This window comes from Rhipicephalus sanguineus, chromosome 7 (assembly GCF_013339695.2).
Source record: "Rhipicephalus sanguineus isolate Rsan-2018 chromosome 7, BIME_Rsan_1.4, whole genome shotgun sequence".
In the NCBI taxonomy this organism is placed as follows: Eukaryota; Metazoa; Arthropoda; class Arachnida; order Ixodida; family Ixodidae; genus Rhipicephalus; species Rhipicephalus sanguineus.
In genome coordinates this window covers 131,363,382-131,651,739 of record NC_051182.1, presented here as the reverse complement: position 1 = coordinate 131,651,739, position 288,358 = coordinate 131,363,382, and the positions used below count along the sequence as shown (strand labels likewise).

At 47.0% G+C, this 288,358-nt stretch overlaps 5 protein-coding genes, 1 long non-coding RNA gene, 1 other non-coding gene and 1 pseudogene across 8 annotated transcripts in view; 4 read left to right on the top strand and 4 right to left on the bottom strand.

Moving 5' to 3' along the window:
* LOC119399962 (uncharacterized transmembrane protein DDB_G0289901) overlaps positions 1-1,437 on the top strand; it is a gene marked incomplete at its 5' end in the record, with an annotated part of 30,207 nt that extends 28,770 nt beyond the window's left edge. The window contains 1 exon segment of the mRNA XM_037666867.2: positions 1-1,437. This exon segment is cut by the window's left edge and continues 1,608 nt beyond it. Within this exon segment, the coding sequence (XP_037522795.1) occupies positions 1-197 (197 nt within the window).
* A 105,278-nt stretch (positions 1,438-106,715) lies between these two features.
* Positions 106,716-106,789, bottom strand: Trnai-aau (transfer RNA isoleucine (anticodon AAU)). The gene has a single exon. It is a non-coding gene; the product is annotated as a tRNA-Ile (tRNA).
* Positions 106,790-107,537: 748 nt separating this feature from the next.
* Positions 107,538-120,042, top strand: LOC119399960 (glutamate-rich WD repeat-containing protein 1). The gene is made up of 7 exons (XM_037666865.2): positions 107,538-107,878; positions 110,295-110,436; positions 111,682-111,820; positions 113,530-113,740; positions 117,756-117,895; positions 118,663-118,860; positions 119,080-120,042. Exons 1-7 carry the CDS (start codon positions 107,647-107,649, stop codon positions 119,410-119,412), a joined length of 1,395 nt encoding a protein of 464 aa, XP_037522793.1. The 5' UTR covers positions 107,538-107,646; the 3' UTR covers positions 119,413-120,042.
* A 3,198-nt stretch (positions 120,043-123,240) lies between these two features.
* LOC119399959 (dnaJ homolog subfamily C member 9) lies at positions 123,241-128,200 on the bottom strand. Its single transcript, XM_037666864.2, has 4 exons — positions 128,186-128,200; positions 126,142-126,398; positions 124,784-124,944; positions 123,241-123,709 (listed from the first exon to the last, which is right to left on the bottom strand). The coding sequence occupies exons 2-4, from the start codon at positions 126,319-126,321 to the stop codon at positions 123,295-123,297; spliced, it is 756 nt and encodes a 251-aa protein (XP_037522792.1). The 5' UTR covers positions 126,322-126,398; positions 128,186-128,200; the 3' UTR covers positions 123,241-123,294.
* Positions 128,201-131,061: 2,861 nt separating this feature from the next.
* On the top strand, positions 131,062-146,017 carry LOC119399958 (uncharacterized). Of its 2 annotated transcripts, none has more exons than XR_005184988.2 (5): positions 131,062-132,189; positions 143,487-143,691; positions 143,777-143,851; positions 143,955-144,251; positions 145,145-146,017. It is a non-coding gene; the product is annotated as an uncharacterized LOC119399958 (long non-coding RNA). The 2 variants fall into 2 exon arrangements; XR_005184987.2 differs by having other exon boundaries at positions 143,484-143,691.
* A 5,321-nt stretch (positions 146,018-151,338) lies between these two features.
* On the top strand, positions 151,339-215,493 carry LOC119399957 (serine/threonine-protein kinase SBK1). Its single transcript, XM_037666863.2, has 6 exons — positions 151,339-151,949; positions 199,868-199,992; positions 200,536-200,724; positions 205,060-205,239; positions 206,474-206,655; positions 208,788-215,493. The coding sequence occupies exons 2-6, from the start codon at positions 199,873-199,875 to the stop codon at positions 209,170-209,172; spliced, it is 1,056 nt and encodes a 351-aa protein (XP_037522791.1). The 5' UTR covers positions 151,339-151,949; positions 199,868-199,872; the 3' UTR covers positions 209,173-215,493.
* Positions 215,494-246,104: 30,611 nt separating this feature from the next.
* On the bottom strand, positions 246,105-247,289 carry LOC119399044 (uncharacterized; annotated as a pseudogene).
* Positions 247,290-271,644: 24,355 nt separating this feature from the next.
* On the bottom strand, positions 271,645-272,109 carry LOC119399043 (ankyrin repeat and SAM domain-containing protein 4B-like). Its single transcript, XM_037665858.1, has one exon. The coding sequence runs from the start codon at positions 272,107-272,109 to the stop codon at positions 271,645-271,647; it is 465 nt and encodes a 154-aa protein (XP_037521786.1).
* Between the last annotated feature and the right edge of the window lie 16,249 nt (positions 272,110-288,358).

The following is a 288,358-nucleotide window of genomic DNA, read 5'->3' as shown; positions in this document are numbered from 1 at the left end:
CGACGTACCCCACCACCGCCTATCAGACGGCGGGCGGTGCGGCACAGCAGAAGCAAGGTGTCGCAGCGGGACAGGGCGGGCCAGCCGCTTACCAGATGGCGCAGCAGGCTCAGTACAACAGCTACAGCACCCAGTACGGTGGTGGGGGCGGCAACGCGGCGGCCGGTGGCCAGTTCTACCGGTCGGGGAACCAGTAGAAAGGCAAATGTGAGACGACGAAAAGATGCGCCGCCACCACCACGAACCCCACACCATAGCCATTGTTACCATCACAAGCCCTCATTGAAACACACATTTGTAAAAGGGTTGCCGATTTTTCACATCACTATTAGTTCTTTTTTTGTCTCTGTCTCTCCCCACTTTTCGTATGTTCCTCCTCATGCTAATTAATGTCGTAGATGCCCATTTGAATGAGTTGTGTTGAAGCAAAGCATCTCTCGCGTCTTTGTGGAGCTTTTTCCTAGGCAGGCGGGGAAGACGAAGAAAGAGACTTAAAAAGTTGCGTCAAGGTTTTATTGTCTATCGTTTTTTATATTACAAGAGCATCAGTGTGTGTCGTCCCCTTACGTTTCCTTCTCTTCTATTGCGTGCCTCGTTTTTGGAACAGGCACCTGGTAGTAGTAGCTAATGGCTATCACCTGCCTATCCTCTTGCGAGGCGTGCTTTCGTCTTTCTAGGTTACCAATCGCACACTTTGTTTCAGTGATCCTCATTTTTTTTTTCTTCCTTTTTTTGTGACATTCTTCACTTCGATGAGTCAGTTTTTTCACCCTTTCCTTCGCGTAATGTTCCGCCACCGTGGCTTAACCCTCGAAGTCTCTCGTCGGCATTGTGGCACACATGGGAAACATCCCAAACAGTCTACACTTCATAATTTTCCTTTCTTTTTTTTGTGGGGGGGGGGGGGGGCTACATTAAACTGTGCACGCTCTTCTGCCCGCTTAATGCATCGCTCCGTTCTCGTTAAGTGTAAATACCCGACTCATTCAAGTCTTTCTTTTCATCGAATGCCTTCATCGGCCACTGTTCCCATTGTGGGTGCTTGACCAGAAAGAGAAGTGTGTGTGGTTATCGTGTGACCGTGCAGAGAAAACGTAGACAGGGGATTGTGCGCCTAATTTTCTCATTTGTTTGGGTCGTGGCATTCAACGTTTATCGATCGCTCTTTTTGATTTCGTTGTTTAGGCTTGTTTGATAAGAATGAGTCGTAGAGGGAATGACTTTTCTTGCTTGTTTTTGTATTGCCGAAATGAAGGCATCTTGCACATCCTGTGTTGGACGGGCGGAAACTGCATGGGAGAGAAAAAAAAACGGGAATGTTTTCACTTTTTTTCTTTTTTGCTAATGTCGACGGTTGTGGGGCGCGCAAGTGGGTTTGATTTTGTTCTTCCGAGCTTGGAATAAATGACTCTCGGGATGTCACCATTCCATGTTGCATGCACGACTGTATTGTCTGCTCCCTCTGTAATGTCTGTCGGGTTGCAGCAAAACGCAAGTTGAAACACGAGAAGGCTGATTTGTATGCCGAATGATCATTTCAGTTCAATTGTGAATAAAGACTGCTCATCGAAGTTTCCGTTGGGCCTTGAATCTTTTCTATACATGAACTAGTTGCTTGAGGGGGACTTAAATGCATTCTCTAGAGCAATGGCTTTACTCCTGGTGCAACCCCCTAAGCAACACCTTTTAACGCGATAGCGTTAAAGAGCTCGTTCCGCAGAAATTACGGTGTCGGCGTCGTTGGTTGTAAGCGAAAAATCATCTTGTCCGTGACGGAAAAATTGAGAAAGATGAAAATCTTAGGTTCGAGTGAGAATCGAACTCGGGCCGTCTTCGTGGCAAGCAGATGTTCTACCTTAGAGCCACTGCATTGCTTGGAACTGCACTGAAAGTAACTTTAATGCTTCACAAACGTAAGCGTCCTGTGTACAGGTGTCACAGTACAAGGTGTAATATCGCAGTAAAAGGGGGTAAAAGCGTATATTGCCATTGGGCGTCGCACCATGGAACTACATAACGAGTTGGTGGTTTAAAGCCGGCCACCCATTACAAAATGCACACACATTACTGCGCATTTTCCCTTACGGACACGTAGTGGGTGCATCGAAACTTCGAAAAAGTATCGCGTGCAATTGCTGCTGATTTAAAGCATGCCACCCATTACAAAGGGCATACACATTAGTGCGCGCATTCTCTTACACGTAGTGGGTACTGTTGGCCGCGAGATCGAGCAGAGTCGGCACCTAACGGCGAGCGGACGAAACCCCGTGGTGTGGATGTCTCCTTCGTGCGTACGTCATGCACGTCCTCAGATTACAACTTATTCCGTTGTGCTAGCACAGTATCAAATGCTTGTAAGTATGCCTACACGATATACATAAGCGTTTCGCCTCACGAGACTTGTATGCACTCTAATAAGTGAGTGCATGCAGGTGTCGGTAGGGCGCTATGTCTAACCATCGTACCGTCCATTCGCCAAAATCATTTCAATGTGGGTGGCATTTTGGCATTCAAGCACATCACATAGTGCATTTGGCGTCGTCCTAAGCGGGAAAAAAACGTACTAAATGTCGAGGTGTCAATGCAGAATTTTAGCGACGCCATCTCGTGAAGTGTTGGTGATTTGTAAATACTTGTTTTACCGCAAAGCATGAACTAGCATCTGCAGAGGCGGTTAGTGGTAAAAAGACCTGAAGCCACGCATTTCTATAGCAGTACGCTTATTCATGCAAACAAAAAAGCAGAATGCACGAAGTTCTACTTCATCTACTTACGCAGGAATACAGGCTCTCCTTTTTTTTATAGCCGCTAGAGCAAGAAGTAAATACCTAATTGACTCAGTCGCGCAACACTATTTATGTTGTGGTATCGGCAAACACAATTTAAACACGTGCAAATAAAGTAAGAAAAAACATCGAGCAAATTGCGAAACACGAATGTGACCGAAGGCCAGTACCCCATTGATTGGCAGATTGCGCTTGTCTCACGCGTAATAGGAACGTTAGGCCGGTTTCGTGCATTAATGTGGCAATGGAGGGCGTATGCATCACCATTAGGCTGCAGTCAACGCGCTTTATTCGTCGACAATCGACTCAAACCGCCTACGACGAAGCGCCGCTTCGTACATTTGTATACGCGCCACCGACCGCCTATCCACACAAACGCTGCGACGGTGCTGCCACCTGTAGCCCGATCTCGCGGCGAATAGGTATCTCGAGTGTGCGAGACCGGGCGACTGAACATACTGACAAGCGAAATAAAGCACGATGAGGATAGGGCCGGATATTGCTATCTCGTTCAACTCTTGAAGGCGAAACTTAAGCGTCCCCCAGATTATTTTTAACATGGTCAGAAAATGCTGCCGATCGGTAGTCGATGCTCCTGTAAGAATGTGAGCCAAACATAGCGCAGCCCGCAGAGGGAATTTACGATCCGCCTCTCATTTTCCTCTGCTGCCCTCTGCCATTTTGGTTGAGTTTTGGTAGGGGCCGGGACAGCCGGTATTGCCAGAAGGAAAGCCTCCGATATGAAGAGACGTTTCGAGACTTTTCCGCTAGGGGAAGGGCGCATGCGCCGTGGCGTCGTGAAAAAAAAAATGGCGGATTAACTGTGTCGTCTGATATGTGCGACCGCGCGCATGCGCAGATGGAAACGCGCGCAAGGGACAAAAGAACGCGTGTCGATCGTACTGCCGACCAATTTTCGACTTCAGTTTGGCACTGTTCTTGTGTATATTATTTTTTCCGGGGCAAGGTCACATGGCTGGATCGCTGCACCGACTGCGGAACGTGTTGTGGCTCGTTTTTGTTTTTCACAGCAACCTCGGGCGCATTCTATTTTTTGGGCGGTTTGTGTGTTTTCGACATTTTCAACTACAGACCCTTTCCGGATGTTTGCACGAGCGCGTCGACACCGCTCTAGCAGCTACTGGCATCCTTGTCCTCCGGGTGCGGAGACCAACCATCCCCGCAAACCCGTACGGACCCCGTCAACGCCTGCTCTTGTGGCACGTTTTCTATTTACGCGGGCTGAATCGAGTGAATGGCTCGCGTGGAGTTTTCTATTAGAAGCGCCAGAGACTGCAGCACGCACACTCTGCGGCACACTCACAGAAGGCTTCCTGGGCGCTGCCATAATCCCCTCTGGGCTGTGGTAAATAGGCGTGACCGCCCCCCCCCCCCCCCAAAAAAAAAAGAAACGCACTGCTGAGGGGCATGTGAACGCAGGAACAAGTGTCTGCGCATGCGCAGTTGTCAGGCTATCAAGGAAACCAGTGCGCGTACGTGTAATGCGCGACGTGTTCAGAGCGTCATCGGCAAGGGCATAGGAAGTATGGCGAAGTTGCACCGCAGCGCCACTCCCCCCTCTCCCCTTCCCGTTTGCCGAGTTCGAAAAGAAAACAACCTCTGCAACGGAGATGCAAAAATGGAAATGAAGCGATGACGTGTTTCTCACAACGGCCTGCTATTGGTCCACGATTTTCCCAGGGCAAAGGTGGGAAGTAAACAGTTATTTGAATGCAATGTCAGTAGCCCTCGGCAGCCATTAGCGTCAAAAACACATGCCTGGCCGTAACTCTAGCTGCACATTAAAAAAAATCACTGAAAAGTTGGACTAACTAAAGACATGGGGCAGAACTGGCGCCCCCCTTTAAGGGGTATTCAGACGGGGGAGGAATGCTCGGGGGAGACGGGGGGGTTGCGGATCACGTGACCACGACGTCACGGATTAGCGAGTGGGCGTGACCCCCCCGCGCCTCCTCGGAGGAGACGGGGACGTTTTCCCCGAAAGGACAAACAATCCCCCGGCGGTGGGGGATGTGGCGGAATTTCTGGCTCTTGTTTGGCCACATTGTTGCACTTGCTCCTGCAGAGAGCGGCAGTGGGTGTCCAGTCTGCAGTTGGGGTCATCCGTAGCTGGGGTCATCGTCGTCAGCAGCTGGTGAAACGGGCGGTACAAGCCACAGGAGTAGTCTGGTAACACTGGTCTCCCCCTCCGTTCGCCCCGTCCGTGTGAGTGGGGGGCATTTGTGGCGACTTCTCCTCGCGAGTTGACGTCACTAGGCTCCGCCCTTACCCCCCGAGCATTTCTCCTCCGTCTGAATACCCCTTTAGATGACTAGGGGAGGGGGGCGCGGCGCCCCCTATGGGCAAGGGCAATGTGACTTCGTTTTCATTAGTTCTGTATAATACAGAAAAACGAGCCCCTCGGACAATCCCCTACTTCCGTACTTTCAGAGAGGGCTTCGTCCCGGCACACAATGTATATGTATATAGGTAGCATGCGAGGGTTTATTGGTCAGCCGCAACCTCGTGCGAAGATGACGTGCCCCGTGACGTCCTCTGGCAAAAAAAGTGTTCCACGCTCGCCACCTGGGCTTAGGGTTACCAACCGTCCCGGATTTTGCGGGACTGTCCCGACTCCCACGCCCATAGGCGTGCGCAGGATTCCCTTTCAGGGGGGGGGGAGGTTCGTCGCAGCGCCCACCCCTCCCACTTATGTCAATGTATGGCGCTGACACTGCGCCCCCTCCTCCCTATTATGTCAGTGTGTGGGGCTGACTTTGCGCCCCCCCCCCTCTAAGGTGAATGGGGGGGCGCCCCCCCCCCCCCCCATTCACCTAAGAGGCGGCTGCGAAGAGCTTTAGCCACTTTATAGCTGAACATCCGTGTGAAGTGCGACAACTTGTACGAGTACATTCTCCAGCATGAGGAAGTGTTGCGAACAGCACGTAAGCCAGCTGAAGTACCACTTCAAGAGGACGCAAGAATGAAGAAACAACAGATTTTGTCTGGAAGATACCGCAATAAAGAAAACTGATTTCGCTGGCTCCCTGTGTTAGTGTTAGAGAGCGTTAACACTGCGTAAAGAAAAATGTTACCGTTGCGATGACTCAAAATCGTTTCAGTACTCCTTTAATAATGTATATAGCTGCAGGGGTCTGAAAGACGCGGCCCGCGGACGTTTCCCTTACGACCCGCTGCTTTACAAGGAATAAAATGTTCGTGACAATACCAAATGGTGCTAGCATTATTTACTTGCCTGTTGCGATTAATACCGATTTGTTCCGGTTAGCTACAAGGAAGGGACTGGTTTCAAGCATTTTTTTTTTTCGTAAGGCACCCTATGGCGGCACCATGTGTTGAAACATAGCCGTGGAACAAAAGCTGTATATATTTCAGAATCTGCGTCGAGATTTCATCCATACTATATACATCAGGATCGATATGTTTCTCGGATCCTGACGCCGAATTCCCTTCGTAAATGATCCATATATGAGACATTGGCGTAGCCATGGGGTGGCACTTCAGGCCCACGCCCCCCCCCCCCCCCCCGATGTTTTTTGGTTTTTTTGCCATGACATACAAAGCACAAAATGACACTCGACCACATCTGCCTGCCCGGTCCCTACTTCGATCAAGGAGGTGACCCCCCCCGAAAAATATTTCTGCCCACGCCCCTGATATGAGATATGGGAAATGCGCTCTGTCAAATGGCAGCGTTAGGTGACATTTTGGTCACTTCCCCTTCAGTGATTTTCGCCTTCTAGAGTGATCCGGTCCCTGCGGGACTAAATGTTGTGAGTGCGGCCCGCTAGCAGTGGTGAGTATGAGATCCCTGATGTATAGTATATCTATCGCTATGTTTTGGCAGTCCACGACTTGCAAAGGACTGAAGTTTGAGACCGCAGCTGCATACGGCTAGGTTGTGGTTAATCGCGTGCGCCGAAAAAACGCGTAGAACGGACGTTTTCGGTCAACCGGTTTACTCGACTAGACCAGTGTTTTTGCGTCGAAAATGTGGACATGACCTAAAAGTAAACATAAAGGTGTGTGACTTCGCTGATAAGAAGAATTTGATGAATGATGAGGACAATTTTGCGTCATAAACAAGGACCACTTGCATACGAAACGAACGTTCATGCCATTTTTGTTGTGAACAATACTGCCTCATAAACAAGACCACTTGCATAAGAAACGAACGTTCATGCCATTTTTGTTGTGAACAATTTTGCCGCATAAACACAGACCACTTGCATAAGAAACGAACGTTCATGCCATTTTTTAATTAACAATTTTTGCCTCTATAAACAAGACCACTTGCCATAAGAAACGAGACGTTCATGCCATTTTTTGTTGTGAACAATTTGCCTCATAAACAAGACCACTTGCATAAGAAACGAACGTTCATGCCATTTTTGTTGTGAACAATTTTGCCTCATAAACAAGACCACTTGCATAAGAAACGAACGTTCATGCCATTTTTGTTGTGAACAATTTTGCCTCATAAACAAGACCACTTGCATAAGAAACGAACGTTCATGCCATTTTTGTTGTGAACAATTTTGCCTCATAAACAAGACCACTTGCATAAGAAACGAACGTTCATGCCATTTTTGTTGTGAACAATTTTGCCTCATAAACAAGACCACTTGCATAAGAAACGAACGTTCATGCCATTTTTGTTGTGAACAATTTTGCCTCATAAACAAGACCACTTGCATAAGAAACGAACGTTCATGCCATTTTTGTTGTGAACAATTTTGCCTCATAAACAAGACCACTTGCATAAGAACGAACGTTCATGCCATTTTTGTTGTGAACAATTTTGCCTCATAAACAAGACCACTTGCATAAGAAACGAACGTTCATGCCATTTTTGTTGTGAACAATTTTGCCTCATAAACAAGACCACTTGCATAAGAAACGAACGTTCATGCCATTTTTGTTGTGAACAATTTTGCCTCATAAACAAGACCACTTGCATAAGAAACGAACGTTCATGCCATTTTTGTTGTGAACAATTTTGCCTCATAAACAAGACCACTTGCATAAGAAACGAACGTTCATGCCATTTTTGTTGTGAACAATTTTGCCTCATAAACAAGACCACTTGCATAAGAAACGAACGTTCATGCCATTTTTGTTGTGAACAATTTGCCTCATAAACAAGACCACTTGCATAAGAAACGAACGTTCATGCCATTTTTGTTGTGAACAATTTTGCCTCATAAACAAGACCACTTGCATAAGAAACGAACGTTCATGCCATTTTTGTTGTGAACAATTTTGCCTCATAAACAAGACCACTTGCATAAGAAACGAACGTTCATGCCATTTTTGTTGTGAACAATTTTGCCTCATAAACAAGACCACTTGCATAAGAAACGAACGTTCATGCCATTTTTGTTGTGAACAATTTTGCCTCATAAACAAGACCACTTGCATAAGAAACGAACGTTCATGCCATTTTTGTTGTGAACAATTTTGCCTAATAAACAAGACCACTTGCATAAGAAACGAACGTTCATGCCATTTTTGTTGTGAACAATTTTGCCTCATAAACAAGACCACTTGCATAAGAAACGAACGTTCATGCCATTTTTGTTGTGAACAATTTTGCCTAATAAACAAGACCACTTGCATAAGAAACGAACGTTCATGCCATTTTTGTTGTGAACAATTTTGCCTCATAAACAAGACCACTTGCATAAGAAACGAACGTTCATGCCATTTTTGTTGTGACAATTTTGCCTCATAAACAAGACCACTTGCATAAGAAACGAACGTTCATGCCATTTTTGTTGTGAACAATTTTGCCTCATAAACAAGACCCACTTGCATAATAAACGAACGTTCATGCCATTTTGTTGTGAACAATTTTGCCTAATAACAAGACCCCTTGATAAGAAAGAAGTTCATGCCATTTTGTTGTGAACAATTTTGCCTCATAAACAAGACTTGCATAATAAAGAACGTTCATGCCATTTTTGTGAACAATTTTGCCATAAACAAGACCACTTGCATAAGAAACGAACGTTCATGCCATTTTTGTTGGAACAATTTTGCCTCATAAACAAGACCACTTGCATAAGAAACGAACGTTCATGCATTTTTGTTGTGAACAATTTTGCCTCATAAACAAGACCACTTGCATAAGAAACGAACGTTCATGCCATTTTGTTGTGCACAATTTTGCCTCATAACAAGACCACTTGCATAAGAACGAACGTTCATGCCATTTTGTTGTGAACAATTTTTGCCTCATAAACAAGACCACTTGCATAAGAACGAACGTTCATGCCATTTTGTTGTGAACAATTTTGCCTCATAAACAAGACCACTTGCATACGAAACGAACGTTCATGCCATTTTTGTTGTGAACAATTTTGCCTCATAAACAAGACCATTGCATAAGAAAACGAACGTTCATGCCATTTTTGTTGTGAACAATTTTGCCTCATAAACAAGACCACTTGCATAAGAAACGAACGTTCATGCCATTTTTGTTGTGAACAATTTTGCCTCATAAACATGACCACTTGAATAAGAAACGAATGTTCAGGCCAATTTTGTACTTTCGAACTAATGGGGTTTCTTATGTACTACAGGAACCCCCTTCCCCCGATATTTTTCAATTTTGCTTATGTAAAAAAAATTCTGGCTACGTTACTGGTTACAGCTACAGTTAATCCTAACGCGTGTGTTTGCTTCATATATATATATATATATATATATATATATATATATATATATATATATATATATATATATATATATATATATATATATATATATATATCGTATTTAGCGCACGCGCGTAGAACATTCGCTACACCGCGATTGCTCATTGTATCACTTACGGCGTGCTTTCATTATAATTGCTGTGTAGGCTTTTTTTTTTTCTTTTCTGCGCCCGTCTGGCTTTTCCTCGAATGTCCATGCACTCCGTAGCGTGATCCGGTTTAGGTGTTCAACGTCGGTGGATTTCTCTGGAAATGACTTGTCATTCGTTATCTGATGCTCTAAACGTAAAAGAATGCACGCAGATATACATTACGGGAGACAGTACAGCACACCCTGCAACATGTGCGTCAGAACCGACTGTTCTGTCTCGTTTTCTTTTTTTCATTTCGCCACATGGCGTGCGCATCCGGCACGTGCTCGTTTTATTTTTTTTTTAGCTCCGCACAGAGCATCGATCAGCTCCGGGACCGCGGGTATTCGCGAAAGTGCATATGGCGCGTTGCGTGGCTCGAAACACAACCCTCGCTGTAATACAGATGGTTACGGTGCTCGGCTGCTGACCCGTACGTCGCAGGTTCGATCCCGGCCGCGGCGGTCGCATTTCGACGGAGGCGAAAGGCTAGAGTCCCACGAACTCAGATTTAGCTGTATGTTCAAGAACCCCAGACGGTCGAAATTTGCGGAGCCCTCCGCCACGGCGTGCCTCAAAATCAAATCGTGGTTTCGGCACGAAAGCACTAGAAATTGTTAATTAAGTTAATGGCCCGAAACACTGCCGTATTTTTACAGCGCAAGACGACACCACAGTAAGGAACACAAGACACACGGAGCGCAACATATTACCTTGTGGAACGAACAGGTGAGACCGTCCGCGCCGTTCCTAAAATGACAAGCTTGAATATAAAGCGCTTTTAAAGCGGCGCTGTTTAAAGGGACACTAAAGAGAAACAATTAATCGGTTTAGATTGATAAATTGTACTTTGAGAACTATAATACCGTTAATTTCACCATCATAGGTGCATTAATAAAGGAGAAAATGAAGTTTAAAGTTTCATTTTAAAATTTCGCGCCAAAATCTTCACGCTTGACGTCATGGGTTTTAAAGCGCATTTAGCGTATTTTGGCGCCATTGGCTCAACAAAATTTCCTCAAACTTGGTATGTTAACGCTATGGCCCCGTAAGAGGTCAGTGTACTTCATTTTTACCGACTAGGAACTACGTAGTCCCTAGTAGGCGCCGTCAAAATATGTGACGTCACGGCGAACGGCGCGGAAACTTCAAGGTGGCGTCGCCACCCACATTTTCTTTTTGCGCGATTTCTCGCTTACTAAGCGTCTTCTGTCAGCAAGCGTGGTGTTTTTGGTATCGTGAAAGAGTAATTTACTAATACGAGAAAAATCGTTTTGCTCTTTAGTGTCCCTTTAAGCTCGGAGAAACGCCGTCGGTCGTGTACAAAAACTATCACCATCATGAACGCAGTAACTCGGCCGGCACGCGCCCCCTTCGTCCTCTTCTTCATCTTCTGCTTCGCTCCCAGAACACGTGCGACCATTTGTCCGGCGTGGTATGCCATAACTCGGATAAGCGAGAGATAGAGAAAGAGATAAAAAAAGGGGGGAAGCGAGAAAAAGACAGAAAGAAAGGGAAGAGAAAAAAAGATAGAAAGAGCGTGAAAGAAATAGATAGCGAGAGAAATAAAGAAACAGAAAAAAAGACATAAAAAACAGAAAGAGAAAAAAGAGGAAGGCAGACCCCAGCTCCGCTCTTCCTTCAAACTTGGCACCACTATAGCGCGAAGCTATAGCTTCATATTTTTTCTTTCTTTTTTTTTGCTTGGCCGTTCAGTTTTTTAAACACGCGAGGCTTTCTTATGTAGAAGTTTCGTGAAATGTGTTCTAAAGAGCGCAATAGCGGAACTTGCGGCTGACGTCACATGCGGTAGAGTGACGTGACGGCATGGAAGAGGAAAAAAATATTCAAGCAGCCTCACTGACTTAAAGGGACTGCCTGCCGCTCGGAAAAAAAAAAAAATTCTGATTGTGGCGAAAATGAGAAGACCGTTCGTCACATCGGCGGCAACGAGCATGCTTTTGCCCCATAAAAAAGGAATTATATTTTTAATTTGATGTTGAAAATCGTGAAAGAACGACCGCTAGCGTCACCCAACGGCGATGTGGTTCAATCTACTGCTGGGACAAGAAATCCTCGCAGGTAGACTCGTTTTGCTCAAAAACAAACATGTGTAGCTTGAAATTGTGTTTTACGCACTTGAGGCACCTTTCGGTTGCGCCAGAGAGTAATTTTTTGCTTTTGTTCTCTCACGCATCCAAAAAAAGGCGCCCGGTGGCGCCGTCTTCGATTTGGTCTGCTTCAACTAATGCGCTATGCCATGCGGCCCTCCGCGTTGGTCGTACTGTGCAGCTGTATTGTCGTTAGGATGTCTCACATGTGCTGCGCTGTGCAGACGCGGCATTTATTGTATCTTTTTGATGAATCGACTTGGCTTGGATTGCGGCAGCAGTGCTAAAATAAACGCATAGACTGCGATTACAGCAAAACAGGTGTTCTGTAGTCGTATAATAAGGCTTCATTTAACCGCTCGCGCGTTGAAAACAACTGTTACATTCATTACAATAGGGTTCAGCAAAAATAAAGTAATCCTACAGAAATCACATGTGCTTTCGGTTTTAATTTTTACCGGCACTACAATCTTCATCGCGTCCACCAACCAGTATTGTGGGCATGTTGCACGCCAATGGAAGAAGATCGAACGCAGATCGAAAAATTCTGTTTTAAAATTTCTATTCACTTTCCGGAGAAACCGCTGCAAGGTTGGACACTTCAGACGGTACGCTTTCTATTGCGGTACAAAACAGAAAAGCGATGAAGGACGGTAGACAGTCCCTTTAACGTCGCAATGACTACGGGACACTACAGAGAAAAAAGGATTTTTCTCACATTAGTAAATTACTCTCACAATCCCAAAATCACCGCGTTTGCCGCGAGAAGACGCTTGGTAAGTGGAAAAACGAGCGAAAAGAAAATGCCGGTGGCGAAGACAAATCGAAATTCTAAATGCAGTACATTATCTCCTGAGCGGGCCGTAGACTTGAGGTATCAAGTTTCAGAAACTTTCGTTGAGCCAATGTCACCGAAATGCGAAAAACTTACCTCCAAATCAGTGACGTCACGTGCCCAGATTTCGGCGCAAGATTTAAAGATAGAACTTTGACATTGATTTTCTGCTCTGGTGATATTAAGGACATTAGAATTCTCACAGTACAATATGTCAGTCTAAACCGGTTCATTGTTTCACTTTAATGTCCCTTTAAAGAGCGGGGCTGGTGGCGTCATATCGCTATTCCATTGCTCGACCTTGCTCTGCAGTAGTTTCTTGCGCCATCTGCCCACACGAAAGCCCAGTCTTCCTGTTCAAAATCATGGAACACTTCTTGCAACACATGTAACGTTTATCTATCTATCTATCTATCTATCTATCTATCTATCTATCTATCTATCTATCTATCTATCTATCTATCTATCTATCTATCTATCTGTCTGTCTGTCTGTCTGTCTGTATGTCTGTCTGTCTGTCTGTCTGTCTGTCTGTCTGTCTGTCTGTCTGTCTGTCTGTCTATCTATCTATCTATCTATCTATCTATCTATCTATCTATCTATCTATCTATCTATCTATCTATCTATCTATCTGTCTGTCTGTCTGTCTGTCTGTCTATCTATCTATCTATCTATCTATCTATCTATCTATCTATCTATCTATCTATCTATCTATCTATCTAGTCTGTCTGTCTGTCTGTCTGTCTGTCTGTCTGTCTGTCTGTCTGTCTGTCTGTCTGTCTATCTATCTATCTATCTATCTATCTATCTATCTATCTATCTATCTATCTATCTATCTATCTATCTATCTATCTATCTATCTATCTATCTATCTATCTGTCTGTCTATCTATCTATCTATCTATCTATCTATCTATCTATCTATCTATCTATCTATCTATCTATCTATCTATCTATCTATCTATCTATCTATCTATCTATCTATCTATCTGTCTATCTGTCTGTCTGTCTGTCTGTCTGTCTATCTATCTATCTATCTATCTATCTATCTATCTATCTATCTATCTATCTATCTATCTATCTATCTATCTATCTATCTATCTATCTATCTATCTGAGAGCGCACTACATTAGACACCGCCGAACATTTTAGTTATAGACAGCTTCTTCATTTTTAGTGGACCTAAGGTGAGTAGTAGGGCTTGCCCCATTTCTGTGGCACGTTATACCCTCTAGGATTTGCAAACAACAACGCCGACAATGACTCTGGTTTAAGCTCGGCCTTAAACAGCTCCGCTGTTAAAAGTTAGGAGGGAGCATTGCACAATGCGACAGAAAGAAAGAAAAAGTATTAGATCGGAGACACACACGCAAAGCTTCGCTTGCCCCCATTTTCCCGGCAGGGGAGGAATTCTTATTTTTTTAAATCCTCAATTTCACTTTTGCCTAACGGAGAGTCACGGACGACCGTGAGCGCGATGTAGATATGAAATGCTCGCGAACTGAAATGATCTTTGCGTTGGGCGGCGATGTAGCCGTGTTCCTGTCACTGACATTGTTTTGTCGCTGACATTGACATTCCCTGAATACTTCGATCAGGCTCTTCTCGGTCTGCTTGCCTGTGTCGAAACAGACTTATATACATGTCACAGAAAATAAGTAAGCGATTACAACTACAATTACTTCCTTTAAAACGTAATTGATTACAGATGGTCAATTACAACCCCAGAAAAGTAACTAAGCAATTACAGAAATGTAATCGATTACTTTTGCGTTACTATCCTTGAAAATTTTATTGCCGTAACAAAATGACACAAGCTTACTCATACTACATCGAACTGCTGTGGCTTTCATGGTAGAGAGAAGGCTGGAGGCTTGCGTGAAGGCTGGGAGAGGCTTACTTTGGTTTCCGTGATATAGCGCGTTACACGTTGTTAACTTTCAACAAGAGTTGTTTTTCAAACTTGTCGTCGCTGATTCTTACACGTTTCCTCGTTAAGATGTCAACTGCTACACTGAACACTCTCTCAATGCATGCGCTGGAGGGAAGGACGGTAACATAACGTATAGGAACACTTTGCGCACCAGCTCGTAGTTGCGCGGCGCTTCGATGCTATAGTCTCCATGTTCTCTATGAAGGCATCGCGCTTCGCTGTTGCTCGGGTAAGGCGTTGCACGTAAGGCAAGGGAAAAGGTGAAAAAATGGGCTCTGCTGGGGGAGCCCCCGTCTGAGAGGACGGGCGGTCCCTCCAGAGAAGTCGCATATTTTTCGGGACGAGATCTTTAAACGGCCCACCAATTATGTAATTTGCATTGGGTGACGCCCGGTCGCTATTTCCCTCTCCCGCCATGCTGTATAACATACGTTGAGGTGGGAGAGAGAAGGGGGGGGGGCAAATAACTTTATTGAGACTCCGAGGAAATGGATCATGCGCTTATGGGCTTCCTTGGCAACCAATACAAGTACACTTGCGAGGAACCCACTACGCTATAAATCACTAATTTTTGAGAAGTAGGGAAGCAGGCACTATGCCATTTTTCGTCATTCTACGGAGAGCCATGGTCATGGGCGTCGGCAGGGGGGTGCAAAAGGGGCACTTGCCCCCCTCAAGCCACATTAGCACTGTCTCCCACTCAAGCCACACCAGCGCTCCTCCCCCCCCCCCCTCCCCCAGCCGCTATGCATCACGGTTTTGCACCCCCAAGAAAAAATCCTGCTGACGCCCATGGCCGTGGTACCTGCTAAACGCATGTAAGGCATTATGCGCACTTTGTTAATGCTGTGCCTGATGACGATGAAGAATTATGGCGGATCCCTTTGGGTTGGAAGCATTCAACAACCTACTCGCTGCGCAATTCGCATTGTGTGACGCCTGGTTACAGAAATCGCGTTGTGCGACGCTTGGTGCTTATTTTACTCATCTACCACGCTACATTCCTTCCCGACATGAAGCGTGCATAGGACCTTTTTGCAAAACAGTTTCAAGCACCGGCATGGCTCAGAGGTTGAATACTGGACTCCCACGCAGAGGGCCCAGTTTCGAACCTCGTTCCATCTTGGAATTTTCTTTCTTATTTCGAGCGATAGGGGTTGCGGACACCGGCGGCGGCGGCGGCGGACAACTACGGCACCAAAAACGGCCGCTGAAATGAACTCATAACAGCTTTCGCTGCAAAACGACTCGGGATTCTATACAGTAGAGGCCGACTGGAACGCTTCGGTAAAATTGCAGTATTGCACTACAAAGCGCGTGGCTTCCCAGGACAATTGAACACCGCCTATTGGAAACACATGGGGCCCCCCACTGTAAAATTTTAAACAATTCGGGAAGCCACGTGGTTTGTGGTGCGACACTGTAATTTTAACAGAATGTTCAAATAAGTCTCCACTGTATAGAACCGGGAGTCGTTTTTGACAACTAACTTTTTTCGTCAGATAGAATTTTTTTCGCCTATTTTCCATTCAGTTACGGCAGGTCACTGCAGTCACCGACGAGAGATGGCGGTACGTGCATACGTCCCCAAAACCTGGTCATGTGTGCAAGAGAGTCCGGTTAGGTGGTTTCCGCTGCAACCACATGTACTTTTTGACAGCTAATGTAAATTCTACTCATATTAATAATTAAAAGTTCGTAGTCTCTACTTAAAATATTACGCTTCCCCGAAGTGATGTGGGAATCTTTCCTGAACTTTGCGAGGAAGTTTGAGCTTTTCGACCGAAAGCCAGCGACACGAACATGTTTCTGTATGGTCAAATAATCTATCTGAAATTCTTCGCGGGTGCTTGACCTCACGGAAATAAGCAAATGCCATTGGATGGGGAATCTATGCAAATTTTTTCTGGGTGGGACAGCAACGGTCGTGGGCGGAGCTTATATTTGTTCTCAGGTTGCAACCAACCTTTGTGCTGGTCCCCTCTTTTTGGATGTAGTAAAGAGACCACCACCAACAGACTATAGTTGTGAAACTCCGTTCTCAAACCCAGATATGCCTATTAACAAGTCTCAAACCGACGCGGCACCTGGGAGCTAAGACAGAAAACACACCGCATCGCTGAAGTATTCGCTGGCATTGTGCGATTTACTGCTTCGAAAATTAGGACAGGTGCTTTCAAGAAAGGTAGAAGAGTTCTCTGGCCGTAGTATCATCTGCAATATGTAAGCCGCAAAATGGAAACACACTGTTATCTGTGTAGCATCGCTTGCGGTCATGTGCGACGCAATTAAAACATGCAAAAAACGCCCTTTAATAGCTTTTTTTTTTCAGTCAATAAGTTGCGCCATAATCAACAGATGGCCATGATTTTGGCCAGTGGTGCGTGCGGGTTTTTGACACATGGAGCCTATTAGGAGCTAAGCTACTCGTATTATTGAGGAACTCTCTTTGGATGGGCGGGATCACGTGACTAAAATAGAAATGTGATCCTTGCTAAGAGTGCCGAATTGGGTTAGTTCGTTTCTATCACTAAACGAAAGACGACTAGACGATGTGACAAAGACGAGTTCGATGCACCTTTTGAACGAATGCTCCCTGGATATCGCCATATTCTCCTCTGGGCTGTTGGAAATATGCGTGACACCCCCAAAAATGTACTGCGGAGCAGTAGCATAGCCAGATTTTTTTTTTTTTTTTAGGGGGGGGGGGAGGTGAGTGGTGCGTTGGGACGAGTAAGTGATTGAGCATAGGGAGCGAATGGCTGAGTGTGTACTGGATGAGCTACTGAGAGTATGAGGGAGTAAACGTAGGGAGTGACTGGTTGAGTGATTGAGCATAGGGAGTGACAGTGTGTGCGAGGGACTGAATGAGTTACTGGTGGATTGCGCGAGTGAACGAGCGAGTGGGTGTCAACGTTTCACTCTTGACATTTTCCGATTGTGAGTAAGTTGGTTGGTTGATGGGGTTTAACGACCCAAAGCAACTCAGGCTATGAGAGACGCTGTAGTGAAGGGTTCCGGATAATTTCAACCACCTGGGGTTCTTTAACGTACACTGCCATCGCACAGCACACGATCCTCTAGCATTTCGTCTCCATCGAAAGGCGACCTCTGCAACTAGGATAGAACCAGCGACAGCAGCCGAGCACCTCAACCAGTGAGCCACAACGGCGTGTGAGTGAGTGACCGTAGTTAGTGATGCAGTGAGTGTGTGAGTGAGTGAACGTAGGGAGTCACTGACTGAGTGAATCAGTGTGTGAGGGACTGAATGAGCGAATTCATGTCTGACTGTGCTGGTGAGTGAGCGAGCTAGCGAGAGTTTACATTTCGCTCTAACATATTAAACTGCTTAGTGCTCGTTTTTCAAAGATGAGCCTGTATTGTGTTAGTGTAAAGTGCGCAAAATCGTAAGCGAAAAAAAAAGAAAAAAGAATGAATGACATTTAGCGCGCGTGTGTTAATGCTGTGCTTGTCAAACAGAGGCGAACGTTTGGCCCAAATAGTGTACGTACATCGTTTGCAAACAGCGCGCACATTCCCGCCGTCTACCATGCCTCGATCGGCATGACAGAAGAGGACGGAACGTCCGACGTGCCAATGTTCTTGAAAAAAAAAAAACAAAAAAAAAACACGCAGACATTCATACGTAAGACAAGCGAACAAAGCAGACCAATAAACAAGCCAACTGGCAGACAAACAAAGCCGACAGACGACATATCACACACGCTAAAGCTTAGGTCCCCAAAAAACAAGACACACACACAAAAAAAAACAACTATGAAATCAGAGGTCTAGGTGAAGCGTGGAGGAAAAGAGGTGAAGCGGCGACCTCGCGCCCGTTTGTTTTTCCGGCGTTCGTCACACCGTAACAAGAGCCTCTGTCTGTCTGTCTCTCTCTCTCTCTCTCTCTCTCTCCCACTTGGTTTTCTTTTCGACCTCTGACACGAAGCACGTGTGCGCGACGCCATTTGTGTATTAGTTTGCGCGTAGGGCTCAGACACGCGAGTCGAGGGAAGGGGGGGGGGGAGGTCCAAAATCGCCTGCGACCGCCGCTACGCGACACTTTAAGCTATAGCTTTCACCGAAACGGCTGTTGGCGGCAGCGGCAGCACGGCGGTGTACGTTGTGTCGTTCGGCAGTGTCGCATCGGGCGCGAGCCTTAGCAGGAGCCTGAACACCCCACTCGAGTGTTACACCGCGTCGTGTACTCGCGGAAGCCCCTGTGCAGTGCACTGAGCCATATATATTTACGGATGACGCGTGCGTTACCTATTTCTATATCCTGCACGGATGTTGCTTCACGACCAGGCTCTGCCTATCCGCAGCTCGGGATGATGTGACACGGTAATGGACGCGTACGCTCGTGCGGGACCGTTTGTTTTTTGTTGCGGAAACGAAGGATCTGTATATCTCGTCTGACGCCGGAGTGTGGCGGATATTTGGATGACGACGAAATTGAACCGTTCGGTGTTTTGCGGATCCTCTTCTCCTGTCCGGTTAGTCTACTCTCGTAGGTAGTCTGCCATCCGAAAAGCAAGTCTCATCAGCGCTGACATACGCAAGTGCACGTTTCTCGAAAGAAGTCGTGTCGTTTGCCTTTGTTCCCAGTTTGTCTGCTGTTAACCCGTCTGCTCCTGACCGGTTCATCCGCTGTCGTCGTCTGGTCTTGACCGGTTCGTCTACCATCCGAGAAGCACGTCTTGAAGCATCGACATATGCAAGCAGTTTTATGAAATACATAGTTTCGTCTGCTCCTGACCGGTTCATCCACTGTCGTCGACTGGTCTTGACTGGAACTGCCATCTGATAAACACGTCTTGAAGCATCGACATATGCAAGCAGTTTTTTGAAAGATATCGTTTCGTCTGCTCCTAACCAGTTCATTTGCTCCTGACCGGTTTATCTGCTGTCATCGTCTGGTCTTGACCGGTTCGCCTGCCATCCGAGATGCACGTCTTGAGCGCCAAAGTATGCAAGTAGTTTTCTTCTAAAAAATCGCCTAGTCTGCTTCTGTCGAGTTCGTCTGATATACATCGTCCGCTTACTGTACTCTAACTCTGTAACTCGAAGTCTGTGCAAGCTCTACTGGAAGTCTGTGACATCCGGGATTCTTATGTTTTATTTTTGTTCAAGGCGTCTTCGCCAGCGTAGCATCCAGTGCAAAGTCTATAGCTGTCCACTGCTGCCACGAAAGAATTTTTCGGGGATACGCACACAGAACGGTAACTGCTCTCCAGAACAACGGCATGACTTTTTGACCTAGGGAAGTCAATCACCTTCTCTGGCAACGATCTTGCGGAAAGTCGCCGTAAAGCTGGGGTGATATCATTCGATGATGCGGAACAGTTCTACGGAACACTGTCAATGCTGTCCTACAGTCTGGTAGGAAATGCCCTTTTTGGTTCACGCCATTCGAGTTGTGCGTTTCGGAAGTATCGTGTAGGGTAGATCTAGGCTTTAGTCCTTTGTACATTACTTCGTACTAAACCCAAGCGCAACACTTAGCGTGGTTAATGCTTAAAACCACGTGACGAAGTACAGTGTGCTTTCTACGTCTAGCGTGTGCTTGAAGACACTAATAGTCCCTAAACAGAAGTGAGTACTGATTTAGGAACAGGAGGGCAAAACACTACAAGAAATTGACGGTAGTAATAACTTGTGTCATCAGCTAAAAAAGAAGACCCAATTTTGCTTCAGCTCATAAGCTTGGACTATGTTATTTCTATGCGCTGGTTATAGATTAATCAGAAAATTAGTTTACAACGTTAATTAAGCAGGTGTTTCCCACTCAAAGGCGTTGCCGGTGTTTAAAGCCTTGATTGTCAGGTTCAAAAAGAGAGAGAGAAGGAGATAACTTTGAGGACAAAGCCAGAACTTTAAGCAAACTTCTGGAAGTTCGATCTTTGTTTATCACTCCGGAATTTGATGTTTCATAGCGCAGTTTTTTTTTCTTTTCAAGGCAACTACAGAGTCCGGGCTGTTTGCATATATCCTCGCAGCGAACTTTAGGCAGTCATGCTAGCTCTTTATGACAATCGTATGCATTAAATTAGTCGTATACGCCACCAAGTGCACCGTTTGCCGCACGTATGGCAGATGCATTTCCTGTAAAATCGTCGCGTGGTCTGGCATAATTTATACTGCGATTGCCTCCAACATTTTCAAAAAGTTTCTTCAGCTTATATGCAAGTGTCACGTAGTCGTAATTTCACCTAGTCGACCTTTACGGGCATAGAAACTAGTTACTTTATGGGCATAGAAACATCCGGTCATTGCATGTAGACTTATTTCAACCAGCTTCGTAAAATACGTCTGGCCTTGCCACCGCTGGGAGTAATATCGTCTGTTTCGCGCGACCACCTGCTATCCGCCATTTTTTTATCGTCTGCTTTTCTCGTCTGTTATGAAACTCGGGAAACGAGTTTTGAATCAAGGTATTTTTAGCGTGTTTGTGTAAGTTTTTTCCCTTCAACCTGCGAGCCTGTTTTGCATGCTATACAGTAGAGTTTGAACGCTGACGAAACTATTCACGTGGAAGTGGGCACGTGTTTTCTTCCATCACTGCATGCGGATATCTTCCTCAACTCCAACGTGGGCTGCAAGTCGGCCAGAAAACGTCCGCTGACACACAACAGGTCTTATCGGTTCCCATCTTTTCCCCCCACAACGCCATAGGTTCCATAATGCGAACGTTGCACGCTGACGTCTTTCTGTGAGCAAATAATGCGACGGCGCCTCAAAAGATAGCGCTCGAGGAAACACACTCGCGTATGCTTCATCACTCCAGATCAGATCTTTATTCAAAGTGTTGCTGTAGTTTTCAACGATACGCGAACTATATATGCACATCAGGCCTCCGTTCTCTTCTTTTGAGTGTTAAGTGTGTTCGTATCAATTTGTTACTTGTTCGCGTAGATTGAGGTTGTCATCCGGGAATGTAAGAATCCGGTTTGTCTTACTTATGCGACGTATGTAGCACTTCTTGATGTGGATTCCGTAGCACCTCCGCACTCCAAATCGTACTGGGCTAAGTAATCCACCTTGTCTGTCAGTGTCGTACGTAGATCGGTTCGTATCGATTTGGTAAGACTACGTGCCTGAACGGCTCATCGACATCTAGAAATTATAACAAGAGCGTCGTTTCAACAGGAACTGCCTTCGAAACAACTCCTTTAGTGATTTGAGGTTCTGGTTATGTATTAGTGACGTGGATGCGCTGTCTTTTGAGGAAGAAGTCGTTGCGAAGCCTCTAAGACAGGTGCTCTGTTCCAGCAAATTATCATAAGCCTGAAGAGACGATAGCTTGAAGCCTGAGCCTGAAGAGACATACATCGGTGATAAACTTGCGTTCATGACCCCTTGCTTCGATCGCTCCCTGGAGAGCTCGGATAACACAGAGTGTGCACATTATCGACGTACCGCCCAACAAGGATACGCAGTCTAAAGAAAGGAACACTTCGTCTATCGGAATGTCGGGTACATTCGAAGCCAGCGACACAACAGACAGAAGTACGTTAACCCATACTGTCTGATTTCTTCGTCTGTCACATTCTGGCCTGAAGTCGAAGCGAATCCAACGATGTCCCACCACTGGTTTCACCTGACGCAGTAAGCAGAAGTTGGTGAACTACACGTCGTCTGCTTTTGTTCGTCAGAGTCGACCAAGAATCGAAGCCAGCCAATCACCGTGAGCTGTTTCACCTGACGTAGCATGAGCATCAAGTGCAGGCGCGTCGTCTGTCAAAAAATCCCGGCCAGAAGTCGCAAGCCGGCCACCCACCATCACCTGATGTTCCACCTGGCGCAGTAAGCGGGTGGCTTCGTCAGTGCGCACGAAGCAGCAGCCGCTAGCAGACGACGCCCGATCGCTGACATTAAAAGGGCGTTGCATTTTGAGGGTTGCACCCTTATCGGTTGTCCGCCCTCCTCCCTTATCTATGCTCTGTCCGTTTTAGCCACTCTGCGCTATCGATTTTTTCGCTAGGAGGTAGGTGATACGCGAAACACAGCGAGCGGTGTCTCGCGTTGTGGAGTTCCCGTTCCAGCTGGCGTCGGGATTTTGTGAGTGCCTGTGCGTGTGGTATCGGTGTGCAGACTCGGCTGACGACCACGAACAGCTGTTTTTACTGGTGAACAGAAGCCACGACACCGACAAGAAAGCCGAGATACCGTGGTTGCTTCCTCCCGTGTGTATCTAGACCGACACACTATACATTGTTACAAGACTATGGTACGTGGATCACGAAGCACAGAGTCATGTATATGTGCATATAATATATATCAACCCATGTGCGTACTACTTGTGTGAGGCTGTGAAGAGTCCGAGGTTCTCAGCCTAGGACCGTCAACGGGGATATTTCCACGTACTGCTGCCTCGGCAGTGAAAACGGTGCGCGTTCGTACACGTGGTGAAAGGGACAAAAAGAACAAAAAAAAACGTAATAGAAACAAAGGCGTACAGAACTTTGACGTATGATACAGCGCAACTGACTCAGTTAGGCAAGCTTCGCACACCAGGCTTCCGCAGTTGCCGTCTGTTCCCGAGGCCAGCAGACGGAGCGAAGTCGACCGCTATGCCGAGCTGTAAGTATTGGTTCTATACACATGCATGGGTATACACCGTTATTTACTTATTCTCTTCATTTCAGCGACTATATATCTACAAAACTGCGCGATATTTATTGAGATTGCTACAATCATTCGAGGCCTAATAACAGTAATTTAATATTGTCGTAACTAGTTCAAAGAAACAGCACATCAGAAAGGAATAGACGAACACAGTATTTGCTCGGGAAGGCTCGTGGCAGTGGCTTAATAAATTAGGAAACTGGTGAATGATTTCAAAGGTATACTTCTTAATCACAGCTAACATCTCCAAAGGCAAATTTCAGCGCACACGTCCAGTTTTGTTGACAAATAGATAGATAGATAGATAGATAGATAGATAGATAGATAGATAGATAGATAGATAGATAGATAGATAGATAGATAGATAGATAGATAGATAGATAGATAGATAGATAGATAGATAGATAGATAGATAGATAGATAGATAGATAGATAGATAGATAGATAGATAGATAGATATGGCAGACACCTAATTTAAATGGCGCAGTTGAACTTCAGTGAATGTTGGGGAAACTCCTCTTTGCATTTCGCATGCGTGACATTGGGTGTGAAGGGAACATCGATGGGCCAGCTGCATGGGAATTTTACAGCATGTCGGTTTTTTTTTTGTTTTTCATTTGTACAACTTAATTATTGCAATATCAGTGTGTACTGCATCGAATCATTTTGAAACAGAGTATATGCAGTCAATAAAAAAAAATAAAACAAAAGCAGAATGCGTTTGGGAGCATGACAACTGCATGCCACGTTGCGCGTAGCTACATAGTCGCGTACAACTTACTACTCAACTTCAGCATTACTATCAGCCTTATTGCGGCTCACGATGATACTCACTTCTACTCACAGATACTTCAACCATACGCCAGCTCAATATTTATCAATCAGAGGCGTGCCTTTACCCCCCCCCCCCCCCCCGCAATATTTTTCAAAAGAAGTTTTTGATAAAAATATCTCGTGCGAGTCACGTCTTTCAATAAAAACGCCCATTATGAATTGGAATCGCTGATAACTCGTATCTGAAGGTACGAGATCAAAATGCGTATCGAGGAGCACCGATTGTGTGAAATATTGGCGTTTAAGTGCCTTGACATTCTGGTCGAAAAAGATAATTTACGCTAACGGACTCGTTAGTCGACTCACTCAGACTCAGATCGAGCCGTGAGTCTGAGTCTGAGTGAGTCCGAGTTAGTAATAATTATATGAGTTTGAGTCCGAGTGAGTCCGGACGAGAAAAACTTCAGTGAGTTGAGACAAATTTTGGTGAGTCTGAGTCCGGGTGAGCCGTAAGAGCAAACTATATTCCATGAATGAGTTTAAGTGAGCTCAACATTTTTGGCCGACCTATGGCTACAAGCTAAGAATAACATGGGCTCCGCCCATAAACGCAGCTGGTTTTCGTTCGAAGCCCAAGTACTCCCTCTCAGCTAATGTAAATAATAGGCGCATTGGAAAATTGGTCGTTTCTGCACTAAAATATTACTTTTGCTGATTGCTGTCAGGAAATTTGAAAAGAATATTTGAGGACGATCAAGTTTTACACCAAAAACCAGCGAAAAAAAAGCATGTATATGTATCAGGGCTGGGCAGAGATACCCAGAAAAGTATTCCGGAATACAGATATCGAAATACATGAACTGGAAGCCTAAAATACAGATACTGAGATACATTTGCTTTTAACGTAACGGGATATTTCGGAGATACTTTTGCAATAAGACGAAAAAAGTATTCCGGAATACAGTTACAGCGGTACAGATACTGGAATACTTTTTTTTTATTTCAAGGATGCTCATACTACGCAAAGACACTTATTAGTGCAGCATAATGTTGTAAATAAAGTTACAGCGCATCGAAACGTTCAGTTCATTTATTTATTTATTACAGTACCCTCAGCGCCATTACGACATTGCAGGGGAGGGGGTGGACAAAGTAAATAATTAGCAATAATGACATAATTACAAGTATCAATTGCAATAAAAATACAAGCATTGCAAAGCCTGTTCCAAGGCGGTATCCGCGCGGGGGGTCGCGAAGTAATAGTTTGCCACTCAAAAAAAATTAGTCGTGCTGCAGTGACCTTGAGAGACAGCGACTTTCGTCGGTAGAGGCCGACAACACTGCCCCCGCGATTCTGCCGTCTGCGGCGTCGCGCGCAGACGGCACACCCACATGGACCATTCTGTGCTTAAGCGGAAACCATCGCCGCCCTATCTGTCGGCGACCAGCGGCGCGCCTTTGCTTGTCTTGGCAAAAAAAAAAAAACGCTATTTCCCCATTGGAAACACGCCTCAACTCATTTCCGACACAAAAAAAAAACAATGTAACGAGATACCCGTGTCCAGCATAGTATCGCGATACAGGCGATACATCGTAAATGTATTTCACTGCTGAGATACAAATACATTTTTCAAGAGTATCTCAATACAGAAATACAGATACTCAAAAGTATCTCTGAAATACTATCGCGATACTCTTGTATCGCGATACTGCCCAGCCCTGATATGTATGACAAAATTCGAATATACCAATCACACAGAGCTGCGTGACGTCACGAAATTTAGAAAATTAATTGGATGAAGTATTTTTGCGTGGGAAGACGATGGCCGTGGGCGGAGCTTATTAATACACGGAAGAGCTTTATGGCGGGATGCACGAAGAATTGGCCAACATTATTTCCGTAACGGAAATTATGTTGGTAAAAAAACGAGGCTGATCATTTCCGTCACGGAAATGATGTCATTCCGTTACGGAAATGACGCCAGTAAAGGAGAAAACTTGTTTCTTTTTTCCGTGCCAGGAACGCACGTGTGTTTATAAAAAGAAATGGAGACAATTTAGAGCACTATGGGCTGTGCTCTACTATGTGAAAGCGGTATGCCGTCTCAAAAATAATACGAAATACGGAAGAATGTGTACCTGACTTAGAACTAAATGTGAACCATATAGAGCACTGTATGCACTCTATACTGCTGGAGAGTAGTAAGCCGTCCCGTTTGACATGACGTCATCGTGCGACGTCACAAATTTGGCTATCTGTGACGTCATGTGGTGACGTCATCACCGGATAATGATTTCTTGCATCACTCGTGTTCACACGCCGACGGTCAATTTTAGCCTCTGATGAGGCATATAAAGTTTTTACTTTAAAGGAAACCGCAAGGCCAAGTGCGAGTCGGCTTAAAATTACAGCGCTGTCAAATGCCTTCGCGACGCCGTGGAGTGTCGAAGTGCTCCGCACAAGAAGAGAAACGCTGGGAGTATTATTATATAGCTCTTTCGCTACGATCACGAATGAGTACTACAGCAAACAAACACGACACCCCGCGCTGCGCGTCGCGGGTTGGAAGTTTGCAGATGGCGGCGCCACATGATTTAAAGAAGCCCCGAATCTTAATTGCTTCTGCGTGCGCTGAGAGAAAAACAAACGCCTTTCGGTGTGTGTGAGAGAGAGATCAGGGGGGGGGGGGAGATCGTTATGTCCTATGGCGCCAGTTGTTACGTTCTCATGGTCCTGAATTCCGGTAGCTTGACGTGCGGTAAACGCAACAGAAAAAAAAATTAAACTCTAAATCCAGCACTTAAAGGGGTACTGACTCAAAAATTTTGCCTTCGCGTTTTTTTTTTTTTTTTTTGCTGCAATGTGTTGCTGGGGGCCTGTTAGTCATAACACGGCACATCGTTTGCTGCAGCGCGCGACAGATAATTAATTACAGGCTCCTCATTTCTCATTACCGACCAGTGTCAGCTCCGGTTTCAAAAACGACAAGCCTCCGGGTGCAACTATCACCAGCGCTCGATCACGTCAGCACACAGAACTGTGACGCATTTCCGCGTGGTTCGCGAGCAGCCTCCGAGAAGCAGGCTGCGGGAGCGAACGCGGCAAAAAAACATGGCGGCTATGGCGTCATCATAACTTGTTGCAGCGTGGTCACGTGAGGGAATTAGGGGGTCCCCAAGGGTCCCCTTTGAGGGTGTCAGTAGCGCGAGGATGTCGATCGCTCACGCAAACTTCAAAATTCATTTAAAATACCTTCCAAGCTATATTCGATGTTGGTATCTTGCAGATGATATACACATGCTCACCGGAATCGATCCCGCAGGCTATCTCGGCCGCGAAATATTGTGTCAGTTCCCCTTTAATGTAGCGCTAATGTTCTTCTTGTGCAGGTCTTGGTGTAGTTATAAATCCTTCGCTTAATGCAGCTCCACTGCCGTGACACCTGAGGAAGTGCGTTGCACGGGCAACCCAGCAATTCCCTTGACAATCGCACGCTTTCCCATGCGGTGGCGCCCTCTCCTGCGCGGCGCGGGGCTCAGTCGGATGTTACAGAAGCGCTTTTCGCGATTTTAGTTAAATTGTTGCGATTAATTCTGGGTTATTTCATTAGTTTGTATTATTTTAGAGCTTGTTAGTTTATTTTGCACTGGTTTTGAGCAATGTTAGCCTTGTTTTAGGGCCTGTATTGACCACTGCGTGACCATGCGACGTGAGACACTGGATGGATGACAAGCCGGGACCCTAAAGTGCTGGGCACTTAAAACATGGAGCGCGGATGGGGTGTCATTTTCACACTCGTAAAGGGTACCGGCTTGTCCCACGGCTATGTCCGCGTTGCCTTTGAAGGGACACTAGAAAAACGATTTTTCGCGTGTGAGTACATTACAATGCCACAATCCCGAAAACACCACTCTTACGGGGAGAAGACGCTTGGTAAGCGGGAAAATGCATTAAAAAGAAAATGCGGGTGGCGACGCCACCTTGAAATTCCCGCACCAAATGCCGTGACGTCACAGATTTTGACGGCGTCTACTAGTTCAAACGTTGTTCCTAATCGGTATAAAAATGAAGTACGTTGTGCTCTGCGGGAGCCATAGACTTAACGGGAGCCATAGACTTAAGTTTCAGGAAATTTCGTTGAGGCAATGTCACCGAAATACGAAAAACACACTTCGAAATCCGTGACGTCATGCGAGGACATTTTGGCGCGAAATTTGAACATGAAACCTTGAGCTTGGTTTTCTCCTGTATTAACAATCGCATGATGGTGACATTAACGACATTGGAGTTCTCAGAGTACAATTTAATAATCTACTACAGATTCATTTTTTTTTCGATTTAGTGTTTATTTAAGGCTATAATATTTAACTGAATAGCCATTTCCATGCCGACTCTATGAGAAAACTGTCCGTACTTTCTGCTGCCACGTAAGATCATAATCACTATTTAGAAATTGACTTATATAAAACGAAAGTAACGGCTTTTATACGGCTGTGAATATTTGGTTCTATATCTCTTAGCGTTTCGTTGTCTTCGTTTTTTTTTTTTTTTTTCGTTTGAAGCGTCGCGACTGCTCGCGCGCGTGCACCGTTGCTCTGCCCGCGCTTACAACGACGAAACGCGGCTCTAGAAACACTGTTGCGCATCATTGGATTAGAGTTAACACCTTCGAATTTGCTATCCATAGGTGCACTGACCCTTGGGCACAGCACCGGGAAAATATGCGAGGCCGTTCAAGATTTCTTGGCACAGTAAATTAGATTTACGCAATAACCACGGATCCAAAACTTCATAGTCAACCAAAGTAGGCTCCATTATATTTTCTTTTGCATTATTAAATTAATTCTTATTCGCTAAAAATCTATTCGACCCCCTTTTTTATTAAAAAGATAATTCTGATAAAAAATCTTTTTAGTAAACGAAAGGACAAATTATGTTCTATATTTGAAATATCTTACCTAAGTTACCCGACTGCTGACCCTTCCCCCAGGGTGCATGTGAGCCAGAATTTTAGAATCTGTAAGAGCGCGGAGTTATAAATTTTGCTGACCGAACTTCTCGCGTTGCCTCCACAGCACTAACTGCTACAAGCGGACGTTTCGTGCGTTTACACCAATCAAAATCGTTACAGAGCACGCTACTGATAACTAGGGCTCCGTGTTTTCGGAGTTTATTTTTCTTGAAATTCGGAGGGTGTTTTTCGGAGTTTATTTTTTGGGGGGAGAAATTCTGCATTTATCGGAGTTTATTTCTCGTAAATCCCCTATTCTCCGACATTCGGTGGTTATCCCATATATGCCCATACTCGGAAAAAATGAGCAAAAGAATATTTTTATTCACAAATAGGGGATTTGTGCCCTACGCAAAATGTACAAAATATTTATTTACTGTCAGGTAAGTGCGACACAGTTTTGCAGCGCTTTTTGCACCGAGTTTTTTTTTTTTTTTTTCTCGTGGCACTGAGCTGAAGTTGTGTATTCGCAATTACGGGTATGGGCACTGCTACCAAACTACTTTTAGCACGAATGGTGGAATGGCGGGATTTTTGCGATAACTTGAAGAAAAAGAAAGCATCATAACTTAGGCCATCCTCCGCTCCAGCGCCTCTCTCGTACAGAGTACACGTTCGCTATGATGAAGTAGTCCGTACGGGGTAATATCAAGGGAAAGCAATGTGTAGGCTATAGCGCATGTTTCGGCAGACAGCTGCTTCATTTGTTATAAATGGCTCCAGTCTTCAGCTAAAGAAGTAGCGATTTTAAAGCACATCAAAGAAGCGTCTTACATGTAGGACACTGAAAAAATCCGTAAACAGGGGGTGGGTGCTCGAGCCGACGTTTCGACAAGTGGAATTGTCTTCTTCAAGGCTGGAACTGAAATCAGTTTTAGCCTTGAAGAAGACAAGTCCACTTTTCGAAACGTCGGCTCGAGCACCCACCCCCTGTTTACGGATTTTTTCATCACAGCTTCCATCTTCCACTTCCTGCCGTTTTTAGATGCGAAGTATCTTATGGCGGAGTTCAATCCGGTGGTGGTGGTGGTGGTGGTGTGCGGCGTGACCACCCTTACTGCGCATGCGCATAGCCTCTCCACTCAACCCCTCCCCTCCCCCTCTCCACTTCCCCTCCCCCTTTCCACTCTTCCTTTGAAACGCGGGCTAGACATGCCGAAATTCTCTCCTGCGCAACGCCGCAATGAGCACCAGCGCATGCGCGTCCCCTCCCCCTCTCTCTCCTCCCCTACGCTGCCCCCTCTCGCACGCCGGCCGACTGCGTTCCCCGCTCGCCCTGTGAGAATTAACGGCCAGGCTAGGGGGAAGACAAGACGCACGTAGCGTTCCTCTTCGCGTTCCACTACGCGAGGTCGGTAGCATACCCAAAGAACGCCAACGGAACGCGATCGTGCAAGTGCTCCGGCTTCGCATCCCCTCATGGTCCCCTTTAGCGGGAAATGGTGTAATTTTTTGGATGTAGGACACTGGGCATAAATGGGTTAATTTTGCATTATAAGTTGTTGCAATGTGTAATTGTGAATTTTATTTCCAATGAAAATGCGTTGCATTGTTGCTGATAATCCTGTTTCTCCACCCTTTCATTTTTTTCTTCACTTGCTGTTTATTTACCCTCTTAATATGGCTGTTGCACAGCTGTAAACTCGCCAATGTGTACTTTTGGGGGGCAGGAGCTAGTCAAGCTGCTTGTCAGCTTTTTCTCCCAGCCTCCCTCACCTTCTTGACGAAAAATAAAGGGCCTATTATATTATTATTCTCAATACTCTGAAATATTAGATTAAATAATATCTGAACCCGAAAACATGCGAACACACTAAGTGTATTTTAGATGTCTGGAAGGTTTGAACGCACAGATACCTACTAGCACAATTATTTGAATACAAAACATCTACGTTTGTTCGTATTACAACGCAAGCATACTTTACAAGGTTGCTGCAGCTGATAGAGGTGCGCTCCGTTCTACTGATGATTCTCAGCTTTGAAAATGCCCTTTAAACGTTGAAAATGTTCTCTTGAGATAGGATCGGATAAATCCGTATATTCACAAATTCTACCGGCGAGTATTTATCGGATTTATCCGTAAACAGGGAGCCTTACTCATAACAAGCGAACACCTGTCCGTCTTATAGACGATTTCAAGATTGCGATAGCAGGAGCACGTGGTGTACCCCAAGAAACTTCCGGTCACCTCATTTAGTATTCTAACGCGTAAAGCGTTTTTTTTTTTTTAAGATTTGTCAGAGTAAGGGAATACTTACAGTTTCACATAAAAGAAAGGCGCTTATAGTTAAAGACTAACTCTTTTAGTGTTGTGGGTAGCTTAGAAGAATATTTCATTCAAATATTTTGCTAGACACAGGGAGAAAAGTGTTGAAACTCTACGGGCTACTCGCCAAGGCTTTTGTTTCCCGCCAATCCTGCTAGCCAACGCCAGCGCAGGAAACCGGAAGCGGTCCAGGGCCTGTGTTAGTAAACAATGAAACCCTTCGCTGTTTGCAAACACAAATGCTGGACGGCTTCCGATTTTTTACGTCGGTGTAGCCTTGTTGCATTGGCGGGGAACAAAAGCCTTAGCGAGTAGCCCGCACATTTTCAACACTATCCTCCCTGTGTCTGGCGAAATATTTTTATTATATGTTCTCCTAAGCTGCACACATAACATTCTAAGAGCTTGCCCTTCACTTTAAGCGCCTTCCTTTTACCTGAAAGCGGAAAGAGAATCTCCCCTTACTCTGGCACCACTTAAAAAACACGCTTCCTGCTTCGGCCTTAGAAAGTGATAATAGAGGTGGCCGGAAGTTCTTGGGGTGCAACACGTGCTGCTGCTATCGCAATCTTGAAACCAACCGAAAAGGCGAATACAAACACCTTTTGATGAACTGCTTGGTTGACGAAGCGAATACGCAAACAGCACCTCTATGACATTCTAAAGAACCTCCACATAGGATACAGCCATTGCCGAAGGCTTCGACAGCGCTCCTGATCGAAGGATCTCAGAGAAGTAAAATAAGAGCGCTGACGTCATAGCAGTAAGGCAGCAGCACGAGCCTTTTATTCGAGTCGGGTGTTATTAGTCATTTCTTTATTGGATGAAAGAGCAAGCATAAGTATATTGGGACACTGACTTCCTGTGCACCTACCATGTCTATGCGAAGTGCTGTTCGTACATAGGTTCTCGTTGTATTAAAGGGACACAAATATTAAGTCGACGTTGATTGTTGAAATAGCGGTCCAGAAACCTCGTAGTGCTGCTTTTATGCCAAGGAAGTGCTTATCTTGAAATAAAATCACGTTTTAGTGGTCCGCATCGCGTTGGCGCACTTCAAATCACCCGCCTGAAATCAGACATACGTCACTGCTGCCGTGCCCAACGTTGCTCGCCTTTACTGCGTGGCCGCCGACACTATAGTAGCAGCAGAGCGAAAGCAGCGGGACCCACAGCAGCAACAACGGCCATCGAAGCCATCGAAGCTTGCCGCAATCGCCGCAGTGGATGTGGACGGAGAACTTGACAACGAGACATTGGCTCGCGACGCTGGGCTCCAATTCAGCGACTTGAGCCCCGATGAACGCGGTATGCTGCTGAGGGCATGTTCTCGAACTTTCTGTCAGAGCGACTTTCACGAGCGCGCAAAACATACGCGGTAGTACGCGATCCCGAAACTACCACTGAGACGCGACCGCGCGAGAGAAGCAGGGCGCCGGGCGAAGCGCAGTTCGGTCGGCGAAAACGGAACCTTCGAACCACGAACGCCACAGAGGTTCTTTTTCCATGAATCAAACGGAAACGAAGAAATAGCATTTTATTACGTCTTTTGATGCACAGAAAGTTCTTTTTTTATTGCTGCTAGTTTGATTACTAGTGATTTATTGTAGGCAGACTCTCATACGTCATGGGGATCACTTCGAAAATGTCCCACTCGTGGCGCTCATCATGTGATACATTTAGCTTAATTTCTCGGCAAGTAGGGCACTGCTGTTGATAATATTGCCTTTTTAGAAGTTGTCATACGTTGAGCTTTCACCCTGACATAAATTGTTATTTGCCTTTAGTGTCCCTTTAAAGGGGCCCTGCAGCACTTCTCCAAGTAATCGTCTAATGGCTTCGTTAAACGAACCTATTGCCTCACGAATCAACTGCCGCAAAACATTTTTAGTATGTGTCAAGTACGAGCCGAGCTGCAGGATTTGTCGAAAAAAAAAAAAAGCCAGCTATAGCGCAACGCTGCCATTTGGAAGGAGGCCTTTCGCATATCGCATATGTGAGTCATTTCCGACGGGGCTTTGAACTTCAGGATTGGAGAAACATGTCACTACCAATCTCCAGAATGGCTAAAATCTACGGCGACTCTGAAATATGGAGTTTTTGATCCACGCTTATGTTTCAACACGTGGTGTGACCGCAGGAGGTGTCTCAGGAAAGAAACGCTTGAAACCAGTTTCCAATTGTGCAGCTTAACCGAACAAAGCGTTATTAATCACAATAGGCGAGAAAATAATGCGAATACTTATTTAGCAAGGTTGAACGCTCGTGAACGTACTTATTAAGGAAAATTTTAAAGATATGGTGCGAAGACACTCATGCGCCGGGCGGGCAGCGGACCACGTGTTTGAGACCCCCTGTTCTAGACACGCGAAAGCTCCCCTACACGGGCCTGTTGCTCTTGCAATCATCCTCAAAAGCACCGCTGTCGCATTTTTTTCTCCTCCCGAGAGCTACATACAGCACACTCGACTCTAAAGTCAAGTGCACGCCTGAAGTTTATGAATCACGTAGGGCGTATCTCGTCTGATGAACTTCGTGGACTCTCCCGGCGCGGAAGCTCTTTTTTTTCTCCGGTACACTAGCGAAAAAAAGAACGAAAACCAAATGAAGAAAAAGTTGTCACTGACAGCCGTATTCAGGCAACCACTTGCGCAGCTGTCTGCCGGTAAACTCTCTCTCGAGCCACAGTTCTAATTTATTTTTAGAAGCCTTAAAGCCGGAAGCCTTAATTAAAGCCGAGTGAAACAAGCACGCGATGTGTTGAAAGGCTTCGTTTTGCTTTAGGCGCACGTAAGTCGAAAACTAATTTCGACGGACATGAGGGAAAATAAACACAGGTGTCAAAGTTTTCTTTTTTTTCCCCACATGTTCCTCTCCGCAATGCAGTCAGGCAGAGTGTGACACCGCTTCCTGATTAGGTAGCCCGAGCTGCGAGCGCTGCCAAGTGCGTGAGACTTTAAAACATCTATTGTTGAGACTGCCCTCTGTACGTGTCCCAACGGAAGACGCTGGCTTCAACGTTGGCAGGCATCGGTGTGAAAACTATCAGTGAAGCTAGCGTATTGTACGCAATGTCCGACCAGACAGCGTCAGCAACTGCTACGAAGGCATTTATAGCCTTTCTGACGAGTACTGGACTAGGCTCTATAGACTTTTAAGGAAACCCCTGCATGACGTGGTTATTGTAGATACGCATCTCCCCTTCCTGTTCCCATCGTCATCTGCATCACTTTTAGGGGCGTAGCTCCTCTTAGTCTAACCTTGTCCCATGTCAGGCGTAACCGCGGCAGTATCTCCCGAACAGTATAATAGATGGCGCTGTCCCATAGAGATAGAATTTAAAAAAATAAATAAAGATAAAAAAATAAAAATAAAAAATAAATAAATATAAAAAATAAAATAAATTAAAAAATTAAAAATATAAAAAATTAAAAAATAGACAAATAAAAAAAAGGAAAAAAAAACGGAAAAGGTAAAAATAATCAAAGCGGCGTATCGCTTTGATTACTGCTGGGCGAAACCACTGAACATTTCACGGTGTACACATGATTGCTTCAAGAGCTTCGCCCAAGCTCTTCATCATTCACCCGTGGATATGCTGTAATTTTTTCCTTCGTCCCTTTTCTCCGTTCAGAGTAACAGGTCAGAGCGCACAAGCTCAGGGCGACCTCTCTGCCTCCTTCTGATAAATTCTCTCTCTCTCTCTCCTGATTATGTTTCACGGACCCAAATGCATTCATGCATAGGTGTGCGCACACGGCGATAAGGAATGGGGAGAGGGGGGGGGGGCGTCCCCCACCTTTTCCCACCGTGTTTTCTAAGAGGGGCACCAAGTCTGCCCCACACCTTTCCTTTGCTCGGTCGGACCTGCCGCGTCATTGTTTGATCTGCAGAGTTAAGACCATAAAGGTCTTTGACAATAATGACAGCCGAGGAACCCTGCTGTCGCATTCGAAGAACTGTTTACATCCCACTTTCGCTTCAAAAAGCCAGAGGACCAAAGGCAGGCCATTGTGAGAAACACGTCATCGCTCCATTCTCATATTTGCAACCAATGCGAAGCTTTTCTTTCCCCCTCGACCACTGACACCATGGACCAAAACTGGAGGGAAACTGGTCGTCTGCGGTTTCTATAAACGCTCAAACGTCATGTCGGGACGAGAACAGCCAAACTGTCAGCTATGGGCGGACCGACTAGCTCAGTCCGCTATGTAAATGTGGACGGGTCGATCTGGGGTGGACTCAACTTTTGACTCGACCCACTCGTCGTCGAGTTCATAAAGCGAAACTATACGTTCGCCCCTCGTTGTGCCGTATTTGAAGAATGCGAGAACTCACAGGGCACCTTATGAATTCACCTAAGACGACTCGAAAGCGAAAGTCACCTTCTTCGTCTCTTCAGCTCGATGTAGTAACACCCCCCCCCCCCACCTTCTGAAAGCTTCCTGACCCTAACCTGGTTTTGCATTGCCTCCAGGATTGGATACATTGCAACATTTCCACACCTCACCTGGTTTTTCCCTGCCTCAGGAATCGGCCCAGCTTTGACCAACCGCCGATGTCGTTTGATGTCGTCATCATGTGACCTCATAGCGAGTCCATGATGTCACAAATTTTGGCGATCAGACAGGTCATTATGACGTCATTGGTGTCGTCATTGTGTTATGATTTTCTTGTATCACTCGTGTTGACGCCGCCGCCATCTCCAACGGTTACCTTTAGCGTTTCATGGGGCACGTAAGGCTTTTGCCTTAAAATTACGATATCAGGACAAAGCCTTTTTTTTTCAATAAATCATCGTTTATTTGATTACACGCTATGATCAGCCGCCATCTGGGACCGGAAGACCGGACTTCGATGCGGACTTCCTGCCTCGATCACGACGTAGGTCAGCGCCTCCGTGATGGTCGGCGCATTCGTCGTGCGGCCTGTTCTCGGCTACCTAAGATTGGCGGGTTGATCGCGAATCCTGGATGTGGCGCTCCGACCACGGAAGACCGATGAGGCGATCGGGGCGACGACTGAGGACAGCGGCACAGCCCTGAACTACGGAGGAGGAAGGCCTCCGCTGCGACTTGCAGTAGGGCAGCGCCACAGTAGTGCAACAGCAGTACAGTGCCATAGTAGTACCACAGTAGTGCAGTACCACAACTGCAGTAGTGCAGTGCCACAGTAAAGAGCTTCCGCTCGCAGGAATACAGTTCCAGAGTGACGCGTCCGTGGCCGACGGAAGGTCTAGGACATCGTCCTTTGACAGGGCAGCTCGCTGGACTGCGTGCGAGCCGTGGGTGGCGCTGAAGGTGGTAAAGAGGCGGCGCCTCGCGGCCGACGCTGTCACTAGAGTAGTCGAATTCGCCGATCCCGGCATTACTTTTCGAAGTTGTCCCGTTTGGTCCAGCAGGCCGCTTCCAGCGTGTGGCGGTGGTCGTGGCCTCACGGTTTCGGCATGTCCGTGACGTGTCGGCCACTGATGCTGTTGCTGATGGATCGGCATCTGAACTGGGCTCGATGTGGGCGGGAGCGTGATGCTACGGCGTTCGCCGTTCATTGCAGGACCTTAGCGAGGCGTCGTCGCAGTCTTTGTACAGGAGCGGCAGGAGTGTACGCTCTCCCACGAAGATGGCGGCAGGCACGAGAGACCACCGCTGTTTGGAACAAAGGCGATCGTAATGACGATGGCGATTCCCTACGAAAGAAGAGTGGCACAACCCCACTTCGGCGGACATGGGCGAAGAAAGTAGGGTTGATTAGCGAGGATAAAAGAATGCAATTACAAAAAAATTCAGGAGCCCTTCCGATATCTTGGAAATGGGGTAAACGAAGCTTGACGTGGGCGTGCCTGAATTTCTTTCTTTCTTTCTTTCTTTCTTTCTTTCTTTCTTTCTTTCTTTCTTTCTTTCTTTCTTTCTTTCTTTCTTTCTTTCTTTCTTTCTTTCTTTCTTTCTTTCTTTCTCATTCTGTCATGCTCCCTCCTAACGTAAGCGTTCAGTTTTATTATCGGTAGGCCCGGGACGCTCTTTTCGGGCTGAATCGGCGTGGCACGTCTTTCGTGTTTTTTGTAGCGTTCGTCGGCCTCTAGAACGGCCCAACGAAAGAACCATCACGCGATTATGAAAACGCGGCTTAGGAATTCAATTTTCTCGAAGTCGTTATTATCCTGAAATGTGCAATTCCTGCTAAGGACCTTACTCGTCCCACAGATCGCTTTTAGACCGCCAACAAATATTTCAATGAAGCGTCATCGTCGGTAGAACGCATTCGTATTTTTCAGTTCAATTCACGTTGGGCAAGCATGTGCGCCTGGCCTAGTGTTCAACACAGTCCCTTTCGGGCCGGGTAGAGCCGGGTCCAAATCCCAGGCCTGAGACGAAAATTTCTTTCTTTTTATTTATTACTTCTTTAGTAGGATACTCGCAGCGCTCCCCAAGATTCCACTTGCACAAGATGTGCAAACAGACTCTTCGCCGACTGTGTGTTCCTAAATCACAATATCAGCTGAATGACAGAAGGGAATTTTTAGGGCTTGTTTCTTTGTTTTAAAAAACCTTAGTGAAGACCAGCGGATGTACGTTGCATGTTCCGTAACAAGAATTGTTCCGTGACTTGGGATAAGAATAGGAGGCTTTCGCGTAGGGCGATGGTGGCAAAATTACTGTAGAGCGAAGTCAAGCAATCAAACAGCGATATGATGGTGCCAGCTCTGCTGTTTGAACAGTCTTCGCGACGTTAAGTCAGTGAAGCGACTTGAATTTTTTTTTACCTTTCTGGCGTGCATCAGTGCATTATTGCCAACAGCTAAGCGCTAAATGTTCTGTGCCTATAGAACCAGGCTCGAATCAAAGCACAGCAGTCGAAAATTATACGACCTTAACAATCTAACGATCGTTGTCGCAGCCATTGCATGTAGAGATGTCGTTGATGACCAATAATAATAATAATAATAATAATAATAATAATAATAATAATAATAATAATAATAATAATAATAATAATAATAATAATAATAATAATAATAATAATAATAATAATAATAAATGGGGTTTTACGTCCCAAAACCATGATACAATTATGAGGGACGCTGTAGTGGAGGGCTCCGAAAATTTCTACCACCTGGGGTTCTTTAACGTGCACTGACATCGCACAGTTCCATCGAAATGCAACCGCCGCGGCCGGGATCGAACCCGCGACCTTCGGGTTAGCAGTGGAGCACCATAACCTGTTCCACCAAGGCGGACTGTCGTTGATGAAGTGTTTCTTTATTTATAAATACGCACATGCACCAGAGTTGCCAGTTCTGCTTATAATAAGCTGGTTTGAGCTTCTTTCGACGAGTCGCTTATAGAATTTTCCAGTCGCTTGCCGCGTTCTTTGGGCTTATTTGCATTTTCCCAGCAAATATAGTAATTTTAGTGATGACCACGTTCACCAGTAGCGCGTTTGTCGGTGACGTTGAGTAGTTGAGTGTTGAAGTAAAACATGCGTTGGGGGAATCAACATCTATATAACTTTAATCATGCACTGGCAAGCGTGCATTCAAACGAGTGGACACTACCCTGGAGACAATGTTAAAAAGTAAATATGTGCTTTCGTTCATCGTTGCGCATATTTTTGCTGTACAAAATAATTGAAGTGATTTTTTGAACTGCCCTTCGTATTTCAGGGACATTTTTTATTATAATTAAAATATTTCCGAGAATGGGAAAAGGGTCGAGGTTTTTTGGGCCGTTGGCACGGCCGTCGCTGACTTCATCTGAGCAACAGGTGGAAGTGTGCCCTCGCTTGATTTCGCGTGGAGCTTCCATTTCGACGTCGAATTCACCAACGCTAGACAGTCCGATGCTAGCATCCAGTCCCAGGCTGAAGCTGTCCTCCGAAGACGTGTCCTGTGGAGGTAGAGTCTGAGCCGCCGGTAAGCTTGGATCGACGTCCTCAATGGTAGCAGCACTGTCCACGTCTCGGCGGGTCCGTGTAAGTACCTTTCGTGCGGGCGATTTCTTACGTGTACGACGCGGCGTCGAAGTGGTCGGAGTTGCAGCAACGGAAGAGGCTGCGATATTTTCCTGAGCACCCGATGAACGTGCACTGTCGTTCTGTAAACGGCAGGTGTCGCAGGGGTAGCGCCAACAGCAGCAGCCCGAGAACTGGGCTCATTTGCACACCTAGCATCAAAAGGCGTAGGAGGAGGAACGCCGACGTCGTTAGCAGGACAGCGCGCTGCGTCTTTCCGAAGCGGATGCTTCCTGCATCGGTGGGAAGGCTGACGCACATGGAGTCGCATCGGCAATCGAGCCTTCATCTTGCGCTTCGTTCGAGGGAACTTGAAGAGGTGATGCCAGCACAGCGCCCGTGGCCTCTTCCACGTCTCCGGAGTCCGTAGTCTGTACTGACGCCGTTTTCAACGGTGGGAATGCACCAGCGGCAGCGTCTGAGCAAGAGCGGCAGACAGGGCAAACGACAGCGGGGTGGCCGCCGCCGCTGCAGCTCACTCAGTTAACACAGAGCCGTATATTCCCTTGAATTAACACTAGTCATCGACAGCCAATGTTTATCGCCGGCCTTCGACACGCCAGACATGTTTATCGGCGACGCGGTAGGCATGTCGCCTGCAAAAATGGAGTGCGACTTCACCGCATAGCTGTGGTTGCTAGCCGGACCTATGCGCTACTCTGCTATCTAAAGGTAGCATATACTATACATATACAGTGACTCTAGGGTGGCCGTCCCCGCAGCGCCAGCACGGGCGGTCACATCCGTCGCCTACGTGACCATGCACACCGCAGCAACCACAGTACGGCGCTGTGCATTGGGCCCGTATAGGGAGCCTACATGAAACGGCCGGTCATGTAGGCTCCCTAGGCCCGTAGATGGTCACTCGAGCCGCATCTTCGACATACACGCTGGAGGCCACGGTATTCGATCGTGGTACGGTGACCGGATATGCGCAGGTAGTTCTGCACAGGATTAACGGCGTTCATCTCCATTCGGATGAAGCGCGTTCCAGTGAGTACGCCTGGCCGCGCACTCATCAAACCACTGGTGACAGTGAGCACCTTGCCGTATGGCGACAACGCCTGGACTAGAGCTTCGTTTGAGACGAACGATGCCAGGAACAGGCAGGCGACGTTGGTCACTTGTGGGCCAACGGGGACGACTTGAACACGCTCGCCGCCGATCACCAGGCAGCCAGCATTGACGATGAGAGACATGGAAGCCATGCTCTTAACGGTGACCTGGAAGTTTTGAGCTCCCTGATGCTGTGTGCAGTACACCTCTGAGAGGCCGACTATTGAGGCCGTCGCATCAACGACGGTCTCGGGACTAGTCCCCGTAGGGACAACAACGTCGAAGACGAGTGCCTTCGAAGTCATCCAAGACGCGACGGGCGCCATGACTCCTAACTGATGGACGACCCTGACGTGGAACACTCAGGGTAGCGAAGCTTTTCATAACTGTGTTTAGAAAAAGTTGATTTCATCGCAGGACGCTACGAAGATTTAGAAACAGTGTCCGTACAACAAGAACATTAACATACACAAAACGTTTTAACTCAACTTAACTGTAGACCACCGAATGTTCAGCTCGAATAACCAAATGACCAGCTTGCAGAGCACTGCCATCGCATTTTAAAGAACCGCCCCATAGGGTACGGTCTTTGCCGAGGCTTCGACGGTGCTTCTGATCGAAGGCTCTCAGTGAAGTAAAATGAGAGCGCTGACGTCATAGCACTAAGGCACCAGTACGTGCCTTTTATTTGAGTCGGGCGTTAGTGCACTTCTGCATTGGATGCAAGAGCAAGATGGCGTCTAGAAACGTAAGCAGTTTGGGACACACTGTCGTGCACCTCTCTGGTCTACGCGAAGCAGCGCTCGTCGGACGGAGGTTCTCGTTGTATTAAGGCGAAAGCCCCGTATTCGGATACAACTTAACAAGTCCGGAGAGTCCCCGCCCGGGCGACCGAAGCGCTGCAGCCGAGCGCTTCTGCGACTGAACAAATAGTCCCGCTCATGCACTCGGAAATGTTCTCCGCAGGCGGTGTCACCGACAGCCCGGCTCATGACGTCAGTCTAGAGTGCGCGCCCATTGGTGTAGGCTTGTGTGCACTCGCCTTTGAGGAGGAAATGCCGCTGACTTGTAACCTTGTTTACGACTATAGAATGTAGCATAGTACCGGGACGAACCCTGCGTAAACAAGCTTTCAATCTTCGATCACAACGATTACAGATTTATTTGGGCAAATCATTTCATGTACAATCAGCCAACCTCGGTATGCCAACACGCCCTCCCATCTCCCATCCCAGGCAAACGGAAAACCTAAGCCTCTGAGTAAGCGTGAGTATGAAGTTATGAACTTTAGTGAGTGTTGGTAAGCGTTGGTAGACGTGAGCATCATCTTATATTTGAGTTGAGTTGCGGTCAGCGTTCGCAGGAACTTGAGTGCCGCTGCGTCGGAATAGACGTGAGTATGAAATGAAGTCAGCGCCGGTGAACGTTCTAAGAGGTGAGCCTAAACTTAAATGTGTACCATATTGAGTGAGCAATTGTGAGTACACGTTGAATATGCTATCCTATATAAGTGCGAGTGACCATTTTAAAGTTCTGCGTTTTCGAGCTTGCCTTAAGCGAACAAAAATATTTAGCGCCTGAAAATATGTACAGCCCAACTTTTCAGAGCGATAGCTCTGATGCTCCATGTCCTCCAATGTCATTCATCGCGTCGAAATGACCTTGAGCCGCCGGAGCGCGACTGTGGAAAGCGTGACGTTACGCCACGCTATCCGCTGCGGAGAGAGGTCGCAGCTGCGCTCGCTCGGAGCTTCGCCGTTGCGGCACCGCGTGACCAGGCGAGAGTTAAGAGGGTCCTTAATTAACCCAGAGGTCGAAAGTTTAGTTGTGGCGTCCCTGTCGTGCACGGGCCTACACCAAACGCTAGAGGGGTTGCACGCGTTTGTTAATCGGAACGCGGCTCTTGCACGTTCCGCTCTTTCCATTCCTACGCTGCCTTCGATCGGCTCGTCTCTCCACCTTTCCGAGTGCTTCTCCTCGTCGTGCAAGGAGTAAGAGCATGCGCGCTCGTGATAACTAGGTTTACAAGAGCTAAACCTCAGCCTTTACAGCGAAACTGTCTTAGGCTTCAGTCAGACGGCACATCTAATGTCATTCGCAGTCAATGTGATTGCATGTAAATGCCATTTTTGTTGCTCCTGCGCGGGCATAGCGAGTGATGTTGACCGCTAATGCCATTCACCCATTGAACGCATTTACTGAAGTCATGCAAGCGCGACATGCGTAATCTCGACTACAGGAGCTGCGCAAAAGATTACATTATTGATAGCCTAAAGCGAAATGTAATCAATGTCGAGGTTCTTATTAATGGTTGTTGTTAACTTCTTGATAACTGATGTGCACGATAGTTGAAGCAACCTGAGCAACTGCAACTGTATTATTGTTGCCAGACTCCGTCTTGATGCCAACGCCTTCTGTCGGTCACGCTTATAGAAACGCTCATCAGTTCTTTTAATTGCTCCATGTTGTTTTGGTGAAGTACGACGGTAGCAAGATGGAATTCTAGCACGTAATATCTGTGTGCCCGGAAGCAAATTTTGCAGTTTCGTCAGCGGATAATAATAATAAACAAAAACCACACTGGGTTGGCGACGAACATCGAAATCAGTTGCGAATATGCCATTTTGTACACCCATCTAGACCAGGAATGTAAGGCCACACTGACATTCACTATGAATGCCATTTGCTGCGCATCACATCGCATGTGCCGTGTGAAAGGGATATTAGTCTACACTTTGCCGTCGTCGTCGTCGTCATAGTAGTAGTAGTAGCAGTAGTAGTAGTAGTAGGTGTACCAGTAGTAGTAGTGTAGTAGTAGTAGTAGTAGTAGTTGTAGTAGTAATAGTAGCAGTAGTAGTAGTAGTAGTAGTAGTAGTAGCAGCAGTAGCAGTAGTAGTAGTAGAATGAGTAGTAGTAGGTGTACCAGGAGTAGTGGTGGTGGTAGTAGTAGTAGTAGTGGTAGTAGTAGTAGTAGTAGTAGTAGTAGTAGTAGTAGTAGTAGCAGTAGTAGTAGTAGCATGAGTAGTAGTAGGTGTACCAGGAGTAGTAGTAGTAGTAGTAGTAGTAGTAGTAGTAGTAGTTGTAGTAGTAGTAGTAGTAGTAGTAGTAGTAGTAGCAGCAGCAGTAGCAGTAGCATGAGTAGTAGTAGGTGTACCAGGGGCAGTGGTAGTAGCAGTAGTAGTAGTAGTAGTAGTAGTAGTAATAGTCCACGGACCCGCCACGGTGTTCCAATGGTTAAGGTAATCGACTGCTAACCCGCAGGTCGCGGGTTCGAATCCCAGCCGCTGCGGCCGCATTTTCGATTGAGGCGAAAATGCTTGAGGCCCGTGTAATTAGATTTAGGTGCGCGTTAAATAACCCCGGGTGGTCTAAATTTCCGGAGCCCTCCACTACGGTGTCTCTCATAGTCATGTCGTGGCTTTGGGACGTTAAACCACAATTATATTATTACACGCAGGTCACGTACGTGTCCAGATAGACCAGAGTAAATAAAGATGATGATGATTTTCTGGCTGAATATTTTTTTCTTTGAAATACAACACACTTACACCGCGGCGTCGGTGTAGTGATTGACGAGAAAACCAACTTCTCTATGCTCATCTGTCTAGAGTGGATGATGATAAAACCAACTTCTCTATGCTCATCTGTCTAGGCTCGCGAAATCTCCCCCACACGGGGCTATTGCTCTTTCGAGCTTCCTCAAAAGCATCGCTGTCGTAGTTTTCTCTCCTTCCGCGAGCTACAAACAGCGCACTTGACTCTAAAGTGAAGTGCGCGCTGGCAGTTTATGAATCACGTAAGGAGTAGCTCATCTGACTGCCTCGTCGACTCTCCACGGAGGCTCTATTTTTATCCGTTAAACTGCGAAAAAGAACAAAAACAACAGCCGAACAAAAACAACAGCTGTCTACCGGTAAACTCTCTCGAGCCACAGTTCTAGTTTACTTTGAGAAGCCTTAAAGGGGCACTGACAGGAAAATTTTGAGTTGTCGCTTTTTTGCATCAAATGAAAAGCCGAGACTTCAAGAGCGTAGAAAAGGTAGTGCTAATTAGCGCGAGTGCACCCTGAAAAAGTAATTACAGCGTGTTTTTAAAAGCTAGTTTCGGTTCCAACTATACCCTGACGTCAAAACATGGTATGAGCTTCTCGTCACGTGCTCGCACAATATATGGTGACGTTTCCACAGCCGCTCCGCACGGTGGCTCTGTTGGTGACGCACAAGCAGCCATTTTGAATGTTTTGGTGACGCACAAGCGGCCATCCTGGAAGTTTTGGTACCTGACGTCCTCACAACTAGCCAGACTGCTGCGTGAAGTCACCAGAATTAGTACTGTAGCCTGACGACATGTCAGGTTCGATGATGGTAGGTGAGCCATGGAAAAATTTACTTTAATATCAAAATAAAACATCTTAGCAGCATTTACTGGGCTTCACACTTGCTCAGAGCCGCCTCTGCATACAGGAGATTCACATGGCAGAGTAAACTCGCCTTCGAAAAATGATATCAGTACCCCTTTAGAGGAGGAAACTAGTCTTAAAGCCGAGTGAAACAAGTACACAATGTGCTGGAAGGCTTCGACTTGCTCTTAGGCGCACGTAAGTCGAGAACTAACTTCGATGGACATAAGGGAGAAGAAGCACAGGTGTCAGAGTTATTTTTCTCCCCACACCTGAATAAAGCTTTTTTTTCCATTCCGTTCGATCAAACACTTGTGCACTCTGTTCAGACTTTGCCAGCTTAGAACACATGCTCTGGCGGTGCCCCGCGTTATGGGCTGACGAAGACGTTACGCCGTCGAAATGGGATGCTGCGCTACGCAGTCCGGATTTGGAAGCACAACTATGGGCAGTCCAACAAGCCCGCGACGTGGCGGAGAGGCTAGGCCTATCTGTCCCGACCTGGGAGCGGCCAGCTACGTGCTTGTTCACGCCCCGAAGGACCTCAATGAAGTTTTTTTTCCATTCCATTCCACATGTCATGCAGAGTCCGGCAGAGTATGACAGCGCTTCCTGATTAGGTTCCACGGACCCTAATACAGTCAGGCATAGGCTTGAGCACCCACCGAGCAGGAACGGATTACAAGAACTGTTTACAACCCACTTTCACTCCCAAAAGCCAGGAACATAGGCAGACCATTTTGAGAAGTACGTCATCGCTCCATTCTCATTTCTTGCATCCGTTGCGAAGCTTTTCTTCCCGCCTCCACCACCAACACCTTGGACCCGACCAGTGGAGGCGACGAAAACCGAATTAGAGCTGGTCGACCGATTCCTATGACCGCTTTACGGGTCGTGTCGGGCCGAGATCGGCCTGACTGTCGGCGAGACGTGGATTGACTCGCTCAGTCTGCTAAGTGAACGAGCACGGGTCGATCTGGGGCCGACTAGACTTTTTCACTCGAACGACTCGGCGTCGAGTTCCTAAAGCGAAATTAAACGTTGCCCCCCCCCCCCCCCCCACTCGCTGTTCTATATTCGAGTGACCCGATAATTATTGCTGCGGTTTTACGTCCCAGTACCACGATATGATTGTGAGAGACGCCGTAGTGGAGGGCTCGGGAAATTTCCACTACCTCAGTTCTTCAGCATGCATTTAAATCTAGGTACACGGGCCTCTAGTATTTTGCCTACATAGAAGTGCAGCAGCCGTGGCCGGAATTCTATCCCGCGACCTTCGGGTCAGCTGTAGAGCACCATAACCGCCATACCACTGCGGTGTGGTGAGGGACCCCATAATAAAGTTACGATATCAGAACACACTTTTTTTCGATAAATCAACGTTTATTCGACCAAACGCTGCGGTCAGCCGCCATCTTGGACCGGACGACCGGATGTCGAGGCGCATTCCACGCATCGGCCACGACGATGATCAGCGCCTCCGTGCTGGTCGGCGTATTCGTCGTGTTGCGCCCGTTCTCAGCTATCTAAGCTGGGCGGGTCCATCCCGAATCCTGGATGTGGCGCCCCGATCACGGACGACCGATGAGGCCATCGGGGCGACGATTCAGGACAGCGGCACCACCCTGAACTACGGAGGAGGCAGGCCTCCGCTGCGACTTGCAGTAGGGCAGTGGCACAGTAGCTCTGTTATATCGTGCATAATGACTATGGCAGCATTAGCGAAGACATCACTGTTTATTCTATCTTCTTCCTTCTCCCTGAGGCGGCCGCCCAGCGCGTGGCATGTCACAGCGCCGTCGTCGGTAGCGACGCCTTATATAACATATCCCCTTTTGCAAAAAAAAAAAAAAAAACAAAAAAAACACAGTTGTCCTTTACTGTCTAACATAGTCCTTCAACTTCTTCGGAGTCTTCTTCTTACGTGCGCTTCTTCTTACGCACGCATCACATCCTGACAGGTTAGGGGAAACTTGCGTGCTCTCTGCATTTTCACGGCTATCCACTCCGGATGTGTCAGGTTGTGATGCACTAGATGACTGATTAGATGTCGGTGACCAGTTCATGACAGCAGAGGTGCCGGATTTCATTTTGTTGACAGCTCCATGGTGAACAGCGGCTAACTTCGATGCGTTCCACACTCGCCCATCTTCCAACAGATACGAGGCTGGTCCACGTTTTTCAATTATCTTCTTGGGCGCGGAGAATTGTGGAGACAGCTTGCCATGAACTGTGGATAACTTAACCCGTACGTAATCACCAACGACGAAGCTGGGTACCTTGGCTCCACGTTTTTCATCGGTGTAGCTCTTCGACATCCTTTGCTTGTTTCTTACGCGCTCTCGCAACTGCTCAATCGCCCTTGACGGGTCCGCGCTGAAGCATTTGTCAGGCAATCCCACGATGTCGAGTCTTGTGCGAGGTTGGCGTCCATGAAGAAGAACAGCGGGTGCCACACCAGTAGTCGCGTGAGGCGTACAGCGATATACTTGCAGGTAATCAAGCATGGCTGTTCTTATATCGCGGCGTTCAAACAGGGCTAGTTGAATATATGACTTCAGCACCCTATTAAACCTTTCCACCAAGCCGTTAGCTTGCGGGTAATACACAGAAGAGTTGTAATGCGTTATTCCGCGTTCTGTGAGAAATTCTTCAAAGCTTGCTGAAGAAAACTGTGGTCCATGATCGGATACGAGACCACGTGGGTATCCTTCTCGTGCAAAAAGTTCAAGTAAAAACTTCTTTACTGTAGAAGTGGTCGCATCTCGTACGAAAGCCACTTCGGGCCACTTGCTGTGATAGTCAATAACAGTAATGGCAAATCGGCAGTCGGCTGAAGCTTGCGTGAAAGGTCCCACGATGTCGATAGCAATCTTTTCCCAGGCTCTGTCAGGAAGAGGAACGGGTTGCATCGGCGCTGCAGAGGTACGTGCAGACTTGTCACAAGACTGGCAAATCACACACGTGCGCACAAGTTCTTCAATGTGGCTATCCATGCATGGCCACCAATAGGACTCTCTCAGGCGCGCTTTGGTACGACTAATGCCTGGGTGTGACTCGTGGGCCAGATCCATAAGACGCCGTGTCACAGTCGCAGGCACGACAATCCTGTCACCCCGGCACAGTATATCACTGACGACAGAGAGTTCAGCTCTCACGTAAAAGTAAGGCAGCAACTCTTTTGACAATGCTTTCTTGTCAGGCCAACAAGTAGTCGTGAAGTGCTTAACTTCACAAATAACCTGATCATTGGCACTTGCTTCTTGAAGTTCTTGCATGGTAACTACTGGAGACAAAAGACATATAAATTCTTCTTCGGATGTATCGCGGATTGAACTCTGTACGGGTAACCTGGAGAGCGCGTCGGCCACGACGTTTTCGCTGCCCTTCCTGTATTCAACGGTATAGTTGTAGCAGAGCAACCGTGAGGACCAGCGCGCAATCCTTAATGGTCGGTGACCAGTGCCTTTCGTCGAAAGGAGCGTAACCAAAGCCGCGTGATCTGTTCGTAAGATGAAAGGTCGTCCCCACAAGTAAACGTGCCAGTGTTCGCAAACCCAGACGCAGGCAAGGGCCTCACGTTCGCCGACTGAGTATTTCCGTTCATGCGGTTGAAGTGTGCGTGAGGCAAATGCGACAGTTTGCAGCGAGGTTCCGTTATCCTGCTGAAGTACAGCACCTAGTCCATATCCGGAGGCATCAGTTGTAACGTACACAGGTAAGTGAGGATCAAAAACATGAAGAACTTCGCAAGATGTAAGCAGAGATTTCAGCCGCTCCAAACTGCTGTTTGCTGCCGCACTCCAAACGAAGGGCGCATTTCCCCGAAGCAAGGCACGCATTGGCTCGACAACATCAGAAAAATGAGGGATGAACTTGGAGTAGAAGCCTGCAAGTCCCAGCAGCGAGCGAAGTTCGTTTATGGTTGTAGGTGATGGCGCCTTGGTTATCGCCTCAATGGATGACATCAACGGAAATAATCCTCTGGCGGTGACAACGTGGCCTAGAAAAGTCAACTCTGCTACGTCAAAAACACATTTGTGGTTGAGCCTGAGGCCAGCATCAGAAAGACGTTTCAAAACAGCGCGCAAATTGTCCAAATGATCCTCTCGGGAGTGCCCATACACGATGATGTCATCAATGTAGAATAGGACACATTTGCACCCTTTCAGGATCATATGCATCATTTTCTGAAACGCTGAGGGCGCCGATGCCAGTCCGAAGCAAACCCTCTTGAAGCGAAATAGTCCATCATGCGTTATGAACGTGGTAAGGTCACGGCTCTCCGGACTGAGCGGTAACTGGTGGTATGCAGAAGCTAAATCTAGCTTCGAGAAGCGCTGTGCCCCAGCCAAGCTGTTCAGGAGTTCCTCAGTTTGCGGCAAAGGAAAACTGTCGACTACTACAGCTTTGTTTGGCTCCCGTAGGTCAACGCACATGCGAATCGAGCCATCTTTTTTTCTGGCTACGACAATAGGTGAGACCCACTCTGAAGAGTCGACGCGCTCAATGATGCCCTGAGCTTCTAATTTCTGAACTTCGGCCGAGACTTGCTCGCGAATGACGAGTGGTAGGCGTCTCAATTTGCTGGCCACCGGTTGGACAGACGCGCGAACTTTGACCTTGTGAGTAAAACCTTTCACAGTTCCCAGCTCTTTTGCAAATAGGTGCTCAAACTCGGACCGTAATTCCGGAGGTAGCACAGGAGTTTCTTGCGTCATTAGAAGACACCTGAGAGGCGACCCGTGAATCTTCATATCCAGAGCCGCGATGCCATCAAGTCCAAGAATGGTTGTTCCTCCAGGCACAACGTAAAGTAGGACAGAAGTGCATCGGCCATGGAATGAAGCCGTAGCAATGAAACATCCTTGTATAGGAATTGCTGACTTAGAATAATCGAGGAGCTGGACGGACGTAGACGTCAGTGGATACGCTTTGGAAAAGTGGCGTTGGTAAAGTTCTTCGGCCAAGATCGAAACCGATGATCCTGTGTCGATCAAGAATGACACAGAAATTCCTTCAATTTCCAACGCTGCGTAAATTCCCTTTTTACGGCTCCAGATTTGACAGACACTTAGGTGGTCGTCTGGGTCAGCTGTGTCGTTATCTTCGGCGACATGCTGAACATGTTTCTCACACTTTCGTAGCGACTTGCACACCTTTTCAAAATGGCCCGTTTTCTCACACTTTCGACACCTATGTGCCTTGGCCTTGCACTGCGAGCTATTTGCAAGGTGGGCCGTAGAACCACAACGGTAGCATTCCTGCTCTTTCTGAGATCTGCGACACTGACTTTGCATGTCATAGCAAGTACACGTGCTACAATGCCTTTCTCTCTGATATGAAATATTAGCATCTTTTACACGATGAACTTGTGATTCATTTTGTGCAAGTTCTCTTGCTTCTCTAGTCGCTTGATCGTGCTGTTTCGCAATGGTAAGAGCCCTAGAAAGCGTGAGAGACTCTTCCAGCAGAAGGCGTTCACGTAAATACCCACTTGTAGTTTTCTCAATGAGCTGGTCGCGTATCATGTCGTCCGCCAAGTCACCGAAATTGCATGCTCCTACGAGACTTCTCAGCGCGGTGACGTAATCAGCCGCAGTCTCACCTGGGGCTTGCGTACGTCGACGGAAACGGTGACGCGCTGCAGTGACGTTCACCGTGCTCTTGAAGTGACCTTCCAGCGTCGCGATGGCGTGGTCGAAGTCATCCGGGCTTGGAGACGACGCCAATGTTCCTCCCGCAGCGCTTGCAGCCATAAGGCATGGGTCGTCCGTTGTCGTCAGTGTCTGGAAAATGCGCTGTCCTTCCAATCCCAAGCAGTTGAGCAGGATCGCCTTCCGACGAATAGCAGGTAGATCGGAGGCGCCCGAAGCAATCATGTAGTTCCACAGCTCCACAAGCTCCACAGTAGTACCACAGTAGTGCAGTACCACCGGTACCACAACAGTGCCACAGCATGGAGCTTCCGCTCGACGAGCAGAGATACGATCCCAGCGTTACGCGTCCCGTGGCCGTCGGAAGGTCTGCAAGAAGGACGTCGTCGTCTGACAGGGTAACTCGCTGGACTAAGTACATGCCGCGGGTGGCGCTGAAGGTGGTAAAGAGGCGGCTCCTCGTGGCGAACGCTGGCATTAGAATGGTCGCCTTCGCTCGGACCTCGGCATTGCTTTTCGAAGTTGTCCCGTTTGTTCCAGCATCACGGTTTCGGGCGTTTCGATGACGTGTCGACCACTGACGCCCTTGCTGATGGATCGGTAACCGGGATAGGCTTGGAGTGGCGGGGAACGTGATCGAACGGCGGTCGCCGTTCATTACGGTGCCCTGGCGAGGCGTCATTTCCGCCTCGGTACAGAAGCGGCCGGAGTGTGCGCTCTTGCACTAAGATGGCGGCTGGGACGAGAGAGACTGGCTGTTTGGAACAATGGCGATCGTATAATGACGATGGTGATTCCCTACAATAAAATAGTGGCACAACCCCACTGCACTCGACACGGGCGAAAAAAGTAGGGTGGAGTTGCACGGATAAAAGAATGTAATTGTGAGAAAAAAGCTTGATTAAAAGTCAACAGAAAAAATGGGTAATATGGTAAGCAAATCTTAAATTTGCAAAAGACAGTTACGCGCTTCTCCTTCAACCCTTTTGCGGTTCCGTCAAACCTTTCGTAGTTCCATCGGATGACCATACTTTCGCTGTGTGTGTGACCGTAAAATCCTCGAAGAAGGATTGTTGCAGGAGCCAACTTTACGACAAGGCTAATCGTCTTCGTTAGGGACCCAGACGAAGCCAATTCCGCTTGTTCAGAACATTAGGTCCTGCACTTTAAGCACACACACACACAAAACAACAAAAGCAGCAGCAACAACAACGACAACAACAACAACAACAACGAAACACCAAAGGTTACTTGTTACGCCTTTGTCGTTAGTCCTGTCTTGCGACATGTATAATTCACTCTAAAGATCGTTATATACTCTCTTCGGAGAGTCGTGGGAGGCGCGACTCTCCGAAAGAATGAGTGCGTATCTTTTAGAGAGAGTTATATATGTGGCAGGACTCCCCAGAAAGAGTAATCCTTTTCTTATTCTTGAAGTGTGAGACATGTCATGTTTAACGACTTCTCGTCACTTTGTGCCTTTTTATAAGGCATTTTGTACGCGCCTGAAATGCACCGACGTGGTCACTTTCGTTTCCACGCGAATGCACCGTGAAGACAATTATTTTATCCGACTTATCACACAGTGTGCCTATGGGCGCCTCTGTATAGTCAGGTGACTTGCTCTGGCGTTGTTCTCTCTGTTTCTTCTTTCTTTTTTCTTTTTTTTTTGCCTCGTGATAGCCGCCATAGCGCGTTGCGTAATAAATAAAGGAAGTGCGTATAACTACAAAACCAAAAAATAAATAAATAAGTCAAGCCGCTTTAGCGTGTTGCTCTGCGAAATGGCTGTGCCGACTCGTTTCCTGGACCCGGGGTGATATATCGAGAGCTTCCAGGCGTGGAGGCTATGGTTCCCCGCGATAGCATTGTGCTCGTACGTGCATCCCGGTAAGCGCTGAGATAAGTGCTATCGCAACTCATAAAGCATCCTCTGTACGTGTAAAAAAGATTGTGCGAGTGTTGCCGTTTTCATCGGCGACTGTATGAGCGAAAGTTGAACGCCGCGGGCATCGCGCAAACAGGAGAAACCCGAACACTGGCCGCTGCTGTGAAACGTTGCCCGCTTCGCACCCCGTCTCCCCCCCCCCTTCCACCCTCCTCCCTCCCCTTAATGAAGAACCTTGCCGCATGGCTATGGGCTTCAGTGTTGTCACGTGACACTCCCTCCTGCATTTTTCTTTCCTCCACCCATGTCCCAGATATATTGAGAAAATTTCGACTCATCAGCGTCTCTTGATCCCTTCCTCGTCTCTCCAGCAAGTTAAGCTGCGACCAGAAGAACTCTGGCTGCGACCTCACAAGCTCTATAGCAAGCTAAAGAATCAGAGCGTCGCGGCATCCCAACACCTACGGCGCCGCGGCAGCTTGTATAGTTAATAGGGAGTTTTCGAATAGGGGCCCCAAAAGTTTGCGGCCCCAAAGCGCTTTTGCGTGTGCTGGCTTTGGGTCAAGCAGGAGCTAAGAGTTTTAGAATAGGGTCTGTGTCGCTTTGGGCACTCCCCCTATTCTATAGGTCACTCTAGTCTTGGCCAAGAGCCGTCGCTTCAGTGGGTGCCGTCATGTTTGTTTGACGCAAAGCTTTTGGGGCAGGCATCAGGGCTCCCGCTAAACTCGAGAAATAGCGTCCCCAACGCAAAACCCAAACGCTGTTTGGGCCTCGCGCATGCGCAGTGGCCTCGACACTATTTCTTTGGGGCCCCAAAACGTTTGGGGCCCCTATCCGAAAACTCCCTAATGGCGGCGGTACAAACGGCTCAGCGACAAATCATCAATCGTGGCGGTACACGAAGAGCATTTAGAAAAGTACGCCGCCACCGTCCATAGGGGCGAAATGCGGGTACCTGGATCCCTCCTCTTTGTGAGAATCGGGCGGCACGCGCTGCTGTGGTTGAATTAACTACAAAGGGAGCCGAAAGTCGCTCGCGTCCGTTATTAACGCGCTCGACATGCGCTGCGGCGAGCCGTAAAAGCGTCCGTCTCGCTTCCGTCTTGATTACGGTATAGCCACCGCTTGGCGGGACTGTATGGAGTCGTATACGTATGCCGCGGTGCGTTGGGATCCGTTTGATTCATTACCGAAACGTGTTGGGAGTGGGCTGTTGGTTGGATATACGAAGGTAACTAGATCGCCGACGCAACAGAAAGGGCACGTTTGCACGCGTATTATACGCACATGCCGGGAAGTGCACGTGCCGGATCGCGTTTGCAGGCGCTGTTTGCTTGGTACCTTCGTTACGAGGCACTTGTGACCACAATGGTTGAACTCCGTCAGCGGTGTACTTGTATTGCCGCAGTTCATTAGCGATAACTGTGTGCAACAAAGGCGAAGAACGGTCACTTAAGAGCGCACGAGTGCGGAAGACGACTGCGAATAGGCTGATAATTCCGGCGGTGTGTGACACCCCAAGGGAAGGGTGGGGGCGTAAGATGTTTCCTGCTGTTTGGCGAAGAAGACTGCTCGACCGATTATGAAGAAGACATTCAGGAGCTGAGACTGCATAGTCTGGAGCGTACCCTGCAGCTAATTTATACATATGATGAGCTGAATGATATACTTTCTCTCCGTTCACTCTCCGAGAAGTAGAAGGGTATGGATTTTCACGTATGCCGAGGGACACGAAGTTAAATAAATGTCTATGTTTCTTTATTTTTAAGCGTTAGCCCTTCTCAGCCGGCGTTAGGCGTCCGTTAGGCGCCCGAGCCCAAGATCCACCGATCCTGGACTCCCACCGGGCGTTTCAACCAATGATATCGTCGCAGTTTGTGTCAAGGTTCCTTCAAATACCACCAGATGGTGTTGCATGCCCTCCGCGCAAGGCATAATGGGATAGTTTAAATAGTTTCTCACACCGTTCCGCCAAAATAATGTGAGACTAAAAGCAATACGCAATGCACCGATAATAAAGCACAGACCCCGTTAAGGTTACAATAAATATGAGGTGGCGCTTGGAATTTGGAAAGGAATAGAAAGGTTACAATAAAGTCCCTAGGTTTTTCACTTTTACCTAAGAAGAAAGAAAAATCTAGGGACTTTAGGTTACAGTGCACACAGACGGGGACGAAGGCAAAAAGAAAGAAGACACAGCTTTGACTACAAATATTTAGAAAGAGCAAAACATATATAGGTTGAACCAAACAAGAGATAAATATCTAAACTAATAAAGTACAACCAACTAAATAAACTAAACGAATTAAATAAAACTAAATATGGTATAAATTGTAGCCAGCGCTGTGTCTTGTTTTTTCTCCACTCTGTCCCCGTCTGTGTGCGCTGTAACCTTTCTAAGATGCTATGCCAATTAGCCCACCAAGTCATCCTCATGAATATAGGTACCAGCGCTGACGTTTGCGAATGTATAGTTGCGCGCTTGAAATCAGAGGTTCTTATCGTCGACGTTGGTGTATGGTGAGATATATCAGTGGGCCGATTGTCATCGGAGAAGCACTGAAGTACCACGAACTAGACAGTTCAAGGGGATGCGGTGGGTTGCTGTTCGTTTTGATATCGAAAGAAGCGCAGCGCAGAGCTATAGTTTCGAAGAAAGACATAGGGATTCAAATAAAAGAAATTCAACTCTCTTTCTGTTCTCCCGTCGCTTCTCTGTGTTCGACGCTTCAAATCATGTTTCTTTCAATGCAGTAGCTGTTTTAAAGGCACCACGTTCTTCTGTTTCACCGGTGCATCTCCATACACCTCCCAACGACGTCAATATTTCGTATCAGCTTACAAGTGGTTTCGTTCTGCGAAGCGCTCCGTGCCCTCATAACATTACTCCATTCTGCAACTCGCGCCTCGGTTTAATTCCAAAGATCAATTTGAGCGCCACTCATGCATCGCCAACATACGCACCTCGAAAAAGTTCTATGCAGTCGTCCTACATACGAAGCGAGCGAAGTGTATGTCAGGTTCGCGGTTCTTGATTGTCACGGCCCGACTTGTTTACGACCATAGCCGACGCGCCAACCGAGCGCGCCTCTAGTGAGAAGTTGAAACCCTCTGGCCGCTGCGGTTGTGTTTACTTCACTCGACTGAGATCATAAAGTGTACACCACTTACGTGTGTATAATACTTTGTACCGCGTCGGAAGTAAATCTCTACGCTGAGTACAGTTTAGTTGCTTACTCTCCAATTGCAACAGGCTGTCTACGACAGCGACGGATTGACACGTTAACTGTGCCGAGAGAACCGTATAGCTATATATATTTTTTTCGCCTCGCTAAGGGTGTGCGAACGAAGCTTGAAGTTTGCTCGCAGCAGTTTGCTTTTATAATTCTTCTTTGTTTATGCATCCTCGAATAAACGCATCGTATATTCGACTGCCGCGTATCGCTGAGACAGATTATTATAACCGATGACGTTTGAAAGCATGAAAAGAGAGAGAGCACCATTCGTTCAACGATACAAAATATCACGTAGCCAGGCTTGAAAGGGATAGGGGAGGTGGGATTACTTCCTCATGTGGCGCATATACTCTTCACTTCAGTTTAGCTGGCCCGATGATGGTTCGAGGTTATGTAATAGTTTTTTTTTTCTTTTCTCATATGATGGGGGAATTGTTGGATGCATGGTTCTGACTGCATGCTGAGCAAGAAGTTGTAGCATGGAAACACTTAGCTTAACTAAGCATACACTCCGAGCGTATGCTAAGCCAAGCTAATCCAACCCCGGAAGCCGGGAACAGTGGGTTTGACAGCATGTGCACTTACGGTTATATACGCACCAATCCGAGTCATATTGCACTTCTCAACTATCGACCACTTGAGACGTCGATATGACTCGATCGTGACGTCACGGCATGAACATGCATATTCGGTCATGGCCACCACGGATTCCGTTCCTGCACGCTGGGACCTCGCATGGCTGCACAAAATCCCTCAAAAGCATGGTTGAGAATGGTTAAAGCAACGTAGTATAGACCACCCTGACGTGCGGACCACTCGCAGGTGCCTGTTGGCAGAGCCCGCCAGCGGCTACGAGGCATTGGATCCTGCTGGCGATGCTGGCAGCGCTCACGCTCGTCAACTTCTCCTACTGGTACGCGCAGAGGGACGGATGGAAGCGCGTTTCTCCGCCCGAAATCCGTCGCATCCCCGCACTCGAAGTCTTCGACAAGCGACGAGAAAAGACGACGGCAGCTGCAAGTCCGCCGAGCGACGTTCCCCTGGAGCTGCTCTTCTGGAGGCCCGTCGAGTCCCTGCTGAGCGGATACGGTCGACTACCCTTCCCCGTGGAGAACGTGTCCTTCCTTCCGGTGGCCTACTCTGTGGTGCACCGGTGCCGCACCGGGGTACCCCTGAGCCACATCTTCTTTGTGCACAGCGCCCCTAACAACTGGGCCAAGCGTCGACTGCTCCGGGAGACCATAGGCGACGTCGCCATGGCGACGAAGCACTCCTGGACTACAGTCTTCTTCGTGGGCCTGTCCCGCAACCTTGACGTCCAGCAGAAGGTGCTCGACGAGGCCGAACGGCACGGCGACCTGGTGATGTTGCCGTACGTGGACGCGTACCGGAACCTGACGTACAAGTACGTGTACGGCATCAAATGGACCATGGACAACTGCCCGCGGGTCCGGTACGTCGTCAAAATGGACGACGACATGGTCATCAACCTGACTAAGCTGGTCGCCTACCTGAAGCTGCGCAGGCGCACAGAGCCGCCGGCCTTCCATTGCTACGTCTGGACCAACATGATGGTCGAGAGGAACACCGACTCTCCCTGGTACCTCTCCAAGAAGATGTACCGCAAGCGCTTCTTCTCGCGCTACTGTTCCGGTAGCGCGGTGCTCTTCGCGAGCAACGTCATGGAGGCCGTGTACAACGCGTCGTTCACGGTGCCCTTCATTCCCGTCGACGACGTCTACGTCACGGGCGAGGCAGCCAAGAAGGCCCGCGTGGGTCACGTCAAGTTGAACCGGTATTACTCGCTCTTCGAAGATAGCTGGCGCGAGGTGGCCAGGGGCAAGTACCTGTTCGCCCAGGTGTACCATCCCAAGAACCGGCGTAGGAGCTGGGACATCATCATGAAGGAGCTGAGGGAACCGACGCTGGCCTTCCTGGACTACGGGACGTACTATCAAGGGGGCGCCACTAGTCTCAACGGGTCGTACGAGTTCTTACCGGCCAGTGACGGGGAAGGAGACCCACAATATTCGGCAACTAATGGCACTTCGTACGAAACGAATGCGTCGCCGCCGCCGCCGGCAGAGTCTTACGAAGACACGTACGTTGTAACAAGCGACGCGGATTCGCATAGCCTCGAAGCCGGTATCCAGACGGCAGTTAGGCCTAATGACGGCGGGGCACGTGTTCGGGACAAAGACGCCGTTCGTCGCAGTGACCATAAAACTGGCGGTAACGCGGCTTCTCGAACCGGAGGAGAATCGACGAGAAGACGAGATGACGGTAGCAGCGCAGCGTTTACCTTACGGGGTCAAGGTTGATCACACAAAACGCTCGTGACGTTAGGGTATAAGAACGACAACAATGTTATACGCCTGGCGCGCCGAAGATGAAGTGTGACCGTTTTTGCTGTGTAACTTCAAGACTCGATAATCTCACCAGGGCTTGACGAATTGATCAAGACTGACGTCAGAGATGTGTTGTGCACGTCGTGTCGGGTTGGGCGTTGTGATGCATGACAACGCTGAAGTTTTGAGAGTCGCACGATGTGTTCTCTTGGTGATGGCCCCTGCTTTGTCGTAATAACGTCGTAGAAGCGCTGCCTCTCCTTGTGGCTGACAGAACGCCCTCGAATGTTTGATGTAGTCTCCGTGAAAGAAGCAGATCGAAGTGCTCCAGAGAAGCGAGAACGAACGAAATAAACACATGCGAAAAAAATTCCGCTCTTTTTAATCAGCAATCGCATATGCATTTCCATCGGTGGCACGCGTTTAGGATGCTTTTAGCTGAGATCATTGTAGTGAGATATGAAAAAGATATCAACAGTAAATTAGTTGTATTGTTACAGTAATTCTTGTTAGATAGATAGATAGATAGATAGATAGATAGATAGATAGATAGATAGATAGATAGATAGATAGATAGATAGATAGATAGATAGATAGATAGATAGATAGATAGATAGATAGATAGATAGATAGATAGATAGATAGATAGATAGATAGATAGATAGATAGATAGATAGATAGAAGTCAGCTGAGGGTGTTTGTTATCCACGACCCAGAGTCCGGGAAACAGTGAACGAGGTAAGCCTCGTTTCATTTCTTAAGCTATGATAAATCAACTTTCTTGCGTTGTGGTGAGCTTGCAGAACTTCATACGCATTTGCGGGGCACAAAACTGTTACTATTACTGGCGAAAAACAAAGGCCAAATTGCGCCTGTTTTTTTTTTTGTGTGTGTGTGTAGGTCCTCAGTGGCTTTTTAGCAGTGGCGGGTAAGTCAGTGTGATAGCATGGATTTCAAGGTCCTTTGTGGAGTTCTGGGGGCATTGTTAGAGTAGGAAATAGTTCTGGAAAATGTGAAGCAGGGGCAGTCCTTGGTTTCTTTAGCATGAAAAGTAATCCGTGTTTTACAGACAAACAGTTGACTGCAGGTCCTTGTCAGGAATGTGCGACGTCACTGGACAATTCAGGCGCATTTTCGACCGTAATTCGGTTTCGCATATTCTTTGTCTTCACATAGCTCTTCCCAGGGTGACATATATACCGCTTTGATATTGCAGCAAAGAGCACGCCTCACACAGAGCTATGTGAAGAAAACGATGTCGAAGGCAGGGGGACCCCGAATTACAGCACCAAAAGGCGAACGAGTGTCTGTACGACTTTAAATAAGAGGAAGCTAAAAGTGCGCGCACGAGGCGTTCAAAGGACCGATGCAATGCCAGGCATATGTACTCGTTAGTCGCGACTCATTTGTCTTACATGAGACATTTGTATTACATTTGTCTTGCATTTGTCTTACCCTCACCCATCAGCGTCCAACCCGTCCCAGGCCGGACAAATAGGTGCCCGTGTTTTGGGAGCGAAGCAGAAGAGGACGAAGATAGCGCGCACCGGTGCATGATGGAGATAATTGTCTGTCGACGCAAAACGGCGTAACCAAAAAACTTAACAGCACCGCTGTAAAATATTCAGTAGAAAAGGTGTAACGCTTGTTCAGCAACGTCGGATTACGTCATCAATGCTAAGATAACTGCCCTGCTTGATTTTCTTCCACCTTATCTTTGGAGGGAGTGAGTTCAGGGGAGTACGGAAGCTTGAAGAGACGAAAAATTCGTGAACACGGGCTGTCGCTGCAGCCGACGTTTCGACAAGCGGATTTGTCTTCTTCAAGGCTGCAACTGCTTTCCGCAAATTATAGCTGAAAGCTATAATCTGGCGCACGTTATAGCTGAAACACCCTGTATAGAATGCTCACGGACTAGAATTGTCTTTGTGTTGGGCGGCAGTAACAGTGCTACTGGAGACATGTGCTTTGTCGCTGACAGTAGCATTCACTGAGTGCTTCGATCGGGCTCTTCTCTGTCTCTGCCTGCCTGTGTCGATAACAACTTTTGAGGCGAAAGCCTTACATACCTCATGAAACTCGAAAACTGACCGTCGGCGTCAGCAACACGAGCGATGCAAAAAAAAATCATCGTTACGGGATGAAGTTATCACGACGTTACAGATCGAAAGACATTTTGTGACGTCATCATGGCATCACTATGACTTCATCACATGACGTCGTCCCTTGTTCAAAGGTGAGTTGATCACGGAGGCTGTGCAAAACCATATTGGTGCAGAAAGCTTTCGAAGGGGGAAGGGGGACTGTATACGTCTACTGAGAAGAAACAGAAGAAGAAGATGGCTTTCTCCTACGAGTCATTTGAAGCGAATGCACAGGGACCCTGTGAATTTTTTTCAGGGAGCTGATGAGTTTCTGCGAGCGCGTTACATGTGCGCAACGTCCGACTGATAAGAGCGCGAACGTTTCTCTCTCCAATCCGACAACAAATAAAAGGTTCTGTGTCAGAACCAGACGTCTACGCAATGAAGTTTTACAGCCATTCGAACTCATGCGAACTGGGCGTAAATTCTTCACTGTTAGCGGGACAAAAGTGAATGCTATTTGGAGGACGCGTTTATTGAAACCTTATGCGTTGCCTCCACTTGCTGGCTTCAAAGGAGTCGCTTAAGATGTTGCCCCCTTCCAACCGCACATCGTTCTCTTGAGATATAGTACACATTACACTTTATCGTTCATGTGTTGAAGCCAAGGAGGTTAACAAAGAATTGCTGGAGTGGCAATTATTGTTCAAGAGCGAAGCCGTGCCCCTACTTAGATGGCGGCCACAGCTGCCATCTTTTCAACCGCACATCGTTCTCTTGAGATATAGTACATATTACACCAGATCGTTCATGTGTTGAGGCCAAGGAGATTAACAAAGAATTGCTGGAGTGGCAATTATTGTTCAAGAGCGAAGCCGTGCCCCTACTTAGATGGCGGCCACAGTCGCCATCTTTTCAACCGCACATCGTTCTCTTGAGATATAGTACATATTACACTAGATCGCTCATGTGTTGAGGCCAAGGGGGTTAAATATCCTTGGTTGAGACGCAAGCCTTAGATGCCTCATCAAACGCGGAAATTGACCGTCGGCGTCCCGCGGCGCCAGCACGAGTGATGCAACATTATCATGCAATGGCGTCACGTCACAGATCGCCACATTCTGTGACATCATCATGACGTCACATGCCATGAGATCATCGCAAGCCACCGTCGTTTGGTCAAAGGTATAGGCCGATCACGGAGGCAGTGCAAAAACAAGGTGAGGTGCGGAGAGCTGGTTATGCCTCCGATCCTTGAGGCAGTGCAAAACCACGTTAGGTGCAGAACGCTTTCGGACGGGTGCGGGAGAGGATTAATACGTCGAGTGAGAAGATCATTTGTTTGAGCCGCAAACGTACTACATCTGCATTTTTGTACCATATAAATAGCGCAAATACCTTGGATGATACACAATATTGTTACGTGAGTGACGAGTCGCTTTTACAAGTCGTATTCACACGATATATTTGCAAGAGCGGCTGCAGCGCTGACCAGACCGGCTCCGAGCTCGAGCAGCTAGCGACCTTCGTCCTCTTCGTCGGGCGCACACGCGCGTCGACCATATGAATTCCGGCAGCCTACATGTAGCATAACCCCCGGCGGCAAAGGCGCCGTCTCGGCGCATCTAGACGTCAACGTCATTGGGCGAGTGGTACTGCTTCAGGCGTGCGACGTGTACGATGTCGCTGGCATGCGGGGTGGATGAAGACGGCGAGGCAGCAGGAGCGATTTCATAGGTGACGGGAGTCACCGCACGAAGCACTCGGTATGGCCCTGTGTACCGAGAGAGCAGTTTGTCGGACAGGCCAACGTGCCGGGTCGGAGACCACAGCAGAACCAAAGAGCCGGGCGAAAAGTGTACGTCGCGGTGTCGTTGATCATACCGACGGCGTTGGTTCTCTTGGGAGGTCAGAAGGCGAGTACGAGCGGCTTCGCGTGCATGAGCGGCCCGGCTGATGGCGTCCAGGGCGTATTCAGTGGTCGGAGCTGCTGGCAACGGAATGACTGTATCGAGGGGCAATGTGGGTTCGCGGCCGAACAGCAGGAAAAATGGGGAGTAACCAGCCGTGTCATGGCGCGAGGAATTGTAGGCAAATGTCACGTACGGTAGAGCAAGGTCCCAGTCGGAGTGGTCTGAGGAGACATACTTTGAAAGCATGTCGGTTAGGGTTCGATTCAGACGCTCCGTGAGGCCATTCGTTTGCGGATGGTACGACGTAGTGAGCTTGTGCCGCGTTTCACATGAACGCAGGATGTCCGCTATGACTCTCGATAGAAATGTGCGGCCACGGTCCGTGAGCAGCTGGCGTGGAGCACCGTGTTGCAAGATCACGTCGCGCAGAAGGAAATCGGCGACATCTGTGGCGCAGCTTGTTGGAAGAGCTCGTGTGATGGCGTAGCGTGTGGCGTAGTCTGTGGCCACAGCTATCCACCTGTTGCCAGCAGAAGACAGGGGAAAAGGGCCGAGTAGGTCCAAGCCGACGCGAAAGAAGGGTTCAGACGAAATGTCGAGGGGTTGAAGGCACCCAGCCGGAAGCGTCGACGGTGTTTTGCGGCGTTGGCATTTCTCACACGCCGCGACGTATCGTCTGACGGAGCGTGCGAGACCTGGCCAATAGAAGCGACGGCGGATTCGGTCGTATGTGCGGGACACACCAAGGTGACCGGCAGTTGGAACGTCGTGAAGTTCGTGGAGTACAGCCGAGCGGAGGTGTTTGGGTACAACAAGCAGCAGAAATGGTCCGTCTGGATGAAAGTTGTGGCGGTATAGTGTACCATTCTGGAGTACGAACGAGCGATGAGATCGGTCCGAAGGTGAGGATTCGAGGCACTCGATGATAGCCCGTAAGGATGCATCACGGCGTTGCTCGTCGGCTATGTGGGTCAGTTGGGAAACGGTGCACACGCAAGCTTCCGTGTCAGGGACGGTGCGCGACTCGCCAACCGGATAGCGAGATAGGCAGTCGGCGTCCTGATGCAGGCGTCCAGACTTGTACGTCACTGCAAAAGTGTACTCTTGCAGTCGCAGAGCCCAGCGACCAAGTCGACCTGTGGGATCCCTTAATGATGAAAGCCAGCAGAGCGCGTGGTGATCGGTGACTACCGAGAAGTGAGTGCCATATAAATATGGACGGAACTTGGAGACCGCCCACACAAGAGCAAGGCATTCTCGTTCGGTGATCGAATAGTTGCGCTCCGCAGGTGTAAGGAGGCGACTAGCGTAGGCGATAACGCGGTCGTGTCCCTGCTGACGTTGGGCGAGGACGGCTCCGATCCCGTGACCACTGGCATCAGTTCGGACCTCAGTCGGGGCGGATGGGTCAAAGTGGGCCAATACAGGTGGCGTCGTCAAAATTGTGATGAGGTGAGAGAAGGCGGCAGCTTGAGTGGACCCCCACGAAAATGGGACGTCTTTCTTCAGAAGATCAGTAAGTGGTCGAGCGATTGCTGCAAAGTCTTTCACAAACCGCCGGAAATATGAACAGAGTCCCACAAAACTCCGAACACCTTTGGCGGATTGGGGTACTGGGAAACTGGTGACGGCACGAATTTTCTCAGGGTCCGGCCGCACACCAGAAGCATCAACGAGGTGGCCCAACACTGTAATCTGTTGGCGGCCGAAGTGACACTTCGACGAGTTCAACTGGAGGCCAGCATTGCGGAAGACGTCGAGAATAGCCGACAGACGCTCAAGGTGGGTCTCAAATGTAGGTGAAAATACGAGGACGTCGTCTAGGTAACAAAGGCATGTTGACCATTTGAACCCTTGTAGCAGAGAGTCCATCATGCGCTCGAATGTGGCTGGGGCGTTGCATAGACCGAAGGGCATAACCTTGAATTGGTACAGGCCATCGGGAGTGACGAAGGCGGTCTTTTCTTGGTCTTTCTCGTCCACGGCAATCTGCCAATAACCGGAGCGAAGGTCTATGGATGAAAAGTAGCGTGCGCCATGGAGACAATCGAGAGCGTCATCAATGCGGGGCAAAGGATACACGTCCTTTTTCGTAATTCGATTTAGATGCCGGTAATCGATGCAGAAACGCCACGTGTTGTCTTTCTTTTTAACCAGGACGACGGGTGACGCCCAAGGGCTTGATGAGGGCTCAATAATGCCTTTAGCTAACATCTTGTTTACTTCTTCTTGAATAATCTGGCGCTCCGATACGGACACCCGATACGGTCGACGGTGTCGTATGAATTTTTCACCCAGCCAGACAGATCTTGTCGAATATGTTCACATTTGAATGGGAACAGCATCACCTGTGTTGATACGGTGCTGCACAAGAGAAGTTTGGCCGAGTGGTCGATTGTCAAGGTCGAAGATCTCGCGGTAAGAAGCCAAAAGGCGGATGAGGGCAGCTGATTGCGCTGGGGGGAGGTCTGGGGCAATCATGGGGCGTAATGCCATGTCGAGGCTTGTGGCATCGGGTGGGCGACAAGGAAGATTGGAGCATACGTCTGCTGCAAAAGAGGTGACGTAGTCATCGGCTAAGGACCGCAACGTGGCGATTAAGATGCCTTGAGGGAGGACTTGCTTCGTGAAGCCGAAATTTATGACGGGGAGATGTACCCGGTTAGCGGCTACAGTAATGACGCAGTGAGGCACAGTGATGTCACGTGCCAGGAGTACATCAGTAATCGGCGTGACGACGTAGTGCCCATCCAACACGGATGAAGTCGTTGTGAATTCGGCGAATGTTAGGGCTTTAGGCGGTAGGCGGATGAAATCCGTGGTGCAGAGGCTGTGTGGAAGGTCGGGGTGAATATCTGGCTGAAGAGGAAGGTCCAAGCAAAGAGTACCAGCGGAACAGTCTATCAGGGCAGAATGGGTCGATAGGAAGTCCATCCCTAGGATGAGGTCATGAGGACAATTATGGAGCACCGTGAATAGGACAGGAACGTAACGGTCGGCGATGCTTATGCGAGCTGTACACATTCCAGTGACAGGAACAGTTCCGCCATCGGCGACGCGTACAGCTTTTGTAGTAGCAGGCGTGAGGACTTTCTTCAGTCGGCGACAAAGGCGAGCACTGATTATGGACACGTGAGCTCCAGTATCGACTAGAGCCGTCAAAGAAATACCGTCCACATGCACATCGATGAGGTTCTTGTTCGTAGGAAGCGTCAACGGAGGATTTGGTTCAGAAGGAGATGATGCAGCACTACCTCCAGGAGCTGCACGATCTAGTTTTCCGTCGGGTACGATGCAAAGTTGGGCGGCGAGGGGTGGCGGCGTGGTTGGGGCGACGGGGAACGACGGCGTTGAGGGGACGGTGAACGAGCAGGAGGGCGGCTGTTAGGTGTGTCACAAGTAGGGTCCGTACGGCTGGGAGGATACCGGCGAAGATCTTCATATGGGCGGGAAGGCGAGAAAAGTGGGGTCCTATAGGGCGGCGTCCAAGTGGCGCGGCAGTAGCGGGAGACATGACCAACGCGGTGGCACCGGAAGCAGATTGGTCTGTCGTCGGGAGTTCGCCATTCCGCTGGGTTGCGAGATCGTGGAGGAACGAATGGGTCACTTCGAGATGCATTCATGGGCATTGGTCGGGACGAGGGGCGAGAGACCGGGCAGGCGACAGGGAACCCGAGGTTGGCGAATTCTTGTCGTACGACCGCCTGAATAACGGAGACCGCGGGGGTTGGTTGTATAGTGGCATGGTCGAAAGGAGAGGGCTGGAACGACGCTGGACTTGCCGCTTCAAGTTCCCGTCGAACTATACGCGTTACACACCGCTCAAAGGGCGGTGTAGCGGCGGAATCGGAGCAGGTGGACGTGGCAGCCGTGTTTGGCAACCGAGAAAATTGAGGGTGCACACGACGGCTTTTGGCCGTTTCGAAACGGCGGCATTCTTGAATGATGCGGTCGATAGTCGAGACGTTGGTGTAGACCAGCAAATGAAAAGCGTCGTCCGCGATGCCTTTCAAAACCTGACCCACTTTGTCAGCTTCGGGCATTGCCTCGTCCACTTTCCGGCAAAGAGCAAGCACTTCTTGTATGTAGGAGACATACGACTCAGTAGGCGACTGGACACGGGTAGCGAGCTCTTGTCGTGCAGCTGCGTGGCGACCGGTAGGGTTCCCAAAGATGTCACGTAGCTTCTCCTTGAATGTGTCCCAGCTGGTGAGCTCGGTCTCATGTGTTTCGTACCAGATGCGCGGGGTTCCGTCCAAGTAGAAGAGAACATTAGCGAGCATCATGGTAGGGTCCCACCGATGAGTTTGACTGACCCGTTCATACAGGCGAAGCCAGTAGTCAACGTCGAGGCCAGGTTGCGCGGAGAATGTCCCGGGGTCGCGGGGTGTGGGGACCGTGACAAAGGTTGTCGTAGGAGCCGCAGATGGAGATGGGGAGGGGTTGTCATTGGAAGCCATGGCGAGACGCTGAATGACGCGGCCACTGCGGAGCTGCGTGGTGAGGACGGGGAACGTTCCACCTCCACCAAATATGTTACGTGAGTGACGAGTCGCTTTTACAAGTCGTATTCACACGATATATTTGCAAGAGCGGCTGCAGCGCTGACCAGACCGGCTCCGAGCTCGAGCAGCTAGCGACCTTCGTCCTCTTCGTCGGGCGCACACGCGCGTCGACCATATGAATTCCGGCAGCCTACATGTAGCAATATAAATATCTTAGCGTTTATCTAACTTCTACCCTTTCATGGTCAACTCACACTGAATACATTTGCGCCAGTGCTTCGAGATCATTAGGCTACATACGCCGCAAGTTACATCATCCTACTAACGAAATTCGTAAACTAGCTCACCTATCATTTGTACAACCTCAGATTGAGTACGCAGCATTCATTTGGTATCCCCATCAGAAATATCGCACAGAAAAAACTCTAATCTGTACAAAATAGGGCTGCACGTTTCATTTCACGTTGTTATGACTTTAACAAACAAGCATTACACAAATTAAACTCGACTTATCACTTCATCCTTTGCATGATCGTCGGGATATCGCCCTGCTATCATTGTTTCATAAATACATATATAACACAGCGTCATCGTTTTTGCGGCATGAAACTCCACAATATAGGTCACAACGTTTATACAGCTAGTTTAATTTCATGCGCATTTACGGGAAGACTAAATCATTTAACTATTCCGCTCTTCCAAGAGCCATACGCCTGTGGAACGACCTTCCTAACACCATAGCTTACCGTAAGTAACCAAGATAACTTCAAGCATCTACTAACCACACATTTGTTAAAATAATGCTTGATACCATACCTATTACATTGTTCTTTTCATAGCCTTTATTGTTATTTGTGTGCAATTTTACGTTAAATGCGTTTTGTATTATTCAAGTTACGTCGCGTTCGTTCTTTAATTATATTGCTCGTATTTTAATGTGCCATATTTTATTGCGTAAATGTGCTGTCGTTTTGAAAGTGTACTTTTTCTTGGCCTCTCTTTGTTGTATATAATCTAACGTGATGTTCCCTGCGTTGCCGCATATGTTACAGTAACATTTTTTGTTGTTCTCATTTTTGTTATGTATTTATGCCCGTTTTATTGTACACTGTTCACGATGTAACATTTTCTTCCATTACCCCCCTTACGCAATGCCTCTAGGTACTTTTGGTAAGTGCTTTTTGTAAGTTTCTTTTAAATAAATAAATAAATAAATAAATAAATAAATAAATAAATAAATAGAAGATGGCTTTCACCTTTGAGTCGCCTTAGGCGATTGCATAAGGGACCCGACGTGTTTTTCTGAACAAAGAGCCTACTTCATAAGGCGAAAGCCTAGATGCCTCATCAAACGCGAGATGTGGCCGCCGGCGTGCATACGTGCGATGCAAAAAGTCGCGTGACCACAGATTGCCGACCGAAAGAATCGATCGATTGAATGACGTTTTGGTTACCAGATCGGCAAGATTCGTGAGGCCATCATGATGTCATTATGACGTCACATACCATGACGTCGCATGATGACCTCATCGCATGACATGGTCGGTTGTTCAAAGGTGGGCCGATCGCGGAGGTAGTGCGATACCACGTGATGATAATTACGATCTGCTGAGAAAGTAAAAGAAGATGGCTTTCGCCTTCGAGTCATCTTATGCGAATGTACAATTTACCGTGTGAATTTTAACGCGAGAGCGTTAAAGAGCTCGTTTCGCAGAAATTCCGCTGTCGGTGTCGACTGCGGCGTCTTTGGTTGTGAGCGAAAAACTAGCGTTGTCCGTGAGCGAAAATTCGAGGTAGACGCAAATAAAGAAATTATTAAAAAATCTCGGGTTCAAGTGGGATCGGCAATTCGAACCTGCGCCCCCTCGTTCCGTGGCGCGATGCGTTTAGCCGTTCGGCCTAAGGTCCCTCTATCTAGGGACCTTAGTTCGGCCACCACGCGCATACCCTCTAGCGTACTAACGGCGAGCTATTTATATACACCATTTAGCGTTGGTGGTACGCACATCTCGGAGGCTCTTTAGCGGCTTGATTAGCACCCGTGAGACGGCGCGAAGGGCCCACGGGTGCACTTTTAAACGGAATCTCCTCGCCATGTGGCCGTGTTTCGTCGCACCGCATGCATGGATAGAGGGGCCGGAGGGCGTTCGCACTTTGGCTTTCCTTGCGGCACGGTTTAGATCTCCACCGAGAAGCGAAGCCAGGCTAGCGATTGGGAAGGTGATACGCACACGGTACGATTACGCTATCGCGTTCCACTCTTGAAAGTGAAGCTCAAGCGTCCTCCAAGTTTTTCGGGCCGGCTTATCGCTCTCCCATGCCAGACTAAACAATGTGGTCTAAAGTAAACTCCTATCTATACTCAGGAACAGTTCATCTTGGCAGTTGACCGAATGCTACGGAGGTGGGGCGTCTGCACGTACGTGTTACCGCGCAACTAGTACAGCAGCATGCAAGTGATTTCAATTCCAGTTTCGGTTTTGTTTCACGGACGGCTACCTGCTGGCTCGGAGCGTTAGCGCGTTTAGAAAAAAAAAAACATGCACATAAAAAATGTGAATGGGAGAGAGACATATCGATTGCTCGGTGTGTACTTCAGTGTCACATTACGAATATATTCTGCTTGGAGAAATAGACGGCGAGTTTACGGCCGCACACGGACCGACACACGTCACGGACGCCATGTTTGTTTTGGAAAACAGGCGCGCAGAAAAGCGTGACGCTGTCTAAGAAACGGAAAGAAAAGGAAGGCATTCTTGTAAAGAGAATGACGATTTAATTTTACTTACTACTTCCAGTAACTGTTTAATCTCATAATAAATAAAGCAGTATTTTACTTGACCAAGGCATATGAGGAAATTATCGATAAAATTAGGTACCATTTCTTGGTGCGCTAGCATGCGTTTCTGTTCTCTATGTAGCTTCCACAGCTCTACCAAGAAAAAGTGTCCCCGAGTATGGCAAGAAAAGATAGCTCGTTCCCAGAAAGAGCGATTGAAGGCTTCGACATACAGGCAAGGCGCAAGTGTCACACAACCTGTCGATCGCTTCTGCTAGCGCTTCAGATGACAATCTAGAAGGCACCGTAAGCCGTCACAGCCTTCGATGCCCATATCAATAGGCGGATACAGCTTAAGAAGTGCGCAGAGGCCCCGCCCAGATGACCGAAGCACGGCAGCCGATCCCTTCGCGTCAAAAAAAGAAACAAAACAAACAGTCCCGCTCATGCAACCGGCAATGTTCTGCGAAGGCGGAATCACCGGCCGTCCTGCTCATGACGTCAGTCTGGAGTGCGCAGACATTGTTGCAGATTCCTTGGTTCCTTGAATCTATTTAGCAACCATTGTTAGGTCAGCTCTCGCGTACTTTATGAGTCTCTTTTTTTTCTCCCCTCTTCCTGTGCGCTGAGAGCTTCATTCTAGTCCTATCATGATGCTGAAACAGTCAACTTAGCTTTGAACTGACGCACGCGAAAAATAACAGAGACAGTTCTGTCCGCGATATGACAGCTTTACGTGTTCATCAGACAATCGCAGACAGCTATACACGATTGAACAGCAGACAACATTGAACTACATAGGCAAAGTTTACCAGTTTGAGACGTCAGTTTTTCGCCCGTCAGTTTTCGAAAACTTCGCCGCTATTTGTAAACGTTGCCTTCCTAGACAGGGGTGGAGCCAGCAGGGGGCACAAGGAGACAGCCCCCCCCCCCTTTTTTTTTAAAGGACTCGCTGGTCATGGGGCATCCCCCAGTGGAAAAAAAATACTGGAGCGGGCACTGTTTCTAGCAACAAAAATAATAACAACTGAGCTTTCCCTTTTGGGAAAATGGGGGCAAGCCAAGCTTGCCGTGTGCTTGCCCGACCTGCTACTTTTCTTTCTTCATTTCTCTCATTGTTTCTCTCTTTCTTTCTATCCCCGGAGGAAGCGAAACGGCTCTGATTGTGTGTGGTCGTGGCGTGGGGGCGCGCCCACGCAGTTTATTTGCATCTTGCCTACTGACTCACGTTCAGGCGCCGGCGCCGGAACGTGAGACCATACGTTCATATCCAGGCAACCATGAAATGTGGCAACCCGAAATCGCAGGTGACCTCGATAAAAATGGGTGGACTCTCGAGCTTCGCCTTCAAAGGTAGACCGCGATAGCACAATCGGACCCCGTTCTCACGGCCTTATCAATAGCTAGCCAGGCTTCGCTTTTCGGTAGACTTCTAAGCCTTGCAGCAAGGAAAGAATAGTCTGTGCACGTAACATAGGCCCTTTCAAACCATCCTAGAATGCCTACTGCAAGTTGGTTGGTTGGTTGGTTGGTTGGTTGGTCCTCAGTTACTTGGCGCAACCCACCACGGGGGATCGGCCATGAAACAGGCGGTACCTTATTTTAGAAATTAAATTGTTTTACAATACGAATAAGTTTAGGAATGAATGTTTTAAAAAAATTAGATTCACTGGTACAATCCAGATGTTAAAAAAAAAAAAAAAAAAAACATTTGAATAGGTTGAAACAGTGAAATGGTGCATAAACTTAACATTCTATTCTTTTTGTTGCCCGTAAAAACTCGCACACGGCTGCGCAAACGTTCCTGTGGCTAAAGCCCATTTCAGTTGCACCAAAGGAAAGAATCACCGGAAGGGATAAATTTAAGCCCATCCTTCGGAGAGGTTGATCTAGCAATCGTTTTCTTTGATTTGTGAACAATCTGCATGTTAAAAAGAAATGATGCAGAGATTCACTCTCGTTGCAGTGGAGGCATAAGGGTGACTGTACCAGACCCGACCTGTGTAGGTAGAAGTTCAGTGGGGAACGCGGCATCGTATCCTGGTAATTGATACTTCTTCCCTTCTAGTGCAGCACCAACGATTTCTCCATGGATACTTAAGGTGTGGAAACTCAGATGTTGCCAAAGCCGATTTGGCAAAGGTATCCGACGTTGCAAACTTTTCAAATCGTGCTGCTGACACGAACGCCACCGTCGGCAATATCGAGATTATGGGACCATTATGTGATGCCACCGCAAGTGCATCTGCATATTCATTGAGGATTAGACCCTTGTGCCCTGGTACCCACACTAAGCGAATAAGGCGATAATGTCTTGGGACAAGGGAATAAAATACTTCTAAGGCATTCGAGCAATTAGGTGCAGTTAATGCAGAGCAGATAGATAAACAATCTGTCAGAATGACAGCTTCTGTTATTGATAGGGGCAATTTACGTAAGGCTAGGACAATGGCAAGCAATTCCGCTTGATAAATAGGCGTAAAGTCGGGTAATCGAATTGAAAAAGACCAATCCAAAGCTGAGGATGCAATTCCCACTCCTGCCTTTCTTCACAAACTGAAGCGTCAGTCGCTATAACGATGTTGTTTCTAAATGTGACAGGTGGTCTTCCAAAACGGCATTCAGGTACCTATTGGGTAAATGTTTGCATTCTTTAGGAAATATATTGTCGAACTCTATTCTAATTGTTTGGGGAGATCTGTTAAGTACAAGTACCTCACGAAGGTTTACTTGTATTTTTTCCAAGAGCTTTTGTGCGACAATCACTTGTGGGCACCTTAATCTAGACCACTGCTGGTTAAAAAGGACGTCGGCTCATTGATAAAAACATAAAGTGACCTTCTCTGAGGTGTCGCATATATCTTTAGGAAGGTACGTACGGTTAGAATTTGGAACCGTGTAAGAAGAGAAGGCAGGCGCGCTTCTTTATACAAAATATTATTTGCGACAAATTTAGTAAGCCCAAGACATAATCTTAATGATTCGCGTTCTAGCAGAACCAGTCGTCGAAGTTTGTACGCAGGTGCTCCAGAAAACAAGACGCAGCCAAACTCCCATATCGGGCGTATATACATGCAATAAATCATAATGAGCACATCACGACGTAAACCAGATCGTTTACTGCTGACTCTACGAAGCATCCCTACCGCCCGTGCTCCTTTAGCTGCCATATTTTCTATATGCGCATCCCAACTGAGTTTTTCGGTATAGATCACCCCTAAATACTTGACTGATTCCACCTGCGGGATGACATCTTGTCGGTAAAGTAACGAAATTTGCACTGGGACACTTAGCGGGAAAACTACCATTGCGCTTTTCCTTATGTTCAAAGATAAATTAATGCCCTCAAGCCACGTTTCCAGAGTGTTCATATATATTGTAGAATTTGATACAGTGTATGTATATCTGCAGCTGAAGCAAAAAATGCAATGTCGTCGGCATATACATACACCTGCACGTCATGTTGTACAGGGATAGTACAGAGTAATATATTAAATAATAATGGTGACAATACCGAGCCTTGGGGGAGACCTCTAGTTTGTTTATAGCTTGAAGAAGACACACCATATTGAGAGCAATAAAATTCTCTGTTTTTTAAAAAGGAATATACCCATGCAACGAAGTAGTGTGGTAAATCTACTTGCGTTAGCGAATTTATTAATTTAACGTGTTCTACGCTGTCATAAGCTTTTGTAATATCGAGAGTGACTAAAGCGGAAAAGTGTTTCTTAGAACGAGCTAATTGTATCCTGCTTTCTAAGTCAACATGGGCACACCAAATGGAGTAGCCACGCCTGAATCCAATTTGGCATGGGCTCAAAATCATGTTTTCGTTCAACCAATTTTCTATCCGAATGTGTAAGATTCTTTCGATTAGTTTTACCAGATTAGATGTGAGCGAAAATAGGCCTGATGTTATCTAAAGTGAATCCAGCTCCATGCTTTTTTAATAAAGGAATTATTTTCGCCATTCTCCACTCAGGCGGGATCCATGAATTTCTAATAGAGTGGTTAACTATTGCAAGTAAATTCCTGGGGCGAAACTTTATGTACAATTTTTATTACCGATGCGGTTATGCCATCAGGACCTGGCGCAGCATTGGCAAGATCTTCACTACTGTGCTAGTTCCGAAGCTGTCACTTCTTCAAAGTCGTCACTTTTGACAGGGGACCGTGAGTGGAATGAACACGCAGCCGTGAAGCGACTTTCAAGCCCTTTGGCAATATTTTCCAGGAAACTAGACAACTCAATTGCCGTAGAGACTACCGATTCGATGTTAATTGGTGACGGAATTACTTTTTTGGCTTTAAGGAAATTAAAAAGGGGTTTACTATTACCAGGCTTTGAAAGGAACTCTGAACGTTGATTATCATGACAATCCTTTGCAGTGGCGACTGTTCGTTTAAAAACCGCAGCCGCATACTTATAATCCCTCCAATTCTTAGGACATTGGTTGTAGAGCAGTTTACGCCACGCAGCTTTTCTTAGTCTGTAATCCCGTGTACAATCTGAGTACAGTTGCGAATTTCCCACTACGCCATAAGTCTTCTTTTTTTACCAATTCGCAAAGCGCCCACTATGCGTCCGTAAGGCCACACGCGGTCCTGCTCATCAGCCCACTTCGTTGATGTTGTTGCTGCTGATGATGATTAGTTATGCCTGAGCGCCTTGTTATGGGAAGATCTTCAAACCACCCAATCGTTGCGCGAACTCGTATGTTTTGACCAGGCCCATAGCCAGGAATTTTTTGGGGGGTCGGGGGGCGGGACAGGGGCACTTGCTGAAGGCCTTGACTATTTTAGAAAAAAAAAACTATCTTCATTATTTATTTTCGGTAAAACACCCTTCTTCGTCAAAAATTTTGCTTCCCCGGAGGGGGGGGGGGGGCAGGGGTCCGGGCCCCTTGCCCTCCCCCCCCCCTCTCCGGCTACGGGCCTGGTTTTGACGCCTGATGAAATTTTACGCTTCTGCCACACAATATTACACGTGTTAATACACCCTCCTCGCACTACTTAACATTCATATAGTGTTTTTTTTCCTGGCTATTTCGAACACGGGCGTAGTTCTGCTGTAGAACACCTGCTTACCGCTATGAATGAAGGAAAGGAGATGATTTTCTAAGGGCTCGTTTATCTTTGTTAGACACAATATTAATGAGAACTAACAGACAATAACGCCAAGGAAAGTATAGGGAGTGTTATCTGTAGTACTTAGAACATAAATGTGAAGAAAGTAAAGTGGACGAAAAGATGACTTGCCGCCGGCAGGGACCGAACCTGCGACCTTCGAATAACGCGTCCGATGCTCTACCACTGAGCTACGGCGGCGGTCATCCTCCCGTCCACTTTTTGGGGTAATGTGGATTTAAACGTAGGAGTGTTAGTCAGCGCCAATCGCAGCCATGGCGGCGAGTGTGGAACACTCTTTTTTTTTGCCTGATGGCGTCACGTAGCACGTGACGCTCACGTGCTACGTGCTACGTGACGCCACCAGGCAAAAAAAGAGTGTTCCACACTCGCCGCCATGGCTGCGATTGGCGCTGACTAACACTCCTACGTTTAAATCAACATTACCCCAAAAAGTGGACGGGAGGATGACCGCCGCCGTAGCTCAGTGGTAGAGCATCGGACGCGTTATTCGAAGGTCGCAGGTTCGGTCCCTGCCGGCGGCAAGTCATCTTTTCGTCGACTTTACTTTCTTCACATTTATGTTCTAAGTACTACAGATAACACTCCCTATACTTTCCTTGGCGTTATTGTCTGTTAGTTCTCATTAATATTCTGCTTACCGCTAAGAAGACGTGGGCTCCATTACCGCTCGCGCTGGCGATTTTTTTTTTCCACCTATTTCGGTCACGAACGATCATGATTTTTCGCTCACAACCAACCACGCCGACACTGACGCCGGATTTCTGAGATGGAATCTGATCTTTTAACGCTGTCGCGTTAAAAGATCAGATTGCCATATCAGAACGGGTTGATCGTCGACAAGCTTACGATCCCCGAGAGAGCATCAATTATTGGAAAACTGCGCGTACAAATACACAGGCTACCGGCGCACCGTCCGGGAGCCGCATTTACGTACTCCGGCGCCTGTTTGTTTTTTTTTTTCGCGTACGACAACGCCGCTCCCGAAATATGTAACTGGTAACGAGCTTCGCTTGAACGAAAAAAAAAACTGACTTGCGACACAGGAACATGTCCAATTTTGCTTTTGCATTAACGGCGCGCGCATGTGCAACAGTGCTTAAATTCACCCGCGCCTGCTTGAATTGCATTTACACCAAGACCTTCTGTGAGCAGCGACTGTTCCCTTGAAACATAAACAGCAGGGGCCTACTCTACAGGCAAGTTTTTTTAAAGTTCTTTTCGCTTGACCGAGGTTGCATAGTGCCAGATAAGTGACCCCATCAGGTCCAGGTGATGAAGATCGCTTGCATGCAGTCAAGGCTGCCTGAAGTTCCTCTGGAGAGAACAGATTGTCCATTCTTGAATCTTTGGAACCTGGCGCGCTTCCTAAGTAACGCGTGGTGGACGTGGACACCTGACCGGCAACCTTCACGCAGAAATCTTCTGCGACTTCAATTTCGCGGCGACCTTGGTGGAGAGCAAGGCATTTGAAGGGGCGATGTTGGTGCGGCGATGTTCGTAGGCCGCGAACAATCCTCAATATTTGCGATAGAGGCTTGTGTGGATCAAGCGACTCGCACAAAGATTTCCACCTGAATGATTGGAGTGAGTTGATTCGACGCTGAATCTTCTTCTGCAGACGTCTCGCCTCCCTCAAGTCGTAAATGGATTTGGTGCGCCTATAGCGTCGTTCGGCACGGCGACGGATAGCTCTGAGCCGCTCCAATTCCGCTTCATACTCGCAAAATTTCGATGTAGGTTCAAAATTATAAGTAGCTTCGTGAGCAGCATCTCTGATCATACCCTCCAGATTTTCGAGAGGACGAGCTTCATTTTCCTGACACCGCTCTTCTGTTAGCGACCTGAACTTTGGCCAGTCGATGCGAGGCGTAGCGGTGAAATTTTGTAATTTGCTCAGGCCCTTGATTTTTAAATAGGTCGGAATGTGGTCACTTCCTTGGGTCTCATTGTCTGCAAACCACTGCACCTTGTGAGTGAGGCTTCGTGACACAAACGTGAGGTCGAGGCAGCTGCTGTAGGTCGATCCCCGTAGAAACGTAGGACTGCCGTCGTTTACGCAGCGCAGCTCTTGATCCGACGCAAAGGAGACAACTTGTCTTCCACGACGATCCATCTTCAGACTTCCCCATAGTGGGTGGTGAGCGTTGAAATCACCGGTAACAATCCACGGTCCTGGAGTCGCTGATAAAATTGCGCTTAGTCATGGTGCAACGGACTGGTACCGTCTTCGTGGAAATCCAGCCGCCTCGTTCCTCTGCTTAAGCCAGGTAAATCTCCTCTAGACTTGACCTCATATCGCCCCATCGCACTTGCCAGCTGTTTTGGAAAAGTGATGGAGAGGATGGCATTGACTCGCCTAGAGTGGTACTTGGAGCACTATAAGATATACCCTGAGGCTATGACCGGCTTTCGGCGTGGACGGTCGTCCATCGATAACGTTATCGACCTGGTTTCGTCGGTGCAACAGCAAAAGAGCCTAAAAAGATTAACTGCGGCGATGTTCTTGGACGTGAAAGGCGCCTACGACAACGTATCGCATGAAGCCATTCTGGATGTCTTGGCAAGTATTGGATTAGGAGGCCGTGTTTACCAATGGATTGACAGCTATTTGAAGGCCAGGACCTTCTTTGTACAGACTGAAGATGGTCCAACCACGCACCATTACACCTGTCGCGGCGTGCCTCAAGGTGGAGTTCTGAGCCCCACACTTTTTAACTTAGCGCTTCTCGGCCTGGTTGACGCACTTCCACGGTCTGTTCATCTATCATATATGCCGATGACATCTGCATCTGGGCTTCGGGGGTGACGCGTCTTCACGTACGTGCCAGGCTTCAGAGAGCGGCTACACTGACGACAAAGTACCTTCAAGGACGGGGGCTGGAGCTGTCATCAGAAAAGGGCTCACTTGTTGCCTTCACGCGCAAGGCGATGGGCCCGTATGTAATTAAAATCAACGGCCATGCTATCACTTATGAGAAGACCCACCGCTTTCTGGGGGTCATAATCGATCGCGACCTGTCCTGGAGCCCTCACATCGCCTACATGAAGAAGAACTGACCATGATCACCCACGTCTTAAGGTTTCTTGCTGGAAAATCGTGGGGTGCATCTGTGCGAGCGATGCTTCAACTTTACACCGTTCTGTTCCTCGGTTTCATGCGCTACAGCCTACCTGTGCTTTGTAAAACCCGAAGAACGAACATACGTGTCCTCCAGTCGCTTCAAGCTCAAGCACTGAAAATATGCCTTGGCCTTCCGAGATGCACATCTACAGCAGCGACTGTCGTCATCGCGCGTGACCATCCAATCAGTACATACATACGCGTCGATGCTTTGAGAATGCACATCAGACATTTTGCTCGGATTCCGTCGCACCACCTCGCCTCACTTCCTACATCTAGGCCGCACTCTGCGTTCAGCGGTACTGTAGCATCACATCGAACAGTGATTCCCTCGACCTTCAAGCATGCAGAAAGACCGCCGATTGTGGTGTCTACACCCACTCGAAGCCCTACTCACCATTCCCGGAATCCAAAAGAAGAAACAGTCGTCATATTTAGCCCTACAACAAGCCACACTACTGTACCTGCACGAGAAACACAGCGGACGCCTTCACATGTACACGGACGGTTCTGTCTCTTCTGAAAGCTCAGCAGGGGCAGTATTTATTCCCGCGAAGTCAATCACCATAAAATTCAAAACAACGCATTTGACATCATCAACGACCGCAGAACTCGCCGCCATCCGTGCAGCACTAGAATTTGTAATTGAAGAACCTTCGCAAGCTTGGTCCATCTTCTCTGACTCCAAGGCAGCTTTTCAATGTCTTATGTCGCCATTTCGTTATGGACCTAATGAGCAGTTAGTCGCTGCTATAAGGCTTCTCCACCACCATGCAGTCGAGAAACAACACAACATAGCGTATCAGTGGATACCGTGTCATTGTGGTATATACGGTAACGACCGTGCGGATGAGGCCGCCCGATCTGCACATGACAGTGACCACTACGCAGATATACCGTTCTCCAGAACCGACGCAGCTACAAGACTTCGTTCGTTGGCACGTGAACTCACACTTGCCCAGTGGAACTCGGCTGAATTCACCAACGCTCGTCTACACAGCTTGGATCCCAATCTCCAGCTCCGTCTTCCGTCAGGAATATCGCGAGCTGAGGAGACGCTTCTGTGCCGCCTGTGGCTTGGCGTGGCCTTCACGAATGCCTACTCCTGTCTGATTGGAATGGCCAACAACTCCACATGCAATTACTGCAGCTGCGAAGAAACGATCTCCCATCTTCTGTGTGAGTGTCCCCGTTTCAGTGCGCCAAGACAAGAACTTTCCAATGCGCTAGATAAACTTGATAATCGCCCTTTGTCGGAACAAAGGGTTTTGGGACCCTGGCCGAGTCCATCGTCAGTACAGAAGGCTTTAAAAGCATTATTGCGCTTCTTGCGGACAACTGGTCTTAGAGACAGACTCTAAGAAGTGACATATTCTCGTTTCCTTTTTTTTCCCATCTCTTTTTCTTTTTCCTTTTCTGGCTCTACTTTTTTCTAACATCTCTCTTCTATCATCTTTTATCCCCCTTACCCCTTCCCCCAGCACAGGGTAGCCAGCCGGTCTAAGAACTGGCTAACCTCCCTGTCTTTCCGCTTGTTTCTTCCTTCTTCTTCTTTTCGCAACAGTTGAATGACAGCGACCCGGACGCGTCTTAGCTCATTTTTTGACATTTCGACGAAGCTTCAAGTTTAGCCTCCGGTTTTTGCTTTGTTTATTTTTCTTTCTGGAAGTTATTCATCAACATGAGCAAAAATAAAGAGCCCTATGACAGTTCTTTCGTTTTGATGTCCACTTTGCGTTTTGCTGACCCCAACTAGTCTAAAAAAAAAAAAGAAACGACAGCTCTCATCATAAAATATCATTCGTTCTGTATACTCGGAACTGGACAAGCTAAGTTCTTTCAGGCATTGTTCTTTTTCAAGTTACAATAAGATAAAATTCTAATATGTGAAGTGCTGCGAACGCGCAGATTCTTTCTTTACACGCGTATTCGGTGCCTCTTCAATGTCTGTCAAGTTGAGAAAATCGAAGAAATGTAAGCATCGAGTGAAAATTAAAGTTCTCGCAACTACACAAAACGTGCGCTGGAGCAATTATAAACTCTTAATTAGTGAATATTAGTTACCAGCCTGCATTGCGACGATATCCAAGCAATTACTGATGAAACTAAAGTACTAAACTCATAGCTTCGCGCGTACGTCAGCGCGTGACGCCTATAATTGGCGTCCACGCAATACATTCATGGTAAATTCCACCACTCAAGTTCATAAGGGTTCGGGCGTGTTGGTTGGTAATCGACCAAGCGGAATGCGTAGCGGAGAAGCGAACACTGGACAGGAAGACGACCAGGACGAGCGTTATAACTTTCAACAAACCGTTATTGCAGATGGTGCGCATATATAGGCACAACATCTGAAACCGCAAAAAATAAGAAGGAAAAGTCAAAGGGAAAGAGGAGTGCCACGCGTGACCTACTGCTACTGACGGCACACTCGCACACTCATCAGGCAGGTGATGCTCGGGCAGGTGATGAGTGTGTGAGTATGCCGTCAGTAGCATCATATAAGAAGGAACTCGAATTTCAGCAGAGGAGCTGTTAAGCCGAGCGTAAGGTGTGATTTGTCGACAAGAAAAACCAGTCGGCGGGTATGCGCCAACTCGCCGAGCGCGCTATTTCTCCTCCCACCGGAGCTTCTGCGGAGCTTCGTCGATATATATCTGAAAGCGGAAACAACCTGACGCAACTCGCCGCAGACGAAACGTGTATCACATCCCGTAACAAGCAGGAAGTCGATAAAGCGCAGCTAGAGCTCATGTCACTCATCGAGTTTGCGAATCTCCCTAACAAGATTCTGCTCATGCCGGGAAAACCCTACAAACATTGACTTCATCGACGGTTTGTAAGCGGAGCAGTGGGCACTCTATACAAACGGGAATCGCTGGGTGCCCGTGCTACGCACTTCCTTAGGTTTCACAGTGGTGGAGCTGCATTTAGCGCAGGATTTACAACTACAGCAATCCCTACACAAACTTCTGCGACAAGGAAATCGCGAATCGAGTGTCCAACAGTAAGTTCATCCTATGATTACTCACAAAGTTGTTGCAGGGTGCCTTTAATGAGCAACTTTAAAGTGACGCTTCATCGTTATCTGTGTTAAAGCGATATTTATTAAGCAGACGCCTCATCAGGCCACCGTTGTCAACGAGCAGCGAGGAGGGTCTCTTGTTTTTACCTTGCAGCTGTCGCTCAAACTCGGTTCCAGCTAATTAAATGTCTCTTCGGAAATTATCTCAGGAACTGTATTGTGCAGTGCGCGAATCAAATTTATTTCTGCTGCTTCGTGAAGTACTAGTCTTGTGTAAAGGTGGCGTACTACGCGCATCGCCACCTTTGAACTTTTTTTTTCTTGGGAAATCATACGGCTCGTCTCCAAATGTCAGTGAAAACAGCGACACGTAGTGAACAGACTGAAGCAGTTAATGTAGAACAACGCGGGAAATATCAGAAAATGCGAAGCATGAGGTTTACCGGGGGTCGGCGCTTTGCTGAGGAAAGAGTCACTTCCACGCAGGGCTGGGCAGAGATACTCAGAAGAGTATTCCGGAATACAGATATCGAAATACATGAACTGGAAGCCTAAAATACAGATACTGAGATACATTTGCCTTTAACGTAACGGGATATTTCGGAGATACTTTTGCAATAAGAAGAAAAAAGTATTCCGGAATACAGTTACAGCGATACAGATACTGGAATACTTTTTTTATTTCAAGGATGCTCATACTACGCAAAGACACTTATTAGTGCAGCATAATGTTGTAATTAAAGTTACAGCGCATCGAAATGTTCAGTTCATTTATTTATTTATTACAGTACCCTCAGCGCCATTAAGAGATTGCAGGGGAGGGGGGTGCACAAAGTACATAATTAGTAATAATGACATAATTACAAGTATCAATTGCAATAAAAATACACTATTTCACAGTAACAGTAACAAGGATTGGACACCGAAATCGACATACTTGGCGAACAAACTAAGCTATGCTAGACATAGCACACTTTAAGCAAATCACTGGAACCACTAATGAACACCAGTGAATTGAGAAAAAGCACACATTTATTTTGAAGATCTGCTTTGCTGAGAAGGTTGCTGTGTAGGCTTCTCAAATAGGCTGTCTTCTAACAGCGTCGGTTCAGCCTCAGCACAAGACTCACGAAAGAAAAAAAGACTGTCTACCGCTGAAAGCGAGCACAAATTCGTGTTATAGTGAATAACTATCGCCTTCATAGCCGTATTGCCCTGCAGCGTGGTGATATCTCTTATCGGGTCATCTAGATACCGAAGCACTTCCGCCCTCACTTGAGTTGTTCTGACTGTTCAGCATCCGAAGTCTGTCCCTATTTTCGGAATCCTCAGCCGTCTGACCCTGTCGGCTTCAATGAAGCTGTCACCATTACCGACGCTACCAGCACACATTTCAGAAAGCCGCAACAGCCAACAGGCGAAGTTGACTCCGGCGGTGGGGGAGCCTGCTACCAGAAAAGACCGTTTCACGCATGTAATCAATTAGGAACGCACCCTGACATTGGACAGGTGGCTGAAAGCGCGTCAAAGATAGCCATCTTCTAGTCACTTCCGCCGCGACTACGGGAACTGCTTTTGGAAGTGCCACCGCTTTGAGACCTGAACGCACGCGAAGCATTGCAAAGCCTGTTTTAAGGCGGTATCCGCGCGGGAGGTCGCGAAGTAATGGCTTGCCACCCGAAAAAAATTAGGCGTGCTGCACTGACATTGAGAAACAGCGACTTTCATCGGCAGAGGCCGACAACACTGCCCCCGCGATTCTGCTGTCTGCGGCGTCGCGCGCTTTACCACATGGACCATTCTGTGCTTGAGGGGAAACCATCGCCGCCCTATCTGTCGGCGACCGGCTTCTCGCCTTTGCATGTCTTGTCTCAAAAACGAAAAAAAAACGCCATTCCCCTATTGGAAACACGCCTCAACTCATTTCCGACACAAAAAACAATGTAACGAAATACCCGTGTCCTATATAGTATCGCGATACAGGCGATACATCGTAAATGTATTTCACTACTGAGATACAAATACATTTTTCAAATGTATCTCGATACAGCAATACAGATACTCAAAAGTATCTCTGAAATACTATCGCGATACTCTTGTATCGCGATACTGCCCAGCCCTGCTTCCACGAGTACACGTTCTCGTTTGAGACGCTTGAGGGCCATCAAAGGTAAGATTGATTTGGTAACCCGCACATCAAAGGCTAACTCGCTTTCGGCAAAAGCGAGCAGTTTGAGTAACATTAGCCTATACTTTCCTTGGCATTATAGTCTCTATGGTTTCCATCAGAGTGTCGGAACGGAACGAAAACCGAAAACGAAAAACAAAAAAAAAACGATATTTTTGACCGGAACGAAAACGTAGCCGAAACGTTATTTATTATTTCGTTCCGGAGTGAAACCGAAATTTTTTCAATCGTTTTTCGGTTCACGAGAAAATTTCGCAATCTGGAACAACTGAGCTCATGCAATGTGAGCATATCTCAGGGTATAGTATTAGCGCGTACCTCAGACAGGCAATCCAAAGCAAAGATATGTTGAAATTGTGCGAAAAACGAGAACAGTGGCAATCAGAGATGTTTATATTAACTCAAGCGGACTTTTGCGCGCCTGTCAAGCAGGCCAAAGTGGAGAGGGCATTGTCGGCGCTGAAGTTTGTTACAACGAAAGCTGTTATGAGATCACAACAGCTGATTTTGGCTCCATAGTTGTCCGCAGCCGCCGGTGTACGTGACCGCTATCGCGTTGTATAAGGAAAAATTAAATGAGAAACAAATTTCTAGGATCCGCGCCCTCTGCGTGGCAGTCGGGTCTTCCACCACAGTGTCACGCTGGTGCTTATAACTCCATCGCAAAAATACTCTACACAGGCGTCATGTCGCGCAAGGAATCGCGTTAACATATGTAATATAGCGTGGCAGAAGAGTAAAGTAACAACCAGTCATCACACAATGCTAATAGCGCAAAGACTTGTGTGGTTTAACGCTTCCCACCAGTGTTGCGGAGTTACCACTCCGGAATTGGAATGACTCCTGAATCTTCAACACATTCGCGACCCCGCAATGGAATGGGGACAACGCTCGGAAGAATTGAATTGGAATGGAATTGCGTCTTTTTCCAAAAATAGAGGACGTTTTCGTCTACGTGGTGTTTTTCAAGCTTTAAACGTTAGTAAGTCAGAGCCTCGCAAGTTAACACTAAAGCAGTATTTTTAAAATGGCTTAGCTGATTACAAGCACGGTACATTTATAAGCAACGCGCCTACTACAAAGGGAGGCATAAGTTAGTGTACAAACAAATGCATTTGTCCCAGCAGATACCGAAGGGAGAAACAAATTACCCCTGCGCGTTGCTTCCCATTGATACCCCCAACCGAAAGTGGCGAATACTCTATGCACAGCCAGATCTTTATCTCACGAGCAGTTTAGTACCTGACACACGTAAATAACCTTTGCGACAAGGAAGACATTGCATACCTGCGCACAGGCGAACACAGAAAGTTCTCGTCACCCCATCCATGCTTGCGAGGCGCGCTTGACAAGCGGGAGTGCTGACGGGCAGTGCAGCCCAGTGTTCCGTATTCGATGCAAAGACGCTTTTGTCGGCATAAAAATACGCTATGTCGTCATTTTAGTATTAACAGATTTAAGCTTAAACAATATTGAAACACCACCATTCGTTCAAACTTGTTGACCACGCAAATACTATCGGTGGCGGGAGAACTGCCCCTATGGGAATTAGTAGGGTGGTTTTACTACACGAGATATGTCACCAAGCTACTATTCCTCGACCTTGGCAACGTGTTTTGCGTACTTTTACAGTTCCTAATGCATTCGATGACATCAGCTTTATGGGGCGTTCATTCTCAACTCGATAAAACTATCAAAATGCCTTTCCTACGTTGAGGAATTACAGGAATGGAATCGGACTGCATGGCCATTCCCTTAGTGCCAATGGGCTAAGTTTTTTCCTTCCGAGGAATTGAAAGGAATGGAATTGCGGCAAGTTCTAATTCCCCGGGATGGAATTGGAATCGAATGGAGGCGCCCATTCCGCAACACTCCTTCCCACCCACTGCAAAGTGCTCAGCCATACTTCTTCATTATCAGCCACAGCACAAAGTACAGATAATGCCTTGCAGATGTGTAGCGGGTATCGCGATTCTTCGAAGAATGAAGAAAAATGGCATAGTGGGAACTTCGCTACTTCAGAAAACTTGCGACGATTTTTAACGTAGTGGGTACGTTGCATGTTTACTTGTATTAGTTGCCCCAAGAGATAACAACAGGCTCTACAAAGTCCGCTCTTCTAGCTTTTGCTGTGACTTGCTGCGTGTTTCACGCAGGCCTGGCGATCTTTGTTATCAGAACAACGATCTCGCACATCAGAGAGTACACTCAATGACGTGCTACTTCTGCGATCGTGCTCACTCCCTTGACACAAAGAATCAAGCCAACTAAAAAAATTCGTATTTGTCTTGTGAAAAAATCAATACCATGACTTTGAAATTAACACTGGTTTGTGCTAGTTGGTAGGAATTCGTGGTACAGTTACTTCCGCTCCTCTGAAGAACGTGTTTTACCCTTGTCCCACTTTCTTAAGAGGAGGGCAAGTAACTACATCACAAATCCAATGTTTTTTTTTAATGATTGCTTTACCTTTTTCATACTTTCTTTTTTATACAAAGAAAAAAAAAACCGTTACGAACCATTACGGAACGTTTTTTTTTTTCGTTCCGGAACAGAAACGAAACGGAACTTTTTGCGGTGAAACGAAACTAAAACCGAAACGAAAAACATTTCGTTCCGACGCCCTGGTTTCCATTAATATTAGCCCCAAAGTCTCATTTAAGTGGCGCGTAGCCTTTCTTTCGTAAACTACCTGGCTTCTTTGGCTTCGCAGTATGGCTACAGCTGTCTGCACTAACAAACGCGGCGATCTCAGAGGCAATGCAATATTCACGTTGAGCGATTCCTGAAAAACGGCGCAGCACATAAAAGTCACAGTTTCGCAGCAAGGGCGAAGCAATGAATGCGATAGCAAGAAACTGTTACACGAAGTATAAAGCTGGCAGCTCACTCCTTTATTACGCGACCTGCCGTTACTCAATGAAATGCTGGCGTAAGGAAACCCGGCCGCTGCTGCGAGCTAAGCGACCTCTGTGCTGTCCATCTCTCTAACGCGAAGCAAGCGGTGCGAACACAGCCCATACGAAGGTATGAGCCGTCTGCTAATCTCTGTCAAGATAAGGAGCGCTGAACCGCGCCCGACCGCGCCCGTACCAAAGTACGCAGTCGCACCCCCGTCTTCCTCCGCGCGATGAAAGACGGCTGCCCTAGGACGCTTTCACTCGCACACAGAACCTACGACGAGCGGGGTGACGGTTATCGCCCTTGGGCTTTATACAGAACCTCACGGCGACGACAAAAGTACGCATCGAGTGTCCATATAATTGCTATCGCAATGTTGTTCGTGGAAGTTTCGATGCAGCGCGTGTCAATTATGTAGGCAGCGCTATCAAATGAGTACGTTGGCCGGTAATAATAATAATGTAACTACCATAATGATAACGACAATCACTTTTTTTTTCAGTTTATTGTATACCTGTGCTTACAACACTTCCGCTTAATTATGTTCCTCGTTGTATTTTTCTGCCATATTTGATTATGTTTATGCTAAGTATTCTATATACCTACAATTTCTTTCTTTTTGTACCACACCCGATTGTAATTCCCGCCCTGCTAAAATTCCTCTATCTGATGACAGTATATTTAAATGAATAAACATATCAGTGTACCAAGCTTCTTTGGCCGTTTCTGTGGGTTCAGCATTTGTCGTTGCGTAGACGGGGGTGCGGGGGCGCATGGCTGTTTTGCACATCTGAAGTATGCGCGAGGGAAAGGGTGTACGAAGCATAGCTGTGACGTAAGCAAGGAGTACGGAGAAGTAGCACTTGCGGAGGAAGTGATGCATGCGCTACGTTTCGTAGCCTTTCTCGTGACGTATTGCTTTTACGCCACAAAGGGTGTTATCGTAAGTACACACTTTAAAGGAAATGAATATAGTGCAGGTTTGTCACAGCGGCATGGAATACTCTGTTTGAAAGGGGCCCTGACACACTTCCTCAGCGTGGTGAGAAAACGTTGCCGATCGGTAGTCGAGGCTCCTGAGAATACGTGAGCCAAACATGCAATTTGCAATTAATTCTCAAAGTCAACTCGAAATCGCTCGCCCTTCTCTCGACAAATGATGCCGTAAACCCAAATGATCGCGCCATAAACCCATAGTCCACGGGCATGGGCCGATCTGAGCACCGTGAGCTGCATACTTACTGCGTCCGCCGCGGGATGCCGCCACGTGCCCGCGCGCTCGCTCGCGATCACACTGAAAGTAAGCCGCGCGTTCAAAGGAGAGCAAAAAAAAAAAGAAAGTGGTAAAGGTGACGATGCACTGACGAACCGACGTAGCTTCTCGTCCCCTTGTCACCCCCCCCCTCCCCTCCCTGCGTAGATTTCAGCGCGTTCGCTGGTATGAAAGGAGAGACAAAGCGCTTGAAGCGTGCTACAAATCGCTGTAATTCCGCTCCTACTTGACGGAATCTAAAAATTTTTGCGGCAGTCGATTCGTGAGGCGTTAAACTCTTTTCATGAAGCCATTCGATGATTACTTGGAAATGTGTTGCAGGGCCCGTTTCACCGCTAATAAATATTTACGTACCTGAAAGGGAAGGATTGTCATTTGCCATTTTGCCCGCAACATTATAGTAACCACAAACGCTCAACACTACATACCCTTTTTGCGCATGAGGTACGGCTTCAAATATTTCAGAAATCATTTATAAATTACATATCGCGTACGTGGTAATGTTGCTGTTCTGGGAATTTGTTCTTCATTGTCATTTGTTCAATACTCAAGTCGTTGTACCATAATCCTATATGAGCACGGACTTACGAACGGTTAATAAGTATGTAAAAACCAACATTTATCGGTATTCCTTGCCTCAGGTAATCTTTAGGATCACTGCCAGTTGGGCATGTTGGTAAAGGTTCATGATGAAACAAGCGCAGTAGGCACGAAGAATTAGAAAGGACACAGGACGGGAGCGCATTTTTAAAAAAAGGTCCGTTGACAGGAGTCGAACCCACGACCTCTTGGTCCGCGACAACGGCTGGCGAGCGTTTAGCCTACCGAGCTACCGCCAAACGCGCTCCGTCCTGTGTCCTTTCTGAGTATTCGTGCTTATATTGCGCTTTTCATCATGAAGTTAATCTTGCACTTTCAAAACACCATCGACGACACGAGTGCCGTTATGTGAAATGGCCCCCACTGTATCGCTGCTAATTACATGCAATTACGCTGCAAGCACTTCATTACATGTTTCAACTACTCATTAGTAAATGTCACTATGTCTTTAAATGAGTAATGTTACATTTGCTAACTTACGGGTAACGAATATCATATTGGATATCATTATTCATAATGAATGTTATGAATAACATTCAATATGAACTATAATAATAATAATGAACTCAATAATAATGAACTACATTAGTGAATATCGCGAGAAACAGTTACCGGCTTAAAGTTTGCTATAGAACGATCTTTTTTTCTCGGTGCGTGGTTCGGTGCGGTCATGTAGAACTTCTTGCACCCGTATAATTTTCGGAGGTGTTCCACTAATTGATTGTGGCTTTGCAAGGAGTTCAGACGCGTTAAACGCCAAGCGTTACGTTTCGTGCTTGTTGTAGTATTCACGCACCACTACTTTAGTTTTTACCTAAATCGTATCAGACCAACATTATGCCTATAAGGTTAGGTAGCGCACTTTCGACGGGGAGAAAAGAAACAGAAAGGACACGACACTCGCTACACTCGCAACTGAATTTATTTCAGGAAAAATACTTCAATATATATGCACCCAAGCACCCCCGAGTGACACAGAAATGAACCAACCCTTAATATTACCTGATTAAAGACAAAATTTTGCACACTCCTGTGAAAGGATAAGTTATGCACATGTGAAGATAAACCGACAGTCAATGTATTCTTATCTAGGACCAAACTATCTGCGCACACTCAAGCGATACAAAAACCAAAAGTTAACGAAACACGAGCAGCTTGTACACTGTAAAAAACCACGCACAATCTAGGGTTATTGCAAGACGTTCAACAAGAAATGTACACTCGCTTAAAACGGAAATACGAGCAAGAATGAGGGCGCAACAGAAGCATTCCTACAATTTAAGGCCCTTCCAGGAACGTGACTTCCCGATGACTTAATGAAACTGATGGTTGACTAATGCAGCAGTCTTTTCGCTTGTTAATGTGAAACGCTTCAACTATTTCCCTGGTTAGTTGGTTTACATGGTGGAAAACGACGGAGGTGTCATCAAACAGTGGCAGACAGCCATATTGAGAACAGTGTCCCTTTATGTGGGAATGGTCATTTTTTTCCAAGGCCCTCTTGTGCTCTGACAGCCTGGTGTTCAAACACCGACCCGTTTGCCCGATGTATACTTTTCCACAAGATAGGGGTAAACAATATACAACGGACAATTTACATCTAACAAACCTACTTTTGTGATTTATCGTGCATCTGTTGTTGTTAGTCTTTTCTGCTGAGGAAAGCTTGCGGTCTAATCTTGCACATATTTTACCAAGCTTGTTGGGCGCCGAGAACACTACTTCTAGGTCAAACCTATTGCCTACATTTTTAAGTTATGTGCAATTTTGTGCGCATATGGTATAGACACCATCTTTTTCCTGTTTTCATTTTTTGTTGTCATTTTGTTCCTGGAGCTATCTCGTACGTAACTAATCAGCTTGTTTGCTGATCTACACAGCACGTGTTTTTCATACCCTGCATTTTTTAACCTGCTAATTTGTTGACTGAAGCTTTCGCTAATCTTTTCTGGGCACGACTTCGTCAGTGCTGCTCTCAGACATGAAAATGCTATGCCACTCTTTACGACCTTAGAATGAGCCGAACTATAGCTAAGTAACGGTTTTTCCGTTCGTGGATTGTACGACCAGCATACATGTCCAGCTGCGGCAGCTATTTCAACATCCAAAAACTGCAGCTTGTCACTATTTGGTAACTCAACCGTGAATTCCAGCCCTTGACTATTGTTCCTATATATTTCTAAAACTTCTGCTACTCTTTTTTTGAATTCACCCGGTTTAACAAATACCAAAAAATCATCGACAAAGCGGAACACCCTGAGTGCAAGTCCGTTGAGGTTCAAATCTATTGTCTTGTCTAGGCTAGCTAAGTAAATTGTGCTCAAAACCGGGGCTACTTTCGAGCCTATAGTAATGCCCGATTTTTGACGGTACAAACTATTGTTCCACATTACAAATGTCGACCTCAGGTAAAAGGATAACAATTCAAGAAAAGCATCAACCGACACACCACAGTTATTCACGAACTCTAACTCATCGTTTTCATCTGTTATACAGTGTCTTACACTTGACAATAGGGGACCATGCGGAATGTTGTAATACATATCCTGCACATCAATACTGAAGAAGCTGCATTTACCCGGGTTATGAGTGCTTAACCTTATGAGCGCTATGAGGTTATGAGCGCTACCTAACCTTATAGGCATAATGATCAGTCACCAACTAGCCCAGCTCTCAACCTTATTGATCAGACCAACAGTACGAGGAAGACATATAGTGGCGCAAACAAGTAGTTGCTGTATACACTCTTAAGAAAATATCGAGTAAAAAGGGCGTCTTTTTGTCCGACAACAATAAGCGTCATCTGGCTTGCTTGCGTTTCTTTTCTCGAAAACACGGCACTCGCCAGTTTCCTATCAAGAATGCTACGTGAGAATGCGCGGCTCATACCGAAGAGCAAGAGCTGGATAACACCAGATTGAGGTGGGAGGCATTGCTGTCCAGCCCTGCCACCGGGGACCAGCTCAGGCAGGTCCGGAGGACCGAAAGCATGGCGAGGGCCATCGGTGCCTTGGAATAGGGGCCCGAACACAGAGCGTTGCCTTGTTTTAGAGACAACGAAGTCTTGCGCAGATAAAGTTTTGTTCTTCTTCTTCACGCAGATAGCGAGAATGCCGTTCATGACCCATGTCCGGCACGCAGCTATAACGAATGTAGGGAAAGGCGCGTGCAAGATAAATGACGATTATTGTTGCGAAAAAAGAAAAAAAAAACGCCAGGCCTGCGTGCAATACGCAGCACAGTCACAGCGAAAGCTGGAGGAGCGGCCTTTCTGGAGCCCGTTGTAAGCTCTCTTGGGGCAACTAATACAAGTACACTAGCAGGGTGCCCACTACGTCATAAACCATCACAATTTTCGTGAAGTAGGCAAGCACCCACTATGCCGTTATTCGTCATTTTGCGGAGAAACGAGCTAACCGCTACACATTTGCGAGACATTATGTGCACAGTTGTTGATGCTGTGGCTGACGACGATGAAGAATTATTGCTAAGCCCTTTGTAATGGATTGGAAACAATCAACGACAAACTCTTTGCGCAATTCGCATTGCGTGACCGTCGGGCTGCTATTTTACTCTTCTACCGCGTTATATTACGTTTGCCAACTTGATTCCTTGCCCGTCATGACGCCTGTATAGGCTCTTTTTGCGAAGGAGTTTCAAGCGCCGGCATGACTCTGTGGTAGAATACTTGACTGCCACGCAGAGGGCGCGTGTTCAATTCCCTTCCGGTCCTGGATGTTTCCTTTTTTAATTTCGTTTTTTTTTTCGTTTCGTTTGGTGGCGGACAACTACGCCACCAAGATCGGCTGCTGTTGTGATCCCATAGAAGCTTTGCTGTAAAACACCCTTTTTACTCGCTCTTTTCAACAGCGGAGCAGTTATACGCTTGGCTAAACTCCGGGTGGCGTTGGCACAATCTCGGGTGGGTATGGGCCACTAAAAGCGGGTACGTGCCAAGCAGCTCCTAGCATAGCATAGCCATGCATAGTACAGTATAGCAAGGGGATTGCAAAGGGAAGTGAGGGTGAAGAGGAGCGAATGGAGAAGGGATAGTAAAACAAAGCATAGCCTTGTATCTTATAGCATAGCAGTGGGCTGGGAAAGGGAAGTGAGGATGAGGAGGGGAGAGGGTAAAGCATAGCATAGCCATGTATAGTATCGTATAGCAAGGGAGTGGGAAAGGGAAGTGAGGGTGACGAGTGATGTGAGGGGGATGAGGAAGAGGGAGGTTGAAGCATAACATCGCTATGTATAGTATAGCATAGCATTGAGTGAGTAAGGAAAGTGAGGCGGAGGAGGACTAATGTGAGGGTGATGAAGAGGGAAAGCAGAAGGGAAGAGGAGTATAGCAGGGGGGGGAGGGAAGCGAGAGGATGATGAAGGAAAGGAGAAGGGTAAGGCCACCAGCTCCGCTGTTTCATTAGTCTTTGCATTTGCGCGTAGCTGCCCCACTTTTTTATAGGATAGTATTTCATTTCGTTCCTGTAAAAAGTTTGCGTCACATTGTCACGTGTGTCACACTGATTAATTCGCTCATACCCCTCCCCCCCCTCCCCCCACCGTATGTGTATTTGCAGACTCGTGCCTGACCAACTTCACGTCCACCGCTAAGCGATGGCTACCGATCCTGGGCCTGGGCGCAGTCGTCTACGCCGCCTTCTGGACCCTGGGTTACAATCCCGTCGTCGTTCCGGCGCCGTTGCCCTTCTGGGTACGAGGCGGCGCCACCGTTGCCGTCGCCGAGAGCTCCTACGGCAACGAACAGGGCAGTCGCAGTGGTCCACGGCAAAGTGTGAGTCTAACTGGTTCAAACAGTTCGAAGACGGGCGGTTCCTCCAACGTGGCTGCGGAGAAGAAACAGCATGGAAGAGTGTCGAAGAAGGGACTACCCCCGGCAACAGAAACACCAGCAGGAAGCACGACGACAACCGCACCGGTGGCGTCGTCATCAGAACCGCCGGCAACAACGAAAGTGACGTCATCAACCATGGCTGCAACCAGACCAGCGAGGACGTCGGTGACGTCACCGAAATTGGCACCGACGAGGGTATCGGAGACAGCAGCGAGCGATGAAGTCGTCGAGCATACGTGGACGCCCTCCGAAACGCTGTACCGAGGCTTCGACAAGGTCCCGTTCCCCCTGGAGAACGTCACTAGCTTACCCACCGCCTACAAGGTCGTGTCAGACTGCCTGCGGGGCGTGGACTACCTCTTCTTCGTCCACACGGCCGCAACGCACTCGGACCACCGGCGGGTCCTGAGGGAGGTCGTCGGAAACTCAACGTACGGAGCCCGGTACAAGTGGACGGCCGTGTTCTTCGTCGGCATGTCGTCCGTCGACAAGGTTACCCGTAGCGTGGCCTCCGAGGCCGAGACGAACGGCGACGTCGTCGTGTTGCCCTACATGGACACGTACCGCAACCTGACGTACAAGTACGTGTACGGCATCAAGTGGACCCTGGAGAACTGTCCGCGTGCGCGGTACGTCCTCAAGATGGACGACGACATCGTGGTGCACCTGCCGTCGCTCATGAAGAAGCTCGTCGGAGGCGATAGACCCCAACATACGAGTCCTTCTTTACCCGGACGTCCCAAGTTGTACTGCTGCGTCTGGGACGGAATGCCGGTCATCAGGCAGACGGCGCTGCCGTGGTACATGTCCGAGAAGGCGTACCCGAGAAAGTTCTTTCCCAGGTACTGTTCGGGCAGCGCGGTGTTCATGGACGCGGCCGCCTTGGGACCACTGTACAACGCGACTTTCTCCGTGCCGTTCATACCAATCGACGACGCCTACGTCACGGGCGAGCTGGCGGCGGCGGCCGGCGTGGGACACGAGTCCCTCAACCAAGTCTACTCGTTCGATCCTGGCAGGTGGCTGTCGGTGATCAACGGCTCGCTCATGGTTGTCCAGGTGTTCAACGCCGAAACGCGGTCTTCGGCTTGGAAGTCCGTCGTGGAGGCGCTTGGCCGCGAACGACAAGAACGGACAGAGATCGCGACGACGTCGACGACGCGGACTACGCGCTCCGCGGTGACGCGAAGTGTCGGTGTGCCGGTGAGGACCCCTTCGGGACCCGCAACCGCAAAACGCTTGTCCGACACAGTGACAAAGCCTGCTAGGACTTCTTGAGGAGTCGCACATGTCGGTTGCACCAGCAGAATCAAATCGCGTGGAGCACCGGTGTAATTTAGAAGAGTGCGGGTGTAGCTCACTTGGTGATTCATGATTAGGAACGGCAACCGCAAAAGCACACGGGACACAGAAATATCGACACGACACGAAGCGGTTGAGTGTTTCTGTGTCCCGAAACACAATAGTATACTGCTTCATGTTGTGCTTTTCTTTTTCCAGAAACACAATAGTGGCTCGTGTTAACTGTGTCTTTCTGTGTCCCGTGTGGTTTTGCGGTTACCTTGCCTAATGGACCATCGGTGATCTGCGACCAGTGACGATATCATTTTCGATTTATGGGCGCCGCCATCTTACGTTATCAGCGCGGTTTCACGGTCTTTGTGCTCCGTGACATAACATTATAACGCGTTCGCTAAGCAGCGAGCAAGTCGTACGATAACTTTATGCGCTGAAAATCAACTCTAGCACATCGCGTACTTGGAATGGTGCAAGCAGGAAACGGTAGCGTTAACAGTACAAGATGGCGGCACTTAAGATAGCCATAGGCGTGTGCAGGGTTCCCCATCAGGGGGATGGGGGCGCACATGCAACCCTCCAAACTACTGGTTGTTCCTTGTATGTTCCTTGGATGTTATAACAGGTGCATTTTTTCGTATCGACAGCTAAAGCCGCTGGACACCTATGGACTGAGAGGACCACCCACTGCAGAGCGCAGAAGATTTGTCATTTCCTTTCCTATATACTTTTATTAGCTTAATTGAGAGTACGATGTACCGCTCAGCATTGCACAGCGCGGTACTTCTATTAACCCTTTCGGCCCTGGCGGTGTCAATTGACACCATGACACAACATTTCCTCTAGCACCTCGGAAATGAAACCAAAACTGGCCATCCTTGGGGGAATACTTCTTCAATGATCCCCACTGCGTTTGACACCAAAATGGTGACATGCTTGCGGAGCTGGGAGCTGTAGTGAAGAAGAAGCTTGACCGAAGTCATGGGTGACGCCGAGGCGGGTCAGCTGGGGCGGCTAAGCGCAATTTTCAGGTCGCCGTACCGAAGCTGTTTCAATGAGTATCACATTGAAAAATGAGACGTGGTTCACATTTTGTGTACTCTAGTGAATAGCGGGAAAAAAGGTGCCATTTTTCTCATTTCACAACCGCTGAACCCTGATGACCTAATTTGATGTCATGTCTGTAAATTCATTAATAATTGCACCACTGGCTCAATTTTTCGTTTGTGGTCTTCTGAAGTCATACCTATTAGGAAAACAAACACAAAAAATGTCCCCGACCAAAATAAAAAATCCAGGGCTGAAAGGGTTAATGCATCAACCCGCCGTGGCACGGTCTCTCAATGGAAAAAGGTTTGATCAGGCAGCTCGAGGACGCGGGCTCAATTTCCAGCCACGGTGGCTGCATTTTGATGGGGCCAAAGTGCAAAAACACCCGTGCAGGGGAGCGTCGTAGAAACGCCGGGCGGTCGAGATTGACGAGGAGACTCCCGTCACCGTGACGCATGATCATGCCGCGGTGTCGGCACTTAAAATGCCAGAATTTTAAAAGGCCTTCTATGTCTTATGATTGAAGAAATTTTCGAGATTGGCGAGACCTGTCGATACATCGCGAGACGTTGTCGGCGCGGCAGCGTCAACACGAATGATGAAAAAGTCACGTGACACTCCTGTAACCGTATGTGTGCCGTCGGCGTACCGAACGTTCATGAGTGTCATATGACGTCATTGATCGCCAAAGCTTCTGACATCTTCACGACAGGGCGTCACATGATGACGTCATCACACGACTTTGTCAAATGTGGGCCGATCCCGGAGGCAGTGCAAAACCATGTGAGGTACAGAGGGCTTTAGGGGAAGTAAGGATCTACACAAACGACTGTGAAGAAAAAGAATAAGAAGACAGCTTTCGCTTCGAGTCGTCTTATACCCTAGTTACACAGGCGAGTTAACCGCAGTTACGACCAACCACGGTTAACCGCGTTGAACCACGGTTAGCGCCAACCACGGTTCGCCGATGTTATACGGCGCACAAGCGTCCTCGGTTAAAGCGGACTTGCTTTGGCGTGAATGGCTCCGCGTCTGACGGCAGTCCGGCGTTCAACTCGGCTGTTAGCCGCGTCCACTTTCGCATTCCTTGAGGTGCTCCGTAGATGACGCAAATTGTCTTCCCAAAGCCTAATCAGGCTTTCCGTGGTTCGTGCAGTCCAATTCGCTTGTTTTTCACGAATGCTAGCCGGCGTGCAGACGTCCTCCATGGAGGCCGCCATTTTCTCGGTTAACTGCCAAACCGAGGTCGCCAAGCTCGGTTTGGTACAACCGCGGTTACGCGTAACCGCGGTTACACTAACCGAGGTTTAGGCTGTCTGTGTAACAAGGGTATTAGGCGAATGCATAAGGGACCGCGTCACTTGATTAATCAGTACATCACTTAAGGCTACCCGCTCATTGGTTCGTCATGAACCTCTGCGCACTACACAATTAACACGTTACACAATTAACTCACGCCGTGTGGCGTAATCTGTCTACAATGTGTCACTTTTATCTTTTTTTTCTTCTTTATTTATTACATTTTTTATGAAAGCTCATCGCGATGTCGTGATATTTACGTCCATTTAACTGAGCGGTGCGATTAAGTTTTGTCTCTTAAGATTCTGACTGCCAAATAGTCGTCAAAGGCGGAAGCTACGTTATATTGAAAACTTTCAATGCCGCCAAGCTATGTGACAAATGTTTTCTCTAACTATATAACATACATATACAGGTGGAGGGTGGGCTGCACTTGTAGTACTTCAATACAATTTACCAAACTGTGCTGTCTTTTACAAACTACAATTTGAAAATGCCCACTTTTAAGAAACGTTACACGGGCATGTGTATGGGGCTGAAATGTAGCAGCGTCACCTCATCCTGTGTTCGTGTAGGTTTTTATAAAACGGTTTTGACGAATGTGCTGTCGATTTGTTCTTCCCTCTGTCTTGTTTGCATACTCGCAGTTTGTGCGGATTCACGTGCGAAGAACGCTACGCGCATTAAATCGAAAGCAACCACAATTGCACACACGTGTTTCAACCTAATCGCGAGCAGTCAGCCACCGTCGCCATTTTGGTGCAGAGTTATTGATTTTGTTTTGTCCATTTTCTTCTTCGTTCGCCGCAACGTTCTGTCGTACTGATATTACGAACTATTTCTACGAATGTGTTTTTGACTTGTCACCTCTATTTGTACGTCTGCACGCATGCGAAGAAAATAGTTCTACATATACAGATTAAGCTGAAAACGCTCCTATTTAATAATGCATGTACAGTACGGTCCACTGTTAAAGAGAACACCCCAATGAGCACCTTTCGTATTGCTGGACCTCTAACGGCATGTGGATGTGGCACCATTGTTCGTTCACTGCACTAGTCTGTCAAAAGGAGTCAGAACCGGTAACCACCGGTAGTCTTCTGTAAATCTAAGCCCCTTTGATTTTGCAAGAGAGCGAAATCTGGACATGCCCTGAACTCAAGGGTTCCCTCTAGCAGTGGATCGGTCTGTACGTCGTGTCGGCGGTCATTGGACGCACCGCCGTTTACTGGGGGCACAGTTGTTGATTGCTGATGAGGTTTAGTATATGCATTTGGGGTGATGCTTAATCGCCACATTAAATAAGGTGTGGCGATTAAGCATCGCCACCGATTCAGAATTTTCTGAATGCCAATATAAATTATATTTTACTTCGCATGTGATTCACTGCCCACCCTGTTGTACCTTTGGAGCGTGTTTTACTGATACGTGTCCTCTTTTTTTTTTTTACTTTTGTGGTGCTATACTTATGGATCACAATCAAGTTGTCCTCTTCGCCTCCCCCCCAATTACTGGACTTCGACACTGACACCTCGGGCCGCATACTGTGGCGTGCCCAATACCTCCTGCATTATGTACTACACATGAAGTACACTGCTGGAATGAACCTTGTGTAAATAAAGTTCCGAATTTTGACATTTTTTTTTTAATTTCGAGAGTTTGCCCAACGGCATACATAGTTAAATATACAGGTAGAGGCCGGCTTCCGCTATATACATCAACAATGCTCTATGGTGGGGCCCATAGAGCCACAAATCATAATCTGGTGGTCTTATCGGATGAAGGCCCACTGTTCTCAGGTAGCGCCGCCGTATCTGATTCAGGCCAGGGCATGTCCACAACAGGTGCTTGATTGTAACCGCGGACGCTTCGGTGGTACAGAATGGGCAAGTATCCCCAAATGGTCCATGCAGATGTTGTGGCCAGGCATATGTGACCGACGGAGTAAGTGCCGCCCCCACACGAAGTCTCCGCAACACCACCTCCTCCTGGCGGGTAAGCCCGCCTGGGAGGTTTGAACCACACGGTGGAATTAAATCTCGTGTGGTGCGGCGGAGAATCTCCTTGCGGTGGAGGAACTCATACCGGGGATCACTCGGGAAAGGCGCTTCTAGAGTACGTGGCAGCTCACTGTGGGTGGCGGCGTCAGCTTGTATGCGAGCAGAAATGGTGTCCCGTGGTATCCACTGTATCCTTATCTGGCCAGGCATCTGTGCAGTTATACGCTGTATATCACCTGCGAAAGTGTGCGCGTTATATACCTTGCGGAGCTCCTTTATGGCTGATGTAGAGTCTGTGCGTATTATAGTGAAGGATGATGACGATGCGGAAGCCGCGCTCACCCACTTTGTTGCGTCTCGTATTGCCAGAAGTTCAGCACTAACCGATGGAACCGGAGCTCTCAGGAAGTACATTCGATTGACACACAGGTTTTGGTGCCCCGGCACCACGATTGACGTAACCACCTGCGTGTCCGCGCAGCTCGCATCAGTATAGGCCACCAGTGATCCTGGCGGGAGTGCGGCATCTGCTTCTTCAATGTGGCGCTGGAAGGTACTCGTTGGACGAGGGACTGGATTTCTGAGGCGGCCGATAGGTTTGTTATCCGTTAGTTGCCGGTGATCCCACGGTGGAAGGCTTACTATTGAAGGTGGAGAGACACTGGATTGCCCATATATGCCGCTAAGTCAGCAGCAGGTGGTAGAAATGACGGCTTGAGTTCCCTTGCTTGTCGGCGTTGATAAATCAACTCGTCGATGGTGTTTAGTTGCGCCTCTTCCTGAAGTATCGGGATAGGTGTGCATCGTGGAAGCCCGGTAACGACGCGCATCGCTTCTCTGTTGATGCATTCTAAACGGGCCCAATCTCTCACTGTAAGGTGCTGAAATTGAGCCGAATAAATAAGGCGAGGCTGCAGCACTGCTCGAACAAGTAAACGGGCAATCTTCGTGCGGGCACCTCCAGCCTTGGAGCTGATTCGTCGTATCAGATGGAGCACCTGGTGCGCTTGTTGCTTAATTTCGCGAATCCAAGCTTTTGCAGATCCATTTGCCGTAATGGCAACGCCTAATATGCGTAGCTGGGGAGCTGGCGTAAGAGGACGTCCAGATAATGTCAGCTGAATAGGCGTGTTTGCAAGTCGTCGCCGGCCCCAGCTGTTGGCAACCGACATGTAGAGAGTCTTGTCTGTTGAGAGGGTCAATCCTATGCATCTGCACCACTCGTCGGCTGTGTTAAGAGCTTCTTGTAACGCCGATTCCTGTCGTCGAAGGTCGTTGTGAACACTCCACACTGTAATATCGTCGGCGTATATGATGTAATACACGTCCGAGATCGCTGCCAGAGCCCATCCGAGGGGTAGCATTGCCAGGTTAAAGAGCAATGGTGCAAGTACTGATCCCTGTGGCACTCCCCGTTTTGAGTTAAAGGTGCCGGTTGCGTTTCCCGCCACACGAATAGCAAACGTTCGTTGAGTCAAGAACCTGTGTACGAAGGTGCACACGCGCTCGGGTAGTCCCACGCAACGCATAATGGCAAGTATGGCACTGTGGCTAACTTCATCATATGCCTTGTGCACATCCATGGCTAATATTGTTCCCACCCGGCGTGTCCTATTGCCTGCCAAGACCATGCCAGTAAGTGCTCCAAGTCCATCTTCTGTGCCCAAGTGCGTGCGAAATCCAATTTGTGCAGGATGGTACCATTTGAATTGTTCAAGCCACCAGGTTATTCGCGTAGAGAGCATTTTCTCCGTTAATTTGCAGACAGTCGCTGTTAAGGCGATAGGGCGCAGGTTGCGTATATTAGTAGGGTCTTTTCCTGGTTTCGGTATCGGTATGATTTCCGCGTGCGTCCAAGAAGCAGGAATATCGCCTTCAGCCCACACGTGGTTGATGTTATCCAGAAGCGAGGCCTCAAATAACAAAGCGATTGGCTTTACGTACCTTATCACACAAATGCCAATAAAGACAATCATAACCATAATCATCATCATACTTTGCCTGCGCCACGTCAATATAGACGACATGCAACTGTGCGAGCAGTTTTATATATAAGGATGTATACATATATACATATTTACAGTCGTGGACAATTAAAATGCGAACATGTTACGCCTATCTAAAACATGTCCTTTCGTTTTTTTTTTTTTTTTGTTCTCGCCGGTCCGTTTAATGTCGGCATGATTTAGCCTAACATACTTCGAGGTACGGGGCCCACACTATCTTTTGCAACCGTATAATCACCAATATGTGAATGCGCTCTTGACTTACCGCTTGTGGCAACTAGTACCATTTGTAACGTACTTTCTTGTTCGTATTTCATTTGTCCATGATATGGCACGATCTGTGTACCTGTAACCGGTCGGCGTTGGCAAGGGCTCTTCACCAGACTGCGCTATTCGAGGGCTCTTTGGGTGCCGCCATATTTCCCTCTGCGCTGTTGTAAGTATGCATGATCCTCCCCACAGTGCACTGCCGAGGCAGCGACGTCAGCATTTGTACGCCCGTGCAACAGTCCCACAAGGAGGTGCTTCCTCTTGCTGATGGAAAGGTCTGCAGCCGAAGAGAGTCAACGCGTTACAGAGATCGAATAAAACGCCGTATTTTCCCAAACGTGTGCGAATCGGTATTTCCTCTCGCAATTTCAGTCAGCTAGGTGCAAATTAACCGCTTTCAATTTCAGCGCGTAGCCGATTTCGACGACGAGTTTCGCTTCGTCACCGCTGACGCAAAGCAGGCCGACATCAGAGTGATGCGGAGGACAATTATGGTAAATGAGTTGACGAAAGGAAAAAGTAATTGTCATTAGCACCTGTCTGTAGCATGAAGTCACGGTAGAATCTATGAAAACTTTTAGGAAAGAACGTTTCGTGGAATTCGTGATGCTACAAAAGAGTAAATTACAACTACTTCGCTTCCATTAACTTTATTGCACCGTAATTAACCCTTTCAGTGCCAAGTTAATTATTTTAAATGTAAGCAACCGGTTTTTAAATTTTGAGATGTGCATGATCATGGTAGTCCAAAAAAAAAGAAAACAAAATATTTGCTCACACTTTTCAATAAAGAGTAATTAAACTCCACATTAATTTAATAAATACCTATTATTTAATAATATTTCTATTATTTACTTAATTTATTACCGTTTAAACAGTTATTTAGATGGGATAGCGTAATGCCCCAATAGCCAACATTCCAATGTTGGCTATTGGGGCTGCCTCAGCGAAACCGCAGCGACCCGCCCCCTAAAGAGCTCCTGCAACTGCCCCCCTCACCCGAAGAGTGGGAAAAAACGTTGCGATGTCCAGAGCAGGCCACTCAGTCCAGGCTGGCGGAATGGACGGCGACAGCCGCGGCCCCTTGGGCCCCGACCTAGCATCCCCCCATGCCCTGGCTCCCTTTCCCCCTTCCCTACTACTCAATAAAGTTGTTTCCTCCTCCTCCTCCTGGTCATGAGCACGACCGCTTCTGTAATTTCTTTGTTCACGCGTGACCTCGCTTTGTTGTGTGTACCTGCAGGTTGGCACCATATGTGGAGCAGATGCTAAATATGAGCTCTTGAGGAGGAACAACGCTTTATCTTTACCAGGTGCTTGCTCAGTGACCTAGAAAATTGATTCCAATTGAAATCACCGGGCCTGAAAGGGTTTAGGGGAAATACTGGTCTTCTGGACCGAAGGCGTGCGTACGAGGGGGGCAGGGGGGGTCGACCCCCCTTACCCAATCGCGTATGGTGGTGGTGGGGGGGGGGAGGGGAGGGGAGAAGTCTGCCCCATAATTTTACTCAGTCGGATTCGTCCCGTCATTGTTTACGGAGCAGGGTTATGGCCACGCTGATTTTTGACGATAATGGCGGCCGAAGGCCCCTGATGTCCCATTCTAATAACTGTTCACTTCCCATCTTTACTCCCGGAAAGCCAATTAAGGACCAAAGGCAGGCCGTTGCTGGAAGCGCGTCATTTCATTGTAATTTTCTCTTCAACGCGGAAATTCGGGCTAGTTGGTGGGTGTGGAAATTTTCTCATCCATTGCTAAGCATGTTGCCTTAGGTCTCGATCAACGATTGGGCGGGGGGGGGGGGGGAGAGGAGGAGTGAGGCGCTGAGCGCTGCGCACGCCTACGGTTCCCCATCAGAGGGGGGGGGGGGCAAAGTTTCATCTCAGCACCCCACCTTCCTCGTTGGTCGATACTAAAAGACAACAAGCTTAACAATGGGTGCACAAATGAACATCAAGCGATGAAGTGCTTCTCACAACGGCCCGCATTTGGTGCTTAGCTTTCCGGCAGTAAAGATGGGAAGTGAACAGCTCTTGAAATGACACCCTTCGGCCGCCATTATCGTCAAAAACCTGCATAATCCTGCTCTTTAAACAATGATGACGCAGATCCGAATGACTAAAAAAGTATGGGTAGCCACCATTGTATGGGGCAGACTTTGCGCCTCCCCCCCTTAGGTAATCGGGGGGGGGGGTGGCAGCCGCCCCCTTTGCCCCCATCGTACACACGCCTATGGCCCTGACACTGGCAAGTCCACTAGCCGAAACGTCGGCTACAGTGACATATTACGATTTCTCGTCGCTTCAAGCCTCCACGTTGCCCTGAAATCTTTTTTCGAGTCTCAAATATTTGTACGTACGTTTCATGCGACGAACCTGGATAGATTAGCTGTTGTCTGTACGCGTCATATAATAAACTTGCACAGCTGCTTAGCTGTTGTCGTCAAATAGGAACGAAGCCAGAATTTTAAAAATTCTGTAGAATATTCTGCAATGTCATAGTCCTCGACATGCCCTGAATCCATGTTGCCTCGAGCCAAGATATATATATACAGCAGGTAAGCAGGCTTATTGAATGATGGCCGGTCGCATGCACTCCCTAGCAAAAATTCCCAATAAAAAACCAATAGCCTATTGGGTTATTGACACCTATTGGTCTATTGGTTCTATAGGTCTATTGGAACTGTATTTGGCTATTGGTCTATTGGTTCTATATCAGCCTACTGGACCTATATTGGTGTATTGGTTCTCTATTAGCCAATTGGAATTATATTGGCCTATTGGTTCTGTATTTGCCTGCTGGCATTGTATTAGTTTTGTATTTGCCCACTTCTCAGCCCCATTAGAATTAGTCTTGCGCAAGTGTTTTATGGGTGTCTTGTCGTCATGCAGAAGGCCCACACTGTGGCAGCGCCCCTGCAATGATAATCACAGTGGATGAATGAGACATATGTTCAAATATATTCTCATAATCAAAACTACAAGTGCTTCTTCTGGCCCTTGATGATGTTGGCGATCTTGCGGGCCTCATCCGCACTCGAGGAAGTGCCTGAAAGATTCTGTAAATAAACAGAGCCATGAAATCAGAAAACAGTAACACATGTTTAATTAAAGTTTACCTTCAAAGCAATGTATAGAAAGTAGACGGCACAGTGAGAAATTATCTAGACCTTAATTCACTGCACATGTTCACAATGTTGCAGGAGCTGAACTATAGCAAAAAACTGAGTGAAATATTACACACCCAACTGTGGCTTATTGCGTGGAAGAAAACAGTATATCGGCAAAATTTTGCGGCAAAAAAGGAAGGAAAAGAAAGGGGCAAATTTTTTTTTTTTAAATTAAGCAGCACCTTATCCCGCTTACACGCTTGCGTCCTGTGTTTTTTGAGCTGTACCCAAGAATGAACTGCAAACTCGTCCTTAAATTACAGCAAACTCAATAATCACTTACTATCTGTGACGTGCTCTTATTCACGATGGTGGTGCGACTATCATACTAGAGCGTGCCACTAAATCTCAACTTAAAGATGGCATGAAATAAATTAAGCTAGGGTAGATTCACGATGAGGCAACGGTAATATGTAAGACAGTAGTAAAGGCAGCCTAGATTCCATATCGTTGCAAGCCGAACACAGCAGTCAGGCTGCAATGAGTTGGATATAACACACGTGCTGCATGTTACGTGCTTATGCAATTAAGCCAACAACATTAATAAACCCACTCCTGCGATAGCCCTAATTGGGCTGCAGTATATAAAAATAAAAAAATATGAAATAAAAAATCGCACCAGTGCAGTACATATGCTATGCACATTTTGTATAATGAATTATCATGTGGCCTTCTGTGGTTATTGTAACATTATGTCGAACAAGTATGATAAGCCGATTGGCGCGCACTACAACACACAAACAGCATCGACTAGTGCGTTTTACTATGAGGCGATAAACGCGTTTTCGGCTTAACACGCACGTTGTAAATACTTACAAAGGACTTGCGAGACTCCAACTACACTCACGAGCAGGGCGCCTGTCCTTTACCTCTAATCTATGCTACGTTTTTTTGTGCATACTGACAAACACAAAAACAAACTGCAATAATATATGCGCTCAATCGTTCAACTTCTGAGAGCGTGTGGACTTGCAATCGAGGCGTTGCTGGTCTCGCTGTCATCAAATACCGGAGACAAAGGACGAGGGACTTGTTTTCCCGACCTTTCAGCTTCGTCCCAAGTTTGAATACAAAAAAAAGGTGATATCAAATAAATACTAAATAGGAGTAACTACCATGCCCACTCAACTCACCAAACAATCGGAGCACATGGGCCTTGTTGCTCGTCTTGCCATTATTCTTGGTGCCACTTTGTAGAGTCGAAATCGGTCGAAATCGGTCAAAATCCAAGACATTTATGGCTCAGAACGTCTCCATCTGGTGCACGCTGAACACAGTCTTCACGTTATCGTCGCGGAAGCACACTAAAGCAAACATCGTGTAAGCAGGCTTACGTGAAGCATCGAGATCACACAAAGCGCGCGCTATGGCGACAGACACAACGTTTTGGCTTAGCTTGGCCGCAGGCTGGGCTTGTCTTCGTATCGGCCGAGCGCGGATGGCGCGCCAAACGCACGGTCGGTCGCGTTTGCAGATCCACAATTCTTTCTCCTGTATCTTTACAGCACTACTTATATTGCTTAGCATAAATAGTTATAAACTTTACATATTATCCAAAGCTTATCTTAAAGCTTAGCACGTGTAAAAAAAAAATGTTCACACATGCAGCGTCGCCACGCCGCGCACTGCCGCGCACCGTCTCACTTTTTTTTTTTTTGTTCGTCACCTGGCTGGTTCTATGCCGGTTGTGATCTCATGGCGGTTTCTTTATTATTATTCTGTGGTGTCTGTGTTGTCGATTCCTTCGCAAGTTCTTCTTTAGTGTGTTTTACTATAGTGCCCGTTTACCGCACGGCATGTACGGAGACACCGTACCGCCGTGGTCGACACGCAGCCTTTTTATATAACTCTTTTAGTCGCGTGAGTTGCTAACTGCACACGGTGTCTCACGGTGTACGATTAAGCTCAATCGGGATCAGACTTATCAAAAGTGAATTGATCCCGTCTGCAGCTTGCGTATATAGCCAATCATGATCAAGAAATTTGATCGGGATCGGGTCCGACGCGCTCAATCAGTCATAAGATGTTACAAACAGCTACCAATAGGCGGTAGCTGTTTGAACAATAAAACTCCTGTTGGCCTTATACATCTTCTGTTAGTACATTAAGAAACCAATAGGAGTACTTATTTGACCAATACAACTCCTATTGGCCCAATAAGTCACCGATAGGCAGCACCGATTTGACCAATACAACTCCTATTGGTCCAATAAGACACCAAAAGGCAGCCCCTATTTGACCAATACAACTTCTATTGGTCTAATAAGACACCATTAGGTGGTGGCTGTTGGTGTCTATTGGTACCCATAGAAGTCTTATACAACCAATACAGCTCCAATAGATGTCCTATAGAACCAATAGTGATTTCCTATTGGACCAATAGGAAATCCTATTGGCATTTTTGCTAGGGCTGAGAATGTATACGTGGTGAATTATTGTAGCGGTCTAGCGCTGACCAGCACAGCAAATTCTTTACGATGCCTATTGATTAACTTAATTCATAACGATGCATACGAATAGAAAACAAAAGCAGTGTATGAAGTGATAAGAAAATTGATCCTCTGATCTGGCCGATGACGGCCATATCACGGCCATATCATGCAGGAATCTAAAACTGGTCGGGACTAGACCTACGACGTTTATAATCATGATGAGAATTTCAGAGAATGCCTTAAGACGGTGAGGAGGGCTAGTTTATTTTTTATGTATAACTTGACCTAAAAAATTATGGTTCCTATAATGTTAAAATACACTATACCCCACATCCTCAATAATTTTTTTAATAGAGCGACTGCGCCTTCCCTCGCGAAAAGATATGTTTAGCTTATTATCTTGACATCAATGCCAAACATGCACTCATACGTTATAATATATTGGCATGACACTGAAAAATTGTATTCTTGAATTTCCCGATTCATTTCGCATCTGCCCCAATAGCAGTGAAAATTTTCACGTTGCCGCATCCGCTGTTATTGCGTGCTTTTTTTTATTTGAATCGTTTGCATTTATTTTGTGTACTGCTGTCTTCTTTATTGTGCCAAATTTGAATGTATACTTTTACACGTGTTACGTTATATATGAGCGCTTGATCACCACGTACCGGCCACTCCTCTGCCTTGTTTTGCCGGAATGCAGGGCCAGGCAAGCTGCGTTTGATTCGCGGTTTTTTTTCCTGCATTCCACACCCCAGTTGGTATTATTTTATATGTACAAGTCTCCATACAATGTAAGCAATGCAAAAAATTGTGGTGAAATAGACTCGAACGCGCATACGGAAGGGAACATGCACAGTGGCGCAATGGAACAAAGAGCAAAGAGATGGTATTCAGTTTTTTAGAAATTATAACGCGTAAATGGAAGAGCAGTGATCAAATATCCAAAGAGTTAAAGCAGAAAAAAAAAAGTATGTATAAGCAAAAAAAAAATTGGCCTGCGCAGGGATCGAACCTACGACCTTCGCGTTATTAGCACGACGCTCTAACCGACTGAGCTAGCAGGCCAGATGTCTCTAGGTGTTCTACTTATGGTTCTAACCGCCACAGACACTATGCGCATAAAGTAAGTGAATGTCAGATTTTATTTGACGATTCCTTTGGCATATCGAACAAATAATTCTCTCGTAAACAAAACTGAGGAAGTTCGGTCCAATACAACTACACGTTCGGAACTCTCCTCGCGCGACATTTTACCCAAGAGATGGAGACACAGCAGGATTGACTGAAAAAAAAAAAAAAAGATGCTTACAAACTGTTTGCTCCAACATTTTGTTAATCCTGTTGCTACGGTTGCTTCACAGTGACGGAACGAGTCCCAAAGGCCATTCATTTGAACAATGCAGGTTCCGGAACCACATATGTGGAAATTACTCAGTAGGGTTTTACTAGGAATGAACAATCAAATGAACGTAGCCACGGTTTTCTTTTTGTGACAATCGCAAATCCTAAAGCTATGCTGTTGTGTACCGCAGTCGCCAAGATGTCCCAAGAACTTCTACTACATTACCAATCTCTAAGGCTACACTTTTCTTTTCAAAATGACGTCATGGTCGTTATATTTAAATAATTATTGAAGACTTTGCCTCTATAATGCTAAACAGCGCAAATGACAAGGAACGGTTAAAAAAAAGCAGGACAGCCGTCTCTTGTCATATAAGCTGTTCAGCATTATGAACAAGTTCGAGCTTGCTCAACATCTCACACCTTTGCCTCCAACAGCATGCGCTATTCGGACCGACACAGACATCACTTCATGGGCGCCGCCATTGCTTGATTCACATGTGCGCCGCTGTCTTTCGCGCACGCATCTCGCGTAGCGTAAGCGCAATCTAGCAAAAGGCGGCCGCTGCCAGCAACAAACGATGGCGGACGAAGCCGGGGACGCACCGAACTCGGACTCCGACTTCGAAGACATGGAGGACGGCGACGTGGAAGACGACGACGACATGTCGGACGGAGGCAACGTCGCTGCCACAGGTGCCGGCGCGGCCGAGCGTCGCGTTTACGTGCCCGGTACCACTACGTCGAACGAGGACGGCGAGGAACTGGAGTGCGATCAGTCGGCCTACGTCGTCTACCACCAGGCCACCACAAGTTTGTTGAATTTCTAAACAGTTCCGCTGTGTAAGCCGACCGTTAGTCCGCGCAGAGCAAACGGAAAACTGTTATCGTGGAACGGCACGCGTTCCTTTTAAATTCCGCTTCTTCATATTCTCCTTCGCTCCCAGAACACGTGTGCCGATTTGTACGGCGTGGGATGCAATAACTGATAAGATATAGAAGATATAGATTTTATATATATATATATATATATATATATATATATATATATATATATATATATATATATATATATATATATATATATATATATAAAGATATAGAAAGAAACAGACACAAAAAAGAGAGCGCAAGACAGAAAGAGAGAAGATTAGAAAGAGTGAGAAAGAGATAGTGAAAGAAAGACAGAAATAGAAATAAACAGACAAAAAAAAAAGAGATGCAAAAACGGTGAAAGAAGATCAACGCAGGCCGCCCAGCTGCACACTTCCTTCAGGCTTGGCACCACTAGTGCAAGGCTGCCTTGATTTTTTTTTTGAGGCCCTTTACTGGTAGCAGCAGTCAACACGCAGGCTACTGGCACTTCGTGCTGAAAGCAGGACACAAGTAAGAAACACACAGAAGTTTCTTACTCGTGTACTCGTCTTTTCGTACAGTTTGATGACGTCTAAAAGCTATGAACCAACTAGCCCACCAGAACGTCTTACTGATATCTTATAACTGCTTGTAAAGCGAACCTTTTCACATGACTGACTTTTACTTGCGAACCTTTTCGCGAGTAAAAGAGCGTTTCGGGCCAATCACGCGAGAGCAAGCGAATGATTGGCCAGGATTGCGCTTGCAAATAAGCGAAAGCATGAATCAGATCAATTGCATGAGCACAACCTAACATTTAGCTTTTGGAACCTTTGTGCATTCCCCTGAATGCTGGCACGTCGGAAGCATGTGTGAGAATAGCACAACAGCAGCGATGGTTGTAACATCTTGTGGAGGTTCTCTTAACCACGAAGTGTGAGCACACTTGTTCTTTGGTTTTTTAATCTTCGAAAGATAATTGAAGAAGAGAGCCACCGTACAATCATGGCATATGTTGCCGCCGAAGCACGAAAGCCTAGTTGCAAAGAGCCACACGCATAACGTACCACTGTGATGGCGATTTTATGCACTGTAGTTCAACTGTGAATCACATGGTGTCGCCCCCACAGCGCTTTTGATCACGCATTCGAGACCTGCTTCCCCAAGTCATGGTTGTCGTTATCTTCTGCTTTTGTTTGACATCTTGACCGCAAAAAAAAAAAAAAGAAAAAAAAACGAGGACAGTAGGAGGTAGACAACACGATCGGTAACACGGACAACACAGGTCGTACCTTCTGTCCTCGCCTTTTTTGTGCCGTCAAGATGTCAAACGAGTAAGCACCAACTAGGCCAGACGCAAGTTCTCCTGTTATCTTCTGCATTCTCCGATATTGGTTAGCAACCGAAGCCTGTGAAAGTACAATTGCCTCACTTGCCAGTCTACTTCGATTGCACGGCTTTTAACATGAACACCTTAACGCTGCAATGTTATCAAGTGCATTGCACTGAGCTAAAGGAAGAGCTCAGAAAGTTCTTGGCTCGGATTTAACAGCACCACTTCACTGCCTCATTGAAATCCTACACAGCCATTTAATGTATACCGTTGCTTGAGAGGGTGTCGATTTCAGACGGGATAGTGTCACTGTCATATTACATAAGCACGTAGTTAAGGTAAAAAGCTGCGCTCATATGCATGCGAAACGCGGCACATTGCACCATGATCGTAGAGCATCGTATCCGTTTCTACAGTGGCAACGTGCTAGGAAACCAAATCGCATTAATGTGCCAGGAGAAGGTCGATAAAGGTGGATGAGTCGACTTGTACGATGCATGGAAATGCCAGTCAACAGGAACGTTGATACAGCTGACAGTGCATGCTTGTTGGTTACCATCAAAATGTGCATTCTGAAAAACGCTTGAAGGAAGAGGTATCGCATGTAAACGCTCTCGTGCTGTAGTACCTTGCCGTGGCGGCAATAAGACATGCAATTAGTGACTGTCAGATTCACGTAGATGTGGCTAAACACTGCTGCCAAACTGCTTAAATTATAACCAGCCTAAGAAAAGAAGCACAGCTAATTGTGCTAGTTACTACATGTTCATTTTGACAGGATAAGGTGCGCACATGAACACAGACACTAGAAAAAACACACAAACAACACAGGTGCTGACTTGCAACTGCGATTTATTGAAAGGAAAGCTTACATATAAAAGTCACAACTGTCACATGATCCGGCTACTCTCGCCTTATCGTGTCAAAATAAGAAAAGAAGGGCGGGCGTTTGCACTACTATCCAGTGTCATGGATGGTGTTCACATTGCCATCAGGATGTTTACAGCTTGATGACTCTGATGACACTTAATTTCTTTACAGTTGCGCCTTGTCTGAGCTTTGACATCATCAAGGACAACCTGGGTGACGACCGGGCGGATCGGTTCCCTCTCACCTGCTACCTTACCTCCGGCACCCAGGCGGAGCGGTCGCACTTGAATCACCTCATGGTGATGAAGATGAGGTGAGTGGGTTTGCTTTTCCTTGTGCATGCATGTCACTCTGGTAACTTTGCATCACCCTTGGCATGGATCACCATATCATAGAGTAAGAGAGACTGACCCACTTGCCAACAGTTGCATTAATGGCTGCTCTCGTTTAAATATGTAGCTAGCAGTTGTTACGCTGCAGTTGACGTAACTGGCAGTTACGTTGAACGAAAGAAAGAGAATTTTAAGGGTTAATTTTTCTTTTTTAGACACAACCTTGAAGGGGTACTGACACAAATTTTGGCTTCGCGTTTTTTTTGCTGCAATGTGTTGCTGGGTGCCTGTTAGTCATAACATGGCACATCGTTTGCTGCAGCGCGTGACAGATAAATAAATACAGGCTCCTCATTACCGAACAGTGCCAGTTTCGGTTTCAAAAACTACAAGCCTCCGGGTGCAACTATCACCACGTAGCAGGTGCAGCACTCGATCACATCAGCACACAGAACTGTGACACGCTTCTGCCCGGTTTGCGAGCAGCTGCCAGAAGTAGGCTGTTGGAGCGAACGCGGCATAAAAAGTATGGCGGATGTGACGTCATCATAACTTGTTGCAGCGTGGTCACGTGAGGGAAGTAGGCAGTCACCAAGGGTCACCTCTGAGGGTGTCAATATCCCGAGAGTGTCGATCGCTCACGCAAACTTCAAAATTAATTTAAAATACGTTCTGAGCTATATTCGCTGTTGATATTTTGCAGATGATATACGCATGTTCACGGGAATCGATCCCGCAGGCTATCTCGGCTGCGAAATTTTGTGTCAGTACCCCTTTAATGAAAACCAACAGACAATGAGGCTGAGAAAGGTATAAGGGATGTTATTTGGTAGTCCTCAAGCTGTATTGTAATTATGTAATAACTGTGAAGAAATTAAAGTGAATGAAAAGGTTTACGTGGACACACTCCCAGGCTTACATGCACATAAATACCCGATAAGGTGGACGAGAGGACGACCACAGCCGTAGCTCAAATGGTAGAGCATATCGGGCGCTTTATCCGAAGGTTGCAGGTTCGGTCCCTGCCGGTGACAAGTTGTCCTTTCGACCGCTTTAATTTCTTCGCATTTATATCATAATTACTACAGTATAGCTAAAAGACTACAAATAACGTCCCCTATACGTTCCTTGGCCTCATTGGCTGTTGGTTTCCTTTAAGGTTGTGTCCGACAGTTACTGTGTTGGCAGCATTAGCGCTAACGTGGCATTCATTCCTCACCATGCAGCAACCTGAGTCGAAACAAAGAGGCATCTCAAAAGGACGCTGGCGATGATGAGGACAGCTCGGACAGCGACGACGAAGACTCCAAGCCGGAGCTGGAAACTGCTCTGGTCCCACACAACGGCTGCGTCAACCGTGTCAGGGTGCGTGCCTTTGTAATCTTGTTTGGAAAGCCTCTTTGGTTAGTCTGCATATTTGAGTAACTCTAGAGTAGATACGAGTGAAGGGGTAAATGTGCCTTAAAGGGGCCCTGCAACGTTTTTTTGCTTGCCTTCTGCAGCACTGGAGTGTGTGTAGTGTTGAATACTGAGATGAACGCAAAAAGAATGATCAAAATCGGTGCACGGGAACGGAAGTTATTAGTCTTCAAACTTCAAAACCCCAGCTGACGACGAGCAAAAACATTTCCTTTTGCATTTCACTCTGCCACTGATGTCAACGGCTTGTTCCAATCACCGTGCGCCTCTTATATAGAGACATACCGGAAATCTCGCCACGTGGTGGCTGTTGCGCAGCGCACCTAACGTTGCCTTGCACTTGTTTTCATGTTTTGATCTTTAAAAACAGAAATCCTTTTGTATCAGAGGAAGTATAACAAGTGCCTTTATAACTTTTAGTGCACAATAGTGTGGACCATATGCTGGGACCATATGAATATATTACATGTGGCTTGTTGTGTCAAGCCAGTCAAAACACCCGCCCTTTGTCGTCACAGCCACGGGATGAAACGTCACTTCCGATCACAAAAATAGCTGTTGTGTGTCGCTATAGTTCGAAATCAAGGTGGTTTCTCTGTTGAAATAAAATTACAGCAGCTTTGTTTTCGGCGTTGCCACTTGCACAACGATATCGGTGCACTCCAGAGATCCAGAAGAAGCGATGAAAACGACACGCTTAACTTGTGTTGCAGGGCCCCTTTAAAGGACGTGTGTGTGAGAAAATCTTTTTTAAAAAATAATTCTTTGAGTTCAGCCTTCTAGAAAAATAGCATGTGGGTTGCCAAAGGACACTGTAGCAGAGGTTCGGGATTAAATTCAACGATCTCGGTTGCTATAACACCTTCCTAAATCTAAATACACGAGGTTTGTCGTATTGTGCCACCCATCTCCCTCTGCGATGTGGTTTGAGCAAGTGCTTCTTGATTGCAAATGTTGAGTGTAGTAGTACGTTGTAGGCCTTGTCAACGGGTGAGAAGGAAAGGTCTGGCAACCACTGTGTATCGAGCCTTTCCAATTTGTTCAAGCCGACGTGGCACTGCTTGAATCTACAGCTGAACCTGGATATATCGAATGTGAAGGGGATGACAAGGAAGATGTTTATATAGGTAATTTGATATATAAAATATATATATAGAAATGGGATAGGTTTAATGAACAGGAGAAAGTGCCTCAGACAGCCTGGCCGACGTTTCGATAGGAGGACCTATCTTTGTCAAAGGCGCCTTGTAACCCCTTAAAACTAACACGCCAAGGATGACAAGGCGCCTTTGACAAAGATAGGTCCTCCTATCGAAACGTCGGCCAGCCTGTCTGAGGCACTTTCTCCTGTTTGTTCAACCTATCCCACTCCGTGTATCCATCTGTTGGCTCCCATCTTGACTTCGGATATATATAGAAAATATTTCAAGGGGATTTTATAATTGTCCGATGTACACAGCAATTCGTTATGTGTGGGTTCGACTGTATTATTATAGCATGATATGAAGAGGTTTAAAAATACTTTAGCTCATTCTCTGAAATAATTACAGTGAAAATTAATCCAGAGTCCTCAGCTATGTCATGTCTCATCATCATACCATGCTTTTAGCATGCAACACCCCGGAAATTATTATTAATTAGTGGCATTATCACAGGTTGCCAAGGTCGGCGACAAGACCCTGGCAGCGTCGTGGTCGGAAAACCGTCGCGTCTACTTGTGGGACCTCGCTCGGCCACTGCACGTGCTCGACCATCCTTCGGCCATGTCGTCGTATGTGCGCAACCATGAGGCTCCCAAACCAATCTTCAACTTTGGAGGTCACTTGGCTGAGGGCTATGCAGTTGACTGGTCGCCGACCAAACCAGGTTGGTGGGCTCGCTTGCTTGTTGCTTAGACGAGACCTTGCCCCAAGTCTTGGCAGGATCGGCCCTTATGCTCAGAAGCAGTTAATGCAGAAATGTCTTGAATCTTTGCAGCAGAACATTAAAGTGATTTTACACAGGCGCTGGCTAACAATGGGCTACACAAGGGATTGCTGACAGTGCCAGGATTTTCAGTTTGTGACAGTATTTCAGTGGTAGGTAACCTGTGCAAATTGCGCCAATCTGTGCAAACTGGAAATTACTGCTCCATACTGCTCCAAAAGGGCCTTTTTTGCCTAATTTGCACCACTGCTGCGCCAAAACATGGTTTTTGGAACCGAAACTAATGTTTCGCGGACAGTGCACTTTGTGAGCGGAAGTACGTCATGGTCGCCATCTTGTACACTTGCGCTGCTGCATTTCTTAATGGCGCCACTAGCGCCCCAGCTGTTGTGACAGCCGACGCAATCCATTTCAATATCAGTGGCAACACTGCAGTGCCGCAACCAGGCCACAACGTTAGCTTTCTGCAAGCAATGCGCACTCCTCGATGCTCTAGCGGTCCTGGCAGTGGATGGAGGCACGTTTGGGTTGTCGCCTAATATAAGCGCGCAGTATGGTTACAACAGCGCTACGCTTGCTGTGCCGTACACGTGTGCAACGTTTATAGAACCAGGTAAGTTGCAAAACACCCCGCGTCAGCCAACCCGTCGCACGGTGCCAGGACAGCTTCCGGTTTGGTGGCGCTGGCGGCGCAACAAGCTTCCGCTAGCAGACGAAAACGCGTAGTCTGCGTGGCAAACGCCGGGGCAGTCGTTCAGAAAGGGCTCGGTTGTTTACTCGCCGACTCTATATTATCGTGATTTTTCGTTTCGCTGCCGCTGCAATGTAAAACTCAGTAATATTTAGCAGCGCTAAGACAAAGTCAGTAAAGCTATGTCTTTCAAGACTGTCCAAGATAACTGACGCTTGATAGCATAGCATACGAGTCTGTCCATTACACTATAAGAAATTAACTATATGGCGCATTCTCGTAGCGTAATTATTTAGCTAACGCGGATGCTTGGGCGTGTTGGTACTTATATCTTTTCGTTTTGGACTGTGCAAGTATTGCGTGTAAGTCAGCGCTGTTGTTTGTGTAATCCTTTTTCTGGTGCTCCGTAGTTTTTCGCGCTATTTTTTTCCGACAATTCTTCACTTTCACTTTTTTGAAGTGAGGAGTTTTCACTCTGTACCGCAGCTGTCGTTACTTGTAATTACTGAGTGGTAAAATCGCCGTGTGTGTACTGCATGCCACAATTTCAGTCCTGCTACAGAAAGAAAAATTGTATTTATTTTTCGCACGCAATGCAGAGAAACAATTTTTCAGATATTGCATGTATGGTGTGATGCACACAAACGGCACAACTTATAGTTACAGTCTCAGGCATTAAACCTTATCAAGACAGCTCTAATTAACTGTAAAAAATTATTTACAGCACAATTTTTAGAATCACTCAAATCAAGGCAAGTTCAGGAATATCTTTGGGACGCAATCTTCGACGAGGCTCCTTTCCGCTGGCGATTTCAACCTTAATTCTTATCTTTTATGTGATCCAACGCACGCCCGACAACGCGCGTCACGCTCCAGAACACAAAGTTCTCACGAATAGCACGCACGAAGCAATGTTGCGGTGGCTAGCGGTGGCTGCGAAGGGCTTCAGTTACTTTGTCTGAACTTCTGTGCGAAACGTGACAACTTTTACGGATACATTCTCCAGCAAGAGGAAGTGTTGCGAGCAGCACGTAGCCAGCTGAAGAGGCCGAAAAAATGGACCCCCCCCCCCTCCCCCGACTCCCTTCATTGAAGAGTTGGTAACCCTAGGCACAAAAGAAATGTCGGGGTGTCTCGGAACAGAACATGTCGGCATGGTGAAGACACGCAGCATGTCCGAAGCACAACAGAAAACGCCAAGCTGTTCGCACAGAAAGCAGCCTCCACGGATACTGAAGCGATGCGCCGCAACGCTTGCTGAAGAGAGTGGAGTGAGTGAATCCTGTTGCGACAGCAGCGCCACATCTGTCGCTGATGGCGGCGGCGCCGCGCAACATCGCTCAGTTTTGCAACTGACCTGATTCTATAAACGTTGCACGTGTGTTTATCATAATAGTGTCAATGCAGCGAGGTTTCAGGGGCACGACCTGCAAGAACGAGCTGTTTTCGTTTCTACAAAGCAGTGCGCGCTTGACCGTGGTCCCGCACAACGAGCAGCGGGGATTGGCGGCTAATAGCGTGCGGTAGGCTTAAAATAGTGCTATGCGACATGCGACATGCGTGCCTGAGAACGTAGCTGAAAATACTGCAACAAGGTTGTCTGCGATAAGTCATACTGGCGTGTTCATCAGTTGCCGCCACCTTGCCTTCCTTCTTTCCCTACGCTTAGCCGCAAAGGCTTCGCCGCAATCGCGCGGAAGTAGGAATTATTTATCGACAGATATCCGCAATTCTCTGAAAGACGGAAAACATTGTGGCAATGGCAAATTCAGTGGCGCAGTAAACTGTTATGGCGCAAAAGGTTATCGTGGTACGTAGTGTACGTACTAATCGGCGTGTGTAGGATGAACCACCATGGCTTAAGCGGTCAGCGAAGGCATTATGTTCTGTGGGACTCGGTTGGGGATTCGTGGTCGTAACTGCGTTTTAATTTAATGTATATATATATATATATATATATATATATATATATATTTGTGTGTTGCTCTGAACAGTTTTCATGCTGCAGCCAGCTTGTTGGTGCAAGATCCTTCACTATTTTGTGCCATCGCTTCTGTACATAATCCTACTTTTGTTTACTTTTTCTTTGTGCTTATTCTGTGGGATTGCTGCCTATGTAGATTTGATTACGTAAACTGAGGGAAAATTAAACTAAATTGAAGCTAAAATTTCTTCCTCTGTGTGTTTCATGAAAAGCATGTTCCTCTACCAAACACAGGGGTAGCTGCTCCAAAAGCAGATTTTGCCTGCTCCAATATCTTCTCCAAAATGCTGGAAGGCATTCCCAGCACTGATATTTATTTATTGTAGTTATTATACACACTGCTGGGGGGGGCCCTAGAAAAGGCCCAAGCTATAGTCGCAGGCAACTTTAGAAGTCTGCAGCATTTCCTCCTTAAAGGTGGATGCACACAAGCCTGCACTTAAAGGGGCACTGACACGAAAATTTTCAGTTGTCGTTTTCTTGCATCAAATGAAAGGCCAAGCCCTCAAGAGCCTAGAAAGTCCTATGCATGAGTGCCCCCCGAAAAAGTAATTACAGTATGTTTATAAAAGCTAGTTTCGGTCCCTGACATCACAACATGGTACGAGCTTCTCGTCACATGTTCATGCCAAGACATTGTGATGTTTCCATGGCTGCTCTGCAGCTTGGCTCTGTTGGCGATGCACAAGCAGCCATTATGGAAGTTTTGGTACCTGGCGTACCTGCTGCGTGATGTCACCAGTACTGTAGCCTAACGTCAAGGTAGTGTCGATGTCGATAGGTGTGCCATGGAAAAATGTACTTTAATATCAAAATAAAGTATCTCATCAGCATTTGCTGAGCTTCACACTTGCTGTCTCTGCATACAGATTTGTATGGCGGAGTAAACTCGCCTTTGAAAAAAGGTGTCAGTACTTAAGGGCACACACTCCAAACTGACGTCATGAACATGGTGGCTGGTACTCCACCTTCGGAGAACATTGCTGAGTGCATGAGCAGGACTTTAGCTGCAGAAGCGATCGGCCACTGCGCTTCGGTCATCTGGGCAGGGCCTCTATGAACTTAAGATACCCTCAACGCTGCAATTAGGGCTAGTTGGTTTTGACTTGTATACATATCATAGCGGAATGAAACAGGGCCACAGAAAGATGCACACAGTATGACCGCTAGAGGTCGTCCTGTGTGCATCTTTCTGTGCACCTGTTTTGTTTCGCTATTATATGATACCCAACTATAGGTAGGCAAAATAGGTAAAAAAGACGACATGTTATACCTTGCAGGTGTGTTAGCGACCGGCGATTGCCTCAAGAGCATCCACCTGTGGAAGCCGCAGGAAGGCAGCTGGCACGTCGACCAGCGACCTTACACGGCGCACACGGCATCAGTCGAAGACATCCAGTGGTCTCCCAACGAAGCCACGGTGAGAAACTTGGTGTTCAGGTGTAATTGATTGTGCATCATTTATTAGTTGTGGTGCGAGTGCCAAGGGAAAGGGCCATGTGAGTAGTTTCAATCAATCGCACCATGTGAGTAAAGCTTCATTGCAGGTTGGCCTTTAAAGAACTTAAGTTGGTTCAACTCAAAGCAGTGATTGCCGTGTCATGACAGAGTCTGCCATAGCCCCAGGGTTGCAGCGACATTTAGCAACTCAGAGTCTGTCATTGACCGTGACACACTGAAGCACTTTAGCATAGAGTTTTCATTGCAACTATATCACAATTGTCCATGCATGGGATTTACAGAGGTCTCGGTATTCAGACTGCCTGCTGTAGTCAGACGTGCCACCTGTTCGTCAACGCAAGGGCGAGAAATAAGGCATAAAAGCAGGCTTCACATAGTCTCATCTTCTGCTGGTCACAATGTATGAGCAATATTTATTATTGTTTACATTAGCTTTTTGTTCTGACTTTGTTAGAATTAAGAGATGGTTTCACTGAGCTGTGAAAGTGTTTAATATTCATCTGTCTCTGATTTGTCTTAGTTGGAGGTGAGACAAATTTTTTCTTCCTTTTGCCCAATATTGCACGCACTGTCTTGGTGAACTCTGCAGACAGCAATGGCAAATACCGAGACCTCAGTGAACTTCATGCATGTGCATTCGCTGCAGCCGGTGTTGGTAATGGTAGGGCCGTGACACTACACTAGCACACTCTACAAAAATAATCATTCAATCAATGTATGTTTCAGGTCATGGCGTCTTGTTCGGTCGACAAGTCCATCAGAGTGTGGGACGTTCGTGCAGCACCCCACAAGGCGTGCATGCTCACGGCCGCTGATGCCCACGAGGCCGACGTCAATGTCATTAGTTGGAACCGAAAAGAGCCTTTCCTCCTGTCTGGCGGTGATGATGGCGCCATCAAGGTTTGGGACCTGAGGACCTTTCAGGTCAGTGTCCTGTTTTTCCAGATATTATGGCAGAGCTGTTATAGAAAATTATCAACATCAAGATAGAAAATTATCAACATCATGAACCCTCCACTACGGCATCCCTCATAATCATATTGTGGTTTTGGAACGTAAAACCCCAACAATAATTATGTTTGCGTCCCTGCAGATGTTTCATGCGTTTAACCGCTAGCAACGTTCCACCTCGGCTTGTTGCAGGGTGGACGCCCTGTCGCCACCTTCAAGCACCACCTCGCGCCGATCACCTCCGTCGAGTGGCACCCGACAGACAGCACCGTCTTCTGCGCCAGCGGCAGCGACGACCAGCTCACCCTGTGGGACCTGGCCGTCGAGCGGGACCGCGACGCGGAGGGTACCGCCGGGGACGAGGAGAATGACGACGAGGCCCTGCAGGGGCTGCCTCCGCAGTTGCTCTTCATCCACCAGGGGCAGAAGGACATCAAGGAAGCACACTGGCATCCGCAGATGCCCGGCCTCATCCTGAGCACTGCACAGAACGGTTTCAACGTGTTCCGAACTATCAGTGTCTGAGGAGGCGCGACGATGAAGTGAAGTGCGTCGTCTTGCGGACTCTGCCAATGGCAACAAGTCGGATACTGTTGGGGTCGGCTGTAGTTATTGCACAGAACTACAATGTGTACAGACATGAGTAAGAACGCACAGACCAGATGCCAAGTGCTCCTTGTCTCGTGTGTTCGTAATGCTGCTCCATTCTGGTCCGATAGCTGTTTTGTGCAAAAACTACAGCGGCTCCAAACACCAAATACCACACTGGAGAATTTAAGAATTTGCCTAGTGGGTCTAACCGGGAGTGGAATTGTGGCCGATGTGTCACGTGCACAGCGTCCCCTGATGCTTGTGTCAGGACTGCCCAACATAGTTTTTGTTGCATCATACCGTGCTGTAAATAGGCAGTCATATGAATGATTCGGAAGATAGATTGTTGTTGTTGTTTTAAATTAAGATAAATAACGCAGTCCAAACTTGCACTGTCGAAGAATGTCACGTTACTGTGTGGGGGCCACACATTTTTTCCACACAAATCGGGGGCCCCGAAATTCTTAGCTGCGGCACGTGGACAAGAAATATGAATAAATTTGCATCTAGCGCTGTCGAACCTCCATATAACATACGTGGATATAAAAAAAAGTCAATATAAAATTTGGTTCATGTGTTGTTTCACGAGTGTTGAAAATGCTGGATCTAATATGGTAACAGTTACAGCAAAGCAAATTTTTGGTTCTGCACGCCTCAGAATGTACTATACATTTTGGCAGCAAAGAACAGTCGCCATATGATTTTCCAGATGCTTGACTTTTAAAACCTGCACGATTCCTGCCACCAATTAGCCTAGCACTTGTGTAAAATGCAACAACTGCAGTTTCAGTTACCAAATGGTGTATTGGGCAGGAACTGCATGTGCATTGCCACAAACATTTGAATCATAAAATTTGCTCTTATGCCATTTGTCATGAAACTGCAACTTTGGTTGCAGGCTCTTAATGAAGTAAGGCTAATTAGGCCTAGCACTGTGACAGCGCATCAGTGATTGTTATCTATCTCGTCTGCTTTCCTTGCATTATTGCTGCACGCCTGTACCCGGCACAGGCGCAAGAGGTGTGGCATAGCATTCTTGATAACCTGCCGCGGTGGTCTAGTGGTTACAGTGCTCGACTGCCGAGCCGAAGGTCGAAGAAAATGTTTATTTTGAAAGAAAATCACCGTTTAGTGGTCCGCACAGCATTAGTGCACTTCAAATCGCCCGCCTGAAAAGGCCTTCTGACGTATCATTTGCCTTGCCCAATGTTGCCCGCATTTACTGCTTGGCAGCCGTTGTTGTGGTTTCTGCTCTGAAGGGCACATTGGAAGCCTTGTCCAAGTTGCGGTCGATCTTGTAATCTTCTACACGAAAGTGCAGTGAGCACGCAAGCAGATTTTTGTTGTTGTTTAGCACACTGTCACAGAGCCACGGCACTTGGCCACTTCGAGCGCAGAAGGCCATTCTGCAGCACCCAGTGGGAAGTCACATTGCTTTCTTTGCTGTAGCTGCTGAAACGGTGTACACCATTCAGGCATCCGACATCACATGGACCCGGCATTTTGTCGAACTTTCTGTCAGAGCGACTTTCATAAGCGTGCAAAGCACACGCAGCAGCACACGATAACGAAACTACCACTGAGACGCGACCGCGTGAGTGAGCGTACCACAGCCCGGCGATAACGGAACTTTCAGACCACCCGTTCCATTCTCCATGGTAACGTCAAGAAGTTTTTTTCCATGAATCAAGCAGAAACACACAAGCAGAATTTGGTAACGTCTTGTAATGCATGGAATGTTTTTTTATAACAAGTAGTTTGAATACCAGTGAATTATTGTACTCTGGGCTCTTGACGTCATCGTGCTCATTCTAAAATTTCCAACTGGTGGTGCATATTGTGTCCTACAATTACCTTAATTTTTCAGTTAGGAGTGCACTGCTGTTGATAATACAGTAGACTCCTGTTAAACGAAAGCTGAAGGGACCAGGAAAATCTGTTTCATTTAACAGGAGTTTCGTTTACTGAGAGATGAAAAGGGGTGCAGAATTCAAGCACAAAACCAATCATGTTAGAGGCAGTTGTTCCATTTAAGCAGCAATTTCATTTAAGAGAGTTTCGTTTATTGAGAGTCTACTGTATTGACGTTTTAGACATCCTCAAACATTGACCTTTCACTCTGACATAAATTGTTATTTGCCTTTACTGTCCCTTTAAATCTAATTTGAGGGCTAATACTATCACAGAATCGAGAGTTAAAGGGACACTAAAGGCAAATAATTTATGTCAGAGTGAAAGCTTAATGTATGATGTCTAAAGCGGTAATATTATCAACAGCAGTGCCCTACTTACCAAGAAATTAAGCTAAATGCATCTCACGATGAGCGCCACGAGCGGAACATTTTGGAAATGATCCCTATGGCTTGAGAGAGTTGCAATTAATCACTCGTAATCAAAGTAGCTGCAATAAAAAAAGAACCTTCCGTGCATCAAGAGACGTAATAAAATGCTGCTTGTTCGTTTCTGTTTCATTTATGGAAAAAAGAACCTCTTCGGCATTGCCATGGGGAACGGCGCACGTGGTTCAAAGGTTCCGTTTTTGCCGAATTGCGCTTCGCCTGGAGCCCTGTTTCGATCACGCGGTCGCGTTTCAGTGGTAGTATCGGTATGGCGTACTTCCGCGTGTGTTTTGCGCGCTCGTGAATGTCGCTGTGACAGAAAGTTCGACAAAATTCCGCGTGCGTGTGATGTTGCCAGATGCCCGAATGGTGCACGCCGCCAGTGCACGCCACCGCGCAGTAAAGGCGGGCAACGTTACGCACTGCAACAGTGACGTGAGAAAGACCGCTTTCAGGCGAGTGATTTGAAGTGCGCTAACGCGATGCGGACCACTAAAACGTGATTTGATTTCAAAATAAGTACTTCCTTGGCACAAAAGCAGCACTACGAGGTTTCTGGACTGCTATTTCAACAGTCAACATCGACTTAATATTTGCCTTTAGTGTCCCTTTAATGCATGGCCTGGGAGATTCGTGCAGCCAAGAGTGAATCTCTGGAGGCTGCATTCGTTACGTTGAAGCACATTTTGTCCCTCCCATTTGTGTTGAGTTGTGAATACTCAAACCTCGAAAGTTTGCTCTCTCTCTCTCCAGTCAGAACTTAAGAGAAGTTATCGCTTAAGTTTTTCACATTGCATTAAGTGCGCATCTTCCCCTGAACTCATGTGCACCTTCCAGCAAAAGATTGAGACACGAAATTTTTGAGAAAGCTACATTGCCGCTTTGTCTGGGAAGGTAGCCTCCAATTAAATGTTCCAGCCTGTAGTAGTTCTGGCGACCTATACAGTTACCCGCTAGATTCAAAGCGTCATGCACCAACTGAGCAAAAACTCGCACTTGCAGTGGTGCCCACGTCCCGTTAACTGTTGCTACCGGGTGTACTGTTTGGATTTCTTCTTTCGCAAGTGTTTCAAGATGTATGTGCTAAATCTCGGTACCTTAGCTTTCGACTCACTATTGGGGCGTGCACAACTCTGTGCACACTGCCCGAGCGAACGTTGCTAATCGCTACAAAGCTAAACCTTAATTACCACATGGAATGGGCATCACCACAGACATGAAGGACTTTCACAGTAAGCAGAGGTATGCACGAATTTATGTACAGTAAATTATCTTCATTGATGTTACAACTCTCTTCTTGCCGTATTGCAATATACACAGGTCGTTTAAAGCAATGGGTATTTCGCTCGAGTACACCATAACGAGCACGTCCACGAGCAAGAAATAACACCGGCAGGTTCGGAAGTTGGGTCGAGCGCAAACGTTGCGCCCCTGTCATAAGTCTCAACACCACACGGGGCATGAAGGAGCAAGCTGATCACTTGGTCACTTTCTTCTTCTTGGGCTTGCAGTACTTAGCTTCAAGGTTCGCGATTAGATTTCCAAAGTCGGCCTCCCTCGACTGCTGCCGCTTGGCGATGGCGTTTGCCAGCGATTCCCCGCTGTCATCCAAACCGAGCTCCATCTTCATGCTCTGGGCTTCCTCGGCTTCCTTGAGGTACCGTTTCTTGCGTGAGTTGCGGGACTTCTTGGTCTCCCTGGTGAACTTGGGGTACGCCTTCACCTCGCCGTCCTTTATGAGCTTGTTTAGGATGGCGCGGTAGCGGTCCTCCTCTTCCATCTCGAAGCCGATGAGGTGTTCGCTGATGGCGTCGAAGTCGCCCTCGAAGCGCTCGTAGCAGGCCTTCAGGTCAGCCAGCTCTTCGTCAGAGCCCCGGTACTTGGCGAGGTACCTGTCCAGAAACAAGCGTAGGAAATGTTGGATGGATAGAAAAACTTCATTAACATCCTGCGGAGCACACTATAGCACGTAGCAGGCATAAAAAAAAAAAGAAAAAGCGAAGAACTGGTGAAAGAAAAGGAAGTACCCATGATGCACAACTGGCAGGGCAAACCACAGTGAAGGAGTTTGCAGAGTGATGCCTATGATGTAAGTCACATCAATCAAGTAAAAGGCCTATGCGTGAATACTGTGAAACATCGTACCGGCAAACAAAGACAGGGACAGGATAGTTAGAGACACACACTGGCATTGTGTGCCTCTTTCTATTCTTTCCACGTTTTTGTTTGCCAGTACAATGTTTCACAGTATTCACCAGAACAAACTAGCCCAGCTGTCAACACCAAGTGTGAATCACTGAAGATTCCACATCATGAGCACAATTAAGGTAAGAATTCTTTTCTTTTTTTTTGCCTGATGCGTGTTAGTTTCACGCACCATGGCGTCACAGTGACCCGCGCAAATTAGACTAGTGCGAAACACTAAATTTTGGGGATTTTGTTTATGCGCCAAGAGCAACATCTGGTTATGAGACAAGCCTCGTAGTGAGGGAATTTCGGTTTAATTATGACCCTAGCGATCTTTCATTTTACGTCTAAATCAAAGTACGCAGGGCGCTTCTTTGAACTGCACCCACATTGAAATGCGGCCGCCGTGGCCAGGAACCGAACCCGTGCTCCTGAGCATAGCGGCACAACACTTCAGCCGCTATGTTACCACGGTGGGTGTCTCATTTTAGCGCAGTAGCGTTAAAGAGCTCAAATGCCGGCGTCGTCGTGATCGTTTGTGAGTGAAAAACCTGCATTGTGCGTGAGCGAAAATTCGACATAGGTGCAAATAAATAAATACTAATAAACTTCGGTTCGAGTGCGATTCGAACCCAGGCCTTGTGCATGGCAAGCAGGTGTTCTACCATAGAGCCACGCTATTGCTTGAAAAGGCTTTGTAAAAAACACTATAGACCTTTTCACAGACTGTTTCCTGGGGGGGGGGGGGGGGGGGGGGGGAGGGTTGTGTGTGTGCTTACTTTTCGACGTCAGCCACGGTGATCTTGGGGAAAAGGCAGCGCCAATAAGAGGTCCAGTCGCGGTCGCCGTCCAAGTCGTCATCCTCGTCGACGCAACCGGTGTCGTCGTAGGCGGCCCGCTTGTCGGCATCGGCCAGCACCAGGTGAGCCTTGGAGAGGACCTAAAGAAGGAGAATTTAGGGGCGCGTTTTTTCTTGATTAGACACAACATTATTGGCAACCAACAGACACTCAAGCCAAGGAAAGGATAGGGGACGTTACTTGTAGTAATTACGGTAGGAACGCGAACAAATTAAAGTGGACGAAAAGACAACTTGGCACCGGCAGAGAGCGAACCTGCAACCTTTGAAAAAACGCGTCCGATGCTTTACCAACCGAGCTACGACGGTGCTTGTCCTCCCGTCCACTTTATCGGGTATATTAAATGCGAAGCATTTCTTAGAGAATCAAAGGCACTTTGACTGTTTCTATGTGTGTACCTATCTAGCTGCCTACATCCGGGTGCTCTTGTGGTCGTCTCTTTAACTTGGTAAGTACCAAAATTGGCATAGGAGGACATGAGTGCATGACGAACACGATTCACAGGTCATGATATAAATAGCGTGAATCGCCTACCGCATACATCGCGGAACCCTTTCCACCAGTCGTGTGGCGCATACCCGCACAACACGGCCAGTGGTATATGGGTATGAGCCACAGGTGATTCACAGTATATATGGATCCAGGAACAGCGACAACCGACTTCGGAAATCTTAAAAGAGCTCGCGTCGCAGAAAACCCGGTGCCGGCGTTGACGGAGTTGTTGATGAGCGAAAAATCCCGATGGGAGGAAACAACAAAAATCACAGTTCCAGCCGGAATCAAACCCAGGTATTCTGGCATGGTTCTCAAGTACTCTGCAACTTCTTAGGAAAAATACCCTATATAACCCTCATGTCGGGGCAACGCCAATTGTGGTTGTAGTGTTGGCTATCCGCTTTGAAAACAATGTAATATATATCGATTACGCAAGTTCTAGCCACGCCGACTAACGCTACTTATCATGTGCACATCATCGGACCGTAGCATGCGCTTGGTTGCGATAAAACTTGCATATCTGCTCTGACGTGAGTACCGACGTTACCTCGGACCACGAGCTACCCTCTCCGCGCCAGTGTAGTTGACCTGCCTGGCAAGACCACGATATGCGGACAACTACCAAATTTACACAAACGTCGATCCACCTAGTAACGCTTGGCTCAAAGTGAAAAATCTGGCATAGGCTGCTACTCACCGATTGCTTCGCACGAAGTCGATTCCCACAATGAGTGGGACCTGCCGGAACTTTTTGAGCATTTAAATCTGGGAGTGTTAGTCACCTGAAATTTTCGGGTGGCCGCCTCCTTCTGGGCTTCGTCGGCACGGTCGGGGTGGACTAGAAGCGAAAGACGCCTGTACGCCTTCTTGACGGCGCCTTCGGAGGCGTCTCGGGGCACGCCGAAAAGTTTGTACAAGTCAGAGGTGCCGAACAGTTCCTCGCAGTCGGTGAGAAGACCCATCCTTGCGAGGTCGAGGTCAATCGAAGCAAATGCGAGATGGTTTCGACGACGACAGTGCGCGGGTTTTGACAAGCGCTCTACGACTACGTTAGAGTGTACTAGAATATTTTGAGTGGCGCAACCGGCTGCCGTGGAGCGGCCCATTCTGTGTAGAAAATAGCGGCGGCGCTGCAGTCGACTACTCTTGAAAGGGTCCCCCGGCATTGCAGGCGGCTGCTTGCCGGTGCGTTTCAGAGCCGGTGAGATAAAACAAAAAGAACGTAGAAATGGACGCTCCATCGCAACTGAACTACATTAACGTGCCAGCTATAACAAATATGCGCCGTGCGAGCCCCTGGCAGACTGGAATTTTTTTTTTTTTTTTTTTTTTGAGCGACGCTTCTTAGGCCCGCACCCCGCCGTCGAAGCTCTAGATGCGGCGCCGGCGCGAAACGACAAGTGAAACGCCGCGCGCGGCGCAAGAAAAAAGAAAAACACGGCGCGCGTCGCGCAACAAACAAGGCGCGCAGCGCAAATAAACAGTTTCAACACGTACATGGTCGGTCGCGTTCCATGTCTACGGAGCTTCGCTCATCGGTTGTATTCGTACACAGAACTGCTGATTTTTTTTTATTTTTCATTTTTCTTTTTTCTACGACGCGCAAGATGATTGTACATTGTCGTGCTGTGGTGAAGCGCGACAATAATGCAGTTCTAGAAAACGCTGTTGTTAGCCTGCCGTTTCTTGAAATTTGCTCTAAGCATAGCTTAAACTTGCACGCAACGTATACAACGTTAAGCTCAGGGAATTCACGCACTGCCCACGACGTCAATGGAACGGCGAATTTGTGCAGGTCGTCAACGGAGGCGGCTTGAACTTCAAGGCAGGCTTGTTGGTACGTACGCATACCCTAGTAGCACGCAATGTTGCCACAACGTTGAAACAACATTCTCAATGTTGCGGCAACGTTGTGTCGACATTTGGTGCTACTAGGGTAGTTATTCTAAAACAGCGCACAAACGGGACATGTGTTGTGCGGTAGTGTGGTACCTTTCATGCCCCGTTTGTGCGCTGTTTTAAAATAACTAGGAGGCGGCTTGCTCAGAAGCAAAGCCCACGACCACACCCCCCTTTCACCGCCTTCGTTCGCAGTAGCGACTGTTGAACATTCGTCGGGTCACGTCGTTTCCTTTCACTGTGATCGTCAGACGCAAGCTGGCGCCGTTTTGTCCGAGGCCGCGGTGCCGGTGTTGTCTTGGAGAGATATGACTGTGCATTCGGTAAAATTGTCGGCACCGCGTCAGGTCGAATAGACGGCTTTCCTCTCGGCACTCGAACTTCCGCACCGTTAGTTACATGCACGTATAATCTCTCTTGATGAAGTGATGCTCAAATTCACACACAGCGCAATCGGCACCGAGGGGCTTGTCAAGTCGGCAGAAATTTCTTTCCCACACACAATTTGTCGCTCTTTATCATCGGGAGTATGGTGCCTTGACGGACGCTTTCTCCGCGCATCGAGACACACTAATTTGGAGCTTTAAAAAGCCATATCTTGCGGCCTTGGTTCATGCGGGCGTACACAGACTTGCACCCGAGCGCGTAGCAGTGATGTAAACGCTGTTCCTTTTTTTTTTATTTTGGTCACTGATGCGCGGTGCAACTCGCACATGCCAACTCGGCACATGCCAACTTTCCTCGGCGCGGCCGGGCAAGAGGGTAGACGCGCGCGTTCCTTCATTTACGCGTGTCGCGTCCCCGGCCGTCTTCAATATTATGCGACGCCAGCGCCGCCGCTACTTTCTTCAAAAGAGGGGACACAGGTTTGCATGGTACGCCGGCTTTGGTTGCGCCACTCAAAATATTCTAGTACACTCTAACTACGTACGCTTTTTTGGCGCGAATTACAGTGTTCTAGAAGTTTATAGTGCGCTCACTGAGCGGCGGAGCGTGACGCACTTCATGTCGCCGCCGACAGGCGGCGCGGCTCACAGCGTCACCTGAAACTTTCCGGCGGGTAGCAGGGCGCGGCTAGCGCGCGTTGCTGTTTTGCGCGCAAGAAAAGCCAATCTTACGGTGCGCAACTCACGGAAGTTCTTTTGATGCAAGTTTTCTGTGTATTGTGAAATAAGTTACTGTCGCTGTGACTGATTTACGTAGGGCGAGCGATGTTTTAAGCGGCTATTGCATAAACGAATGCTCCTCCACGCAGCCGCTGCAATAACAGGGTGTCCAGTTGGCGGCGTTCGTTTCTTTTTTTTTTTTTTTTTTGTCCTGCTGATCGATACGATTTTCAATGCACTTTAGCCACTGTAGCAATCATAGCGACTTCGCTCCCGCCTTTCGAGCCCCACTATGCCGAATATAAACAACGCCTCATTTTTAAATTGTTTTCGAATATATATGAGCTGGTCTGTGTAACTAACCCACTTATAATGTTCTTTTTTTTTCGGGAATCAATAATGGGCGGAATCACTCGGCTTCGTAATAAATGTATCCGCACCGTACGCTTAAAAATTTTTTATTTGCGGACGTAGATCGTACAAGGTCACCAAAACTGCAGTTGGACTCGTATGCCCAATTAAAAAAAATATTTATACATAGTTAATATGAGTACATAACAAGTAACATGTATCACGTGCGTACACATTTTTATTGCACCTTGGAATTGCACCAGTTCTTCAGCAGCGCGGATAAAACAGGACACGAAGAAACACTCGACAGCGTCACGCACTGACATACTGATTTTATTTACACAAAACCCTGCCTATGTATGCGCAAATGTTTGCCATATCACAATATGAATTATCAATGCAGAAAATGTCACTCGTGGTCGAACAATAAACGGACGCAACAAACGTGTATGAACATCTGATAATCGACTACGAAAATGAAAAATAAAGGACAGCAAGAAGCGCCGGCGATGTTTGCAGTCGACAGCCGACGACAACGTCGATCTATCAGGCACTGGGGCATCCCAAAGAGAGCCCAATCCCTTTGGACCTCCCCCGCTTCCTAATGAGAGCTACTTCAGCCCCCCTCTACATCTCCTTTTTCTATCCGTCAGTATAGTTCTGTGCTTAGGACTTCGATAGCGAAACAAGCAGCCGTACCAGCGTTCTTTATTATTTTTTTAGAAGTACCCTAACCCCCCTCCCCCCCCCCCCTTTTTTTTTTACCAAAGCACGAGTATGGTTTTGTTGTCACCACCCTCACGCGTTTTCTTGCTTTTATTGCTGTCACACTTGACTCTGCGGTCACTCCTAGCTTCGTTGGGTCCAAGTGTTTTTTGTTGTCAAACGCAGCCCCAGAAATTTCTCTGCACGTACGCTGCATGCTCTATGTGCACGACCGCCTGAGGCTGTAAAAAAGCGCGTCCCTCCTGTCCAGATGCAGCGGCGGGCCGTCTTTGAGACAGTTGCGATTTGCGGATAGACACAGATGCCGATCCTTCAGAAAAACAAGCATATATAAGTGCAGTAAAGCGGCACGCGGGGTGCCTACAAAGGTCCTTCAAACGAATGAACGGCGTGAACATGCGCTGCAGGGCACACACAAATGGAAACAGCTTCAACTACTTGGGTCAGATTAAAAAAAAAAGAAAATGCTCGACCCCCTTCCCTCCTCTTTTTTTGTGATCTCTTCTTGTGTCATTGTGGTGGCCCTCTCCCCACCACCAACCCCGCGTTTGTTGATACCCCCGCAACTACAGCGTAACCAGCCTAACCCCCACCGACCAAGGGGACGCGCTCCACACCCCGCAAGAGTTTTCAGGAGAAACTGGCGGCAGCGCCCCTGGCGGGCGCTCAAGCTGTCGACGCGGAGAGGGCCGCGGCGGCGCGGCGCAGGGATACGGCAGTGAGCCCACTGCCCCATTCTAGTACACTGTAGCGCGAATGAAACGGAAAAATGGCTGAAGTACGGATTAGCTATGGATCGAGTCGATTGCAAATGATTTGAACTTGTTTCGATTTTGGTTTTGGCTATGGGGGTTGGGAAAAAGCGCAGCCTTCGAGATTCTGCGAACTTGCAAATCGGACAGAGCCGGCGCTGTTTTAGAGCTGCTACAGTGTGCTACACTACAACGCTGCGCTAATAATCCTTGCTCAAATAACTAATGCCCAACGAATATCTGCCTGCCTAGGTAACATGCCTTTGAAACAATACTTTGTTGCCCGCACCGAGAGGAAAAAAAACAAACATTGTAGACGTCACGTTCTCATTTGCAACAGTGTTGAATTTTATGAGCTGAATTGTTTACTGATGCTGATGTACTTCGCACTGTGACTAACTACAAATATGATCTATGACCTGCGACAGCATCTTCCCAAGTGACGAAATCCAATCTCGAAGGCTATGCTTTTTACTGACATCAACTCCTAAAACGTCGTGAGGTAGAGATGATCCCTCTCTGGCGCTTCTCCCGCCTTTTTGTCTCGATGACGCTCAAGCTCAGTTAACCATCTATGCAATTAACATGCAGCGACGGCTTCCGCTGATTACAAGTAGCAAATCTCAAAGGCCATGTTTCCGAGGTCAATTGATCTCTACGAAATGCGTTCTGTGACGTCTAGTATGAACACGGCCGCTGGTATGAAACTCTATGGGTGTCGTAGTTTGCACATCTCCGTCATTTATGCGAGATTAAAAGCTTGGGATATCCGCAGATTGTTTACAAATTAATTTTATTGAAGGCCTCGAACCGCCTACCTGGCCACATTGTGCGTGTGACGTCATTAGAGTCAAAAGTGATCAAGTTTGTCACAACTTCGCTGGTTTGGCGTGCCAACTTAAATTCCCCGTAGACGGCCATGCGATGGTTGGCAAGTGGTCTTGCGTTGTGGGCTGCACAAACCACTCCCCGAATACTCGGAGAGTCTGCTATCACAGGTTTCAGAGTGACAGCGCTCTCCGCGCGAAGCGGATCTTGTGTTCCCATTACTGTGTTGACACTCGCCGCTACGCTTGAGGAGTGGGCTGGGCGCGGGCACGCGGGCAGACCGACAGACTGTGTTCGCCGATGACCTTGAGCCACGAGTAGTTTTCACGGCGCGCGTTGAGATGGCGCTACAGAATGGGGTCTCAGGGGCTCGCGCGCAAAGAAAGATCTTCCTGAAAACTTTGTGTGCATGCGTTGCCCTATTCCTGTGAGCCCTGTCAGCGTCAGTGCATTTGTTTTGCTGATTCGTGTATTGCGATTGAGTGCACGTATACCTCGACGCTGTGTATGATGCCTTTAGCGGCCTTGTCACTGGCTGCGCCTCGAAATGGGCAAAAAATGTTTTGTCCCGAATTGCAGGTCGGGGTATAGGACTTGTACGGAGCGTGTGTCGCTTTTCAAGGCTCCACGTGAACCAGAGCGCTTAGATAAGTGGCGACGGGCGATTCCGAGAGCGGACAGAGTTTTGAAGCCTACTGACCACGTGTGCGCGAAACATTTCCCGGAAGAAGCGATCTCTGTGGCATATCACGCAGAGTACAAGGGAAACGTCCTGTTGCACGCCCGAAAGAAACCTACGCTCTCTTCGGATGCTGTGCCTAGCATTTTCCACGGCTGCCCAAACTACCTGACCGTGCAGCAAAGAACCGGGAAACCTTCGCGAAAACGGCAGGCTCTACTGCCGACTTCTCGGAAGCGACGGGGGCCAAAAGGTTCAACTGCTTCGGAAGTGCCTTACCCGACCGCTGAATGTACGCCACATTTATTGCACGTAGAGACGACTCCACGGCATGGCGATGCTGAATCAACGGGCACGCAAAGCAAGAGGCCGCGCTTCGACTTCTGCAGCGACGAGCCTACTCCACGTGAACAGGAGGCTTCGGAACACAACACTGATTGTGTGAGTGGCCTATGCGCCAGCGACTCACGTCGTCATCAAGCGGGAAAGGTAATTTCTTGTTTTAAATTAAGATGCCACTTTTTGAGCTGCCTCATCTATGCCTATTAGGCACCAAGAAACATTACATGTTGTAGAATAATCAGTGAAGAAAAATCATTGTACATATTACCCACGAAACACAGGAAAAGCTAGAAAACTTCTAATAAACATCCAGAAAGGAAAGTCCAAAAGTATATTAGAAGTTTAGTCGAGATGTTATTTAGACGTCAGCAGCTTGAAAACTTCCTGTAGCTGTGCTAACACCACGTTATTAGAAGTCTAGAAAACTGCTTGCAAGAATTCTAAAAAACTTCTTGCAATATGTTTTCAAGAGCTTTTTTAGACATTTTTTATGCAAACCAGCTTGTTGAGGAGCTTGCCCTAGTCAATTCGTTGCATCATGCCAGCGTTTTGCAATCACGTTTTAGCTGTTCACTGCCAAACATAATAGGTAAAGGGATGCCTGCGTAATATGGCGTGAGGTTTATTTCTTGATCTTCTCTAGCGAGCAGAATTGATAATTCGAGAAAGGCAGAAGTTCAGGGGTAGATGGACGCTTGAAGAGATGAGGAATTCTTGGGCACTGGGTGTCACTGGAGCCATTTCGACAAGCGGACTTGTCAATTCACAGCCTCGAAGAAGACAAGTTTGCTTATCGAAGCGCTGACTCCTGCGACACCCTGTGTGCAAGAATTTCTCATCTCTTCAAGCTTACATCTTCCCCTGAACTTCTGCCTTTCTCGAATTATCAATTCTGCACGCTAGAGAAGCTCAAGAAGTAAACCTGACGCCATAGTACGCAGGCTTCCCTTAATCACGCTTGACAGTGAACAGCTAAAGCGTGATTGCAAAACGCTGGCATGATACGAAGAATTGACTAGCGTGTTCCTGGAGCCAACATATTGACAAACCCACTTGTCATCGAGTTCCAGCCTTGAAGAACAAGTCCACATGTCAAAACGGCTCCAGCGACACCCCGTGTTCAAGAATTTTTTTATCTCAGCAAAATTGGCGTTCTTCTGGCCAAAGAATTAGTTAATCCTGTTTATTCAGACACGACATTGGCTTAATCCATTGTGCTCAAGACAACGTAGCCATTTTAATGTTGGCTCATTTTCATTACTTGTGTTTAATGGAATGCGTTTTGCAGCGCTTCCAAAAGTAAATGCGAAATTCCAACAAATGTTGTTGGTCATGCATAACCTTTATTGTAGCAATTCCAAACAATATGTTGGTCACTTGACATAGGCTGCAGCAATGGAATTGATGACATTGTTCAAGAACCTGCACGCAAAAGGCACAGTAAAGTACAAGGTGTCTCAATCAGGCATGTATCAGCACAACAAAAATCGGAAGGCTGTCTTGGCAAACACACGAGCACAGCAGCAATACTTTGCTAAATCGTCGAACATTTGTTAACGCGAATAGGAGCAGTTCAACGCCATATTTTGTCTGAATGAAGTAAATTTAGATATGTTAAAGAATCTTGGGTAGGCAAAATTTAGTGTTCCTCCGCAGTGGTGTGTGTCAATATTGTGGTTTTGGGAATACCTGGTAGAATTCTAATTTCATCCTGCACACAAAAGGCATGATGAACCAAGAAAATGTTTGTCAAGCATGCACTTACACCAGCATAAAAAAAAACTAAACAAGAGGCTAGTTTAGTTAAACGACAACGAACGCTGTAGCACAGGGCGACATTGGTTTAGGGATAAAATCCACCCTAATTGGTAGCACATGCTAAGAATTTTTTCGCATAACCAAAACAAGAAAAAAAATGGAGAGACAACCTACATGTGCACAAACTTTCAGTAGAATGGTTTATTGCACACGAGGCAAACAGTTACACAATGCCAGTGCACTCACACTGCACCAAGAAGCGATGCACTGAGATTTGTCTTTATTCGTTTCATTTTTAGGTATACGTAACACACGTAAGCTCACAGACTACTGCACACTCAAGAAAGTCTATTTTTTATCCGACAAAGACAGGGACAGAGTGATAACACAAGTGGTACCGATTTTTGCAGCTTATAGTATTTTCAATCTCATTAGTTAAGCTCTGTTGGTTGATAAAGACTTTGAGTTCTGCAAGAAAGGTTCACAACCACACGCTCTACAGTACAATGTAGGCCACCCATCATTTGCTTTATTTACAAGATTACAATGCTCTCTTAACCTATCATTCACGCAGCTGCTCGTTTACTCGACATACTGCTTACTGCAGGAAAAAGGTATCTGATAATCTGTGTCGTTTCTGGCAAGAAGTTGTCTTCTTCGGTGCTTGATTGCGAATTCTGCAAATAGATTTCAGCTTTCATGCAGCGGAAAAACGATTTGTACATTAGCAAGTGACATCAACCTTATTATGTAGTGCAAAATTTCGTACAAGTGTGGCACAACAGCTGTTCCTTTCTGAGCGACATCACTGTTAGAACGGCAGACTAGAACAATGGAGCGGTACTTCCTAATCGGGCCCTCTGCGACTAACACCTTTGTTTGAGCGACGCGTTGTGTGTGAATCTTTCCAATGTGCTGTGTGTCCTGTTGAGTTGTTGCGCTGTTCAACTACAGAATAAAAAGGTTGGCATCACGTGCTAATGTGCGAGTAGTTTTTTCAGCTCCATGCAAGCTGAAATCGATTTGCAGAATCGGCAGTGAAGCACCAAAGACGAAGACTGCCTGCAAGAAATGACATAGGATGAAGTTTGTGGAATGCAGAGAAGCTGTCATTTATCAGATACCTCTTTCATGCAGTAAGCAGTATGTCGGGAAATGGGCCACTGCAGGAATGATAGGTTAAGAGAGCATTTCAAAAGAGGTGAACGTTGGGTGAGTTAGTGTCTCGAGATAGTAAATACCATCGTCAGTAGCGCAACTAGACAGGACAACAGTGTTTATCTGTTCCTTTCTGTTCTCCCGTCTAGTTGCGCTACATAAAATGGCATTTATAAGAGAGCATTGTAATCTTGTAAACAAATGCAACGATGGATGGCTGGCATTACAGTGTAGAGCATGTGAGTGGGAAACTTTCTTTCAGAAAACAAACGTTTTATCAGCTAATAGAGTTGAACTAACGAAGTTGATAATAGAAGCTGCAAAAATTGGAAAAGTGGGTACCAATTTTGTCAGCACTCCCCGACTTTCCTCGAATAAAGCATTGACTTTCTTGAACATGGAGTAGTTCGCGAGGTGATTAGTGTGCCGTATATTTTGGTAAAATAAAACGGAAGAAGACATCTCTCTCTGTATGGCACCTTGGTGAAGCCTGAGGGCACCACACCATTGTCTATTAGTGCCTCATGTGAAATGAACCATTTTGTTGAAAGTTAGTGCACACATTGTGCCTCCTTTTTCGGCTTTGTGTTGCTTATGTGCTACAAATTTTTACCAAGTCAGTTCAGGTCACTTATGGGCACAGACAATAAGATACTTTGGAAATTTCAACCACAAATACACACAAGCACAACAGCAAAACCTAGTTAACAGTAGAAAACTTGTAACCGCCAAAGGAAAGTGCAGTTGAACAGTTGATATTGCCCACACAATGCGCTTAAATTTAGGTATGTTTCAGAATCCCGGGTAAGCAAAATGAACGAGTACCTCCACAACAGTGCGTATCACAATCGTGTCGTGGTTTCGGCAATACTCGGAATTTTATTTTCATCCTGCACGCAAATGGCACAGTGAAGTCAGTCAAGCATGTGCGTGCAACAGCTTACCCTATGTCTTTCAGGAATTATGACAAATCGAAACATTTTCGAAGCATATGTTTTGACGCTTCCTGCGATGCCGAAATGGTTATATACATACCACCTGCACAATGCATTATAAGTGACACACGCAGTGCCATTAACAACGTTCACGCATCCGAGGGCGAGCTTGCGAGGCATTTGTGCGTTTTAAAAACCTTCAGTACCGACGATACGTGCGGTCTGCGTTAGCATGTGCTACCTGTCGGTGGAGGAACACGCGCTTTCACTGTCACACGTTTCGCAACACGGATCGATTACCATGCATGACATTATCTTTGAACAGCTGAGTTATATGTACTGAAAGGTGGCGTAATTTCGCTCTCATTATATTGTTCCGAGGCCATCTAGCGTAAATGCGGCTCAAGCGCAGCATCAAAGTCGGCGGTTTTTGCGAACGTGACGGGGCGCCGATGGTTTTCTTTTATCTTTCCATGGAAAACCCTTTCGCGCGGCGAGCAAGAGATATGCTTACTTCTGTTGAGTATCTAGAAGGCCACAGTGATGTTCTGGAGCTTCCAAACGGAACAAGGGCCGGTAGAACGAGAAGAAATATTTGTCGCTGTTTGCCGCCGGATTCCGCAAACGCGAAACTATAGCGAAACCAACCGCGACAACAGGGAGCATACTCTAGCGGTGTTCGCAACAAAAAGCAAAAATGAGAAAGCAAACGCATGGAAAACCACTATGAATTTAGTAAAAATGTGAAAGGAATGTCTGACTAATATTACGTGTAAAAGTGAAATAGGTGGCGTCCTGGTTCACGCGCAAGTAACAGATTTCTCGAAGAAGTTCTAGTAACGAATCTCTAAGGCAATGCTTCTGACCACTGTTTGGAATGCTTTTATTACTGCAACCGTCAGATTCTATTTTCGAAGCTAATTATATACATATACGTATAATATCCGGTACGTTTTGTACATGACATTCAAAACGATGTCTCAATCTCAAGTGACAGTTTCTTGCTGTTGAGAAATCATTTTCCTCGTGTTCTTCTCGGGATAAATCTCAAAGGCTATGCTTTTGCAATGCAAACGCCAAACCGGACGACCGGACGAGATGAATGTCGGATGTCTTGCAAAGAAAGTTATCGACGCACGTGGCCGCAGCGTTGCTTCTTCTTTTTTTTTTTTGTTATCAAGGCATCACAATTCATGTCAACAATCAACGATCGATCTTTGGCGATCGAATGATCGCGGGTAATAATATACAGATGTCAAGTGCGTTGATTTTGCGTTCTAAAGCAACTTTTTTTCGCCACTGCGCACGCCGTTAAACCAATCAAAATTTACAATCAAGGACGTGCAGCGACCGAAACTGCTAAATTTGCGCTAACATCCCTAAATGCTCCAGAAAAAGGCGTTTCGTAAGCTTTTAGAGAATACTTCTTGTACAAAACGTTTTCTTGACGTTTCCTGCAAAACTTCTAGTGTTGTTTCAAGAAGTTTTTCGACGTTTTGTGCTTCGTGGGTTCTGTGATGCGGTCGTGTTTTTTTACGTTCACGGTATTCACGTGATTATAATTAGTTTGCCAGACTTGATGTCGTCAGGCAAGATTTTCTCGTCCTTGGATGCCTCTTGCGTTTCATCGTCACCGTCCGGAGACACTTTGCAGCATTGCAGGCACACTTCCGACCACGGTGCTTCCGATACAACACCGTTTATTAAGGCGAAAGCCTTAATAAACGAAAGCCTATGACGTCACGTGCATATGAAAGCCTGTGACGTAACGTCACATGATGGCATCATATCGCATCGTTGCTTGGTCAAAGGTGGTCAGATCATGGAGGCAATGCAAAACCAGGTGAGGTGCCTCCGATCTTGGAGGCAGTGCAAAACCACGTTAGGTGCAGAAAGTTTTGGAGTAGTGGCGGGGCCGCATCAATACATCGGCTGAGAGGAAAAAGAAGTTGGCTTTCGCCTTCGTGTCGCCTTAGGTGAATGCATTAGGGATCCTATGAGTTTTTAAAAGGAGAAATCAAGTTAGAGCTGCGTTGTCCAGCGGCGGACGATTGCCGGCTCGATCGCTCTGCTCTCTGATTCACATACACCATGATGTTTGATTTATTGATTTCCATTTACACACATGTACAACATAGTGGTAAATGGAGGTGGATGAGGGAAGAAAGCTGCACAAACGCGGCTTGAGGGCGACCTCACCCCCCTTAGTACAGTATGGCTACATATTGTAAAGCACATAATACACTTTATATAATACACTAATACAGTGACTATAAAGTATGGCAGTTATGCAATGAATAGGGAAAGTTACACCATTTCCCGCTAAAGGGGACCATGAGGCGATGCGAAGCCGGAGCACTTGCACGATCGCGTTCCGTTGGCGTTCGTTGGGCATGCTACCGACCTCGCGTCGTGGAACGCGAAGAGAAACGCTACGCGCGTCTTGTCTTCCCTCTAGCCTGGCCGTGAATTCTCACAGGGCGAGCGGGGAACGCGGTCGACAGGCACGCGAGAGGGCGGCAGCGTAGGAGAGGAGAGAGAGGTGGAGGGGACGCGCATGCGCAGGTGCTAATCGCGGCGTTGCGCAGGGGAGAATTTCGGCATGTCTAGCCCGCGTTTCAGAGGAAGTGTGGAAAGGGGAGGGGAGAAGGGAAGGGGAGAGGGGCAGGGGAGAGGGTGAGTGGCGAGGGGGAAAGGGGAGAGGAAGAATTGTGAGGGGGAGTGGAGAGGGTATGCGCATGCGCAGTAGGCGTGGTCACGCCGCACACCACACACACACACACGTGCGCGCGTACACACACACACAAACACGCACGTACACAAATGCACATACACACAGACGCGCACACACAAATGCAGACACGCGCACGCACACAAATGCTCACACGTACGCACGCACGCAAATGCACTCACGCGCGCACGCACACAAATGCACACACGCACATGAACTTACACACGCACACATGCACTGACACACGCAGCACACACACACACACACACACACACACACACACACACACACACACACACACACACACACACACACACACACACACGCGCGCGCGCACACACGAGCACGCACGCACACTATTGCCTTCCTTATCGCTAGCGTGCCTTCGCTCTTCGGTGGAGACTGCCGCAAGGTAGGCCAAACCGCAATCGCCCTCGAGCTGCTATCCTTATTGCAACTACCTCGAATTTTCACTCTCGACCAAGGCTGCTTTACTGCTCAGAACCAAAAACGCCGACGCCGCCGACACCAGAATATCAGCGAAACGAACTCTTTAGACCAACGTTTGCTGCTGTCGGAACATTTATATGACAAGAACACTGTTGCGAAATAATCTTCATATACAATTAGAAAATCAATTTCGTTACTGCAGAGTCCCCGTGTACTAATTTATTCACATCTATGTACATAAGTATATCGAGCGTAATTAACAAGCGAGGCTCCGCAGCTAGAGTGTATCGCAGCAATAACCTACTGCGCGCGGATCGGCGCCTTTCCCCAATGATGGATGGATGGATGCTATGAGCGTCCCCTTTATAACTGGGCGGTGACAAGTCTGCCACCAGGCTCGACAAAAAAAAAAATTCCCTTTACTCTTCTTTTTCTTAGTGTTGGCATAATGTCTATACTTCAATTAAATATATCCTACTACAGGAAAAACAAAACGTAAATTCTCAGCCCAGTTCTCTGTCCTTTACGGCAGAATGTCCGTATTTTTTTTCTTATTTTCTCTTTTTTTCCTTAACCCCTAAAGTCACTGCCTTTAATAAGCGCTTGGACAGCGCCAAAATTTGAATTTGTAGTCTTACTGACGCGAAAATTATCAGTTCTAGTTTTCTTACGTTAAATAAAACGTTAAGCCATCAAGAGCCTAGAGAATGCACTGCTACGCATGAGTGCACCCTGAAAAGTAATTACAGTATGTTCTCAAGAGCTAGTTTCGAGTCTTACTGTACCCTGACGTCACGACGCGGTATGAGCTTCTGGTCACGCTCTCGCGCAAGATATCGTGACGTTTCCACGGCCGTTCCACACCGTGTCTCCGTTAGTGACACAGAAGCGACCATTTTGGAAAGTACCTGACGTCATCAAAACCAGCCAGACTGCTGCGTGACGTCTTCCGGTTCGATGCCTAGCTCTTCGCTGTTTCAAAATGTGTGCCGTTCAGTGTAATCGGGGAGAAAACACGTACTTTCTGTGACACAGTTGTTACCAGTTATCTTGCCTCCTCTCCGATTACACTGAACCGTCCACAACTTGAAGCAGCGAAGAGCTGAGCCTTGAAGGTTCCGTGAACCGGAAGGGCTGTAGCAGACGACGCGCCGTTTTGCTCTCCACCTATTAGTACTGTACCCTGACGTCACGCTAGTGTCGATGTCTGTAGGTGCGCCATGGGAAAGCTGACTTTAATATCAAAATAAAATGCTGGACAGTATCGAATATACATGTATCGCGATACGTCTAGGAAGACGTGTATCAGCATCTGTATTCCCGATACATTGAAGAATGTATCGTGTATCTTAAGATGCAAGATACTGCGATCGCACCACCGCCGGGCGAAACAATAAACGTTGGCTGAACTCCGCTTCTCAAGCTGGTACTGCTGCCACTGTCACCAGAATAAAACTAAAGGCAGGGACATATCATTTTAGCTTTACGCCAGAGTTTTCCAGCGAGGATAGGCGAAGAGCTCTGAGAGTCCCTATCGGTGGAGCAGAGTCACGTGGTGGCGCTCGCATCATCTCGAGAGACAAGCGCGCGAACGTCTATGCCTAGCCGACATTTTCTTTTTCTTTTTTTCTTTTCTCTTTTGTTGTGTCAGTGCTTGGCACTTAGCCCTTCGTGTGCCGCGTACTCCAATGCGTGCGGCGTCTTTCGCACACATCCTGATGCCGCTGTGGTGTCGCTTGTCAAAGTTTCTCTTGCGTGGTGCTTCATTAGGAAGTCTGAATGATGCAAGAATGGGGGGTTGCTTTGCGTATCGTGGCTTTCACACATCGGCGATTCGAAGGATTTCGCGGATGTAAGTTTCGCTTACATGCAATGAGATTGACTTATACGCAAATAACATTCTAACAGCTACAGCACCGTGCACCGGTACCGATGCTGGATTTAACAGAACAGGCATCCACCTAACCAAAGCTGTCATGGCGTATGTCTCTTCTTTTATTCAAACAGTTTCTAAAATCATAATTAAAATCATAAGCACAAGTTCTTAGCTGTCCTTCTTTTTCATCCCATACATTACCTATGTCTCTATATCGTTTCTTTTTCGGTCTGTTTACTGCAATATGTCTTTAACGTGCTACCAAGGTAAAGCTCTTTGCTTTATTCTTACATTTGAACTGGCTGCGTCATTTGTGCTACTGTTTACATACTTATATCCCACTTGAATTTACTGTCATGTGAAGACGATGCTGAGAACAAATATATAATTATCTGGGCTTGCCTAGACTATACAGTAACAAATTCTGCTTACTGCTTAGTAAATTAGCGAAATTGAGTTTTCATTATAATAGCCATCTTAAAGGGACACTAAGGAGCAAAACGATTTTTCTCGTATTAGTAAAGTACTCTTTCACGATACCAAAAGCACCACGCTTGCTGCGAGAAGACGCTTAGTAAACGAGAAATCGCACAAAAAGAAAATGTGGGTGGCGACGCCACCTTGAAGTTACCGCACCATTCGCCGTGACGTCACATATTTTGACGGCGCCTACTAGGGCCTACGTAGTTCCTAAACGGTAAAAATGAAATACACTGTCCTATGAGGGGGCCATAGAGTTAACATACAAAGTTTGAGGAAATTTTGTTGAGCCAATGGCGCCAAAATACGATAAGTACACTTTGAAATCCGTGACGTCACGCGTGGAAAATTTGGCGCGAAATTTAAAAATGAAACTTTGAACTTCAGTTTCTCCTCTATTAATACACCTATGATGGTGAAATTAACGACATTATAGTTCTTAAAGTACAGTTTATCGACTAAACTGATTCATTGTTTCTCTTTAGTGTCCCTTTAAAGTTGTGAGCAAAGGGGTTCGAGAAACCAAATACTCCATTTTTCTCATGAGCGTCCCTACGAGCCGTTTCACGCTATTTTCCATAGGCACTGAATTTTCTATGGTCTTACCTTAAATGCCTAATTGTCATACCTATTAGGGGTTACTCGCCGCGGTGGTCTAGAGGTTATGGTGTTTGACTGCTGTCCCGAAGGTCGCGGCGGCCGCATTTAGATGAAGGGAAAATGCTGGAGGCCCGTGCGCTTATATTGAAGTTTTAGAACCCCAGATGGTCGAAAATTCCGGAGCCCTCCATTACGGCGTCTTTCATAATCATATAGTGGTATTGCGACGCAAAACGCAACAATTATTCTTAATCATATTATTAGCTCCTAAATATATCACTAGTTCCTGGGATGGGCGTCTGTATCGTGTTTCTTTACTTATTCGATGTGTTTGATACGGAATCGCTTTTCTATTTTTACTTGGATATATATGTTTTCCTTGTTTAAGCTTCCCTAATTCTTTTGTATACTGCTACTAATCACCAGGTAATCGGAGCGATAAGTGCCAGTAGTGTGAATAGCGGTGGCGTCCTGCGGCGCTTTGTAGAACTGTACAATACATCTGAAAGGTTTCTGGGCTGCACATGTTCTCGGTGCCGTACACCTGTTCGGTGATCCGCTATGGCCAAAATCAGGGGCGCAGCCCGTAATTTTTTTTCGGGGAGGGGGGCACCTGCTTGACCTGCAATGGTGGCCGGGCAGGCAGATGTGATCGAGTGTCATTTTGTGCTCTCTATGCCACGGCAAAGAACATTTCGGGGGGGGGGGGGTCATGGGCCCGGTGTGCCCTCCCCCTGGCTACGCCACTGGCGAAAATCGTAATACGTTTACGGGCAAGGTAGAGCTCCACAGCGGTATTTGCACCATCGTGCAGAGGCTTCATATTGACGTTCTTGTGAGTAGATGGCAACCCGCTAGGTGGTGGGCAAGCAAAGCAGCGACTTCCATCAATTACAAAGGGGACCAGCAAAAGCCGCTATCAGCGAAGTGTATAAAGAGCTATCGTGTTAAGCAGCTAAAGAAGCGCCATAAGTTGTTTCGGAATGAAACTGACACAGCTTGAGCTAGAAGTACAAAACTTTTGAGATACCAACAGGCATTGCATTCAAATATGAAACAAAATTGCTCGCAGTTAATAGATTTTCGACCGAAAGTATCTCAAGATACAATTAGAATGTATCGTATCGGATACAATCAGTGTTGCAGTATCTTGTATCTGTATTGCAAATACTTCTTCCCTGAGTATCTTGTATCGTATCGCGATATAATTTTAAAGTATCTTTGCCCAGCCCTGATTTGCTGAGCTACACACTTGCTCAGAGCACCCTCCCCCCCCCCCCTCCCGTGATTTACGCAACTGTTAGCTGCTGAAAATTGCCCGGGCAGTGTGTAAATCGTGAGGATGGTCCTACCAGTTCAGTGCAATTGCCCAATATGTTGAGTTTGGCTCCCACTGGTATATTTGGCTCTCTAGCCTGTTGCCTACAATCCACGGTATTTTATCTTATTCCAGCAGCATTCCCGTGAAGCTCTTGCCGCACCAGAGGCTGACCATGCAGAGAGCAGCAATCGGCGTGACTTGAGCTGCCAAGGGAACACCACCACCCAGTGCACTGAGGGATCTCAGCCATATACGCGTGACGTCGATGTTTATGTGCAGACAACTGCTCGAGCACAGAGCACTAAGGCTGTACAGGCGTGCATCAAGAAGCAATCTATTGGTGAGAGCATGACTTCTATTGTGGGTAGCCTAGAAAGACTGACATTCGGTCAATGGGCAGTCTCGAAAATATTTTCACTGCACAGGTGTCCAGACCAAGCCCGCTGCCTACTTATGATAGCTGCTACCAAACTGACGACTGGTAGCAGTACAGTGATGAGGTACAGTACACGCATTGTCTTAGTAAGAGCGTGACTGCTAGTGTCTGTAGCCTAGAAAGACCGACAGTCAATAGGCAGTATCGAACATATTTTCATTGCACAGGGGTCCAGGCCAGCCCGCTGCCTATACTGATGACAGCTGTGACCAAAGTGACTACGCGCTGCTGCACAATGATGAGGTACTACCAGAATGGAGGCCTTTGTGCTCTACGTCAAGGCATGATGCAAATGCCCCGAGTCTGAACCTGAGCATGCGTGCAAATTTGATTGCAGTTATGTATTAGTTTTACGAGGCACTTCAGAGAACTACCAGCACTGTATGCAATTGTTAGGAATATTTCAGGACGGACTACCTCGGACATGATACATTCAGCTGTGAGGACAAGGAACCAGACATTCGGTAAGGAACACCTCATTTCCTTACTCTCAAACCTCGATATAACGAACACTGGTACTATCGGTTTTAACGAAGTTAACACAGAATAGTCTTGTCATAGAGTGTGTCAGGAATGTACGCTTATAACGAATTTTCGGATATAACAAAGTTATTGTCGTGTCAGATGCGACTTTGTTATAATGAGGTGTGAATTAGTTTGGATAATATGCACTCAACACGTAGCTCTGCCCTGCGAAATGTAGCTCCCACAAGAGATAAGTTCTGTTCGATAAGAAAATGTAACCTTGTTAGCTTGCGTGTAAACATTCGAAATCGAGTCACAGCAAATTTGATACATTTTTTATTTGATTTGATTTATTGATTTCCATTTACACACCCAGGTACAACGCAGCAGTAAATGGAGGTGGATGAAGGAAAAAGAGCCGCACACACGTGGCTTGAGGGAGACCTCACCACCTTTAGTACAGTATGGCTACATATGGTAAAGCACATAACGCACTTTGTATAATACACTAATACAGTGACTATAAAGTATGGCAGTTATACAATGAATCGAAAAGAAAAAAAACATTTGCACAAGGGATTACACTACTCAGATAAAGCGGTAACAAAATAGATATGTACTTCATAACATGCCAGAAAACTAAGGAAAATCGTGTCACACAATAATGACTTCCAGAAAACGTTCTAGAGAGGGGAAAGCATTAACGTTTTAAATTCTGACAATGTTAAGTGCTGTAAGTTATCGGAATTCACAGCGCTTTAATTATCAGATTTGTATTTTATGACACAATGATGCGTTGTCATGTAATATGATAATCTTGTAAGTGAACATGTATTTGCATTTTGTTCCAGAACCTCTCTCTAAAATTGTGATGCTGCTGTACTAAATGCAGGATATGTCATCCGGCGCTCCGAACTGTGCCATAACTTGTGGGTGGGTTGCCGCACCCCCTTCCACGTTTTCCTGAAGACGCTCACGTACAGATGCTCCGGGCCCCGCCACGGTGGTCTAGTGGCTACGGCGCTCGACTGCTCACCCGAAGGTCGCGGGATCGAATCCCGGCCGCGGCGCGGCTGCATTTTCGATGGAGACGAAAATATTTGAGGCCCGTGTGCTTAGATTAGGTGCACGTTAAAGAACCGCAGGCGGTCGAAATTTCCGGAGCCGTCCACTACGGCGTCCCTCATAGATCGTGGTTTGCAGGTGTTCTGAGAAAAAGAAAGCCGCCGTCGTATTACACAAGCTCATATGTTTCCGCGTTAGTCAGATGTGGTGGTTCAACCCATCGAGAGGAAGTTACTTTGCGGAGGCTTCGTGTCGGGGTTGCGCTTGTGACCACTCTCTAGGCGCAACATTTCCGCGGCCCAAATGGTGCATCGTGCCCATTCGCGACGCCCGAATCCGCGACATGACTGCGACGCACTTGCTGTGGACTTGTGCAGGCCTGCCATTAAGCCGTCTTCGTCACCTCCATGCAACAGCCTTCAGACCTGGCCGACCACCCGACCTCGATCGCTGGATTCACGGACCATACCACCGTTCATTGTTAGACTTTGTACATACAGCGAATTTGCGTGTGTATTTTTGACACCATAAATTGCTATGCCTAAGGGAAGGCTTTCGAAATAATAAAAAAAAAGAAATTGTACCATAACTACAATTATGTCGGCCTGTCTCTTGCAGTGCAATATTTAGCTCAACATTTCTTGCACTGCAGTATGTATGAACGCTATTCAAGAGGTGTTGTAATTAAAGCACATCTATTTTTCTGAACAGTCGTAATGTATCATGTGATGGCTTGCACGTTTATCTTCAAGATATGACCTTGCTGATGCTCTTCTGACGTTTTACATGTAGTCATTGTAAAACGTCCTACGTCTGGGGTGAGCTGAGCTGTGAGACTGACAGTGAGCAAGTTTATCACTGTTTTCCAAGTTTCCTCTAGGCATTACAGACATGCAAAAGATGCTGCAAAACCCTTGCCCTGCCTTCGCATGTACAAACGGCACCAATGATACTAAGGACGAAGAACTACTTTGCTGTGGACACTTCACTAATCACTATGGCGAGATTTGCAGATCATGTCTGTAGCACATGCTTGTTGACGGACAGCAGATTGCGACCTGAAGCAGCAGTGAAAGCTGACATGCTCCGCACTAAATGTACGTTTGCGTACAGTCGATGAAAATGAATGGTACGCAAACGATCCGTTCATTAACTTGCTGCACGCTACTTAGTCATGGTTAATCTTTGAGCCTGCATATACAAGCCAGAAAATATGCACTTGGCACTGTCTGTAGTGGAATTATTGGTATGGAAATAAGAAACGTGGCAGACGCGACACTGTGGCTGACTTGAAGAGGATTGATTTTCTTCAAATGCGGCGCATAGCTTGTGATGAGCACGCTTGGGTAACCTTCGTAACAATGTCGTATAGTTGAGTTGCTGTAGCAATTTTCATTCCATTTGTTCTGTATTAGGTTGACGATATTACTACTGAACATATGAGAAGCAAAGTGACAGCCAGTTGAATTATTGAAAGTATTTCAAAGACCCTGCGCCAGAAATGTAGGCCGGATTTTGTCTTGGGGCGTGCAAACCCGTGTTGCATCGTGGGAGAGGGGACGAGGGGAGCGCTGGTGTGGCTTGGGTGGAGGGGTGCAACTGTTGGTGAGGTTTAGGGGGGGGGGGGGGGGGCTGCGGTCAAGTGCCCCTTTTGCACCCCCATGATACCATGCTCATATGAGGGTTGGGTGAACGAATGAGTTTACCAGTGTCACATGGGCACTTTTGAAACGCGATCGAGTCGATGGCCACTGAAATGGCACAACTCTATCGACTCGATAGAGTTGTCGCGCTGCTACGCGGCAGTTTTTAATGGCCGTTGAGTGGTTCAGGCGTTTTCCGCCAAAAATTGCGGGGCGCTGCGGATCTTTATTTGCGTATCCACGTCATTGACAGTTAAATAATATAAATTCCCTTAAAAGCACAAATATGTCTGTTGTTTTCTTTAAACGTTTTAATAAACTGTTCACGCGTAGTAACGAATACATATTTTGAGTTTAAAGGGCCCCTGACAGCCGATTTCTTGTTTGTGACATTTATGTTGTAATAAGTAGGTCTATGTCTTGTAATCACGGAATGACACCGTAAATCCTCCAACGTGATGTCTAAATAATCCTAACAGCGTTAATTGTGGTCATTTTTAGCGTAGGTTCAAAACGCGCGCCGAAAGAGGATAAGAAACTAGCGCCGCGCCGCGGCGGTCGCGCCTCGGGGCACGCGTGGTGACGTGCACTCAGTATTGGGTGACGTCAGCCACGCGCTTGTTGAACTGCCAGTTGGAGAACACACACACGGAGAGCTCACGCTGCCTGCCGACACGTACCGAAGAAGGAGAAGGTGGGAAAGAAAACATATGCTTCGCAATATACCACAGTGCATGCACCGCGCATATTTCTGTCTGTGACGTCGACAACACTTGCTTTACCTCTGCAACGTCACAAGGGGCCTACATCTACGTCATACTAGTGGTTATGTTGATAGGAGTTCAAAATTCAGATGAGCACTCAGGCTTACTTTAAAACCAAATTAAAATATCTTAAAGGCAACGCTCGTCACTCATAATCGGTCAGAAGTGCCCCCACATGCAGGACTATCAAACAACACAAGCATCTCGAGTTTCCAAATTCGGTGTCAGGGGTCCTTTAAGTTGTTGAGCAGAGAAACTGCGGCGGGCAAGGTACGGCAAGACAGCATGCACGTCGCTGTTGTCGAGAGTATCGGCAGCTCGCACATTTCAAGTGGCAAAAATACTTCATCAAACAATTTATAACGCTCACACATACTGCTTCTAAAGCAAACTGGTTAGATTTCTTTTTTATATTCCTCAATACGAGCACACTGTGAACGAGAGGGCACGTACGCGCTGTTTCCGCTTCCGTTGCTCACTGGCCATCGAAGTTTCGATGGAGTTGTGGAATGCTCCGTTGACTAGATAGACTATTGACTCGACGGCCTTCGAAACGTCCCGTGTAGCAGCTCGTGCTTGACCATTGAGTCAATAGACTATCGGTTGGAAGACCTTCCAAACTCCAGTGTGACACGGGTATTAATTGACGTTCGTCAAGAGTGACTCAGTGGTGGTTTTAAAGTGAGCAGATGAAAAGCAATGTTTGAGGAAGGATTGCCCCAATACATTGATATCTCAAAATAAGACTGAAGGTGCATGGTGGTGCGGCCATGGGGACAGCATGAACTTCTATCGTGGCTGCTGTGCTGAGGGATGCGACGAGCTGGACAACTGAGAGTACGGTTAGACAAAATATGAAAGAAAAAAGCAAACGTAGGAGTCTGCGAATGCTGAAATTTTTATACGAATCGAATACCAAGTAGGCAATAAACCCGTATTCGAATATCGAATAAATATTGAATACGTCATCAGCCCATCTTATGTCCGCTGCAATACGAAGGCATCTCCCCGTGATCTCTAACACACACTGTCCTGTACGAGCTGATTCCATTTATGCTTTCGGATTTCTTCATTTTGCCGCTTTTTATCTTGGCTTAGCTATTATATCTGCTTTTCAATTTCTAAGTGATTACAGTAAAACAGCCAAATGCCGGAAACGCAGCATGAATATATGCACGGAACGGTGCACGGAACAGCGGTGTAAGACAAACTTTTCTTTCGCGCGTAACTGTAAAGCTTCTGCTGCAACAACCGCGGAAAAAAATTATGACATCGTCGAGAATAATGTGTGTCCTTGTTAACCTTGAAGTTTTAGCGAATACTAAAACCACTTCAGCTTCTTCTTAACGTTTCACTTTAGCGTTTCTTTTTAACTATCATCAAGCCCTGCGTGCAGCCATGGAGCGTATTATTTCAATAATATCTCGGGTTTAACGTCCCAAAACCACGATATGATTATGAGAGACTCCGTAGTGGAGGGCTCCGGAAATTTCGACCACCTGGGGTTCTTTAACGTGCACCTAAATCTAAGTACACGGGCCTCAAACATTTTCGCCTCCATCGAAAATGCAGCCGCCGCGGCCGGGATTTGATCCCGCGACCTTCGGGTCAGCAGTCGAGCGCCATAACCACTAGACCACCGTGGCGGGGCGAGCGTATTATTTCGTTTTCCGGTCTGAAGCAAGGAGATTGGTTTGAAGACACCGCACAGCGAAGCAATTGTTGTCCAGCTTCGCGCAGTTTCTGATGAGTGTATATCCTGGGAAAACAAAATGTGTGACATTTCAGTAATGCGCTCCGAGATCCTATATACCGCTGATACGTGGCCTATAGGTACTTTACAATTACCCCTTCGCGTTTTACTCGCACATCACAGTAGCTACCATGGACGCTTTATTTATTTATATTTATTCACGTACCCTCTAGCCCAGGGGCATTACAGAGGGGAGTGGGTAAGAATAGCAAGCGAATGAATAACAAGACAGTGAGCCAAAAATAACAATGCACACATTTCCAACTGGCTAGTATACTTATGCGATGGTCGGGGAGTAAAACGTAACGATGAACAAATTTCGTACGGGCGTGTTCTTATACAATGGCAGCTAGTGCCTCGCGAAAACGACGATTATCACCAATTGATGCTATGCCAGCGGGAATGCAGTTCCACTGAATTGCAGTGCGCAGTAGCAAAAATATTCTGGGAATGTTTTGGTTTTACGAAATGGAACGCCTACCTTATGGCGATGGTCAGTGCGATGGCACATATATGTATTGCAGTGATATGACGATATGGCTTAATGATGCACCTTACGCTGTCCCCGATTTGCGGTCACCGTTACGCTTTTGAATAACTTGAAGCAGCGCGAAAAAAACGAGAACAATGAAGGAACACACACAGCAGGACTAGCGTCGTTTTTTCGTGCTGCTTCAAGTTATTCGCAATGATGGACCGGCTCGACCAAACCTACAAGTTACGATTTCTTTTGTCGTTTTGTTACTTTTTGCTTTCTTGTGACTGTGCGATGGCTTATCAAGGTGCATGATCGGGCTTTTCGGTGGTCATTCATAGGTTGTCGCAGCGCAAACAAAATAATAATAAAATAAAATAAATTACGTGGGATAAAAATGAAGACGATACGAGTTCTGTGTCGCCTTCGCTTTGTGCCTCGACTAAACTTTTTTTTTTGCTTTAGAATGACGTATCAGGCAATGACGTCAAAGCAAAATGAAAATGATTTATTTCGCAACACTCATTTTCAATATCCTCGCGAAAACGAAGCGTCGACACTGTCGCAGTTCACTGGAAATTGCTCTTCTTGCTATTTTAAGGGAGACGACATTATTAATAGAAATCGACTTGCGCAAGCTCTTATCAACAGGCATTCGTAATTTCACCAAAAATAGCCGAACGGTGCATGACACTTCTCTTATCTTTACCTGCACGAAAGAGTCTCGTAATCTCCTCCAAAAATAACCACACGGCTGCGCTCGTAAGATCCAGGCGCGCCAGATGTCTTCCAGATTAGAGGCTGACGCACTAAGTAAAAAAAAAGCAATTCCGAAGCACACGTACGCCAACACGAGGAGAGCATCACTTCTCAAGGGAACTCGCGCCCACTTTGCGCACGTGGCTCCTTCTTCGTCGCTGTATCGCAAACTCCCAGCGGTAAAAACCCCGCCTCTCCTCTACTGATCGTCACAGCGGCATCGGCAGCGCAATCCCCTCCTTTCCCGTCGCGTCACTCTCCGTTTTTCCCCATCGGGAAAAGGCGCATGGCGAACTGCGAAAGGGCCATCGACAGCTCGGCACCCTCCGACGTGACGCGCCTGCGACGTCACGCCTGCTACGTCACACTCGCTGCGTCACGACCATCGTGGTCCCATTGACGTCACTGCTCTCACCTTCTCTTTCTCTCTTCACCCTTCTCCTCTCTCTCTCTCCCCAACACTCCCTTTCTCTCACCTTGTTGCATCCTCTCCCAGAGGTTTGTTTTTAGCTGCAGTCTCTCGGCTCCGCAAAAAAAAAAAAACAAAGCTCCGGGTCCGAACACCGCTTGGCACCCCTCTCCCTCGTTTCTCCTCTCCCTCGTCGTCTTTTCCCTCTGGTCTCCCCCTCAAACCGGCGAGCGCGCGCGCGCGCGAAACCATCGCTTCGTCCTGTCGCCGTCAACCCCGTGGCATTTTCGGGGTTCCACTCCGCCCAGTGGTTGGTTGGCTGGCTTGCGCTGCTCTGCGCGCGCGCGCCCTACACTCACTCGCTCAGTCGTCCCCGCCGCAGAGCGCAGCAGACGCTCTCCTGCCTCCTGTGAAGAGTACGAACACTTTCGTCCATGTTGATCGTGCACCGGCAGTCGCGCGTTTAAGTTCAACTCACAGTTCGGGGATGGAATCGACGTCGGAGGAAGTAGTGGCGTCCTCGACAGGACCGCAGCGTAGCGTCAACGGTGCCGTCATCGCTGTCGTCGTCCGCTTAACGTCGTCGGCGTCTGCTGCTGCCCGGTGAGAAGAGGATCGAAAAAAAGAAAGTCGCTCCTCGGGGAGGTTCCGAGCAGCAGCGCGCGCCGCAGTGCTGGCGGGACGCTTCTGGCGCTTAAAGGTCAAACTGCGCTCGAGTCGTCGGCGTTGTTGGCGGGTACGGCCGGTCGCTTGGTCGACCGGACGGACGGTTAGGGCGGATTGTCTGTGAACGCTTTTCGACGTGGTTGGATACGACGGCGCCGGGCAGGTGAGTGTTACACTATATATTCATACACACAATGAATAAGTCTTTCTGCTTTTTCAGAAGAGCGTGTGTAGGGGCTAGTTGGAACATAATGGATGATGAATGCAGCGCTGCAAAGTTCACAAAGGCTGCAGACTAGGAAAACACAGACGAAGCGCATCTAACAACTGATTTAATAAAACGAAAAGACAGAAAGGTGTGGTTGAAGGCATAAACTGTGGGCAAACCGCGTATGAGCGGACATGAATGTTAACAGTAATAAAAGCACGTGCGTTTTATCTCTTGGATATTTACGTTTATGAAGTGCCATATCAGTATCCGATATGACACATGTGCTGTTTCGTTGCGTGCGTTTGACACGCAGAAACAGGCGCGCACCTTTGACCCGGAGACTTACTGGGCAGCGAAGGGTGGGAACTTGGCAACGTTGGTAGCACATAATGAATGTAAGAACAGCGCAACAGACAAGGACTGGTGAAGATAACACACGCGGCGCTGACTTTTCAACAACGTTTAATACCGAAGTGCCTATATATCTGTGGAATGTAGGCAGTTGTAGAGGAGGGTGCAGTTATCAACCGCTTTGTCTGTTGCTCTGTTCTTACATTCATTGTACTTAGCAGGTACGTGCGACACAGAACCTGACTGCATCCGGGCTCTGGCTGCTTTGCGGGCGTGATATGCTTGCGTTCGTGTTGTCTTCACTTTTATATTCTGTCTGTGTTCGCCTCGGTGGTACAGTGGTTAGGTGCTTCGACTGCTGGCCCAAAATTCGCGGGTTCGATCACGGTCGCATTTCGATGGAGGCGAAATGCTGTAGGCCCCGTGTACCGTGCGGTGCCAGTGCACGATTAAAGAACGCCAGATGGTCGAAGTTATCCCGAGCGCTCCACTACGGCGTGTCTGATAGTCATACCGTGGTTTTGGCACGTAAAATCCCAGATATTACCTTGTGTCCGTGTTTGCATGCCCAGTTTTTTAACGTGAATATGCTGGCACACGTGCTTATGAGCGTGCTTGGATCTAAGAACGCGGGGATATCGAAGTCCGTATGTCGTGATGTTTAGTAGCATCTAGAAACGCCGCCTGTTTCCTAAAGGAATGCGCGAGTGACGCTGCAGAATTATGGAAATGCCCACTGCTATGACAGTGATATTACGCGTGCATATAAGTGTGACGTCATAACTGACGTCAGGAGAGTCACTGTCACGTGTCAGTTATAGGAGCGCAACAAAAGGACAGCGCGAAGCGCTACACTGAGAAGGTCACGTGCCGAAACAACTGCCGATTCTGTACTATCAGGGGATGTCTTTCTTTATTCAACAGAATTTTTCAAAAATATTTCTCGCTGAATGCAGCGAAATTCTTCTAGGGCTGGTTTACTCGCAAAGGGACACATTATTTTCCCGAAAAGCCAGCGGATGTCGACGAAGTTTCACTAATTAACTCTTATGCTAATTGCTTAGTGACACGCATTGGGTTGCTATATGCGAAATGTAGCGAGTGTCTTGGAAAGTGTCATACATTTGTAACAAATTTTTAAGAATGACACGTGTTCCTAGATGTACTACATTCGTAAACTTTGTGACGAAATGCGCTCGTGTTCCAGCTGCTTTCGAGCCCGAGTGCATAGAGGCATTTCGCTGATGCAACAGCAGTCGACCTTTACCGCAAGTTTGACAGCTAGCCCTCATCTCAAAACTGGGGAGGGTTTCGAAATTCGTTTCCCAGTTCGCGTGCCTTGTGAAATCGCAGGGTTCATTTCATACCGTCGAGTAATTAAACTATAGAGAAGCTAGAAGGTTAATTGTTAAAATTATGCTATTTATGTACTTAAATTTGTAGTATAAGTAACGCCCACGTCTTCACGTAACACTGCTTCTGGAGTAAATTTGTGCTCGATATGCCTCAAATAAGTTTTAAAAGATTCTGTTCAAGAAATCGGGCAGAAGCTAACTGCGGGGTAATTGTCGGATATGACGTATAAGCACGCTATATAGTTACTTACGAAACCTGGACGACCGCAGTGGCCTACTTTATTTCTGCGCCGACTGTATGAAATAGCTGCTTCAGCGAAGGTGAAGTGCTGTTTTTTGCACCAACTGTATTACATGTGTAGCGACTTGCTGATGCAACCGTAGTGGCCTACTTTCTTTCGGCGTCGGCTGTGTGGCATGGCTACAAATTACTGCGGGAGCTCTGTAGTGGCCTACCCTTTTTCCGAACCAACTGTATGACATAGCTACTTTTTCTGGCAATTATACGGCCCTGCCGTCTTTTGATGTTAACTGTATGACATCGCTACTTGTTGCAGTAACTGTAGCGGCGTATTATTCTGCAGTTACAGTCACTCGAGGTTGCTGTTTTGCTTTCTTTTTGCTCTTACTCTAGCGGAAACTCTGTAGGTGTTTCTGTCTTCCTATGCAAGCCGAATGCAATCCTCTGTGGGGTCCCTGTTGGCATTTTGTTTCGTTACGCTGTTACGCAGGGACACGTACATGCGCTGTTCACCGAAACCCAAGCATGCTTACTGTTGTTAAGCACTCGCCGCAGTTTCGCATGCAGCGCGGACAGTTCCAGAACGAAAGACGCAGCGTTTGACTAATTCGTTTCGCATATATTCAGTGCAACGTTGCTTCCTCATCTCTTTCTAATTTCAACTAACGCCGTAGTCCGTTACGACTTAAGCATGAATCGAAGCTGCACCCAAAGCTGCCACTGTGCCGCCGACAAAGAATTTGCGCGGGTACTCCAGCCAATTGCGTTTGACCATCTCCGTGACGTCAGTGACGAAAGAAAAGGAGTACTGACACGAATTTGAGGTGTCACTGAAGAGGCATTTTTTTGTTCCTTTGGTATGCAGTGTTAACGCTATCCACACACCGTAGTCAGGCAACACGTATAAAATATTTAACTTTGATTTTAAAGCTTTCATCGCTGAGCATGTGCGAGCCAGCCCCGCGGCCCCACCGCAATGGGCATCCCGACGAGTCAGCACAGTTCCTGTGAGTCTGCCAACTGTGCGTTCTGCATGCAGCCTAAATCGCAGAAATCACTGTCGGGGTCCCTGGACGACAATTTACTCGTCGTTGTTTATGTGTACCACGAGCGCATGGCGAATCTGCCGCTGGTACGTCGTGGGTTACTGTCTCCCCATGGCGTCACACTGCGATGGCACATCACTGCGAAGCCGCCCCCTCGATATCGAAACCGAAAGTTTTTTTTTTAAAGATGGCTGTATTAAAAATATATTCGATGCACTTCCAGGCACTACGACACTCTTTTTAGGGTTCTCGACACCAATGTATTTACTTGGAAAAACAATCCGAAAATATTGAAAATTTGTGTTAGTACTCCTTTAAAGCCACCAGAGATTTCTCGTGTTTAGAAAAATTTATTATATCACAGACCATGTCACAGACGGTTCACATCAACAACAATTTAAGGTAACTTCAACGTACACGGATGTTAGTTTACTATAGGCACCCTGCAATGCAGTTTCCGAGATACGATGGTAGCGCCAGAAAACACAGCCTAGCGAGTAGACGCAGCAAAATCGAGTGTCTATCCTTCGCATCCTCTATGTTCAGAAACGCTCCTTGACTTGAACGTGACTTGCCATCGCCTCAATGCAGTGAGTTTGAAACCCGTTTGTAGCGTTTCTGCTGCCTTGGCACAGCCTGAAAAGAGCGCGTTCTAAACGCGTTTGTGCTGCATTGAAGGCGGTGGCAACATCCCTGAGGTGATTACGAACGCACGTAGGAAGCGTTCGTTGAAAGAGGCGCCCAGAAGGGAGACACTTGAGCGCGTCGATGTGTCCAGCGAGCGTTTCATTTTCTTGGTATCCCTGGCGGCTGGTGCCCTCAACACTCAGGCGTTCGATACGAGCTCCATCGCGCCCTCTGGTCAGTGACGGGTGCCTATGCCAAACCGACTCCTCGCAATCTTCATATAGTTCATTTTACCAAACAGACACACGTTTCTGTGGCCGGTTTAAGTTCGAAAACGTGAACGTTTTGGGAAATTTCATCACAGATTCTGACATCACGTCTCAGCCATATAGTCAGTAATTCAGGTAGGTGTGACGAACTTTTAATTCCCAATGTGCGTGTTATTTACGTTGGCAGAGAAAAAGTACTTATGGCTCGAACGGAAACTAGCTATCACGACTCTTACGTAAGTGACTGGCGAGCAAGCTGCGATCCAGCCAAGGCAGCGGACAGAGCTTACATTCATTCTCAGGTTGTAAGTGACCATAGATAACGGCCGTTTCACGGATACTAAATACGTAAGTGTCTTGTCGCGCGGTGGTCTTGAGCGAAACACGGCAGGCGATTGAAGTGGTACAAGAACTCACACGACATTCCCATGATGACGTCTTGTGACGTCATCTTGACGTCAGGCAGGAGATTGATTATGTAATAAGACCATCGTCATTCGTGGTCGCCGTAGTACCGAACTTGCGCGTGCATATCAGAGTCTTCGTAATTGTCGACATCCTGTCGTACGGAGGCTATCAGGGGCGTATGGTCAGGGATGGGATGGAAAACTTTATCGAGGTCCTCCAGAGCGTGTCTCAACACGCAGCGGGCCGCTCCCACGTAGGGAGCGGAAGGCCAAGCCTCTCGGCCGAAGCGTGGGCCCGCTGGACAGCCCAGAGCTGGTCGGCCAGAAGAGGGCTGCGCAGGGCTAGATCCCACCTGGCCGTGTTGTTATCGACTGTAGAGTGTGACCCGGCACACCGCCCGAGCATTGATCTAACGTGGATATTTCTCCGCATGAGGGACAAGAATTGTCGGTGCAAGCATCTGGATCGTAGCTAGAAACTTTTTTTGGTGGGGAGGAGGTGGGGGAGGGCTTAGTTATACCTTACGTATGTTCGCGCGTGCGTTTGTACGTGTGCGTGTAATATATGCACATGCAAAATTGAAAAATTTTCTGGGGGAGGAGGTTTACCTCCCCCACCCCCTCCAAATCCACCATGGCTACGTTAAAGGGGGCTATGCCGCCGCTTCAGCGGAAGTGCTATTTTGTTACGAAGGCGGCTGACAATATTCGTCGTTTCAAAACTTCTGAGATCTGGTGCGTCAAAATGCAGATTATAAATTAAAGGTCTAGCACAGCTAACGAGAGTGTCTACTTTAGCTTGGCTCTTTAAGTTCTCTCAAACGTTAAACGTAAACCTTCACACAAAAAGGGCGTACTATTCCAGTGGTTCTTTGGTGGTTAATTGTCATTCATACAAGACTGCAAGTTGGGCTGTTGGTTGGGATCACTTGAGATTCATGTTGAGCTAAAAAATGTCAGTTTCGCGATGCGATAGCAAGAAATTCGAATGTCATACGAACAAGCAGCTCGATACATGCAGCGTGCCGCTGAAGCACAAAGAAGGACACCCGCAATGAACGCACAGGTATACACAGGACAAGCGTGAAGAACTGTCACAGTTGTTACGTCTTTGTGCTTGAGCAACGCGCTGCAAGTGTCGACAGTGTTGCTCTGGGGGATTGGCCAAGACTGCGTGTCGACAATGTAGAATGAGACGCTCTTAGATATTTCCTTTTCTTTTAAGCGTTGAGTGACCCATCTGCGTCTCATGCCACACGGTGGCGTCTGGCGCAAGGTGTGCCCGGTGTTTTTTTTCATTCCACATCACGAGTGGGTACAGAAAGGGGCCACATTGTCGTGCGCGTCTCAAGGGCAGTTTTCAAATTGAAACGTCCAAGCTCTTCCGAGACTTGCATACCACCAGCGGTAAATGGTACACATAAATAGCGCACCGTTCTTTCACCGGCGCATACATGGCGTGTGGTTGAGTTGTCTAAAGCAGCGCGCTGGGGAGCGAAAGGTCGCTGGTTCGATTCCCCGGTTGGGTACTTCAGAAATGCTTTATTTTCCTTTGTGTCTCTTATAGATATACATATCCGGGACATAACGGCGACGACAAAAATCCGCCGAGAGTGTCCATATAATTGCTATCGCAATAAAAGAAGGATACGAACAACACGGCGCTGACTCTCAACTGATATTTTTTTTTTCCTGATTGCATGATTGCGAACGCGGGCGTAATAGTAAGCAAACTTCTGTCTTGATGTCGTGCGACTGGGAACACTTGAGGTTAGGGACAGCTACCGTTCTCCCGTGGTATAGAATACGCGATATTCTAAATCGTCCCTTCTTTTTTCGAAACTGGAAGTTTCCTTACACTGTCTGGAGTGCAAATGTACTAATTGTCACAAATAAGAACGAAGATGATAATCTTATGCGGCTTATGCTTGACATATCATCAGTATTGCAAACGCTTGCGTAAAACAGTCCTCGAAGAACACCCTTGTGCACGTTAAAGAATACCACGGGGTCTGAGAGGTACTATGGAGAAAAACGCTTTTTCTTATATTAGTAAATTATTCTTGCACAATTCCAAGAACACCACGCTTGCCTCGAGAGGACGCTTGATAAGCCAGATAAACGCGCAAGAAGAAAATGCGTGGGGCGACGCCACCACGAAGTTCCCGCTCCAGTCGTCATGTCAAATTTTGATGGCGTCTACTAAGGCCTACGTAGTTTCTAATCTGTAAAAATCAAGTACATTCTCTTTTGAGGGAATCAGAGAGATAATATACCAAGTTTCAGGAAGTTTGATGGAGACAGCGCGGCCCGAGTAGTAAAAAAACCGTTGAAATTCGTGACGTCATCATTAGAGATTTCAGCGGGAATCTTCGAAGTGAGTCTTTTGATACTGATTTCATCATCTATTACCAACCTATGGCGCCGTATGAAGACACTGGAGTTCTCAGAGTATAAATAATCAGTGTTTAAACTAACTTACTGTTGCACTTTGGTGTCCCTTTAATAATCCGGACTCCCCCACTTCGGTGTGCCTCATAATCATATTGTAGTTTTGGCACGTAACACCACAGTAATTATTACGAAAAGGCCTTCGATTATACAGCAGGCAGATTGCACTTCCACGTCTAAACAGTTATCGTTCGCCAGTTGCCGCACGCGTCCAAGGTCTGCCGCGTTGGAGCTGCTTCCCTTTGAGCATGCGCACATAAGCTTTGCATCTTGTTTGCCAATGCGCGGCTGTTAATTTGAAAGTCAGCACTTTCTGGCTCCTTTTTGTTTCTATACGTGAATACCTCGTAACCCTGACCCATTGCTTATGACCCGATGTCCATCAAGGGGCCCTGCAACACTTTTACAAGTAATCGTCTAATGGCTTCATTAAAACAGCTTATTGCCTCACGAATCGACTGCCGCAAAAATTTTTAGAATCCGTCAAGTACGAGCGAAGTTGCAGGATCTGTCGCACGCTTTAAGCGCTTTCTCTTTCCTTTCGTACCAGCGAGTGCGCTGAAAGCTACGCAGGGAGGGGGATGACAAGAGAGGCAAGATACATCCCTTCGTTAGCGGGCGTCATGACCTCGAGCACTTTCTTTTAATTTTTCTTCGAACGCGCGCCTTACTTTCAGTGTGATCGGAAGCCCGCGCGGAGGCACGTGGCGACATCCCGCGACGGCCACTGTAACCATGCAGCGCACGATGCTCAAATCAGCCAATGGCCGTGGATTTTGGGTAGATGACATCATTTGTAGAGAGAAGAGGGAGATATTTGTAGCTGACTTTGAGAATTAATTGTAAATTCCAGGCCGCGTGCTGCGCTATAATGTTTGGCTCTGCGTCTTCTCAGGAGCCTCGACTACCGATCGGCAGTGTTTTCTGACCATGTTGAAAAAGTGTTTCAGGGCCCCTTTAACTCCCGTTTGTTCTCCGACCCACTCGTAGCGGGAAGGCAAGATTACAGCTGGCCATTAAGAGTAATTCAGACTGGATTTCAAGAACAGGCAAAGGCGCGAGGGGGAGGGAGAAAGTTAGGTGGGTATATGTGATTCAGAAGTTTTGCGGGGATAACGTGGTCGCAGCAGAGGACCGGATTGATTGGCGGAATGTGGGAGAGGCCTTTCCCCGCAGTGGGCACAGTCAGGATGATGATGATGACCTCGTAACTGGTACGCGAGTGTCTGGATCGATCAACACAAACGCACCTCCGATTACATCGCCCGCGTGATCGGCTTGCCCTTCTTTTTTACGTCGACACCGAGAACGTAGGCCGATGAACGCACTTTGATCAGAAATCCAGCACTCCGTGCGAGCATTTCTTTGAGGCGAAAGCCTTAGATGCCTCATCAAACAGGAAAAGAGACCGTCGGCGTCGTCAACGTGAAGTGACGCAAAAGAAAATTACGTGATGGCGTCATCAACACATCACAAACCGCCAAAATTTGTGATGTCAGATGAACGTCACTTAGCGTCATTATGACGTCACACGATCCCGTCATCACATGACATCGTCGCTTGCTCAAAGGTGGACCGATCCCGGAGGCACTGCAAAACCACGTGAGGTGCAGAAAGTTCGCAATGGCTCCGATCCCGGAGGCAGTGAGATTAGGTGCAGAAAGCTTTCGGAGGGATCAACACAATCTATCGAGAGGAAAGACAAGATGGCTTTCGCTTTCGAGCCGTATTAGGCGAATGCATAAGGGACTGTGTGAAAGTTAAAACCTCCTTGGTGCGAACGCTACATTGTAGCGTTGTGAACGCGCCGCTATGGAGCGTCGCTTTTGCCACCGGAATATCGTCACAACAAGATGCGACGTACTTATATCTATCTGCTGTGGAACTTTGTGGAACATGGCGGGCATGCCATGCCTCCGTGGCGTCGCACATTTGAATCCCCCTTGAGATTAATCAATCAATCTTTATTAGTCACGTCAAAAAGGTAATACATTGCAGATAAATATGCAGGTGGAGGTCCCAAGGTTACAAACCGCAGGCGGTTTGTGCATGGCTTCTAGGCAGATTTTGCCGCTTGGGCGTGAAGGCTGGCAACTGTCACCGCACACATCGCTGGCTGCTATCCTTTTCTGACCCGTCGTATGACAGTCGCACGTGGTGGTACAGTGCTTACGGTGCTCGGCTGCTGACCCGAAGGTCGCGGGTTCGATTCCGGCCGCGGCGGTCGCATTTCGATGAAGGCGAAATACTAGAGGCCCGTATTCTGTGCGATGTCAGTGCACCTCAAAGAACGCCAGATTGAAGAAATTTCCGGAGCCCTCCACTACGGCGTGCCTCACAATCATATCATTATTAAACGTAGCGCAAAACAACACGGACAGAGTAAAGAGGCAACACACACAGCACAGTGTATGTTGCCACTTTACTTTGTACGTGTTGTTTTGCGCTACGTTTAATAATGGTATATTACCAACTCGCCCAGCAAGACGTCCTTCTGAAGTTCATCGCAATTATATCGTGGTTTTGGCGCATAAAACCCCAGTTATTATAGTAAGTATTGTAGTATTATTCACGTGTTTAACAGTGTCAAGGCGAGACGATGGTGGGGGATGGTGAGACACCGACCTTAAAGACGACGTGTCGATGACGAAATGATGACGTTGAGGGCACGAAATGATGGAACGATGGTGAAGCGATGACTGTGATGGTCGTGACGTAAAACGACAAAATCATGATGCATTGAAGGTGACGGTCCCTATTTTTTTCTGGCGAGCGTTCGTGGTACGACAACAGAGTGAGCGACGGCACATCGAGGACGTAGACGATCACGTGACGTTGTCGGAAATTACGCAAATTACCCAACACGCACTACGCGACGTCTCTTCCTGGCTCTTGTCCTCTGACACTAAGCAACGGGCTACGATGTCCTCCATGTCGAAGTCCGTCATGTCCTTCATGCGCCTGCTCTGTGGTAGAACACCTGCTTGCTACGCAGAAGTCCTGGGTTCGACTCTTCCTCGAACCGAAGATTTTTATTTATTTATTTGCATCTATCGCGAATTTTCGCTCACGGGCAACGCTGATTTTTCGCTCGAAACCATCAACAGCGGCACCGGAATTTCTGCGAAACGAGCTCTTTAACGCTATCGCGTTAATACTGTGACTGAAATGGCAGTTTTGCGTACGAGTGCACGCACCCCGGAAGGACGTTCGGATGGCAGGCACGTCACGTCAACGCCGCATCAACCGTCCCAAGCCGTGTCGTCGTCGTCTTTCGAGCGTGGGTGGCGGTGGTGGTGACAGGGACGGACAGAAAAGATGGAGGGTGTCTCGCCGGTGACTTGTTCCTCTCTGCCTCGCACATAAATAAAAAAAAAAACAAAGGCCCATGCCTGCACGCCTTCGTGTGGCCGGCCCCGTCTCGTTCGATAAATGGGAGGACCCTCTGTCCTTTGCCCGCGTGTCGTCCCGTATAGGGCCCGCCCCTGCCCTGTATATTCAAGGTCCGACACGTGCTTCGCAGTTCCTTCCTTTCTGTCATTTTGATAGCCGCGTGTTCCTCCTTATGTGTCCGCCGGGTTTCACATTTCCCGTTACTCTTCGTCTGCTATAGGTCGTGCTTGACTTTCTGCGCGTTTGTAAGTGGGAAAAATTAAGCCGGCTTCGCACTTGTGGTGCCAAGCCTGAAGGAAGGGCGGAACTGGGTGGTCTTCTTTGTTTCTGTTCGGTTTTCTCTTTCGTTCCCTTCTCTGTTTCTTTCTTTCTCTCTTTTCCAGTTCTTTCTCTCTTTCTTTCTCTCTTCATTTCCTTAGTCCCTTTAACCTAGGCAAAAAAAAATTGTCTGAACATGGGACTAGCCAACGGCTGGGTGGGGACCTACCTAGTTGGCCCGCTGCCTTGCCTCTCAGGACCACAATAAAGTTGTTTGTCTGTTCGTCTGAATAAACTGAGTTGAATTGAATTTATTTATATTTTTCTTCCCATTTTTTCCCTTTCTTTCTCTCTCTTTCTATTTCTCTCTTGCTTCCTCATTTTTTTCTATTTTTATACGTGGTTTTACATGCGTTACGCTAAGCGACGACAGCATACGTCAGCCCGGGCCCCTAAAGCGCTCCGCACTTGACATCATCATCAAGGCGCTCAAACAACAAGAGGAAGACATCTCCTTGGCGCGAGCGCGCGCTCAGTATGTTACAGATGGCTATGCTATACCTGGTTTTGCCTGCTTTACGCCAAGCGATGACAGCGTACGACAGCCCGGGCCCCTAAATTGCTCCGCAGTTAAAAAAAAATTGGCCGCGTATCTGCGTGCTTCGCTGCAAATGTCGTCTAAAGACGATAGAAGAGGCGCTGCGTGAGATATGGACGCCATCTGGCAATACGTCGGGAAACATGAGTGCCGTGTTGCGGGCTGGTAGTCCCGGCGCAGCAGCACGCGAAGACCGGCGGTGACCAACGCGACCGGCGGGGACGCCAGCCAGCCCGAACACGCGGTTTGGCGCGAAGCGCTGAGGCAGAAGAAACGTCCGCACTCAACGAGTACTCTCCACACACTCTTTTATTTACACGTCGCCTGGGTAAAACAGGAATGCCAGAGCGGCGCCCCATGGCATTCGTACAGTGCAATACAGAACCGAAACCGAAACACAACAATGAGCTCGTGCAGAGGGCACGGAGGAAGGAAAGTTTCAGCGCAGTCGCATTTTCAGCGCAGCTTAAGAAACTAGGGTCTTTAGAATTACGTATGTATGCATTTTCTATTAAAGGAACACACCACCTAATACTTACCTAGTGATGTTGCGCCTCAGATATGCGTAATGTTTGCTTTTTGATCGACAATGTACACAAGTATGAACCTAGTCAGCCGTTCAAGATGGCTGGCCCTTGGGCAAGTGGTTCAACTTTGGCCGAGTGGCTGAATCGAGTGACGGGCCGACAGACAGAAAGACAGACCAAAATTTCTCCGTTTAAGTATCCCAAAAAAGACTATCGTCTTTAAAAACACTGCAATAGAAGACGAAGAACAAATATTTGTCCGACATACGTCGGACAAACACGTCGTTGTCTCAATCGGCGACTCGGTGAACATCACAAAAATCACCGCCTTAAAAGCGGGAAAGGTCTACTGCAGCCCGTGCGGGTGCACACCATATTTAGAAAATTGCAGTGTCGTAGGAAGGTACACCAGCACGTACTGTCGTCTGATAAGCCGAGGCCTTTGCTATCAATAGAAGGGGCGACGCCTGCATAAACGAACCGTCCCCAACGCTAAGAAAATAGGAATGAAATTATCGCGCATCCGCCTAATGACTCCGCGTGTTGGAACTGTGCGATTGCAACCTTTCGATGGCCTCCACAACCTTTGCAATCAGTTCGCAGCTTCTGCCCATGACGAAGGCTCGAAATTTCACATGCTGTTGATTTCCCGCCGATTTTCCTTTATGTTGCGTCGAAGCAATAAAGACTTCAGTTAGCGCTCGTCCTGTGTGTTACTTCGCTTGTGCTTCGACTCATTTTGCGCTGTTTTTTTTTGTCAATTGCAAATGTGTAACCAACTAGCCCAACGAACCGCACTGTTGGTGTTCTTGAGGAACACTGGACTAAACCAAAGTTTGTGAATGACTCTTTTGTGTATGTGACTTTATGCGTATGTGACTGTACGTGCCATGTGTGTGTATGTGATTCATTGTAATTACCATAGTCATCATCCGACACCCGGAGTAGCAAGGCAGGCGACAAACCAGGCTAACCTCTCCGGGATTTTCATTAAAGATCATTATCTCTCTCTTCTGAATTTCATTTCTGCTTTTGTTGGAGGCGTTTCTGTCGCTGAATCTTCATCTATCTGTGGTCACTATTGACCAGATGGAGATGACATGGCACATTATTCTGCTGCCCATGCGGGAGCAGGGCTCAGCGCCGATGACGTCTAGCCATTTAGCGCACGAGACAGATGGCATCTAAGGCATGGCGGCCATGACGCGTTTCCGGCTCGTCCCCGCAATTCGAATCCAGCACTCGCAGTGCCCAAACAGCAGAACGTTTGAGATTCGTGGTTTTTATTTAGAGCAAAACCGTTGGTGGTGACCTGAGATTCGACACCACCCATACTTCTGTTTTCATGTCCGTCTGTTTCGTTTGCCTAAATTAAAGACTACCGGAAACACATTCCTGTGTCCAATACGGAACTCGTCTCAGAGGCAAGGCCGTGTTGTAGCAATGATTGCTGCTCTGTCGGAATCTTCCCTGCGTTTTCCCCCGCCAGTTCCATAAACATCTTTTGCTTGTATCAACTGCCGGTCAGTTAACACTTCTGTTCGCATTGAAAACCGAGAACCTGTGAAAGATGTTCGCTTTCTACAAGTCTTATTGAGCGAATACACTTGCATTCCACTGCAATGTGTTTAGTATAGTTTCCGGAATTTTGATGCAGCAGAGGCTTGCCGCATTGTGTTTAATTTATTTGCTTTGGTGTGTTCTTGTCCAGCGGCAGGCGAAGCCAGATTCTTTCTGAAACAATCTTTGTGTTAAAAGTCCTGTTGCGTGAATATACTTACATTCTATTGAAATGTGTTTAGTATACTTTCCCGAATACTGTTGCAGCAGACGCTTGCTTGCCTCATCCTGTTGAGAATACTTGCTATTGTGTCTTCTTGTCCAGTGTCAGCCGAAGCTAAATTCTTTCTGAACGCAATATTTACAGTTATAAGCGCAAACGCTATATTTTTACCCACTGGGCGCTTCGGCAATCGCCTCTACCCAGCGTCATTTCAGGATTTGCTGCATTTTTTTTCGCTATGCATACAATTCTAGCATAGTCCAATTAAGAGTACTGCAAAGCTAGTCTGGTCGGGGTACACGATCAAGTAGTTGAGGTCGTTCACCGAGTCAGATTGTAGAAGGCAGAACCGTTTCGCCGAGAAAAATCTAGAATGACAGATCCTTTCTTTGGGTATGGTTGAGGACCCAGATATCTTAATTGTAACGGAAGCCAGTTAACCGCGATCGCTTCGACAAACCGATTGTACCACCGCCCACCTAGCACAACAACAACATGGACTGTGAAAACAAACAGTCGACGTACACGTAATCGCTCGTTGCTTCTTTTACGAAATAACTCGACCCCTGAAGGAGAGAGAGAGAAGACAGAGCGCGACGGTTATGCCATCTCGTGGTCCTCTAAACCGATGCCAAAAACACGTCGCGTTGTGTTTTTTTTTTCCCTCCCGGGATTGTTTCTTTTCTGGGCGATGCCAGTATAGCAGCTGCTCTGAAGAAAGGGGCGTTTTTTGTGTGTGAAGATACGAAGAGGACACAACAGCAAGGCAGAAGAACAGAGAGACAGTGCTAAGACACGTGAGTGAGGGAAGAGGGGAATGAGTGTGAAATTGGAAGAAACGAAGTGAGATGTATAGAGATGTATATAGATGTATATAGAGTGAGCGTGCTATATCGAAATGGAGAAGGGAACAGAAGTGCGGGATAAAAGACGACACTTGAGGGAAATAGTGTTTGATGGAATGAGCGAGAGATAGGAGAGGCGTGCTAGCTAGATGGCAAGTAGAAGGGTAGAAGTAGAGAGATGTGCGAGGTGTGGTGCTTGATAGAGGGGAAAGAGAGATGAGGGAATAGAAATGGAGAGATGTGCTAGGTGTGCAAGAGGGGAAGAGAGATGAGTGGGTAGAAAATGGATAGATGTACGAGGTGTGTTAGATAGATGGGAAAGAGAGAAAAGGGGTAGAAATGGAGAGATGTGCTAGAGGGGACAGAGAGATGAGGGGTTAGAGATGTAGAGTTGCGCGAGGCGTGTTAGATGGAGAGAGAGAGAGGATGCTTGAGCTATGACGACACACGAGGGAGAGCGTGATGGAATCAGAGAGAAAGAGTGAAGGGAAGCATTCTAGATAAAGGGGGGAGGGAGGGGACGTGCAGGAGGGTGCGGATGGGGTTGTCGTGCCAAAATGGGAACCCCCTGTTGCGTGTTGTTGGCTGGGCTGACGAGCGGTCGAGTATTTTTAGTCGAGACGCACACGCTAGTATAGAAAAACAGCCATAACGTCACCCCCCCCCCTCCCATCCCTCTCTCCGCGACTGCCACCCTGAGAGAAAGAACTATTCGGACTGTCGAGGTAAAGAGGGTAGACGCTTTTCTGGAGGTCGGAAGTGGCGGCAGCAAGTCGGTCGGTCGGTTGGCCGGGCGTAGTCGCGCGATGTCTGCCTGCGTCGCCGCTGCCTCTTAAAGGGACACAAACGAGCAAAACGATTTTTCTTGTATCAGTAAATTGCTCTTTCACGTTACCGAAAATGTCACGCTTGCTGCGAGAAAACGAGTAATGAGGAAGCGCGGGTGGCGACGCCACCTCGAATTTCCCGCACCAGTCGCCGTGACGTCACAGGTTTTGACGGCGCCTACTGGGACTTGGATCCAGAGACTTAACGTACAGAGTTTCAGAAAATTTCGTCGAGCCGATGTGTCCAAGATACGAAAGTACACCTTGAAATCCGTGACGTCACCTTCAGAGATTACGGCGGAAAATTTCAAAGTGAATCTTCGTACATTCATTTTCTCATTTAACAAACCTATAGTGGCGAAATTAACGACACTAGAGTTTCCAGGGTATAATTCATCGGTATAAACTAAGTCTTTGTTTCACTTCAGTGTCCCGTTAATGCCGTTACTGACGCTCGTCTCAACAACTCGGGTTTGTCTTTGTGCTCGTTCTCCGCCTCGCTGTCTCGCGGCCTCCTCCAGAGGAACGGGGTGATTCGACCCTTCTTGAACTCCCCCCAACCCATCGCGTTTGCCAAATCGGTCGACATTGTTTGTTTGTTCGCCTCTTTTGATTCTATTTCTTCCCTGCGACGCGGCGTTCGGTGGCCCACCCTCCAACGGAGCTTCGCAAAAAGTGTTCGTATATATACGACTGTCGCGTGAGTCATCCGACTCACTTGTCTCCCTCCCGCGGCATCCTGTCGAAGCCATTAAAAATAGTCCTCCGAAGGATGCAGTGGCGTTCCAGAGAGAGAAAGAGAAAGAGTCAGTGGAACAGTGCGCGTACGTTGCTTCTTCTGCGTCTTGCGTTGTGTCGTGCCGTTCTTGTTTTGTTTTTGTAGAGGGCGCTTTGGTGATTCGGTGCGCGGGTTTCCTTGTTAGCAAACAGTGACGTCACGCGCTTGCGTCCGTAGCGCCCCAGATTCCCACATATCATTCTTCTGGGAACAACAACAACAAAAAGACAAAGAAACGAAAGGAGAAGAAAACCGAAAGAACGTGTTTTATTTTAGCCTAGCATGTTTAAGGTTTAGTGACAGTGTAACGACATCAAAACTGATTGAAGAGAGGACAGAGCTCTGTTTCACTAGATCTCGTTGAACCAACATCGCCCAGTCCTACACTTTTTTAACAGATGTTCCCGTTTGAATTGTACATGACTGTACGCCACTTCGCACGGGCAGTACATGACTGCACGCGGCCGTGTTCGGAACTCGCAACTGCAAGTAATTCTGCATGGTTTAGTGAATGCGGAGTCCCGCATGAGTAGGTTGGATGCGTCTTACGCGTTTTTTCACCACGTTTCCGGGGTGTCGTAAATCGTGCCGGGTGACAAAGATGTTCCAATAAATTCCACGTGGCCGATTCAAGAGAGATACAAATGCGCACGCGCACAGAGCTGTGTGCGTTTTTTGATACTGATGATGATTCTATGAGACGACGAGTACCTACGCTGGGAGACTGGCCAAGAATTGGGAAACTGAACTTTTATTTACTAAAACAATGGTAGCGCAAAGAAACAGAAACAGGACACAAGAAGGCAACAAAGACACACACACACACACAGAGCGCTACCGTGTCGTGTCGCTACTGTAGCACTGTGTGCGTCTCCTTGTTGCCTTCTTGTGTCCCGTTTCTTTGCACTACCATTATTATCCAAATATGTCGTGCCAACAAGCCAGCCTTACAACCTTAATTTGAGTTACTACCTTGAGATGGTACGAAACGACTAAAAAGCATACAAAGGGAAAAATTGCGAATATTGTGCCATTGTGGAATCAGGAAATGGATTAACAGTCAACCTAAAGTAACTATTTAAAATAGTGCTGTTAGGTTTTCACATAATTTTTAAACATTGTGCCCCTCTTCGGTTTCCTGAGCCACCGGCTACGCTCCGCCATATTTTATTCCCGCTACGTTAACCCCTTCCGGCGTGAATTATGATGGAGTGCCTGCAGATGCGTCAAATATACAGAACATAAGTTTTAGGCGCTCGGTATTATGTTCCAAGAAGGAAGAGGAGACAATGTGTTGTTTTGCGAGTTTCAGTAAGTAATCGTAATTAGCGTCTAATTAAATGCCTAAATATCCTGCAGTACGTCATTGCTGTTCCATTTTTGCGAAAGAAGAATCAAATCTTATGTTCAAAATGCATGCCCAATTTGTTATTGGTTGAATTCATTTCGAGCGTAGAGAAATATTACTTTGGTGTTGGTCCTAGAACGCGGCACTTGCTGTGCCTTACACAAAGTGATCGCCTGCAGCTATACTCAGCACACTGAGGTTAAGACACATTGACTATGCGAAAGATTCAATTCATCCTACGCGCAACATACAGTACCTTGCTTTTTCTTTGGGACTAGTCCAAACATCTGGCAAAAACAAGCTGCGTACACACATGTGGCCACTGCGCCTCAGGGGGTTTAAGTAATGTCTTCAGGTCAAGGCCACCTCATCACTTTGTATCGCGTTCGTTACACGAGAATGCGATTAGCGATAGTAATGTAATCCCAGAGGACGAGTTTCATTGTGTCATAGCTTGTCCGCTGTTTCTTTTCTTTTCTTTTTTTTTTTTTTTGTCATCGCACGCTGTACCGCAGACTGTTTTTGGGGACAGGAAGGTTAAACGTCATCGGCTGACCACGTACGCACCGCGTTACAGCGACGAACGCACTGCGGACCTCCGGGGAGCCCTTCCTTTCTTTTCGGATAATACGATTTTCTGGCTTACACGTTACGACGCAGAAAGTGCGCCGCTCTTCCGCACTACGTGACCCCAAGTTGGACCCCGCCCAAGGTGACATCACTTCGTCGGCGTAATGGATTCAACGTTGTGGGCGGCGGCGCGGGGGGACGGCTGTTGTTACGACGACGACGTTGAGGCACGTAATCGTATAGCGTGTCGCAGTAGCGTGATTTGTTTGGTCTCGTTTTTTGCCCCCTTCGTTTCGAAAGAAGGCCGGGTCGGCCTTTGGGTATGCTCCGCCTCAGCAATAGCGTGCTCTACAGGAAAAGCCGCTTCGCGGTTCGAGTCTGCGAATCGGGAATTGCAGCTCCGTGAGGATAGAGGAAGTATAAACAAACATAAGGTTAACCACAAAAGTGTCTGTTTGCCTGCGCTAAGCGTTGACAGCTGGGCTAGTTGGTTCTAGCGAGTACTGTGAAACATTCTACTGTCGAGCAAAAGACATGGACAGGATAGAAAAAGGCACAACGCCAAACTTCAACTGAACTTTATTACGCGTAAGCAAGCCGTCCTTTTCGTACTCTAGAAGGAGCCACTGGTGCCAAGGAGCATCGATACTTGACCAGTCGGGCCCCGAATCATCAAAAGCGGCAAAACCGCACGGGCAAGCAGTACTCAGGCACGCTCGCTCATCTCCTCAATACCTACGAGATGCGACCGACAGATTGATCTTGAGAAATTCAAACTCTTTTCTTCCGAGTGCAAGAGAAGGTGCGCTTATGCAGCAGTCTGTCTTTATTAATACAGAAGGCTTCGAAAATTTCGCGTTCCTTCTGGGCTTTGAATTTGCGCAGCACACGTGTTTGATTGGAAAACGCCTTGCATACGTCGTAGGGGAAAGGGCTATTGGTCACCAGGGCTTATTGGTCAGCGTCCGGCTCGCAATAAAAATCGCGTTCTACGTGACGCCACCAGGCAACACAGAGCGTACCACAGTCGCCGTCATGGCTACGAGCGGCGCTGCATGGCTAACATTCCCAAGATTACAAACAGCCTAAGTACCCAATAAAGTGGATGGGAAAGCTGCTGCCGCAGAAGCTCACTTGGTAGAGCATCGGACGCGTTATCCGAAGGTGCTAGGTTCGGTCCCTATATCTGCGGCAAGTTGAATTTTCGGCCACTTTAACTCCTTTCCATTTGTGTCATAACTACTACACTACAGTTAAAACATACAAGCAATGCACCCCACACCTTCATTGTCTATACCTCATTAGGTTACATCCGGCTGTATGCCGTTCGTAGGTAGTTCGTTTTTAAACAGCGCAAAGACGAAAACACACAGGAGAGCACTGAACAAGACGAGCTTGTTTGTGTTTTCGTCCTTGCGCTGTTTAAAAATGAACCCAAACCATCTGGCCCAACTCTCCCTTTTGCTGCAATTCGTACGTACAGCCGTCAACACGCTTAACAGGAACGCTCTGCAGCGTGGCCCGTACTGGTTTGACCGATGCCAGCCGCGAAGTGCTGGGCGCTGTTTGCCAAGATAATACCGCAGTATGCTTGTATAGTATGTGGGCACGTATTGCTAACGTCTCGGCAACAGAACGCAAAGGTGCGCGGCGCTGGCGTCAATCAAACCGTTTCCAGGCCACGCTGCGGTGCGTTCCTGTTAAGCCGTGCTGACGACTGTAGGTTTCATTGCACTGCACGGTATTAGTGAAACGGGGGTTTATACCGAGACACTGACGCTTCTGAATCCTATTAACGCCTTTTGTTTCCTTTTTAGTTATTTGTCTCTACATAATCGTCGGTCACGCTGGACCACGACCAGTCATAATGAACCAGATCGGATGACGAGGGAAATTAGGTCAGTGTGGCGAAATCAGCGCACGGGAAGACGTACGTGCCGCTCTCTTGTAAATGCTCGATATTATGGCGATGGTCGCGTGGGTGGGGCGTGGCCCCGCAGCACAGAGCGTGCTGGACGGTCACGTATACGCCGTGGCGAGCCTTACCACCTCATTAGTTTAGGCACGACGGTGTGCGTGTTAACTCGGCCGTTTAATGAACGCTCGAGGTCGTTCGTTAAATTAATGGCACGTATATATACCGTACTGGAAGCTTTCCGGCTTGTAATGCGGTGAACCGCTAAGCTGTCTGCGTGTTTCAATTGTTGTTACCAAGCGCAGTAAAATGTTTCGTTGGTTGGTTGGTTGGTTTAGTGGGTTGAACGTCCCAAATCAATTCAGGCTATAAGAGACGCCGTAGTGCAGGGCTCCGGATAACTTCAAACACCGCCCCCCCCTCCCCCCGGGGGGGGGGGGGGTCTTTAACGTGCACAGACTTCGCACAATACTCTGAGCTCTAGCACGTTAAAGGGGTCATGAAGCACCCCTTGGGCTGATTGAAAAAACACATCCTGCGGAAAGCTGACACGGCTATGAACTGCTCTGCCAAATATTACAGCCGTGCGCGCCGCGTAATGGCCACAAGCGGAGCGCGAAGTTGCCGTTTCCCCAGGCACCCTCTTTTCAAACAGAGGCCGGTTCTCACTCTCGTCGGTGGGCGGGGCGTCTGTCCGCTGTACGTCGCAAGAGACATAGCATGCTTATTGGCCGATAGCCGACGTAAATCGAGAGCGGCGTTCGGATCAGATGCACTTCTTGCCGCGGGGCGCCGCCACTTGCCGGCGCGGCACTCCCCAGTACACGGTAGCCGCACTCGCGCAAGCGAATCACAGCGGGAGAGCGATCGCGTTTCATGACGCGCGCTGGCGTAACTTCTTTCCCCCATGCCATCCCTCCCTGTCTAGCTTCCAGTGCGCTCGTCGGCACGAGAAAAGAGAGAAAGCGCTGGGAGCGTGCGCCAAACCCCCGTAACTCCGCTGATTCTTGACGGATTCGAGAAATTTTTGCGGCAATCGATTCGGGAGGCAGTACACTCCGATAGTGAGGCCATTAGATCATTACTTGGAAAAGTGGTTCATGACCCCTTTAAAGTGAAAGTCTTAGATGCCTCATCAAACGCAAAAATTAACCATCGGCATCGGTGACATCGACACGAGCGGAAATGATGACATGATGAGGGCATCACGCTACGCCACAATAACGCCAGAGATAGCCAAAAATATGACGACATCGTGACGTCACATAACGTTACGTTACATGATGACGTCATCACATGACGCCGTCGCTTGGTCGGCGGTGGGCCGAGCGCGGAGGCAGTGCAAAGCCACTTGATGTCCAGAAAGCTTGCAATGCCTCACATCCTGAGGCAGTGCAAAACCGCGTTAGGTGTGGAAAGCTTTCGGAGGGGGGCGGGGGTGGACCAAAACATCGACTGAGAAGAAAAAAAGTAAGAGCTTTCGCCTTCGAGTCGTTTTAAGTGAATCCATAAGGGTTGGATCACGCATGCGCTACCACTGTTATCGATATGCCATGGGTCTCATTAGGCTGTGTCTAGCTCTGTGCGCTTCGTGTACATAGGTTGTTTTTTTTAACACGAAAGTGTTTTATGCAGGGGTCCACCATGGCTCCACTGACGTATTTCCGTCACGGATATGACGTTGTAAAATATAAAGACTAACGTTTGGCAGAGAAAAAAAACAGAAGAAAAAGTTCCGTCGCCGGGAGTCGAACTTACGACCCCTCGCTCCGCAGCGCGGGGCGCAAAACGATTCGGCCACAGACGGCACGTTCTTTGCCGTGCTAACGGCGAGCTATTTATATACACAATTTGCCGGTGGCGGTATTCAGAGGTGGGCGGTACATCAGCGTCTTTTCGTTATCTCTAGTGAGATGGCGCGAAGGGCCCGAAGAGCGCGCTTTGAAGGTCGTCGCCCCAAGCGGATGAGCGCGCGCCTCTACAGGGCGTGGTCGCTCGTGCGCGGGCTTATCTCGTGGTGGCGGTGACGTGTACGTCTTGTGCTCTCACCGCAAGTTTGCGTTGAGAGCACGAAGGTCACTTCGCTCACTGCAGCGGTCGCTTTTGCGAAAGGAGCGCGCTGCTCACACAGAAATAAGTTACAGCTGTGACAGTTCGCGCTCATCCTGCATATGTTCGTCCGTGCGCCCTTTCGGCTTGAGCAGAGCGTTGCGAGTTTCGAGCTGCTTGCCGTTCTTCGCGTGACATTACAATTTGTTTCTGTAGCATTCATTCCTTCGGGCTTGGGGCGTAAGAATGCGCAACAAACGCTCAACTACGTCTGTGAAGACACGTTTCACTTTCGTGTTATACCGATTCCTATGACAGAGGGATCAGCCATGTTTTTTTTTTTTACTCTGAAACACTGTCTTCAAAACTTTTTTAAGGATCTTGGAAAAACACCTGGTATATCCCCGTTCTTCGTCTCCCCAGCTTCGCAATAGATACAGCCACTTCACAATCGCAACGTATGCATAGCAGCTGAGTTACGCATTCCGGTCACTCCCAAAAGAACGTCGTATCTCACTCTGACGGCTGAGCTTGGTATAGCTGGCTGGCTCCGGGCCAGCCAGCGGTGGGACCATGTCGCATTTTGGTGACGGCTCGCACAATGGAGTGGCTTTCAGTGCGTATGCACATTTATATGCCGAGCGTATTAGTTACACGCGGTGGTTGGTTGTCGACTCGACATGTTTCGCGTTTCGTTTGCGTCGCGCGATTCCTTAATCTAAAATTAGCATTGCGGCTCCTCCCCCTTTTCCCCGTAACATCTCGTCAGAACGGCTGTCAGGATACCTCGCTAAAACTGGGAGACAGATTTTTCGCAAAACAAAATCGAATAAGATCATGGAAATAAGAACCACGCTTCTATACTCGGTTACAACCTAAGAGAAAAATATAGACTCCGCCCACAGAACTTAACCACCCCTGCCCTTCATCTGTGAAAGACAGTCGTGCCAGTTGATTCCCGCTTGAACCGTAAGTACTTGTTCTCGGCTAATGTAAATACTACACGTATTGAGAGTTAAAGGTTCGTCGTTGCTAATGAAAACATTGCGTTTGGCTGAGCAACGATGTCACAATCCCTGACGAAAATTTGCCTGGACGTTCAAGTTTCCAACATAACAGCAGCGACACAAACGTGTCCTTATGCAAAAGTCAAGCTATTCTAAACAGTCGAGGAGTGCTTGACGTCACGAACATATTTTGGCGCTATTGGGTGGAGCAATTATGCTCCATCGAATACATTTTTTCAGGTTGTGATCGAGTGTAGTGTCGCCTTAGCTTGTGGCATTCTAGAATGGACCCGTGTACTTAGATTTAGGTGCGCGTAAAAAAAAACAGTTGGTCGAAGCTAATACGATGTCGTTCCCCCTCCCCCCACCCACACACACAGCGACGTGCCTCCCGTCCCAGTCATGTATTAATGAGAACTAACAGACAGTAATGCCAAGGAAAGTATAGGGGGTGTTATTTGTAGTAATTAGAATATAAATGTGAAGAAAGTAAAGTGGACGAAAAGATAACCTGCCGCCCTGCCGGTCCCTGCCGGCGGCAGGTTATCTTTTCGTCCACTTTACTTTCTTCACATTTATATTCTAATTACTACAAATAACACCCCCTATACTTTCCTTGGCATTACTGTCTGTTAGTTCTCATTAATATTGTGTCTAACAAAGAAAAACGAGCCCTTAAGAGTAACCTTCTTTCCTTCGTCCCAGTCATGTAGTATTTTAAATACGGAGCATTTCTTAGTCGCACCTGCGGCGTCGGCGGCGCCGTCCACACCCCCACTGCGCATGCTCGACTCGTCTCGAGCCGGCAGCAGGCCTCTCCTCTCTCCCTCCCTCTCCTCCTCCCCCCTCCCCCTCCCAAATTCAAATTCAATAAATTCAATAACAAATCCAGTGTATTACTATTTTACCAGTCCGCTCTCTCCACTGAACGACCGTTCTAGAAAAATACGATTTCATTAATTCTTCATTCACTTTCTGTGGTATTAGAAAACACACGCTGTCGCACGAGTGACATCGCCAAAAAAGTTTCTCGAAATGAAATGAATCCAGCTTTTGCTTGGAGTTCCGCACGAACAACGAAGATCAATCAAGACGAAAGCAGCCGAGCCAAGACAAAAATCTCAACAAGCCATCCTTGGCTCGTCTTCTAGCTGTCTTGGAATCCGCGCGGCCTTTCGTGACAGACGATGAGCAAAAGAAAGAGAAAAGCAAACGACGTGGCGCTATATTTGTTCCAGATGCTTTTCCGCAAATAAGCGGACGTGCGTGAAGCGAGCTTATCGATATTCTTGCGTGTTTTGCCGAAACGAAACACACAAACACAGCGATGCGTCGAATGCTTGTTGCACGCACGACGTTGTCCTTCGTATGTGCGGTCTCACGTACGTTCACGTTTACGTTTGTTGTCGAGTACGCTATTCGCGAGATTGGGAAGAGGCGTGTCTGCTGCAACTGTCGGCGGCGATCGCTAAGAGCACCGGGAGAAAGGTAAAAAGGAAAAAAAAGAAAGCCGAGGCCTTGACCCACAAGCGCCGCCCTACTACCAGAGCTCGCAGAGAAATCGAGCGGTGGCGCCCCCACTGCATCTGCGGAAATTTTCCGCCGCTCCACAAGTTGCCTCGCGTTCGCCCACGTACTGCATTAAGGTCCATCTGTGCACACCCACCCGACGCGCGATACTCGTTCTGCTTTTACGTCTGCAAAATGTAAACTCTATCGCCAAATATATCTCGCCTTATTGCAAGCGGAGTGTTTGCTTCGATCGGATAGACATACACATGTATATGTACGCTGCAAACGGGCCAACGAGGGCACGATATGTTGCCGGGAAAGTTTTCTTCGGTCTTGCTATATGCACGGCCCACGCACGTTGGAGCAGACGACAAAAATAACGGGCTCCTTCTTCAATACGCAGTTCTCATGGCTTGGCGCCTGACGTGATACTATGCAACTGCAACTACGTAACAGCACACTTGGCTGGAGGTTGTTGATGATGATGATGAATTAAAAGTGCCCACCTATTGCAGAATTGCCATTGCTTGACTGCTGTTGCACATAGTACGCAAGTGCAACACAGCGTGGGCAAGTACTCAGCTGCACACGTCACTCCTAGCCTGATAGGAGGCCACTGATGATGACGAATTGTGGCTGAACCCTTTGTAATGGGGTGAGAATCTTGAAATCACCCGCCCGTTACATTTACATGGCGTGACACCTGTTGCAGATAGTAAACAACTGCAACAACTCAACTGCACTACTCAACAGCAAACTACTCAGCTGCATACTGGACTTTTAGCGGGATAGGAGGCCGCTGATGACGAAGAATTGTGGCTGAGCCTTCTGTGTGAGGGGTGGGCATCTTGAATATGCCCACCCAGTGCAGAATTTCCATGGCGTGGCACACTTGTGCGACAGTATGCAACTGCAACGCAGCGTGGGCAACTACTCAGAGGCACACGTGACGTGTAGTGTGGTAGGAGGCCACTGATGACGATGAATTGTGGCTCAGCCTTCTGTAAGGGGAGGACATCTTGAAAGCGGCCACCCGTTGCATAATTTCCGTGGCGTGACACCTGTTAGAGATAGTACGCAACTCCAATACAGCACGACAACTACTTAGCTGCACACGACTCCTGCCTTCATGTTCAGTAGTCCCGTGTGCAGATGAGTAGTTGGTAGCTCCCGGGATGCTATTCTAGACAGTCAAATTTTGCCATGTTGTCGCTCCGATTGGCCCAGTGGGTGCTACAGGCCTCTCTGATTGGTTGAAAATGCCGCCATAGTAGAATTTGGCGGTGTCCCTAGCATAGGTCGGCAAAAAAAAGTGGGGCTCAGTCAGACTCGCTCAAATAATGTATTTTCCGCTTTTGGCTCACTCGGACTCAGACTCACCAATACTTTCCTCAACCGGACTCACTCACACTCCCCAAAATTTTTCTCAACCGGACTCACTCGGACTCAGACTCACCAAAATATTACTCAGCTAGACTCACTCAGGCTCACGGCTCGATCTGAGTGAGTGAGTCGACTCATGAGTCCGTTATCGTAGAATAAGCTTTCCCGATCATGGTGTAAACTCTCTTGAACACCAATTTCTCATGTAAACGGTGCTCTACGATATGCCTTTTGATCATGTACTTTCGAATACCAGTTATCAGTGGTTTCAATCCGGTAGGACATTTTCATGAAATACAGGACTCACACGAGATACTTTTATCGAGAACTTCCCGTGAAAGAGTTTGAGAAAAGAAATGATAACACCTCCCGCCCACCCAACCACCCACCTTTTACCTTTCCTCACGCCTCCGATCAATAAACATTGAGGTGGCGCATGAACACTAGTGCGTTGAGATGTGTGAATAGACTTCAGTACAGTGAAACCTCGGTGATAGGATCCCAGCTCATACGAATTTCGGGGTGATACGAATTTTCCATTGGTCCCAGCCAAGGCCCATTGGCCTGGAATGTAATGGAGTACGGTTGTTGCGAACCGATTTCCACCCAGCGACGTTTGATACGAACGTATACGCTACCGCCCAGGTACGAAGAAGTGCTGTCCGCGGAAGACGCGCCAAGCACGTGCGAGCGCGGGAACGCATTCGTGGGCATGCACGCCGAACCGCCAAATCGTCAGAATCACGGTGTAAGAAAAAAGCACTTTCCTTACGGTTAGAATAAACCTTCAGAGACGCATTACGGCCTCCGAGATTGTGTGCGCATATCTTTGAGGCTCTTATGTGCCTCTGTGTGACTTCACGTTTAGATTACAGAGGACATTAGCGCCATGCTTTTTTTCCAACGCTTTGACGTGGGCTGCTGTCATTGTTGTACTGTGTTTACACGTGCCTGCCTCGTGCATCGGACATCCTATGAAAGGTGGACGAGGACCGAAAGAAGGCGAGTACGGTCTTGGCGAAAGATTCAGGTCTCACAACGTCAACATGCGCAACCGTTGAGGTTGCACTTGTGCGGGCACGGCCGTAAATCTCCCAAAAAACATCACCAACACCTCCGCGATAGCAAGATCATAACACAGGACCGTGGTTCTGTAATTTTGTGGCCTTTATCCATCGCACCAAAGCGCTTCTTTCGTTACTTTCGCTGCAGTACTCCGGTGTTATGCAAAAAAACATACTAAAATTTGGAAGGGGCTACTGCTGTCACGGGTCACAACGCACCTGGTTCATTTATTAAATACTCGCGTACGGGCCTTATATTTACGAGGACTGGTATGATCGCCGACATCTAAGAACCTAACTGACAATCATTCAGGGTTCTTCCTGAGGTTGCTGCTGCCCCGAAAAACGATAAATGTAAATGTACGCCAGCTTCCTTTTGTCTCATGCTAATTTTCCATGCTTTCTGGTGATACGAATTTCGAATGATACGAATATTTTTGGTGATCCCGTGAGATTCGTATCACCGAGGTTTCACTGTATAAACGTAAGCCGATATAAGGCTGATAGTAAGGCTGAAGATCAGTAGATAGGATGATAGGTCGGCAATAAAAGGTGGAACTCACTCAGACTCACTCAACAAATATAATTTGCGCTTATGACTCACTCGGACTGAGACTCACCAAAGTTTTCCTCAACCGAACTCACTCGGACTCACGGATCGATCTGAGTCTGAGTGAGTATGAGTGAATCGACTTATGAATGAGTTTTCCGACCTATGGTCCCTCACAGCACCACCGGTACTTTTGGTCGCTCCTGGCCCAGTACGTTGTTGAAGTGCTATACCAGAAGGGGCTACCGTAGTTTTTCGGATTTTCTTGGGGGGAAGGGTCCACTCTATCGATAGAAGCATGCTAGAGGCCCGCGTACTGTGCGATATAAGTGCACATTAAAGAACACCATATGGTGAAAATTTCCGGAGTCTTCCACTATGGCGTCCTTCATAATCATATCATGGTTTTAGGACGTAAAACCCCAGATATTATTATTATTATTATTATTATTATTATTATTATTATTATTATTATTATTATTATTATTATTATTATTATTATTATTATTATTATTATTAGAAGCTGTGAAATCCGCATGAAGTACGCTTGAGGACCTAAGGGCCAAGTGCAGTTTTCCTATACAAGTGGACTTAAAATGCAGAAAGATGGAGAGTGCGAGAAAGCTATTGATTGGGAAACAGAGTGATTATACAGTGCAGTTTCTGTTACATGATACTCTGCAAAGAATGTGGAAGAAATTATCGTCTGTTTCGCATTGTGCTCCAGATACAGCGTTAATCAGACGGTAGTGCCAGCAGACATTGTCAGCAGACGACAATGCCGACCCTTCCATTGGCTTCCACGCACAACGGTCGCCGGAAAAGAAATCCGGCATCGTTGGAGCGGCGAATAGCGAAAGAGCCGAGAGAGAGGGAGTTCGAGTCGCGCTATTTATAACCGGCCTCCCACTTTGCCAGGAGCGAGCGATGATGAAGTAAAACAATGAATGAATGAACGAACCAAACGCTCCGATAAGAAAAAGGGAGACGAGACAGTTTCAGAACGAGCACCGCGTTCCGTTTTGTGTCGTTTCGACCGTTCGCTTTTCCCGCCCATCCCCCCTTTGCGTTGTCTGCTTCGCTGCGTCGTCTGCTTCTCCGTTCGAAGAAGACAGCCAGCCACTGTTATAACTCGGATCCCATTTCCCCAACCCTAACCCCCCCCCCCCCCTGCTTTCTATTTTCACCCCTTTCATCCGTTCAAGCTCGCTATCGTTCTGCCTGAAATGGCATTTTCCCTCAGCCCCCTCCAGTCTCCAAAAGCGCCTTCCACAGAATCCGCATCGATCACGTATCCAACACGTTGCCGCCGCCGAAGACGAAGGGAGGAGTTGCTCCTCGGAAATCCGTGACGTCACCGGGTTTGGTGCTCACGTGGATACGCTTCGCAGCAGAAGCTCCGCCACCTTGCAGGCGTGTCGTCTGTACGGGATCGTCTGCTCTCACAATTCACTTGCCGACGTACTACGAAGCTCATAACATCCTAGATTCCGGAAAGGAGATAGTGATAGAGAGATAGCAACAGGACTCAAGTGTTTCGATTGCAGGTTCTCTTACAAAAGGAACTAGAGAGATAGGAACAGAGAGAGAGAGAGACGTGAGCTCCTCTTACAACTGAAAATAAAGCTTAAAAAGGGCTTACGACTGGCGCGCATGCGCAAGACGTGAGAGAAGACGACGAGGGAAATAAGGATGGCGGCTGGAATGGAGGAGAGTGAACTGGGGGAAGAAGGGTGGGGAAAAGGGGTCAGGCCAAGGCCAAGAGGGAATGAAAAAAAGAAGTGGGGGCAAGGACTAGACTGGTGACCTTCCGTGACGTCAGCGGAGCGAAAACTGCGCTAGCTAATGGCGTCGGGGGGCTTTTAAGTCGTCGTCTGCTATAAAAGGAAAGAGCCGGATTCGTTTTTCGTCGTCCGCTTTTGTGTGTCGTGCGTAACGAACTATAAGTAACGCAAACACGTGGGCGAGCACTTAGAGAGGCAAAGACCCATCGTGGGATTGTTCATAGCCTTATCGGGAGCACCAGTCTTGTGATTTTTACTTTTTTCGTTAAGGGCAGGCTTGTCATTCCATTCACTACACGATGACGGCGGATGGGAAGAGCGGGATCACATTTGGGGAAAGAAGGTTAATGCAGGCAGGAAGCGGGGAAACATGCGTTTGTGCAAGATGATGGCGTCGCCGCATCAGCTGCATCTTTTGAAGACAATGTGCAATGGTTACGAGGACCATTACTTACCTAACTGAACAACCGTGTTTACTCGCATAGAACAAGCACTGGGTAGCCATGGCTACCGTTGACTATCGCTGTCTAAACTTATTTAATGTTGGCTATTGATGGGTAAACGAAAGAAGTAGAATATAAGGGCTCGTTTTTCTTTTCTTTTACATACAACCAACAGAAAATTAAGCCGAGGAAAGTATAGGGGACGTTATTTGCATGTAGTAATTATCATATAAATGCGAAGAAGTTAAAGTCAACGAAAGGACAACTTGCCGCCGGCAGACACGGCACCAGCAACCTTCGAGTAATGGGTAAAGGCGACATATGTTGCCTAGTGGATAGGCTAAGCGACCACTAATGTAGCTTTAGTTCTGGCTCTAAATACGGCTGATGCCGGTTAGTTTGACTGCTGTTGGCTTAAGATGGCTGAATGATTACTAGTGATGGCTATGTATATTGGTAAATGTCTACTTGTATTAAGTGGTCGCTTCCGATGTCCAGTTATGACAAAGTTGTAGCAAGTGTCATACTTTTTGGCCATCTGATCTTTTGACAGAATAATTATCATCATTCAAACTCAGTTCTATAATAATCGAGTTACCCGCCTAATTTTATTCGCCATTACGTGGTGCCACTGGTATATAGTAATGGAGAGGTGGCGTACATCCATTAACGTTATCGAGGCTGCAGTCGTTTTGTTGTACAGCCAGCACAGTGAAAAAAATCTGCGCTTTTATCTGAATGCTTCATTTCCAGAAGCAGCATACAGTGCGTGGAAACTGTGAAGCGTGCAACGAAATGGCGTCCGTGTGACGTCACGTGCGTACACCGGTTCGTGGACGCCGCCATACTGGGATTTCCTGCGAATGATTTGCCAGTTTTGTGCGTCGTGACGTCAAATTGACAGGATCGTGAAATGCGGAACGCGCACTAACGGCTATTTCTTATCTACCGTTCTTCCCCCATATGTGCCATAGTAGCGCCGTTCATCTAGTTGTTACATATGCAAAAAGGCAACGCTAACAGTCCAAGATGGTGGCACTTCAGCTCATCCGCAAGATAGCTAGTCTACATGTAGGAAGAACAAAGACCAGCAGAGAGCGTCAGGTGACAATTTTGAAGCCTATGGTGATGTGATCCTTCTTGCTTGTGTGTTTCTTTTCCTTTTGCGCTACCAGAACAAGATGTTCAGTCAAAAGAAAGTTTAAGGGAGAAATAGACCCTAATTACGTGGTAGGCAAGCGCTACTATTGGTCGGCTCACTTTGGTTGCGTTTGCTGCCCAAGAGAGAAGAAACACCTCCTTTCTGGACTGTGGCACGGGTAGCAGGGGAGTACAGAGGCTGACGCCACTGCCTCGGCAGTGCTTTTTTCGGGAGTCACGCCTATTTACCACAGCCCAGAGGGGGTTATGGCGGCGTCCAGGAAGCCTTCTGTGGAAAATTGCATAGACCTTTTCACAATAGAAAAGAAACACCTCCTTTTTGGACTGCGGCGCGGGAGTGCAAAGGCTGACGTCACTGCTTTGGCAGTACGTTTGGGGGGGGGGGGGTGACGCCTATTTACCACAAACCACAGGAGATCATGGCGGCACCTAGGGAGCCTTTGGTGAAATGTTGTATCGACCTTTTCACGGAAGAGATGAAACATCTGCTTTCTGGACTGTGGTACGTGAATAAAAAGGGTGACGTCACTACCTCGGCAGTTCGTTTTGGAGTCACGCCTATTTACCACATCCAGGAGGAAGTTATGGCGGCGTCCGGGAAGCCTTCTGTGGAAAGGTGTATAGTCCTACCCAAGATGCACCGCGCACTGGCCCCCGGAGAGTGGGAGGCCCGGCGTCAGAAGAAGGTTGGCTTGCCGCGTCTAGCGGAGTCACGTGACGCTCCCTCTTCGTATTCTTTCCTTCCTCCATGCTAGTCTACATAGTTGGCGCGTTTTCCGTCGTTGTATACTACAAAAACGCGTTCCGTGTGCGCAGACGGTCTGACAATTAGTGCCATGTGTCCTCGCGGGGGCGAAAAGAGCTTATCGCATAACGGTTGGTGCTATAACGGGTGAAATTCGTTCCGGACTGCAGGGCGAACATTTCTGTAATGATCTGTTCCAGTTTTGTGCTGTTCCTTTTTCTTCCACCTTTTATTGTCGTTGGCTGGAAACTTCGGACTGCGCCACCGTTATCTCGTGGTCGTTCGCTGCGACAGTTGATAAGAATTGAAAACGTTTTCAAACGGATCGTCAACCTAAATGGAGCGGGGAACTGGATCGTTAGGAAACGCCGCGCCTGAAATAGACGTTTCAGCATACGCTTGCACGTTGATGTAGCTACAGACACTTCCCCTACCGACTGTTCAAAATTGTTTGGGTGCTTTGCTTCGTTCAAAAATAGATAGTCGTATCTCGAAAGCTTTTGTTTGTGCACGTGCGGAAAAGATAGATAGCTTTTCTCGGCAAATATGAATACTTTTTTTTTTCAAACAGCGCTCAAGCGGGACACCAAAAATACGCCGCACAACACTGGCGCTGGTTCTTTTGCGGTGTCGACTTTCTGCGCAGTTTGAAATAGTTCGTGTTCGTACCTGCAAGCCCGTATAACCAGCACTTAGATTTTGAATGTTCGTTTAAGATATATGTCTGAAAGTATATGCCTACTATAGGGAATGTTCTTACGGTTTTTCGTCTACATATTTTATATTGATTTGCCTTCCTGCTACTTGTCAGTTGCACGAATTGATTAGTGTACTGGAACCTTGCATTTCGACTAACCGTAAAATGGATTTGTTCAGCGCATCTGACCATGAGCTTCGTACAAGCCAAGTCAGTTCAGTTCAGTTGGGGACTTGTGGGGACTTGTGGTTGGCTGGTGATGACCTGGGTCAGTGGTCTCAAACAAGCGGCCCGGCCCGCACAAGAATGTCTTCATCCCCTTTTTTAATTTTTCTTAATAACTATGTTCATGAGCTACACAGACGTGAATGGTCTCAAGCATTTGGTTCGTGAGGCACCCCGCGCGGCCACCATGGGTTAAAACATAACCGTGGAACAAAAACACCATACTTCAGAATCGGCGTCCAGGTCTCAGTCATTCCGGAGAACAGTTCGATATGTTTCTCGAAACCTGACGTCAAATACCCTTCAGAAATGACTCACATTTGAGATATGGGAGGGGCCCTCTTTCAAATGGCAACGTTAGCTGACATATTGCTCAAGCCCCCCTGCCCCCCCCCCCCCCCAAAAAAAAAAAACCTTCACTGCCCCTGCCTTTGCGAGAGATTAACTTTCGTGTCTGCGGCCAGCTATCTGAAGCGAGCCTGACACCCCTGGCCTCTGCAATAAAAAAAAAAAAAAGGTAGCAGACGATTTCTCATCAATGCAACCGTGCGCGAGTTTTACTATTTGAAGAATAGGCAACGTGTTTACTAGTCATGCGTTCGCTCTGTATCTGCAACGTATATCGGCTTACGTTACGTAAACTGCTTAGAGTCGTCATACAAAAAAAAAAAAGAGAAAAAGGCAACACTTTCTTTCTTTCTTTTGTTGGTTGAAGATAGCCGAAAACCTAGCTCTATTGGTCAACAACCTTGCGTACCTCGCTAGAAACTGACCTTAGAACTATTCCGAAGCTATTATTAGCAAACACTGACCGAACCGAAGCGAGCGAGGACCGTTAATTTATTTTTACTTCCACGCTGTCTCTAATCTTTTCCGGTCATGTCGCTGACGTCTTTACCTACGTTCGCCTGCCTCGCTAGTTATAACCACCAGCTTTAGCCGGCTTGTATAAATACGCCAGAGGTTCTGCTAGTTTACGTAGAGCCACTTGGGCGTTGTATAAACTATATATCCCGGATTTCTGAAAGAGTATAAAGTTTCCTTGAACCCCTAGTTGTTCAACAATCTTCACGCCCGTCAGTTTCAGTCGAAGGATTCTACTGTTGGAGCTAATATTAGTCTGGTATATAATCCCGCGGCAAGGTATCACGTGTGTTTTTCCTTCTCCCCCTCCATTCCCATTGGTGACGTCAGATGAGAGAGCTGCACGAGCGAATTGGAAGTCGTGCGTCATTACAGGCCTCACATGGTGCTTTTACTTACTAACACTTCGCTGGCGTGAGTGCGTTATTGTTATTTTGTCGAAGCTAGTGTTAGCATCGTAGTGGCGTAGTAAGACATGTATTAAATGGTTCCATGGCTTTCCGTTGACGTCAAGCCTGCTCAAAGGGGTGTGGGGTGGTAAGGAACCACACATGCCTCGCCAGTCGCTCGCACTTTGAGTCTTTTTTCATTTTCTTTTAGTGACGTAATAGTATTTTGTACCATCTCAAGATTGCTTGCAGAGAGCCTGCATTAGGCGGCAGGGTTTTTATGCTGTGAACTTTATGTACCCTAAAGTTCGACTCTTAAGCCTAGTTGATCCGTCTACATTCGTTTGGCAAGTGACTCCTGTATGTCCTTGCGTGGCTCCTGTGTGACCTGCGTAGAAACCCTACCTAGTGTGGATCTAGGAGTACGTGCTCAAGTGGTCAAGCCTTACTGGCTTTCAGTTCATGGTCCACGACAACACTTGTATGTTGAAATAAATTTTATTTTATTTTATTTTATTTTATTTGGTATTCATGGGGCCCTTAACCACAAGGCTTCAGCGCATCGTCACTGCGTTTCCTACGCACACAATAAACGCTTAGAAAACCTCACTGAACCACCTCCTTCTTGTAAACGCGAAGAGATCGAGGGTTCGTGCCGTTTTAAGCTGCACTGACGGTTTGTACCTCAGTATTTTGTGTTTTGGAGGTTGTATAAGGATTCAGTGTTTTGCCACGCACTCCGCGCACCGTCTGGTGCATTGACATTGAGGTCTGGAGCCAAAACGTGGCGCTATCCATCAACTGCTTACCACAGTGGCATATGCAGTTGAGGCGATTTGTTTATATGTTCTAACGAAGCGGTCTTGTATGTAAGCCATGTCCGTGCCAACTCAGCATCAACCATTTCAAAACAACGTGATCTGGAATAACGTCTTCAAAAGTGCGTTATACGTCAATCTTACGACCCTTTCAGTGCAACTTAGAGTACGGACACAAGAATGGATTGGTTGGAGATTCATCTACTGTAGAAGTGTCGTGGTTATCATTCTTTGAAGTCGAGCAGATCATCGCCAACCTTTTCTCGTTACCGAAAGTTCGGGCTGGTGCTATTTGTTCCCGATTTCACAAGCTTGACGAGGCCCTTCTCGCGCTTATTATTTTGAAACATCATTGCCAATCATATGTACCCAAACTTTCAACTCGCGCAGTGCTTCGCTGGCATCTGCTTTATAATATTATTGGAATATTCTTTTTCAGTAAGAATTTCTTTTTCTTTATCACTTTCTCTCCCTCTCTCTGTGCGAGTTCTCTCACCCATCAGGGTTATTAGCAGGCCACGCCGGGAAATCGGCGCTCGTGTTCTTGGAGCGATGCAGAAGATGAAGAGGACGAAAAGAGCGCGTGCCGGTTCATGATGATGATAGTTTTTGGTCACGAGAGACATTTTACGCAGAGCTAAAACAGCTTCGCTATTGAAACAGCCAGTTTCTGTTAATACAAACTCTCTAGCACATTGTGTTTCAATCCAACTTTGGGTTTTCTGTAGTACAAGGGGTCGTATGCGAGGTCGTACGCAATAAAAACCACACTCATTTTTGGGCCCCGTAGTTGAAAGGTACTTTCCGCGCGGCTCGCGAGCTCGAGACCGGATTTGCACGGAGAGCAAACAGAGCTCTCAACGAGGCGTGGAAAATAAGCTTTTTTTTATTTATTACGACGAAACACTGCAGGAGGACGTGCCCCCCTTTCGACGACCCGAACGCTGATATACACGACCGAAAGAGATATGAAAATAAAGATTGAAAAAAAAAGAGGCACGGAAAGGCAGGAATATCTCAACTCGTAAAAGAGCAACCCCTCCCCCCCCCCCTCCTCGTCCCTTTTGGTGGTGGGTGACCCCACGTCGTATATTATAAGCGTTTACAGATGCACGCCGAGAAAGTAACCGCTCGTCCTTTCTTTAAGCCTGCGGAGATTTGTTTTAAAAGTATACACACAGCCGGCGGATGGTGTAAACATGGACGGGTGAAAACCGGGACCTGTCCTCCCTTTCTGCGATGGCCTAGAGAAAAATAAAAAAACAAAGAAAAAAAACGGGTCTTCTCCTCCGGCTGCACTTGCTGCAAAACGTTTCAGCGGATGGAAAGAACGGCTAGCTATAAGCTGCATCGCGAAGTTGAGCGTAGCGAGCTTGCTTGCGAAATGTAGAAACATTTGTCGAACACGCTGTTGGCAACGGCCAAAGACTAGTCTGACGCGAGTCTGACGTCTTCCCCCTATAATCTATATAGACGTGTTGGAAACATCTGGGACGTCGGCACGTAGCCGTGCGTCCGTGACTGTGAGCACGTACGCGAAGGTTAAACGAAGGTGTTTTGGCTGAAAACTTTTCTTTTTAAGCGAAGGTTCGAAATGCGCAAGCATGTTTTAGCTACTTCCCAACAAATTCTTCAGTAACGTAACGCTTCCGACGTTAGGTAGGTTCAGTCCCTACATGCCGCAAGTTGATTTTTCATCCACCTTAATTCCTTTCCCCATTATGTCATAACTCCTATGCTGCAGTTAAATCAATCAATCAATCAATCAATCAATCAATCAATCAATCAATCAATCAATCAATCAATCAATCAATAATTAATTAATTAATTAATTAATTAATTAATTAATTAATTAATTAATTAATTAATTAATTAATTAATCAATCAATCATATTTTTATTTTCGTTCTTCGTACATAAAAGCAATGTCCTCTGTACCTTCCTTAGCTTAAATGTCTGTTGGTTGCATTAGGTTTTGTCTAACAAAAAGAAGCGAGCTCTTCCTGCTCTTTCTCCTGCTCTTTCGGTCAGTCATAGTGAGGGTCTCGTTCCGGTAGACTCGATGTCTTAGATAGTATACGAGGTTTTATTGGTCAGTTTCCGGCTCGAATAAGATCACGTGATACGCGACGCCAGCCGGCAACAAAAGTGTTCCACACTCACCGTCATGGCTGCGAGCGGCGCTTGCTAACACTTCCAGGACAAGCCCCGCCACGGTGGTCTAGTGGTTATGGCGCTCGACTGCTGACCCGAAGGTCGCGGGATCGAATCCCGGCCGCGGCGGCTGCATTTTCGATGGAGGCGAAAATGTTTGAGGCCCGTGTACTTAGATTTAGGTGCACGTTAAAGAACCCCAGGTGGTCGAAATTCCGGAGCCCTTCACTACGGCGTCTCTCATAATCATATGGTGGTTTCGGGACGTTAAACCCCAGATATTATTATTATTACTTCCAGGACAAATCATAAATACCCACTAACGTGGACGGAAAAGTGACCGCCGCTGTAGGTCAATTGGTAGAGCACCGGACGCGTTATCCGAAGGTTGTAGGTTCGGTTCCTACCTGCTTTTTTTTCTTTCCATTTACGTCATAACTAGTACAAGTAAACATAAAGTTAAAACATACAAGTAATGTCCCTTAAAAAAAAACATCCGCAATAACTAAGCCCGTTCGTGGTTTCTTTTTTTTTTGCACCAACAGCTGTGTATACTTATAGTTCATTATGCGTGGCCTTTAACATTTCTATTTTTCTTTGTAAACTTGAAAATTCAGATGATTCGCTAATACCGTTTTGTTAGCGACGGTTCACTCTATTTCGTTGATTATTAAATCCTTAATGTATGAGAAAGAAAATTAGGTGTATAAGTTCCCGCAACAGGTAACATGTAAACAAAAAGCAGTAAAGGATGGAGCGACAGTGTGGGTTAAGATTTTCCGCGAAATGTTTCAGTTTCAAAAAAAAAAAAAAAATGACAGTGGACTTCCTGTACTTGTGCAGCTAATAAACAGCAACTATAAAACAAAAACAAATGTCTGCATCTGTCGGAGCCACAGAAATATGCTTCACGTTAGACGCACGAGCAAGACAATGACAATTAAAAACGCTGTGTTCGTAGATGTAGTTCCTTAGACTGTTGGCTCGTGCTCTCCCAGAAGGATTGGCTGGGAATCGGATAAGAAATGAAATATTTAAAGGGGTACTGACACGAATATTTTCAGTTGTTCTTTTTTTTTTTTGCGTCAAATGAAAGGTCAAGCCCTCAAGAGCCTAGAAAAGGTAGTGCTAAGCGCGAGTACGCCCTGAAAAAGTAATTACAGTATGTTTTTAATAGCTAGTTTCGATTCCTACTGCACCCTGACGTCACAACACGGTATGAGCTTCTCATCACGTGCTCGCACAATATATAGTAACGTTTCCACGGCCGCTCCGCACCGTGGCTCCGTTGGTGACGCACAAGCGGCCATTTTGGAAGTTTTGATGACGCGCAAGCGGCCGTCTTGGAAGTTTTGGTACCTAACGTCATCACAACTAGCCAGACTGCTGCGTGAAGTCACCAGAATTTGTACTGTAGCCTGACGTCAAGCTAGTGTCGAGGCCAGTAGGTGCGCCATGGAAAAATTGACTTTAATATCAAATTAAAATATCTTATCAGCATTTGCTGAGCTTCACACTTGCTCAGAGCTGTCTCTGCATACAGGAGATTTGTATGGCAGAATAAACTCGCCTTCGAAAAAAGGTATCAGTACCCATTTAATGTATAGCGAAATATTTCTTGCCTTTGCTTAATAAGAATATTTTTTATTAGAATTAGTATTTAGGTATAAATAAATAGAAAGTACGGGGCAATTGGCTCTTTGAAAATCAGTAATTTGAGAATACAATAAAAATATACGCGGAATCTAATTGGTTGAAAAGTTATGCTTGCGGGCGCTACACCTCTTTTTTTCTCTTTCGCGTATGCTCGTCTCTCATTAGAACCTTTGTTACGTCATAAAACTATATAGATCACAGTCGATCGCTGTAGCCTTTTGTAAATTGCGTAGATACTTGGGAAGAAAGAAAAAGCAGTGAAACGGTAAACGTCTCACTGAATGCTGAATGCAATTAGTAGCTGACGTCAGTTATATCTCTCATTAGCCCTGGCAAATACAAGCCCTAATCAAGCGCAGGAATTGGAATTAGCGCAGCCAATCAGAGCTCTTATGAAAGGGCAGCTATGACGTCTATTGGAAGCCTTACAGGCCTACAGCTCGTGGCCAATTAACTTCGATGCCCGAGTCTATTCATGTGAACCTAATATTAACCCTAAACCGCTTTCTGGGAAAACAGACTGGTCAAGTGAGATTTTTTTGTATTCGTGAAAGAATCTCTAGTTCTATAAGTGACCATAGGAAGTGAAATTTTAATATGGGGCTAAAAAATTTTGTTCACGAAAATTGCCAAAAGCTGGCAAGCTTAAAAAAACTGGAGGCGAAATTCTCTATAGATTGTCATAATCCGCCGTCCGGGAGTTTTTATTCACTAATCAGAGCTGGCGCCGTGTTATGACAGAACACACGCCAGCAATAACGCCCCCTGGCGTGCTATTCAAGACGTTGAAAGCAATTTCGCCGTGTTCTGTAACGTAGTCATTTTTAACCAATTGTACAGGACGCGTAGCAGTATTTTGGGCCAATTAGAGCGGACAAGATGGTGAATACGACGCAATCAACCATTGCTGTGGTACATATTCGCCATATTGTCAGCTTGACTCCTATCTACTCCTATCTACTCAAATTCAGCATTACTATCAGCCTTATGTTGGGCCAATTAGAGCGGACAAGATGGTGAATACGACGCAATCAACCATTGCTGTGGTACATATTCGCCATATTGTCAGCTTGACTCCTATCTACTCCTATCTACTCAAATTCAGCATTACTATCAGCCTTATGTTGGTCCAATTAGAGTGGACAAAATGGTGAATATGACGCAATCAACCATTGCTGTGGTACATATTCGCCATATTGTCAGCTTGACTCCTATCTACTCCTATCTACTCAAATTCAGCATTAGTATAAGCCTTATGTTGGGCCAATTAGAGCGGACAAGATGGTGAATACGACGAAATCAACCATTGCTGTGGTACATATTCGCCATATTGTCAGTTTGACTCCTATCTACTCCTATCTACTCAAATTCAGCATTAGTATAAGCCTTATGTTGGGCCAATTAGAGCGGACAAGATGGTGAATACGACGAAATCAACCATTGCTGTGGTACATATTCGCCATATTGTCAGCTTGACTCCTATCTACTCCTATCTACTCAAATTCAGCATTAGTATAAGCCTTATCTTGGGCCAATTAGAGCGGACAAGATGGTGAATACGACGAAATCAACCATTGCTGTGGTACATATTCGCCATATTGTCAGCTTGACTCCTATCTGCTCCTATCTACTCAAGTTCAGCATTAGTATAAGCCTTATGTTGGGCCAATTAGAGCGGACAAGATGGTGAATACGACGAAATCAACCATTGCTGTGGTACATATTCGCCATATTGTCAGCTTGACTCCTATCTACTCCTATCTACTCAAATTCAGCATTACTATCAGCCTTATGTTGGGCCAGTTAGAGCGGACAAGATGGTGAATACGACGAAATCAACCATTGCTGTGGTACATATTCGCCATATTGTCAGCTTGACTCCTATCTACTCCTATCTACTCAAATTCAGCATTAGTATAAGCCTTATGTTGGGCCAATTAGAGCGGACAAGATGGTGAATACGACGCAATCAACCATTGCTGTGGTACATATTCGCCATATTGTCAGCTTGACTCCTATCTACTCTTATCTACTCAAATTCAGCATTACTATCAGCCTTATGTTGGGCCAATTAGAGCGGACAAGATGGTGAATACGACGCAATCAACCATTGCTGTGGTACGTATTCGCCATACTGTCAGCTTGACTCCTATCTACTCCTATCTACTCAAATTCAGCATTACTATCAGCCTTATGTTGGGCCAATTAGAGCGGACAAGATGATGAATACGACGAAATCAACCATTGCTGTGGTACATATTCGCCATATTGTCAGCTTGACTCCTATCTACTCCTATCTACTCAAATTCAGCATTACTATCAGCCTTATGTTGGGCCAATTAGAGCGGACAAGATGGTGAATACGACGAAATCAACCATTGCTGTGGTACATATTCGCCATATTGTCAGCTTGACTCCTATCTACTCCTATCTACTCAAATTCAGCATTAGTATAAGCCTTATGTTGGGCCAATTAGAGCGGACAAGATGGTGAATACGACGAAATCAACCATTGCTGTGGTACATATTCGCCATATTGTCAGCTTGACTCCTACCTGCTCCTATCTACTCAAGTTCAGCATTAGTATAAGCCTTATGTTGGGCCAATTAGAGCGGACAAGATGGTGAATACGACGAAATCAACCATTGCTGTGGTACATATTCGCCATATTGTCAGCTTGACTCCTATCTACTCCTATCTACTCAAATTCAGCATTACTATCAGCCTTATGTTGGGCCAATTAGAGCGGACAAGATGGTGAATACGACGAAAATCAACCATTGCTGTGGTACATATTCGCCATATTGTCAGCTTGACTCCTATCTACTCCTATCTACTCAAATTCAGCATTACTATCAGCCTTATGTTGGGCCAATTAGAGCGGACAAGATGGTGAATACGACGAAATCAACCATTGCTGTGGTACATATTCGCCATACTGTCAGCTTGACTCCTATCTACTCCTATCTACTCAAATTCAGCATTACTATCAGCCTTATGTCGGCTCACGTTTATACTCACATATACTTACTTCTGCTCACACATACTTCAGCGCACTAGCGTTCATATGTTGTGTGCATGTGTGGGAGTAGTCATAAAGAAAAAAGTTGCACTGAGAGTGAAAGAGAGCAACACCAAGAGGTCAATGAAATAATCAGTTGGAAGTCAGCTCTTGAAAAGTGTGTCCGCGTTTCGTCCCCATGGTTTTTTTTCGCATTTTCGGTACGAATAAGCAACTAGCCCAGTCAGCTAGCTATCCTATGAACTTAACGCACTATTTCCTAACCTACCGTGAGGGCCCGAAACCCTGGGCCCGAAACGGAGGCAACGCCCACAGCTTGCTGCTATGCATTCTATCTTTCTTTCTTTTTATATATTCTTCCTGCAGGCAACCTTGCGTGTTTTTCTTGGCAGCTGACGCCCGCCGTCGAACGAAGCACTCGACACGCGCAATGTACGGTCACGTCTCAGCTGCGTTTAACAGCAGATCGAAAATGGCTGGAATGGGGGCTGAGGTGGTAGGTGTAGGCGGCAGATGGGTGCGGCGGCAAAGCGTCTTTTCTTTGGCCACGAGTCGTGTTTACTCGCGTGACACTCGAATACGAAGGAGGACGCATCACGCGGACCTTGGATACAGCCTAGACTTGGCTGGGCTTTGCGTGGCTGTTGCGGACTGACCGCGGCAGCCATCTTGAAGTCCGCTAAACAGACGCGGAGAGACTGGATAAACAAACAGTAGGCAAGCAAGCAAGCCGGCAAACGAACAAACAAGCAGACAAACAAACAAACACCCGCTGTGGATTCTCAGCGGGTAACATCTGGCGCTGCTAAACACGAAGACGCGGGTTCGATTCCCAGACACGGCGGCCACATTTAGACCAGGATGCAACGCAGGAACACCCGTGTAATTCGGTTTAGGTGCACTTGAAAAAAAACTTCCGGTGGTCGAAGTTAACCCAGAGTCCGCTACAACGGCGTGCCTCACAATTAAATCGTGCTTTTGAAGATCCCATAATTTAATTCAAACTTGCGACCACCAAACAACTCGCTCATGAAAGAAACGCATGCTCAGTAGGCATACCCAGGTGCGTAGCGAGATTTTTAACAGCGAAGTTGTTTAAGCGGGCAGTGGTAACTTTGGGGTGTACAAAAGCTATGATAATCATGAAAGGGTATGTGCCACAGAAATTGGGCAAATCCCACTACTCACCGCTGGTCCACTAAAAATGAAAGCAACAGACGGGAGGCAAACAGCAATTCAGATTTCTAGAAAGAGGTAACCAGCAATTGAGAAAATCTTTAATAAACCATCGGGATTAATTAACCCAGTGATAAACACCGTGGCGAACGTTTCAGATTCGCTGAAGCATCTGTACGGAGTGATTCAGCGGTATAAGTACAACGAGAGAATACTAGGGAACGGCAGCTGCGAGAAGACCCCGAAGCGATGGAAGCCCTACGCGAACGACGACGTGCCCGTAGATCTATGCGAGGTGCGAAGGCTCGGTTTCGGCGCGAGTTTCTGTCTCTGGAGTTTGGACATCCGTGTCGTCCTTGTGACTGTCTGTGGTTTAACTCCAACCTCTTTGCGCTGAGAAGTAACCTAGAGAGATAGATAATAATCTTCAAGGAAATTCTCGGAGATGGTAGCCTGGTTTGTCGCCTGGCTTGCTTGCTCTAAAACAATCTAGCATCACGTAGTTAAAGCCAACAAACGACCTAGAAGAACTTACCAGATTAGGCTTCAGAATCGTCCAGCTTTGCTGTTTCAAGCCTTGCGCGACTTAGTGCAAGCTTTGCCATTTTTTAAAGGCGAATGCCTTAGAAGCCTCATCAAAAGCGAAAAGTGACCGTCGGCGGCGTTCCGCGTTGACGGCGTAAACATGAGTGCCGCGAGAAATCATCACATGATGACGTCACAGATCGCCGACATTTGTGGTGTGATCACAACTTTACGGTACGTGACGTCACGTGATGACGTCATCACATGACATCAGGTGGGCCGATCCCGGAGGCACTGCATAATCACGTGAGGCTCAGAAAGCTTCCAGTAACTCCGATCCCGGAGGCAGTGCGAAATCACGTTGCGTGCAGAAAGCCTTTCGGGGAGAAGGGATCCATACAAACGAGTGAGAAGAGAAGATGGCTTTGGCCTTCAAGTCGTCCTCGGCAAATGCATGAGAGACCGTGTTCCTCACTCAGTCAAGCACTGCTTCACCTCCTCAGTCCCACTCACTCGGTGACGTTGCCGAGTAATTACAACCGCAACGGCGATGGCTAAATGAGGCAGCGGGTGAACGAACTTTGCCTGTTTAATATTCCAGTGGCACGACAGGCTATCTTTGCTCTTCGCGCAGCTACGTCAATACAAGTCCTATTCTTCGACGCGATTCCGCAATCACGCGGTCGAGAGTGGTGTGTCGCAACAACCGTTCTTCCGCGAATTCGGCCACGTTGGCTTCAAACGGAAAGCGACGACGTTCGGGTCAAGCGGAGGCAGACAGTGCGCATTATGCGTGACGTCACGACGCATAGACCTCTCGTGACGTTAGCTCGGCCAGTTGCGCTTGCGCACGGCCGGACCACGGCATCGATGACGACTGTCGACCAACGATCGGGTCTTTCGCGGCTCAAGACGTTTTCTCTACGTCCGTCTCGATGACATCAATGACGTCGATGTCTATTAGCATCCTATTTGAAGCCGACGATCAGTAGTCACGTAACTTGCTCATTGGAATCATGCATCAGTCCCTTTATTAAAGCGATGGCGTTAAAGAGCTCGTTTCGCAGAAATTCCGGTGTCGACGTCGGTGTCATTGGTTGTGAGCGAAAAATCAGCGTTGTCCACGATCGAAAAATTGAGAAAGATGCAAATAGAATAAATAATATAAAATATTTGGTTCGATTGAGAATCGAACCCAGGCCTTCTGCGTGGCAAACAGGTGTTCTACCACAGAGCCACGCCATTTTTTTGTGAGTATGTAAATAGTCTTGATTTGCAAGGCAATAAAGAAAAAAACAGAAAAAACACAGAGCCACGCCATTGCTTGAAACTGTTTCGGAAAGAAACACTATGCGAAAGTCATGTAGTAGTAGGAGACTCCTTTAACGCATGTAATATTGCGTGGCAGAAGCGTAAAATCGCGCCAGGCGTCCAAACATGGGAATTACGCAAGGAGTGGGTGTTTTAAAGGCGCACCCATTAGAAAGCGCTCAGACATACTTAACCATCATCATCAGCAAAGGCATCAACAAACTGGGCAGCTGCGTAGGTTCGCGTGTTGCCTTACGGACGCGTAGTGGGCCCTTTGGTGATTCGCAAAAGGAAGAATTATGGCGTAGTGGGCGCTGCGCAACTGTACTAGCAGTAGGCATTTTAGGATAGTCTGAAACGGACACTGTTACGCGCAGAGACGTTCGTTTCCTAGCGGCACGGTTGATTGCTGCATGCACCGAGAACCGAAGCTAGGCTAGCAATTGAGAAGGCGATGCGCACGGGGCCCGATTACGCTATCGCGGTGTACTCTTGAAGGCGAAGCTCAAGCGTGCTCCAAGTTTTTAAAATCTATTAGGGGTGTCCGAATATTCGCAAAAAAAATCGAAAAAAGAACAGAACAGCGTTCCATTCGATTCACTGTTCGAATCGAATAGCGCATATTCGAGATAGCGAATAATTTTCGAATATTTAGCCCCGACGGGAGAACCCCGAAGAACCGAAACGTTTAAACCGCGAGGGGTCGCCAGTTCCGGTCTTTATGTTGTAATAACCGAAGGACATCTTCGGCTGCACTCAGCTTCATCTAGCAGTGTAATTTTTGCACACGTGTACATGAATAACAGAGCCAGGTGTTGTCTGTGTAAATTGTTCTTGCAGGTACAGTATTCAACACTGATGGCTAGCTGCTTTTGGTGCGAAGGCACATGCTGCGATAGGTGGTTTATCTGTTTCATTGCACATTTAACTATATGTGTGGTGCTCGGTTGAACGCTGTTTAATTTTTAAATGCGAAGCATTTCTTAGCGAACCTCTGGCACTTTCAGCGTTTCTATCTACGTATCTATCTATCTATCTATCTATCTATCTATCTATCTATCTATCTATCTATCTATCTATCTATCTATCTATCTATCTAGCCGCCTACGTCTGGGTGCTCTCATGATCGCCTCCTTAACTTGGTGTAGATCAAAATTTGCATGGGAGGGTAAGAGGATTTGACAAATATGATTGCGGATCATGACATGAATAACGTTAAAATCCTGTCGCGTACGTCGTCAAACCATTTCCACTAGACACGTGTGGCACATACCAGTTTACCACGGGCCGCGGTGTATGGGTATGCGCCACAGGTGATTGACAGTTTATATCTACCCAGGAACGGCGAGAATAGACATTGGTAACTACTTAAATGCTGGAGCGTTAAGGAAAACCAACATAGGCAGCGTTGACTCAAAGAATGGAAAGAATGAAAATTAGGATCCCAGCAGGAATCGAACCCAAGCATTCTGCGTGGCAATCAGGTATTCTACCACTGAACCACGGCAGGTCTATAAACTGGTTTGGAAAAACAGCCTACGAAGGCGTAATATCGCTGCAACGTCAATTGTGGTTGTGGTGCTGGCTATCTACTTTTACAAGAAAGCAACAACCACTACATGATGCTCCTACGATGTGTACTCCTACGATACAGGCGTCATATCAGATTAACGTCTGTAGTTCCAGTGTTGGCTCCGCTTTTATAGCAGTCTAATAAACATTACCTTTGTATTCCTATGATTCAGCAATCTATATTGAACCAGTGCTCGACCCGGGAGGAATACATTAACGAAAGTTACATATGACATCCACATCACCGCACCGTATAGTGCACTTCGTCCACCAGAACGACGCACTGTCCTCTTCATTCCTTACGAGGCTGGGCGATGGCCTCATGCTGACCGAGGATGGTGCCAGATTGATTGACAGCCGCTTTGTAGACTAGGCTACGTAGGGCACATACGCCCAGGTAGTCTACGAATACGACAAACACCATCCACTGATGTTGGTCTACGTAGCACTTTCCAGGCCTGCCAGCCTCGACGGCATATACCTCACCAACGCGAAGGGTGACTTCAGATTCGGACATGTCGGCGGCTCTATCGACAGGCAATTTGTCGACGAAGTGACCGAGGCATCCACGATTTCCAACAGCTGTACTATACCTCATACTTCTCTACACATGAACCCCTCGTCTCCGCGATCACGACCGGATCCGACAACAAGTCATGACCAGCTGCTGGTGCTCACTGATCACGGTTATGATGCCCTTGTTCAAGAACTGTCAAGAACTTCTTGCACCCATGCACACGGGTTCGTGAAACGTGCGTGCGTTCTCGGGACACGTATAAGCACTACATATCAGCTTACCGCTTCTGGTGTTGGCAATACCCACGTTGCCATTGGCAGCGTTACCCAACCGTAAACAACTGGATATATAACACATATGCGGCTCTTCAACATATATATGTGTGCGTATAAAATTTATACAAATCTTTAGCACCATTTTGTAAGGTGTCGCTCAGTAAAAAAAGTTACGCCACAGTCACCTACCCGCCGCATGCTTCGCATAACATCGACTCCCACGGTACGTGGGATCTGCCGAATTTTATGTGTCAGTTTTATTTAGAAGCTGTATACAAAGTACCACCTTGAATGCGATAGTCACTACTGTGCTTCAACCTACAGTTACGAAATACCTCGCCTGTCCTAGTCGCTGCATTATACGAACTTACCTCCGTTTTCATAACTGTGGTATTTTTTGTTGACTAAGAGCACTCGTAATGTTCCTTTGCTTAAGTTGCTAACAGTTGTTTCAAATTAAATTTTGTGGAACGGCAGGGCTGCAATGCGGACATTTGCCTTACTATTCGAAAACTATTCGAATAGTATCGAGTCGTATTCACATTCGATTCGGTTTCATCGCTATTCGATTCGTATTCGTTTCGTAATTTAGTATTCGCACACCCCTACAATCTACAGCATCCTGGCTATATTTCAAGTCTGCCGTCGAGTTCACTTTTTTTACCTTTTTAGGCAAGATGGTTAGCGATGGGACGTGCCATTTACCCACGTCGGACGGCTGTACTATTATCGCTTCGTTTCAACTCTGAAGTACTCGGCCGCTACACATGCTTTCGGGTCCTTTTCACTTTGTTGTGCCTTAATGAACACTAGTTGTCAAATTAATTGCTCGTGTTTCGTTATTGCACTTCATTATAGTTGCTCACTGTCTCATCTGTTTTGTCTGATGATTTAAATGCACGTTGAGGAACTCCACGCGGTGAAAACCAGTCTGAAGTTTCCCACTACGGCGTGCGTCATAACGATATTGTGGTTCTTACACGTAAAACCCTAGAATCTTTTTGAAATATTTTTACATCAACGCCCACAAAAATTTTTTTCGTTTGTGTTTGCTGACAATCGGCAATATGCATTCATTGCTCTGGTGCTCAAACCTTCGCTATGACCGCGGTCTTAGGATAGGTTCCTATGTCATTATCGGAATTGGTTCGATGAATTCCTATTCGATAGACAAATGTATTGCACGACAAGAAAATAAAATCTGTCTCAACAAATGACATATCGCGCGTTTACCATGAGCGTTTTTCTTTCTTTCGACTTGCCGCATTACTAATTTCAGCGTTGAAGTGCCTTCACTTGATTGACCGCCCCAGCCGCACGCTTCACTAAAATGAGCACTTCTGTTCTTTCCCCAAACCTCTGTACTTTCTTTTACAATGCAGACGTGATGGACAAATCGAAGCAGCAGGCCACGATCCACAAAGTCCGTGAACTTCAGCTAGAGGCGGTCCAGATGGAGGAACACTATGACGTAATCAAGGAAATTGGCTCCGGAGATTACGGCAAGGTGAGTAGCCAACCGCGCCTCCATCAAGAAACGCGAAGACGTAGCGCCCGTTCTTCTCATTCGTTCGTTCGTTCGTTGAACTTAATTGCCGCTAATACATACATATCTGCGAACACTGTTTGGCCAGAAGCCAAAGTTTATAGTGGAGGCCATAATCAAAATTCATATGTGCAAGCAGCTATGAAAAACGAGTGCGAACGCAGCATTTGGTGAAACAACCGTATCACACAGGCCATACATCAAGGAAACACGGCACTGAACTTTTGTAGCGGCTTACAAGCAACCGAAGAGGTGCGTAACTTCGTAATCATGACCACCAAGCTCGTCTTAAACTTTTTCAATCACCGGCTTTACTCAACTTGAAAACATAACAAGAGATAGACATTTTGATATCATTTGTGTACTGGCGATGCCACCCGTAGAGGGGGCGAAACGTCTATCTCTTGTTATGTTTTCAAGTTGAGTAAAGCCGGTGATTGAAAAAGTTTAGGATGAATTCCCCGGGCTTTTGGAATATTTTCTCACCAAGCTCGTGTTGTGCAGGTTGTGCTGGCGCGACACCGCGAGACGGGCTCGCAGGTGGCGCTCAAGGCCGTGCCACGTGCAACCACGACCCTAAGGGACTTCCTGATCGAGTTCCACTACAGCTACTTCCTCTCGCCGCACTCCAGCATCCTGGACACGTACGACGTCTGCTTCGAGACGCCCGAGCACTACTACTTCGCACAGGAGGTACGTGTCACGCGTTTCTCTATATATACACGCGTATGAACGGGAAACATTATGGAGGCCACCCTAATCCTTGACTTGGGCGTCCGGTAGAGGCGCTCGCACGTCTTCGGTCGTGTTCCCTGGTGTATTCCTTGGGTTGACTTTGTTTCTTTGCGCTGACGAAGTGGATCTCAGAGGCCACGTATACAGAAGTGTGTGGTTCAGATCTGCTCCGCCAGGTGGCGCAAGGGTCCCAGCTGCTCACGATTTTTCAATGAACTGAGGCAGTTGATTTTCATTAATTATACTCATAATTAATTGGTCCTTATCTTAAAGTTATGCTCCGATATCGTTTGTATCCATTACAACTCTTAAGTTGAACCAGAGCAATCGATTTTTATTTTTGAGAATACTTTTTAGGAGTATTCGAAAAACCGGAAGGAAGTTCTCGACCGGAAGTGCTTGGAAGAGGAACAAAAGTGTCGCTCCTTGCTCGTGCCACTAATAAAGTGCCTCAGACACGCTGGCCGAAGTTTCGGTGCAAGGTCCTATTTTTGCCAAAGGCGCTTTGTCATCTTCGGAGGGTCGGTTGTGATAGTGTCAGTTGCTGACGTCACGTTATGATGTTGCATCAACGACTATGACGTTGATGTCAAAGAGCTAGTCGTTGACGTCGCCACCTTAAGACGTGACATCAACGTGACGTCAACGACTAGCTCTTAAGACTAACACGCCAAGGATGACAAGGCTCCTTCGACAAAGGTAGGTCCACCTGCAGAAACGTCGGCCAGCATGTCTGAGGCAAATCAGTCCCATTTATACGATACTTACAGTGCATTGTTTCCATTCGTTGGCTCCCACCTTTTCTGTGTGTATGTATGTACTGATGATTTTCTCGTGCTCTATTATTTCTCCATGGTACACGACGTTGGTAACAAATCACTACTATGCGTTGTACAAAGGGCACAGTATATATGGACACATCTTTTTCTCGCATGAAAGTCTTCCAGTGGTACGACATCGATGGATAATCACTCACTTTGGCACAGGACTTTTACAGCACTTGTGGACAGGTTTCTTGCTCGCACAAATTGGTGACCGAGGCTTGATCTCACGACGCTAAAGGTGGTAAGCTAAATATATTTAGACTGGCAACTCACTGCGTGGAAGTTCTTCTGTTTCATGGAGATATATACAGATGCTAGTGAGTAAAATAAAGGCTACTATGTGTAAATGAGCGATCGATCGATCTTAGAAATGAATTATTTCACAGGTGGTCGCTCATCTTTATGCATTGCCCCTTGGTGTTGAAATTTGTGACGTGCTTTGTTATTAGTGACATTATACAGAGTACAGAAAGAGCGCGAACGCTAGACTATACAACCGACGTTTACTGCACACTGTAGGCCAGGCCTAAGCCACATTAAACGAAAACTTTTACCGATATATTTTGCGCTGTTAACGGGTCTCCCTATTCTGGTCCGTAGCAAGCCTATCGAAACAAAAATAGTTAATAACGTTTGTATAGCGTTCTTCGGATAAGAAACGTAGTCGCGATGCAGCGAATTCAGAACACAAAGTGCCCTTCAACTTATAAATACGCTCACGCCATCGCGTTGAAGGTCAAAGACAACGATCTTGTGTACCAGTAAATGCCCCTGTCTGTCTAAGGTTGCAAAAACAACGTAGTCGCAGAGACGAAGTTGTCCCATCCACAAATATCAACTCTGAAAGGAGATAAAAAAGCACACACAAACACACCGAGAATCAACGATCTGTTGTTTTGCTCTCTCAAAGATCGGAAAGTAAGAAAAAAATAAAAGTAATGACAAACTAAGCCGGTAGTCAGACATCGATAATACTCGTCGATTGAATAAGCTTTCGACAGAAAGTGGGTGGAGCGGTATGGTGTGTGTGGGTGTAATCAGAGATATATCGTTGATCGATGTCACCTCATCCGACGTTTGGTTTGAGTATCCTGTTGACGAAGGTACTATTTTCTGCCTCGTCCTATTTACACGGCAACTAAGTAAGGCACGTTAAATATGGCTGTCCCAGGCGGTCATGTCATCGGCACCGCTGCAACTAAAAGCAAAAAAAAAGGGAACACTAAAAGCGTGGGCGGTGTTGGCTGTCGCAGTCAGTCGGGGCAAGAAAGCTAGCATATAATTTACGAGCGCTTGGCCTATGCAAGGCAGCAGCAGCAGCAACAGCCAGCGGGCCGTTTTGCTTCTTCTTTCTTTCACTCTTAGTGAACGAAAAGAAAACACGGTCTTTTTTCCTCTGCACAGTAGCATTTCTGCCGGATGCGCAGGGTTGTGTTGGCGCTGTCCAGTTCTGTAGCGACGAATGAAAAAGGCAGTGTACTCGGCGATTGCAGTTAAAACATGCACGGCGTGACTAATGCTCTTCACTGACCGGCTTCGAAATAGCAACGCTGCCTTGCTCGCTTCGCGCCAGTCGAAAGTGTTCTTTATTTAGTCTGCAGGCAGGCCCTTATAAAGGTTTGCCTGACAGCCAGCTTGGCGTGGACATCTAGCGCATGTCTAATGGTAAGCGTATATAGTATGACTTATTAAAGCTTACGCAGTATGAGCATCGCTTCATCACTGCCTTGGTGTTCTTGGTGAAAAGAGCAAAAAAAAAAAAAGCTTTAGGGGTATCGGATGTCTCGTAATCGGCTTGGCAGAGACGTCTAGTAGACGTTTATAATAAACATATTAAGTGCTTAGGGTTCTGCCTCAGTTCCAACTCGATTTTCTCTTAGTTCTACCTTAATTTCACCAGCCGAGTGGATATGTCGTTGTTCCGTGCTAAACGCAAGGTTGCGGGTTCGAGTTCAAGCCACGGCATCCGGAATGAAAAGTGCCTGCGCGGCAATATCTGGAAGTCTGTTAAATATCTCCAGCAGGCGGTTAAAACCGATGCCAAAGCTACCCATTGATCCGGGCAGCGGGACATCTAAATTGCGCAGATGTTTAGATTAATATTAGCCCGACCAGGACAGTCAGTAACTATTTTATTTGATTGTACACATGGCACTCATCCACTCTTCGCGACGATACCATCCCTATCATAATAAAGCAGTAAAATTTGGCTCTATGCCATAGCGTTGTCACTCTTGGCTACCAGGGCCCTTTGCGAATTCTTCGCAATTTATCTTAGACGTGCTTCCTGTTTTCGAGTCTTCGCTGTCATCCCTATACCGTCGTCACTTCCCCCTTTTTTTCTTTACTTTTTCCCTCACTTCCCCAGCGTCTGAGTAGCTGGCCGGAAGCCCTTGGTTAAGGCAAGGCTTTCTAATATTCCACACCAGTAATAAATATGATTCGGACGACCGTCCTCTCTGTCTTACGCCCACCTACTTCCGGAAGTCATTGTTTCGAAACCGTATCCATTGCCCTGTCCGAAGAACCTCACTTGTCGCACCAAAGCCACAACGCCCGGTTATTCATGGTCGGAATAACATCGGAACAAATACAAATGCGTACACTAATGAGGCGACATCTTCATGGTATGTTCGATGCCATCTGCGTCCTCGCAGTAATGTCGTCCTTCTGTTTGGCGACTATTCGCTGTGTGTCGCAACGTTACCCTCCTACGTTTGCCCTCCTAGAGTAGATCAAACACATCATTCTGATGTGGACGGAGGTTGCGGGTTCGTCTCCCACCTGCTGGAAGTCGTTTTTTTTTCGTTAGTTCTATCTTATAATATCTACTGGTATTTAAAGCAACAGATAAATTCCTTCACTGCTTCCTTGGCTTCGATATCGGTTAGATTTATACGATAGTGACTCCTACTCAAGGCATTCGTATGAAGCTGCGGGTAAATATGTAAAAAAAATTTCGCTTGTATGTGGGGTAGAGGGAGCATGTTTTGAAGACGATCAATGTCTTCCTAGGTATCTTTCCCCCACGTTCTGTAGCGGGGTATGATAATATCCAGGATGTCGATAATACATTCTGAACGAATTCAACTGCCATATTTACTGGAGTACCACTGACACAGGCTATGGTTCGTCATCTGTTGAGTAATGTTGACAAAGCAATGGCTACTGGTGACTGATGTTGGCTGCTGATGGGTAATCGCTGTTATAACCGGAACACTGTTCTATCTCAGTTCATTGATTACGTTGGTTTGTGGAGGTGTGTGGAGAGGGTTTGCGCATGCGCAGTAAGGGTGGTCACGCCGCACACTACTACCACCACCATAAGATACTTCGCATCTAATATATCACGTGAGGAGCCTACGGTATTGTTTTTATAGTGTTAGAGTAATCCCTAGACATGCCACTCGCCAAGCCCACTCACTGACTTCCGCGTACCTCACGCGTCCATGTCTTCTCCTGTTTTCAGGTGGCGCCGTACGGAGACCTGTGGCACGCCGTCGAGTACTACGGTGGCATCGATGAGCGCGACCTCAAGATTGTCCTCAGGCAGATCATCCCCGCCCTCGAGTTCATGCACAGCAAGGAGCTGGTGCACAGAGACGTCCGAGCCGAGAACATACTCATCTTCAGCAAGGACTTCACAAAGGTAAGCAACGATCTCGCAACGTTCTTCTGGTTTGAATACGTTCCTCGATTCACAGAAAGGTTAAGTGCTCTAAATGGTAGTGTGTGCAAACAAATCTCCGTGCAGATGTGAAATTCTGGGGCGACAGCTGCAGACTCGCACCTTTCCTTCCCCTTATCTCCACTGACTCTTCACCCTTTTGTAAATTATGCGCATCTTCCACAACAGACTTAAAGTACATAATGTGGGGGTGCCCTAAGCGCCCTCTTCCCCCTTTCCTAAAACACTTATTTTTTTAGTGAGGAGCAGTGGGAGGCTGCCTTGGACATCTCGAGGCCCGACATTCAGGCCATCCTGGAGTGGGCTAAGAGGGCAGAGGAGGGCTACTTAAAGAAGTTCCTCCCCCCACACTCTATCCAATTGCCCTCTTCCCTTTAAACAAGGATAAACGAAGTTGCTCATTCATTCGATTAACAGAAGTTATCCGTGTAACCTAATCAATACATGAAAACTAGTTCGCAATAACGCAGCTCGTTGTATTCTTTCCAGTTATAACAGAACTGCCAGCTTATAAGAGCCATGGAAAATGACGTTGCACTTTCATCTCTTGCACCTAGGCATCAAATGTCACGTTTATCATATTTCCATAAAAATCTTACCACACAACATTGCATGACATGTTTATTCATACTCCGCACTGTATCGCGTCACATCGATAATTCTGATAAGGTTTACGTTATTTCTAGCAGCACACACTCTACCAGTCATTCATTCCTCGGACGTCACAAGAGTTTCAAACCACCTTCCCAGGAACATTTTATCTATGTGATAATTCCTTATTTCGTGAGGCCTTAAAAACATTACTAACTAGAATGCGATTTTATTCACCCGTATATTCCGTACGTCTTGTTATTCATGCATTTCCTTATATTTTGTATTTATTGTATATGTTATGTTGATTTATAGCCTTGTGATAGCTTCTTCCATTTTTCACTCAGTGTATTCCCAGTGAATTATGCACCTATATTTTACTTATGTTGTACAACTTCCCATGTAACCTGTAGCGCACTACCATCTGTAATGTCTTGTTTGGCCCCGAGAGTACAATAAATGAAATGAAATTATGCGAAGTTTATGTTCAAAGTGTATTCGTGATGATCAGGGGGTCTTGCGTCAGCCATATTGTTTGCTCGACCTTTGTGTTTCACGTCTTGCCGTTCACGCTGTCTCGCCGACGTGCTCCTAATCTGACCAGGTCAAGCTGACCGACTTCGGGCTCACGAGGAAAGCCGGCACGCTGGTCAAGAAGCGGACGAGATCGCTGCCCACCTGCCCGCCCGAGATCTGGGAGGCTGTCCACCTCGAAGGCTACACGGTCGAGCTGGGCTCGGACGTCTGGCAAATCGGCATGCTCATCTTCTCCTGTCTCACTGCGAGGTAAACGTGAAGGATATTTTATTTCAAATTCAGAGCCTTTGAAAAGAGGCATCAGCGGTGGCGAGGGGAGATGGAAACCTGCGGCGAGGGGCGCGGAAATTTGTTGTTCTACGCGTCCTTTGTGTACGGACGAGATCCGTCAGAACCTAGCCTTATACACCTTCGCTGTAAAAACGGCATTTCTATCGGCAAACGACGCTAAGTAAAAGAACACTCTTATAGTGCAGTAGAGTACCGACCGCAGAAACAAAGTTGTCGCTTCAGCTGGTTTGTGACATCATGAAACGAGTGTACCGTTTCTTTGTCCTTAATTCTTTTTCTGCGCTGCCTTAGTTTCACACAGACAGCATACGTTACGACCACAGTCCAGAGGGCCCGAACGCCATCAAAATTATTTTATTTGAACAAAGTACAGCCGAATTCTAGAAAATGGGAAGGCGTAATGGTTTTGGGGGGCATCCTCAGTGAAGGTGCACCGTGTCGCGCTACAGATGCACAATGGGAATTAAATTGGTTTGGGAAGGGTAAAGACCTAAGAGAGTTGCCTGGATAGATGTACGAAGGGGAGTTTTAGAAGTCACAAATGATAAAATAGGTCTTCAAGGGAACGGATAGGGCAGTTTGAAAGAAGGCAGGAAAGCTAGGATGTGGTTCCCAGCTTACGACTCAGCTTACAGTAAACGGGCCAGCCAAAAAAAAAAAAAAAGGAAACCAAGACCAGGCTAGTCACTGTAATAGTCAGTTTGCAAGAGTTCTTTAAATTTATAATAAAGTGTGACACAGTGCAGACACGGGTACTCAGAAAAGATTAAAACTACAATGCGTGTAATCACACTTTATCTAAAGCCAACTAAGCCGCTTCCCCGTCTTTCTTATAGTAATTTGCTGATCATAGTTTCAGTAGTCATGATAAGTTGGCAGCGTTGCTACACTGAGTTCTTTTACAAGGAACTGGCACACCTAACACGCATGTTTTACTCTGAATGTCTTGTTTTTGCGTTGTTTCTTCAACACGCACTCACGACTGGAGAGTCAGTACAAAAGAACGTGTTGCTGGGCAAGTTGGTGTTTGCGAAATGACATTTTCCTTCCTTCGTTCATTCATAGCGAGGGTCTCGTTCCGGCAGACTTGATGCCTTCAGGTAGTATGCTAGGGCTTATTGGTCTGCTGTCCGCTCGTTAAAAAAGTTCACCTTGATGACGCCAGCTGGCAAAAACAGTGTTGCACACTCGCCGCCACGGCTACGAGTTTGCGCGCACATAAATACTACATAAAGAGGACGGGGGGACGACCGCCGCCGTAGCTCAATTGGTAGGCGCGTTATCCGAAGGTTGCAGGTTCGGTCCCTGCCGGCGGCAAGTTGTCTTTTCGTCCACTTTGCTTTCTTCACATCTATGTCATGATTACCACGATACACTTAAAACAGTAAAATCAACGTCCCCTATACCATCCTTGACTTTATTATTTGTTGGTTTACATTAAAGCTGTATCAAAGAAAGAAACGAGCCCTCAAAATTCCCTTCCTTCGTTTGTTTTGTGAGCGTGCTTCAGCGCTACATCATATCAATGGTAGAGGTACGTTGAGCGCACCAGTTTAACCCTTTGAGACGCTATGTACACAATTTTGTACACCACTTGTTCTTGCTATTTGTATTGACTAGGCGCTAAGAAAGAGCAAGATACGTTGAGCTTTGGATGAATTGAACCACCTGCATAATAAATGTCTGTTCATTTAACTTCATTTTGCAGTGTACTGTTGCATATGATCACTTTTTGCTGAAGGCACTACCATGTTCGATGAGTCTTTCGATGTGCCGCTTCCCGCAACCCACATCAAAAGTACCATTTTTCTTTGCTCAACACGGACATAACCGAAAACGAATTCGCAAGATATTTCTAGCCTGAGATTTATGCAAAAACGCAGCATGAATGACTTCAGAATAAATAGATATTTAATTACAAAGTGATTAGGAATAATTACTATAACGCATATAAATTAACGTATTCCGACATTATTTTTGTTGCAATATAATGTCGAGTGGAAATAAAATTGTATCAATTTGACACATTTACAGACAGTTTTTCATAGGTGGCGTCTGAAAGGGTTAACACGCAGGCTTTGAACTCGCAGGTTTCCCTGGGAAAAAGCCGACATCACGGACGGCCGCTTCAACGAGTTCCTCGACTGGCAGAAGCGCAAGACGACGAGGACGCCCCGGGAGTTCAAGCGGTTCACTCCGCGACTGCTGCGCATGATGCGGAGGCTGATGGAACCCAAGCCCACCAAGAGGTACCCCGTGACGGAGGTGAACAAGTACTACGGCGACCGGTGGCTCATGGTACGGTCGCCGAGGACGTCCAAGGTCTCCGAGATCTGGGACACCGCGACGGCGGCGGCCGTGGCGGGTCACGAGAAGAAGCTGGGCGACGAACTGTTGCCGGAGTACGGCAAAGAGCAGCGGATCCAGAACTGGATCATGTCCGGAGCCGAGGGCCAAGCAAAGGAGAGCCAGTAGGAAGTCACACGCCCGAGGTGGGCGATCACGGCCATCTGGCTGGGATGAAGACAGGGAAAAAGCCAGCAGGAAGAAGCCGCACCAACCTAGTGGCAGCGGCCCGGACTCGTCCATCCGGATGGACGAATCCACGGCGAGTCACAAAAACAATCTAAGCGTAATCTACTTTTCGCGGGCTGTGGTACTTCGATGTGTGCGGATTCTTAGGGCAGATAAGAGTGCGTAGCTGTACATGGCCGGCACGTCTTTCATGTGAAGCTTATGGGGAGAAAGGGTGTGTGTAATAGGATGTTGGTTGGCTGCTTAGCTCGGCTTAGCTGGCTTTCGGTAAGGCCAGGAGAGTAGACGGACAATATGAATAGTTGGCATCTGACGAAGCTGAGGATAAGGCCTTGAAGATCTATACTGTGGACAGGGCTGAAGCGATAGTTATGGTCATCGGCTTTGCGAGTGCGGTGCTCGGGGCCGGCACCTTTGAGTTGTGCCTGGCTGCTCGCTGTAATAATAAGGACATTCGTCGCATGAGCAATGCCTGCGCTTCGAACCAGAGGTCCGCGATGTGCGAAGAGAAAGTGTGTTGCGCATGTCGTGGAACGCCTTCAGGAAAAAGTATGACGACGAGAAATCTCGCGGCTCTCCCGAAAGGAGCTCGAAGCGAGCCACCAACTCTGGAAGCGGTGACAACACATAACATCAAAACGCCCCGGCCATTGCTCTTCGCAGGACCTAGACGTTACACAGCCGAGGAAGAACGATGGCAAACAAATGCAAGAGGTTACAAGGGGCACTACAAGAAACGATAAGACAGTGATGGATATAGCCGTGGCACGTACACCGCAAGAGGCAGCCATAATGTAACACAAACAATGGTACAAACAAAAGGTTTTGCCAAAAAGTGTACGACACCGAGATTTAAGCAGCAGAAAGCACAGAAGCAACAAACTCCGAAGACGGGTTGCTAAAGTTAATTTCTTGAGGAAGAGAGAGCAGACGTTCACGGAGCTCACGGAAAGTTTCATTTGTCGAGGATTGAGTCACTCGGCATTTCCAAGTGCGAGAGCGTCGGTACATCTCCAGTGACTTCATCCGTTAAGAAAGTATTTCAGCGATTAAGAATGTAACAAAAAATAAGAGTCGCCCGAAGCAGATGTACGAAGAAGACAGAAGGATGTGTGGTCATTTGTATAAGACTTCGCTGACCACTGCTGCTGCTGCTATTGGCAATGATAAGGGTGATCACTGTCTAGAAAGAACAGCTTTCATATGTTTGGAGGGCCTCACCGATACCGCGGTATATTTGCACCACCTCGCGGACTGGTAACTGGATGTCTCGTCACACATTACGCACCACCGCTGTGGCGTTTCGTCTTCCAAGATCAACCTCTCTACCGCAAGTAATAATGAAAGTGGTGGTGAGCGTCTGTTTTCACCTTTTTCTGGCTCATTTGATGTTGAAATAGAAGACCGAAATCTCTGGACGTCCCTTAGACGTCTCTGCTTCGGCGTAGTATACACGTCTACAAGAGGTGGCTGCAGCAGACGAATACAAAACTTCTTATCGTCTGCAAGCGTTAGCCTCACGCGACACTGCAGGAAAACCTGTCTGATACGGTTGGATCATCGAGCAAGGGACGGGAGCGACAGAGGCGCCACGTCGCGGCACTTGCTCGCTCCATTGGCACGGCGGGAAGGGTTGTGTGGTCGATCGCCTGCCGTGACACAAAGAAACACTGACGTCATCACCCACTGACGTCATCACGGTGTGGTCTTCAAATAACTCTATCTAGACAATACGATGAGTGCAGTACGAAGTGCGCGGTGGTGTCTGTCAGAAAAACTGTAGCAGTTGTATGCCTTGGTGACTAATGTGACGTGTGTTTCGCTTGCTCCGCTGAGATGTGTTCGCCGCTGGTGGATGCCGCGTTAGTCGCAATGAATGTCGGGAAGGTTCGCGTTAAGACTTCCATACATGCATTCAGCCAAGATATAATGCCACTGCATAGTGTTCAAAACGACGCTGAGGTGGGAAGAGCAAACCCTGTTCTCTTGTTGTTTTTTCTCTCAGAAATTGCCGTCAGTGACGATAGTATTCCATAAAAGCGATTCCAAACCCATGTTCTGTTTCTAAATAATTCAAGGACAACTTTCAGTAATAACGATAGAAATCTCCAAATGGGGCCCTTGCTTTAGGAACTTACTTTGACTTAGGCAGCGATCGCTATTATGTCCTTCGATTCAACTGTTTGCACGTTTCCTGTACGAAATGTAGCAGTTCGATATCAGGCTCTAAGTTAAAGCTGTACTGTATCTGCCCCGTATATAGTTAATGCGGTGTAAATGTAAGATCCCAATAGCCCCTACCCCGATCCCGTTCACAACGTTTCCTTGAGTAAGACTGTCTACAAAACGGTTCAGTGCGTGCGTTCGTGTTCCCACCTCATGCCTTACGCTTAACCTAGTCCTGACGGTTGCGCGAATGTTGGCTCATCGTTAAATAATATCGAACGGATTACCCTCTATCCCCCCCTCGCCATGTTAGCGTCCAAACTTCAATGAAACGCTTCATTTAGTTCAATGAGCGTAATTTTAATCAATGCACCTAAAGACCTCATTGTGAACCAGTTACAACAGGCGGCCATAGAAGCAGTGAAGTCTTTGTAAAAAAAAACAGCTGAGGTCGTTCTCCCGGTGTTGAGTATTTCCTGCAGGCGTCAGGTCGCACACATTAAAAAAGAAAGAGAACGTGAGGCAGTGGACCTGCAGCTTCTATAAATTATAGCCATGCACGTATGATACTGACGTACTAGGACACTGTCGAGTAGAAGGACGCCACTAACGCAAGATGGTGTCCTTGTACGTCCTCTGTCTGGTGGATGGTAGATGATATCCTTCTACAACGACACCAACAACGCCAAACGGTGTCCTTTTACGTCCGCTGGTGAATGGTACATGGTGCCTTTCTACTCGTCCATGTCCTTGTTCGCCAGCGTCACGTTACGTAACTATAACAAAAACCAACTAGCCCAGCTGCTTGTGCTTACCTTTTCTTTTTTTTTGAGGTTGAGAAAATACTTACAGGGGTGGACGAGTATGTAGACGTGGTCTTATCGTATAACAAATATCACACACACCAGTAAAACAAAAACAACTATATTCCATAGCCTGCAGATGCGCGTCTTTGTGGACAGCGACCACAGTGTTGCCGAAGATGACACGACAGCGAGTTTTTTCGACAGGTTTTCATTCAGTACAAAACTTGGGCGCACAGATGAAACTCACGCGCGCATTGTCTTTTTTGCGTGGAAAAAGCTAAATTTTTACTCGGCCCCACAGCCGTTCGAGGTGTGGTGGTCGAAAGCATATTTTTTACCACGTCGACGTACCTCTCAAAGTTTTTTGCCTCGTCGCGTTCCCCGCGAACACCGTGTGACGCACTACAAGACGCTCACCCATGACTCACATCAGGAGCCTTGAATATACTTTTTTTTGTGTGTTTCACTTCATGTATTGAGGAGAGCAGCGGGCATTATCTATCATTCTGTAAGGTAAAAGAACATTACCATAATGGCTATGTACGGAAACGAAACTTTAAAAAGTCGTAGTTAGTGTAGACACCGATAGTTTGACTGTACAGAAAATATTGGAGAACGGGAGAGGATGTCGTTTCAGTTTGGCACCAGTATTTCGACAACGCGGTGCATCTTCATGTCCTGGCAGAATCCTACATAGGATTCTGCCAGAAGTGGAGGCTTTCCTAAGACGCTTGTTTTTGTCACGACGTTAACGAAGACAGTTTCTTCATACAAAAGCATTCATCCTAAAGAGATGGCCTTTAGGAAGGCATGAAATCTTCGACAGAACCTTCGAGATAGCAATTCCTCTTTACAATATTCACATTTAACAAACGCGTTGACACTTTTGTAGTAAAAGTATTCGGTGGCGCGGTCTTCCACCATCGAAGACCCTTACACCATCGAAGCAGTCTTGGTGGCAACAATCCCTCTTTCTTGAAATCTTGACTCTCGAAGGTGTTGTCGTGAAGGCCTAATAACACCGCTGGTTGAAGATCTCGTCTGTTGGCGAAATGTTCGGCAAAGACGCAACGCTGTTGTCGAAACGCTTGCGCACAGGACGCTAAATTAAAGAACATCCGGTTCCCTCGTTCTCCTTTATTTTCTGCGCACGATTTCACCTTTGGAATGCCACTGCGGGCCGCAGTACGCGAAAGGCTACGTGAACACAACTTCGCCCGGACAGTGGTACCATCTTTCTAAAGGCAAAGGAACGATTCTGCAGTCATTAGTACTCAACCTAAAGCGACTTCACCTTCAAAAGAGCAAAGACAGCCTTATACCCTAATGGGTTTCAATTCTTTACCGATACGGTGTACCAGCGACTCGGCTTAAAATAGTATAAAATACAGGTTTAAAATAGTTTAGAAGCTGTGGGAATCAGATTCAGTGAATGTAGAGTGAATCTGGATAGGAGTGAATTTGGATCCAGATTCACTGATCACGTGGGTGTCTTCTCGCCCGCTCGGGTGTACATGCCTTAAACTACAAACCCTTTTCCGAAACGTGGAAATCTCTAACTATACTCTCTTTCCTGTTTTCAGAAACTCGTTGTTCACGCACATACAACAGCAGCTGCACATTCAGATATATTTTTCTCCACTGTGCTAACCATAGCTGGCAAATGTGTTAGGCTTAATGAGTTCATGTGTAGAGTGATGTATGGCGCGTGTATTATTCCTGTATGTACTGCCTGAATAGCGAGTGTGCCCAGCAGTATAAGACGAAGCAGTCGGGCTCAGTCTTCAAGTATTGCGATATTGTAGACTTCGTGTCTTCTCTGGCGGAAGTTTCGTATTTGATGTCGTGGAGTTCGGATCGTATTACTCTAGAGCCTTCGTGTAGAGAGACAAACCGTTCAATGTTCACACTATGCCCGTCATTAACTGCGTTCCGTCGTCCGCTATGTCTAGAATGCGACGTACACAACTTGCACAAGACTACTACACTGTCCTCAACTCTCGTTGTGGTATAGCGAGACCTTGCTTCTGGTGTTTCTTAGTTAAGTTTCGTGTTTCACAGAGGAAACAATAGCACTGCACCGAAACAAAATAACGCCCTTTTACAGGCGCCCCCTCGCGGAATGTAATTTCGATCCAGTTTTGAATGCGATCATATAGACTGAATGCTTAAGAGGACTGAATGCAATCCGACTTTGTGTTCGCTCCACACGCGTACTTCCACGCGACGCTCCTTCTTGTCTCCGTGGGGAGTCGTCCTTCAATACTTCGATTCTGGGAGAAAACTCGATTTAACGATGTCAATGGGATACGAGGATTTGACTGCATAGAGAGCTTCGTTAAATTTGAATCACTTATACATTCACGTGCGCTGTACTCAAAAGCAGGACATGACGTAATTGGAGGCAGCCTATGACACTTATCCCACTTGGGAAGAAGGTGGCATCAGTGAAGAAGGTATTTTGACAAGCAATTATTCTTTGATGAGGAGTGCCTGGTAATACATAGACCTCCGAGATCTGGCGGCATGGTGTCCTTAGTCTCGGGGACATGTCCGGGCGTTGGGTGACGCTACTTACCACGCAAACGAATTATGTTCAGGTGGAGCGTCGAGTCGAAGCACGCTTGTGGAGGACGTATGGAAGTTTGACTCAGGAAAAGCGTGTCACCTTCCTTGAATCCTCTCGACACTTATGAGTTTCAATCTGTATGTACCCCACCCAGACGTATGCGCACAACTTCAGTGTAGCACAACCGATGTTTCTTTTCGACCTGCCTGAAGATGGCGTGCAGGCACTGCAGTGCTGCCATCTACCTGCCTCAACATTATTCGTGCCATGTGAGGTTCACTCCTTGCGCGTCTCACCTTACTTTCCTCACACATATCAGACACACGACATTATTTCGTTCGCGTTCCATTGCGAAGCAAAAAATAAAAGATATTTTTTGGAAATGCGAACCGCAGTCTCGAGATGATGGTCACCCAGCCCAAACATATGATGTCGTTGTTCTAAGCGACACGTGCCTCTCTACAAACTAATAACGTGTCTTAAATAAAAAAAGAAATGTAAAGGTGTTCGGTTTTAAAAGGGGAAGGTGGCTCTCTGGCGAATTATCCTAAACAAAGAGTGTTTGTTGTCGGCTGTTTGTATTTTTTCTCTCGTGTTTTTTTTTTTCTCTCGACTGGTGTCCGTATGTACGGAGATTGCACACGAAGGTGTTGTTGATGTTGTTGACGTCTTTTGTATTTACTCGTCGTGTATTTAATAAAAACTTGCCCGATGTGAGAACTATACTCCCGGTCTCCTGAAATTTGTATGAACGTCTCCTTCCGACACTTGTAGTTCCAGCTCCAGGCAGCGGGTTTGATTCCCAGCTGCTGCGACCAAGTTGCGATGGGGGAGAAGCGCAGAAATGGTCGTGAACTTGGGTGTTCGAGCATGTTAAATAATTAACCAAAGGTGATGTAATGCAATCGGAGTCCCAAATTACGGGGTGTTTCTGGTAGCAGAAATAATTTTTCAATTATTTTTAATGCTGACCGTCTTTAGATTGAGAACGTTGCAAGTGCATGGATATGTTGTAACAACTAGAGCGTGCAATATGACACAGCACATGTGAGAGCAAGTATTCACCGAAGACAAAAAAGATGCTCTACAGAACCCTTGGCAGTACAGTCTATGGATCAATCATACAAATAGTTCACTCTAGAGCAATGTTACAAGTAATAATAATAATAACTGTGGTGGTTTTACGTCCCGAAACCACGATATGATTATGAGTTCGAAATGCGACCGCCGCGGTCGGAATTCGATCCCGTGACCTTCGGATCAGCAGTCCATAACAGTAACATAACATCAGCACAACCAGTGCGATGTCGGTGCCCGTTAGAGAACTCCAGGTGGTGGAAATTATCCGAAGCCTTCCATCACGGCGTCTCTCACGGCCCGAGACGCTTTAGGACGTCAAAGCCAATAACGCGTACTAAACTAGTGAACGTTATCCGTTAATTCTAGCGCCCCTTCCTCGACAAAGAATTTCGAAGCCCATGAGTACCTCTTGTTGCACATCACAGGTGAGTACGTGGTAAATTACTTGTGATCACGCTTTTGCTTAGTCACGTAAGTTAGTGATTATACTTCACTGCGTAAACATTTTTTGGCTGGGCCTCCGGGCACGTATGTGTGTGCATGTGTCCCAGGCTGTGTAACAGTGGGGTGGCGTAACAAAAAACTAGGAGACGCCAAAACAGGTAAGTGATTTCACTTGATCAACTTATAAGGGAATATATGACACGTTGCCGCATCATTCTGTGCGAAAATAGAGCAGTGCAATGCATTTGTCACAAGAAGTATCATGTCGAAAAGGAGCGGCAAGTGCAGCTTTGCGCCACTCTAGCAAACATACCATACAGCGGGCGCAGAAAGAAAGAAAGAAAGAAAGAAAGAAAGAAAGCCCCTGCAGCGGCTGCAGCAGGTACCTTGCGATGCAGTTTGCGCAAAAGAAAAAGTAGTTTAAAAGGACTGAGTGTTGGTCGTTGCAGTTGTACAGCTCTGATACGCAATTGGAAACAATTCTTACGCACCACCTGGCCATTTCATAGTCTCTGCCATGCATTTCGCTCGGTAATGATCACTTCAAGTTAGTCACTTTTTTTTAGTAACTAAGTGCTTGTGTGACGCAGTCACATTATCAACGATACGATCGAGCTGTAACAAGGGACCCACCTCCATCCTCCAGCTAGTTTGAAACAATAGATCACCCGGTGGTCGTATCACGTAAAGTTCCTGGACACTCTTTCTCTGCTGGTTAGATTCATCTTGATTCTTCCCTGCACCTCCCTTAGCCGGAGCTACTTCCCACCACCACACAAATAACCGAGAGGAAGCTTTCGCGTAGCGGCAGCTACAAACCAATTCGTTACCCTGTCTTACCACCCTTCCCCTCGCCCTTCACCATCCATTCTGCACAAACTTCGCACCACCCTTCACCTTCCGTCCTGCACAAAAATGTCAGTTTCACCGCAAGGGCGAAGCAATAAATGCGACAGCAACAAATTGTAGTGTTACACGAAGTGAGGCTGGCAGCTAACTATTTTGTATCCAATGTAGCGTAACTACAAAACGCTGGTGTAAGATAATACGGCCGCTCCAGGGAGAGATGCTCTCCGCATAGTCCTTTCGCGTTGACAGCGCAGCACGTAAAAGGGTATACGAGCCGCCCGCTGTGATGTCTTTCGAGATAGCGCGCGCGCCAGCGATCGCGACCGCGCCCTTAGAATCAAAGTTCAAAGTGGCTGCTCGGGCGACAACCCCTCCTCCCCCGCCCCCCACCTCGTGTCTTTTTATGGTAATTAAAGACGGGCGGGGCGTTTCCTGTCGGCTTCGACGGCAGGCCTCCCGAGCGGGGTGATGTTATCGCATGCACCCTCCGAGCGACGGAAATGGGCCGTCTCGTTTGATCTCTGCTTCGGCCGCGTTCGTCGCCCCCGCTCGCGCGCTTTTACCCGTGGTAGAACATACAATGCGCGGGGGGATCTTATCAATTTGGACTTCATACTGGAAGGACATGACAGCGACGGCAAAAACCTGTCGAGACTGTCCATATAATTGCTATCGCAATAAAATTCCGAGGGTTCCCTATGCATTCGCCTAAGATGACTCAAAGGCGGAAGCCATTTTCTTTTTTTTTCTACTCAGCCGATTGCATTCTCTGAAAGCTTTCTGAACCAATGCCTCCGGTATCAGCCCATCTTTGACCAAATGACGACGTCATGTGATGACGTAATCATGTGACGTCGCTTCACAGTAACATGACGTTACGGCGACATCAAATACCATGACGATATGTGACGGCATGGTGACCTCATGTGGTGACTGCATAACATGCATGATAACGATTTTTTCCATCATTCGTTCTGACGCCAACGGTCAATTTTCGTCACTGCACCTGAGAATGTCCACGCCCATCGGGTGTATAGCGTCACTGCTATACAGAACATAGAAATCGGGTATTCAGGGACTAAAAGGAAATCTCCAAACCTCATCTCATTTCTCATTGATGTTGCTTTCCGAAACGAAAATATCTGAGTATACGATCGCCATATTTGAAAGTGGTATTTTGCGAATATATGGGGAAGGCAGGATTAGACGCCGACCATAATGATTTCTTTAAAAAAAAAGGAAAAAAAGAACTGACGTTCGAACTTATGTGTCCAGTGTAATTCACTGCCATCAACCACTCTTATTAAAAGCTGGCTTTTCATGTAATGTAGGCGTGTACAACCACCTTCACAACAACAACAATAAAAAATAGGGGGCCGTAAACAGAAGTGCGATGTTGGGGTGATATCAGAGTCCTGTTAAAGGGCCCCTCACCACCCCGCGTTCAAGGACGAGGGAGTGGTTTCCTCCTCACCTTCGCTACCCTTCCTACTGGACATATTCCCCCTCGCCACTTATTTCTTAAAAGCACGTGCACCCTGTCAGCACTAAGCGCTGACCCTATCAAGATCTCGCGCTTGTCGGTCACACGCTGTTATCTCGGTTTGCGCAGTCGGAAACACAGAAAATCAAGTTGAATCAGTTGATCGCGCATGACAGTCATGCGAGGCAAGGAAGAACGGATGGGCGGCTGCATGGCAAAGCAGTGCAGGAGACAATTCGCATCTCATATTTCGCGTCTATGGACCAATCTATAGTATGTATTATATAGACGTCACGGGAATCACTGTTCTGCGTCACGATGTGCGCCAGAAAGACGAGCAACGACAGGAGAGAATATTGTACTCGTTTTTTGTATTTTCAGAGGCTGGTGAGGGGCCCTTTAAAAACGAGCTTCTCACAGGAGGCAGGGGTGGCAGGGGCGCCACGTTTCGGCCGCACACTGTAGCCCGACAAATCCGAGTTTGCCTCAATCACGGAAGCCGTAGCTAGTTTCTCGCGCTGCCTCACAGTGGCAGCACCTTCGCGTAGTCTGGCAAATGCGGCGCTACGCCTTGGTTTCGCGTGCGACGAGCGCCGGGCGAACTGGTTGTTCTGTTAAATCACACTCGCTTAACTTCGGTCAAATCGCTCTGACGAGGATGTTCAGAAGCTGTGCGTCTGCATCAAAGAGCAACTCGCAACGCAGCAGAGTGGCCGTCCCGCAGGTGCACGCGCATCAGTTTTGACCACGGTTCTTACGACTGGCTCCCATAAGCGAAAACAAAATGCGGCCATGCGGCTCTCGCAGGCCGTTTATATGACCACTTCTCGATAGCGCTAGCCTCATGTTAGTTCTCATTTTGTCAGCATTGATTTTGCCCGCCCTTGTCCGCGACCAATATTAAGCCGTTGTCCAAATTAAACGGCGGACGTGTGTAAAGAGGAGCTCATAAAGCATTATGTTGTTTCGCAAGACACGGATTGTAGGCCCCGGTGATAAAATAGTTCTGTAGACCGCCTAGAGAGCAACCGAAGTCAGATGTTATGCCCGTCTCGGAGGCCGACATTAAGGTTACCGAACAGCGTCTAGGTGGCGCAAACAACGTGTTGGCTGTAGTTGGCTGACACATGCTGTGCACGCGCTTTTGCGTCTTGAAACACGTGGTGCAGCAGTTTTTCCCAGTCTCTCCAAAGAGTATTAAGTTAAAGCGGGCTTAAAGCACAAACTATCGAGAAGTATTCTCGCAGCTACAACGCCACTATTAGTTTTATTGGCTATGGATGAGAAGCGGGCCCCCTTCGCTTCTTGTGAGTCCCACACTTCATATGATGCCGCTACAATATATTTATTTTTCGTTGTTCTCCATGTGCAGTAACGCTCATTATGAGTTGCAACACTGTGGCCGGGGTTATGTGGTGCCATGCCTGAACGGCGACACCGGCAAACGTTAAAGTAATTGTGAGAACACCAGTAACATAAAAGGGTGTTTATTTCACTAACTTTTCCTATGTCGGTACCGCTTTGCGCTGCTGGCATGACCTTGAGCATTGATAACATGTTGCAACTCGTATTGGGCGAGACTGTACATAGGCGCTGAACTGACGTACCTGGCACGCTAGTTTGTAAGTGCGCACTGTGCGTGCTGCTGACGTCGCTTGTGGTTAGACACCCAGTCGATCCAAATGGCTGTGATCACGGCAGTAGCGGATCCAGAGGGGGGGCGGTGGGGGCGATCGCCCCCCCCCCCGAAACCTGTGTCACCCCCCCCCTGCATGCAGTGCTTGTCGCCCACCTCCTTTATCAAGTTGCTTCTGCTACCATTACACAAAAGGGGGAAGAAGAATCTTGTCCCCGCCCTCTACCTCTCTCCTCATCCCTACCCTACCACTCCCCCCCCCCCGGTCAGGTGAAAGAATCGCCTCCCCCCCTCCAAAGTTGGCACCTGGATCCGCCCCTGGATCACGGTGTAAGTCTTACACGGTTTCTGTGATGTAGCCGAAAAAATGCCATACGTATTTAAAATAGAAATGGCCCAATGTTAAATTTTCGACTTCGAAGCGAATTTGAATGATGAAAGCCAAGTGCAAATCGAATCGAATATTTTAGAGCACAGCTCCTAGGCGCCCGTTCCTGCGTTGAGCGGCGTCGCCGTCGTCGTAACCGGCGGAGCGAACGGGGATGAAAGAGAGAGAACGCAGAGCGCAGTGGAGGATCAAAAACTGCAATAGCAAGGAGAGCGCAAGGAGGAGGGAACGACAGTGACGAGACGACAGGTTCCGCAGTGGGCACCCGCGGCGCCACAGTAGTGCGCGCCGTCGTGCGGTCGCCGATGACGTCATCACCAAGCTACGTGGCGAGGGCGTTCATATAAGGAAATAAAGCACTGCATGAACGGAGGCCCCTCTGCGGCGACTGTTGTGGAACGCGCCCACGCGCTGCCTCCCGCGGTCTGCCGGTTAGCGAGGCAGTAGGGCTTCAACTTACCTCAATATCAAAACACCCAAACAGCTGCGCTAAGAATTCGCATTAGGCCGTATCGTAATCGTCAGTGATTTTTTCTTTCGAATAATTTCCTATACGAATAGTACTAAGCACTTGCAAAGACAAAAATCGCGAACCAGACATGAAAAAGTAAGCTCGTTGTACAGCAAATAATGTAGAGGAAGTTTATGCGTTGGAAAGCACTACTGCTTGAGAGTGCGACATGTGCATTTATTTAAGGTGACCATGAAGGATAGAGAGCACCTCGGTATGTTAGGGAAGCAGCGACCCCTTTGTTTATGACACCGTTTCTCCATACAACGAAAGCAGCCGCTTACTAGACGCCCTAGCGCTGGTGTGTTAATCTTTACGTCATAGTTTTATTCCTGTAGCATGCTTTCTCAATTAGAGGAGAAATGACAACTTATCGCCACAATGTTCACTGCAAGTGCTTTACATTAGCATAACCCAGAATGTCGCTGTGTTTCTTTATTTTAACAGGGCGCTGTTTATGCCGAGCATTGCTCCGTGACGCGTGAACAGAAATGATCATCATCATCAACCGGCACGCCCTCTCTTCGTCCTCTTCTTCATCGCTCCCAGAACACGTGCGCCGATTTGTCCTGCGTGGGATGCAATAACTTTGATGGGCGAGAGAACGAGTACAAGGAGACAGAAAGCAAGAGAAACGGATAAATTCCTGGCAAAAAACTTCTTGGCGAGGATTCGAACCCGCGTACTCGTGATCAGAAGGCGAACATCGTAACTACTCGGCTATCCAGGCGCGCTAGCAGAACATAGCATAGCCTTGCATAGTATAGTATATGAAGGGGGTGGGAAAGGAAAGTGAGGTTGAGGAGGAGGGAAAAATGGAGGGAGAGAGCAATGCATAGCATAGAAAGAGTAATAAGGAGAGAAATAGAGAGAAGGGCAGAGAGAGACCGAAATAGAGAGAGAGAGAGAATCAAAGAAAGAGAAAGAGAAAAAGCAAGAAAGAGAAAGAGACAGATAGTGAGAGAGAGAGATGGGGAGAAATAAAGAAACGGAAATAAACGCACACAAAAAGACAGAAGAACTGAGAGAATAGCGAAAAAGAAAGAAAGAGAGTAAGAAAGAACGAAAAAAAAATAAAGAGAAAGAAAGAAAGAAGGCCGCCCAGATCCGCACTTCCTTCGCGCTTGGCACCGAAGCTGCCCTATTTTAACGGCGAAGCTGTTTAGCAAATCATTCCCTGTCTGACGAACCTAAGAATTATCCCCATCTTAAACGGGTATGTGCAACAGAAATGGGGTAAATCCCACTGCTCATCACTGGTCCACTAAAAATAAAGAAGGCAAACGCTATCATCATCATAAATGGGTATGTGCCACAGAAATTGGGTGAATCCCACTAGTGACCGCTGGTTCACTAAGAATGAAGAAGGCAACAGCAACAGTTAGCCCAATAAATGTGCCAGAGAAATTGGGTATATCCCACTACTCACCACTGGTCCACTAAAAATGAAGAAGGCAACAGTTAGCCCAACAACAAATGGCTGCAAAGTGACGGCGGCGAGCCGAAGACCCCGAGTACGTACATCGAGAGAATACTGGGTAACGGGAAAGGGAACGGCGGCTGGAGACCCCGAAGCGAAGGTATTCCTACGCCAATGACGGCGTGTCCGTTAATATATGAGGGGCGCGAATGCTTGGTTTCAGCGCGAATTTCTGTCTCTGGAGTTGGGACATCCGTGTGGTGTCTGTGACTGTGTGTGGTTTAACTAGAACGTCTCTGCGCTGAGACTCAACGTAGAAATAAGCTAGCATCGCCTAACTAAAGCGTAGCAACGACCTAGAAGCAGCCTAGAAACAACCTGTTCTCCTAACTAAAGCTTAGAAACAACTTAGAAGCAACCAGATTAGTCTTCAGAATCGTCCAGTTTCGCTGTTTCAAGCCTTGCGCGGTTTGGTGCAAGATTCACCAATTTTTTTAGACCATTTCTTATTAACGTCGCAGTGGCTCCCCATTTCCTTCGGTGGTTTTGTTGAGTATAATTTCTGCACTCTACTGGAATAACGTACTCAGCCTCAAAACAATTCCATGTTCTAGCCTCTGCATTTTATACTGGCACAACATTCCTAAAATTGCCCTTAGGTGGGGATCCGGCAACTGAAGCTAATTGATAGATCTGTCCATGAAATATTGCGAAATTTAGTACATGTGTTTAGTTCTTTGTGCTTATATATTGGGGTGTTCAAATATTTCGAATAGTAAAAGTGCCATGCGAACTGAATCGTATATCGAACTATTTTAACCGAATATTACAAGTTTCGAATATTCGCACACCCCTCATTTAAAGGTTACGTTTCCCGTTGTGGTATCGAAACAGCATCGTACAGAGCTTCTTTCCCGTATTTGCTCTTTTATTTAAGGCTCTTTAGGAGTAGGACAGCAGCTCACTTTTAAAGGAGTGATCTGCAGCTTTACTTCGTATATCATTCTGATTCGCTGCTATCATTTTCATTTCTTCGCCCTTGCCGTGAAACGGTGACTTTTGTATGATAATGTATCCATAGTAACCGTGGCGCCAAAGACACGACCATGCTGCAGGAATACAAAGGACGCCCTGTCTATGAGTTCCTATGTGTTCCTGCGTGGTCGTGTTTTTGGCGCCAAGTGTATATTCATACAAAACGTGCACCAACTAGCCCAACAGCGTGTACTACATTTTATGATGATTTGCGTCCAGTTTGAAGCAAATGACCACTAAAAGATGGGTGCTCTTCATGGGTCTTGCTGGATAAATATTCCGGCATTCCTTTACAATGTGCTGTGTAACCGCTAGAACTTTTGTTGGAGGCGGATGCCTCGTTCTGTTGCCAGTGTTTGCTCCATTATGTTTTTTCGGTTCTCTTCTTTCGGAACAGAAAAAGAACAGAAGGGAAAATCAGAAGATTTTCCATTGGGATATATTTTTGCGCATTTTCATGTCACCGCTGGCTTTTCATCCTTTTCCATCTTTCGCCTTCCTTATATCGTCTCTGTTCCTCTCACATTGCATTTGGTGACTACAGGTTGCCTATTCACACTTCCAATAACGCCTTCTTTGGTTGCAAACTCCTAAAAAGACTTGTTCTTTAACCGGTGCAATTTTTTCCAAGACACAGATATCTTATGCACCCCAGCCGCCTGTTTATTATCCGTCCATATTTCCAAGTTCTCAAAACTAAATTTTGCTCTGCACTTCTCTCACCTCAAACACAGCCCGATCCATATCACCTTGCAATGCATCATTCGTGATTTTTTTCCGTAGCCTCCCAGTGCCAATCGCCTGACTGAACTTAACCATAGGCTAACTTCAGAACCCTGCAAACTCTCAAATTTCAGGCAGATAACCGTGTTCGCGAACGTTAGGGCAGGTACGCTTTCCCTTTTCCAAGTTCGATGGTCGAACCTAAGGACCGTTGGACAACGGGCGATGTTATAACCGTTTAGTCAAGTCTGAAATAAAGTGCTAGCTAAAACCAGGAAACTAGACAAAAATATTTCTTGGCTATACCTAGGACTTTACGCAGGACATGCACTAGCAGCGTAGCGGACAACTGCAGATGACGACTGTAGACTGTGATAGCAGGCAACGGCTGCAGACGACCAAAGCGCACGTTGGCTGATCGACACCCCCCTTCTGGTCGCTTAGGCTGTCAGCGACACCGTTCAGGGAACTGTATTGCCAAACAGTACGCCTGGTCTAATAATAAACGCAACAACTATTAGGTCACAAGGATATCAGACTGTCAGGCCACGTCTGATCAAGTAAAACCGACGGGTGGCATCGAGGACGCTGCTGTCTCCGTGGCCACTCGCTCAAGCACCTTCGCAGCAACAATTCTGTGCAGCACATGTGGGAGATTGCACCTTCGTACTTGCCCGTAGTCGCTAAGCCCTAGGCATGGGAAGCGAAATGAGATCATAAGAGTGCGCATACAGTACGCTCATCATCATCAGCCTGTCTACGCCCACTGCAGGGCAAAGGCCTCTCCCATGTTCCGCCAATCAACCCTGTCCTGTGCTTTCTGCTGCCACGTAATACCTGCAAACTTCTTAATCTCATCTACCCACCTAATTTTCTGTCTCCCCTTCACGCGTTTGCCATCTCTTGGAATCCAGTCAGTTACCCTTAATGACCACCGGTTATCCCGCCGACGTGCTACGTGCCCGGCCCATATCCATTTCTTCTTCTTGATTTCAACAGTACGCTCAGTGTGGTGTTAAAAACATATAGCCATGACTGTAGCTGCAAAATTTCCTTAGAACGGCTCAAGACCCTAAGTTCGTTTAACCGAGACCGTTCATTGGACAACGAGCCATTTCCGTGCATTTGCCATTTATGAGATAAAAAGGGCTCAATAACCCGTAAGATTGGCAAATAGTTAGTGAACGAGGAGGTAGACTGAGACTACAGTGTCCCGCATTACCTTCAACGTCGACGTATATATATGAGCCTTCCGAGCATTCTGAACGGGTTCTGTGGACGAGATCTTGCTGCAAGTAACTGCACGCAACTTGGTCTGAGGAACGGCCGCCTGTCGAAGGCACCCCAGTGGTGGGAAGGATAGGAGACGCGTAGAAGTGAAATGACAGGCGTAGCCGCCGGGTACCGACGAAGCAGACGATATAAAGCAAGCAATCTCGATCGCAGGGGCAGGCAGTTAGGGTTAGCAGTGGCAGGGGAAGGGGGGGGAGGTCGAGCTCTGCGGCTTGTAGGCACACATCAGCATCGAGAGAAGATGTATGTATGTACATATACAAACATAAAACTGGGGGTGGGTGTACATTCGATGGAGTGTGCGTTGGTGTGTGCGTGGGGGTCAAAGGAGGAGAAATTGCTCCGTGCTTTCAGGACCAACGTTGGACACAAATCGTTGCGCTGTTGTAGACCGTCGCCAGAGGGCGCAATCACTGGCGGCGGCGCAGCAAAAGTCTGATCCCTCTCTACACCCGTATAGGTGCGTTTGTGCGCTCGAATTCATGCGGAGCCGGAATGCCGCACCTGCCGCAGCAATCACGCATCCTCTCTTGGGCACACATATTCGATGACAAGCGCCCCCGGGCGGGAGAGACCCTAGCGAGTGACTGGCCTACATCTTAACGCGTGACGGCAATTTTCGGGAGGGGGGGGGATGCTCGTGCAGTGCGGCAGTGTTGATGCTATCTCTTTTCTTTCTCGTTTCGTTTATCTACGCTGCCGTTTTATTGTTGGCCCTCGTGCCTGCGAACGAAAATGTAGGGGTAATTTTCGCCAGTTTTTTTATTGCTGCCCAATTCCAGCAGCATTTCCTTTACTCGTCTTCTTCTTGCTTGCTTCCTTTCGTGTTCTTTTGCTGCGGCGTGATTTCGAGCAATGCAGTCGTAATAATTTGGCGCACAGAGTTTGCAGTGGTAAACTGTTGTGAGAAAAAGGGAGTTGTGTCGGTATTTCTACTGCTCTATTTCAAACTCCTCCCCCCTCGCCCAGCCGCAGTTTCGTAGTGAGAGTACACAGTGTTGCGTCTGCTGCAACAACATGTGTGCCTAGTTCGGGCTTAGAATCGGTGGCGCTTCGCAGCGAGTACCTTGCTTCTAAGGTCTCGTTTTGGGGGACTGCGTTTTGCAGAGGCGTGCAGTGCGCTACACTGCTAAAGGTAACACTATACAGTCAGTCAGTCAGTCAACAAACTTTATTAAGGTCCAAAGGAACTACAAACTCGTAGTTGCGGGCCGCGCCCACGTTGGGACCGGAAGACCATGCTCCTCCGCCCGTTCGCGGGCCCTTTGGACGGCCCTTAGTTGTTCCTGGAGATCGCCACTTTTGAGGGCTTCCTCCCAGTCCTCTTGTTTATTAAAAGGCGCATTTCACAGATTCATTTGTAGCTGCTGTAGCAGACCCTGATGGGAGAATTGGTAATGCAGCTTCGGTAAGACACATCACGGTGTCTGCGGCTGAACAGGTTGCCATCGCGCTCGCCATGACCGACCCCTCGCGGCCTTACGTCTATACCGACTCGAGATCAGCCATACTGGCCTTTCGATCTGGTTTAATTTCGAAAGAGGCGGCGGCCATAATCAGACAAAGGCCACCTGATGCTTCGCATACTATCGCATGGTTCCCGGTGCGCATGGGAAACAATGTACATCCCAGCAAACCCAACTCGAATGAGCTAGTTCATGACCAAGCGCGAGGTCTCACATTCCGCGATGGTCCCGATGCGCTAGACAGTACGGATTGTGAGCCCAACTCCGACCCATTGCTTCCTTTTCACGAAATCGTTAAGTACTATCAGCTTGGGCGCAGGAAATTCCCCCTCCCACACCCCACGCTCACTAGACCCCAGTCTTCTACGCTCAGAATGTTACAGACGGGATCATCCCCGTCGAGAGGTCAATTTAGCCACTTTGCTCCGGACATCGACCCACACTGCCCTGAGTGCAATGCAGAGTATTGCTCGCTAGCACACATGCTCTGGCCATGTTCTGCGTTACTATACAGACAAGATAATTTTACTCTCACACTCGCGTTTAGAGTAAGCATACATAATCTTGAACACAGTTATCACCTGCAGCACAGGGGCTGCTGGTGATAACTGGGATCTGCAGGGGCTGCATCTGTGACGTACCGAAACATCTGGGGCTTCGGGTTTGGTAACGTCACAGCTGATGGTGATAAGGCGATAAGGACGGGCCGAATGCTATCGTGCATGTTCGATCCTCCAACTGGCCCGCAGCGCCCGTCGAAAGATGGCTGCCCCTTACAAGCGATGAATATTCTGATCTATAGAGTACGGTCGGCTGTCGCTGTGCGCAAGCACTCTAGCTGAGTGCGTTGACTGGTTATGAAGCCGTCTCAATGTTTCGAACGTGATACCATCATTATCAGCTGCAGCCTGACTCGCCCACTGCATGCAGGGCCAATGCATTTCCGATGTTCCGCAAATCAATCCGGTCCTGTGCTTGCTGTGGTCACGTTATACCCACAAACTTCTTAATCTCATCTGCCCACCTAACATTCTGTCTCGCCCTAGCGCGTTTACCTGCTCTTGGAATCAAGTCTGTTACTCTTAATGACCAGCGGTTATCTTGCCTGCGCGCTACACGCCCTGCCCATGTCTATTTCTTCTTTTTGATTTCGACTAAAATATCCTTGACACACGTTTGTTCCCTGACCCACTCTGCTCTCTTCTTGTCCCTGAAGGTTACACCTATCATTTTCCTTTCTATAGCTCGCTGCGTCGTCCTCAATTTAAGTTGAACCCTCTTTGTGAGCCTCTCGGTTTCTGCTCCTTAGATAACGGCCGGAAAGATCCAGCTGTTGTGTACCTTTCCTATTGAGGGATAGTGGTAAACTACCATTCATGATTTGAGAATGCTTGCCGAATGTGCTCCACCCGATTCCTATTCTTCTAGTTACTTAAGTCTCATGGTTCGGCTCCGCGGTTACCACCTGTCCTATGTAGACGTATTCCTTTACAACTTTCAGTGCTTCTCTACCAGGGGCGTAGCCAGAAATTTTTTTCGGGGGGGGGGGGTTCAACCATACTTTATGTATGTTAGTGCGTGCGTTTGTATGTGTGCGTGTATATATACGCAAGCAAAACTGAAAAATTTCCGGGGGGGGTTTGAACCCCCCCAACACCCCCCCCCCCCTTGGCTACGCCCCTGTTCTCTACCTATCGCAAAGCGCTGTTCTCTTCCGACAGTGTTGCACATTACTTTAGTTTTCTGCATATTAATTTTCAGTCCTACCATGGGGCTTTCCTTGCCCAATTCAGTAATCATGAGTTGCAATTCGACCCCTGTGTTTCTCATCAATGCAATGTCATCAGCGAACCGCAGGTTACTAAGGTACTCTCCTTTAACTCGAATCCCTCACTCTTCCCCATCTAGGGCCCTGAAAACATCCTGTAAGCACGCGGTGAATAGCAATGGGGACATAGTGTCTCACTGCCTTACATCCTTCTTTATTGGAATTTTGTCGCTTTGTTTATGGAGGACTATGGTGGCTGTGGAGCCGCTGTAGATTTCTGCCAGTATTTTTGTATAGGGTTCGTCTACGCCCTAATTCCGTAGTGCCTGCATCACTGCAGATATCTCGACCGAATCAAATGCCTGCTCGTAATATATGAAGGGTATGAAGGATATAGTGTGAATATGGTCATTTGTCGAGTAGCCTGCACGAAATCCTGCTTGGCCCTTTGCATGACTGAATTCTAACTTCACAGCATCACAAAACGGCGTAGACTCCGAACAAACTTTTTTTATATTGTAACGTAAGTATCTTTTGAATTCTAATAATCTGTTCTTGTTGATAATGTTATTAATATTGTATGCTTCGAATTGTCCATTAATTTGCCATATGGCTGCGTCTCCTAGCCTCCTGCTTAGCTGAGATGTCAGAGCAACCTTGAACCAGAAAGTTGCCGGTCCAGGTATGGTCCAGGGTTCGAATCCTGGGCGAGGACGAAATTTCCGGTCAACGACGAAACTTTCTGTAGCTTCAAATGGATGCTCCGCGATTCATGCTGCAGACGGACGGGTCATGCTGGTTCAAACGGGTGCTTTAATGCTGCAAAAGGGTGGATCATAACTATTTTCTCTAGTGGCTGAATACGCCGGCTTTGCAGGCGGACAACAGGCGCCATATATCGACCTATTATTGTCAACGCGAAACTTCGTGCTTCGGTCCAGCGACAAGCACGTATCTCCAGTTCCCGAGGGTGCACAGTGAGGAAAGAAATGACCGCGTCTTCCGAGAACCCGCGGACTACCGTAGAGAAACGCCCCCTTCCACGTCACACTCTCGAAACGACCGAGTTTCCACGGTAAATTGGCTCAACACCAGCTCATCTGGATCACCACTTTCACATCGTCTGCATATACGTGCGGCTAGCTGTCTGTCTTTGTCTGTGACCCGAGCTCTTCTTCTTCCGCGTACACGACACCCGTGAACTGCCATCTCGGAGCCGAAGTAAAAATTTGCACATAAACGCAGGCACCGTCATCGTAGTCCGAGTGAATTAACGCTGCACCCCACAATGCAGTAGGGAACGGCCACGCGAAGCCACGCGACCGTGACCGCCACAGCGCAGGAGCACAATTTCTTTGCGACCGGAGCAGTTCGCCAGAAGGCGCTCGGGACGACACGTGCCTGTCGTCTGCTCACTCACTAGGCAGTTCTTGTCATCTGCTCTCTTTTCGGAAGCTTTTGTCGTCTGCTCACTCGAGCGTTTGATCCGTCTGCTTCTACAGGCATCTCTTTGTTGTCGTTGTTGTTATTGTGATTGCTGTTGTCGCTCAACAACCACGCCACAGATAGACAACATGGCAAATTGGGCTGTAACGTCCCACTTTTTTGGTGAGCGTGATATGGCAAAAGCCACACCGCTCTTCCCTTCTCGAAGACCGCTTCAAAAGCTATCTCAGAGTCGTATTTCTTTTGGTTATCGAATTCTGTTTTGTCTTGCCAGGTGTGCCTCGATGTCGCGGTGCTCAGTATCTGTCGGCGAGCGCGTGGTTTCGGTTTTAGCGATTGTTCGCCGCCGTCTCACCGCACTTATTTTTAGCCTCCGCACGAGTTTCGGTCATCGCGCATACGGCCAGAACTAGATCTGCAGGGGTCTGCCGCCATTTTGTTTCTGTCTCTCATTTTTTTGAAATCGTTAATTCGAAGCGGCCGTGAGGGGCGTTTCGTGCCATTGTGTGCCTTTTACATTCTTTTGCGGAGGCCTCGGCAACTTGTCAACGCCGTAAAGCCGCAATTTAGCAATTACACGCTGTCAGAGGGGAAAAAAAGGGAGAGAGATGGGCCACTCGCGTCGACGGAGCATGGAAATGACAAAGGCGCGTGCGGTGCTCAAGTTAGGTTATAGTTTGCTGCGGTCAGCGTTGTACCAAAGGCTTATGTGTGTGTGCGTGGTTTGTCCGTGGGTTCCCGGCCTAATTGGGGAGGCATGCCTGTGGACGAAAGCAGAGATAGCGTTCTGACGTTGACCAACAAGTGGGCGACTTTCGCGTACCGGTCTGATGGAGATGAATGGAACCACGCGATATGGCTTAACGACTCTGTCGCCAACGTGCGCCGGCATCTTTCCTTTTGATCTAGCCCGCCGCCCGGCGGTTTCTATTAAAAGCACCGCTGCACGCGCTCCCGGCAGCCCCCAGTCAGGCGAGCACGTGCCGCAGCTATGAATTGATTGTCGGGAGAAGTTGTCCTTCTGCGTAGAGCTTCCTAAAACCTCGCCGCGCGGCGTCGCCTCTGTGCTCCGAAGAATGTGATGCCGCTGGCTGGCTCAAATTCACCAGACGACACGTGAGAGATAATCGCAGAAGCTGCCCTTGGAATTTGCAAGCGATGAAGAACAAAGTACATGTAGACCTTGAATAGAAAAACCAGAAAGCGTACATATATATACAGCTTTAGGTGCGAAAAGATACTTTCATTTCATTTACGTACTGCCAACGCCAATGGTTGGGGTTCCTCAGGGTGGCACACAGCATATAGGGTCCATTAGCGCACATCATAAATTCAGGTAATATAAAGTAATAGAAAGATAAATACGTACCCATATGAAGCCAACGGTTAATGAAACGGGGGCCAACGAAGGAGACGTTAGTTGCGATATTTTATTGAAGTTTATTAGTCATAAAATAAAGAGAAATGCCAGTTAACGAAAAAGAGAACGACTTGCCGCTGGTGAGAACCGGGCGTACAAGCTGCACATTACAAAATGGAACACGTCACGTATGTCGTTGCTGTCTTGTCTAAAGCAGCCGATCGCAGGAAGCACGGATTATTGTAATACGAGACTGTACACCATTGCTTTCGTCTGCTACGACGCACAGAAAAAGGGATAAGAAGAAAACAGAAGGTTAAAGAATGTTTCGCCTGCGACATTCTAGGTAAACTCTACGCATTTTGCAGCTATTCGCAGACGAGACGGCTGTACTACTTTGCTGTCGTCTGCGTGGAACATTGCAAAAGACAAGGAAAAGAAGAAGATTGAACAAAACAGAAATGTATAGTCTGCAACAGTGAAGGTAAACATGGGTAATACTACGCATGTTGTGCCTATTGGCCGACAATGCAGCTGTACTCCTCTACTGCCCACTGCACTGATACATTGCAGAAGACACGGATAACTGGAAGACGACGTTGCTGTACGCCAGTAATGTCGTCTGCTACGGTGCATTGCAGAAGACACGAAAAAGAACGAAACAGAAGTTATAAAGAGACGGATGGTCTGTAACGTTCAAAGGCTGTGACAGAAACCTCCTGTCCCGCATGCAGCAGACGACAGCCTCGCATGCCTGCAGCGCCGCGATGTGGACGTTCAGTGGGTGGCTGCTCGTTTCTGTACTGCACGTTGATTTTTTTTTCAGATACGTGGCCGCTTCCTCCATGATCACAGTCCTGCATTTTCTTTTTAAATTCCGGGCCCGCCACCGGTCAGCGAAATGAGGGTTATCTAGTGGCTCGATGCCTTTCGGCGACGCGCTGCCGCCATTATTACCGGCTATCCCCTCGCAGACGATGACAGCCGTCTCGCACGCGTCAAGTCAGTATGCAACTGGCCCGCTTGTCTTGTTGATGTTGTTGTGTCAGCAGTATTCCTTGAAGCATCTTCTTCTTCAGGGGTAGTTTGACTCCATCTAGATCTTCTTCTTGAGGATATGCTTATTTAATGACGTTTCTTTCGTTGCACCTACCCCCGTCGCCAAATTTTATTGCTATTCCTTCTCGGATGCCATTGTTAGAAGCCGGCGAGTCCTACGCATACAGTTGTTGTGGTTGCTGTTGGTTGTATTTATAGTTGCTTGACCGTAACTCTTTCGGCCCACGCGCGAAGTGGACAGACGTCTTCTTTTCGTCGTCCGAAGATGAGTTTATTTTGGCGTGCTGATCGATGGAGGTTCTGAATGCACAACACAGTGGCCTTGGAAGCCTTCCGAAGTGCGGCTAAGAATCGATGGTCATTGCAAAGAACGAGAATTCAATTCAAAGAAGCGGCGACGCGGACGCCCTTTTAAGGAGAGCCAAGTATGTGAAAATGAGGTATAGGTACGCGTTCGGAGGGCAGCGAGAGAATGTCGGTCTATGCACTACGACGTTTTCACACACAAACTTATATGCATTTAAATGTGAACATATTCGACAGAGATATGTCTGGCTGGGTGAAAATTCATAAGAGAAATAATAAACTCTCCAGCCACTTATAGTCCAAAATTGCTAAAGTTAAACTTTAAAAAAATCACAGCATATCCACGGAGTGAATGATGATGAGTGGACGAAGCTGCGGAGGTTCATCGGTAAACCGTGAATCTTCCGTGAATTCTGCCCAGTACATCATCACCGACGTGAGATCGGGCGCGTTTATACTAAAGGTTCGATGAGTTATGACGACTTGCAGCTCACTTTAATTTTACATGTACGCTGTGAATTTTCATTGTTTAGAAAACCATTGCTTTAGAAAACATCTGGCCTCTTTCGTTAAGCAGCTGGCGTCTTTTCGTTTTGCTTTAGAAACATCTGGCGTTGTTTCGTTTTGCTTTTACAAAACATCTGGCGTCTTTCGTTGGTTTATTTCATCAATCAACGGCGTTTCGAACAAAATTTTTATTGTTTAATCACGCACAGGAGAAATCTCACCAGGCACTACCTTGGAGGTAAACAATGGCTGCTAATGGGAATGAGAGACAGAAGAAGTCGGCTTTTAGCTAACACTTACACTTCTACTTCTACTAACGTTTCCTACTGGAACATGCCAATGGCTGCTAATGGGGAATGAGAGACAGAAGAATTCGGCTTTTAGTTAACGCGCACGCTGCGAATTTTTTATTGTGCAGCAACGCACAGGAAAAATCTCCCACCGGCACCACCTTGGAGGTCAAGATCTGGTACTAGCGTTACGACTGGTTACGCATTACTACGACTGCGAGGGACGAACGGGTGCCGCCTTAAGGAGCTTCGCCCTAAACTATAAACTTACCCGACGTTTCGGGACTGAAACGTCGGGTCAGTTTATAGTTTTTAAAGTTAAACTTTAGCAATTTTGGACTATAAGTGGCTGGAGAGTTTATTATTTTTCGTATGACTTATATGCATATGCGTAAGCGTGTGCGTTCATTAATGTCCGTCTCAGGATTTGAGATAGATAGATAGATAGATAGATAGATAGATAGATAGATAGATAGATAGATAGATAGATAGATAGATAGATAGATAGATAGATAGATAGATAGATAGATAGATAGATAGATAGATAGATAGATAGATAGATAGATAGATAGATAGATAGATAGATATAGAAATGGTTGAGGAGGAGCGCAAACGACCAGAGGGGGCAGAATAGAGTACATACTGAACATCCATCAGTTTATTTCTTTGGACAGTTATACAGGGGTAAAGCAGCCATGCACGGAGCACAATGATATCGCAAAAAATTCATCAAGTGAACAAACCTAAGCACAACTTTTGTGTATCGGTGAGCGCTACAGAAGGGGGGGGTGGGCGCTGACACGATCATCCCTGAAAGAAATAATCTTTTCTGCCTCGATGATCTCGCGTGTTCTGCGATCTCTGCATTTTGCGACAATGATACAATAAGAAAACCTCGGCCTACCTCCACACGTGCTACGATAAGCAGAGAGCCACCGTTGTTTTGACCGATTAACATTATAAAGATGTTCTTTCAACCTAACGTTTACGCAACGACGAATGTGGCCAACTTAATATTTTCTACAGGACAAGGGTAGCCGGTAAACTACATTGCGAATGCAAACAAAATCTAAATTTATTTGCGTGCTCGATAGTACACCCACGATTGGTTCTGGACGCTGGGACATACATTTTGCACAAAATTCTCAATTTTTCTGGGGCCGAGAAAAACACGTCCACGTTCTGCCTTGTGAGATTATGCGCTATTTTATTCGTATACGGAATTACAGCGAAATTCTGTCTTTCGTCAGAAGGCTGGACTACATTAGCGTCCTAAAAATCGGCGACTGAAACTTGCACATGCTCAGGATAACCGGCCGAAGTCAGCCTTTCAGATTGCTCCTGAAAAATGTCTGCGATTTTGCGTTCACATGATTCGCGTAAAGAATTCATGAAGCAAGATTTCACAATGCTACGCTTAACTAGTCTTGGAATGCGGTGAAAGAAAAGGGAGAATTGGCTTATTCCCATGCGGTTGATAACTCCAGCAAGAACGACCATCATTCAAGAATACCTTGAGATTATCGGTTGTCTAACTTGTGCCTTTCTTCATCCTCGTCGTTATCTGCGCTGTTCCCTTCGCTATGCTGTATCAAGAAGCCCATGTGGAAAATCTGCTCAACCTTAAAAGAGCTCGCGGCGAAACCCCTGTTCGGCATGAAATTGTCGCAAATGAGCATTTTGTGATGTGTACGATTCTTCGTGTTGACTTTGTATGTTGTCCAGCAGAGGGCTTTTATCCAACAACCGCGAAAGTCAACGAAGCCGTCACAGAAAGAGTTCTCTCCTTACTTTTTGTTTTGCACCACGGGTAGGACTCATTCATGTCGTTCAAATGTATTCACTTTCTACAACCATGGGTATGTAGCCAGTTGTTGAGACGCTCGCATTTGGAGCAAGAGGGCCTGGGTTGAAATCCTGCCCCGCTAAGACAATTTATTTTCGTCATTTTTGTCTTTACTCCCCGGCTGTTTTTCAGTAAACGCACTCGGTCTACGCACGCCGCGATCCGATGGAGGCTAACGAATAGCAGCGCCACTGTAGGAAGGAAGGAAGGAAGGAAGGAAGGAAGGAAGGAAGGAAGGAAGGAAGGAAGGAACGAAGGAAGGAAGGAAGGAAGGAAGGAAAGAAGGAAGGAAGGAAGGAAGGAAGGAAGGAAGGAAGGAAGGAAGGAAGGGGAAGGAATGAATGAATGAAGGAAGGAAGGAAGGAAGGAAGGAAGGAAGGAAGGAAGGAAGGAAGGAAGGAAGAAACAAGCGGAAAGACAGGGAGGTTAGCCAGTTCTCAGACCGACTGGCTACCTGTGCTGGGGGAAGGGGTAAGGGGTATAGAAGATAATAGAAAAAAGATGCTACAAAAAAAGAAGAGCAAGAAAAGGAAAAAAAAGGAAAGGAGAACACGACACTGCTCAAAGTCTGTCTCTAAGACCAGTTGTCAGCAAGAAACACAATAATGCTTTCAAAGCCTTCTGTGCTGTGGACGGACTCGGCCACTGTCCCAGAATCCTTTGTTCCGGAAAAGGGGCGGTCATCGAGTCCATAGGCGTGCGCAGGGTTCACCATTAGGGGGGGGAGAAGGTTCATCGCAGCGCCCCCCCCTTGTAAGTCAATGTACGCGGCAGATTTCGCGCCCCCCCCCCCCTCTTAGGTTATTAGGGGGGGCGGCCGCCCCCCTGTGCGCACGCCTATGATCGAGTCTATCTAACTCACACGAAAGTTCTTCTCTTGGTGCACTCAAACGGGGACACTCACACAGAAGATGGACGATGGTTTCTTCGCAGCCGAAGTTATTGCATATAGAGTTGTTGGCCATTCCAATCAGAAAGGAGTGCGCATTCGCGAAGACCCCGCCAAGCCATAGGCGGCACAGAAGCGTCTCCTCCGCTCGAGATATTCTTGACGGAAAACGGAGCTGCCGATTGGGATCTAAGCCGTAATGTCCCAGTACCCCTATGCGTTTCTTATGAATTGCGATTGCGAAAGTTTCATGTCCAGTTGAATGTAGAAGAAAGCGAGCAGCAGGAGCCTGTGGTGCCAACGCCGTTTGCCACCGACGCTCTCAGCGAGGACATTCCGAAGGTGAACTTCTCGGCTAGTTGGTTGAGCATAATGCCACGCGCACTTCTTTTTGTATATTTATGTAGTCGGTCCCTTACACTATACTGCCTTGCGCAAACCGCGCCCGAATGTCTGGGAATCTTCCAGATTATTTTTGCATCTTCTGATTAGCTTGAGCACGCAACGCGAACAGTATAGTTTATTATGGAACTAACCCGGCCATCAACGATAACGATGGAACCTTCGATGCCACAGGTATAGAATGCCGGCGCGCTTTGCTGCTGATCAGATTACTCGACGGCCGACGCCTGTTCTCGCTGCTATCAGTGTACAGAGTGAATTGCTTGCACATAGACTTTTCATTTGCCGGGCACAAGTTCGCCCAAATAAAGAGTTACGTATTTCACGCTCTTGCTGCAGCCTTCGTCACCGTCACACCACGTGACAATGTCGTAGGGGGGGGGGGGTCTGTCTGTCTGTCTTTCGTGCTGCTCCCCATATACGATATCCCGAGCAAAAGAGCAGCGACTACCTAGGCCGGTAGGTGCACGCAGTATCTAATTAAGCCGAGTGAGGGTGTTGGTGAAGAATATATAAGAAACGCGCGCAACGCCTTCTAGATAGCAGGCCTGTGCACTCCGCCTTATCGCATCATGCTACACGGACCGCAATTTCCGATACCCAAACCAGCGTGACGACAGCTGGGACGTCAGATTTTTTTTTTCATGTTAGTATCACAAATGTCACAAAGAAGTGTGCCGATCGGACTGCTACGAAAAATGCACAGCTTTAGCTCAGTGGTTAAAACGGTCTCCTTCCGAACGTTGGGTCGTAGGTTCGAATCCCTACACCTGATTTTTTCTGGCTTTTTTTTGCTTTTTACGGCAAAGATATATTGCAAGGTTCTGGCGGATCGGATCTGCGGACGAAACACGCGTAGAACAACAATATTCGGCGAACCAACAGGAAGTATTCCCGTGACGTCAGGGGTGCTAAAATCCAAGATTTCCAAAGGCTATTGGCTTACCTTTTTGGTCAGAAGTGCTCCCGAAATTAGTTTGATCGAAATGGGACGGAACATTCAAAAAATGAAAAATCCAAGGTTTGTCAAGGCTTACCTTTTTGGTCAGAAATGCTCCCGAAATTAGTTTGTTCGAAATGGGACGAAACATTGAAAAATCGTTGAAAAATCGAAGAATCCAAGATTTGCTAAGGCTATAGGGTTACCTTTTTGGTCAAAAATGCTCCCGAAATTAGTTTGATACAAATGGGACGAAACATTGAAAAATCGTTGAAAAATCGAATAATCCAAGATTAGCTAAGGCTATAGGGTTACCTTTTTGGTCAAAAATGCTCCCGAAATTAGTTTGATCGAAATTAAACGAAACATTGAAAAATAAAAAAATCCAGGATTTGCAAAGGCTATCGGCTTACCTTCTTGGTCAGAAATGCTCCCGAAATTAGTTTGATCGAAATGGGACGAAACATTGAAAAATCGAAAAATTCAGGATTTGCAAAGGCTATCGGCTTATCTTTTTGGTCAGAAATGCTCCCGAAATTACATCGAAATTGACCGAAACATTGAAAAATTGTTGAAAAATCGAAGAATCCAAGATTTGCTAAGGCTATAGGGTTACCTTTTTGGTCAAAAATGCTCCCGAAATTAGTTTGATCGAAATGGGACGAAACATAAAAAATTGTTGAAAAATCGAAGAATCCAAGATTTACTGAGGCTATACGGTTAACTTTTTTGTTAAAAATGCTCCCGAAATTAGTTTAATAGAAATGGAACGAAGCATTCAAAAATGGAAAAATCGAATGTTTGTAAGGCTTACCTTTTTGGTCAGAAATGCTCCCGAAATTAGTTTGATCGAAATGGAACAAAACATTAAAAAATCGAAAAATCCAGGATTTGCAAAGGCTATCGGCTTCCCTTTTTCGTCAGAAATGCTTCCGAAATTAGTTTGATCGAAATGGAACGAAACATTGAAAAATCGTTGAAAAATCGAAGACTCCAAGATTTGCTAAGGCTATACGGTTAACTTTTTTGTCAAAAATGCTCCCGAAATTAGTTTGATAGAAATGGAACGAAGCATTCAAAAATTGAAAAATCCAAGGTTTGTAAGGCTTACCTTTTTGGTCAGAAATGCTCCCGAAATTAGTTTGACCGAAATGGAACGAAACATTAAAAAAATCGAAAAATCCAAGATTCGCTAAGGCTATAGGGTTACCTTTTGTTAAAAAATGCTCCCGAAATTAGTTTGATAGAAATGAGACCAAACATTCAAAAATTGAAAATCCAAGGTTTGTCAAGGCTTACCTTTTTGATCAGAAATGCTCCCGAAATTAGTTTGCTCGAAATGGGACGAAACATAAAAAATTGTTGAAAAATCGAAGAATCCAAGATTTGCTGAGGCTACACGGTTAACTTTTTTGTTAAAAATGCTCCCGAAATTAGTTTGATAGAAATGGAACGAAGCATTCAAAAATTGAAAAATCCAAGGTTTGTAAGGCTTACCTTTTTGGTCAGAAATGCTCCCGAAATTAGTTTGACCGAAATGGAACGAAACATTAAAAAAATCGAAAAATCCAAGATTCGCTAAGGCTATAGGGTTACCTTTTTGGTCAAAAATGCTCCCGAAATTAGTTTGATAGAAATGGGACGAAACATTGAAAAATCGAAAAATTCAGGATTTGCAAAGGCTATCGGCTTATCTTTTTGGTCAGAAATGCTCCCGAAATTACATCGAAATTGACCGAAACATTGAAAAATTGTTGAAAAATCGAAGAATCCAAGATTTGCTAAGGCTATAGGGTTACCTTTTTGGTCAAAAATGCTCCCGAAATTAGTTTGATCGAAATGGGACGAAACATAAAAAATTGTTGAAAAATCGAAGAATCCAAGATTTACTGAGGCTATACGGTTAACTTTTTTGTTAAAAATGCTCCCGAAATTAGTTTAATAGAAATGGAACGAAGCATTCAAAAATGGAAAAATCGAATGTTTGTAAGGCTTACCTTTTTGGTCAGAAATGCTCCCGAAATTAGTTTGATCGAAATGGAACAAACATTAAAAAATCGAAAAATCCAGGATTTGCAAAGGCTATCGGCTTCCCTTTTTCGTCAGAAATGCTTCCGAAATTAGTTGATCGAAATGGAACGAAACATTGAAAAATCGTTGAAAAATCGAAGACTCCAAGATTTGCTAAGGCTATACGGTTAACTTTTTTGTCAAAAATGCTCCCGAAATTAGTTTGATAGAAATGGAACGAAGCATTCAAAAATTGAAAAATCCAAGGTTTGTAAGGCTTACCTTTTTGGTCAGAAATGCTCCCGAAATTAGTTTGACCGAAATGGAACGAAACATTAAAAGAATCGAAAAATCCAAGATTCGCTAAGGCTATAGGGTTACCTTTTGTTAAAAAATGCTCCCGAAATTAGTTTGATAGAAATGAGACGAAACATTCAAAAATTGAAAATCCAAGGTTTGTCAAGGCTTACCTTTTTGATCAGAAATGCTCCCGAAATTAGTTTGATCGAAATGAGACGAAACATTGAAAAATCGTTGAAAAATCGAAGAATCCAAGATTTGCTAATGCTACAGGGTTACCTTTTTGGTCAAAAATGCTCCCGAAATTAGTTTGATCGAAATGAGACGAAACATTGAAAAATAGTTGAAAAATCGAAGAATCCAAGATTTGCTAAGGCTATAGGGTTACCATTTTGGTCAAAAATGCTCCCGAAATTAGTTTGATAGAAATGGGGCGAAACATTGAAAAATCGTTGAAAAATCGAAGAATCCAAGATTCGCCAAGGCTATAGGGTTACCTTTTTGGTCAAAAATGCTCCCGAAATTAGTTTGATAGAAATGGGACGAAACATTCAAAAACTGAAAAATTCAATGTTTGTCAAGGCTTACCTTTTTGGTCAAAAATGCTCCCGAGATTAGTTTGATCGAAATGGAACGAAACATTGAAAAATCGTTGAAAAATCGAAGAATCCAAGATTTACTGAGGCTATACGGTTAACTTTTTTGTTAAAAATGCTCCCGAAATTAGTTTGATAGAAATGGAACGAAGCATTCAAAAATGGAAAAATCCAATGTTTGTAAGGCTTGCCTTTTTGATCAGAAATGCTCCCGAAATTAGTTTGATCGAAATGGGACGAAACATAACAAATTGTTGAAAAATCGAAGAATCCAAGATTTGCTGAGGCTATACGGTTAACTTTTTTGTTAAAAATGCTCCCGAAATTAGTTTGATCGAAATGGAACGAAACATTAAAAAATCGAAAAATCCAGGATTTGCAAAGGCTATCGGCTTCCCTTTTTCGTCAGAAATGCTTCCGAAATTAGTTTGATCGAAATGGAACGAAACATTGAAAAATCGTTGAAAAATCGAAGAATCCAAGATTTGCTAAGGCTATACGGTTAACTTTTTTGTCAAAAATGCTCCCGAAATTAGTTTGATAGAAATGGAACGAAGCATTCAAAAATTGAAAAATCCAAGGTTTGTAAGGCTTACCTTTTTGGTCAGAAATGCTCCCGAAATTGGTTTGACCGAAATGGAACGAAACATTAAAAAAATCGAAAAATCCAAGATTCGCTAAAGCTATAGGGTTACCTTTTGCTAAAATTCTCCCGAAATTAGTTTGATAGAAATGAGACAAAACATTCAAAAATTGAAAATCCAAGGTTTGTCAAGGCTTACCTTTTTGGTCAGAAATGCTCTCGCAATTAGTTTGATCGAAATGGGATGAAGCATTGAAGAATCGAAAACTCCAAGATTTGCCAAGGCTCTAGGCTTACCTTTTTCGTCAGAAATGTTCCCGAAATTAGTTTGATCGAAATGGGATGAAACATTAAAAAATCCAAAAATCCAAGATTTGCCAAGGCTATAGGTTTACCTTTTTGGTCAGAAATTCTCTCGAAAATAGTTTAATCGAAATGGAACGAAACGGATAAAAATAAAAAAAATCCAAGAGTTGCTAAGGCTATAGGCTCACCTTTTTGGTCAGAAATGCTCCCGAAAATAGTTTCATCGAAATGGGTTACCTTCTTGGTCAGAAATGCTACCGAAATTAGTTTGATCCAAATGGGACGAAACAGTGAAAAATCGAAAAATCCCAGATTTGCAAAGGCTATCCTTCTTGGTCAGAAATGCTCCCGAAATTAGTTTGACCGAAATGGGACAAAACTTTGGAAAATTTAAAAATCCAAGTTTTGCAAAGGCCTTTGTACATTTCGTATTTTTCGATTTTTCGAAGTTCAGTAAAATTCAATCGAAATTGGTAACCCATTTTTCTCAAAAACGGAAAGATATCTAAATTTCGTATTTCTTAATTTTTGAAAGTTTCGTAGAATTCATTCGAAATTGGTTTCGAACCCATCTTTCTCAAAAGTGATAAATCTGTAGCCTTTGGAAATTTCATACTTCCCGATTTTTCAAAGTTTCGTAGAATTCAATCGAAATTTGTTTCGGAACCATTATACTGAAAAATGGTAAGTCTATAGCGTTTGGAAATTTCGTATTTTTCAATTTTTCAGTTTTGTAAATTCAATCAACAGTGCTTTCGGACCCATATTTCTCAAAAATGATAAATCTGTAGCCTTTGGAAATTTCGTATTTTTCGATTTTTCAAAGTTTCGTAAAATTCAATCGAAATTGGTTCCGGAACCATTTTTCTCAAAAATGGTAGTCAAAAATGGGAACTCAAAAATAGGCTTTGGAATATTCGTATTTTTCGATTTTTTAATGTTTCGTAGAACTCAATCGAAATTGGTTTCGGAGCCATTTTTCTCAAAAATAGTAAGCCTATGGCCTTCAGGATTTTCGTATTTCTCGATTTTTCAAAGTTCAGTCGAATTCATTCGAAAATGGTTCATTTCCCTTTTCCACTCCCTTTTCAGCTCGCCTCGTGAAGAATTTTTTTTCGGCAATAATTCTTCCCTCTCTCTTTCTCTATTTCTTTCTCTCCATCTAATTCCTCCTCCTTTCTCTCAACATCACCATTACCTCTCTCCTCCCCACGCTCATTTGCCTTTTCCACCCCCTTGCTACAGTATACTATACGAGGCTTTGCTATGCAGTGTAAGTGTGCTTGGATAGTCAAGTGGTTAGGGCGCTGGCGTTCACATCAAGAGAACGCGGGTTCGATACCCGCCTCGGGGCGAATTTTTTTCGGCAATAAGTCTTCCCTCCCTCTCTCTTTCTTTATTTCTTTCTCTCCATCTATTTCCTCCTCGTTTCTCTCAACATCACCATTACGTCTCTCCTCTTCGCGCTCATTTGCCTTTTCCACCCCCTTGCTACAGTATACTATACGAGGCTTTGCTATGCAGTGTAAGTGTGCTTGGATAGTCAAGTGGTTAGGGCGCTGGCGTTCACATCAAGAGAACGCGGGTTCGATACCCGCCTCGTGGAAAATTCTGTTTCGGCAAGAATTTTTTTATATATATTTCTTTCCTTTTGTGTTTCTCTCTTTCTCCCTCTATGTACTTATTCTCTGGGTTATTACAGGCAACGCCGTACCGCCAAATTTTGCGCAAATTCTGTGGCACATACCTGTTCATGATGATGATAGTTTTCAGGCACGGCCACACACGCCACCCACTTTACGCTTACCTAGAACAGCTTCGCTGTTAAAAAGTTGAGGCCCTTATCACCCACGATAAGGCTCAACTTTTGTCTGACGTCACACCCTGCAGCGACGGGCCTGCTATGCGTTCCTTCCGAGCTAAAGTTCCCCCGTTGCGTTGGCTTCACCGCAATAGATGCCCAAAGCCAGTCGAAAAAGTTGAGGCCCTTATCACCCCCGATAAGGCTCAACTTTTGTCTGACGTCACACCTTCCAGCGACGGGCCTGCTATGCGTTCCTTCCGAGCTAAAGTTCCCCCATTGCGTTGGCTTCGCCGCAATAGATGCCCAAAACCAGTCGAAAAAGTTGAGGCCCTTATCACCCCCGATAAGGCTCAACTTTTGTCTGACGTCACACCTTGCAGCGACGGGCGTGCTATGCGTTCCTTCCGAGCTAAAGTTCCCCCATTGCGTTGGCTTCGCCGCAATAGATGCCCAAAACCAGTCGAAAAAGTTGAGGCCCTTATCACCCCCGATAAGGCTCAACTTTTGTCTGACGTCACACCTTCCAGCGACGGGCCTGCTATGCGTTCCTTCCGAGCTAAAGTTCCCCCATTGCGTTGGCTTCGCCGCAATAGATGCCCAAAACCAGTCGAAAAAGTTGAGGCCCTTATCACCCCCGATAAGGCTCAACTTTTGTCTGACGTCACACCTTGCAGCGACGGGCGTGCTATGCGTTCCTTCCGAGCTAAAGTTCCCCCGGTGCGTTAGCTTCACCGTCATAGATGGCCAAAACCAGTCGAAAAAGTTGAGGCCCTTATCACCCCCGATAAGGCTCAACTTTTGTCTGACGTCACACCCTGCAGCGACGGGCTGCTATGCGGTCCTTCCGAGCTAAAGTTCCCACAGCGCGTTAGCTTCACCGCAATAGATGGCCAAAACCAGTCGAAAAAGTTGAGGCCCTTATCACCCCCGATAAGGCTCAACTTTTGTCTGACGTCACACCCTGCAGCGACGGGCGTGCTATGCGTTCCTTCCGAGCTAAAGTTCCCCCATTGCGTTGGCTTCACCGCAATAGATGGCCAAAACCAGTCGAAAAAGTTGAGGCCCTTATCACCCCCGATAAGGCTCAACTTTTGTCTGACGTCACACCTTGCAGCGACGGGCCTGCTATGCGGTCCTTCCGAGCTAAAGTTCCCCCATTGCGTTGGCTTCACCGCAATAGATGGCCAAAACCAGTCGAAAAAGTTGAGGCCCTTATCACCCCCGATAAGGCTCAACTTTTGTCTGACGTCACACCTTGCAGCGACGGGCGTGCTATGCGTTCCTTCCGAGCTAAAGTTCCCCCGGTGCGTTAGCTTCACCGTCATAGATGGCCAAAACCAGTCGAAAAAGTTGAGGCCCTTATCACCCCCGATAAGGCTCAACTTTTGTCTGACGTCACACCCTGCAGCGACGGGCCTGCTATGCGGTCCTTCCGAGCTAAAGTTCCCACAGCGCGTTAGCTTCACCGCAATAGATGGCCAAAACCAGTCGAAAAAGTTGAGGCCCTTATCACCCCCGATAAGGCTCAAATTTTGTCTGACGTCACACCCTGCAGCGACGCGCCTGCTATACGTTCTTTCCGAGCTAAAGTTCCCCCGGTGCGTTAGCTGCACCGCAATAGATGGCCAAAACCAGTCGAAAAAGTTGAGGCCCTTATCACCCCCGATAAGGCTCAACTTTTGTCTGACGTCACACCCTGCAGCGACGGGCCTGCTATGCGGTCCTTCCGAGCTAAAGTTCCCACAGCGCGTTAGCTTCACCGCAATAGATGGCCAAAACCAGTCGAAAAAGTTGAGGCCCTTATCACCCCCGATAAGGCTCAACTTTTGTCTGACGTCACACCCTGCAGCGACGGCCTGCTATGCGGTCCCTTCCGAGCTAAAGTTCCCCCAGTGCGTGGCTTCACCGCAATAGATGGCCAAAACCAGTCGAAAAAGTTGAGGCCCTTATCACCCCGATAAGGCTCAACTTTTGTCTGACGTCACACCTTGCAGCGACGGGCGTGCTATGCGTTCCTTCGAGCTAAAGTTCCCCCGGTGCGTTAGCTTCACCGTCATAGATGGCCAAAACCAGTCGAAAAAGTTGAGGCCCTTATCACCACCCGATAAGGCTCAACTTTGTCTGACGTCACACCCTGCAGCGACGGGCCTGCTATGCGGTCCTCCGAGCTAAAGTCCCACAGCGCGTTAGCTTCACCGCAATAGATGGCCAAAACCAGTCGAAAAAGTTGAGGCCCTTATCACCCCCGATAAGGCTCAACTTTTGTATGACGTCACACCTTGCAGCGACGCGCCTGCTATACGTTCTTTCCGAGCTAAAGTTCCCTTGGTGCGTTGGCTTCACCGCAATAGTTGCCCAAAAGCAGTCTAACCTTTTTTGACGTGACCAATAAAGAATGATGGATTGATTGATTGATTTATTGATTGATTGATTGAAAAAGTTTAGTTCCTTATCACTCACGATAAGGCTCAACGAAGAAAAAAAAACGTCGCAGCACTGGGATTTGAACCTAGTCCCTCACGCTCCGAAGGCGAGCGCCTTGACCATTGAGCTAAGGTTTTTTTTTTTTTTTTTCTTTATTGCCACATCTTCAAGCATACATAACATTCACCACACTATGAAGCCAACAGAACCATTAAAACCGTTTTAAGGTTACTAAAGTATCTAATACAGGTAGCCAATCTGGTGGTTGGGACTGCGACTTATACACATCTCTTATTTGGACAATACTTTCAATGAAGTATTCTCGGGGGGCCTTGGCGTCTACATCGACATTTCGTACAGCCATACACGTTTTCCATAAGCTGTGTAAGGTCAGAGCCATGATCATGTCATAAGGTACTCCGTTTTCATTTTCTACGGGAAGAAAACGGATGCCGTAGGGCGTTACAGGGAGTTCTTTTTTGAGGGTTCTCTGCAAGACATCCCACAGGAATACTGCATCCCAGCAATCTAGGAAAATATGTTCAATTGTTTCGGGCTTCCGGCAGATGAGGCAGTTTATTGACCATGGCACGAACAGTCCTTTGTCTTTCAACCACGGTTTTACCGGTAGAGTGTTCGTATGTAGTTGGAAGAAAAATGTTTTAACCGATGGGCGGACCATCATTCTTTTAACTCGCTTTAAAACGTTTCGCTCTGAGCCTACACAGTACATGGCTCGATACACAGGCACTGGTAACATAACGTCTATAATGTCTTTATATAGACGCTTTTTCGGAACATTACTTAGGTACTCCATTGAAAACCTCACTCTTAGCATTTGGAAGGACAAAACGACCTCGCGAAGGAAGCCGCGAACATTCCCTTGCTTCACAATACTAGATACAACAAATTCCGGGATGGCGTTAGCTAATCGCGTTTGTATTACTGTTCGGAGGAAGTCGATCTTCTGGTCACGCAAGAAAATAAATCTGGACACAATTTGTTTAAGAAATAAGTGGACTAAACCCAATCCACCACTGCGTAGTGACCTAAATAAATTTGTTCGGCTAGTTCTCTCCCATGTTGAGCGCCACACGAACACTGCAAAGACTCTGTGCAGTTTCTGCACGTTGACGCGAGACATACAAAGCACTTGAAGAACATACCAAACTTTGGCAACTAGAAAAAACGTTGCAAACTGAAGCCCGAGTGAACACAGAAAAGTCCCGCCCGCCCCATTTATCAGTTTGTTCCTTGACGCGCTCGGTTTCATCGTTCCAGTATTGCGTCGTATCGCGATAGTGCTCCAACGGCACGCCTAGGTATCTGACTGGTGTGGTAGTCCATGTCATGCTTGCATAGTAATCTGGCGTATTTTCCCACGGTCCATGCCAGAAACCCATACACTTGCTCCAGTTTATAACACTTCCTGTAACTGTGCAAAATAATCGTGTTTCTTTCACGCTTTCTTTATGCTGTTCTTATCGGTACAGAAAACAGCTATATCGTCGGCGTAACACAGTACTTTGACTTCGTTTGTTAACAACCTAAAGCCATGAATTCTCTCATTATGAAGGATTTTCAAACAAAAGGGCTCAAGAAAAATTGCGAATAATAACGATGACAAGGGGCAGCCTTGTCTGATTCCACATCTAATCTTGAAACTTTGAGTAACATTTTTGTTAACAATGAGGCTCGCTGAACTGCAGCTGTAGCACATTTTCACTCCATCGGTTATCACTGACCCCAGATTGATATGTTCCAGTATGCTGAAAAGGATTTCATGGGAAACGCGATCAAACGCTTTCTCCAGATCCAGTTGTAACATTGCTAGCCGTTCTGAAAAATCGTCACAGTATTCCAGTGCACTCCTTGTCACATGAATGTTAGTAAAAATTGAGCGTCCCTTAATTCCACATGTTTGGTGGGGGCCCACCAATCTGTGATAACAGTTTGCAATCTTTTTGCCAGCACTTTCATATATATTTTGTAATCAACATTTCCTAAACTTATTGGTCTGTAGGACGTGACTGACAGGAGCTTGACCGGATCGTCAGACTTTGGGATCAGTGTGATATGCGAAGATTTAAAAGATGGTGGCACTACATTTTCCTTGTACACTTCAGTTATCACGCGATGCAGGGCTTCTGCAAGCTGTGGTTTAAAGGTCTTATAAAATGCACTTGACAGGCCATCAGGGCCAGGAGATTTCCCTACTTTTAATTCATTGATTGCGTCTTCAATTTCACTTATAGTTATAGGTGCTTCTAGACGGGTCTTCACATCGTTTCCTAACGAAGGCATTAGGTGAAGGTACTCTTTTTCGAAGCCTGTTGTAGTACTAATTTGGTTCCCCAACAGGTTTTTGAAGTATTGCACGAAGGCTAGTTCAATTTCTTGTTTGTCGTTTGTTATAGCACCCTCATGTTCTATCTCTCTTATTTCATTTTTGACAGCGTAAGTTTTTTCCTCTGCAAGGGCACGTTTGGTCGGCGTTTCTCCCAACAAGAATCTTTCACTACGAGCGCGAACAATGGCTCCTCTATACCTCTCAACATCTATTGCCTCTAGTTTACTTTTTACACTTTTAATTTCGTTACTTAATGCTTCCGATTGTGCATTTTCTGCATTCAGCAAATAATCTAATTGTCTTCGAAGAGCATTCTCCTCTTTTCTCTCGTTTCGGCGCATTGCGCATGCTCTTTCGATGGCACACATTTTAGTCTCTTGTTTGAAGACTTCCCATTCAGCGATAAAGCGGTCTGTTTTAGATAGTAGCGTTTCAATGTTTCTTTCTGCTTTGCTCACAAAACCATCGTCCTGTAGCAGTTTATCATTAAATTTCCAAAGTGTCCAATTAAACGATGGGTTTTTGTGTTTTGCTCCTAAGGAAAACATTACCAAGCTATGGTCACTAAAAGACACATGCTTTACGCAGTAATCTTGGCACAGCGGCACCACATTTGCAGACACATACACTCTATCTAGGCGTGCTTGACTTGCACGTTGGAAATGTGTGAACTTTGGTCGGCTTCCTTTAGCCTAGAATGTCTCCAATATCTTCTAAGTTATAATCTTGAACTATCGCACTTAGTTTAGTGCTACTACGGTCTCGTACAGGTTCGTTTTGTATTCTATCAGCAGCGGCACACACACAGTTGAAGTCACCTAAAAGTAGAATGATTCGTTCACAATTTAAGTACGGTACAACGCTTTCGAAGAAAGCTAAGCGCTCTGCTTCTCTATTCGGCGCGTACAAGCAAATAGCTCTCCACTTCAAATCACAGTATGAAAAATCACACACAACTACCCGCCCCGTTTTACACACAATCACAGTTTCTACCACTATGCGAAGGGAGTTGCGGAGTAACAAGGCACACCCCCCAGAAGATCCTACCGCGTGACACACGCATACGTAATACCGTGCGATAAAGGGTTCCACCATGCGGTCCGTCTGAGCCTGGCTTTCCACTTTCGTTTCTTGAATCGCTAAGATATCAAGATTATTGTCCAACAACAATCTCTTTACTTGGTATTGTCTGCGTTTTGAAGATAAGCCACGCACGTTTAGTGTGCCGATACAAAGGGGCGTGTTAAGTGTTAGCGTCATTTATAGGGGATAAAGACCAGACCGCATGGCGCTCACCTTGCTCTGTAACGGACAGCGAACAGTACTATATCGATAGCTGGCCCTTGAGGCTGTCACGGGCGAACACACCACAGGCTCCTTGCGGACAAGGCATTGGGGTTCAAACCCTTCCGCTCGGCCTCGCTCAGTTCTTGCGTTGTAGTTCGCCGGCCATAGTACTGGCAACTAGTTGGACCAGGAGGCTATGGGCCTCCCGAGGTGTGGCGATCCGGTGGTATGTTGGGCTTCGGCTTCAAGGACATGCGGCGGACTTGGGCCGTCTTTGTAGGCGGTTCGCCGGTATTGGTCTCAACCGGGGTCTTGTTCTCAGCTTCTGTTTCCTCACGTGCTCTCTTCCACGGGGTAGTCTTCGTGTCCATCATGTCGTCAAGTTGACGCTCGGGTTTTCTACTGGTGTTTGCTGACAGTTCACAGTATTTTCCATCGGTTTGGTGGGCGTTGCCGTTGACTTCTCAGAGTGTGGAGTGCGTTGTTTAGCGGGCACGCTTACAGGTTCTTCCGGTTTGTCGCTACTGGCTGGTAGAAACGAAGGAAACGTGTCAACAGGCTGAAGTTCCCTCGTTTTACTAGCTGCAACTTCCTCGGCTCTGATTCGTCCATCTGATGTTCTGTTTATCATCCCATGCAGAGGGCCCCGCAACCTTCGCATAAGTTTTTACGCACTCTTCCTCAGCATGGCCAAAGCGCTTACACGATGTGCACCGCGGCACTCTACATTCACGTCTGATATGACCTGTTCGTTACATCGTAAGCAGAGGGGAGCTCTTCCAGCAACAACTACTAAGGTCAGCTCACCTGCTACACGCAGCTGATGCGGGATGTCTTCTTTCGTGTAACCTGCTTTGAGCTGCAGACTTATAAGCCGCGTCGTTGACCTTTCTCGGATAGACCTTCTGTGCGCCATCGCTCCCTTGACACTTCCGTGACTTTGCCGTACGGTGCAAACGCCGTCCGTACGTCTTCGTCGTCGACATGATGAAGGACCCAGTGTAGCTTTAGTCGTATATCCTGGTTGTTCGGATCCATCACGAGGCAACGCCGCTCCTTCACTGACACTTGAGATGCCGAAAGCAGTTTCTTCTTCGCCTCGTTGTTCTTCAGCGTCACCGCCCACACGTGGTTCATTTGGTATGCGCCTAACGCTTCAACGTCAGGCAACATGCCCAAATATTCAAGTGCGTCACGTATGTCTTCCACTCGGTATGGCCGTCCTCGAACATCAGCATGAAGGAAAACAGTATTCAAACGATGCGACCGGTTGGAAGCGGAGGCAAAATAACTTCATATTCCTGGTTTCCGAAGGCAGCGTTCCGGTCACCGCGCTAGGCATGGCCGCTGATACCGCCCCAGAGGAGCGTAGCATTCCCCAACCGTTCACGACAGTGTCCGGAAGTAGACTCGGACCATTGAGCAAGCACCAAATGCTTCCCTGCCCCGAAATGCATCTGAACCCACATGAATGCGTCCTTCCCTCATACCCAATAAAGAAAAACAATTACATCACAGCACTCGGGATTTGTGAAACCTAGGTCTCATGGTCTGACGGCGAGCGCCTTAACCATTGAGGCTAAAGCACCATGCTTCCCTGCCCGGAATGCATCTGAACCACATGCATGCGTCCTGCCAATAAAGAAAACAAATACATCCGGCAGCACGCGGATTTCAACCTAGTTCCCTCATGGCTCTGAAGGCGAGGGCGCCTTAACCATTGAGCTAAAGCACCACATGCTTCCCTGCCCCGAATGCATCTGAACCACATGAATGCGTACCTACCAATAAAGAAAAAATTACATCACAGCACTGGGATTTGAACCTAGTTTCCTCATGGTCTGAAGGCGGGAGCGCCTAATCCATTGAGCTAATCACCAATGCTTCCCCTGCCCCGAATGCATCTGAAAACCACACTGAATCGCGTCCTGCCAATAACGAAAAAAAATTACACCGCAGCACCGGGATTTCAACCTAGTTCCTCATGGTCTGAAGGCGAGCGCCTTAACCATTGAGCTAAGCACCAATGCTTCCCTGCCCCGAATGCATCTGAACCACATGAATGCGTCCTACCAATAAAGAAAAAAATTACATCACAGCACTGGGATTTGAACCTAGTTCCTCATGGTCTGAAGGCGAGCGCCTTAACCATTGAGCTAAGCACCAATGCTTCCCTGCCCCGAATGCATCTGAACCACATGAATGCGTCCTGCCAATAACGAAAAAAAATTACACCGCAGCACCGGGATTTCAACCTAGTTCCTCATGGTCTGAAGGCGAGCGCCTTAACCATTGAGCTAAGCACCAATGCTTCCCTGCCCCGAATGCATCTGAACCACATGAATGCGTCCTGCCAATAACGAAAAAAAATTACGCCGCAGCACCGGGATTTCAACCTAGTTCCTCATGGTCTGAAGGCGAGCGCCTTAACCATTGAGCTAAGCACCAATGCTTCCCTGCCCCGAATGCATCTGAACCACATGAATGCGTCCTACCAATAAAGAAAAAAATTACATCACAGCACTGGGATTTGAACCTAGTTCCTCATGGTCTGAAGGCGAGCGCCTTAACCATTGAGCTAAGCACCAATGCTTCCCTGCCCCGAATGCATCTGAACCACATGAATGCGTCCTGCCAATAACGAAAAAAAATTACACCGCAGCACCGGGATTTGAACCTGGTCCCTCATGGTCCGAAGGCGAGCGCCTTAACCATTGAGCTACACACCAATGCTTCCCTGCCCCGAATGCATCTGAACCACATGAATGCGTCCTGCCAATAACGAAAAAGAAATTACACCGCAGCACCGGGATTTCAACCTAGTTCCTCATGGTCTGAAGGCGAGCGCCTTAACCATTGAGCTAAGCACCAATGCTTCCCTGCCCCGAATGCATCTGAACCACATGAATGCGTCCTACCAATAAAGAAAAAAAGTTGCATCGCAGCACTGGGATTTGAACCTAGTCCCTCACGTTCCAAAGGCGAGCGCCTTAACCATTGAGCTAAGCACCAATGCTTCCCTGCCCCGAATGCATCTGAACCACATGAATGCGTCCTGCCAATAACGAAAAAAAATTACACCGCAGCACCGGGATTTCAACCTAGTTCCTCATGGTCTGAAGGCGAGCGCCTTAACCATTGAGCTAAGCACCAATGCTTCCCTGCCCCGAATGCATCTGAACCACATGAATGCGTCCTACCAATAAAGAAAAGAATTACATCACAGCACTGGGATTTGAACCTAGTTCCTCATGGTCTGAAGGCGAGCGCCTTAACCATTGAGCTAAGCACCAATGCTTCCCTGCCCCGAATGCATCTGAACCACATGAATGCGTCCTGCCAATAACGAAAAAAATTACACCGCAGCACCGGGATTTCAACCTAGTTCCTCATGGTCTGAAGGCGAGCGCCTTAACCATTGAGCTAAGCACCAATGCTTCCCTGCCCCGAATGCATCTGAACCACATGAATGCGTCCTGCCAATAACGAAAAAAAATTACACCGCAGCACCGGGATTTCAACCTAGTTCCTCATGGTCTGAAGGCGAGCGCCTTAACCATTGAGCTAAGCACCAATGCTTCCCTGCCCCGAATGCATCTGACCACATGAATGCGTCCTACCAATAAAGAAAAAATTACATCACAGCACTGGGATTTGAACCTAGTTCCTCATGGTCTGAAGGCGAGCGCCTTAACCATTGAGCTAAGCACCAATGCTTCCCTGCCCCGAATGCATCTGAACCACATGAATGCGTCCTGCCAATAACGAAAAAAAATTACACCGCAGCACCGGGATTTGAACCTGGTCCCTCATGGTCCGAAGGCGAGCGCCTTAACCATTGAGCTACACACCAATGCTTCCCTGCCCCGAATGCATCTGAACCACATGAATGCGTCCTGCCAATAACGAAAAAGAAATTACACCGCAGCACCGGGATTTCAACCTAGTTCCTCATGGTCTGAAGGCGAGCGCCTTAACCATTGAGCTAAGCACCAATGCTTCCCTGCCCCGAATGCATCTGAACCACATGAATGCGTCCTACCAATAAAGAAAAAAAGTTGCATCGCAGCACTGGGATTTGAACCTAGTCCCTCACGTTCCAAAGGCGAGCGCCTTAACCATTGAGCTACACACCAATGCTTCCCTGCCCCGAATGTAACTGAACCACATGAATGCGTCCTACCAATAAAGAAAAAGAAATTACATCACAGCACTGGGATTTGAACCTAGTCCCTCATGGTCCGAAGGCGAGCGCCTCAACCATTGAGCTAAGCACCAATGCTTCCCTGCCCCGAATGCATCTGAACCACATGAATGCGTCCTACCAATAAAGAAAAAAAATTACATCGCAGCACTTGGATTTGAACCTAGTCCCTCACGTTCCAAAGGCGAGCGCCTTAACTATTGAGCTACACACCAATTTTTTTTTTTTTCTTTATTACCTGGCTTTGGTACACAGCACATAATACACACAACACTGGTGTAAAAACCACCCGATGTACAAGGTACATATGGTGACTGTGTAATCAACCAGCATGGTGCTGGTATCGTCAAGTTAAAATTCGGGCAATGTCACCAGTGGCTGTAGTCTTGACAGCCATTCGGGTGGTTCCGGTTCCGCTTTATATAATTCTATAAACCAATCAATACCCTCCCTGAAGTACGCTCGTGCAGGCCGCGCATCTTTGTCGAAATGGTAGCCTGCCATTCGCGATCTCCACAAGGAGTGGAGGCCCAGGAGCATAATTGCATCGAAAGGAACCCCATCTTCATTGTTTACGCACAAAAACCGAATGCCATACGGGTGCAGCGGGAACTTCTTTCTTGACTGATCTCTGCAAAACGTCCCAAAAATAAACCCCCTCCCAACAGTGCAAAAAAACATGATCTATGGTTTCCGGCAATTTGCAAATTAAACAATGAGTACCCCATGGCAAATAACAACCCCTTTCTCCAAAAAGATTTAACAGGCAACGTTCCGGTATGCAGTTTAAAGAAAAAGGTCTTTGTTCCCGGCTGCACCCTCATTTTTTTTACTCTCTTTAAAACATTGCTACCTGGGCCTCCACTGTACAAGGACCTGTACAACGGCACTGGAAAGACGATGTCGCATAAGGCAAAATAAAGTTCTTTTCGTTTTACACTCCAAAGGTACTCCCTTGAAATCTTACAGTGAGAAACCTGATACTAAACACAATTTCTTTAAAGAAAGCCCCAATCCCTCCCACAAAATCCTCGGTAGTCACTACATACTCTGGGAGACATCTACCCAGTCGCAATTGACACAGTGGTGCGCAGGAAAGGATCGGTGACATCTCTAAAAAACAAAAACCGGTTGACCAGCTGCCGTAAAAACAAGTGACCGAGTCCCAGTCCCCCGTCCTTAACCCGTCGAAACAAGTTGGTACGGCTGCATCGCTCCCACTCAGAAGCCCAGACAAATATGGCAAATATTCTGTGAAACTTCTGCACATTAGTCCGGGAGCAATGCAGCACCTGCATTACGTACCACAACTTGCTGATAAAAAACAAGTTACAAACAGTGGCTCTGGCAAAAATCGATAAGGCGGCTCCTTTCCACTTATCGGCCCTCTCCCGTATATCTTTCGCCTGACCTTTCCAGTAATGATCGCTGTCGCGATAACCATCGAGCGGGACGCCCAAATACCTGCCCGGGGTCGTCACCCAAGGCACGTTCGCGAAGTGGTCAGGTTTGGTTGGCCACGATCCGTGCCAGAGCCCTAGAGACTTCGACCAGTTAACTCCGCTGCCTGTAGCTTGGCTGAATGTACGCACGGTTTCTACTGTCTGTGTTATACTACGTTTGTCCCTTGAAAAAATAGCCACATCATCCGCGTACGCAAGCAGCTTAACTTCTGCTGCTTGTAACTGAAAACCGCTATGTTCGTTGACAATTTTCATGCAGAGAGTTTCAATATACATGCAAAATAACAAAGGGCTGAGGGGGCAACCCTGACGAACCGAACGTTGCACACTAATGGGGGCCCCCAGACTCTTATTCACGATCAACTTTGTAGTGCAGTTTCGGTACGCCAGGGCCACTCCCTCGCAGATAACAGAACCAAGGTTAACATAATTTAACAGAGCAAACAAAATTCTATGGTCAACACAATCGAACGCCTTTTGAAAATCAATCTGTAAGATGGCAACTCGCTCATCTGAATAATCACAACATTCAAGTATGCTGCGCGCTATGTGAATATTGGTCACAATCGATCGCCCTTTGATACCGCACGTTTGGTGAGGCCCGACGATGTCCTTAATCACAGTCTGTAGTCTTCGAGCCAGAACCTTCATATATATTTTGTATTCTACGTTAGTAAGGGCTATTGGTCTATACCCTGAAACAAATTTTAGCTTATCTGGGTCCTCGGTTTTAGGGATAAGTACTGTGTGGGAAGACCGGTATGACGGTGGCAATGTGTTTAATTTGTACGCTTCATTAAATATGACTGTGAGTATAGGGCTTATTTCGTGTTTAAACTGTTTATAAAAAGCGGCGGTGAATCCGTCAGGTCCGGGTGATTTTCCAGGATTTAACTTGTCTATTGCTAGTTCAATTTCGGTTGAGGTTATTGGCCTTTGTAAACTCTCCTTTCTTTCATCGTCCACGCGGGGCAAAACAGGCAAATACTCGTTTTTAAATTTTTCCAGGTCTACGTCGTGCGCGGCGAATAATGCCCGATAATGCTCAGTGAAAGCCATTTTAATGTCCTCTGTATCGGCTGTTACCGACCCGCCCCATTCTATCTCGTGTATGTGGTTTCTTTCCGCACGTGCTTTTTCCAAGCACAGCGCGCGCTTGGATGGCGTTTCACCCGCGGCTGTGTCCTCTGCCCTTGCCCTCACCAACGCACCGCGGTAACGTTCTTCGTCCAGTTGCTCAATCTTTTGTTTTACTTTTCTGATGTCTTCTGACCATTTTCCGGGGGCTCGGCATTCATGCTTTAGTAGCCTATCAAGAAGCTCTTTCATTTCCGTCTCTTTCTTCCTCTGATCATGCCGGAATGCGCGTTGCCCTGTCAATTGCTTTTAATTTTATAGTTTCTTTACACAGCTCCCATTGTTGCCAAATGTGCAGACTTTTGCTTGGTTCTAATTTGCCAATTTCCTCAATTACACTTGAATTAAATTCTTCGTCCTCCAGGAGCTTGCTATTTAATTTCCATGTTTCCCACGAGAAAGAATTGGTTCGCTTATTATTTCCGATAGAGCATTCCACTAAGCAGTGGTCAGAAAAGTACACCGCGACTACAGCATAACTAGTACATGCCGGCAGGATGTCAACGGATACATAAATGCGGTCAAGTCTCGCATAACTAGGCCCTTCAAAACGCGTGTACTTAATCGCACTCGTATACTGAAGACATTCTGCGACATCCTCAAGATCCCAGTTCTCGAGAATGCGCGTCAAGACATCTGTGCTCTTTTCTCTAAAGCCGCGAGTGCTCGTCTTGTCGTGTGCACTGAGAACGCAGTTAAAGTCACCCAACAGTATCGTCTGCTTTTCTGCACAGAGTCGTTGTTCTAGGCCGTGAAAAAACAGGGCCCTTTCTTCCACCTTGTTGGGCGCGTACACACAAACAATACGCCACGCGACATTATTCAAAGAAAAGTCAAGAACCACACACCGGCCCGTCGCACACGAAAAATGACCATTCACTTGGAGCTCCGGCAACTTCTTCACAAAAAGTACGCAGCCGGCCGATGTGCCCAGTGCGTGGCTGACCACAACAAAAACCTAGACGTGAAACGTCGCACCATGCTGCCGGTCTCTTCTTCACCATCAACTTTCGTTTCCTGCACCGCCAGCACGTCTATGTCGCGTTCCGTTAAAAGTCGGTAAAGCTGGCCCTGCTTTCTTTTTCCAGCCAGTCCTCTAACGTTTAGGGTTGCAACTTTTAACGGACATGCAGGAGCCATTTTAACGAAAAGAAGAGAGACCAGCAGCACTGTGCTTACCTCTCACGTCTAGCGCGGGGCTAGACGACGCCATCGCCGGCGGTGCCGTCCGGCGCCGGCACTTGCACTTGCCCGACTGGCTCGGCGTTGCCACCTCGCTTGTCGGACGGAACGTTGGGGCGCGGACGAAGGGATGACCGCCGTACTTGGGCAGTCTTGCTGGGGGTTCCTCGACACCCGGCGTCGTCGCTTGAGTCCCGTCGTCGCTGGCCTGCGGGTGCGGGCGCTTCGACGCCACGGCGGCGTTGATAGACGTCTGGCCGCCAGGCTTCTGCGCCTGCGGCTCGCTCGGGCTTTTCTGCTCGCCGCCTTTGGTTCCTGGCGAGCTCTCCGTCGTTTTCCCCCGTCGTGTCGCTCGACCCAGCCGCATTACCCGCCGCTCGTTGGCGCGTCGGTTCAGGAACCTGGCGGGTGTCAGCTCCAAAGGACGCTGGCAGGACCTGTGTTATCGGCGGGGTGCCTTTTGAGCCAGACGACTCAACTGACGCTTGTTGTTCAGCCGGGCCAGCCCCTTTCGAGGCTTCACCGCTGGAAGGCGCCGACGTGTCCGGTTGACCCGCCTGCTTTCTCGCCTCGTCAGTCCCCCTCGCTGCCTCCTCGGCCTCGGCGACGTCCATGAGCTCGTTGTGCTCGTCAGCCCTTGGCAGTCCGGTCGCCGACGCGTAGGTGCGGACGCAGTCCGCGTCTGCATGTCCATAGCGCCTGCACTTCGAACAGCGGGGCACCTTGCAGTCTCGGCGAACATGACCCGTGCCGTGGCAACGCAGGCATTGCATTGCCCTCCCGGGCACCACCACGAGGGCCAATTCGCCGGCGACTCTAACCTGGTGGGGCAGGTCGTCCACCTTCAGTCCAGGCTTCAACTTGAGGAGCACGCTCCTGGTGGTTGAGCCCTTTTCCCCGCATGCCCTGGACGCGCCAACGCTCACGCGTCACCTCGGTGACGTTTCCGAACGCTGCGAAAGCTGTCCGTACGTCTTCGTCCTGCACACCGTAGAGCAGCCAGTGCAGGCGAAGTTTCACCTGTTGGTCTTCAGGGTCGAAAATGACGCACCGGCGCCCTTTCACCTTCAGCTCCTTCAACGCGGCCAGTTTCTTTGTAGCTTCTCCGGTGTTGAGGGTCACCGCCCAGACATGGTTAATCTGGTACGCCCCCAACGCCACCACGTCGGGGAGCACACCAGCGGTGACCAGGGCGTCTCGGAAGTCTTCGACCCTGTAGGGCCTCTCACGCACGTCACCGTGCAAAAACAACGTGTTGTGAACAACACGACCGGTAGGCAGAGTGGGCAGCACAATTTCGTATTCCTTATCATCGTCGACGGTGATCCTGTTTCCGCGGCTGGCTTGGGCCGCTATCGCCGCTCCATCGGAGCCGTTCATTCTGCGTCCGTTCGCTGGCGCGCCCGGAAGTAGAATGAGCTACACACCAATGCTTCCCTGCCCCGAATGCATCTGAACCACATGAATGCGTCCTGCCAATAACGAAAAAAAATTACACCGCAGCACCGGGATTTGAACCTAGTCCCTCATGGTCCGAAGGCGAGCGCCTTAACCATTGAGCTACACACAATTTTTTTTTTCTTTATTACCTGGCTTTGGTACACAGCACATAATACACACAACACTGGTGTAAAAACCACCCGATGTACAAGGTACATATGGTGACTGTGTAATCAACCAGCATGGTGCTGGTATCGTCAAGTTAAAATTCGGGCAATGTCACCAGTGGCTGTAGTCTTGACAGCCATTCGGGTGGTTCCGGTTCCGCTTTATATAATTCTATAAACCAATCAATACCCTCCCTGAAGTACGCTCGTGCAGGCCGCGCATCTTTGTCGAAATGGTAGCCTGCCATTCGCGATCTCCACAAGGAGTGGAGGCCCAGGAGCATAATTGCATCGAAAGGAACCCCATCTTCATTGTTTACGCACAAAAAACCGAATGCCATACGGGTGCAGCGGGAACTCTTTCTTGACTGATCTCTGCAAAACGTCCCAAAAATAAACCCCCTCCCAACAGTGCAAAAAAACATGATCTATGGTTTCCGGCAATTTGCAAATTAAACAATGAGTACCCCATGGCAAAAAACAACCCCTTTTCTCCAAAAAAGATTTAACAGGCAACGTTCCTGTATGCAGTTTAAAGAAAAAGGTCTTTGTTCCCGGCTGCACCCTCATTTTTTTGACTCTCTTTAAAACATTGCTACCTGGGCCTCCACTGTACAAGGACCTGTACAACGGCACTGGAAAGACGATGTCGCATAAGGCAAAATAATGTTCTTTTCGTTTTACACTCCAAAGGTACTCCCTTGAAAATCTTACAGTGAGAAACCTGATACTAAACACAATTTCTTTAAAGAAAGCCCCAATCCCTCCCACAAAATCCTCGGTAGTCACTACATACTCTGGGAGACATCTACCAAGTCGCAATTGACACAGTGTGCGCAGGAAGGGATCAGAGACGTCTCTAAAAAACAAAAAACGGCTAACAAGCTGCCGCAAAAAGAGGTGACCAAGTCCCAGCCCACCATCTTTGACCCTTCGAAACAAGTTGGTACGGCTGCATCGCTCCCACTCAGAAGCCCAGACAAATATGGCAAATATTCTGTGAAACTTCTGCACATTAGTCCGGGAGCAATGCAGCACCTGCATTACGTACCACAACTTGCTGATAAAAAAAATTCGACAGACCCCACGTACCGTGGGAATCGATGTAATGCGAAGCATGCGCGTGATGGTGACTGTGGCGTGATTTTTCACATTGAGCGAAACGTTACGGAATGACGCTAGAGAAAAGTGGAATTGGTATAAGCACACTCATTTGTTGAAGACCATATGTATTATATAACTAGTTGTTTAGAGTTGCGTAACAATGCCAACATGGGTGTTACCAATACCAGACGCGGTAAGCTAGTATATAGTGCTTATATGCTTCAATGCTGGATAGTGCGAATCCGAACAGGACAAAGAAGGAACAGAGATGCACACGATCGACAGCGGTTAGCTCGCAACTGAGCTCCATTCAGGAAAGTTTCCCTAGATATGCACACAGCCGAGTTGCAGGTGCAGGAGCACTGCGCGTACGTTACAGTCACAGTTACAGTTGTTATGCTTATACTTGTCCGTTATAACGGAGAACGCACGCACGTTTCACGAACCCATGTGTATGTGTAGAAGGGGTTCTTGACAGTTCTTGTACAAGGTTATCATCACCGTGATCAGTGAGCAACAGTGGCTGAACCGGACTTGTTAATCGGATCTGTTCGTGATTGCGGCTATGAGGAGTCTAAGTGTAGTGAAGTGCGAGGTATAGTGCAACTGGTGGAAATCCTGGACGACTGGGAGGAAGCCCTCAAAAGCGGCGATCCCCAGGAACAACTAAGGGCTCTCCAAATGGCCCGTGAACGGGCGGAGGACCATGGTCTTCCGGTCCCAACGTGGGCGCGGCCCGCAACTACGAGTTTGTAGTTCCTTTGGACCTTAATAAAGTTTGTTGACTGACTGACTGACTCTTACAATGAAATGATGTATGATGCCTTCTGTCGTGGACGTGACAGCGAGGTCTTTTGATGCCCTGTCCATATCCAAGCCGTCTTTCACGCAGTATAAGGACCAATCCTTGTCGTGTATTGATAAATCAATGCTGAAGTCACCGGTAATGATGAGAGGCCTGGTTCTCTCAGCACATTTATTGTAGGAAGCATTCACCCCGGTTTTCGCGTTATCCACGTTGCGGACCACGTGGACGAGTGGATAGTAGATGAGCGTCATCCACGGGTATTTTGTCTTCAACTTCCTCACTTTCCTTGCGTCCGCCGCGGTGGTGTAGTGGCTACGGTGCTCCGCTGCTAACCCGAACGTCACGGGTTCGATCCCGGCCGCGGCGGTCGCATTTCGATGCAGGCAAAATGCTAGATCCCCGTGTAATGTGCGATCTGGGTACACGTTAAAGAATAACCAATGGTCAAAATTTCCGAGCCCTTCGCTACGGCGTCTGTCATAATCATATCGTGGTTTTTGGGACATAAAACCCCAACAATTATTATTATTATCACTTTCCTTGCGTGTCAATGTGTGTGTTCGCGGTTTATGTGTTGGTTGAGACCCTGTATCACCTGTGGCGCATAACCGCATAACATGAACTCTGGTATACGGGTATGTGCCACACGAGACTGAGAGAAAGGGTTTCATGACGTACGCGAGAGATATTTTGCGTTATTCATTTCATGACCAGTGAATCGTGTTCGTCATACACTGATCCCCTGCTATGCCAATTTGGGTATGTTACAAGTTATGTAGACGACCAGAAGAGCGCTCAGACGTAGGCGGCTAGATAGATAGATAGATAGATAGATACGTAGATAGAAACGGCCAAAGTGCCTGAGGTTCGCTAAGAAATGCTTCGCATTCAAAACAAGTTACAAACTGTGGCTCTGGCAAAGATCGATAAGGCGGCACCTTTCCACTTGTCGGCTTTCTCCCGTATGTCTTTCGCCTGAGCTTTCCAATAATGATCGCTGTCGCGATAACCATCGAGCGGGACGCCCAAATACCTGCCCGGGGTCGTCACCCAAGGCACGTTAGCGAAGTGGTCAGGTTTGGTTGGCCACGATCCGTGCCAGAGCCCCAGGGACTTCGACCAATTAACTCCGCTCCCTGTAGCTTGGCTGAAATCGCGCACGGTTTCGACAGCCTGTTCGATACTACGTTTGTCCCTTGAAAAAATAGCCACATCGTCCGCATATGCAAGCAGCTTAACTTTTGCTGCCTGTAACTCAAAACCGTTGATTCTACGATCATTGACAATTTTTAGGCACAAAGTTTCAATATACATGCAAAATAACAAAGGGCTGAGGGGGCAACCCTGACGAACCGAACGCTGCACACTAATGGGGGCCCCCAGACTCTTATTCACGATCAACTTCGTAGTGCAGTTTCGGTACGCCAGGGCCACTCCCTCGCAAATAACAGAACCAAGGTTAACATAATTTAACAAAGCAAACAAAATTCTATGGTCAACAGAATCGAACGCCTTTTGAAAATCAATCTGTAGGATGGCAACTCGCTCATCTGAATAATCACAACATTCAAGTATGCTGCGCGCTATGTGAATATTGGTCACAATCGATCGCCCCTTGATACCGCACGTTTGATGAGGCCCTACGATGTCTTTAATCACAGCCTGTAGTCTTCTAGCCAAAACCTTCATATAGATTTTGTATTCTACGTTTGTAAGGGCTATTGGTCTATACCCTAAAACAAATTTTAGCTTATCTGGATCTTCGGTTTTGGGTATAAGAACTGTGTGGGAAGACCTGTATGACGGTGGTAATGTATTAAATTTATAAGCTTCATTAAATATGGCTGTGAGGATAGGGCTTACTTCGTGCTTAAACTGTTTATAAAAAGCGGCGGTGAATCCGTCAGGACCGGGTGATTTTCCAGGATTTAACTTGTCTATTGCTCCTTCAACTTCGGCCGGAGTTATTGGCCTTTCCAAACTCTCCTTTCTTTCATTGTCAACACGGGGCAAAACAGGCAGATAGTCGTTCTTAAATTTTTCTAAGTCAATGTCCTGCGCGGCGAATAATGCCCGATAATGTTCAGTGAAAGCCATTTTAATCTCCTCTGTATCGGTTGTTACCGACCCGCCCCATTCTATCTCGTGTATGTAGTTTCTTTCAGCACGTGCCTTTTCCAAGGATAGGGCGCGTTTCGATGGCATTTCACCCGCAGCCGTATCCTCTGCCCTTGCCCTTACAAGCGCGCCCCGATACCGTTCTTCGTCCAGTTGCTCTAAATTTTGTTTTACTTTTCTTATGTCTTCTATCCATTTTCCAGGGGCTCGGCATTCCTGCTCGAGTAGCTTATCAAGCAGCAGTTTTAATTCCTTCTCTTTCCTTTTCTTTTCGTGCCGAATACACGTAGCCCTTTCAATTGCTTTCAATTTCAAAGATTCTTTACATAATTCCCACTGCTGCCAGATACAAAGGTGTTCACTAGGGTCTAACTTGGAGATGCGATCATTTACTGTTAAATTAAACTCCTCGTCCTGCAATAGTTTATTATTAAATTTCCATGTTTCCCACGAGAAAGAGGTGGTTCGCTTGGTGGTTCCGATAGAGCACTGTACAAGGCAGTGGTCCGAAAACGACACGGGGACTACATCGTAGCTGGTACATTGCGGAAGGATGTCTACAGCTACGTAGACGCGGTCGAGTCTTGCATGGCTAGGGCCTTCGAAACGCGTGAACTTTACTGCACTCGAACCTTGAATACATTCAGCCACGTCCTCAAGGTCCCAGCTTTCGACAATACGCGTCAAAATGTCGGTGCTCTTGTCTCTGAAACCCCGAGTGCTCGTTTTGTCGTGCGCACTAAGGACACAGTTAAAATCGCCCAACACTATTAACTGCTTTCCTGCACTGAGCCGTTGTTCAAGGCTACGAAAATACACGGCCCTTTCTTCGACCTTGTTGGGCGCGTACACGCACACTACACGCCACTCGGAGTTGTTCAGAGTAAAATCGATTACAGCAGATCGGCCAGCCTCACACGAAAAATGGGCGTTCACCTGCAGCCCCGGCAACTTCTTAACAAATAGGATGCAGCCGGCCGATGTGCCCACTGCATGGCTAACTACAGCAAAAAAGCGAGACGTGAAACGCTGCACCATGCTGCCGGTCTCCTCTTCGCCATCGACTTTAGTTTCCTGCACCGCTAGTATGTCTATGTCGCGTTCCGTTAAAAGTCGATACAGCTGGCTTTGTTTCCTTTTGCCTGCCAGTCCTCTAACGTTAAGAGTAGCCACTTTTAACGAACACGCAGGTGCCATTGTAACGAACTGAAAGGAGACCAGCAGCACTGTGCTCACCTCTCACGTCTAGCACGGGGCTAGACGATGCCGGCAGTGCCTTCGGGCGCAACCGCTGGAGCTTGTCCAACGGTGTCGGCGTTACCGCCCCGCTTGTCGAAAGTCACGTTCGGGCGCGGCCGCAGGGACGACCGCCGTACTTGGGCTGCCTTGGCAGGGGGCTCCTCGACGCCAGGGGCAGCCGGTTGGCTGCCGTCGTTGCTGGACTGGGGGTGGGGGCGCTTCGACGCCGCGGCAGCATTGGTGGGCGTGGGTGTGCCACTCTTCTCCGACAGTGCCTCCTTGGAGGTCTTAGCGTCGCCGACCTTGGCAGCTGGTTCACTGTCCGTCGTTGTCCCAGTCGTCTCGGTTGACGCAGCCGAGTCGACCGCCGCCCTTTGCAGCGCTGGGACGACACCTTTCCCGGTGCCTCCTCCTGACGAAGCTGCAGGCAGGACCTGTGTCAGCGGATCTTTCCCCGGTGACCCTGACGAGTCACCTACAGCTTGTAGGCCCCCCGGCACAACCCCTTTCGGGGCGTCACCGCCGGTGAGCGCCGACGTGTCCGGTGGCCCCGTCTGCCTCCTCGCGTCCTCCGTGCCCCTCGCCGCCTCTTCAGCCTCGGCGACGTCCATCAGATGCTCGTGGTCATCCGCCTTTGGCAGCCCGGTCGCCGACGCGTACGTACGGACGCAGTCCGCGTCCGCGTGTCCATAGCGCCGGCACTTTGAACACCGAGGCACCCTGCAGTCACGGCGTACGTGTCCCGTGCCGTGGCAGCGCAGGCACTGCATTGCTCGCTCAGGCACCACCACGAGGGCCAACTCACCGGCGACACGAACCTGGTGGGGCAGGTCGTCAACCTTCAGACCGGGCTTCAATTTGAGTAGCACGCTCCTCGTGGTTGAGCCCTTTTCTCGCATGCCTTGGACACGCCAACGCTCGCGCGTCACTTCGGTTACGTTCCCGAACGCCGCGAAAGCTGTCCGAATGTCTTCGTCCAGCACGCCGTACAGCAGCCAATGCAGGCGAAGTTTGACCTGCTGGTCTGCGGGGTCGAAAATGACGCACCGACGCCCTTTCACCTTCAGCTCCTTCATGGCAGCGAGTTTCTTTTGTGGCTTCGCCGGTGTTCAGGGTGACCGCCCAGACATGGTTAATCTGGTAAGCACCCACTGCCAGCACGTCGGGTAGAACACCAGCAGTTGCAAGGGCATCTCGGAAATCTTCGACCCGGTAAGGCCTCTCACGCACGTCTCCGTGCAAGAACAACGTGTTCTGAACGATACGACCGGTAGGCAAAGTAGGCAGCACGATTTCGTAGTCCTTATCGTCTTCGGCGGTGATCCTGTTACCGCGACCGGCACGGGCCGCTATCGCCGCTCCATCGGAGCCGTTCATTCTTCGTCCGCTCGCTTGCGCGGCCGGAAGTAGAATGAGCTACACACCAATGCGACCTTGCCAATGCTTCTCTGCCCCGAATGCATCTGAACCACATGAATGCGTCCTACCAATAAAGAAAAAAAATTGCATCGCAGCACTGGGATTTGAACCTTGTCCCTCACGGTCCAAAGGCGAGCGCCTTAACCATTGAGATAAGCACCAATGTTTGTTCGTTATTACCTCTTTTCAAAAAGCAGGGTTACACAGGCTGAGTACAAAAGGGTAAAATACATCGCTCGCTCAATCATGATGTAGGTTTAGAAAGGATTCAGTGAAGCCAAGTCGTCCAACATCGATAGCCATCGTAAACTATATAACAGCGCAACAGGGTTAGAATACGGGCAGAAAGAAGAAATGGACACAGCGCTGAACTCACAACTAAATTTATTATTGAAAAAGAAAGAGCATATTATACTATAGGTAACAATCGATAGCCATTCAGGTATGTTTTGCGCGTGTTTTAGCACGTCTTCCAAGTCTATAACACTTTTGATGAAGTAGTGTTTCGCTGAACGCACATCAACGTCCTCGCGTGGAACTGCCATTTCAGCCTCCCAAAGGGCATGCAGACATAGCAGCTTAACCATATCATCAGGAACGCCCCCTGTCTCGTCACAAGACAGGGATCGTATGCCAAATGGTGATAACGGCCGGGAGTCTTTTTTTTTTATTGTACGGCTGAGGGATGTCCCACAGAAATGCTGCATCGTGGCAGTAAAGAGAGCGACGGTCTATGGCTTCAGCTTTCCTGCATAATATGCAGTTAATCGTCCAGGGAACAAAAATACCTTTAGTTTCGGAAGGCATGGTTTCACAGGAAGCGGTTATGTGTGCAAATGGAAAGAGAACGTTTTTGCCGAACTGCGTACAGGCATGGCTCTAACCCTTTTAAGTACATTGCGCTCTGAACCCAAGAAGTATCTTGATTTATATACTGGTACAAGAAGAAATACATATGTTAGATCCTGATACAGCTTTTTCTTTTGGACTAAAGACAGATAATCAATGGAAAGATGTGTCCTAAGTATTCTATTAGCAGCCGCTACTTCACGTAGAAATACTGGTAATGGACCGTGTGCCACGGCGCTTGTTGACGCATCATAGTGCGAGGGGGCCGCGCAGGCGAATTTGCATCACTGCTTCAATGTCACGATGAGTCCGCCTCGCCACTGGGGGTGGCAGCACCCGTGCAACTTTAGCTCCTGTAGTCGCATCTGGTGGCAGCTTCGTCAACTACCTCAATATCCCCGACTTCTGGCCATGTGCGGCTTCGAACACACTTGTGTCTTCGTTTATTGTGTTCTGGCTTTCGTTTCGGATAAACGAACGGCTCGTTGCGAATCGCGCGAGCTGGCTCGTATTCGTCGCCCTGAAAGGCTCAAGGTAGAGCGCACTAGAAGCTTCGAGTGGAGCGAACAAGAGGGTTGAAAGTGAGGCGCCGGCCGTGGACAGAACAGAGGGCGCTGTGATCGAGGGGGATAGGCTGGGTGCACGCGCGCCGCACCTCACATATCGAGGAACGCGGGACTCCACGGTACCTGCGAGTGCGCCGCAAGGGACGCTCATCGGCGCCTCTGCCATACATGGTCCGCATCGCACGAGAACGCTTGGCGAGAAGCGCGTGCCTCACAGCCCGCACAACGCAACCCTATCCACTTCGACCATTGCGCCACCATAGCATTTTCCACATTACGCACTTCACCCCCAAGCAGGCGCGGAACCTGTTCAGCCCACTCAAAACGGTTCTAGTAAACTCTACTCAAGGTAGTGAACTGGGACTGCTGAACTTTTGGTGAACGTCGTCTTGCGAGAAAGCCGGCCGCAGTCCACACGGAGCTCCACGGAGCTGAAAGAACGAGGCTTAGGCAAATCCGTCTACTACCCATCGTTTCCATGCCGGCTTAACTTTCGTGCGTTGCAGCTCCCACAGACACTAGCGCCAGATTTCCCTCTAGTGTTTGGATTGGAGGAGAGGGAACGAAGCATATACACACAAGCGCTAAGGAAATCAGTTGCAGCCTTGAAAAAGACAAATCCACTTGTCGAAACATTGGCTCCAGCACACACCCCCTGCTTACGAATTTCTCATCTCAGTGTGTACAATATTGCAACTGTGAGCCCAGAACGTGGCCTCCGAGATTTGCTCCGGCTCACGGAGCCTATCTCGGAGGCCACGCCGAAAATAACAGCGCATTAGCGAAACCTCCGGTTGCCGTCACATGCGGAAGAATCACGTGACCTGAGTGGTGAACTTGACGCTCCCGGATGGAGAATCATTACATCGACTGAAAAGAAAAAGATAAAGATGGCTTTCGCCTTCGAGTCGTCTTAGCCGAAAGCATAAGAGACCCTGTGAGTTTTAAATCCGGCAGGCTCATCGTCAAGGTTAATCCTAAGCTCATAGTGGGTAGGCTCATCGCTTCAATATATATTCTCGCATTCCAATACGAACTTGGTGCTGCAGTATTTGTAATTATTTTTTTAGTGTGTTTCCACGACCTGCCTTATTTATTTGATGTCCCATTATTTAAAGTGACAAAAAAAGAAAGCATGACCTTTGAGATCTTTTCCTGCAATTGCACGTCTCGAAGGCAGTGAAACACACACACACACACACACACACACACACACACACACACACACACACACACACACACACACACACACACACACACACACACACACACACACACACACACACACACACACACACACACACACACACACACACACACAAAACCCTGACGACTGCTACCATCGCTAAGGTGTAGATGATTTCCGAGGAAGAAACGAGTCACAAATTTAGTTTATTCACTTATTTGGCGTCTCAAAAGGTCACACACAGCTATCAACACTTTGCCACTCAATGACGTATCTATTGTAAAAAAAGAAAATCTACGTGTCAGCGTGGCAATTAAACGCAGTAGGCGTGTTCATTTTGAGAGCAACAAGGAGGCGGGCACGAGGCATGTTAGGCGGCTCCTGGCGTCACCATGACGTCAAGATTTCCGAAATATCTTAACGTTTTCCTTCATTAATTTTACTCTCAGAAACCTTGTTAAGTTTCTGATAGCAAAATGTTGTGCACTCTTCGTTATTCTAGCAAAGTTCATAACTATTTGTAGCCCGTAGTCAAATAACATTGGCAGTCTATGACGTCACAAATTATTGCGCGGTACTCTTCAAGCCAACCGAAATAGTATGAAGAGCCTCCCAACTCCTTACTCATTGCGTTACAGGGCCGTGATTTCGAGGACACATTCCTGGCAAATATATCAGCGCTTCATATCGTGCGTGCCTTTGCTGGTAATCAAATGGCGGAGTGGTTTGTTATTTTCCTTAAAGAGGGCCACATCTCCTTGCCATGTATAGTAAGTACAACAACGTTGCATGGTTAAAGCTATAGGTGCGTAACATTTCTAGAAACACATCTCTCTGAATATCATGCGTGGTGAAAGGCACTTCAAATTTATCTTACTTGGAACCCATAGACCAGATTGTTTTAGACTTGCGCCCGCGTTTACGAAAAGCACACATAATCCCTTACCTCAGTTATGGCCTGTTCTTGCAGCCAGGGTGTTGTGAGTTCTGTTAACGTCACAGATAGAGGTACTCTATATAGGTGGCATGCAGATAACTCTTGACCTAGCTGTTGGCGAGCGCACTCTGGCGGGAGCCTTGCGATATGACAGGCATAGGCGTGCGGGCAGGAAAGGGAGGTGCGCCCCCCTCCTATTCCTTGAGCAGTGGCGCGAAGTCCGCTCCATACCTTCGCCCAGTCGGACCTGCCCCATCGTTTTTAAGTGCAGGGCTATGACCATGCAGGATTTGAAAATAACAGGCAGTTTTAGAATAGCGTACGCAAGGCTTTGCGTTGGCTTTTCGCGCAACTGCGCGTGCGTCGTACGCTAACCGCTTGCGGGGTCCCGTTAAGTGACGGAAATAGCGGGCCGCTAACGCTAACTTAGCGTACTCTATTCTAAAACTGCCTAATAGCAGCCGAGGACCCATGATGTTGCATTCCAGGAACTTCCCACCTTTTCTCCCGGATAGGTAAGCCGTTGTGTGAAACACGTCAATGCATCATTTTCATTTTTGCATTCGTGACAAAAGGTTGTGTTCTTTTGGGCTCAACTAATAGGGGGACTTGCCCCCCTAAAGGAGCAAGCACCCTGCACACGCCTATGTGGACAGGACGGACGTTGTTCTGGTCGTTAGCTCATCCTGAACCGTAGCCCCTTTCGAATATGGCTGCTCCTGCAAGCGCTGAATGTTCTGCTCTGTGCTCTTAGTTAAGTGTGTCATCGTGCCTCGTCAAACTTGTAGCGAAGCGAATGACATGGCTACGGTAAAAATAGATCTAGCCGTCTACCTGCATCTCTTTTTAGCGGGTCCACGGCACCCACACGCACGCAAACATGCACGACTTCTGGCTCCAAACGCTATTGTGAAATCATCTTGACAAAGATCATTCCACGGGTAGAAGAAAAAGAATTTACCTGAACTATGAAACCGTCCTGTGAGGAGCACACATGCACTGTGTGTTCTGTAGTCACAAATGTTACTGAATACATGCAACGAAAAGCACGTTAACGACTCTCGTTTCCTTAGGGCAAGCGTGGCACAACGTAACGCCACCAAGCTGCCTCATACTGTGAGAGCTTTCTAAGCAATCGCACGTCGGGATTCAGACGAGAGAAACAAGATTTCAGAGGTTGAAACTTTTTTCACAGCAAAAAATAAATTCTGGCATTTTTTTATTTACTCATACTGTTGGCCTGTTGGCCATTACATGGTGGGTCAAAGCAGCACTTCTGTAAGTCGTACATTACCTGAAACACAGACACACACTTGAGAAGAGAAAAAATACTACATAAGCTAACATAAGCGAACAAAAAAACATAAGCGCACATAAGCGAAATAGTTGGTATATACATTGATCAAGTTACAACACCATAATTGCACACTTAACAAGCAATGTTAGAAAACATAACCGATAATTACCGTACAGAAACGCACAGCCGTACATAAGCAAAACATTCTGTGCATACACCGATCAAACAATACAAAACTAACAATACAATGCTAACGAGTAAACTCAGAGACAACCAGAAAATAGAAAGCATGCGTACATGCGTGCGTCCTTAATGGCCTGCTAGGTGTCCCAAGACTCTTGGGACACAAATGTGGCTCACACTTTGAACTCTCAAATAGGGTGCCTCGTACACTCACCCTATCAGTCTACAACGTGGAGTCGTGAAAACGTCTGGCCTCATCAACATGTTCATTTCACCATCCCAAAAAATGACAGGACAAAGGAAGGGAAGCTACAGGACAAGCGCTGGGTCGACACTTGTCCTGTAGATTCCTTTACTTTATTCTGGCCTTTTTCTGCGCTGCTAAAATGAACGTGTGCCAGCTAGCCCACCTCTAGTCGCTTCTACAGTTCATCACCAAGATGCATCGCTGGCCGCAAGTTGCATTCCACAAACACGCGGCAGTTCGTACCAACAGAACACATCTTCTGCAGTCCTTGGCGGTTTCCTGGAAACTAAAAAAAAAATGAGTTCGTTTCCAAGTCGCTTCGAATACAGAACAGTGAAAAAAAAAACGGTTGTTAGTTAGCCTTTTATAATCCAGTGGTTCGGAACCCCTCTCGAAAGCTGACACACATCACAGACACGTACAGCGATCACGCGCCACACGAGAGACGACGAGAAGCAACTCTTCTTCAAGACGTGTCTCTCGGGTCTTCTACTGGGCGCTCAGGAACACGACGACCTCGACCTCTACAGCCTCGTGTCGGCCACTTCTCCGGGGTCCTGGAAAGTGACCCGTCTCAGCCTGACCGTCCTGAGCAGCATATTATGAGGTCCCAGCTGCACACCCATGTTCATGAAGCCTTCCTCGCCCGAAAGCGTCAGGGCGTCCAGGTCCACCTTCTCCCTTGAGAAGAGGTACGCGTACTCGGCCAGTCCGTGGGCCGACAGGAACACCACAATCACAGGCGGGGTCCCGCTGCCGTCTTCCTCCTCGTCCTCTTCGTCTTCCTCGTAGTACACATCTTCCCAGGGCAGGACGCTCGGCCTCTGGGCCAGGCTGCCCGTAGAGCCGATAGAGTCGACCACGCTCCCGCAGGGCAAGGCGATGCTGCCCGTCTCATCGTCGTCGATGGGACACGACGGCAAGGACAGAAGGCTGCCCAAGATGGAGTTGAGGAACGCGACGCAGCCGGAGCCCGGACGCTCGAACATGTTCAAATCCGCGGTCGGCTCTTCCGCGTCAAGACCGGAGTCCGCGTGCGCGCCCAGGTCCGGTTTGCTGACAGCCCGCGAGAGGTCGGTCGGTGTTGAGCCGTTCTTGAGGGAGTCCGGAAGACCCAGCCGCGAGGCCGAGGAGAGCACGGGCTCCTAGGCCGTGCCCTTGGGCATGAGGACGACCTCGGCGTCGCGCTGGAAGCCCGTCAGCGACCGGATCGACTTCTTGCCATTGTTGTCCAGGGTCCGAACCTGCGTCAAATTGAGTTGCAGGTCGGCAGAGTCGTTTTAAGCACCACGCAAAGACACAAGAACGAACTCAAAGCACGCGTACTTCACAAAGTCGCGTGTACTACGTATTGATCGTTTACATTACCAGGTTTATTGTTCATACCACGCCTAAAAACCGCGTGATCTCTCGGATAAACAAGAGATTGAACAAGCTTCAAAGAAGGTTTCCAGCAGTGCACAATCGTGGGTAATAAGAGAGGGAACCCCAATGTCTTGTTTAATCAGCGGTTACTTGTAATGTACGGATATGGATGTGGCGCAATGCTTTGTAAGGGATGCCTTTCCGCTTGAGCATTTAGTGTTATGAGCACTTTTGCGCTTACGAACTGCGTTTAGCTGTTATGACCTTTGAAAGCTACTTTCTGTGTTCCATATTGCTCGAGACTGTACGTCGCATGTACCACGTATTGCGCGCAACAGCCTGTACTTTGTATCTCCAGTTTATACTATATTTTTCATCATTGAACGGCCATGAACCCAAACACAGACAAAGCAAAACCACGAATACACAGCGCCGTCCGAAGCCTGATTCAGTAATGAGTCAGCACTGTGTATTCGTGGTCATTCTCTTTGTTTGCGCGTGGGTGCGCCTCCATTCAATCATGAAGTACAACCAACTTGCCCAAGTTTGAGTATTGTCATATCGTGTGCATCTAGAAATCTTCCAATCCGTTGTACGAAAGGCGTCCCAATTATTCGGCTGGTAAATGGGGCTGACAAAGTATGATGTCCTGGTTGTGTGGTCAGAAATTATCCCAAAATTCGTTTGGTCGAAATGGGACGAAACATTGAAAAATCGGGAAATCCTAAATTTGCGAAGGCTTACGTTTTTACATAAGCGCACTCACATAAACTTTAACAAAAGGGCGACGAAATGTTCCGAAATTGAAGTATACAACATAAAGTATAGAGGCTTACCTATCGTTGATAAAAATGAATATATGTGAACCACATGACTGCGTTGTATCGGCGATACAAAAAAAAAGCAAAAGCAGAACACTTTCGTTGAAGGCGTTGTCGAAAGGTGGCATAAAAGCCCTTCCTACGACATGTAAATCCGGTCTTTCTTTCCCAAAAATGCATTCTCATTCAAATTTTATTGATATCGAGAAGGGTGTATATGTGCCTGTTTCACGTAAGACGAATCGCTATGAAGAGAGAAAGTGCATAAATACAAATTTTCCTGGCGGTGTTGGGAATCGAACCCAGGGCCCCGCGCTCGTAAGGTAAGTGTCTTACTCCACTACACACCTAGGCTTGCAGATACTGAAGATATCTGAACCATATGACTGTGTTGTACAGGCGATAGAAAAAAAATCAAAGCCAGTTCCACGCCACGTGAAAGTTGTGCCAGAGTCCTTGAATACTTCAAGTATTGAAGGACTCTGGTTGTACGAACTGTAGAGCATTGACGCACCCGTTGTTTCCTTCCTGTTTATCTTCTGTTCATCTACTCTTTTCTGATCTTTTCCGTTCTTTTCGTCTGATTATGCGATATTTTTCTATCCTTTTCTGTATTTTTTTTTCTTCTGGTTATCTGATTTGCTTTGCCATTATCCATTTTCTGTTCCATGGTCTCCTTTCTGCTGTTTTTATACTGTTTGCTGCTCCGAGCGCGGTGCGTCAAAATGAGACGTTGCGCCTCCGCTTCTCTCTTCCGTAGCTCTGTGTCTAACTCACGCTGCTTGCGTTTCGCTGTCGCATCGCCGGCTCGGACGAATTAGTGCTTCGGCGATGCTGGCGTTCACGGGTAAGCGCGCGCTGGCGTTACAAATGTGAAGCCGCCTGCTCAAATGTGTATGAAACGTGGGCTGCGTGACGCTAACGCGAGACACGAGACTGCGACGGGGCGGTCGCTCAAACTGCTCCGCAGTTAAAAATGTAAAAGCAGAACAGCTTCAGTGAAGGTGAGGAACATGTAAATCCGAGATGGCGAATTGTATACGCATCAGGAAAATTCCGACTTAGCGAAAAATTTCATGGGAAAGTGCGCGTTTCGCTTATTCAGGGATGGGCCTTGCGTTGGGCCGTCACTGACGCTCACAAACGTTGCATAGAAGACGAAAGACGCCGTGCCAGTGCCACTGTTCCAGGGAGGACCCCAACGATGCAGTTTTAAAAGGCTAAACTATATGCTTAGGTATCGCCTGCGCAACTCCCAAAGGAAATCCCTCGTTGGTTTTCTGGCCATAAATGTACCCACACCCAATTCTATCTATGTGGGATGAAATATCCGAGTGCGGAAATATACTAGATTTCCGAACACTACGATCGGTCGGTCGGTCAGGTCGTCAGTCAATGAATATAACAGTTGTTGGGGTTTACGTCAGTCAGTCAGTCAGTCAGTCAGTCAGTCAGTCAGTCAGTCAGTCAGTCAGTCAGTCAGTCAGTCAGTCAGTCAGTCAGTCAGTCAGTCAGTCAGTCAGTCAGTCAGTCAATCAATCAATCAATCAATCAATCAATCAATCAATCAATCAATCAATCAATCAATCAATCAATTAATTTGTTGGTCAATACGTCGGCTCTCAGTATGGGTTCGTCCGAGGGTCAATCGGTCAACTCCTCAGGCGTGTCGTGTTTTAATTTCCCTACATGCAAACGATGTGATAGAAAAACATGGCCCATCGACGCCACGCCACCAATAGCCATCAATGTAACGTTTCATCAAGGGAGCTCAAGATTATCGATGCAGTTTGGCCGACGGACAAGGACACTGCTCAACTGCGTCACGGGTAGACCTGTTAGAGTACAAATCCCGCTGCACCCATGTCTTGTAGGGTGTTGCGTCGCGCGAACACAACTTATCGCCTCCTGTCCCACGCTTGAATCGCGCCCTACGGGCACCGAGCGCCGATGACGACGATAAGCTGACCACGCCTATCATAGAAAAACCTTGCCAGCATTCCCTAACACCACGAGACAGGCGCGCAGCAAACAAACTCTGGGTACCCCCACCCCCTTCATACCCACCTGGTCATCTGGCGGGTACACCATCTCCTCCGCCCATCGCATCGTGTCGAAAGTGCGTTTTCACAGCGTGTGCTGTATAACCTGCAAAGGGCCGTATTACTATCATTACTACAATTATCGCGTCGGGTTGGCTGGGAGGGATGGATGGACGTACCTGCCGCGCCCGACCACCCAGTGGTCGGTCTCCTCAAATCGTTCGCTGCCGTAATTTGCTATCTCTAGCCTGCAATGGGCGCCTCTTCGATCCATGCAGCTTGCTTTTGTAGCGGCCGCGGCACATCAAGTTATCGAGCGACATCGAAGACGCTGCTCACTTCCTCGTGGCGCGAGCGTTCCCACGGCTAACGAGATACGTTGTCTGGCTTTACCGACGCGGATCGTTAAAGAGAGCTGCCGGAGAAATCGCTCTTCATTACCCGATTCTCCGTTGGCAGAGGGAGCCAGCGAAATGTGATAGACCGGAGCCGGTGGCCGCCAACTGGGTAAGCACGCGGGAGTTGGGGAGGGGCACCGTATAATCGACGCACAGTTGTAGCACTGACAAGTCCGCGAGCTTTAAAGCTCAAGAAAGAGAGAGCAAAAAAATGTGTTCTTTGAGATATTCCTCGTGGCCCGTTGGAGGCTATCCTATACGGTCTTGGCCCAAGCCCCGATGGTCTATTGTGGTTATGGTGCTCGCCTGCTGACCCGGAAGTCGCGGGTTCGATCCCGGCTGCGGCCGTCGCATTTCGATGGAGGCAGACTGCTGGAGGTCCATGTACTGTGCGATGTCAGTGCACGTTAAAGAACACCAGATGGCTCAAACTACCGGAGCCCTCCACTACGGTGTGTCTCATAATCATATCATGGTTTTGGCACATAAAACCCCACATACTACTACTATTCCAGTATTTTTTTGGGTCTGCTTAGGAAGATGGCTCGGTTGGTGACGAGAACTTGGACCTCTCTGTCTAGAGCTGGACAGCAGCACCTCCCATTGGCGTTCATTTAGGTTTCTGATATGTGTGGTGAAGGTGTGTGCCGTACACTCCCAGGTTACATGACATAGTGTGGCTGTTGCCCCGCACAGTACGTCTATATCCCTGCATGCTGTGGGGTGCACTATGTGTAGACTATATGTAGGCTTATGTATGAGCCTGTTTGGAGTCTGTATAGCGTTGCGGACTCCATCGCTGTGAGTTTTGTTGTGTGGCCGTCGATGATTTCTAATGTTCCCTCTGTAACATTCTACTACTGTGAAGTGCTGTGGCTCAATTGTTTAACTGTAATTAAATTCTGAGCTGATATACAGCGTCCTCAACTGCACTTAGCAAACATGAATGTCGGGGCAACCGATTTTAGTGCTTCACACTGAAATTGGCCTCGAAATTCTGGACCTGGTGCCATCGGTAACACATACCATTACGTTAAGAAGAAGATTCATTTCTACATTGTGATCACGTACAATACAGGAATGCTTGTACCGGCAGCCAGTCGGCTATTATACGACTCGAAAAATGAACTATTGATCGCTAACAGCTGTCCATAAAGGTGCACTACAATCGCTTGACTAACATGTTCGAGCTGCATCCGCAACAGTAAATAACAACGATCGTTTGCTTGTTAAAAATAATACATAGTAGTTAATACACTGCGTCCTCAATGTGTACTCTTGTTACGTCTGTAGTTCATTTACCTGCTTAGTATTAGGCACGTGTATTTAGGCCACCCCTCTATTTCGCTTTCCTTTTTAACGATTTTGTTTTATGGATACCAACTAGCCACTAGCCGTGGATTCGAATGGTGGTGTTTTTTTTTTTTTTCACACGCCTCACGGTTTATATAGGCCTAAGAAATAAACTTCAATTTCGCTGGGTTGGAAGACGCAAACGCGATCACGTACATATCTAGGTTCATGAAGACTAAGAACGCTAACGACAAGACTCAACGAAACGTTCGCGCGGGAAAGGCACCACCATTGCAACGGCTCATACACGGTAGCCTCGGGAACTTAAACCTAGTGGGGGGTCTCCCGTTACGCCTTATCAATATGGCACGTGCCACATACGTAAGCTTTTACAACGCTGACTACGGTAAAGTACAAAAAAAAAACAACCTGAAGTATGATAAAGCAGAGATCGACGCCAGCATACAGATAAAGAACCAGGGAATCTGCCCCGTCGGCTCACCTGCCTTAATTCGTAGAGGCATGAGGAGAACGCATATACCAGTATGGTCGGGTGATGCAACCCCATTCCACCCCCCACCCCCCTCTTTACCCCGCGCCCTTCGAGTCACGGTAATCATCTTAACAAGCCGAGCACGCGCACCCAAGTTAGGCGATTACCGTTTTCGGAGACGCCGTAGAGAAGCGAAGCAATGATGGCCCGCCCAATTGGGTCAGTCATACAGTGTTTCGGGTTTTGGAAGGGAGTGGAGAGGAGAAAGGGCTCTCCAGAGTCAGTTTTCTTTCTTTTTTTTGTGATTTACCACTCCGGTGGCCAGGTGCGCTACGGTGTGCTCAAGGGCACGTTGTGACCGAACTGAAACGAGGCGCCCTTTTATTTATGCTAAAGCGAAAGCCTTAGATGCCCGATCAAACAACGAAAATTGACCGCCGGCGGCGTCAACGCGAGTGATGCAAAAAAAATCATCACGTGGTGACGTCATCATACGACGTCATCCCGTGGTTATGACGTCACCGTCACGTCATCACGTTCTCGTACGGTGACGTCGTGATGGCGTCATGTGGTGAGGCCATCACGACGTCACAGATCGGCAAAATTAGTGACATGCTCATGACATCACACGATGACGTCACCGCATGATATCATGGCTCGGTCAAAAGTGGGCCGATCACGCAGGTAGTGCAAAACCAGGTGAAGTGCAGAAAGCTTGCAATGCCTCCGATCCTGGAGGCAATGCAAAACAACGTTAGGTGCAGAAAAACTTTCGGAGAGGGGCAAGGAACGATCAGTACATCGACTAAGAAGAAAAAAAAAAGAGAAGATGGCTTTCGCCTTCGAGCCGTCTTAGGCGAATACATAAGGGACCTTGAGAGTTTTGTTATCATTCCAATAGTGTTGGTGTCGCGTCATGTGTAACGAAAACATGCAGCGATTAAAATATTCCCAGAACATCTCCCGACTGGAACGTCCTTTCCCGATCAGTGGCCGCCATCACCAATTACCGGCAGTAGCATTTCGCACTAGCTAACAATGAACAACGAAGCAAGCTAACTTACTGGTTCTCGTGGTAGATGACCGTTATATTCAGCGAATCTTGTATTGACTGACTTTGTGTAGCTATTGATGGTGTTCCAAAAGACGCTTCTCACCCACAGCTGGTGCACACCAACGAAATAATAACTAAAGCAAAATCAATTTTCTTTCGCGGGCCTGGGGTTTCAACCAGGGTACCCCGGTCCGAAAGCGAGCGTCTTGAACACTGCTTTCGGACCGGGGGACCGAGGCTTTGCCCAGTGTGAAATGAACTGAAGCGCACGAACGCATTCTACCGACGATGCAAAAAACAATTGGGAAGCAGTACAACTGCCACGCGCGCTTCACTGAAATATTTCGTGTTGGCGGACTCAAGGCGATCTGCTGGACTCATGAGGTCGACATCAGGAATTACACATTTCAGGAAAATTCCGTCATCGAGACAACTGAATTCCTAAACCGCATTTCCGTGATCGCGTGATGGTCATTTCGTTGGGCCGTTCTACAGGTTGACGAACGCTGGAAAGAACATGAAAGATGCCACGCCGATTCAGCCCGAAATCAGCGTTCCGCGGATGGCCGCCACCTACAAAGAAAGAAAGAAACAAACAAAGAAGGAAAGAAGGAAAGCAAGAAGGAAAGAAAGAAAGAAGGAAAGAAAGAAAGAAAGAAGGAAAGAAAGAAAGAAAGAAAGAAGGAAAGAAAGGAAGAAAGAAAGAAAGAAAGAAAGAAGGAAAGGAAGAAAGAAAGTAAGAAAGAAAGAGAGAAGGAAAGAAGGAAAGAAAGAAGGAAAGAAAGAAAGAAGGAAAGAAAAGGAAGGAAAGAAAGAAGGAAAGAAAGAAAGAAAGAAGGAAAGACAAGAAGGAAGAAAGAAGGAAGGAAAGAAATAAGAAAGAAGGAAGGAAAGAAAGAAAGAAGGAAAGAAAGAGGAAAGAAAGAAGGAAGGAAAGAAATAAAGAAAGAAGGAAGGAAAGAAAGGAAGAAAGAAACAAAGAAGCAAAGAAAGAAAGAAAGAAGGAAAGAAAGAAAGAAAGAAGGAAAGAAAGAAGGAAAGAAAGAAAGAAAGAAAGAAAGAAAGAAAGAAGGAAAGAAATAAGGAAAGAAAGAAAGAAAGAGAGGAAGAAATGAAAGAAAGAAAGAAAGAAAGAAAGAAAGAAAGAAAGAAAGAAAGAAAGAAAGAAAGAAAGAAAGAAAGAAAGAAAGAAAGAAAGAAAGAAAGAAAGAAGAGCAGTAGGTCGGGCACGTCCACGCCGAGCTTCGCTTGTCGCCATTTCCCCGATAAGGGAAGGGCTTCTGAATTATTTAAGATCTAACATTGCATTAGCAATCAAAATCATGTTTGCACCGCCCAAACAAATAACGTTCTACGAGTCAGGAATGCTGCCGGTGGGAATCCATTAAAGGGGACACCAAGGAAAAACGTTCAACCAGTATAGACTGGCAAAATGTTCTTTAACAAAACTGGTTTCCTTTATTTGGGGAAAGGAAGGTCCCTTGAGGAATAATGCGTGCACACTTTCATTTAAGGAATACTAAAGGGCCACCACGGACAAATACCTACCGCATGGTTCACCAACATGTGTATGATACATTTCCATAAACGTTTTGAAACTTTTCAACATTCGTAAATTAACCTGACTGTTTAGACCGAAAAGTAAGCGATTCACAGTGCTACGGACAGCTTACTGCCAGAGCAGTAAAGTGTCCCTGTAGTGGCTCAGCTCGAGTGTCGCACATTACCCTGTGTGATGATGTGGATTGTGTGGCCCGTGACGGGGCGGCTCGAGCAGTTGGAGCGCGACACGGTTGGTAGCACGAGCCACGGGTAGAAACTGCTGCCAGTCGGAACGTTCGACTGCTGCTGCTGTCCTCTTCTTGTGGTGAAGCTACTTGCGGGAATTTTCTTTGGTCTTGATACCGGCGGTTACTGTTCTTTTTATCTGTTTAATTTCCAGTAAAATTTTCTAACGCTTTTAAGTGTGATTTCTTTCCTTTTTTGATGTCTGTCTCATCTCCGGGCCAGAGGGCTTCCCTCTGGTCTGCTTCAATCCCCTCTCAGGATGTACCCTTGGACCTCTTCTTGCGTGGAGGCATCAATGCCGTCCCTATTGCTCTGGTTCCTACGAATGGTGGAGTTATTCGCATGAAGAACCCCAAGGCCATCCAGTCTGAGCTTCACAAGGTGACCCCACATTTTCTGCAGATCACTGAGGTCCGACACTTCGGACGTGGCGGCATTCTCTGCTGCTCCCCAGACCAGGCCTGTCTTCAGGACCTTCTAAAGTGTTCGTCTTTTGCTTCACAACCGGTGAGCTGTTTCATTCCTCCCCACCTTGCTTGCTGCAAAGGCCTAATCCGTGGAGTCGACGTTAGCCTCAGCCCGGAGGAAATCTTGGATGTTTTTTCAGAGACAGGTGCAGTTTCCGTTTATCGGTGTAACAGGCAAGTGAACAATGTTAGGATTCTAACCGAGTCAGTTATCGCCACATTTGCAGGGACATCTTGCCCATCAGAAATCAAAGCATGGCCATTAATCTACAGAGTTGAACCCCTTGCTCCTCGCCCTCTCCAATGTGGTAAATGCTGGCGCTATGGTCACAGTGCGAACGGTTGTCAATCAAATGTCGAAGGCTAAAGAAATGCAGGTCCTTGACATCATTGAGAGAAGGCGATGCTCGCGCAGAGAAGCTCTTGCTGAGGTTCAGAGTAGAACACAAGGATGTGCAGGCGTTACAGCCCGTCAGTCTTTCAATATGGATGCATCACTTACTCAGTCAATTTCTTCTATTGTTGAGAAAATAGTGGAAACGTCCCTAGAAAAGCTTCTGCTGAACATATCAGAGACATTGACTCAAGTGATTTCGGCGCAGTTATCTGGCATTTCGGAGCAGTTATCCAAGAGCGTTCAGAATCCTTTGGTACTAAATAAGTCTTCACTTGGGTCTCTATCAGGTATTTCTAGTATTAATGTCAAGCAAGCTTCTAACTCACGAATGTCTGATCAAGAATGTCTGTCCGATTCTGGCTCTCAGGGTATTCAGGATGTAGACATGGATGCCCGAATGCTGAAACGCACCATATCTCCTACTCACAAGAAGCACAGTCCTTCTCCTAAATCCAAGAAAAGTGTGAAGGAGTCTTTGTCCAGAAATGATTTTTTAAAAGATAGTATTTTGGATCAAGCAGTTGCGACTGCTTGTCTGTCATCACAATAGGGTGTCTTAGAGTCCTTCAGTGGAATTGCCGTTCTATACTTTCTGCTGTCACCGATTTATTATACTTTATTTCTCAGAATTCTCCGGACGTTATATTATTACGAGAAACTTGGTTGTCTTCAGTTCAAACGTTTCATCTACCAAATTATAAATGTTTTCGGCTAGACAGGAATTCACGAGGTGGAGGAATAGCGTTTTTCATTCCATCAAAATTTTGTCGTAGAGCGAAAGTTATTTTCCAGACAGTGTCAAGTGATCACGAAGTTTTAGTATTAGAAATTGAAACTCCAGGATCGGGTCCAATCACTCTTGTGAACAGCTACTTTCCGATTGGCGTAAAAGATGAACGTATTCTTGACGCTGCTCAGAATCTCTGTAGACCGAATACGTTATTAGCGGGTGACTTTAATTCGCACCACGTATCTTGGGGGTATCGCACAGACGCATCAGGAAAAATTTTGTTGAACTGGATCTGTAAAAGCAACTATACATGTCTCAATTCCAAAGTCCCTACCTTTGTAAGAGGTACTTCAAGATCTGTTTTAGACTTATCATTCGCTAGCTCAACCCTTCTTATCTCTTCTTGGTCCGTAGCGAATACTGTAACTAATAGTGATCACTGCCCAATAGTGATTGATATTAATTACTCCTTGGTCCCATTGGATATTCCAACTCACAGTTTTGTTAACTATTCCAAATTTAAAACTTGCTTACAGTGAGCTTTGTCCTCTCTGACTAATTCCGCTGGTGATATTAAAGCCATGAGTCTTTGTTCGGTTTTAAAATGCTCTATGAAGAAATCGCAGTTTACGGTAACCTCAGCAAAAGAAAAACCTGTGAGTGGTTTGTGGGATTCAGAGTGTGAACGAGAGTACAGGCGTAGAAAGGCCGCATGGAAAAAACTTCTCCACAACCAGTGCCCTACTAATTGGAGTAACTATAAATTCGCCAAAGCGATGTTTAAGAGAACTGTTTCCATGGTGAAAGCTAAGTATGATGAAAACCGTTATGCTTTTCTCTCAAAAAGTAGGAACAAGAAAGCTCTTTTTCGATTTCTTAGGGCGCGCAAAATTATCCCTTCGCCCATAAACATTGAATCCGTTGTTCTCTCTCCATCAGAATTGGCTGACTTATTAGATGACATCGCACTAGGCTTACAAAAGCGCTTCACCTCTCAACTGCAATCCGTTTTCCCCAAACCTTCTTGTGTGAATGATTTCGAGCGAGTAAGTATAGAAGAACTTGCAAGTGTTGTTCACACTCTTCCCAATTCAGCTCCAGGGCCAGATGGCATTTCAACAGGTATGTTAAAATTGCTATTTGAGGTGTCTTCTCAGGACCTTCTCAATCTTGTCAATTATTCACTCGAGAATGGCTGGGTTCTTCCAGATTGGACAACTGTAAAAATTCGGCAGATCCCACGAACCGTGGGAGTCGATGTTATGCGAAGCATGCGTCGGGTAGGTGACTGTGACGTAACTTTTTTACTGAGCGACACGTTACAAAATGACGCTAAAGATTTGTATAAATTTTATACGCACACATATATATATGTTGAAGAGCCGCATATGTGTTATATAACCAGCTGTTTACGGTTGGGTAACGCTGCCAATGGCAACGTGGCTATTACCAACACCAGAAGCGGTAAGCTGATATGTAGTGCTTATACGTGTCGCGAGAACGCACGCACGTTTCACGAACCCGTGTGCATGTGTGCAAGAAGCTATTGACAGTTCTTCAAGAAGGGCGTCATCACCGTGATCAGTGAGCACCAGCAGCTGGTCATGACTTGTTATAGGATCCGGTCGTGATCGTGGTGACGACGGGTCCATGTGTAGGGAAGTATGTAGTATAGTAGAGCTTTTGGAATTCGTGGATGCCTCGGTCATTTCGTCGACAAATTGTCTGTCGACAGAGCCGGCGACATGTCGGAACCTGAAGCCACCCTTCGCGTTGGTGAGGTATAGGCCGTCGAGGCTGGTAGGCCTGGATAGTGCTACATAGACCAACATCAGTGGATGGTGCTTGTTGCATTCGTAGACTACCTGGGCGTATGTGGCCTACGTAGCCTAGTCTACAAAGAGGCTGTCAATCAATCTGGCATCATCCTCGGTCAGCATGAGGTCATCGCCCAGCCTCGTAAGAAATGAAGAGGACACTGCGTCGTTCTGCTGGACGAAGTGCACTTTACGGTGCGGTGATGTGGATATCATATGTAACTTTCGTTATTGTATTCCTCCGGGGTCGAACAATGCTTCAATATAGCTTGCCGAATCGTAGGAATACAAATGTAATGTTTATTAGACTGCTATAAAAGCGTAGCCAACACTGGAACTACCGACGTTAATCTGATATGACGCCTGTATCGTAGGAGTACACGTCGTAGGAGTATCATGTAGTGTTTAATGCTTTCTTGTAACATTAGATAGCCAGCACCACAAATACAATTCACGTTGCACCGATATTACGCCTGCGTAGGCTGTTTTTCCAAACCAGTTTATAGACCTGGCGTGGCTCAGTGGTAGAATACCTGATTGCCACGCAGAATGCTTGGGTTCGATTCCTGCTGGGATCCTTATTTTCATTCTTTCCATTCGGTTGAGTCAACGCTGCCGATGTTGGTTTTCCTTAACGCTCTAGCATTTAACTTACCAATGTCTGTTCTTGCCGTTCCTGGGTAGATATAAACTGTCAATCACCTGTGGCGCATACCCGTACACCGCGGCCCGTGGTAAACGGGTATGTGCCACACGTGTCTAGTGGAAATGGTTTGACGACGTACGCGACATGATTTTAACGTTATTCATGTCATGACCCGGCAGTCATATTCGTCAAATCCTCTTACCCTCCCATGCAAATTTTCGTCTACACCAAGTTAAGGAGGCGATTAGGAGAGCACCCAGACGTAGGCGGCTAGATAGATAGATAGATAGATACGTAGATAGAAACGCTCAAAGTGCCAGAGGTTCGCTAAGAAATGCTTCGCATTTAAAATAATTCCACTGCTCAAAAAACAAGGAGGAGGTGTACATATTGATAATATAAGACCTATCGCACTAACTTCGCATGTTATTAAATTCATTGAAAGAGTATTGTACAATAGGACAAACAAATTTATAGCAGCTAACGCAATTCTGATCCCATGTCAGATAGGCTTTAGACCAGGATATTCTATATGGTTTGCACATGTAGATTTAGAGGGATGGATTAAGCTTGCTCGGCACAGGCGGCAATATTCAGCATTGGTAACTTTAGATTTGGCTAAGACATACGACAGTGTAGAGCATGCTACCTTGCTGAACTGTCTAAAAACTTTAACTTCCCGCAGTATATTATTAATTGGCTGTATGATTTTTTAAAGGATAGAAAATTTTACTGTTCCCAGCGTGGCTTATCTTCCCCAAAATATAATCAGTCCAGAGGAGTCCCTCAAGGTTCCGTTCTTTCTCCTGTTTTATTTAATGTTCTATTAAGTTCAGTTCCTATGAAGACTAACGTTCACTCTGTATGTATATGCAGATGACATCGCGTTTTTCTCTTCTGCGTGTGATATTCAGTCATTGCATGCTACACTACAATCATATTTAGGAACTTTAGAGTTATGGTTTGAACAGATACGAATGGCACTAAACGTCAGTAAATGTTCCGTTATTGTTTTTCCTTTGAATGCTCCAATTAGTATTTCACTTCAGTACCGTCAAGAAATATTTCCCCAAAAAGACTGCGTTAAGTATTTGGGGGTGTTTTATGACGAAAAACTAACTTGGCTACATCACATTGAGCAAATTAAATCGGAGGCAACTCGCCATTTTGGCATGATTCGTAAACTTGGTTGTCACCCCACTGGGTTATGCAGGGACAATCTCATTACGATTTACCGTATGTATTTTCGCCCGATTCTAGAATTTGGTTGCGTTTTATTCTCTGGGGGGCCAGCATACAAAATTAATCCCATGGTTCTTTTAGAGCGCGAAGCTCTTCGTAGTTGTCTAGGGGTTCCGAAATTTACAGCGAACAGTGTTCTATATGAAGAAGCCCGAGTACCTACTCTGACTGGCAGATTCCGCATTCTTACAGTCAAAACGTATTTAAAATTTTACGCATCTTCTCTAAGACGTTTACAGTTTGTATTCATTTCTGAATCGAGATCATTTTTTAATGAGCCTTGGTCTCGGATACATAAGCCTCAAGTTTTGTTTGTGCAAGATCAGCTAGATCATTTAAAGGTGAATATACGCAACATTGTTTCAAATGATTACTCATTGGCTGAGACAAAAATTGAATTCGATGATATATTCCCATCCAATTCTAAATTTCTTCCCTCTAGATATCTGAGAGGCTTGCTAGAAGACCATTTAGGCCAGTTGGGAATTTTTAACGTAATTGCTACTGATGCATCCATGCGTGAAGAGAAAGCGGGAGTAGGTATTTTCTCAGAGACTTTATCTTATTCATTCTCATTGCGACTCCCGGATTATACTCCAATATTTGAAGCAGAGCTCTTAGCAATTCTTTTAGCCCTTCGCAAGCTTTCAGTAAATGAGTCGTCAGCTGTAATAGTCACTGATTCGAAATCTGTATGTAGTGCTCTCACTTCAGCTTCTCCTTCCGAGTCCTCCTCCTTAAATGTGTTCATGTCATTAATTCCTAAAAACTTCAGCACAGTGCGGTTGGTATGGGTGCCAGGTCACCGTGGCATATTTTTAAACGAGATGGCGGATGTTCTCGCGCGTTGGTCCCTAGATGGTCCTGCAGTGTACATTGTACCAGATACAGACTTTATTAGTGCATCTCGATTCCGAAAGTACGCATTACATCAGGATTCCATGAAAGGAAGATTACCACAGGAAGAATATGGTCACCTTTCTTTTCTTTGGAACAATAAATGGTGTCCCTCTCGTAAATTGGAGGTGTCCCTTACTAAACTTCGATGCCGTATTCCTGCTCTAAATTTTTATTTACACAGGGCTGGTCTGGTTCCGTCCCCTCTTTGCTTTTTATGTCAAGAGCCTGAAAACATTGATCACTTTTTACTACATTGCCGTCGTTTCTCCAGTCACAGGAAAAAAACATTTAAATATTTTATTCAGAAATGTGAACATTCCTCTAGATTCTGCAAATATTCTTTCCCTTGGGGCGTCTTCTCTGGGCCACAGCAACAGGAACGTTTGCGTAGGTGTCTGCGAATTTCTTCGAGACACAAGAAGAGTTCCTTATTAAGTTATTTCCTATTGCAATTTGGTATTTTATCATTCTTTTCTCTCATTGATTATTTTCGATATTAAGGTTCTTTTACAGGCAAGGCCGACGTCGTGTTTAAGCGAGCGCATTTAAAACTTTAGCAGTTATTTCGTTCTTCGCAAGCAAAACGTTCTTTGACTTTGCTAAATGGTACATGCATTATTAGGGAGTTTTAGCTTGTAACGTATACTTCTTTACGTTACCGTGTTACCGGATACCGGATGGAATCTGCGCATGCGCGAACCTTTACGGAACGTAAAGGTTTACGGAACGTAAACTACTCGCCGGATAGGCTTTACGTTTACGGCCCTATCTCGCAAATCCACCTTCGTTCGTGGCTACTCGAGATATCCGCTTTGCGGAGACTCCAGCCGCCGAGTCAAAATAAGCCGAAGTGCGAGCGCCACTTACGATCACCTTATTTCAGCCGGATTACCGAGCCTAGAGCGACCTAGAATACCGAATCCGCAAACGTAAGAGGCCTAAAGACGCTGACAGACTGGATAGGTGGCGCCATCTAGCGGGGCCAAGGTGTACCTGGCGAGCACAAAATTGTTATTGTAGAAAAATCGGGCATTCTACTCCCAAAGTAAATGCCTTGCAGCGGCATTATTACGAATGAGTTGCCTTTTTAATCATTTTTTCCCCTCGAGAACACTAAGCAAAAACAAACGTGTGCATGATTGTGGTTGCGCGAAACGTCACAAGATGTCGACACCATCGCCCGGTAACCTGGTATTGCTACACACCTTCGCTTATACCGGGATACCGCACACGCTAAAAACCTCTCTTATGATTTTGCCGCAGCGTAATTCAATATTATCTAAATTAAATGTAGTTTAAATGCTGTTATCATCACCACTTCGTGGTTTGCGCAAACCTAAAGGTTTACGTACGTACGTAAAGGTTTACGTTTGGGCAGCTAAAAAACTGTACTAAAACTCGAGTTCCGGTAAAACGGTAAACGTAATCCGGTAACGGTAACGTAAAGAAGTATACGCTACAAGCTAAAACTATTTTCTCGCCTGTTGCGATTACTAACATTTCGTTCAGGTAAGCTACACAGGCGTGACTGTCATTTTTTTTTCGTGAGGCACCACATGCGGTAACCATTTGTTGAAACATAACTGTGGAGCAAAAACTATATTTTAGAGTCGGAGTCAATATTTTAGCCATTCTATAGATTGATGTCGATATGCTTCCCGAATTCTGAGGTCAAATCCCCTTCAGAAATGACCCCTATATATGAGATATGGGAAAAGCCTTTTAAATGACAACATTAGCTGACATTTTGTTCAATTTCATCCCCCACCCCCGCTTCTACCTTCT

Excerpts from the sequence above, each read along its gene's own strand:
- LOC119399960 (XM_037666865.2), top strand. The coding sequence starts at position 107,647 with ATGGCGGACGAAGCCGGGGACGCACCGAACTCGGACTCCGACTTCGAA. Across the intron at positions 111,821-113,529 it reads GCTGCGTCAACCGTGTCAGG|GTTGCCAAGGTCGGCGACAA; the intron begins GTGCGTGCCTTT and ends GCATTATCACAG. Across the intron at positions 117,896-118,662 it reads GGTCTCCCAACGAAGCCACG|GTCATGGCGTCTTGTTCGGT; the intron begins GTGAGAAACTTG and ends TGTATGTTTCAG.
- LOC119399959 (XM_037666864.2), bottom strand. The coding sequence starts at position 126,321 with ATGGGTCTTCTCACCGACTGCGAGGAACTGTTCGGCACCTCTGACTTG. Across the intron at positions 124,945-126,141 it reads CGGCCACCCGAAAATTTCAG|GTCCTCTCCAAGGCTCACCT; the intron begins GTGACTAACACT and ends CTCCTTCTTTAG. Across the intron at positions 123,710-124,783 it reads ACCGTGGCTGACGTCGAAAA|GTACCTCGCCAAGTACCGGG; the intron begins GTAAGCACACAC and ends GTTTCTGGACAG.
- LOC119399957 (XM_037666863.2), top strand. The coding sequence starts at position 199,873 with ATGGACAAATCGAAGCAGCAGGCCACGATCCACAAAGTCCGTGAACTT. Across the intron at positions 199,993-200,535 it reads GCTCCGGAGATTACGGCAAG|GTTGTGCTGGCGCGACACCG; the intron begins GTGAGTAGCCAA and ends CGTGTTGTGCAG. Across the intron at positions 200,725-205,059 it reads ACTACTACTTCGCACAGGAG|GTGGCGCCGTACGGAGACCT; the intron begins GTACGTGTCACG and ends TCCTGTTTTCAG.
- LOC119399043 (XM_037665858.1), bottom strand. The coding sequence starts at position 272,109 with ATGTTCGAGCGTCCGGGCTCCGGCTGCGTCGCGTTCCTCAACTCCATC.